At 39.9% G+C, this 288358-nt stretch overlaps 11 protein-coding genes across 30 annotated transcripts in view; 5 read left to right on the forward strand and 6 right to left on the reverse strand.

Annotated features, from left to right (window-relative positions):
• RUFY4 (RUN and FYVE domain containing 4) overlaps positions 1-13892 on the forward strand; it is a 25241-nt gene extending 11349 nt beyond the window's left edge. For all 13 annotated transcript variants that reach the window (XM_039343183.1, XM_039343180.1, XM_039343186.1 and 10 more), the window contains 5 exons: positions 1024-3015; positions 3668-3774; positions 4940-5086; positions 10277-10408; positions 12512-13892. In XM_039343183.1, coding sequence (XP_039199117.1) covers positions 1024-3015; positions 3668-3774; positions 4940-5086; positions 10277-10408; positions 12512-12614 — 2481 coding nt within the window. In that variant the 3' untranslated portion in view covers positions 12615-13892. The remainder of the gene's footprint in view (positions 1-1023; positions 3016-3667; positions 3775-4939; positions 5087-10276; positions 10409-12511) is intronic.
• Positions 13893-26387: 12495 nt separating this feature from the next.
• Positions 26388-30934, reverse strand: LOC120307902 (C-X-C chemokine receptor type 1-like). The gene is made up of 2 exons (XM_039343154.1): positions 30697-30934; positions 26388-28076 (listed from the first exon to the last, which is right to left on the reverse strand). Exon 2 carries the CDS (start codon positions 28053-28055, stop codon positions 26967-26969), a length of 1089 nt encoding a protein of 362 aa, XP_039199088.1. The 5' UTR covers positions 28056-28076; positions 30697-30934; the 3' UTR covers positions 26388-26966.
• Positions 30935-35665: 4731 nt separating this feature from the next.
• LOC120307908 (C-X-C chemokine receptor type 1-like) lies at positions 35666-36948 on the reverse strand. Its single transcript, XM_039343163.1, has one exon. It carries the CDS (start codon positions 36946-36948, stop codon positions 35860-35862), a length of 1089 nt encoding a protein of 362 aa, XP_039199097.1. The 3' UTR covers positions 35666-35859.
• A 27243-nt stretch (positions 36949-64191) lies between these two features.
• On the forward strand, positions 64192-88910 carry ARPC2 (actin related protein 2/3 complex subunit 2). Its single transcript, XM_039343193.1, has 10 exons — positions 64192-64402; positions 74737-74771; positions 76619-76731; positions 79727-79772; positions 80358-80544; positions 81966-82059; positions 83492-83618; positions 85040-85140; positions 86790-86890; positions 88449-88910. Exons 1-10 carry the CDS (start codon positions 64329-64331, stop codon positions 88471-88473), a joined length of 903 nt encoding a protein of 300 aa, XP_039199127.1. The 5' UTR covers positions 64192-64328; the 3' UTR covers positions 88474-88910.
• A 2145-nt stretch (positions 88911-91055) lies between these two features.
• LOC120307916 (keratin, type I cytoskeletal 18-like) lies at positions 91056-103078 on the reverse strand. 2 transcript variants are annotated; one of them, XM_039343197.1, is made up of 8 exons: positions 102540-103078; positions 97190-97272; positions 96405-96561; positions 95151-95315; positions 94931-95056; positions 93967-94187; positions 92552-92580; positions 91056-91556 (listed from the first exon to the last, which is right to left on the reverse strand). In XM_039343197.1, the coding sequence occupies exons 1-8, from the start codon at positions 102903-102905 to the stop codon at positions 91459-91461; spliced, it is 1245 nt and encodes a 414-aa protein (XP_039199131.1). In that variant the 5' UTR covers positions 102906-103078; the 3' UTR covers positions 91056-91458. The 2 variants fall into 2 exon arrangements, with proteins under 2 accessions (XP_039199131.1, XP_039199132.1); XM_039343198.1 differs by lacking the exon at positions 92552-92580 and having other exon boundaries at positions 102540-103024.
• Positions 103079-103470: 392 nt separating this feature from the next.
• On the forward strand, positions 103471-115474 carry LOC120307915 (keratin, type II cytoskeletal 8-like). 2 transcript variants are annotated; one of them, XM_039343195.1, is made up of 9 exons: positions 103471-103826; positions 106448-106656; positions 107956-108016; positions 109717-109812; positions 110050-110214; positions 111482-111607; positions 112684-112904; positions 113394-113443; positions 115326-115474. In XM_039343195.1, exons 1-9 carry the CDS (start codon positions 103548-103550, stop codon positions 115457-115459), a joined length of 1341 nt encoding a protein of 446 aa, XP_039199129.1. In that variant the 5' UTR covers positions 103471-103547; the 3' UTR covers positions 115460-115474. The 2 variants fall into 2 exon arrangements, with proteins under 2 accessions (XP_039199129.1, XP_039199128.1); XM_039343194.1 differs by having other exon boundaries at positions 103548-103826; positions 115054-115430.
• A 12889-nt stretch (positions 115475-128363) lies between these two features.
• On the forward strand, positions 128364-135429 carry GPBAR1 (G protein-coupled bile acid receptor 1). Of its 4 annotated transcripts, none has more exons than XM_039343200.1 (3): positions 128364-128579; positions 129613-129880; positions 131210-135429. In XM_039343200.1, the coding sequence occupies exon 3, from the start codon at positions 131283-131285 to the stop codon at positions 132234-132236; it is 954 nt and encodes a 317-aa protein (XP_039199134.1). In that variant the 5' UTR covers positions 128364-128579; positions 129613-129880; positions 131210-131282; the 3' UTR covers positions 132237-135429. The 4 variants fall into 4 exon arrangements, with proteins under 4 accessions (XP_039199134.1, XP_039199136.1, XP_039199137.1 ...); XM_039343202.1 differs by having other exon boundaries at positions 131232-135429; XM_039343203.1 differs by having other exon boundaries at positions 131236-135429.
• LOC120307917 (angio associated migratory cell protein) lies at positions 135253-150058 on the reverse strand. Its single transcript, XM_039343199.1, has 11 exons — positions 149784-150058; positions 148726-148851; positions 147393-147512; positions 146586-146725; positions 144948-145092; positions 144639-144722; positions 143449-143564; positions 142197-142285; positions 140889-140979; positions 137451-137605; positions 135253-136034 (listed from the first exon to the last, which is right to left on the reverse strand). The coding sequence occupies exons 1-11, from the start codon at positions 149911-149913 to the stop codon at positions 135959-135961; spliced, it is 1272 nt and encodes a 423-aa protein (XP_039199133.1). The 5' UTR covers positions 149914-150058; the 3' UTR covers positions 135253-135958.
• An 88-nt stretch (positions 150059-150146) lies between these two features.
• On the forward strand, positions 150147-153615 carry PNKD (PNKD metallo-beta-lactamase domain containing). 2 transcript variants are annotated; one of them, XM_039343208.1, is made up of 3 exons: positions 150147-150293; positions 152074-152272; positions 152971-153615. In XM_039343208.1, the coding sequence occupies exons 1-3, from the start codon at positions 150266-150268 to the stop codon at positions 153134-153136; spliced, it is 393 nt and encodes a 130-aa protein (XP_039199142.1). In that variant the 5' UTR covers positions 150147-150265; the 3' UTR covers positions 153137-153615. The 2 variants fall into 2 exon arrangements, with proteins under 2 accessions (XP_039199142.1, XP_039199141.1); XM_039343207.1 differs by lacking the exon at positions 150147-150293 and adding an exon at positions 150666-150846.
• A 1280-nt stretch (positions 153616-154895) lies between these two features.
• LOC120307919 (protein lifeguard 3-like) lies at positions 154896-176401 on the reverse strand. 2 transcript variants are annotated; one of them, XM_039343205.1, is made up of 12 exons: positions 175588-176401; positions 170276-170355; positions 169813-169898; positions 166260-166324; positions 164800-164853; positions 162923-162973; positions 161326-161365; positions 159183-159220; positions 158263-158350; positions 157647-157742; positions 157198-157251; positions 154896-156068 (listed from the first exon to the last, which is right to left on the reverse strand). In XM_039343205.1, exons 2-12 carry the CDS (start codon positions 170328-170330, stop codon positions 155925-155927), a joined length of 771 nt encoding a protein of 256 aa, XP_039199139.1. In that variant the 5' UTR covers positions 170331-170355; positions 175588-176401; the 3' UTR covers positions 154896-155924. The 2 variants fall into 2 exon arrangements, with proteins under 2 accessions (XP_039199139.1, XP_039199140.1); XM_039343206.1 differs by lacking the exon at positions 175588-176401 and adding an exon at positions 175352-175495.
• An 11788-nt stretch (positions 176402-188189) lies between these two features.
• Positions 188190-242700, reverse strand: LOC120307922 (protein lifeguard 3-like). Its single transcript, XM_039343209.1, has 12 exons — positions 242552-242700; positions 202322-202526; positions 200850-200917; positions 199976-200040; positions 197757-197810; positions 195072-195122; positions 194842-194881; positions 193120-193157; positions 191386-191473; positions 190514-190609; positions 189642-189695; positions 188190-188761 (listed from the first exon to the last, which is right to left on the reverse strand). Exons 2-12 carry the CDS (start codon positions 202512-202514, stop codon positions 188615-188617), a joined length of 894 nt encoding a protein of 297 aa, XP_039199143.1. The 5' UTR covers positions 202515-202526; positions 242552-242700; the 3' UTR covers positions 188190-188614.
• Positions 242701-288358: the final 45658 nt, after the last annotated feature.

The following is a 288358-nucleotide window of genomic DNA, read 5'->3' on the forward strand; positions in this document are numbered from 1 at the left end:
CTTCTTTCCCATTCCGTTTTGCAACATCAGCTTTGCAGAGTTCATCCCGAGAGAGGAAAATGAAAGTTCAAAGCTCAGTGAGGGTACAGGTAATCCTCGATTTGTGACCACAACTGAGCCCCAAATTTAGGTTGCTAAGCGAGACATTTGTTAAGTGAGTTTTGTCCATTTCACAATTTTTCTTGCCACAGTTATTAAGTGAATCATTGCAGTGGTTAAGTTGGTAACCTGGTTGTTAAGTGAGTCTGGCTTCCCCATTGTCTTTACTTGTCAGGTGGTCACAAAAGTTGATCACATGACTCTGGGACCCTGCAACCCTGATAAATACGAACCAGTTGCCAAGCATCAGAATTTTGATCACCTGACCATCAGGATGCGACAACGGTTGTGTGAAAAAAATGGTCATAAGTCACTTTTTCCAGTGCCATTGTAACTTTGAACTAAACAAACTGTTGTAAATCAAGAACGACCTGTGCTTGCAAATTGCTCTGCAAATGCTACGTACTCCCTTACAGTAATTCTTAACCAAGGAAGCAGACAGTCAGACTTTATTTCTGCTCAGACAAAGAGCCAGTGAAGCAAAATTGTTATAGAGTCCGAGTAGACAGGTTTATTGCAAGTAAAAAGGGGGATAGGTTGCAAAATCTTGGCTGTGTGTACCTCGGCCCTCCTTTATCAATATGTCTGTTACCCATTGAAATTGATCCTCTTTCTTACTGGTCTTGGTTTAATGGGGAAGGTGGTAATTGTTTACTTGATATTATTTTTATTTACTTATTAAACACATTTTATATGGCTGCCCAAATCGCACTCTAGGCAGCTTACACTACAAAATATGCCCATCTGTTTTTGATCTGCAACATTTTGGAAACATCCCTTTTTTGTCTCCAGGCTAAGAGAATCCCATCCCACTTTGTTTATGAGAATGTACAATGTTTTGGTGACTGTAACTTGAAATCTTTTAGTATTTCTATTAGGGTAGTACCATCTTGTATCAATTATTTATTTATTTATTCATTATAGGTTGAAAACTCAAACCAAGAACATGGGCTTCGTCAAGGAAGCACCTTAGTACACAGGAGCCTGCCCAGAACAATGGATGTTACTGATTCAAGGGTAGATGATCAGTTGAGGCCTGGGCTGGAACAGCCATTGGAGAAATGGATTGGAGTCTGGCGAAGCAGAAAAAACAGTCTCTTGCAGATGGGTTCCCTTCTGAAACTGAACCCTTTTATGGAAAGGTATGTCCAGTGTCCACCTTCTGACAAGGAGCAGAAAAGGGCGGATGGTGATTTGCAGGTCCACTTGGAAAAGGAGCAGCCAGGCAGCATGCCTTATATCCAAGGATTATGTTACCCTCAACCCAAACACTTCCCCTGTAGGAAGGTAGATGGGATAGTGGAAGGTGACACCTTGCAGAAGCAAGAATGCTTGAGAACATTGATAGGGGAGATGAGCATTCTACAGCAAAAGTTGGCCTTGCAACAAGAGGAAAAAGCATCTCTAAAGCAAGCTCTTTCTAAAGAAAACCGCTCTCTAAAAGAAGAACTGACAAAATACGAAGAACAACTGAAAGAGAAAACAGGTGAGCAGGAAAAACAACAGCAGGAATTGGCCAAGGTAGTAAAAGCACTCAGAGAAGCAGAATGTAAGATTGCCAGTTTGACTGGGGAATGTCAAGAGGCATGGGCCAAAAAGGAAGGTGCTGAGATAGCTCTCAAAGAGGCAGAACGGAGACTGAGTACTCAGGAGGCAGAGAGGAGAGAGCATCTGGCACATATGGAGGCCCAAGATTTGAAGCAACAGCAGCTGATTTCTCAATGTCAGGGACTGCAGGAGAAATTGAAAGTATCTGAAAAGAGCCTGGAGAGGTGGGAAGAATATGTGGCAGCCATGAAGAGCCAACATGGCCAACTGGAAACAGTCAAGGAGCTGGCAGAAGAGAAATGTTGCAGGACGGTAAAAAGAGAAGACTATTCAACCATACAGGACATGGATCCACTTAAGAAGAAACTAGAGAGGAGTTTGGCTGAAATAAAGCATTTAGAAAAGGAGAAGGAGACTCTTCTGGAAACTTTTGTGTCTCAGGAACAAAGTCTGGTGCTTTCCAAGCTTGAAATGAAAGACCTTCAGAAAGAGCTGCTGGTATGTCAAGAGCAACTTGTCACCCTCCAGGTGTCTCTGGAGAAGCAGGAAAAGGCCCTAAGGGACCATGAGAAAGCAGCCCTGAGTTTGCAAAGAGAGCTAAATAACCAATCTGCCTGCCTAAAGGAAAGCTTGGAGAAAAACATAACACTGGAAGCCCAGTTAGAGGAAATGGCCAGCAAAAAGTTCCAGCTGGAAGCAGACTCTCTCGAGGAACAGAGGAGATGGGAAAGAACTTTACAGACACTCACGGGCCAGCTAAATACTTTTGAAAAAGAAATAGTCAGACTTCAAGAGGATAAGCAACAGCTCCAAGCCACTCTGCAACAAGCCCTTGGAGAAAGAGAAGTCTTGGTAAAACAGACAGAAAGTACAACTGCTAGTCTGGAAGTTCAGATTCAGGAGATGACATGGCTGAGAAGTGAGCTGGAGACATTGAAGACCACCAGCCAAACTCTACAGAAAACCCAACAGGAGAAAAGTGAGAGCATAGCTTCCACACTAAGAGAGGAGTGCTTGAAGCTGAAGAATCAAATAGAACAGCTGCAGCTGGAGAAAGTGCAAGCCACCAATGTAGCAAAACAGCTGAGTGAGGAACTGGGGCAATGCTGGAAATGGCCCACAGAAGATGATGTTCTGCAGGTAGCACCAGTTTCTTCCATGACAATGACACATCTAGCACATGAGAGCAACAGCAAGGAAACCAGGGCTCCTGTGAAGGAAAGAGGCCTTGTCACAGAGGGAAAGAATCATGGAATAGCAAGATCACCTTTGACAATGAAAGCGATTCAGATTGGTGTGCTTCAGGATTTGGAAGGACCTATCAAGAAAGACGATGGTGCCACACAGAGAACGGAAGTGCATGAGAAGGTAGGTGCCTATTATTCTATGACAGCCAAGGAATAGGGTATCACCAACCTTGAGGATGGTTCCACATGTAATTAATATTTATCTTTTTAAATAGGATGTGACCAACGGCAAGCCATATATTAAAAAACTATAAGGAACTGGCACATCTTTACTAAAATGTTCCTAGATGTCATGCATTGTTAAGGATCCTAACTCTGTTAGATATCACTAGGATTACCTATAGAATAAAAACGGGGCTCAGTGGGGGATGCCATTTGTTTATTTTTTAGGAAATTAAAGAAATTTTTTTTTCTAGTTTTCTGGTAAATTAGCTCTTTTTGGTATGCATAGAGATCACAGACGTTACCAGAATGGAAGAGTTTTAGGAGAGTTTAGGAGGGATGAAGCTGACTCAGAAATCAAGTAATAGAGGTGATAGTCACAGTTCTCTGAATTTTGGTGGAATGAAAGTCAGCATGTAGCAGTTACATGACTGAAGGATTTGAGGGTTCAAAATCAAGTCTTAACTGGCAAAAAAAAACCTTGAGCAACTAGTACTGCTAGAACCTATGTCTTGACAATAATTCTGACTCCTGGGAGACAGGTGTGTATGCTGTCTGCCTGATAGTCACTGATCTTCTGCTGTGCCTTCTTGTCATCTTTGATTTCCCAGGATCTAGCTGGCCATTTGGATAAAATGACAGAAGATGTCCGGCAGGCAATAAAAATGTTAATAGCCAAGGAAAAAACAACAGGTCATCTCATGGAGCAGCTGAACCGGTGAGGGCATGAACCCCATTACATTTAAAGTTGTATTTAGGGAACTGGCCATAGCTCAGTGACAGAGCATGTGTCTTGCATTCAGAGCTCAAGTTTCAAACCATGGCATCTTCAAGTGATGGTTGAAGAACAAACGACTTTGTCTAAAATATCAGAGATGTATTACTAAATCCCTGCAAACACTACCAAGGGACTGCAGGTCAAAGGTGTGACCTCGGTGTGAGGAACTCCCTTATATTCTTAATCATTTTGAAACATAAAAGAGCAGGGAGCTTTCTCACCAATCAGGTACTTCTCATTTGCATCCCACTTATATTTTGCAAAAGAAATTTAAAATCTCTGTGTTGATGTTTTATAAAGCTTTCTAATAATGCATTTCATTTGCTTCAAATGGTAAGGACACAAACACAAGTTCAGTATTCGTGAACCTGAAACTGAGGCACAATTTCATTGGATAGTGGGCTGCTACCAGTGAAAAGAAGGCCATCTGCAATTATCAATGTAGACTAAATTAAATGATATGTTGTTTGATTCTTGTAATGGACTGGGCCCTTCTAAAGATACCATGCTCAGAGATCACAGCAATAGGCAATCAGCAGTCTAAAATACTTGAATAGACTCTAAAGCAGGGGTCCCCAACCCCAGGTCTGTGGACCAGTACCGGTCTGCGGCATGCCAGCAACTGGTCCACACAAACAAGCAAAGCCCCCATCTGCAGGATGCAGGCAGCACAGAAAACCACACACCCTCCAGTCCATGGAAAAACCTCTGTCCATGGAACCGAGCCCTGGTGCCCAAAAGGTTGGGGACCTCTGCTCTAAATCAAGGTTTAAACTGCTCTAGTAGCATTTCTTCTTGCTTCTAAACTAGAGCAAGGAACCTATATGATCCATCAAATATGATTGAACTACAACCTCTGGTAGCTGGCCAGCATGTCTAATAATGAGAGATGCTGGGAACTACCACCTCTGCTAGAAATCACTAAGATTACCTACAGAATGAAAATCGGGATCAGTGGGGAGTGCCATATGGAAGATCCATAGGTTTCCTCTCTCTACTGGAAAAAAGTTGCAAAGCACATTTTTGGAAGGAACTACGAAGCACTCCATAGCTCTGATGTGCATAGTAGATCCTGACTTACACGAGCCTTTCTTTTCCCGCTTAGCTCTCAGCAAGAAAAGGAACAATTACAACTTTTGCTGGAGAAAAACTGCCAGGAGTCTAAGGAGAAGGAGAAGAAATTGAAAGAGGAGCTGTCGGAACAGGGAATGGTCATCAGCAATATGAAAATCAAACTTCTGGAATTATTGCAGTGAGTAAAGGAAGCCCATCAGGAATAGATAATGGTTTTCTTCCACGTTGATTTTAGATTTGGGGTGGGGTGGGGTGGGAGCATACTACATAAGTTACAGACCAGGAAAGCTCAAATGCTGTCCATGGACACTTCCAGTGTATCCAAGGTAATCAATGAAACTCTAAAACAGTGGTTCTCAACCTGTGGGTCGGGACCCCATTTGGGGTCGAACGACCATTTCACGGGGGCCGGCAAACAATGCAGTCCGCCATTTTTCCCCCTTTTCCTTAGCTGTGCTACTCCCTTTTATTCTATTGGCTTTTGAAGGCCAATAGAATAGACTCTCTTGAATAGAGTCTAATTCTATTGGCTTTCAAAAGCCAATAGGAATTGTCCAGGCTGTCTCTGCCCTGCTGAGCCCGCCAAAAGTCCCATTCTGCAAACGGTGCTGCAAGTTATCTGCAGCGAAGGCGAGCTGTCTGGAAGCTTCCACCCCTCCCTGCTGAGCAACTATTAAAAATGTAAGTAAAAGAGTGCCAGAGGTGGGAGGCCAGCCGGTTGTCGGCCTGCACCGTCTCTGCCGCTTGCCAGATACGCCTCGGCTGACGCAGGGGGCGGCACCATGCATGCGCGGCGCTTCCGGGCAGGGAAAGTCCTCAACTTATGACCAGTTGGGTAGTCCTCGAGTTATGACCTGTTGGGGTCGCGACATTAAAAAGGTTGAGAACCACTGCTCTAAAAGTAGGTAGGTCCTCTTTTAGAATTGGTTTTGCAAGAAGGTCCAGCTTTTAGCTAATTCAATTTAAATAAGCTTGCTGCCAAATCTTCCTGTAACCAAGGGGTTAAAGGATGGCACCAAGAGGCAATTTTCTCCATTTGTCCTGGGGCTCCAAATTTTTTTTTTTAAAAAAATCTCTAGGTATGAACAGACACATGACCAGCTTTATTATACTACTTGTGTTAAGAAAACAATATACAGGAAGCGTTAACCCAGAACAAGAAAAACATTTCAATAATAGGAAACAATTGAATTCAGTGGAATGACTCTCCCTGCGTGCTGGCTTGTTCAGAGACAAAAGGAGACTTTTTTCCCTTAGAGATGCCCCATATCTCAAAAGTACAGGACATATTGAAACTAACTGTACTCCTCCCCTAGTAAAAATGACCACAGAACATGTTTCATATAACAGATTCCTTCACTCTCTTCTTTATACTGTCTACTGGATCTCATCCTTCCATCTAGCTTATCTGAATCCAGCCTACTTTTCTTCCTCTCTATTTGTATACCTCAGTTAAATTTCTTGACTTGCAAGCTACATGCAGTGGAATCCAGCTGGACAAAGTGATTTCTCTCTTTTACTTCTTACTCATCAGTAAGAAGTTAACCCCCTCTCCCTTAACTCAAAAGTGCTGCTACATTAAGTCGCCTCCTATTGGCCACACTTCCAAGCTAAGTTTCTTCAGCTCTTCTCCTTTCCTCCCCTGTGCACCTTTTCTGTGTGCATCTGTCCAAGTTTGTCTTGCGTCTACAGTTCCCCAATTTTTACACCTTTCCTTATTCATCGAAATTTTGAGTTTTTGCCTTTTTAATTTTTTGGGGATAGAATCCCTGTTTTCTAGAGTGGTTTAAGTCTAATTCCCTTACTTACTCTCCACTGCCCAACAAACAGTATGTGATTTCTTATCCAATCTCTCCTTTCATTTATATTTTGTATGTGTACACTTTGAGAACAAGCAACTAAATTTGATTTTTAATGTGTGCCATTGTGCCCACAGTAAAAAAAATAATAATAAAAGTTATCTGCCTGCCTGCCTCTCTATCTATCTATCTATCTATCTATCTATCTATCTATCTATCTATCTATCTATCATGTTTCTATAGCAGCATTTCTCAACTTTGGCAACTTTAAGACCTGTGGACTTCAACTCCCAGAATTCCGTAGCAAGCCTTACTGGCTAAGGAATTCTAGAAATTGGAGTCCACATATCTTAAAGTTGCCAAGGTTGAGAAACATTGCCCTATAGATCTTGTAGCCTCGGTTTTGACTTCTTCCCCTTACAGACCTGTGCAATCAGATTCTTAGCATCCAATTTAACTTACTTCTGCAGGCAAACCTCCTTCCATTTTGCAGCATATCTTAACTCAGGCATGTCAAACTCGTGACGTCACGTGACGTTGTGCAACGTATCGGGCCGGTTTTGCCATTGCCCGCAATGGGGTGGGCGCGGCTTCCACGTGACGCATCCAGCCCGTGGACCAGCAGTTTGACACCCCTGTCTTAACGCCTTAATTCTGTACTCTATAGGTATATGGGCAAATCTGGTGAGTAATGCAAGGGAAGACAATTCAGTCAGCTTACCCCCTTTGTCTTCAGTGTTTTCATACTGCCTTATTTCCAAGTGTGTCTTGAACCTTCATTCCCTTAGGGTCAGATTTAAATTTTTCCTGTACATTCTCTGTTGATGAACTCAAATACTTGCACCATAATTTTACCCTAGATATAGAGTAAGAAACCTGATAGAAACCAATGAAAACAGGAAATAGAGCCCATTTAGATCATGTGGCATGTTTTTCCATCATATGACACAGTACAAGACCATTATCCACTATAGAGCAGATGGCCTGCTTCTTTGTCATCCAGACAATGAATGTAATTGTTTCCATTACAAATACCTTGATTATAGGTTTAGATATATGATACTGATTATAACTGATTATATGCCATCAGGTCAGCATTGACTTTTATAAACACACGGATAGATTTTTCTCCATGACAATCTGCCCCTAAACTGAGCCTTCAAACTTTCCAATGGTGTACTCATTGCCTCTATAACTGAGTCCAGCCACCTTGTAGTTGGCTATCCTTTTTTCTCTGTTCTTTCCCTGCACTATCACAGAGGTAGGCCTCCACTGTACCTGGCATTGGTTTTACAAATAGAAATTCAGATCCCAGCTAGATGATAATTAGCCAGCTCATCTTTGCTACTACTGTGTTCTTGAAGATGAGAAAAATTATAGCCAATAATTAGGAATCTGAGCTAATTCAAAAAAAGGGGGGAAAAGTGAGGGTAAACTTGGCACCCTTTAAACAGAATTGTTTTTAATCAGCTCTGGGGAATAGATTTACCTCTTAGTGCCTTCCAGATTTTGGCTGGTTAAACTATTAATGTATCTCTGAACCAAGTTAGGAGAAGATGATAAGGGCAAGATGATCAGTATCCATTTAAAAAGAGAAGGGACAGAGAGATGTTTTCCTTTAGTAAAGGCTGTGACAGTGTAGCATTCATTTTGAAAGACTGCAGACTATGTTCTCACTGTAATTGCTCTCCAGAAGGTGGCAGAGTCATTTGATCTTGTAGTTGCTGTTAATTACTTCCAAGCAGTTTTTATGGTAATTTTCTTTTTGGTCTGTTAAGAGAGATTGTATTGCCTTTCCTATTAGTCTCTCTGAAATGGAGGCCATGAGAACTCTCTTTTGAAGCTTGATATATAGCAATCGGTGCTCTCCTTGCACAGATACATTCATAGTCCAACCTGTGTTTTGACCTGTGAAGATCAAATTGATGTCATTTTGTACTGACAGAGGACAATATCCACTGACAGGCCAGTTGTATTGTATGAAGCTGTTTTCAGCCAGGTGCTCTATAATAATGAATGACCAATTTTGCCAAACCAGTTCAGATTTCAAGGTCCCAGATGGTGACATATTCACTGTCCCCGAGTATCTTATGCAACTTGATATATTGGTGATAGAGAATTAACAGAGGTAAAAGGGAGGGGGAAAAAAGAGATGTCATTAATTTGATTACTATGCAACCTTCCTAGTTAGTCACTGGAGAAAATGTAAACCAAAAACTTAGCCGATACTGGATCAATGCATACAACTTGACTAGATCCTCATTATTTAATCTAGGAAAACTCGTTTTAGTCTAACCTAAGTTAAGTGATGATAAATATTTGAAGAACTGTTAAATAGGTAATAGAGCAAAAATTTTCTGTTGCTCCAAAAGGTAATAAGCAACCCAAAAATTATGGATTATAAGCAAAGGGTTTTGAGTAAATGATAGATGATTTTTCAACAGTACAAACTGCTGGACAATGGAACCTGTTTCCTCAGAAGATGGAAAATAATGGTTAAGAAAAAGACTCCCCAAAAGTGCTTTTATGTATGTAATATATAGAACAATTCCAAAAACCTTGGTTATATTGCTTGAAAGTCTTCTTCCTTGGCCCTTTGTCAAAAAAAGCTAATTCAAATGTTGACAGACAACACATTTCAAAACGCTCTCTCTATAGATTAAATGTACATTCCTTATTCTAGTGTTGAATGGTAGTTCTTTTAATCAGCTCTCATCTCCAAAAGATCTATAATTTATAATAAATTTCATCTATTGGGAAGAAAAACATAATTATTTTAGCATGCAATCCAAAACTGTATTAACAATCCTTTTGGAGTTGGCCCAAAATATGAGGATAAAAGTACAAGACCAAACCATTTGAACTGCACTTCCAACAGGAACGTTGTTATAGCTGATCTCTGTTAAACATTTTCTGAGGCATTCAATATACACAAAGCAAACTGTCAGCTCTACAACGAACCTGGCTGCAGCCATTTTCGTTGTTCTAGGTTGCCACAAGAAAGGGAGGGGGGAAAACTTATTTCTAGTAGTCTAAACACAAGCAAATCTTGTGGGAACCAAGGTCAGTCCCACACCGTAGTGGAAGAGGAGAATCGTGGGAATCGTTACATTGTATTACTTTGATTCTAGGAGGGAAAGTTTAGATGTGGTTTCACTTTTGACCGTGCCGATGATGTATATCCAATAAACATGTTCTTTGAGGAACTTTCCTGCCTCAGAGTTCTGATTTATTTGGTCTCATTCATTGGAACCACGACACAGACCTTTCGTTGTAATCATTTTAAGATTATAAAAAACAAATTTGCTGCTGTATAAAATTACCTTCCTTTGGTTTACCATAACAGGATATTCAGGTTTCTTATGCCAGAGATCATCTAAATGAATTTCATCAACTTCCTTTAAAAAGGAAGTTACGGTTAATTCTTCTAAAACCTCCAACCACTGTGGGATTTCAGAAAGAGTAACAGCACTGGGGCCAAATAAGCCAAATACAAATGCCTAAGAGGGACAAAAACTGCCAAGAAGTATTTTGAAGTAACTTAAAAGTATCTGCTTTCTGTATTTTAGGGAGAAGGATGCTTTGTGGCAGAAGACGGAAGGTATCACTTTGCCAGTTGCAAATGTAGTTCCTCAGAACACAGGGTTGTGTTCTCAGTGCAAAAAAGAGTTCAAGCTTATGTCACGCCGATACCAGTGCAGGTGATGTATTTATGCCCAGTTCTGATGATTGGAGATGTTGCCCAGATACAATACCTACAAATGGCTGTAAAGTAAATATAACGTGGGAACAAGCATACCATGATCAAAACAGATATTGAGCTCTAAGTGAGCATCCCACAATCTGTCCCAGAGCTTAAGGGAGGGGGAGAAAAACAGGTTTTCAGAGAAAGATTCCTTCTCCACTGGACTGACAGACCCAGCAAATGTGATTTGCTTATTGCAGTTGATCAATATGTCGTAAAGTGCCAAGCCTTAGTAGAGAGTTCATCTTTTCCCCCCCCCCCCTTGGTAGGACTGGATGAACCGGGGGGGGGGGTTGGTTTTCTTGGTTTTCAGATTTGCGCAGTACAGTTGACCTGGGAAAGTAGCTTTCCTCAGAATTGCCCAGCATATTTTTTGGATTAAAACTGCCCCTCTCCTGCTTCACTACTATTAGGTTTGAAGCAAAACATTTTAAGGGCATCAGTTTAGGGAAGGTCACTAATGGGTTACAGCACTTGGAGGGAGAAAAATGACAGATGAGGAAAGTGCACTATGGAAAGTGTTAATGCAACTATCTCTGGTGCCGTGATCCAGTTTAGGAGGTGAGGGGAATAGTATTGGTCTGAATTTACTTGGTAAAAGAGACAGAAACTCCACTCTGGGGTTTCTGGCTCTTATTTACTTTGCTCAGCTACCGCTGCATTTGGTATTTTCCTACAGTTCCGGAGGTTGGCCATCCTTTTCCAGTAAGCAGCAGAAAAAGGAAGTCTAAACCTTAAATATGATGTTGCCATTTTCAGAAGCAGAGAAAACAAGCGTGATAAGAACTATCTCATGAGATAAAAACAGAAAGGGTTAACCTTTAAACAGCTGGGCTTTCCCATACCACAATATTATTTGCATACCACCTCTTTTGCAGAGGCTCTCAGAAACTTGGACAGTTGTGGTGCCATCATATTTGTTTAATCATGGTCCCACAGACTTTTCCATCTCATCTGTGATGTACTTTTACAATACACTTTATTGTTCCTTTGCCAGCTGTGCTAGTCAGCCCAGGTCCATGGCTGTCTGATAGTAGACCTGTGCTTGGGTAGTTCAAATAAAACATTTGCTCAGTGTTTGGCTACTATAAAATTGTAAATTCTGTACTGAGGATCCCTGGGGAAGGGATAAAAAAAGGAAAGTGCTGATATTGTACAGTTTCTGCACAAATCTGTGGTGCATCCATGCTTGCAGTGTGATATCCAGTTCTGTTCTCTGCATCTCCAAAGAATACTGTATTTTTGCTTTGGAGAAGATGCAACTATGGGTCAACTAAAAAGAAGAGGTTAAGAATTGCTCACCTGTGAAGGAAGATTACATGATGTAGAGATGTGAAATGGCATAAAAGTAGACATTCATCCCTTCTCATAATACTAAGTCCTACAGTTACTCAATTCAGATGATCGACACAAGATTTAGGACACAGGAAAGGAACATTTTTTTCACATACCAGTTAAATTGTCTACTTTGCTATCAGTAGTTGTGATGTACATGGGTTTTAAAAGAGAATTAGACAAACTAATAAGATAAGTTTCTCAGTATCTTGTGGTTATAATAACTATACTTTATACCTTGATTATTGGTATATTTGGTATTATTGTTGGCAGGATGTTAGTTACTAGGAACACAAACCTGGCTCGTGGGCCTCAATTGGTATCTGGAATACTGGACTAAACTTTGTATGATCTAGCAGGACTCTTCAATGTTTATATATTTGATATTTACAGAGGTTCGTGCTTTTTGAGGTAAGCTAAGGCAATCCATCGCATTAGGCTTTTCTTGGTTATGGCCGGCTTCTCAGGGAGATAATGGCTGCTTTCTGCATTGGCATATAAATTTCATTGAGAATAGTGTGAACCAAGAAACAAGATTAAATTGTGCTTCTCGTTGCTACTTGTGAGTTAGAATAATTAGGCAGCATTACTGATGAAGCTAAACATTCAGCCGTGATTGTATAATTCCCTTCAGATCAGACAGAGATGGGCTAGGTATCAAGTCATTAAATTTGGGCGTGAATAAAAAGTGATCTCCTGTTGTCTTTCTCTCCCACTCCCATAGGTGGTGCCAGAGCACTGTGTGTCATGCTTGTTCAGTGAGCAGGGGGCACAAGGAGCGCTACTGCATAGCATGCTACCAGAAGAGAAACGGTCAGAGCACATGACCCTTGCTCTCATCCAGTTATCCCATACTATCCAGCCTCATTGCAAGCTCAGTTACCTGCTTGCATCCTGGCTATGAGTGGATTTGAGATATCAGATCCAGAAGGAAAAAAAGCAAAGGAACTCTTGAGGTGATAAAAGAGAACTGCCTATCTCTGTTGGGATTAAAACTGACCCTGAACAAAAAACACTGAAGTGGTGTGGAGCATCCCCTATTTTTTAAATGATGCAACGCTATTACTTGTTTGTGTCAGAATCCAATTATATTTCATCTTTAATTGTTGTGCCAATGAGATATGAAGCCAACCTGCCTTCAGCCCTTGCAGCAGTATATATTCCCCCAACCTGCTCACATAAGCAATAAAATATCAAACCATTTGGAAACCACAAGGCATTTGATCCGGGCTAAGTAATGGAGAGAGATGTTGGCCGTATGTACTTTGATTCAATTACTTGGAGAAATACAATAAAGGCATGGAGGAGACTGAATTAATTTCTTCCAGTATAGAATCAGCACTCTGCATATGTAGAAAGAAAAAAAGGGAATGTGGAAGGGAATGATCTCATGGTAAGCACTAATCTATCCTCACTTCAAAACAGTAGTGCTAAGATGAAAAGACAGAAGAGAGAATACAAATGAATGTTTTAGCCACTGCAGAGTTTCTTCCAATCCCTACTTTTTGCTCTGCCCCATTCAGGGACCACTCAAATGATGCTGTCATACACTTCCAATCTTCCCAAGTTGTCCTCTGTCATCATTCCAGAACAAATCTGTTTAGGAAAAAACACTCAGATTCTCAAATAGCCTATGAAAAAGTTTTGCTTCAGTCTCCAATTCTTGGTACTATTAAGATTTAGCTGGATTACAAATCTTCATCAGCAAGGACCATATTGTCCTAGTGTTGTGGGATATATATCTAATGCATGACCTGGAAGACATCAGCTTATGGGAACTGGATGTAAATTTAGCAGATATTTAAATTGTTAGAATGCTTGCATGACTGGGAAAATGAACTAGGGGAATTGTGGCTAGGGAAGAGTCCCACTCTATGAATAATTATTGTGTTACCAATTGGTACGTAATATGTTTATTCTGGTGGAGGGGGAGATATTACCATGAGCTCTGGGAACCATAATTTGGCTGCATTCCTGGGCTTATCACACTGGAATACAGATTGAAAGAGTCTTGCTGAGGAGAAACCTGTATACAATTGTATCACTAATTATGTATTTGCTATGAAATAGCTATGTATTTAAGAAATAAAATTGAATGAAAATCACTTGGCCAGTGTGTTGTAAATTCACATAGCATTTATATTTTAGGTTGTTTCATATGAGCCATTTTAGAAATAGTGGGAAAGTCATTTCAACAGCACTGAAAAAGATTAATGTTAATCCTGCTCTGCATGTTCTCATAAGGTGGCCCATTGTTCATGTATTGCTTTCTATTGGACAAATGTGACTTTGTAGACCATAGAGCCTTGTTTACCAGCCCATCGGCCTTCTGTGACAAGCAATACATTAATCTAGGACTTCAGGCACAGTTGGTTAAATAATTTGGAAGTGAGAAGTGAGAAAGAGGGAGATGAAACATGATTTGCCTCTAGCTTCTGTTTTCTGGCCTGGGATTAATGACCTGGGAGATCAGACAGTTAAAAAAAAAATCCAGTTTTTCCCTGTTTAAAAATGATCCTCCTCCTCCTCCAGAAGAAATCTTCACAAACCCCCTTTCAAAGCAGCTTGTGTTCTTTTAAAAACCGTCAATCCCTGTCTCTAGATTTACATTAAAACAGAATGATACAAAAGGAAAGATGTGAAGAGGGAGATTGCGAAAATCAAATTCGTTAGCTGTCCAAAGTACAGTGCAGTTCTCGTAGTGTTCACATCAAAATACTTTAGGAAGCCTGATGGAACTTAACATTGCCATGTGATAAATGAGAGAAAACGAAAATACAAGATATTGGATCTTTTAGTAACAAAAGCAGTCCCTCCAGTTTGTTTTCCCTTTGTCACACCTTGCTGGAACAGCTGCCCTAAAACTGACCCCCTCTGCCCTCTTGATGGAATGTGACATTATTCCCTGATTTATTGTTTACTATTTCAGTTATGAATTTTGCCTTGTATCCATTGCTGAAAGTTCTAGAAGAGAAACATCAGCCTTCTGCCTTTTAATAATGGATGGATGTGCAGAAATCATCAGCTAAAGATTTCCATTGGTGAAGATCCAACTGCCATAAGGATTGGGATCTGGAATCTAAGACTCTAGATCAGGGATATCAAACTGCCGGCCCATGGGCTGTTTGCATCACACAGAGGCCACGCCCACCCTAGCAAAAATGTTGCAATACATCGCGACACGTCACATGATGTGGCGAGTTTGATCCCCATGCTCTAGATGTTGCTGGAGTTGATTCCTACCATGGACGAATAGCTACAAAAGCTGATGGAATTAGTAGAGATGGCCAAATTGACTGTGCTGATAAAAGAAAAGAACATAAGTACTATTGTTTCTACCTGGAAACCACTTCTGGACTTTGTGCTTGAGGTGGAAAAAAATGATACTTTGATTTTGGGTTTTACTGATTAGGTTGATTTGCTGATACAGAAATGGCTAGTGCAGTGGTGGCGAACCTATGGCATGTGTGCCAGAGGTAGCACTCAGAGCACTCTCTGTGGGCACGCGCACAATGGCCCGGAGATGGCAACCGTCCCTCTTCAACCAGCCGCCCGCTAACTCGCCGAGGTCCCACATGGCCAGATGCATCCCAGCACCCATGCACTCACTGGCCTCTATGCAGCGGCTGATGATGTCAGGCAGCAGCTGCCCTAGCCCCTGCCTCACCTCGCCCTGTGACAATGGCACCCTTGCCTTGCCTCGCCTCACTCAGCAGGACCAGCCTCCTGCCCACCACCCCACCTGCCAGAGACCCCCTGGATCTCCCCCCAACCTTGCCCGGCCCCCACAGGCGTCCCTCCCCACGAGCAACATCAAGGTGATCATGCCCACCTTGGCCACACCCACCCAGTCTGCCATGACCACCACAGCCATGCCCACCCAGTGGGCCATGCGCACCTGGCACCCGGCAATAAATAAGTGGGTTTTGGGTTGCAGTTTGGGCACTCGGTCTCTAAAAGGTTTGCCATCACTGGGCTAGTGCATATTACTATAGAAATATAAAAAGTTGAAATTTTATTTTAATGTTTGATTTTACTGCACAGAGAGAGTAGGAGGTCAATGCCTTTTGTTTCTTCCCCTCCCTTTCTTCACACCTTTTTTGTTTTCCCTTTTTCTATTGTTATCCCCTACTATTTGCTTTTGTATTTTCACATTTTGTGTTATAAATGAATAAAACTAATAAAAAAATAGATGTTGCTGGAGTTTGATTCCAACACCTACTAAGTCTCAAATTATCTGTCTAGTGATTAGAACTGATGGAGGTTAGACTCCATCAATACCTAAAGGCCACAGTTTCTGTATTCTCCCTTTGAAAGTCATCAGAGGAAGAAATAGAGCTGTATAAAACAGGGTGGAAATCAATCCTCAAACAGATTGTAATTGTTACTCAACAGTTTCTGCAAGAAAGAAAATATGCATCCATTGCATCCTTTATCTAGCTTTTTCTTGTCTAACTGGGCAATTAAGCAACTAGGTGCAATAGTGTTAAGTTCTTAGCCAACTGTTTGTTCCCTCTGCAGGTTCCTAGTGTCATTGCAGAAGCTTCTAGTCTCTTAAGTAAGAGGCTACCAACAGCTACTGGAAGGGAAGCACAATGTCTGAATCCCAGAAGGGTTATGTGAGTAAACATACCAAGGAGGTCACTGAAAAAATCTTAGTTGCTAAATTAGATAAATATGAGGCTACTGCATTTATGTGTTGCAAATACCCTGGGAGATATGGAAAGTTGCACTCCAATCCATCGGGTGCCTATCAGACAAGAAGATGTATTGTCTTCTTAGAAGGAAATCCCCCTGAGTCTGAGTTAGCATCAAGTGATTAGCTAAGCCAATAAATGGAAAATAATATAGAGGGCAAAGGGAATGCCCTTAAAGGAACAAACGCTGCTAAAGCAATGATCAGATTAGCAGGGTTTGAGTCTGAGCCAAGAAAATAATGAGAAAATATCTCATATAGGCCACTCTCTGGTCCACATGAAGATAAAGCGAAGAGGGGGAGCACATTCAGACTTGAAAGATTGCGATCAATTCTGCAAGAGAGACCAGATGTTATATAAGCCAGGAATTCTTTTATTGTAAAGTTATAGTAACAGAATCTTGGATGTCTAAATCTGCATTCCCCTCCCTCACTTTATCTTTGTGTGATCTAACAAGGAATTTTTCTAAGGTGACTCTTTTGCCAATGTAATGGAATGTATGAGGAAAGAGGAGAAGATGTTGCCTAGAAAACAGTCAGATAACAGAGGAAGGTGCTTGCAGTCATTTAATAGTCAGAGAAAGAAACTTAGGAAAGACCTGTCCTAATCAATTATGCAATTTATCAAGTGGAAATGGGAAGTTTGTGACTTCAGACTTGCAAGATTCTGATAATATAATCTTACAATAAAATAGAATTGGTTCATTTAATTGTGTTTCCTGTCTGGTTTACCTGGGAGGGCTGACAGCCCCAGACTCAGGTTTCTTTTATCTGATTTTTGGAAGCAGCTCTACCTCTTGTCCCTCAAAGCCATTCCTTTGTCACACAACATCCTTACAAGATAGATCAGTTCTTTTTGGTTTTCCTGTTGGTTTTTGTTGTTGTTGTTGTTGTTTCTATAACAGCTCTAGTAACAGAATCTTGCAAATCTGAATGTGCTTCTTGCTGCCTCGTTCTTTGAAATGAGTTCCAGATCATGGCTACAAAACTCTGGACAACTAATAGACAGAAGCACAATTCTAACTTTAATTCTTTGGTGCCATGGTTATATGGATTGTTGCAGCCCAATTCTATTCCTTTAGTATAGTAAAATATGTCAGAAAAATTGGGGATAATTTTAAGCCCTCCACATTTGACTTCTCCAACGGTGTCCTCCCAAATACACTAGGAGTACAATTTGGACTGTTATAGACCCAGCAGAACAGGAAGTGCCAAATTAGGGAGGCTGCTGAAACTGTTCTAACTATGCCTCTTTTTATGCTTTCCAACCTAATAGAATGTTGGAAAGGGGGTGGGGGCAAGAGTCTGTTCATCTATCAACACAATACTGAACACCTCTCCAAAAATTGGACAGAACATCATCAAATTCAGGGTAGGGGAAAAAGAAAGACTGAGTCCAAACATGGACTGGATCAGACTTGGTCTGTAAAGGGGAAAACATCCCCCCTTATGGTACAGATAGGTAGGCAATGGCTTGGATGATAGTGACTAGTTATAAACCTTTGTTCCTCCTCCCTCCACGTTACATAACCCAGAGTAGGATCAACCTTCTCTAAATCCGTCAAAACCTGGCTGTGTCAACAAGCCTAGAACCTCAAGGGAATGATGAATTGATGAGAGGACTCCATTTTTTGTAATATCTAATGCTGCCTCCTTGCCTTTTAATCCTCTTTTTAACTTGTTTTTTATACTGCTATTTTATGGTTTTTATTGTACACCACTCAGAGCATTTGTGAGATGGGTGGCAATATAAATATGATAAATAAAAATGCAGCTCTCCCCTTTAAGAATGCTTCTTAAATCCTCCCGCCACTGTAAATAGGTTTGTTTGTTGCTGGTAAAGGGATTGGAAAGAATTCCAAAAGTTATACTCGGCATACTTTTTAAAGCTGTATTTTTTAAAAATGGAAACCATTCCTACAACTATGCCTTAAAGTGCAGTCTGGTGCACAGCTACATAGCTTGGTATGATAAAATCCGGTATTGTCAGAGGGGCATAGGAACCTATTGCTCCACTGAACCCATCATCATCTGTAGTGACTAATCTCCACTTTCCAGGGTTTCAGATATTTTAACTAGATGTTTTCCAGTCTCAATGGATATATCAGGAAAAAAAATTGAGATCTCATTTGTGGAAATCAGATGTTCTCCTGCGCAATTGCATTTGCTCCATATTCTATGAAGGTTTGCCTGTTCTGTGGTTTTAGGTATTAGTTGTATGTATTATTTATTACTAAATTGCTTTTAAGTTATGGTAAGTTGTTTTTAATTAATTCTTCCGCACTTTTTAACACTGAGTATGTGCGCTGCAATTAAGCAATATTTCTCAAGAATCTAGGGAAGTGACATTCAGGCCATCAAGGCAATAGCACCTTCCCCTTGTGGTCCTTGGGACTCCAGCTGAGAAATCTGGTGGCTGTAATTCTACAGCTCCTGTAAGTGGTCACCAATTTGTAAATTTGGCTGTATGAATGCAGACTACACCTGTCATCAGAATTGATGGAGAAACCTTGGGAAGATTTTTTTTTCTTTTGAAAATTATCCTACTAATCACAGCACTTTACTCTTCCAAGATGTGTGTTTCAGTCTGTGCTGTAAAGGTGACATCAACGTTTACAGTATATGAGAAGGATGTGAGGGTTTGTTTACAAAAAAGAAAATCCTGTTGGGTAACAGTTGACTGGGTATCTTGGAAATGACTAGTCTTATGAGTCCCAGTCTTCAGTGCTTGTGGGATGGGGGGTGGGAATTACAGTCCTTGATTGCGGTAAGCTATTCTGTCTGTTGTAAGAATTGGTTCTCAGTCTAGTAAAGATTCAAGGTACTATTACATAAATAACCAGCTGCAGTGATGTCAACAAGAGGGATCAAACCAGTCAATCTGATGAAAGCAGCATCCCACCATTGTGATGCAAAACCCATATTTTTTGGATGTGTAACATGACATAATTGTTGTTAGTTGCGAAGTCATGTCCGACCCATCGCGACCCCATGGACAACATTCCTCCAGGCCTTCCTGTCCTCTGCCATCTTCTGGAGTCCATTTAAGCTCACACCTACTGCTTCAGTGACTCCATCCAGCCACCTCATTCTCTGTCATCCCATTCTTCTATTGCCCTCAATCTTTTCCAGCATTAGGCTCTTCTCCAGTGAGTCCTTCCTTCTCATTAGGTGGCCAAAGTACTTGAGTTTCAACTTCAGGATCTGGCCTTCTAAAGAGCAGTCAGGGTTGATCTCCTCTAGGACTGACCAGTTTGATCACCTTGCAGTCCAGGGGACTCGCAGGAGTCTTCTCCAGCATCATAGTTCAAAGGCCTCAATTCTTTTGCACTCAGCCTTTCTTATGGTCCAGTTTTCACAGCCATACATTGCAACTGGGAAAACCATGGCCTTGACTATACATACTTTTGTTGGCAGGGTGATGTCTCTGCTTTTTAGTATGCTGTCTAGATTTGCTATAGCTTTCCTCCCCAGGAAGTACAACATAATGATGCTGCTTCTATTATTTGATTAAATCAGCCATAGCTGCAAATGCCCTTGGCCAGCTGTAGACAACCTTGTTACCACCACAGAAAGTCCCTTTCCTTCTGGTCCATATGATGATGTGAGAAAGAGATATGTATTTACCCATGTGGTATGGCTGTAGTATTACTATTTATCCTTCTTATTATCTTCTTCATTCTCCCCTCTTATTGGGATGACGATGATGATGATGGATGATGGATGATGATGATGATCATTATTCTGTTGCTTTGCATGTAAATTGAGAACTTCTGCACCGGAGACAAATTCCTTTTGTGTCTAATCACATTTGGTCAAATAAAGTATTCAATTCAATTCAATTGTCCTAAAGAACACCAGAGATACTGTCTGGTTCTAAGTGGAAAATTAGTTTAATTGCTGGGATTTTGTACCCTTTTCAATAAATCTTGTTAAAGAGAACTCTGTGAGAATCATACTTGGAAAAGAATCACTTCCAGTTCAGATAACTCATGTCTGGATTGAAAAAGACTGGGTGACCATTAGTTGGCAATAATGATGAACCTCTAAAGTAGAGTAATAAATCAAGTGAGAAAGATTTTTTTTAAAAAAAAAACTGTTGAAACAGCTAGATACCAGACATCTAGAATTACTGGATTGATAAAACTGTTACTCAGAATCTTCATGTTCAAAAGATTATAGTGATAGGATTTATAAAGCAAATTATTAATATCTCTTAACTAATCATTGTTGCTATATTATACATTATGGAGAATGTATGCTAAGAAAATGATTTTGTAATGTATGAAACTAGCTTTAAGCCAGTAGATATTATTCTCTCATTCTGCAATTACTCTACAACTCATTTTTACAGTTCTCTGCAAATAGACAAGCTCCATCTCTTTGCCTAATCCTAACCTTATTCTAGATTAATTTGTGTGACAGTGCTCAGTTCACTTTGCATTAAATATATTCTTGATATTGTATAATGTGAACAGAACAAGTACAATACATTTTGCTGCCAAGTATATTAGAATCAACACTTTGAAAATCTTGCAGCAGAGTTCAAATGACTATTTACATCTTTTCTAACTACCTCTTCACAGTACTTTCTAAAGCAGGTTTCTTCATTTAGTTGAATCATACTTTGGGGCAAATTCAAATGGTATGTTTTATTCACTACTGAACAAGTCAGAATGATCTGGTTATAAGTAATTATGAGTCCTAAATAATGGTTTACAAATGACAATGATTATCTTCACAAATTGGGCTAATACATTTATGCAATGTGTGAACTTTGAATGTGGAGTTTTAGAATTTTAATGTTTTCAGTCACATACCCTATTTTACAAAAGGATGCATTGTATCTACATTTCCAAAACTTTCTTAAGATAAATTAGTCTGACATTTGGTGTTCCTTTGCTACTATTATTATGGATTAAAATCCTCCATTTAAAGCACCTGAAACAAATTAAAATATTCATTCTCCCAGTTTTGGGGAAATTATTTGCCACTATAATATTCCTTTAAAATCCTAAATGGGATAATTAGTGAGTTAATCAATTGTAATTGATTGGGAAAAGTATAATCTCATTTAATTATTTCCCAAAATGTATAGAATTTTCATTTTGATTCAGATGTTCTCTTCAACTCTGGCTTTGGTGGTAGGAACAAATTAAGATGGCTGTTACTTTGATCTACAGTAAATATTTGAAACTGTAGCATACACTCTGAGTAGGATTATACTTCATTTTTAGTAGGTTGTAGAGTAGATGCATATCTTTACAGAGGGGATAACAATGGCAACATTGTCCTGTGTCACAAATTTTGAAATTAGTGTGGCAACATGACTGGTTTCAGAAGGCAGGCAATGAGGACACATATTTTTCAACAGAACATAACAACGTTAGTAGCTGGGAAGAAGAAAAGTATTTCATGCTTACACTCCCCACAAATTCTATTGACAAACTGAGGGATAAAATTGAAAGAAAGCAAATCTATCTCTTAGAACTGCTATAGGTGTCATTTTTTTGAAAATAATTTAAGACAAAGTCTCACAACCTTCCCTTCTCCTTTCTACCTCAATTAACCTTAAATTATTGGCCTATACTAAAATTCAGGGTTCCTGTACAAATACAATCCTATATAACATAATTTATATTTATATAATGCAAATATAATGTATTCATTGCATTTAGAATCCACCTGTTCTCTAAAATTCAAAACAACTATGTGGAACTGCCATAATTTTATCCTTGCAATCACAGTACTATGAAATCAGTTGTACTTAAGAAAAAATGACTCACTTTGCTCCGGGACTGAAAGGGGATGTGGGGCTTGGAAATGGTTGGCCCTGATCCAGGTCCAATTGTAATAACTACAGTACAGAACGCAAATATCACTATTAGGACTGGCTTTACCATTAGGCAAAGTGAGTCAGTTGGCTGGTTGTAGAGGAGAGGTTCCTAAACATTTGCTATCACAACTCGTTTAATGTACACACGTATCCTAAAAATCCAAACATCAAAATGAACAACGGAAACAATGTAATGAAACTCTAGGATTTAGTTTAGTAATGTAACTAAAAGCTTCTTTAATCTCCCCTGGACTCGGTCTGCATCTCCACAAGGGAGGTACACCTCACCGTTTTGGAAACCCTGATATAGAGAGTCGGGGAGATGCCCTTGAGGGAAAGAGGCAAGAATTGTTCTGTAAGAAGGAGGGCTGAAACTTTCTTCAAGTCCTGAAAAGCAAGATGATATTTGGAAGAGACTCATATAGGGTCCTCCTGATTCAGTGGGATGTAAGAGGGAAGGGAGGTAAAGCACACTCAAGTTTGTAAGATTCTGTTACTATAGCCTATCTCAATAAAGATTGTAGCTTAATCTTTCTCTGGAGTTTATTTCCTTTAAAAAAAACTAATTAAAGATTATAATTGCAATAGTTAAAACTATCATAAACTGAAAAAAAAGAGTAAAAATGCAAAGGAAAAGAAAAAATGTAGAGGAAAGGAGGGAGGGAGGGAGGGAGGGAAGGAAGGAAGGAAGGAAGAGAGGGAGGGAGGGAGGAAGAAAGGAAAGAAGGAAGGAAGGAAGGAAGGAAGGAAGGAAGGAAGGAAGGAAGGAAGGAAAAGGATACAATTACTTCTAATCTTCATCTCAACAATTTTTCACCTCCTCTTAATTTTCAACCAATGATCTCTTCATTCCATGTCCTAGCTCTTATTTATAAATAAATTCATAAAGCATTGTCATTTCAGTCCTGGTGTCAGCAAAGGTTCATTAAGGATTTCCAGAAATATAATCTATCTATCTATCTATCTATTTATCTATCTATCTATCTATCTATCCATCATCTATCTATCTATCTATCTATCTATCTATCTATTTATCTACCTACCTGTCTGTCTGTCTGTCTGTCTATCTATTTTAGTCTTCATTAAATAAGCCAACTTTATATTTCTTCCTTTCCTCTAATAATCTTAATCTTTAGATCATTCAAGTAACGTTGATTTCAATTTTTTTATTCCTTCTCACAAGATTCATCCAAGCTTTAACAAACCTCATTTGTAAATCCAATATAAAAGAATTATCCAAGTCAGTATCTTCTTTTGTTTTTTTTTTAAGTCATCAATCTGAAGTTGGTTTCCTGGTATGGTCTATCTCACAGGACTGACATCAGGGCAGCAGATGTTGGGAGTAATGGAAGCAACATTGTGGTAATTACCTTTGGTATCTATGAAGAATCAATCCACACACCCCCCAATCCTTGTAAAAGAACCCTTGAAGTGTTGGAAGACTGTTGTCAACACTCCCCTCAGCCTTTTCTTCTTTAGGCTATCTGCACCCTGTTCCTTCCATTGTTCTTCATTGGATTTAATCTCCAAGCCTCTTACCATCTTTCTCACTCTTCTCTGCACTCTTTTTAATTCTTCTGTGTCCCCTTGGTCAGGTAGGCCTCAACTTATGACTGTTCATTTAATATTAGTCCAGAATTACAGCAGTCATAGAAGGAATGCTTTATAGCCTATAAAGCACTTCTTGCTATCACAAAATAAGGTATCACCACCCCATAATCACATGATCATGATCTGGGTGCTTGGCAATCTGTTCACGCTTATGACTGCTTGCCAGAGTACCTCGCAATCATATGATCACCATTTGCAATTTTTTCTGCTGGTTTCCAGAAAGTCATTGTAGAAGCTGGCAGGGAAGATTGCGATTCCCTCCCAGCAGGGAGCTCTTTGAGAGCAGAATGGCTGTTCGCTAAGAAAGAATCTCAACTGAGAAGGAATCTCCAGCTTTGTGTGGAGCTGTGATTCTGCCACCCCAGAAGGTAGCCCTTCAAGAACAAAAGGACTGCTTGATGAGGGCAGAGGAACTCCTCCAGCAGAACACAAAATGCAGAAATGAAAGTCAAATACCAAGTGATAAATATACATCAATATGATAAATCTTCAGAGACAATACAATGGAAACTAATTGAATAAGAAAAATACAGATGGTGAGAGTCAGGAAGAGATTAAGGAAGTAAGATAAACCATAGAGGCAAAAATAGCTGGGTCTGAGAAAGGAAGAAGAGAAGCTATAAAAATATATAGGAAATGGCTAGCCAGGAAGGTTGAATGGAGAACAGGAAAATAAGCTGAATAAGATAAGAAGAGAGGCACATTGAATTGAAAAGCAGGAAAAGAACTTATTGTTTAAAATGGGGACATAAATATATCTGAGTTTAAAATAACCATTTCCATGTCTAATTTTTCTTATTCTTATTATATATGTGAATATGATTTAGTATGTTATCAGGAAATGTGTATAGGCGGACGGAAAGAGTGTAACCTCATACTACCTCAGCCAATGGGGAAAGAGGAGGGCTGTAGCGGCCAGTGATAGGGATGAATAAAAGAAGGAGATATTTTGGGTTAAAACTTTGGAGAGAACCAAGCTTTGATAGCTTCTCTCCCTGCTTATTGCAATAAACGAAACAAAAGGCCTTCACTGTGTCTTGGCTGGTTATTGGTCAGGCGAGCTTGCCTCTGGTCATGAAGGAAAGTAGCCAGGAGCACATAACACCAAGGATCTGAGTTCTGTTCCTGCAGCCCGCCAGAGGAGTTCCCCTCCACACATGGAGTAGAGCTGAACTCAACAGGCAGCCCTTTTGCTCCAACCACTTAATGACCTGGGAGATCGCTTAATGACTGCAACTGGAAATGCCAGGATTGCGGTTGTTGTTGAACAAAGCAGCCACATAGATGTCTTGCTTAGCAACCACTTTGCGCAACAACCAAGATTCCAGTCCCAATTGTAATGATATGTCAAGGACTATAGCCCCTGTATTGTGGTGATCAGAATCAGATACAACAATGGCTGGTATGGTCTGACCAGTGCAGCATAGAATGAAACTATTAGTTCCCATGATTGGAACACTGTACCTATGCTGATGTACTTCAACATTGCATTACCTCTTTGGGAACTGAAACATACCATTAGCTAAGACTTAATCTGTTGTGAGCAAGACACCCAAACCTTTCTCACAAATATTTATTTTATGTATTTAAAACATTTATATCATCAGTCCCCAGACTTTGCAGCTTGGTGGTCTGGAAGGGGGAGGAGAGGGGAACTGGACTTCACAAGCAGTGGGCTGGCGCGTCCACACCCATAGCTCAACTTGAGCTGCTTGCATGCGTCCACACCAGAAAGCTGCTCACGGGGTCCAGTTCCTAATAGGCTGTGGCCCAGTAATGGGCCACAGCCCAGGGCTTGGGACCCCTGATTTATATAGCCACCCATCTTTCAACCAACTCTGGCCAGCTCCTAATCAAAAGTAGTATTGTTGAGCCAGACACAGGCTTGTAATTGGGCATCTGGGTTTTCCACCTAAGTGCAGAACCTGACATAGTTCATAATTGAACTGCATTTATTGGAAAAAATAGAAGTAGTCCAATAAAGAATCTTTATTAATTCATCATTTTTTCTGATAAGACATATCTTGTCTAGACAAGGCTAACAAAAAAAAGCACAGAAAATCAAAGTGCATTAATATCTGCCAGTTTTTCAAATTTGAAATACCTACACACAAATGACAAATTCCCTGGGAAGAAAAGGAGAGAAACTTTCTCCCCACCATTACCACCAACAAATGGCAGCAATAACTATTCAATCTAGAGAGCTCATGCTAGACCACAAATATCCCTGGTTACCCAACAGATATATGGCTCAGCAGGGCTTTGATATTGATTAAGTGGGAGACTCAGCAGTGCTGAATGAATGTCCCCCTCCCCCATCTCTTCACAGGACATATACCATATTTTCTTCAAACTGGGATTTGTATTTTTTTAAAAAAAAACACCTGCATTAATCTAATTATAATTGCACAGGCAAAATTATTTTTATTCAGATGAACAAGCATACAGAGTGTACAATATAAAAATGACAGATAGAGGTAAAAGGGGAAAAATCAACATTTTTGCTACTTCAACTTCTCTAATGTTTTTGTTTAGTAAAGCTCGAATGAAAATGGTGGTTTCATCTACCAAAATGCATGCTAGATTTTCATTTTGGACAGATGAGCTGTGGGAAAAACAGATTTTGTGTCCCATTTACAAAACATTCCATAGAAACAAACTGGCAGACTTAGTTCGAAAAGGCAATATCCTGTTCTTAGACAATACTATTTCAGATGTTCAGAATGTGATATATTTTATTCAGATTCTGTCGATGAAGGACACCCTGGGTTAACTCTATCTGTCTGGCTTCCTTACTAGTTTTTTTTTTTTAATGAAACAGATATTATATTAAAATAAGAAAAGTGATAACAATTATAGGAAAGAGAAATGTATGTTCAGACAAATAAACAGAGCTTTTTTAAAACGACGTTAATAGCATTCTCAAATCAAAGCAAAGAGTGATCTCTACAGTTTTTGAGGTATCACCATGGAAGACGCCAGGTTGCCCAGCCAGAGAATATATTCAGTCACCTTTTCTTCTGGCAGGGAAGTTTATTACAAGGTAGTTGAAGTGTTACCAGAGGAAGTTGAAAAGCTGGATCCCTTCCTATATCGAATCAGGATCTCTTTGCTGATGATACCTTGTGAGACCAAGATCTTGAGGAAGTTGTTGCGGAACTTCTGTCCTATAAAGGCGTATATGATGGGGTTGATACAGCTGTGAGCAACTCCCAAAATCTCAGTAACTAACAGAGCATTGTCAATACTTTCTTGAACTAAGCAGGTCTCGGTAATGACTCCAATCCTCAGCAAAGTATCAAAAAGCAGGGCGATGTTGTAGGGTAGCCAACAGATCACAAAGACCAGCACTACAGCCAAGATTACTTTCATTGCCTTCTTCTTTTGCTTGTTCTTCATTTGGTAGAGTCTGTGCACTGTTATTCCGTAGCAAATCATCATGATTGTCAAGGGGAGGAGGAATCCAAACACCTGTGGTAAAATTCTCAATACTATCCTCCATTTAGTTGTTTGATTGTCACCAATGTTCTCATAACAAACCCTGTTAGAGGAATTTGAGACTTTAAAAACTTCCCGGAAACGGATCACAGGGAGTGAGAAGAAGAAGGCGAATAGCCAGATGCCGATGCAGACAAATTTGACCCAGTGCCTCTTCTGAGTGGCTGCCCTAGTAGCATAGACGATTGCCAAATAACGATCAAAACTGATAAAGGCCAATAAGAGGACACCACTGTAGAAGTTGACTTCTTTCAGAACCGAGGTGATTTTGCACATGAAAGTGCCAAAGATCCATTCATGAGCTCGATACACAGCCCAGATGGGCAAGGTGACTGCAAAGAGAAGGTCGGCAATAGCCAGGTTCAGGATATAAACATCAGTAACAGAACGGTTTTCTTTGCTGTAGCTCACCACCAGAATCACCAAGGAGTTGCCCAGGAGGCTCAAAATGCAAACCAATGTATAGATAACTGGTACAATATATTTTACTGTAACTGTTTTATCTCGTAAATTGCAAACTTCTGTAAGTGCACCTAGGAAATCTAAACTATCATTTGCGTATTCACTATAGTTATCTAGGATGCCTGAAAACATCAAATCCTCCTGATCGCCTTGGATGTCTTCCATCTTGGATAACTTGCTGTAGGCCTGTGTAGAACATGAAGCAAAGATAAGTCAATAACTTTTTTCTAAGCAAAAGGCAACATCCTAATCATAAAGTGATTATTTAGGGCTCCTACCAGAGTTCATAATTGTTCAAAAGAAAGTTAAGCTAATAGACTTTGAGCATGGGCACTGGGTATACAGAGTTCCATACAGTTGCTAAATTCCAGAACGCTTATCTCGTGAAGCAAGCCCTGCCTCCCTGTTAATGATGCCTAGTCACTGTAGATTCCTTGCAGCTTCTAGGCATCTAGCCTAAATATGTGCAGAAGGAATGCACATGTGTGGATGATGACGTCTACATGACCAAGATCCAGTGGAACACACAGATGACTATAGGAGCCCAAGTTCATTTATAGCATCATAAATGGAGGCAGAAGAGAAGCACTGCAGTTTTTCCAGGTTTTATTCTATCCTCGTATAGTCAAAGTAAAAGATCACTCTAAAACATAAAGGTAGCTGACTTCTGAACAGATGTATGGAGAAGCTGACCAAGAATGGGGATTGAAGTAGGTTCCTTCCAATAGAAAAATATGTACAACCTCTGCAGAAACTCAAACTTGCAAATGAAAAAAAAAACCCCTTATTTTCCCCCATCCAACTCCAATTTTGTATACCTTGTGGTTGAGTTAAAAATAAATTTGCTCAGCAGCTAAACAAACAAAACAACATGGGATCCCATAGATCTGGGATTGATTTTAGAGTGGTGCAAGGACCTCACCAGAAAATGGCCAAAATTATCGATATCCAAAAATAGATGCTTTTAACATTAAGGTATTCTTCATTTCAATCTGACAGATATTGGGGATTTTTAATGACATGTAAAAATTGATCAGAGACACTGCCTACAGAAGGACCGTCAATTTTGCCCTTGTTGGTTCTGACATATAAAGAATATAACAATTACAAAGCATAGTTGTTAGTTTGTGTATGTGTTTTTTTCCCCTCTCATTTCCTCTGTCTATGAAGTTTTCATTATATTCATTATATAATAATAGATTCATAGAGGAAGAATACATGGGGGTACGCAACAGGTGCTGCATTGATCAGGAAAAGGACTTAGGGCAGTGGTTCTCAACCTTTTTAATGCCACGACCCCCAACCAGTCGTAAGTCGAGGACTAAACCGGTCGTAAGTTGAGGACTAAACTGGTCGTAAGTCGAGGACTACCCAACCGATTGTAAGTCGAGGACTTTCCCTGCCCGGGAGCGCCACGCATGCGTGGTGCTGCCCCCTGTGCCGGCCGAGGCGTAGTTGGCAAGCGGCAGAGACGGAGCAGGCCGACCACCGGCTGGGCCACCAGCTGGCCCAGCCCAAGGGAGATAAGGCACCCGTCGGAAAAGGGAAAAAAATGGTGGACAGCCTTGCTTGGCGACCACCGTGAAATGGTCGATTGACCCCAAATGGGGTCGCGACCCATAGGTTGAGAACCGCTGACTTAGGGAATAGAAAGGGTCAGAGTGGCTATGTGGGCAACATGCACAAGAGGGGTTGTGTGGATTGGGGAAAGCAGGAGAAGTAGAACTGAGAAAAATACATGAGAGGTAGCACACGGGTTATCTAGCCTTCTCCAACCAGATATTGGAGCCAGACAATATGACCAATCACTATAAATCATAGGATTTAATAGATCAAGGCTCTTAAGTTCAACATAAACATGCACACAGGTAGTCTTCAACTTACAATCACAATGGAGCCCTAATTTTTGTTGCTAAGCAACACAGTCATTAAATCATTTATGCCCATTTTGTGACTTTTCTTGCCACTGTTGCTAAGAGAATTGCTCCATTTGTTAAGTTAGTAACATGGTTGTTAAGTGAAACTGGCTACCAAATTGACGTTGCTTATTGGGAGGTCACAAAAAGGTGATCACTTGATCCCGGGACACTGTAAACCATCATAAATATGAGTCAGTTGCCAAGAGTCTGAATTTTGTTCACAGTTTGTGAAAAACAGCCATAAGTCACTTTTTTCAGTGCCTTTGTAACTTTGAATGGTCACTGAATGACTTGTTGTAAGTCAAGAATTACCTTTATTTTCTGCCCTGCTCATTACAAGTCCAGTAGCTTTCCTGTCTCCTTTTCCATGAAAAGATACCCCTGCTGCTGCTTCAATTACTCTATTGGTAAGATTGATTGTATAAGCAAAATACATAACCATATAAAGGGAATCCACCTTATGAAATATTTGACATTTAATTACAGATACGTAGAGCAATAGTCTCTATGTCCACTAACCATCTTTTCATCACAATGTTTCATCTTTTACAATAGCCTTTCCCAGCTTGATAACCTCCAGATTCATTCAACAAATGTCTTCCAGAATCTCATAAATATTTTGACTGCATATGAAGAGAACTGTAGTCCAACTCACCTGGAGGGCACTAGATTGGGGAAAGGTCCTCTAGCTTTGTAATAATTGCATTTGGGGGCATAAAGGGAGTACAGCTTGAGTTTTAATAGCCTTAGTGTCCAAAACTCTGTCCACAGAATTCATTTAACCAAATAATTCCTGCTCACCCTCAGTTCCACTCTTAGGTTCTCCAATTTCCTGCTTATTCATTCCACTTTTATGTAAAATGAGCAAGAGTATGTTCTTTACTTACCTGCCTGCTCTGGAGAGTCCTTTTACCAATACACAAATTTGAGTCTCAAGGTTCAATCTTCCCAAGAGCAACTGACCCTTGAAAATCCTTCCTCCACAGTAGCCAGAAAAGAACATCAGATCCTTCTAAGTACTTCCTCACAGAACTGGTGAATAAAGCAACAGGAAATTGCTTACACAGTTTAGCAAGTGGATATCTCCACTGTTCTAGTGCCTGTGTAAAATAACCTTTGCAGGGTGGATCCTTGAGAGTTACACCTCTCTGAATTTCCTAGGTAGCCATGCAACTACCAGGTTGGGAAGACTGCTGTAGAATTGGGGAAAGACAGAAAGGCAAGGGCAAGGGCAAGGCAAGGCAAGGCAAGGCAAACTATTGGAATGAATGAAACATCGGATATTACACTATGCTGCAAAATGTGATGACCATTTTGCTCAAGGATTACAGAATGTAAACAATATGCTTTGTGTCTTTTATATGCTCTTATTCAAACTGGCACCTCTGAGCCTCAATGATTCACTGATATCTCTAGGTGGAGTATGAGAAAAGGAGAGGTGTGATTTGGCAACAAACAACAATATAAACTTGGAACTGTGGAAGAAGATCATACAAAGAAACAGAAGGGCTTTTAGATGAGCCTCTTATTTTGCAACTTTCCTGACTTATTCATAGAGAAATTTACAATGCATTAATGCTGTCTTCTGTTTGTATCTCCCCTGTGCTCTTAGCACTGTTTTTTATTTTTAACACATGTACCCACCCTATCCAGTTAGACAGAAAGCATAGAATTGGGCAATTGTGCTTTTACTTAATAACATTATAAGAAATTCATTTAGAATTACAGTAGAAGATCACCAGAACAGGGTGTAGGAAGTCAGCACCCCCCCCCCCGAGAAGGAAATATTTTGGGAGATATTAAAAGAGGCAGAATATTATACTTCCCCAAAGGAATAATAGAGAAATCTTAGGCAGAAGCCAGCCCCAGTCTCCCCCAAGTAGAAATTCAGCAGGCCAGTTCTATAGAAATGCAGATTTGATAATCCCATTCAAAAAGACTGGGCCACCTATTCATAAGCAAAATGCCTTCAGCCACAATCCCAGAGAAAGTTCAAGCTGATAGGATTAGAAAAACAAAGACTCCCAAGGACAGGAACAGGAAGAACCTCAAATACAAAGCCACAGGAACAGGAAGAAACTCAAATACAAAGCCCAAAGAAGGTATAAAGGCCCATCTATCCCAACTCCATTGTGTCAGCTTTCCCAGAAATACATGCTGTTGATTCTGTTCTTCAATAAACAGAATCTTCTTTCCTAAGCTGTCTCCATTTTGTTTATTCCCAGCTTGAACTGGATCTGAAGATTTTTCTTTCAACAAGGGAAATTAGCACTCTAATGAAATAAGCAGTAATAATTAAATGAACAGCATTAAAGGCAGCAATATTAAGATAGAATAAAGATGTAAAGAAAGAGATGGGGGAAATGCAGTTTTCCTATCCCTGACTCATAAGATACATGTGATTCTTTGGGAAAAGGGTGGTTACAGCACATACATAATCCTCTTGGAAGTATTTGTTTATAGACTATGTATGTAAAGTCATGTAAGTATAATCAGCCCCAAAACGGCTTTGAATGCTCCTGGAGATGCTCATTTGGGAAGAAACTCATGTGTGATCAATCACTGAGATGAAATCTATATGTCTGTGGCAGTATACCTCTGATTAATAGATACTGAGAACAGGGGACAGGAAAATATTTCTTCAATCAAATATTTCTTATCAAGAGCATTTGAGTGACATGAATGCTGGAACAGAAGATCACTCATCAACTTGTCTTGAGAAGATTGGATTTATTAATACTACATCACAATCACTTCAGAAGTTACTTGTCATTTCTAAAACTTATTTTTCCATGTATTTTTTAGAGCTGCAAAATCACTTTCTGACTGGTGCACAAAAATCATTTTGTGTTGTGAAATGTGGTTTTGCTTGTTCTGTGTTATGGTTTGTCTCAAGACCACACTCCAGGAGCTTGCTAAATGCTTGACCAACAAATATTCAGTAATACTATGACATTTTTTTCAGCAGTGGATGACAATTAATCACATGCATTTAACATTTATTTGATTCAAATCTCTCCCCTTTGTCTCACTCAGAACTCTTTTGTCATTCCTATTGCTTTCTTTGAATATTTGTTGGGGAATTTTAGAAAAAATGGATTGATCTCAGACTGACTCTAGCTATACCTCCTAGCATGCATTATAGCCCATAACCAACATTTGACCTTCAGCTCCAGAAATTTAGAAGAATTTTAGTGTCTGTTTAGTCTGGAAATTGAGTCGAGATATGGTTGTAGAGAGCAGGAAAAGAAATAGTATACTTACTGAAACAAAACAAACATATCTTGACTTCTGTGTTCCAGCCTACAGCTCAATAGCCACCAAGCAACCATCTAAATAGCAGCAGATGATTGTGACAGGTCAATATGTTTGGGGACTTAACAGAATCTTTTTTGTTTATTGTTTTTAAAAATCTTAATTTTTGAAACATAATTGGGGGGGGAAAAACCCACATCATTTGCATGGTTAGAGAGGCTTTCTTTTATTTAAACTTTTTAAATAGTTTAACCTTTTCTGGAACAAACACTGCATACTTTCAAGTAAGGCACTTAGCATAAGAGCAGCATTCCTTAGAATTCTGTCACTGGAGTGAATTTAAATTGTGAAACAGAAAGTGTTTAGAATATTTCCTTCCCCAGACTAGAAAATAGTTTATTCTAAAAGATCAGGAGCAGGGAAACAATTGAAGTGTATGGAATGGCAGAGAGGAATAAGTGACAAATGTTTGATTATGTATTATGCAGAACATAAGACCATTCAGTCCAGATTCCCAAGTTACCTACATTAGCTGTACCACTATCTGCTATATTGCTATAGTGTTGGCCAGAAGGCTGGCTGGATACAAGAACATGGTATGAAGAAGCTAATGTCCACACAGGATCAAGGAAAGACACAACTCTTTTATTTCTGTACAGAAGCAGAAGAGGACACTTCTGGGTTTCACACCCAGAAATCAGGCTCAGTTATTTTTATACAATTTACCACTGGAAACTAAAGTAAGAAAGTTGCCAATTGGTTACAAAGTTACTCGACAGTCACACACATGCCCAAAACAAAGTCATCCCATAATACCCTATTAATTAGTTAACCCTACCTCATTATCATATACATTGATTACCCCTCAGTATGTTTTTTTTATTATACTAATGATAAACTTTGGACTTCTACAGATCCTTGTCCAGACAGCTGTAATCATTGCTTAAGCTAAATTTCATGTCACCTTCCTTGAATCCAGGAATGGGTTCGTTTGCAAGATGCTTACCTAAGTGACAAATCTATAATCTGTATAAATCTATAATTTACATGGCAGCTCTTCATTGTTTTCATATATATGGTTTTGTAGCTGGGAGAAGTCCTTTCGAACTTTGATCTGAACCGGAGATGCTGTCCTCTCAAGTTCCATCTTTTCATGATTAATACCTGCTAGTTAGTCCATATAGCAGATATTGGCCAGCCTATGGAGTGTTTATGGTTGACCCCTCTAGTTCTTGCTGACAGGTGTTAAAAAGTGTCCCTAGCAGGCAAAAGGACAACTAATAACTGGGTCTAAAGTTAATTCATAGCTTACAAAAGCCCCTGATTACTTATTAATAAGCTAATAAAAGCTAAACAAATTTCCACTCATTATGCAGTGGGAGGCACAGGATATTTCTACTGTCTACATCAGGGATCTTCAAAGTTGGCCCTTTTATGACTTGTGGACTTCAACTCCCAGAATTCCTCAGAATTCTGGGAGTTGAAGTCCACAAGTCATAAAAGGGCCAACTTTGAAGATCCCTGGTCTACATCTTCTATGTCAACACCAGCATGGATAGCCTCATTCAGCCTAATGCTAGGCTCTGCCACTAATCAGCAAAATATAAGATTGTGGAAAACCCAATGGTTATATAAGGTCTTCTGTTTAAATTCCCCCATTTGAGCAATATGACAGAATTTAAGTAATTGCTCTGGGGTATTAATCATGAAAAGATGGAACTTGAGAGGACAGCATCTCCGGTTCAGATCAAAGTTCGAAAGGACTTCTCCCAGCTACAAAACCATATATATGAAAACAATGAAGAGCTGCCATGTAAATTCAATAAAAAGAGAATGGAAGTCAAGCAGTGCTAAAATAGTATGAAACACACTATTCAGCCACATATTTTGTTCCATATTTTGTTCTTTCTCTGAATATTGCGTTGAGGAAAATGGCTCAAAGGTATGCCGATTTACAGGTTAAATTATTTTGGATGTTTTACAAGTATTACTCATGGATTCTATGGCAGCATTCATAGAAAACATAGGACAAATTATGGAACCTGTGGTAGGCTGAGTTATTGCACTTTATCTGTGACACATTAGGATTAAAATTGTTTGTTAGAATTGATACAAATAGAGATTATAGAAAGATGTTGAAGGCCTGAGTCATTTACAAAGCACTTTCCACCAGCAGAGGGAACTATTAATTGATTTAACAGATATTCAGATATTCAGCCTGTTTGTCCTGCAGTTGCACTTGTGGCCAATTACAGCTTATTTAAAATAAAAAAACTTTCCTCCCCTTTGTTATTATGTGGTTGAGGACGGGACCATTAAATCCAAATTTCTCTTAAAACCAAATGCAAGTCATGTGATTAAAGTTAGGTCATTTGTGTAATCATTTGATATAAATGGATCCGTTTGCAGTAAAACCTCTGTTTAACAGACAAATCCTAAATGTAGTTTGATTATATGCAAAGTCTGTTCAATTGCGATCCATAAGCCAAGTTTTTATATCAATGTATGCAGAGTTCCTAATATATTGTTTACAGAGCCAATGTACTAAACCATTATATTAAAATAAGAAAAGTGATAAAAATTATGGGAAGGAAGGAAATCAAAAGACCAGTCCCATAACTTGGAGAAATGTCTTTTCAGACAAATAAACAGAGCTTTTTTAAACAACATTAATAGCATTCTCAAATCAAAGCAAAGAGTGATCTCTACAGTTTTTGATGTATCACCATGGAAGATGCCAGATTGCCCAGCCAGAGAATGTATTCAGTCGCCTTTTCTTCTGGCAGGGAAGTTTATTACAAGGTAGTTGAAGTGTTACCAGAGGAAGTTGAAAAGCTGGATCCCTTCCTATATCGAATCAGGATCTCTTTGCTGATGATACCTTGTGAGACCAAGATCTTGAGAAAGTTGTTCCGGAATTTCTGTCCTATAAAGGCGTATATGATGGGGTTGATACAGCTGTGAGCAACTCCCAAAATCTCAGTACCTGATAGAGCATTGTCAATACTTTCTTGAACTGAGCAGGTCTCAGTAATGACTCCAATCCTCAGCAAAGTATCAAAAAGCAGGGCAATGTTGTAGGGTAGCCAACAGATCACAAAGACCAGCACTACAGCCAAGATTACTTTCATTGCCTTCTTCTTTTGCTTGTTCTTCATTTGGTAGAGTCTGTGCACTGTTATTCCGTAGCAAATCATCATGATTGTCAAGGGGAGGAGGAATCCAAACACCTGTGGTAAAATTCTCAATACTACCCTCCATTTAGTTGTTTGATTCCCACCAATGTTCTCATAACAAACCCTGTGAGGAGAATTTGAGTCTGTAAAAACTTCCCGGAAGCGGATCACAGGGAGCGAGAAGAGGAAGGCGAATAGCCAGATGCCGATGCAGACAAATTTGACCCAGTGCCTCTTCTGAGTGGCTGCCCTAGTAGCATAGACGATTGCCAAATAACGATCAAAACTGATAAAGGCCAATAAGAGGACACCACTGTAGAAGTTGACTTCTTTCAGAACCGAGGTGATTTTGCACATGAAAATGCCAAAGATCCATTCATGAGCTCGATACACAGCCCAGATGGGCAAGGTGACTGCAAAGAGAAGGTCGGCAATAGCCAGGTTCAAGAGATAAACATCAGTAACAGAATGGTTTCCTTTGCTGTAGCTCACCACCAGAATCACCAAGGAGTTGCCCAGGAGGCTCAAAATGCAAACCAGCAAATAGATAAATGCTACAATATATTTTATTGCAACTGTTCTTTGCTGTAATTTGCAAGGTTCTGCATATACACCTAGGAAATCTAAAGTATCATTCATATAATCAGTATAGTTATCTAGGATGCCTGAAAGCAGAATATCGTCCCAATCAGCTTGGATGTCTTCCATCTTGGATATCTTGCTGTAGGCCTGTGTAGAACATGAAGCAAAGACAAGTCAATAACTTTTTTCTAGGCAAAAGGCAACATCCTAATCATAAAGTGATTCTTTAGGACTCCTAACAGAGGTCATAATTGTTCCCCCCCCCCAAAAAAGATAAGCTAATAGACTTTGAACATGGGCACTGGGCATACAGAGTTCTATACAGTTGTTAATTTCCAGAATGCTACCCATGATGCCATGTCACTGTAGCTTCCTTGCAGCTTCTAGGCATCCAGCAAAAATATGTGCAGGAGGAATGCACATGTGTGAATGATGATTTCTGTATGACCAAGACCCACAGACACATAGACACCAAAACCCAAGACCCATAGATGATTACAGGAGGCCGAGCTCATTTATGCCATCATAAATGGAAGCAGGAAAGAAGCAGTACAGCTTTTCCAGATTTCGTTCTATCCTTGTATGGTGAAAATAAAAGATCACTCTAAAACACAAAGGTAGCTGCACTTCTGAGTACAAGTATGGAGAAACTGACTAAAGAAGGAGATTGAGGCAGGTTCCTTCCAATAGGAAAACATACACAATCTCTGAAGAAACTCAAACTTGCAAATGAAAAAAACAAAAACCCTTATTTTCCCCCATCCAACCCCAATCTTGGATATCCTGCGGCTGAGTTAAAAATAAATCTGCTCAGTGGCTGAACAAACAGAACAACATGGGATCCCATAGATCTATGACAGATTTTAGAGTGATGGTATCCACTAATAAATGCTTTTAACATCAGAGTAAAGGTAACTAAAAGCTCCTAATCGTTAACATCATTACCTTTTAATGACATGTTGTGAAACACTACATGATCTTTATTTCATCAGTCTGATCGATTGTTTTAATGACATGTTTAAATTGTGAAACATACATGATCAGAGACACTACTTAGAGAAGGACTGCAAATTTTATCTTTGTTCTGACATATAACAATTATAAATCATAGTTGTTAGTTTGTGTGTTACTTTTGCCTTTTTTTCTAGTCTATGATATCATCTGCCTATGACATTTATTGTTGTATAATCACAATAAGTAGATTCATAGACGGCTGATGCATGGATGCATGCAAGAGGCGTTCCATCAGTCAGGGAAGGCACGTAGGGGAATAGAAAGAGTCAGGGAGAGTGTGTAGGCGTGCACAAATGGTGCTCCATGGATTCAGGTGGTTAATACTGCCAAGGAAAAAAAACATTCAAACTGCATCCAGAAAGGTTCCACACAGTTTAAGAATGGAAATGTCCTAATAATCCTTTATATTTATATACTGTATGTTTTAATGTTATGTGTTTTTTGGGGGGGGGCTATTTTTTTCTTATTGTATACTACCCAATGACACATTGTTTGAGTTGAACAGCATTATAGATCTGATAAATCGATAAATAATACATGAAAACAGCTACTGATTAACATGTCATGATGTGATTGTCTGCCCCAGCAATCTCTATTCTTAGTTATGAAAACTACAAACTTGGATTTTCTAATTTCACAGAAAGAAACAACAGGAGAAATATACTTTAATGCGATCCAGAAATCGTTTTTTTTTCTGATTGTTTTACAACACAAAAATATTCTTCTTCTCTGAACCTGTGTATTTTCTAATTTTAATGAGCTCCTCACTTTTGTTGAGGTTGTTTTTGTGTATAACAATTTTAATTCATTAGTCATATTTTTGAAGATCTAGGCAGGAGAAGTGCTTGATTTACAATCTCTCTCTCTCTACCATTCATACAAACAAAAGTAAAACAGAATTTACAGAGCTCTTGAGCAGCCAAGGGTAGTTTTAGAATCTCTATATAAGGAAATCACTAGGCAAATATTGAATGCCACTTCAGAACACCTTCTGTATATAATTACAACTGTTGTATATCACACAGTGAAAAAAATGAATATTTCTGTACACCACCTTGATGATTTCCAGAGCTATTGGATTTTCCTTATGCCAAAAAACAAAAGAGGACAAATATGTCTGAGCCACAATCTTACTATGAGCTTTGTAGAAACCTTACAGTTAAGAGTAGCTATTTCCAAGCAAGGAAATTCTTTTTTTTTTTTAATATGGATTGAAGTGATTTTGAAAACTTCACATTCCATGGGGATGTTCTTAGAGCCTTGCATATTCAGCATTTAATATTTCTTTTCAGCATTAATGAAATAATGGAAATCCTGATGAGAATATTGCTAGCTCAGGGTTCAAATGAGGGGTCCTTGATGCTTTCTGAGCTGGGTTGTTTTCTTGCTGATGTTCCATTGCACAAACTAGATAACATCATCCATAATGAAACATCTGCCAGAAAACAACCAAGCTCAGAGAGTACCAAGGACCCCTCATAATGGAAATAATCAAGCACTTATCCTGGAGAGATCCTTATTTTTAATTTAAAGTAAAGGTTGATTCTACAGAGATGTTCTCTGTCTACTTAAAGATGCTTGATTTCAGATACACAACTGCCAACAATTAAAATATATTGTGCAGCTCTTCTACTTAATAAACTAGAAAGAAAAGTGGTGTGAATAAAGGTGACAAGGCATTTTCACTGAAGAAGCTTGTTCTGGAACCACCCCTCATCTGGAAGAATTCACCATTACCATTTATTGCTACATACAACTGCAAACTCTTTTCCTGTTCTGTAAAGAAAGCTTACTGAGTTCTGGTTTTATTAAATTTATGATGTTATTGTTTTGAATCTATAATAATAATAATAGTAAAGTTGGAAGGGACCTTGGAGATCATCTAGTCCAACCCTCTGCTCAGGCAGGAAACCCTATACCATTTTGGACAAATGGCTGTCCAGTCTCTTCTTTAAAACCTCCAGTGTTGGAGCATTCACTGCTTCTGGAGGCAGGTTGTTCCACTGGTTAATTGTTCTAACTGTCAGGAAGTTTCTCCTTAGTTCTAGGTTGCTTCTCTCTTTGGTTAGTTTCCACCCATTGCTTCTTGTCCTGCCTTCAGGCGCTTTGAAAATAGCTTGACTCCCTCTTCTTTGAGGCAGCCCCTGAGATATTGGAACACTGCTATCATGTCCCCCCTCGTCCTTCTCTTCATTAAACTAGACATACCCAATTCCAGCAGCCGTTCCTTATATGCTTTAGCCTCCAGTCCCCTAATCATCTTTGTTGCTCTTCTCTGTACTCTTTCTAGAGTCTCCGCATCTTTTTTTACATCATAGTGACCAAAACTGGATGCAGTATTCCAACTATGGCCTTACCAAGGCATTGTAAAGTGGTATTAATACTTCATGTGATCTTGATCCTATCCCTCTGTTAATGCAGCCCAGCACTGTGTTGGCTTTTTTGGCAGCTGCAGCACACTGCTGGCTCATATTTAAGTGATTGTCCACTAGGACTCCGAGATCCCTCTCACAGTTGCTACTATTGAGCAAGGTACCCCCTATACTATACCTGTGCATTTGGTTTTTCTTGCCTAAATGTAGAACCTTACTTTTTTCACCACTGAATTTCATTTCATCTCATGTCTTTCATTGTCTTATTTGCATTAGCAGTATCCTTGATGCTTTATATCTTTGGGAAGGATTGAGATAGGCGAAAGGGTCCTAGATTTTGCCTTACTGCATAACTTGCTATCTCTATAACCCCTACCCCAGTGCGATGCGATGAGAGCTCTAGGTAGCCTGCTTTCCTCAACCTAGTCAGTTCCAAGGCCCAGATTATAATTGCCATCCTTCTGGACACATTCCATAAACAGAGAATATAAATAATCCAGAAGATAGTACATAAGAATTGTTTAAATATTTGGCTTTCTCCAATCAGATATTGGAACTAGACCATATGACCAATTACTTTAAATCACAGGATTTATAGATCAAGGCCTCCAAAAGATCACCCAAATGCTTTCTTAAATCTGGTGGCCCTAAAATGCTCCCAGTTGCCAACTGTCCCCAACTAGAGAACAGCTGCTTTCCTTCTTGATGCAATGAGAGATTAAAAAAAAAAAAAAGCTCTACAGAAAAACATGCATAATTTCAGCTTTGGTCATTATAAGCCCAGTAGCTTTTCCTTGTCTCCTTTTCCACGATTTCTCACCTCTGCCGCTGCTTCAATTACTCTATTGGTAAGATTGATTGTGCAAGCAAAATATATAATCCAGTGAATGGAATCCCCACTTATGAAATATTTTAATTACATATACACTGCAGCAATAGTCAAAATGTTTCATCTTCTGCAACAGCCTTTTCCAATCTGATAACCTCCAAATGCATTGAACAAATGTCTCCCAGAATCCCGTGTGATCTAAATACTTTGGCTGCAGATGATGAGACTTATAGTCCAGCTCACACGGAGGGCACTAGATTGGGGAAAGGTGCTCTGGCTTTGTAATAATTGCATTTGGAGGCATGAGTTTTAATAGCCTTAGCATCCAAAACTCTGTCCACAGCATACATTTTACCAAATAATTCCTATTCAACTCATTTCCATTCTTATTTCCTACTTAATCTTCATATGCTGTTATGTAAAATGAGCAAGTGTCTTCCTTACTTACCTGCCTGCTCTGGAGAGTCCTTTTATGAGTACACAAATTTGATTCCGAACATTCAACCTTACCAGAAGGAACTGATCCTTGCAAAACTTCCCTTCACAGTATTCAGAAAAGAACATTAGACCCTTCTAAGTATTTCTTAAGAGAATTGGTGAATAAAGCAACAGGAAGCTGTTCACACTGTTTAGCAGGTGGACTTCTCAGCTGCTCTAATGCCTGTAGAATAATCTTTGCAAGGCTGATTCTTGAGATCCGCACCTCTCTGAATTTCCTAGCTAGCCACGCAGGCACCAGGTTGGGAAGGCTGCTATAGAATTGGGGAAAGGAAAGGAAGAGAAAGAAAGAAAGAAAGAAAGAAAGAAAGAAAGAAAGAAAGAAAGAAAGAAAGAAAGAAAGAAAGAAAGAAAGAAAGAAAGAAAGAAAGAAAGAAAGAGAAAGACTATTGGAATGAATGAAACATCAGGTATTTATGTTGCAAAATGTGATTACTATTTTGTTCAAGGATTACAGAATGTAAACAATATGCTTTGTGCCTTTCATATATTCTTATTTAAACTGGCACCTCTGAGCCTCAATCTTTCACTGACATCTTTAGATGGGAAGATGAGAAAACAGCAATATAAACTTGGAACTGTGGAAGAAGAACATACAAAGAAACAGAAGAGCTTTTAGTTGAGCCTGTTATCTTGCAACGTTCCTGTGTTATTCATGGAGGAATTTACAGTGCTGTCTTCCATTTGTAACTTCCCTGTGCCTTGATCACACTTTTTTTTTCTTTTTACACAAACGTATCCACCCTATCCATAGAATAGAAGCATGCAATATCTTTTATCTCGTATCATTATAAGCAATTCATTTAACAGCATTCCGGTAGAAGATCACCACAACAGAGAAATTAGCACACTAATGAAATAAGCCGTAATAATTAGAGGAATAGCATTAAAGGCAGCAGCATTAAGACAGAATAAAGGTATGAAGATAGAGTTGAGGGTTGATATCCAGTCAGCAGTTTTTCCTATCCATAGCTGTCCTGGCTCATAAGATACATGTGACACTTTGAGAAAATGGTGGTCACAGCAAATACACAATACTCTTGGAAGTGGTTGTTCACATATTGACTATGTAAAGTCTTGTGAATGTAATCAGTCCCCAAATGGTCTTGCATGCTTCTGGAGATGTTCATTTGGGAAAAAGCTCATACACGATCAGTCACTGAGATGAAATTTCAGGGGCAGTATCTATCTGATTAATAGATAGTGAGAACAAGGGACAGGAAAATATTTCTTCAACCAAGGCCTGCTTATCAAGAGCATTTGGGTGGCATGAATGCTGGAATAGAAGACCACACATCAACTTATCTTGAGAAGGTTGACTTTGTTACTAAGTCACAATCTCTTCAGAAGTGACTTCTCATTTGTAAAATTTATTTTTCCATGTATTTTTAAGTCTGGAAAATCACTTTCTGTCTGGTGCACAAACATAATTTTGCTTTGTAAAATGTGGTGTCACTTGCTCTGTGGTTGTAGTTTGTCTCAAGACTATACTTCAGCAGCTTGCTGAATGCTTGACCAACAAATACTCAAGAATACTATGGCAACTTTTTCAGCAGTGGACAACAATTAATCACAGGCATTTAACATTTATTTGATTCAAAACTCTCTCCCTATGGAAACTTACCAAAGAGAGATCCAACCTACCGTAGCACTAAGGAGAAATTTCTTGACAGTGAGAACAATTAATCAGTGGAATAGCTTGCCTTCAGAAGTTGTGAGTGCTCCATCCACTACTGGAGGTTTTTAAAGAAGAGATTGGGCAGCTATTTGTCTGGAATGGTATAGGATATCCTGTTGGGCAGGGATTGGACTAGAAGACCTCCAAGATCTTTTCCAACTCTGTTGTTTTATCAAACTGTGTCTGGAACAAAGAGTTCATATTTTCAAGTAAGGTGTTTAGCATAAGGGCAGCATTCTTTAGAGTCCTAATACTGGAGTGAATTTAAATTGTGAAACTGAAAATGTTTAGAACATTTCCTTCCCCACTAGCAAACATTTCTCAGGTTTACTCTAAATTAGGCCAGGAAAAGTGGTTGGAACGGCAGAGTGCATGGAATGGCAGAGAGGAATAAGAGACAAATGTCTGATTATGTATTGTAGAGAACATAAGACCATTCAGTCCAGATCCTCAAGTTACCTACATTAGCTGTATAACTATCTGCTGTTAGGAGGCACAGGATATTTCCATTGTCTATGTCAGCAGTTCTCAATCTGTGGGTCGCGACCCCATTTGGGATCGAACGACCATTTCACCGGGGTCACCAAACAACGCAGTCCGCCATTTTTTTCCCCTTTTCCTTAGCTGTGCTACTCCCTTTTATTCTATTGGCTTTTTTTTTTTTTTATTAAAAGTTTTATAAATTTTACAAAAAAGAAAAAAGAATACAAAACAAGAGACAACATATACAAAAAAATAAAACTAAACAATACATATATAAAAAAAAAACCCCCCACCCCTCCCAAACCCCCCCCTCCCTTCCCCCCCCCCCTGAGCTTCCCAGAGCAGAATATAGGCTTAAAAAGTAAAAATAAAAATTAAATTAAGAACTTTATATTTATATATATAAAAAGATTATCTATAATATATATAAAAATAAAACTTATGAAAAAACTATATAATATTTTTGTATACCCAATCTAAATTGTATAAATTTTATCCATTTATCCCAAACAGCAAGAAACTTCTCTTGCGTTTGTTGCTTTAAGAAAGCCGAAATCTTTGCCATTTCCGCCAGATAAGCTACTTTAAGAAACCATTCCTGCAATGTAGGCAAAGATTCCTTCTTCCAATATTGTCCTACTAACAGCCTAGCGGCTGTAATCAAATTTAACATCAATACAACCTCCTTTGTATCACAATCTGTAACAATACCTAACAAAAATAATTGCGGAGTAAATTTTACCCTCCTTCTAAAAATTCTCTGGATATTCCACCATACTTTGATCCAAAATGCTTTTATCTCTCTGCATGACCACCAAATATGATAATAGGAAGCCTCCTTATAACCACATCTCCAACATTTGGGTTGCACGTCAGGGTACATATAAGACATTTTTTGTGGATCAAGGTGCCATCTATAAAACATTTTATAAAAATTCTCCCTTAAATTCTGTGCTTGTGTAAATTTGACATTTCTCACCCAAATTTTTTCCCAGGTGTCCAATGAAACTGGCTCACCAAAATTCTGCGCCCATCTTATCATACAATCTTTGATTAGTTCCGTTTCTGAATCCAATTCAACTAAAACCGCATAAATTCTCTTAATGTGGGTTTGTCTTGAATCCTTCACTTGCTTAATAAGATTTTCATCTTCTCTAAGAAAACCCACCTTACAATCCATCTTCCATCTGTCTAATAATTGCCTATATTGGAACCAAGAATAAATAAAGTTTTCTTGTGCTAACTCTTCCCGTGATTTTAATTGCCAGTTTTGTCCATCCCATTTAAGTAACTGTCTGTAGGACACCATATCCATTTTAACCCCTCTTTTTATTGCTTCTATCGCATGCCAAGGTATAGCCCATAATGGTACTTTGAAATCACTTTTATAATATTTTCTCCAAATCCTAAGTAAAGAGATTCTTAAGATATGAGATTTAAAAGTCCAATCCATTTTTTTATTGAATATTAAATAGGCATGCCACCCATAAAGTAAGTCCCATCCCTCTAGATAAAGTATCTCAGAGTTTGTCAAATTTACCCAATCACTGATTAGTGTTAAAACCACCGCATCATAATATAATTTCAAATTTGGTACCTTAAGTCCACCCCTCTCACGGAAGTCTTGCATAATTTTAAACTTAACCCTTGGCTTTTTCCCTGCCCAGATAAATTTATTAAGACCCTTCTGCCACTCATTTAAATTAATCTCATTTTTCAAAATTGGTAACATTTGAAACAGAAAAAGAAACTTGGGTAAAATATTCATTTTTATCACTGCAATTCTTCCCATGAGGGATAATTGCAACTTTTCCCAGTTCTTCAAGTCCTTCTGTACCCTGACCCACAACCTTTCATAATTATTTTTAAATAATTTTACATTAGAAACAGACAACATCACCCCCAAATATTTTACCTTATTAACAATCTCAAAACCCGTCAGGTTAGTCAAAATCTGCTTCTCCTGACTAGACATATTTTTAGGTAAAATTTTGGTCTTATTTACATTAATCTTGAAACCCGAGACCAAGCCATAATGATGAATCAACTGTAATAAGTTTACTACAGAATAATCAGGTTGCGACAAAGTAACAACCAAGTCATCCGCAAAAGCTCTTAACTTATATTCTTTTTTATTAACATATATTCCTTTAATTTCCTGAGACTCTCGAATTTTGATCAATAATATTTCCAATGTTAAAACAAACAACAATGGCGATAAAGGACACCCCTGTCTAGTACCTTTCTCTATTGTGAAAACCTCCGAAAGACCTCCATTAACAATAAGTTGTGCTGTTTGTTTTTGATATATTACCTTAAGGGCTTGTAATATGTTTTCACCAAAATTCATTTCTTCCATTACTCTTAGCATAAAATGCCAATTCAATTGGTCAAATGCTTTTTCAGCATCTAAAAATATGAGCCCTGCAGGAACTTGGTTGTTCTTATCTAAGTATTCTAATAGATTAATAATTTGTCTAACATTGTTTTTCATATACCTTCCTGTTATAAACCCTGATTGATCTTTATGCACAAGATGATGCACCACCCTCATAAGCCTATTTACCAAAATTTTTACAAATATCTTATAATCCACGTTTAAAAGAGATATAGGCCTATAATTTTTTGGTAAAGTAAGATCTTGATCCTCCTTTGGAATCAATGATATAAAGGCACTAAGCCATGAAGGAGGAATCTCTAAGCCCTGTAAGATACCATTAAAAAGATCATTTAATGGTTGGATCATCTCCTCCATTAAAGCTTTATAATAAACAGCTGTTAACCCATCCGTACCCGGTGCTTTCCCTAATTTCAATTGTTGAATTGCTGAGGCAATTTCCTCCTTAGTAATTAAGCCATTAATTTCATATTTCTGATCCTCAGTCAATTTAGGAAAACTTGCCTCAGCTAAATATTTATTTATATCTAACAATTGTACATTAGTAGATTTATATAGGTTTTGATAATAATCCAAAAAAGATTTTTTAATTAATTCCTTCTGAGAAACTAGTTTACCCTTGTAATTTATTTTCTCTATTATTCTCTGTCTCTGTTTCTTTCTTAATTGATAAGCCAACCATCTCCCCGGCTTATTAGCATTACAAAATGTATTTTGTTTCATAAATAATAAATTGGTTGCAGCTTGATCTGCTATCAACATATTAAATTGTGACCTTAATAACTTTACAGATTCTTTAGTACTTTCATCAGAAGGATTTAGAATCAAAGCCCTTTCTTTTAATTTAATTTCATCCTCAAGTTCTCTACGTTTCTGAATCTGATTTCGCTTATAAGAATTATTCATTTTTATCAAAACACCGCGCATAAATGCTTTACCTGCATCCCATACCATTGACATTGAAGTCCCCTTGTACATATTCAAAGCAAAATAGTCCTTTAAAGACTCCTTTAATTTTTGAACATTCTTCTCTTGTCTAAACAAATTTTCATTAACTCTCCAGGATCTTCTTTCCTCTTTCTCTTGAATCAGCTCCATCCAAACTGGACTATGATCCGTCAGTGATCTAGGAAAAATCTTTACATTCTTTACTTTATTATACAAGTCGGTGGTAATCAAGAAAAAGTCAATTCTTGAAAAAGATTGGTGTCTATCAGAAAAAAAAGTAAAGTCTCTCTCCTCTTGGTTACGTTCCCGCCAATAATCCCTTAATTCCCAGTCTTCTTTCATATCAAAAAAGGCTTTAGGTAGCCTTGCTTGTTTGAGAAAAGGAGAGGAACCTTTCTTGTCCCTTTGTGTATCTAGGACACCATTCCAATCACCCATTAATACCACTGATCTATAATCAAACAATGTTATTTTTTGATGTAACTGCTTATAAAATTGTTCCTGTTGTTGATTTGGAGCGTAAAGTCCAACTATAAGTATTTTCTTACCATAAATACCAAGTTCAATCATCACATATCTCCCCTGGGGATCTGATTCTACCAGACAAGCTGGTAGGTTTTGTTTAACATATATAACAACTCCCCCTTTCTTCCCAGGAGCAGAAGATATAAAATGAGATCCCAAACGAGCATTAACTAAATATTTCTGATCTTTAAGTAAAATATGAGTTTCCTGTAAGCAAATAACATCATTAGTATGTTGCTTCAAATAATAAAAGATTTTTTTGCGTTTCTGAGGAGAATTCAATCCATTAACATTCCAGGTCAAAAACTTTGCCATCTCCCTTGGCACGCAGCCTGGAGAAGACACCATCAAACTCTGAAAGAGCTGCGTGTGTTGCATAACTCTTGGGTCTTGCTCCTCCCACCGGCGGTGATGCACTTCCAGGAGAACTCTCTTTAGGCTCTTTTTTACGTTGCTCCTTCTCTTTACGCTTATAGGCTGCACGGGTCATCCTCTGCTCTTTAACCTCCGTCTGGCGTTGCTTTACAGCTTCTATCATCCCAGCGGAAACCAAATCTAATGCCTCAGATTGCTGCTCAACTTCCTTGCCACTCAAAGATTTCCGACCAGATGAAGTTGAGCCTGCACCCAGGACCGAAGTATAAAAGTCTCTAGCTTTATCAACTGTGTTCAATCTGTAGCGTGTCCCAGCATGGCTCAAAACAATACCCATCGGAATTTCCCATCTAAATGGCATCGATCTAGCTTTAAGCTCATTGGTTAAAAAAGCAAAGTCTTTCCTGCTTCTTAAAATTTTGGATGGGATTTCCTTTAAAATGATGACATCTTGGGCAGCAATCTGAAATCTTTTATTGTAAAAAGCTTGTATAATCTCATTCCGCAGGGACTTCTTTGTAAAATAAATCACCACATCTCTAGGCAAGTTCTTCTGCTTAGCAATCCAGGAGTTGAGCCTATAAATTTTTTCCACTTCTCTCTGTAATTCTCCTTTATCCATATCCAAGGCCAGCGCCAGATCAGTAAGGACCACCTCCACCAGATCTTGATTCACATCTTCCTTGAGGCCTCTGATCCTCAGGGCATACTCCATTTGTCTGTACTGAAACATCAAAATATCTTCTTGTGAGGAGTCCACCTTCCTTTCCACATCTTGAATTTTGTCATCCAAAGAGTCAACTTTGTCTTCCACTTCCTCAAGCCTTGCATCGAGCTTAACCACCACAGTAGCCAAACCTGAAACAGCTGCCAGTATATCTTGTCGTAATTCATTATTGTTTTCTTGCAATTTAGTCTTTATCCCCGTTATCTCTTCTTTGAGATCAGATTTAATTTCTGATTTAATCTGTGAGACAAATTGATTCATTTCCTCTCTCATTTGAACTACAATCTCTCCCATTATGCCTCTAACCTCTTATGCTGAAAGTCCAGATAGAGGAGGGGAGGGTGGTGGCTGAGCCGGTGGTACATGTTTAGATTGTTGTTGTAGCTGTGCAGTGGAAGTTATAGGAGAAGAAATAACCTTAGATATTGAGGAAGGCTGCTGCCTCTTTGAAGTCATTTTAAAAAGCACAATTGTCACTTCCCTTTCCCCTCCAGCCAGGAAGGGAGGAGGGAAAAAAAAAGAAAAAATTTTTTAAAAAGAGACAAACTATAGTCCTTGAAAGTCCAGAGTAAATCCAAAAAATAAAAAATAAAAGAGCAAACAATTCAAAAGAAAAAATTCTAAACCAAAAACAAAAGTAAAGGCAAAAACCAATCCTTAAAAAGGGAAAGTAAAACAAAAGAGAAAGGAAAAAAAAACTCCGACACTTTCAAAGCGCCATCTTAAATCCTTTCACTAATATAACAAAAAAAAAAAGGAGGAATAATAGTAGAAATCAAAAAATAAAAAAATTAAACACCTAAATTATAACAAAAAATCCTTTAAACTGCTCCGTCCGTTTAAAAATTACTCACCAGAATGCTATAAACACGGAGATAGAAGCGGCAGTTTCTTTTGCTTCCTAGGAAGCAAAAACAGCTGGGAGGCGGAGATCAGCAGGAGCTCCGAGAGAACACTCCTTTCACCCCCTCTAGAAACAAATCCAGAGGGGGTTCAGGGGTTCTACCTCTATCCCTGCACTCTCTGTCCCTTCCCTTTGCCCGGGAAGGGATTTCCGAGCCGCGGGCCAGCTGATGCACGCTGCACTCCGCGGCTCTGACACTTCCCCAGCTGGACGGCTAAAAGCTAGCCGCCATCGCCGTCGCCTCAGACCGGAAGCTCTGTTGGCTTTTGAAAGCCAATAGAATAGACTCTCTTGAATAGAGTCTAATTCTATTGGCTTTCAAAAGCCAATAGGAATTGTCCAGGCTGTCTCTGCCCTGCTGAGCCCGCCAAAAGTCCCATTCTGCAAACGGTGCTGCAAGTTGTCTGCAGCGAAGGCGAGCTGTCTGGAAGCTTCCACCCCTCCCTGTTGAGCAACTACTAAAAATGTAAGTAAAAGAGGGCCAGGGGTGGGAGGTGGGAGGCCAGCGGGCGCAGGGAGGGTTGCTGGCGTGCGTGGGGCCCGGGGGGTGCCTTACCTCCCTTGAGCTGGGCCAGCTGGTGGCTCAGCCGGTGGTCGGCCTGCTCTGTCTCTGCCGCTTGCCAGCTACGCCTTGGCCGGCGCAGGGGGCGGCACCACACATGTGCGGCGCTCCCGGGCAGGGAAAGTCGACTTATGACCGGTTGGGTAGTCCTTGACTTACGACCGGTTGGGTAGTCCTCGACTTACGACCGGTTGGGGGTCGCGGCATTAAAAAGGTTGAGAACCACTGGTCTATGTCTTCTACTGGCCAACACCAGCACAGTGTTAAAAAGTGTCCCTAGCAGGCAAAAGGACAACTAATAGCTGTGTCCGGGGCTTTTTTTCTCATAGAATGCTCAGAACGGAGTTCTGGCACCTTTTTTGAATGGAACCTTGTAGTATAGGCAAGGCGGGTTGTATAACATGTGTGAGTTCTGGCACCTTTTTTTTTTTTTAGAAAAAAAGCACTGGCTGTGTCTAAAGTTAATTCATAGCTTACAAAAATCCTCTAATTACTTATTAATAAGCTAATAAAAGCTAGGCAAATTTCCACTCATCATGCAGTAGGAGGCACAGGATATTTCCACTGTCTACATCTTCTACATCGACACCAGCAGTGATAGCCCCATTCAGCCTAATGCTGGGCCCTGCCAATAATTATCAAAACCTAAGTGTGATAAATCCAATGGTTATATAAGGTCTTCTGTCTAAATCCCCCATTTAGGCATGGAATTTAAGCAATCCCTCTGAAATATTAATTATGGAAAGATTGAAGTTGAGAGCACAGCATCTCTGCTTCAGATCAAAGTTCAAAAGGAGGACTTCTCTCAGCTATAAAATCACATACATGAAAAGAATGAAAGCTGCCAAGTAAGTCTCAATAATAGTAGAATGGAAGTCAAGTACAGTAGTGCTAAACAGTCTGAAATGTGCTATCCAGCTGCATATTTTATTGCGTTTTTCTCTGAATAGCCTTGTTGAAGGAAATGCCTTTCCAGCTCAAAGGCATGCCAGTTTGAAGCTTAAATTATTTCATCTGTATATAGTTATTATTTATAGATTATGTTATTGATAGATTCTATGCCAGCATTCATAGAAAATGTGGGACAAATTGTGGAACATATTGAAGTTTTCACTTTGCACTGCACTTTGTCCCGTGACATTTTAGGATGACAACTGTTTATCAGAATTATTCTCCTTACAGCACATGGGTATGAAGCTGTAACACAGCTAGGAATAGAGCAGGGGTCCTCAACGTTGGCAATTTTAAGACTTGTGGACTTCAACTCCCAGAATTCCTCAGTCAGCTTTGCTGGCTGAGGAATTCTGGGAGTTGAAGTCCACAAGTCTTAAAGTTGCCAACGTTGAGGACCCCTGGAATAGAGAGATTATAGAAAGATGACCAAGGCAATTCTTTCCCATCAGAACTGCCTGAGTCATTTACACCTTCTACCAGTAGAGGGAACTGTTGGTTAATTTAAAAGATGTTCAGGCTAACTAGTAAGAAATGTCAATGCAGGTGATGGTTTTTGGCAGACTGGAATATTCTACTAAATGACTCTCATAAAACAAAAGTTTTGTGGTTTTTTTTAAATGTAACAATGATCCTCTGATTTTCATTATTTGTAATGTATCAAATGTTGGCAAATAGTAAATCAAATGAACCAGAAAAGTTAGCCAAATGGATTTATTGTTCAGCCTGTGGATACTCTATTTATGCATTTATATATAAATAAATAGAACTAATGTGATATGTTTTGTATGTGTTATGCTATGACCTCTAATCCATGACTTGTTTATAAATATGTTAATCTTTAGAGAGTTACAAGTCTCCTCATTCCAGCTACAAAAATGAAACATGTTCTTTTTAGTTTTAGCCAAGGTTAATGTAGATTTTAAAAATCATTAGACTAGACATGTCATTTTGAGAATATGGAATAGATATAAATCCAGATTGTGCCTGAAAACACCTTTGTGGCCCTCAACACAAAAAGCATTTTATAGAGGAGAAATAATAGGCACACAAGAATAGTTAACATACTGTGAGATACTAGAATTGCATCAAAGGGAAGATAAAATGAAATCAAGCGAACATCTAAAGGTAGAGAGACATAGTTGTCAATGGCTTTTCTATCTAGTTATCAGAAAGGTTCAAAGTAGACAAAAAATTTATGATATTGTATATTTTAAGACTGCTTTTGAAACAGAATTGATACAAATGATGAATGTGATTGCTAAAATGTATAAACTTTTATTGATATTCAAAAAAAGAACTAGTAAAATATATGATAAAGTGGGCTAATTTTTTGTTTATAATGTACAGTTGGAATAATGAGAAAATTCATGTTGAAAGGACTGAAATTTACACTGTTACAATCATAAAGAAAACTTTTATAAAATGATGTACCATTGGTATATGACACCAGAAAAATTATCTGGAATGTATAAAGGTACTTCAGCTCTATGTTAGAAGTGTGAAGAACAAGAAAGGCCATTATATCATGTTTGATGGATATGCAAAACAGCTAAAAGGTTTTGCATTCACATGCATACACTGATTCAAAGGATTTTAAAAATTAATATACAACTGAAGCCAGATTTTTTTTCTTCCAGACTGATGAACAATTGAAAAAAGCCATGGAATCTTCTTTTTTTAAATCAGGGGTCTCCAACCCCTGGGCTGTGGACCAGTACTGGGCTGCAGCATGCCAGCAACTGGTCCGCACAAACAAGCAAAGCCCCATCCACAAGATGCAGGCAGCACACAAAACCACGCCCCTTCCGGTCTGCGGAAAACCTCTCTCCATGGAACCGGTCTCTGGTGCCCAAAAGATTGGGGACCTCTGTTTTAAATGATAACTGCAGGTAGATTATTGTATACAGAAAGCGATGGAAATATCTGGCAACACCTATAAAGGAGGAATGGTGAAGATGATAGAACTTGATGAGATGGCCAAATTGACCTGTTTGATTAAGGAAAAGACAGTATCTCTGATTATTGTTGACTGGAAATCCCTTATCAACTTTTTGGGAAAAAAATAAAAAGAATGAACTTACAGTATAGTTATGACAGTTAGATAGGACAGATTATAGAAAGAAGAGACTCACTGTGCCTACAATTCTACTTACAACTGCCATAAAGAAGGTTGGAAGTGACCTTTTTATATCTTTTTTATATCTTTTCTATTTTTCTTCTTTTTTTCTTTTCTTTTTTTAGCCTTCTCTTGTTTCTTCCTTTTTCTTTCTTCCTTCTTACTTTATTTTAGATCAGTGGTTCTCAACCTTTCCAATGCCATGACCCCATAATACAGTTCCCCATGTTGTGGTGACCCCCAACCACTTATACATCACTGGGTGCCAAGGGCGTGGCCAAAGAAAAGGGGGAAAAAATGGCGGACAGCCTTGTTTGGCGACCCCCGTGAAATGGTCGTTCGATCCCAAATGGGGTCCCGACCCACAGGTTGAGAACCACTGTTTTAGATTATATTTTATTTTTGTTTCTTAAAACTTTCAATATAATATTTTTTAAAAAAAATAGTTTGATTTTTTAGCCACTTTGCAGGTTTACCATGGATCCCCAGGGCTGACAAAAGAACCATGTTTTCAAGATTTTTTGAAAGGCTAACAGAGATGGAGCTAACCTCACCTCAGAGGGAATAATGTTTCAGAGAGCAGGAACTAGAACAGAAAAAGTGTGTCTTTCCTGGGTGCCACCAGATGAAACTTCTTAGATAGAACCTGGAGCATGCCTTTTCTGCTGGCCCTGAGGGGATGGGTGGATATAACTAGGAACAAACTCAAATAACCTGGTCCCATACTATATAAGGCTTTAAAGGTCAAAACCAGCATCTTGTATATTCCAGTTCTGACCAAGTAGTTCTGAAAAAAAAACTGGCATCCAGAACCCATTTTGAAGTCAAAGTCAAAGGAATGTATTTCTAAACATATAAAACTATGTCCTAACATTCTCAAACTTTTATACTATATGCATAACTTGGTTTTATGAGCACCACCATTCTGAGTTACAAGAACAAGGAAGTGAAGTTGTAGCCACTGAACCACTAAGAGCTTTTAAAGCAGTGCCAAAAGGTATCAGATGGGAATGCAGCCAACCTCTTTTTCTCAAGAAAGCAAAAGCCAGGGTCAAAATGCTAAAGTTAAGAACAAGGCAGACCAAGTGTAAAGACCTTGACAGGATCCTTTAGTTAATATACTGTAGGTTATACTTTCCTACACATATTTTTCCATTCTTTCCTCAAGCAAGTGTATTACAGAATTAGAGACTAAATCAGAGTTATTGATTCCAAATTAATGTGCTTCCCTTTGCACATAAATGCAATGACTAATCAGAATGGAAGTATCTAGTAACATGCCTAAGAAAGAAAGCTACAAGTCAAGATATCCACAGTACAGTAGAGGGATTCTGTAACTGAGTTTCAGAAGTCACTTGTTATTCAGGGACCATCTAGCAGGAACTGAGACTTTACATAAGCAAGGTATTTTAATGACAAAATATTTAAAATTATGGATTTTAGAGTGAATATGGACATCTAAAATGATGACCACTCAAGTCTCTGAGAAAGAGGTTGGATATTATTGAAGAACAACACAATGAAATATTTCAATGAGAAATGACAGTGAAGGAGAAATTAGCAATTGTTGGAAAAATAGAGTGTAAATAGCATTGAGGGGACAGCAGTGATGAATCCTTGGGGGCCAGAACTTCCCCAAACTTGGGATAAGAGAAATCAAGATCACCTCAGATGGGGACTGCAGCCAAGAAATTAAAAGACGCTTGCTCCTGGGGAGGAAAGCTATGGCAAATCTAGACAGCATACTAAAAAGCAGAGACATCACCTTGCCAACAAAAGTGCGTATAGTCCAGGCCATGGTTTTCCCAGTTGCAATGTATGGCTGTGAAAGTTGGACCATAAGAAAGGCTGAGCGCAAAAGAATTGAGGCCTTTGAACTATGGTGCTGGAGAAGACTCCTGCGAGTCCCTTGGACTGCAAGGCGTTGAAACCGGTCAGTCCTAGAAGAGATCAACCCTGACTGCTCTTTAGAAGGCCAGATCCTGAAGTTGAAACTCAAATACTTTGGCCACCTAATGAGAAGGAAGGACTCACTAGAGAAGGGCCTCGTGCTGGGAAAGATTGAGGGCAATAGAAGAAGGGGACCACAGAGAATGAGATGGCTGGATGGAGTCACTGAAGCAGTAGGTGTGAACTTAAATGAACTCCAGAAGATGGTAGAGGACAGGAAGACCTGGAGGAACGTTGTCCATGGGGTCGTGATGGGTCGGACACGACTTCGCTATTAACAACAACAACAAATTCATCCAAGTGCTTTAGCTTTGGGATTCAAAAGTTTAGCAGGGGAGGAAAAAAATGTGGGCTGAGGAAGGAAGAGAAATGAAATGGAGGGAAAAAACAAAGGGATCTGAGAATTCACCATGTATATAAAAATATAATAAATAAATCAGGAGTCAGGTTGAGGAAGGCAGAATACCTTTCCAATGCAAGATCATGACTCTTGAGGCTGGTGGTAGATAAGTTTGGGAAAGGGAGGGAAGGGAGGTGGGGTCACTTATTGATAGCTCTACACCAGTGTTTTTTAGTTGGGCCAACTCACCCTGCTTCCTGACATTCTGAAGACAGGGATTTTTGGAGCAGGGGATTCAGGTCAGTTCAGAGGAGGGGCATTGGTCTACCTTGCCTTTGCCTGATTTGGATGGAAGTGGTCTGGCTCTTCCTGGCTGTGAAATCCAACTTAACAGAAGCTACTCCTGGTTGTTCTTCAGAAGTCAAAGGACACAATGTACCAGAAGCACTAAATTGAGCTCCTGGGAGGTTCAGAAGCTGGTTGGGACTATAAGAGCAAGTCCATCTCGGTGGAGGATGCTGACAGGCTTCTGTCCACTTCATGGTCACCCTGATTAGATTCTGGTCCAGACCATGAAGGAAGAAGCCTCAAAGAGGTTTTTCCCCAGGATAAACAGAGGCTTGCAGGAGGAAAGGGGAGAGAGCTTGGTGTGGGCTAGTCAAACCCTGTAGTTTTCTTAACTGACTCAATTATTGGTGGAGAGATTTTTTTTTAAAAAAAAAGTTGTGTTTTTCTATGTCTACCCCATGTTGATATTTGGTGGAGGGGCGGTTCTGAGTTCTCTCCTTTGCCAGGGCAAATTTATGAAAGGCTTCCCAGCTATGATTATCTTCAAGCTGATTGTTTTATCATTGACTTAAAATAACCTCGTCCTCCTGCATTTAAAGTGATCACCATCGATGAACTTTATAATCCAAACTATCAACAAGATAGTTTTATTTTGATAGCACTGGAGTTAAACCTGAGCAAAAGGTTACATTTGCAAGCTGAGGAGAGTTGCTCCCCCCAAAACCAAAGGCAACAGATTATTTCCAGTGTGCAAATTAACATATGTGCTAAGAAGGCTCTCATTTTCTTTCTCCCCCTTTCTGTGCCATAATCAGGCAGTTTGCACAGCTTCTTAAAATAGAAATATGTAACAAAATGCTGGTTTGATGGATGTAGTAACAATCCTATAGTTTTGGTTTTCTTCAGCTTGTTGCTCTCTAAAAGTGTTGCTCCAAAGTTCATGTAGCCACTCAGGCTAAAAAATGATAGGGGATAGAGTTATAGACCAACATATTTGGAAAGTATCAAGTTGGAAAGGATCACATATAATGTGGTAAATAGAAAAACATGGTTGCATAGTTTTATAATGCAGTTTAGTGGTCACCTCTTTATTGTTAGGCAATCACACTGAGGGTCTAAGGCAGAAGTCCTTAACCTTGGCAACTTTAAGACTTGTGGACTTCAACTCCCAAAGCTGGCTGAGGAATTCTGGGAGTTGAAGTCTACAAGTCTTAAAGTTGCCAAGGTTGAGGACCCCTGATCTAAGGGATTGTAGATGCATTGTTGGAAGCATGTAAATCCTGATCAATGGCACAGCCATAAACAGTCATATAAACCCACGTGATACCAGGCCAACATCTTTGGCACTTACTTAAAACAATTACTTAGAGCACCTACTTAGGCCCTTCGGACTGTTACTCATGCCTTAGTCATCTCACAAATCTACACGGGGCTGCCTTCCTAATCAGAAGCTGCACCAGGTTTTCTCATAAGGTGTCCAAAGTAGGATAATTTTAGCTTGGTTAGTATATAATATATTAAAAGATTGAGTTGATTAACACTTTATGGATATATTAAATGACATTTTTTAATTACTATGCTATATATTATTTTCTGTGTATTGTCACTATTGTATTTTTTTAGATGTATTTCATTATTGTTATCATATCTGGGTCATCATGTCAGGGTCATCTATATCATGGCTGTTATATTGCACCAATATTTTTTTAACTGAGCCTGAACATTTGTGCCAAGTGAAAACTCTTGAGTTGACTTGTCCCATACATAACATAAACAAAGTATGTTATCTGCTTTAAGTTTATACATGGGTTCTGTAATAAATATAATCCTAAAGGCAGTAATTATTTACATTAATCTTTCTCAACTTAAACTTTACAATATATTAGAGAACATTTCTAAAACTGTTATATTTATAGGAATGGGAGTGATTGAATTAGTTTGATCACACTGAGGATGCCAGGTTGAGAAAGGCTTTCCTGCATATTTGCTACTGGGAGTTAGTTTCCCTGAACTCAATGAAGGATTACTTCTGAGCAGGGCTTTTTTTCTCATAGAACGCCCAGAACGGAGTTCCAGCACCTTTTTTGGATGGAACCTTGTAGGGTAGGCAAGGCGGATTGTATGACGTGTGTGAGTTCTGGCACCTTTTTTTTTTTTTTTAGAAAAAAGCATTGCTTCTGAGTAAGTTCATATGAAGTCTGAAAACACATAGAGGTGAAGTATACCCAGGACTACTAAGGCATTACAGTATATAATATACAGCATTTGGGTTTTTTTAAAAACATTTTATTAAATTATAGAGTAAAATACAAAATACAAAGCAAATAGTAGGAGACAATGGGAAGGAGAAAAGGAAAAGAAAGTGAGGGAAAGAGGAGAAAGAGGAAAAAAGACATTGATTTCCAACTTCCTCTGTTGCAGTAGAATAAAGCATTAATGTCGAGCCACAACTTTTTACTTTTTCACAATAGTATAAACTGGCCATTTCTGTAACAACAAATCAATCTAATCAGTGAAACACAAAATCAAAATTTCATTGTTTTTCCACCTCAAGCACAAAATCCGGAAGCGGTCTCCATGTAAAAACAAAAGTACTTGTATTCTTTTCTTTAGTCAAAACAATCAATTTAGCCATCTCTGCCAGCTCCATCAACTTCTGTAGACATTCATCCATAGTGGGAATCAAAATGTCCTTCCATTTTTGTGCATACAGTAGTCTTGCTGCCGTCAACATATACAGGATCAATGTTCCAAAACATTTTTCCAAGTCTTTTTCCATTAGACCCATAAGAAAAAATTCTGGCTTCATATTTATTTTTACTTTAAGGATTTCCTGTATCAAAATGTGAATCCTTCTCCAATATTTCTTTGCTTTATCACATGTCCACCATAAATGGTAACAGGTCCCTTCTTTACCTTTACATTTCTAGCGTACATTTGAAATACCTTTATACATTCTAGACAGCTTGTCTGGTGTTAAATACAGGAAAATATATATATATACATACATATATACATATATATACACATACATACACACATACATACACATACATATACACATATACATACATTCCATAAAAATACGACTCCTGGGCATGTTTATAGTACAAATAAAAATGCGACCACCAGGAGAATATAGGTATAAAAATATACTTTACTAAAAGCTGCCGAGCTTTCGTTTGGAAGCTCCAAACATCATCAGGGCTAAAGAGCCAGTAAACAACGATAAAGTATAGTAAAGTATATTTTTATATCTATATTCTCCTGGTGGTCGCATTTTTATTTGTACTATAAATATGTATATAGAAATATAGAAATTTTCTTTTAAATTGTAGTTAAATGTAAATTTTAAACTTTTCATCCACATATTTTCCCATTGTTCCAGCATCACATTATAACCAAAATTCCTTGCCCATTGTATCATACAGTGTTTTACATGTTCACTTTCCAAATTTAATTTCAATAGCATTTTATAAGCCCTAGCAATAATATGTTCATCACTGCCACACAATAATGTTTCAGATTCATTTTTAGTAAAATCAAACCCTAAAGTCTTTTTATTTAGTTTAACTCTTTCTTTCAGTTGTTGTTATGTAAACCAATGACAATCATAACCCTCTGATTCTAACTCTTCCCTCGATTTAAGAATAGGGTCACCCTAGTTGAACAGTATTATTTTAACGTAGGTCCACCAGTCCGGTTTCACAGCCGTTTCTTTTCTTTAAAAAAAACTTCCTGTGAAGATACCTAAAGAGGCAACTTTGTGAAGAATCTTGTTTTATATTTATTCCATACTCTCATTATGGCACATCTAGTGAAGTGATTATTAAAATCAACATTAACTTTAACTTTATCATACCATAAATAACCATGCCATCCAAACCTTAGTTCATGACCTTCCAAATCAAGTAGTTTCTTATTCTGATGGTTCACCCATTCTTTTGACCAAGCCAGGCAAATGTTTGATATATTTGTTAAATTTGCAGGAACTATTGACTTAGTAGTTTAATGTTACATCAAATCTACTAAATTTATCCCACCCATCCCTCCTCAGGGTAAATGGCAGTGGTTTTTATCTGTTAGGTATCCAAATAAATATCTATTTGGTTTATTAACAATAAAAAGAAGAATAATCTTCCCATGAAGCAAACCCTTTTACGCACAAAGAAAACTAGTCTCCACTTGTTTTCTTACCAAAGAAAGCTGTTGGGAAAAGGAGGAGAGTATCCAGCTCTGTGGTGGACAGATTCTTGTTTGGAATTTCTCAAGATGTCTCCAAAGTATGGAATAATATAGCAATATTATTATTATTATTGACAAAAGCCTTTAAACTCTGTAAGCTAATTAGTTGGTCACTGCTGGGCTGAGATTGTTACAACTGCCATCTGGCTAATGGTAACCCGATTCCAACAATCCTGACAACACAATAACACTTACTCTAAGTTAGGTATGCACAATCTTTTTCAAACTGAGCACCACGTAGGCATTTGAATTAAATATCACTTCACTTCAGAGTATTGCTACACTTCAAAAAAAAAAAAAAAAGAACAGTGAATGCAAATAGGGCAAAAATTGATTGCCTGTTTTTGTTCATTAAAGCCATGTTGGTTAATAATTTCATGTCATTGAAAGATTATGCCTAATCTTTTTTCCAAAGTTTAAGATTGCAAACTGGGACTCTCTGTATGTACCCACTTATTTTGGTGGTGGGGGTCCTAAAATGCATTTGATGTATCATCAACTTCTCCATAAACTTGGCATCCTATCTGCCTTTCTGTAGCTTCCTATATGAATCTGCTAGCAGAAGCCACAGCCACTAGACCAGGGGTAGACAACCTCGGCTCTTTTATGACTCGTGGACTTCAACTCCCAGAATTCCTGAGTCAGCTGATTCAGGAATTCTGAGAGTTGAAGTCCACGAGTCATAAAAGAGCTGAGGTTGCCTACCCCTGCACTAGACCTTCAGTCAAAAGGAAAGGGAGAGAAACTTCTCATCCTTGTCCATTGGTATGTCTACCAATGAGGCTTGCTTTTTCTGGCTTTCTTGATGGTGTTCTCCCAGTTCTAGAAGGAGACAACATGTCTTCCTATCTTAATTACAGATATTCACAAATCAGCAAATCACCATAGGCCCTCAGAACATGAAGTAGCTGAGCCTTCCCACTGAAAAGTGACCATTTTGCCATCATCCAAGTTGTGTTGACAGCATTGCTGCAGTCATGTCAGGTAAAAACTAAAATATAAATATGTCACTTTGCAGTCAGAGAAAGCAACAAAAGGTTAATAACTATAAAAATAACATCTGATATTATATTGGAATAAATTTTGGGGACTTCAAACATTTCAGTATCAGTTAATTCTATCTGCTTAGGGAGTGGTACCATAAATATTTTGATAGCAAATATAGCAGAAGGATAGGATTGTAGTATAATTTTACAGAGATCAAAACAGGTATTTCTTTGATCTTTATGTGGAATGTATTTAATGGAATGTATTTAAACCAATAAAAGGAAGAAGTTAAGGTTCATAACAGTCCAATTCAATATCATGCTATATTGTAATCTGGTTTTGGCTTAACCTGTTGTATGAACTACATTATGACTTAATACAAAGTGTGATTCAATAACTCAAAATTTCACTGTGGAATAAAATATGTATACATTAAATAGCATTTACATATATAAAAAGCAAATGTGGGTTTATTTTTGTCAACAGCATCTTCAAATTATGGACATATAACATTCAACACAGGTAAAATAAGTATAAAATAGGCTACAGAAATATAGCATGTGTAGAAGGTATACAAAATAAATAGGATTAAAACTTGAATGATATCCGCCCAATATCAGGCCCCATCAAGAGCATTTTTTCTCGCCAACATGAGGTCTTCTGCCCTACAGGTTGAAAGACTTTGTATACACCATGGCATATGTAAAATGGATTGTTCTTCTCCACATTCACAGAAAAGGAGCCCCATTTTCTTAGATTATTCTTTGATCTTTTACCTAGCCTGCAGTGTATTTAATGATTTACGTACAGATCAAGGTTGTTCTTGACTAGGTGGTAGACAGTTGCATTGTTGTGCCCAGTTGCCCGGTAGTTCCTTACTCACCTTCCATAATTCCAGGGCCGTGTGTGGTGGCTGATTGACAGGAGGGGCAGAAGTTTTGAGGAAGCCATTCCTCAATCTCGGTCTCGAGAGGTTGATGACTTGTAACAGGTGTGTTTCTGTAGATGTTGCTTTCTGCACAGCACTTTCCCCAGTGGAACTTTGGAAGGTGGATACCAGCTACCTAATGCACCTTTTGTGTTGGGGTCATTTTTAGACAACCAATGACCTGTCTTGGTGTTTCATTTAGGGCCACAGCCACCTGTTTTGCATGTTTTGATCTATACCAAACAGAGCTGGCATATTGTTCAACAGTGGATGTAGTGATTAATTACAAATCCAGTTAGCTTGGGATTGGATATCACCAATATGTAGATGATTCCTAGCTGTGATTTCTTAACATTAGACCAACCAGGTGATATTGTTAAAAACTTTATCCCGGTCTCTGGAAGATGAGCTAGTCTGGCTGGAAACACTAAGCTCAAATCTGACAATGACTACTCATATGTGGACCACCCAGATTTGGAGATTTCATCTTTAGTCTTGAGTGGGACTGCACTTCCCCCTTCAAGACGGGGGCACAATTTGAGAATATTCTGGATCAGGGGACAGATGGCAACCATGGCCATGAGGGTTCATACAGTAAGCCAACAGCACCCATACCTGGACTGAGAAACTCTTAGAATACTCACTCATACTTTGATCAACTTATGTCTGATTGCAAAGCACTCAACATGAAACTGACCTTGAAACTATTTAGAAGCTGGAGTTGATTGAGAATGCAGTGGCATAACCAATTATGGCCATATTCCAGTGTGCCCACAAACATACCTCTGCATTGTAAGCTGTACAATATTTTCGATAGGCTTCTGAGTGCAATTTAAATTGTTGGTCATGTGCTATTAAATGCTTCATGGAATAGAGCCTGGTTATCTAAGGGACTATATATGTCCCCATAGCTTTTTACACATCCAATATGATAAGGCAGAGTCAGCATGTTCTGAGTCCTGTCAATTAAATGATGTCACCTGAAGAAATTCAGGAAGCAGGACTTTTTTATCTGGAACAAAATCCTCCCAGAATTCATACAGCCCTATTCTGATCATATTTTAACAAGCCCTTACAGCATGGCTCTTCCCCCCCCCCCAGTAAGTAATGGACCGCTTGTGTGATGGTTTCATAATTATTATGCTTATTTTTTTCTCCAGGTGCATGTTGTTCTTTTGATTATTTAAAATCCATGGTATAACAGATGGAATATTGAAAAGATGTATATACTTATACCAATTGCTGAACAATTTTTTTCAAAGGTATAGAAATATGAATTACAATGCTTTCTCAATTGTCCTAATTAGTATATATTCTATTCTTATTCATTAAATAAATGTCTTTGATAAAATGATAAGCAAACCCTTTCATTATTGTAAAGCTGATTTTTTTTTCAATTATAAACTAACCAACACCTAATTAATGGGAAAGAATACCAGCCAGGTTTCCACTGCTTTGTTTCTCAAATCATCTCATGTTTTTTTAATTTTTCAGTGTCCGTCAATATTTGCCGTTTGATTCTAGATCTAGAAAGTACTTCCTGATTGCAGAACGCAATAAATACATGTCCCGCTTATTTAACGTTGCAATCATTTAGTAATAAAGACATATATAATTTTATTTGTATTACTCCCTCAATAGAAACTGTGCTTTATGAAATACAATGACTAACCTAAGGTTCTTGCCAAAGGACAAGAAATAATAACGACAAGGAAACAGAATCGGTGAAACCCAGCGGTAAGGAAATAATTTATTTGCAGATAGGAAATCTCTCCAATTGTCTATTACAAAACTCACGTGTGCACAATCCAGATCGCCTATGTGACTGCATGCTGAGGGGTGTCAAAAAAGCAAGCATGCGTGTTTGTGGCAAGTGAGGATTGTGAAATACTTAGCGCTCAAGAGTTAACAACTCAGTTTACAGCTCACATAGGGAGCGCCAAGGACTCTAACAGTTCAACCTTATCTATATATATTTTCTTCTATTGAAAGTGAGGATTATCCAATCCCAAGCGCGACGTCAAAGGCGACAGAACATCCAACAGCACGCCTTCCCTACAGACTCCAGGCCCACGATTAAGTAATCCGCGCGCGCAAGCTCAGCACAGAAAAGAGCAGCTCCCCGGGGGAAGCGAGACTCAGGTGGAGAATGCGAAATAGCGCGTGCGTACAACACAGGCTCGGCTTTTCCTACCCGGAAGTGACGCATAGTGCCGGCTCGGAGAAGGTGGGTAGGGCCCTAGTGGCGGAAGCGACTGAAGTCGGGCGGGTCCCCGGTGCAGCGCGCTCCTCAGCTAGGTGGATTTTTTTTTCCCCCCTTCCCTATCCCCGCTCCTCCTCCTCCCCCGCCCGGCTTCCGTACCCCTCCTCACTGTCGCCATCGCCATGATCCTGCTGGAGGTCAACAACCGCATCATTGAAGAGACGCTCGCGCTCAAGTTCGAGGGCGCGGCCGCTGGGTGAGAGGCTGGGAGAGGGGGAGTGGCAGCGGACGGGCGGGCGGGCGGCAAACGGAGCGGGTGCTCGGGACTTGGTCCGGGCGCCACCACCACCCTTAACTGCCTGCTAAAGAAGAGAAGGCTGTCGGGGCTCCCGAGCGATCGGACGGGGATATCAGGCCTAGCTCCCACCCTCCCCCCACCCTCCCCCTGCCTCTTTGACTGGCCGCTGGTGGGAGAGACCCTGTCGAGTAGGCGAGGGGCACGAACTCTGGCCTCGAGCAAGGGGCGCGGAGCCAGGCCAGCTGCTCTTCCGCTGGGAAAAACCTCGCCGTTTCGGTGTGACTCGGTTGTTTGAACCATCAGCCCAGCTTGGAGACGGTTTCTGGCAGGTCTCCCCTCCCACTGTCAACATGTTGGGGAGTTCTCCTTCCGGGCCCGAAAGGATTCAGTCGGTGGAAAGTCTTTTAGGAGAAATACCGTAGTGGTATCGGAGGCGCTGGGGCGACCACACCACATGTTGCCACTTCCTGGGCTTTTGCTCATGTGCTTCTTTTTCTGTTCATCTGAAAGTGTCCTTTCCCTGGAGGCTGATTTGATCACGTTTTTAAGAATCTGGGTGAATTCCCTACTTTATATGAACGGTATAACCCAGCGGTCTTCAAACTTGGCCCTTTTATGACTTGTGGACTGCAACTCTCACAATTCCTCAGCCAGCTAAGGAATTCTGGGAGTTGAAGTCTTAACCCAATAGGAAAGTCGAGCGTTTTCAGTATTTTCTCAGAGGAGAATGAGGCCTCTAAGAAAATCTAGAAAAGGGAGATTTTGATATTCACACTTGAGAAATGCAAAAATATTTGAATCCCCAGTTTCCTGCCTACTGAATGTATCTTGGGTGTGGTTTGTCTTTCCCTACTCCCAGTGTGATCGTCTAGTCTAGTCTCTTGGCCATTTTCTTGGCCATTTTGTTTATGGTATACGCATTTGAAAACATTTGTTTGATGTAGCTGTTGACACAGCCTATTTTATCAAGAGATTTGTTATAATGAATAGTCAATAAATGCCTGGCAGGATAAAAATAAAATCCATATTTCAGTATTCATCAAAAAGCCTCCAAATTTTAATTGGTTGCTGGAAATTGAGATACAGTCTATGATATATCCCTCAAATAGCACTTAAAAATGATTTTAGACAGTTTGGGCCACTTTTAGGTATTTGTGCTTTCATTATGTTATATACCAGTGTTTAACAGAAGCGTATCTTTGATGCTTTTTATAAATTTAACTTTGGTAAAATTTATTATATCTACCAACTATGCATAAAACGTTGCCTGCTTAACTAAAGCTAATCAATACATTCAGAATTTGGTTTAAATGGAAAAGAGCCATTTCTCTAATGCAGTAGATATAGCTGAGTTTACACTGCTTTTAAGCTCATTGTCATGCATAAGTAGGCCTTTCCGTGCACTGCTTTTAAGCTCATTGTCATGCATAAGTAGGCCTTTCCGTACAATACAACACTACAGTATATCGTATGACATTACGTGATGAAATCTAGATAGCAACACATACTGCTTTTTAAATTTATTTTAAAAATGCTTATGCCACCTACTTTTTTAACATCTCTGGGCAGTCATAAGCCACTTAAAAATCAAGACAGTGAACGCTTAACATTAAACCATAAAAACAGAAAAAGAGCTAGATGTATTTTGGTCCTGTAATAAGGAACTTTCATCATCTTACGTGTCAGTTGTTCCATAATGTGTGCTCAGCCCTAGAGAATATAGTTGTTATAACTGTTCATGTCCAATATATCTCTTGTGGGATTCACAAGAGATGCCCTATTGATGACCTGAAACTTTTGCTGGACTATAGGGCAGTTTCATATGTAATTCAACTGTTTTATTAGCTGTAGCCATATAATCTGCTGATCCTGAATACGTTTGTAGTACCAGTCCCAAATAAGGTGAGATTCTGAAGAATCATGTCTTTGGAAGTTTGTAGGCATGCATTTTTCACACTGATGTTGCTTTAGGTAAATATATGTGCAAATTACTCTGTTGCTTGTAGGGGATATTTCTGTGAATATACTATCTTTTGTGCAGTAAATACATGTTTGCCAGAAGAATGATGGAGGCCCTATAGAGCTTATGGTTACCCTTCTTTATTACATGCAATTGTGCATGCTTGTTGTCTTACTCTGCCTTTGCTCTGGTCAATTCAAAGTATCTTCTTTATTTTATTAATCTCTATGTTTGGTAAGGTTAATTTTCCCAAACTCATATATTGAACTTTGATACTCTGCAGTGATTTTAATTTATATACATCTAGCTTTTGTTTGCTCAGCCCATGAACAGTGACATTCATATTTGCAAAAATGTGTGTTCCTTGTATAAATGTCATGCCCACTAAAACATTAATATATTAAGCAACTTTTAATAGTATCCAGTTGAATAACACATCTGTCAGTTAATATAAAAAGCCCTCTTGAGAACAAGCATTAATGCTACCAGATTATAAACAGAGAGGAAGTTATTACTTCTGCATTTTTAAGGACAGAAACCATGTCCTGACAAGCTCAGAGCCAAGACAAAGAACTGAAATGAATGCTAATCTATTCGCTTCAAGCTGAGTCATCTCTTAAAATACACCTAATGGGTGTGTACAGCAAGCTTTGTTTCGTATATTTATTGGAGAAAAAAATCAAGCCATATTTCACAAAATTCAGGGTACTTTCCTTTTAAAAATAGGTTACTATAACTGTTAAATTTGAAAACAATGTATTGTACTGGTTTGAGTCTCCTTAAAATAATAACATTATAACTGCAAATATGAACTGAGTGAAGCAAGTAATTGCTACAAAATAGGCAGGCTATAATGCACTAGTATGATTATAAAACTTGACTTACATTTGAGGGCTCCGGGTTTCCTAGTAATGTTTTTAGATAAAATCCAGTAATATACTCAGACTAACTTGTAACAGTTGTGATTCAATCATTACATTTCTTATTAAAAATTTGAAAGCCTTCCTTCCCTTTGTTTGACAGAGAAGCAAGGACACTCTTCCTCATCTCTTTTGAAACATGTTATAGAAGTGTTGTGCTCCCTATTGAGCATTGAACCACCAAATTTAAACTAGATTGTTAAATTTATATAACAGAGAACAAAGGGCTAAGAGGTTCTAGGAAATATATCTGACATTCATTTTTTTATATCAAGCTACCTTTGTTTTCATATTTGCAGAACACTTGTATGACTTCATCAGTGTCCAAGAACATTAAGTAATAGGTACTCTTAAAAATTAAAAAGACAGCATTAGAGCAGCCCAGAATACTAATCATCCAGTGTTGGTGGATATATTGATTTGAGAACATTATACCCACACCTCTTATGCTGTCATACCCTACTGCTTTATTTAGCAATTTTCTCTTTAAGTGTAATTATAAAGGGCACATATTGCTCTTTCCCACATTAGAATTCACACGAGAAAGTAACACTCAATGAACTATCTTGAATTTTAGTGAAGAAGCATAAGGTTTAAGATTGCATGGTAATCTACAGAGCTGTCCTTGGCATACCTTTTCAATTTTTTTTTTTACTTCTTATGATCCTCTAAGCTTTATAGTATCAGATTCAATTTAGGCCTAATTATAAATAATTTACCACAACCAATCTAGAACAAAATCTGGTTATCTAAAAATATTAACAAGTAAAAGATTTGTTAAATTTGCCAGGCCTAGGGATAGACCATAATGGAGAAACACTATGTGGTTGGCAAGAGTTGACACTCACTTGATGGCATATAATGATCGACAGCTTAAATATAGGCAGTTCTCATTAGTTAGTCTGCAGGCTATCCTAGAAAGTCTTCTAAAAATGACCAAATGGAAGTTTTTAATATTGGAACTTCTTCATAGAAGCTGGTGTTTTCATTTTCTCTCAAGTAATTTTACACTATGTAAGAATTTCATTACAATGAATGCTTATGCTATCATTCTGAATATGTATTTTCTTTCCTGAGACACTTCAGTGTGCAGTTGGGATTGCAACACTTGTATTACACAACAAGGCAAACTTACAATCTTAAACTGTTTCTAAGAGAAAGAAAATAGAGGGACTGAAATGAAAATCAGAAGAAATTCCTAATGTTTATCAATATATTGACTACAATTATCAGTTGGGGCACAATGGAAGGAAAGAGTGTAATTTGTAACCAAGTAGTTTTTAATTTTTTAAATTTTTCCTTGTTTTGCATATCAGTATCATTCTGCTTTTCTTTTTTTGTGTGACTACTTGGATTTATTTTCTGAATAACTTTATAAAAAGAAATGTTGAAATGAATGAAAAAGAAATGTAACAAAAAAGAATGCAAAATATGCTGTAATCCTTGCTAGGCACTTCAATTCAGGTGATTGATGCTGAAATATACTGTGAATTGAAAATACAGCTATTGGCTCCTAATGTCATGTGAACACTTTAATGCAAAGCTTCAATCAGTCCTTTGATTTGGAAATATCAACTTGCTGTATAAAGAATACATACATATACTAGAACAGGGGTGTCAAACTCAATTTCACTGAGGGCCGCATCAGCATTGCGGTTGCCCTAGGGGGGCGGGTGGGTGTGGCCAGAGTGGGTGCAGCCTACTGGGTGGGCGTGGATGGAGTGGGTGTGGCCTACTGGGTGGGCATGGCCAGTTCTACATTATTCGCACCGAGGGTGCTTATGGGGGCCTGGGCAAGAGTGGGACAGATCTGAGGGTCTCTGGCAGAAGGGGGTGGGACTGGGGTGGGACCGGGGCAAGTGCCAAGGCATGGTCCACCGGGGCAAGTGCCAAGATGGCCATCACAAAATTGTACATTGGCCCCCGGCTGGCCTGGGCCAGGGCCAAGGCAGCGGGGGCCATTCCCTCACTGTTTCCAGGATGGCTTCGTGGGCCACATGAAACCACCTTGTGGGCCGCATCCAGCCCCCGGGCCTTGTGTTTGACATGTCTGTACTAGAAGCATTGAACTGAAGAGATGGCACAGTGGTAGCTGAATTAGCAATATTTTTGTTTTATTAAAGGAATGCATTGACTCATCTTCCGCCTCAAAAATATAATGCTCATGTTGATTCCTTCTTTTTTTAAAATATGATTGATTTTGCCTTGTATGTTTTCATTTGGACCAAAAGCTTTCTTTCCCAAGTAATTTTGCGTAGGATTGTAACGCGAGCTTGCCAGTACTATGCATTCCAAAATCCAGTATACATACCCCTTGTTTTGTGTATCCTGGAATCCTCCCTCAGCTTTATTATTTGGACCAGATACTAATTGTGAATTCTGCAATCTCCTTAACTATGCTGTATTGTCCATGCATGCCTCATATATATATTGGACTTTACTTTGTTCTGATTTTATAAATAATAGGCAAATTCTGTACAATAGTCTCCTTTGCATTCTATAACTTGCTGGTAGTTTGTGCTGTTTGCCTCGTATCTGTATAGATGAAGAATATGTTCTACAATGAGTATTTGATGATGTTTTAAAATATGTGCTTATTTAAAGCCATACTGGTTGCCAATACCTTGGATCAGTGGGTTTGGGAGTATGGGGGACAATCTAATTCAAAAAGTACAGTAATTTCGTATAAAAATAGTATGCAATTAAGGTTGACTGAAGAGAGAAAGAGGACAGCAGGAAGAAAGTAGATCAGCCAGATCCCTTTCTCATCCCAGCACTAGGGTAGATATCCTTCCATTTGGATTCAAAGAATACTTTGAATACAGTGCTTATTTATGCTAATGAGAAAAATGGAGAACCACCTTTGGCCAAAAAAAAGTCTGCTGATTTTATCCTCTGAATTCAGATGAGCTTGATGAGCTTGTCAAATATCTGTCTATCTATCTATCTATCTATCTATCTATCTATCTATCTATCTATCTCTATATCTATATCTATCTATCTTGCATTTGGAATGAGAAATGGGAAGGCAACTGGTGAGTGGTATTTTTGGTTTATATACCTTATTAGTTTGTTTCTTCAAGCAGAGAGCAGCAGAAAGAAAGAATCCATGTCACTTAATATTTCAGGTAGCTTGTGCTATAGGAAGCTCTTGAAAAAATAAGATATGTTTTCACTAGTTATTAGAAGAAAATAATTGTTTATAAGTTTTAGAATGAAAGCAGTCTTGTAAAATCATTTGGTTATGTGAAGGCAAGTGACTTGGGAAAATAGCCATTGGAAATAGAAAATCGGCTCAGAAATGCGTATGTGTGGCATGTTGTATGGAATGCTGATGGTATAGGTCAGGTAGACAATCTTGGCTCTTTTATGACTCGTGGACTTCAACTCCCAGAATTCCTGAGCCAGCATGGATCAGCTTGGAAACCTCTCCCTTTCTCCTCAGCATGGCTGGCTCAGGAATTCTGGGAGTTGAAGTCCACGAGTCATAAAAGAGCCAAGGTTGCCTATCCCTGGTATAGGTGTTCCCCAACTGAATGACTGTAGTTGAGGCCAGATTTCTTGGTGCAAGTCATTATGGTTGTAAGACAAGGAACCCATGTGATCGGACCCAGGTTTTTGACATTTTGGGAGGCAGTCATTTAAAGAATCAACCATTTATTAAGTGAATCCTTGGTCACTAAGTAAACGCCAAGGTTCTAAATGTGAGCCTATTCTTTGAATAGGTGTTTTGCAATAGCCAGAAGTGCTTTATCTGCTGTAAAGCACTGTTCTGGCCTGTTGTAATTTCAAACAGTGATTAAGCAACCAGTCATAAGTTAAAAGACTACCTGCAAATCATTCTAAATATGATTAACTAAAATTACTAAACATATCTTTGGGCTGCAAGTTTTCATTCACAGGTAGTCCAGCATTCTCTTATGCAGGATATACTTGTAAGGAACAAATAATTTTTTGATACCAGCTTTTTTGCCCAAGGGATACATTTATAAATGAATCCTCTTGGAAATGTTAAGTGTTTTCCAATTGCCAAGTAGCAGTTTCAAATATCAGAAGCCACATTTTATTAGTATTTTCTTGCTGTCCTATGGGATCCCAAAAGATATAATGCAAATGAAAAAAATGATCATAATAGTTTCCAGTAGCTCCAGTTATATAAAACAACATTCTAACTGTATAAGGTTTTGCTGTTGTGAAAATAAATGATCTAGGTTTTATGTAGCTTTTAGCTGGACAGTAGCTCATTAAAACATAATTAAATATTCAAGATTTTGCTTTATAAACTAGCATTTATAAAGTCTAGTGTTTTGCATTATATTATCTTATATGATTGCAAATATGAGACTGAAAATGAAATCCCAGATACTGCCTTCCTCTGGGGACAAGAAATGCTGTATATACCTTGTCACGATTGTAGGAAAAATGGAATTGCTAATGGAAAAGAAGCCTGTATCCATTTGAATCCTTTCTAGACAAAATTATAATTTATCTTGGTAGAGTTGTGAATGTACAATGAATATGATAGGTATATTCCAGAGAATGCAATGAATGCATGGTAGAATCTCTTTGGGTGTGACCCACACATTTTCATAGTCTGGCAGAAGACCCAGTCAAAGTCTAGCATGATATGCAGAAAATATAAGAAATGTACTGAAAATGTATGTTGTCCAAACAAAAATTGAGAAAGATTCCACATTTTAATTTAATATTTCATGTACCAATTTATCCACTGTAAATGGGACAAAGGTTTAGACTTCATGCATTAATTACTGTTTTTCATAGTGGAACATCTATAGATAAGATGTCTGTATCTGGTGATTATTAGAATAATATGGACTATAGATAGGTTGATATTGTTTACTCTGCCTTCTTAAATCTAGAGAGCTTTATATTTGAGTGTTGAAAGAGGCCAAGAAGGAATACATTTTTCATTCTTTTCCTTAGTCTTTACTGCTTGCATGAGTACACAGTCCTCTAGCAAGGTGTTTTTGTTACTTAAGTAAATTGCTACATTAACTGATGATAAGTCAGGAATGATACAGTCCTTCCCCAAATTTCAGGGAACTTTCAACCTAGAATAAACAAACAGGAAGAGCAAATACATTTTGTATGAAATTGTAACAGGAAGCGGTTGTAAGCAATTATGTTCTGTGCATGGTATGAGAAACTGAGTAAGGGAACCATTTTCTCCCTGTCTTATAATAGTAGAAGGCATAAAACTACTTCTACCTTTTTTTGCACAGTTATGAGAACTGAAAAAAATAGAAGGTTATCAGAGTGTCTTTCCTAGTGTATATATTTGTTTCAGTATTTTCTTTGCAGAAACTGCCTGGAGAACCTATAGATATAGGCAGAAGGGGATTTCACCAAGAGAATTCTTTGCCTCTTCATTTTATATAATTGTGAATTACAAGCACCCCTATATAGACAGTGTATTGTTATATGCTAAAATAAGGAAGTTTGAAATGGAGCTTCTATAATTAGTATACGAATAGTGTTGCTAATTTCCAGAATTCATGCCTAATTTCTATTTTTGTTATTTCTATTTTTCATTGTTCTTCTCTTTACCTCTTATTTTTATTCTGTAAATGCTATAAAAGTATGTATGTGTGTAAATGTGGGAAGATTGTTGAGAAGGTGGTTGCGCAACAACTTAAGAGGCTCCTGGATGAAATGGATTATTTAGCCCCCTTTTAAGTCGGGCACCAGCCCTGGTTATGGGATTTAGACAGTATTGGTCACACTTGTTGATGGCCTCTAACAAGAACAGGATGTGGGTAATGTGTCCATCCTTGCTCTTCGGGACCTCTCAGCAGCCTTCAATGCCATCAGTCATAATATCTTCTGGATAAGCTGTGGGGATTAAGAGTGAGTGGCACTATAGCGAGTTGGTTCTCTTCCTTTCCCAGATGGCCAGTGTCACTTGGTCTTAATTTGGGGCAAGATGTCCTTAACAGCCATTATTGGGCCGGAATCTTGGTCATTGAGCAAAGTGATGGTTAGGCGAGATGTCATATGGCTACTTTGTTTAATGATTGCAATCCTGATTTATCCCAGTTGCAGTTGTTAAGCAACTGCATGAGTCGTTACGTGGAGCTCTGGGGAAAGGGTCAGGCCTCCCAGTGTAGTGGGATGGAGAGAGAGCCTGACCCCCCTCAATTGGGAGGTCCTCTCCTCATTGGAGAGAATGACTGCAATACTGATGTTATGTGCTAGCCCAGTGGTGGTGAACCTATGGCACGAGTGCCAGAGGCGGCATTCAGAGCCCTCTCTGTGGGCACCCGTGCCGTTGCCCCAGTCCTAGATCTTCAGCTGGGTTTTATAAAACCTTTTCGCTTTAGGCCTCCACCACCGTGTGCAAAAAAAAAAAAAAAAAAAAAGTTCAATCAATCAATTTCAACTTCTCGCGGGAAAAAAAAAATCTTGCAAAGTTGGAATTGATTGATTGAACTTTTTAGTCCCATCCAGTCTGCCGTTACCACCGCAGCCACATCCACCCACTGGGCCACACCCACCCGGCACTCGATGATGCATAAGTGGGTTTTGGGTTGCAGTTTGGGCACTCAGTCTCTAAAAGGTTCGCCATCACTGTGCTAGCCTTTTCCCTTCTGGAGAGGCAAGTGCCAGTATTTTCACCCCTCAGGGAAAACAACAGGACATGCCAACATTTGTCCCCCTCTGGCAGGGGAAACACAAGCAAATGCCAGCATTCTTAAAGGCTTAGAACAGTGCCATTCACTAGTGTTTTTGCAAGATTTGATTTCCATTCCTCCAACACGGGGGGGGGGGAGGATTTATCCTCCCTGTACAGAGAGGAGGGGAAATCCTTCAAGGTACTGGGGGAATGGACCTCAAATACAATGTTCCCTTTACTTGCAACCTTTCCTGCCATCTTCCTCATTGACTCTCTGGGGAAGGCAGCAGAGAAGATTGCTAATGATGATCATAAGATCAGAGGGCACTTGGCAACAGTCATAAATGCAAGCAGGTTGCTAATTGCCAAAATGCAGTTTTGTGGATAGGGAGAGGTGTCTTCAGCTGGGTGCTTCACAACATTTTGCAGGTTGTAAAGAACCCATTCTGAGACCATTCTGAATGTGAACTCATTAAAAAAAATTGTTAAGTCAAGGACTACCTGTACAAATGAGAGGAAATGGGTATTTGAATTCTATTTATTTCAGTTTATGAAAATGTATTTGGCAGAATTAAGTTACAGTTCTGTCCATTTCACTATAGAGACAGAGAGGATTTAATTAAAAGCTAGAAGACAACTAATGCATAATAGTTATGTGTATATTTGAAAGGATATAAAGGAAAACCTAAAATTTAATCTTTTCTGATGGAAATCTTCTCTCGCTCCTTTAAATCCTTTATAAGTAATTCATCTTTTATTTTCCTCTTCCCTTCTCCAGAAACAAACCTGAGGCAGTAGAAGTAACATTCGCAGGTAAGTTCTCCACTTTTTAATTTTAAAAAACTTATTGGTGTAAAAGGAAGTGAAATGTTCTGACCTGTGGGTCGGGATCCCATTTGGGGTCGAACGACCATTTCACGGGGGTCGCCAAACAATGCAGTCCGGTATTTTTTTCCCCTTTTCCTTAGCTGTGCTACTCCCTTTTATTCTATTGGCTTTTGAAAGTCAATAGAATAGACTCTCTTGAATAGAGTCTAATTCTATTGGCTTTCAAAAGCCAATAGGAATTGTCCAGGCTGTCTCTGCCCTGCTGAGCCCGCCAAAAGTCCCATTCTGCAAACGGTGCTGCACCAGTTGAGTAGTCCTCGACTTATGATCGGTTGGGGGTCGCGGCATTAAAAAGGTTGAGAACACTGGCATAGACAGATGCAGGCACCAGTAATGTTGTTTATTGCACTGCTAAACACAACAGACAGTCCTCCAGGGCTGTTGGTAAAACTCCACTCCACTTTTCCTTACAAAACAACCACCAATAGTCAGTGTAACCCAGTCTCACCAGCTGGGGTCCAACAGTCACCAGAACCAAGCCCCCAAACAGATAGAAAATCAAAGTCCACAAACCCAGTGCAGAGATTACAAAACAAAGGTCCGTAAGCCATAATCTAGAGTCAGAAATCCGCAAAGCAAGGTATGCAAATTCAGAGGCTGAAATACAGGTTGAAGTCAAGGTTTCCAAAAGTCAGGGGTGTGAATATCAAGACGAACAGTTGTTCCCCACGAATGCAACCTCCCCCCCCCCCGCCTCTGGTTAAATCACCCTCAGGCAGGTGTTCCGGGACAACCTCCGAGCAGCCTTGCAGACCTCCTCTGAGCTTCCCTCTGCTATACTCTCCACACCTGCAGATCCAGTGGGGGAGGCAGCTGTTTCTCATCAGAGGGGAATCTGTTGTCTCTCATAGTTATTGCCTATCTGCAGCCAATCTCCCCCCCCCCCCCACGTTCATGAAGGCAGCCAGTTCCCCATCTGGTCAAGCACTTCCCCCAGTGTTGGAGGGGCCTGGGACAGCATTCTCCCCTGGACTCTCCGGATGTTCCAGGGGAGACATGCCATCCCTCTTTGGATGGTCTGCCTTCTCCAATCTGGAGATGTTTAGTCTTTCATCCGTAGGCTTTGGATATGTTGAAATATATGATCCACTATACTTAAGTCATTGCTTGGGATGACATGAATTGTATGTGGATCCGTGCAAGACATAAGCTTGGTGAAGTTGATTGTTTTGCACCAATAGGTATGAAAGATGAAAGTGCTTGGTTATCTTTAATACAGCCTTTCCTAATTCACATTTCTTGAATTAACATAGAGATTGGAATGCAGTTGCCCTTTATTATTCATACTCTGAATTTTTTTTTAGTTTTATATCCAAAATGTGTATTAGTATAGAAAAGTGTATATCTAAGAAAACTGCAGAAAAAATCATGTTGTCTTTTTACTTACACTGTGTACAACTAAGAATTTTTATGGGTCTTCAGAAAAATTCAAGTGATACACAGGGCAGAACAAATATAAGATGGAGTAATAAAATTGTAATATGTGTAATAAGTAAAAACTAGAAGAAACTGTATTTGATTGATTTATCCATCCTTATTACATTTCAGTTTTAGCTTGATTAACTCTTTACCGGTAATGGGTTTTTACATATTTTTATAGGTAATGGGTACATGTAATTGGTTTTTTATTTCCATTGTATAGACTCTGTAGAGGTAATAAGCCCACAATGTATACAGTTGCTCTGTTTCTTGTTTAGGCAGCTTCGTTTTCCAATATATACCTAAACTGAAAATATGCAAGCACTTCAAATTTTCAAATGCTTTCTTCCTAGATTTTGATGGAGTCCTTTACCATATTTCCAATCCAAATGGTGATAAAACAAAGGTTATGGTCAGTATTTCGCTGAAATTCTACAAAGAGCTCCAGGAACATGGCGCTGATGAGGTGAGATTAGATGTATTGCATACGTCTTATACGAAAGCTTCCCCATGTTCATCAATTCGTTCTTTGTAAGTTAACCATGATGCCTTTCTTTTAAAATGCATTTTGATATTATAGTATTTAAGAAAATGCACAAACATCATTGCTTCTTCCTCCTTAAGGCTTTGGGATGTTTTTTTTAAAGTTATATATGAATTTTAAATCAGATGCATCCACCTAAAAAGGGGTGTTCTAAAACTTTTCAATTCCACAAACAGGATAGACTGATTTGCACATATACAATCAGTAACATAAAATATTCAGTGCTTTAACATAAGTAGATATTACGACTGTGATTTAGGATGTCAGGTCTGACTCAGTTGTTTAGGTGCAGTATTTCTGAAAACATTGCCTTACACATTCTCCTTTTCCTGACTTGCTGAAAGTCCAATGATTTCATGCCCTCCTTTTGTAAAACAATAAGTATTTCTCTCTCTGTGTGTGTATGTGTGTGTGTGTATGCGTGTGTGTGTTTTATATCTGAATATTTGCAGCCAAGGAACTGTCTTCAAAGGAAGGTATATTTAGTATTTAATTGCCCCCAGCTATTTATGCATGTATTGTGTCAGCCTTTTAGTGATCTTCTCATTAACAATACTGGCTTGACTTAATTGTGTTATAACTATGCTTTTATTTATGATTTGATAGTAGAGATCATTAGTTTAAAGTGCATTGGGTGTATGCCCATATTTGTAAAAATAATAGAACAAACATATTCTTAAGCAGTGGTTCTCAACCTGTGGGTCGGGACCCCATTTGGGGTCGAACGACCATTTCACGGGGGTCGCCAAACAACGCAGTTCGCCATTTTTTCCCCCCTTTTCCTTAGCTGTGCTACTCCCTTTTATTCTATTGGCTTTTGAAAGCCAATAGAATAGACTCTCTTGAATAGAGTCTAATTCTATTGGCTTTCAAAAGCCAATAGGAATTGTCCAGGCTGTCTCTGCCCTGCTAAGCCCGCCAAAAGTCCCATTCTGCAAACGGTGCTGCACCAGTTGAGTAGTCCTTGACTTACGACCGGTTGAGTAGTCCTCGACTTACGACCAGTTGGGGGTCGCGGCATTAAAAAGGTTGAGAACCACTGTTCTTAAGGAACAAATTAAATTTTGTTTCCAAGTATCGAACAGTGGTAAATATACCTTCAAGTCAAACATAGCTCCTGATGATTTTATCCATGCAGTGTTCTTGCCTGTGTTATAGAAATGGTATGCTCTGCCTTCTTTCCAAAGATGCTTTTTTTTTTTCAAAAGGCAACTGAATTTTCTTGGGGTTTTTTCCCCTTTGAAAATGTTTCGCTTCTCATCGAAGTGAACTGAATTGAACTGAAGAAGTTTCTTAGACAAGAAGTGAAATGTTTCCAAAGGGGAAAAAAACCTAAGAAAGTCCAGTTGCCTTTAAAAAAAAAAAAGCATTTTTGGGACAGCCATGACTTGAATGATTGAGAATCTCCATAGACATTCTGTCACGATGTATTTTCCAACTTCCCTGTCTAGCCTGCAGTCTTGGAATTCTGTCTCTCCTCTCACCCACCCACCCCCGTCTAAGCATCAGCCAGGAGAATCTTGCTTAGCATTTGAATCACCAGGGTCAGTTCGGTACTGCTATCTGCTGAACTGAATTTCCAACATTACTTGTGTTTCAGTTAACAATTTAGGTTCTGACAGCAAAGTGAAAACTAAATGGAGAGAAGGACCTCAGTCCTTCTCCTGTTGACTGGGTCACTACCATTAAATGATAGACTGTTTATTCTGTGTTAAACCTGGAATCTTCTGGTGGACCGTTTAGAGTAGAGAGACTCATGATATGGGTCCACTTAAATTTAGCTCATTCTGCTCCTGAAAAATGAATTGATAAAAATCTGTTATATTGCAGGTTTCTTGAAAATAACCATTTATGGTAGAAAAAATACTCCTTTCTGTGCCTTGTGGTTAAATGTCTCAGCAGAAAGTGTGACTCAGTTCCTGAAATGGTTTTCAGATGTTTCATAATTGTAGCATTCGTGCTGCAATTGGTGTCGCTTTACATACAAGCTTATAACATCGCTTGAATCATTTTGAGGGTCACCTAAAAAGAGCCAAAGGGTATAAAAGCCCAGGAGCTAAGGCCCATGATTGGCAATCACTGGACACATTCTGAAAACCTGATGCCTGGTTTGTCTGAGAAAGTCAGTTTGAGATTGATTTGTTTCTGAGAAAGAAAAATACCGGTATCCACAAATACTGGAAAAATCTCTGCCTCTCCCTTTTGCCCTTTTTTCAAATGAAAGCATTATGATAAATAATAAAGTTGTTGTATACATATAAAATTCATTATTTGAAAACGCACTGACCGGCAAGTAACTTCAGGACAGCAAACATGGATGTATTTAGCTAAAACACTATAGAATTCTTTGAGGGTGATTTGTGGGTTGATAATCTAAATTTCTTATTCTCAAGACTATGAGAAATACTAATATTTGAAGGACACGTTATATTCATTTCCTCCTTGGAGACAATGCAGACAGAGGTGTTATGCGCTATGCAAATTGTTTCACAAATAATTTTATTTGTAGATTTGGTTGTGTACAGCTCATCAATTTATTCCTGGCTCCCTCATTTTTCGGAAATGAAAGCAGACAATATGCCCCACTAGAGGCAATAAATTGTGAAGTTCATATATCTGTCATATCTTGAGTTGAACAATATCTAAATGAATCTCCAAGATGAGAATAGAGTAACAATGGTGAATTACTTTGTTTTTTTTTTACTTTCATTGTGCCTTATATTTGTCTCCATTTTTAAATAAATGTTGCCTCAATTTTTATTTTGAGATGATTAGAAATAATAACTGGGACATCTAAAAAATGATTTGTCCTAGAAGTGACTAGAAAAGATTTGAGAGATTTTAAGGATGGGGCATTCTGAAGGGACCAAATAAAAAGACATGTTAAAGCTCACAGTAATTTTTTTCTGTCTCCTAGTTATTAAAGAGAGTATATGGAAACTACTTGGTAACTCCAGAATCTGGTAAGCCTCAGCATAATTTGTGCCTTGGTTCTTACTCAATCTGCTGTTAAATTGTAATTAATCTCTGGGTTTCAAACATCCATGTTTTCAAGCCAGCTCACAGTTGGGCTCTCCTTGTTGCAGTGCTATTTAAAAAAATATCCGCCTCCCTTCAGAGTTCCACATGGAGGACTGAGAACATTAGAAGTTTATTTCTCTGCAGCATAAGCTTCTGGATCCACCCCCAAGCAAGGCCCCGCTTATCTAGTTAGGGATTCTTTGTACTGTGTGAAGAGAGTGACAGGCATTCAAAAGCTCTGGAAAACCATGGTTACCTTCAACAGTACTGCTTCCCACTCATTTGTCCCAAAATGCAGGGGTATGAATTGCTTTCTCTCACAATTGGTGAAAGGAGGAGAAACAGTTGCCTGATTGAAGGAGAAAGGCATGTTTAATATTGCCAATATTTTATTTGAATATCTTACTTTGTTGAGGAATTGGAAAGAAAGAACCTGTGAATGACTGGCCAGTACTGTATTGCTTTCTCTAGAAAAAATTAAGGTTGAAAGGAAATCTGCAAATATTCTTATTATTTACCTGTTCTAGGTTACAATGTCTCTTTGTTGTATGATTTGGAAAGCCTTCCGGCTGTCAAAGACTCCATTGTCCACCAAGCAGGCATGCTGAAACGCAACTGCTTTGCCTCGGTGTTTGAGAAATATTTCAAGTTCCAAGAGGAAGGCAAAGATGGAGAGAAAAGAGCAGTCATCCATTACCGAGATGATGAGACCATGTAAGAAGTATTGTCTTTTTCTTGCCCAGCAACTTGGTCAGTTTCCAGACCTTCAGATTTTAAGATGTTCAAAATATTCCACCTTCCTCTATCCATTATCATTTGGCATCCAAAAGCTCTTTTAGATAGGAAATGGCATCTTTCCATAGATAAATGTTGACAGCTGGTTAAAGCTAAAGCCTGACTGAAATACGCAGTACAAATCAACACACACAGGTCTCCTGTATACATCATAATATATAAGGTACTATACACTAACACGAATTGGTTTAAAATCATGAAGCGCTGTTCCCCTATGCTGGAGTAGGAATGGCAGCCTATGGTCCCTGAATCCCATTTTATAGTTCTCAGTCTCCTCCAACCCTGATTGCTAAAAACTGAAATTTTCTTGCTATTGAATCAGAATCCCTGACGTGCAAATCTTAAAATAGGCATACAGTACCATATTAAAAAATAAAATAACCCTGCCCACTTTCGTTCCTCAGCCTTACCCCCAACTTTTGTGTGAGGATCCTGAGGAACTCAAACAGTCCCATGAGCATAGCTTTGAAATATTACTGGCTGCCTAGAATAAAAAAGAAAGCCCTAACCCTGTAATTTTTGTATTGGAAAAATGTACAATGGCTCGTGGCAGGTGACCTAATGGAGCCGGAGGAGGAAATAGCAAAATCAGAGTCTCAGGGGCCAACATGAAAGAGGAAGAAGTGGGTGGAAGAGTGTATTGAGGAAGGTTATGGAGAACAATGAGATGCTTTAGGGCAGTGGTTCTCAACCTTTCTAATGCTGCGACCCCATAATACAGTTCCCCATGTTGTGGTGACCCCCAACCACTTATACATCATCGGATGCCAGGGGCGTGGCCAAAGAAAAGGGGGAAAAATGGCGGACAGCCTTATTTGGCGAACCCCGTGAAATGGTCGTTCGACCCCAAATGGGGTCCCGACCCACAGGTTGAGAACCACTGCTTTAGGGGGAAAGGAGAGGAAAAAAGAGGAAATGGCAGAGAGGCAGTTCTTGAAAGTATATTGAATGACAAGTAGTTGATTTTGTAATGTATTGAGGATGAAAGAAGGAAAGAATTGGGAGGAGGATCTTTCTCTGTTTAGCAATAACTTTTCACTGAGGTTTATGGGTTTTTTGACTGGCCATGTTCTAAATGACAACCAAACTCTTCTGTTTTGTGGTGGAGTACCTGCCACTTTCTAAAAATTCCAAAAATGCACATGCCAACACCAAAAGGATTAAGGATTGCAAAGTGGTACTGTACTAGTTCTCAGGCTGTTGTGTATACTCACATTGGAGGTGTGGTATGTGTCACTAGCACTATTAAACTATCAGTAAACCTTTCTGTTTGTAAACCTGTGGTCTTTTAGTATTGAAATGACCTTTTTAAGCAGTTGCCTTTTTAAATCTCTCTCTAGGTATGTGGAATCAAAGAAAGATCGTGTCACGGTAGTTTTCAGCACGGTATTTAAGGATGACGATGACGTTGTGATTGGAAAGGTGTTTATGCAGGTATGACTGTTTCTGTTCTTTGGAAATTTATTGGGTTATGATTGGTGTTTTAGAAATACACTATTGCCTTTAAAGTGAAGTTCTCCACTAAAACTAACTATTCATATTGCTGGTGCCTCTTGAAATTTACTTATTTTTTATACAAATTAAAGAATACTTACCATCTGTCTTGCTATCTACAAAGGAAGAAGGAGCTTGAATTAGAAAAGCAAAGACTCATTTGAGACATTATCTGTTAGCTCTGAACAGCCACCTGGCTGGCAACATTTTCTGCTGGCAGGATGCAGAGTGGAAGATGAAGAAGAGAATTTGAATTGCTCTGTTGAGGCACAATTGTGTTTTATATTATGCCAGAGTCAGCTGCTGGCGACTCTTTTATTGGGCTTCCTGAATTGTTTCCATTCCAGTGGTTTGAATTACATATTTATGAAATTTATGTATAAAATTTATCACCTGAAACCTTATGAACTTAAGCCATTTATAGGACTTATGTAATAAAAGCAACATGAAAATCAGAATAAAATTACTTAAAAGAATAACTAGAGAAGCTAGAATTATAGAAAAGGCAAACAGTGTGTATGATTAATATCCAAAGGCCCTTCAAAAAAGCCACGATTTCACCTTCTCAAAGACCAAAAAGGTGGGGGGGTCACCCACAATTCAGCAGGTAAACTGTTCAGGAGGAGGGGGCTCTCTACTCTCATTCTAATAGAACAGCCAAATACTATTTCATCATGTTCATGTTCTGCCCCGGAAAATAATATGTAAATGCAAATGCAGAATATGTTAGAACTCCTTCATACTTTGGATTAGGAAGAATGTTGTCCAGCCAGCATCTGCTTTTCTTTCTAGAAATTAAACATTTTCAAAAATGTTTGAATTGTGTATTGCTCGAGCAAGGGAAGTAGGAAGCAACATTAGTGGAAAGTGAAAGAAATACAGTATAGGAAGAACCTTGAAGATTTTTTTTTTGCAAGTATAAGAATTTTAATGTGAGAAATAAATTTAAATGATGAAAAGAAAAAAGGTCAGAAATATTTAAATCTGAATAAAACGAACATTGAAGAGAACAGTAAAATTACAACACTGAAATATAGTATATTTATAAAACCTCATAATTTAGTTATCAGTAAAGTCATGCGCATCTAATGTGTATGATTTTATGTGTCCTTCAATAAAGCTATTTGGGAAGGGTGTGAAGGAGCTGAGCTTTCCTATAAACTACACCCGAGCTTTTGAATTTTGTTATTTCCATGTTAAGAAAAGTGACCTCTTTTATCACTATGATTTAGACAAGCGAATGATTACTTGGGTTTGTGTTAGCCAATAACAACTAACAGTATAGTTTTTAATCTTTATTAAACTTGCATTCCATGATTTCAGTGTGTTGTTTTTAACAATGCCAATAGTCTCACTCCTTTTCCTACCCTAGGAATTTAAGGAGGGCCGTCGTGCCAGTCACACAGCCCCTCAAGTGCTCTTTAGTCACAGGGAGCCCCCCTTGGAACTGAAAGATACAGATGCAGCAGTTGGAGATAACATTGGATATATCACATTTGGTGAGTGAACTTGTTCTCAGCCAGGCTAGGATCGGATGGTAAATATATAAGAGCTGTTTTACTCTAAACATTCTTTATTTCAAAGAAATTACCCTTTCTATATATTCCAAGCAACATAACTATACACATTTCTTTTAAAGCATTATGATACATAATTCTTAGTATGCTTTGTATATAGCTGTACCTTGCAGGTCACTACTTAAACAAATGCACTCAGAAATTACATCTAGACTATCAATGAGCCACACTACAGTTGTTGACAAGGTACTTGGAGAAAAAATACCTGCTTCCATTTTCTTTCTTGAGAGTTATATGTATTTGTTGCCCTTAACAGGATAGCGAATGCCCAGGTTATATTGGAGACAGGAATTCCCAAAATACAGGTACAATGTTGAAGGCTGAGGGCTAATTATTAGTGAAAACGCAATTCTTTCCAATAGGGTTGCCACCTTTAATTTTTGCTGATTACTTCTTCTCAAATTGGAAATTGGTGGTGGAGCCAAAAGTTGTATCACGTAGGCTTTTGGCACCATATTTAATATTGATCGGATAAAATCAGGCTAAGCAAGTTCTTATCCTAAAAATGAATGATATGATGCATCAGGCTGAAATAAATAGGCTGTCCCAGAATAATAGAATTTAGATTGATAAGGGTATATGGAAATCAGCAAATTATTAATACCCTCTCTTTCCCAAGCTAAGAAAGAGATCCTTTAAAGCTAGACATAACATCCTGCTAACAATATTATATTCTTGAAATTTACTCTGTTGGTGTTGTAATATACTATTACGTTACTTATTCTGCTTAAGATGTTTTTAGGTCAAGATTGTAGGTCTGTACTTTCTATGTGTTTTGTCTTTTTGTTTTCTTTGAACTGGTAATTGATTAAAGATCACTTGATTTGACTTTGCTTGGAAAATTTATAATCCAAGATTGATCAACTAGCCCAGGGGTTTTCAAACTTGGCCGTTTTATGACTTGTGGACTGAGGAATTCTGGAAGTTGAAATCTACGAGTCATAAAAGGGCCAAGTTTGAAGACCCCTGAGCTAGCCCTAGGACTTAATACCTCTCCTAAGAAAAGCTGACTGCCTTCAAGAAAGTAGTTGTGAAACCTTCTGTTAGGAATTTGTCTGTGGACTTGAAGATTGCCTGAGCTATCCTTCAATCATAAGCATTCCACTTCTTTTTCCACTACTGTACCTGACACAATTAGAATGATCAAAATGCAATTGGTAATTGGTTTTCGCTCTGGAGAAGACTTGATTATATCTGTTCTATACAAACACCTTTATTAATTATGGAAATGATGCAAATGAATATTGAGCCAAAGAATAAGGTAGGTCAGTTTGGCAGTTGTCTAATGTAGCTAGGCAATGATTGCTAAGGAATAAACATTTCTTGATGCTTTCTCTTTGCAGTGTTATTTCCCCGCCATACCAATGCTGCCGCAAGGGACAACACCATAAATCTGATCCACACATTCCGGGACTACCTGCACTATCACATCAAATGCTCCAAGGTATAGGAATGTCATCTAGAGTCTCAGGGATGCAAATGCCTAACATACAGTTTGGGAAAATGAAATGACTGGTTACGACAAACTTAAAAAAGTTACTTACAATCTGTCATTGAAGTTACCACTGTTGCACTATCTGCATGGTCACATGTTCACATTTCGGGCGCTTGGCAAGTAGCCAGCATTTATAACCAGTTGCAGCATCCTGTGGTACTTGATCGTGTTTTGCAATGCTTTTTGCTGTTTTCCAGCCCCCCCAAAAAACCCCAATTGGATAAATTGGTTATAGTCTTAATGACCGAATGATTTACTTAATGACCATTGTGAGTCATTTAACAGCCATTATAAAATGATCATAAAATTGAGTCCAGTCACATGGTGACTCAACTTATGAGCCTATTGACTTTCTGGTATTCCGAATTCCGGGCTCAATTGTGGCCATAAATCACAGATTACCTGTAGGAAGTTTGTAAAACTGTAATCCAGCAGTAATGTGACCTACAATGTGATCACAGGTTTACATCTGATCATCTTATTTATTGGAAGACTAGACTCAACTTACTCCTTTAAGACAGCTGCCTATTCTAGGGTTTCACAGGGTTGTTTTCTAACCAAGTTGTAATTAATATAGTATTAATTAATAATACTATTAATAACTAATAGTATTAATAATACTCATTGTATTAAAAATTACATACTATGCTGTTTGGTTTGTTGATTATTTATTTAGAATATATTTATTAATAAGACTAGGTAAAGTTCAAGTCATATTGTAGGTCTCAGTGCTATTGGATTACAGATAGTCCTAAAAGTTCATTTTTTTTTCTCTAATGTGGTATATAAAAATTTATTTCCTATTATCTGTTAACCATTTTTTTTGTTGATCAGCTGTCCTTCAGAAATTTATTCCTAACACATATTAACTTATCATGATACATAAAAGTATACTGTGAATGGCAGTAAAATAAACGTCCTTTTCTCTATAGCCTTTTTGTTCAGTGAGAGACAGAGAAAAAATAATAGATTATGACTTCCATGTAATTCTATCCCTTTTTTCCTTCCAAACTCCTGACAGAAAAAAAAAGCCCTTTTTTTTAAACAGTAAGCAATTTCCCTTGAGAACAGATGCTTTTCTTTCCATCTTTCTAGCTGTCTTGAATTTAGAAACTCAGCAAGCTATTTAATGGAAATCTTTTGGGTCAGTTGCAAGTTTTGATTAATTAGAGCAGTGTTTCTCAACCTTGACAATTTTAAGGCATGTGGACTTCAAGTCCCAGAATTCCACAGCCAGCAGGCTGTGGAATTCTGAGAGTTGAAGACCACATGCCTTAAAATTGTCAAGGTTGAGAAACACTGAATTAGAGAGAGTGTGGTGAAATCTGAGGCAGATTCACTGAAAGGAGAGGATATTTCAGGAGGCAAATTAGCCTGGAATCCTTGGTATCCAAGAAGAGGCCCAGAGTGGGTATATCTGATAGTTATGCAGATTGTACTTTAGTTTGGCAAGATTCTCTCTGCAGGTGAACAACAATAAAGAAACTACCCTAAGCAGTTTCATTCTGTCATATTGGTTTCTTGCACCTGACATTTAGCTTGAATTTTAAGAACGATGAGGAGCCCTTAGATATGTTTTTTCTTCTTCCTTAATGCAGGCTTACATTCACACGCGCATGAGGGCAAAAACATCAGATTTCCTCAAAGTACTGAATCGTGCCCGGCCGGATGCAGAAAAAAAGGAAATGAAAACAATCACGTGAGTTTTAAAGGGACAGTATCTTTCTTCTGATTTATTTATTGGGTAAACTTGCATACCTGCTCATCTCTGAAATATGTGACTCTGAATGGCTCTTTACAAAGTAGAACTGAGCCTCCATTGCATTATCTTGCTGGGTTAATAGCTATATCCTTGACTCCAAAATACTTGCTGACTAAAGTCTCAATACATAATTTGTGTTCTTAGCTTTTCTAGTGCCCCCTATGTATCATACTTCCAGGCTTCTAAGTTCATGGCATTTACTTCTCATAAATCCCTAACGTTGCTGAGAGAGACTGAAATCTAAGTATTACTCAGTAAGGAAAATAAAGTTCTCTTATTTGGGGGAATATTACTTTATATCCCTGAATTCCCTTCATCTTTGAATTATAAATGTAAACTCTTTTTGGTAAGATATTTGTGAGCACAACTAGATATTATTTATACTGCTGCTATGCTTCTTTTGCTGTTCACTTCAGTTGGAAATTTATGCTACATTAATCTTAACAAGGAACCGGAGTACAAAGAACGTGAAGGTGTGTGGGTGTTCATGAGAACAGATAATTGCTCATTTTCTCCCTTAAAATAAAACATTTTAAAGACCTGAGGTTACTTCAGTTGCTATTTTTATTGAAAATTAGAAAAACAAAAAATATTTGTAGTTGACTATATTTGTTCACCAAAGTACATGAATTCAAGTGCAGTCTATAGTTGAAAACTAGAAATATGAGAACATTTATAGAAGTGTGGTACACACAATTTTTGTAATAACAGGTACTCCACAACTTACGACTACTAAAATTGGAACCAGAATTTCAGTTGTAAGTAAGCGTGGTTATAAGTGGTTTTAGGGCAGTCGTAAAGTGAATCGCATGATTGTTAAGTCAGTCACATGGTCATTAATTGAATCAAGCTTCCCCAGTGGAGATTTTTTTTTGGGGGGGGGAACTGCAAAAAAAGTTGCAAATCATGTCAGTTGACTTCAGGTTGCAGTAACTGATTGTAAATGCGAGCCAATTGTCAAGCACTCAAATTGCAATCATATGCAGGGATGGTGCAATGATCATAGATATTATAGGTTGTAACTTTGAACTGTCTTTAAATGGTCGTAAGTCAGGGACTACCTGCACCACATAAGGACATTTCATTCAAAATAGCTTAATATGTACTCATCTCTAATTTATAGAGACCTACTGGACAGATGTAACGCAAGACTGGGGTGAAATGAAGATGAAAGGGGTCAAAGTAACTGTATTGACTTTGAAAAGAAGGAAAAGTGTAATGCACTAGATTGCCACAATTCTTAGTGGGTATGAGTTACTAATGCCCTTTGAGTATGTATTTTTGACAATCAAACCATTCCATTCCTGTCTTCTCACTGAAGAAATTTGATATTGGCAATAATAATTGTATGTACTTAAGTCTGAAAGATAAGAATATTTTTGTATGAATGATACTGGATAAAAGGAATGGGACATGGGTAAATCTTAGAACCCCCAAATCATAAGGTAGGACTACTGGAACCACCCTCACCCTACACTCTCTGACTTCTTGCCAGGGGGAAGACATTTGCGTCCCGTTAAAGCCTGAGGCAAGGTGGAATCGGACAACTGCGGTGGAAGGCTGGAGCACTTGCTACCTGATAATCGTAGCTTTTTAATATTGCACCTCTCTGGGCTCTTAAAGAAGTAAATCCAATTGGGTTATGTTTTCTACACAAGTTTGGAAAGTGATCAGTGGCATCGAGCTGTGCTTGCAAGGACTTAATTAAAAAAAAAATGAAAACATCCTTTGATTCCATTTTGATCCATTTTTTCTTTCTTTTCTTTCCCCCTTCCTGCTGCCCTTTTTCAAGCTGTTTTGCTTTGCAATATGTTTACCGGTTATGAGTTGCAGTATTTCTTATGGTAATAATGCAATATTAATTTGTTTTTCTTCCAAGTATTTTGAGTTCACAATTCCTGTATCTGAAGAAATATTGTTGGGTTCATTAATAAAGGAGATCTTTCTATCTTACCAAGCATGATTATTGGGTATTCATTATTACTTGTTTGCGTTTAACAGAATCAGAAAAGGTTTATGGGAGAGAAACATATACAGTGAGGGAAAAATACTGACAAAGAAATGATCAGTCTATAATTGTAATGGTAGTTTTATTTTAACAGTGAGAAACAGAACAACAAAAAAAATCCAAAAAAACGCATTTCAAAAAAAGTTATAAATTGATTTGCATTTTAATGAGTGAAATAAGTATTTGATCTATCAATCAGCAAGATTTTTGGCTCTCAGGTGTCTTTTATACAGGTAACGGGTTGAGATTAGGAGCACTCTCTTAAAGGGAGTGCTCCTAATCTCAGCTTGTTACCTGTATAAAAGACACCTGTCCACAGAAGCAATCAATCAGATTCCAAACTCTCCACCATGGCCAAGACCAAAGAGCTGTCCAAGGATGTCAGTGACAAGATTGTAGACCAGTGGTTCTCAACCTGTGGGTCGGGACCCCATTTGGGGTCGAACAACCATTTCCCGGGGGTCGCCAAACAACGCAGTCCGCCATTTTTTTCTCCTTTTCCTTAGCTGTGCTACTCCCTTTTATTCTATTGGCTTTTGAAAGCCAATAGAATAGACTCTTTTGAATAGTCTAATTCTGTTGGCTTTCAAAAGCCAATAGGAATTGTCCAGGCTGTCTCTGCCCTGCTCAGCCTGCCAAAAGTCCCATTCTGCAAACGGTGCTGCACCAGTTGAGTAGTCCTCGACTTACGACCGGTTGGGGGTCGCGGCATTAAAAAGGTTGAGAACCACTGTTGTAGACCTACACAAGGCTAGAAAGGGCTACAAGACTATTGCCAAGCAGCTTGGCGAGAAGGTGACAACAGTTGGTGCAATTATTCACAAATGGAAGAAACACAACTGTCAATCTCCCTCGGTCTGGGGCTCCATGCAAGATCTCACTTCAGGGAGCTTCAATGATCATGAGAACGGTGAGGAATCAGTCCTGAACTACACGGAAGGATCTTGTCAATGAACTCAAGGGGCTGAGACCATAGTCACCAAGAAAACAATTGGTAACACACTATGCCGTGAAGGACTGAAATCCTGCAGCGTCTGTAAGGTCCCCCTGCTCAAGAAAGCACATGTATAGGCCCGTCTGAAGTTTGCCAATGACCTTCTGAATGATTCAGAGGAGAACTGGGTGAAAGTGTTGTAGTCAGACCAAAATTGAGCTCTTTGGCATCAACTCAACTTGCCACGTTTGGAGGAGGAATGTTGCCTATGACCCCAAGAACACTATCCCCACCAACAAAAATGGAGGTGGAAACATCATGCTTTGGGGGTGTTTTTCTGCTAAGGGGATAGGTCAACTTCACCGCATCAAATGGATGATGGACGGGGCCATATACCGTCAAATCTTGGGTGAGCACCTCCTTCCCTCAGCCAGGGCATTGAAAATGGGTCGTGGATGGGCCAAAGCAACAAAGAAGTGGCTTAAGCACATTAAGGTCCTGGAGTGGCCTAGCCAGTCTCCAGACCGTAACCCCATAGAAAATCTGTGGAGGGAGCTGAAAGTTCGAGCTGCCAAATGTCAGCCTCAAAATCTTAATGACTTGGGGAGGATCTGCAAAGAGGAATGGGACAAAATCACTCCTGAGATGTGTGCAAACCTGGTGGCCAACTACAAGAAACATCTGACCTCTGTGATTGCCAACAAGGGTTTTGCCACCAAGTACTAAGTCATGTTTTGCGAAGGGATCAAATACTTATTTCACTCAGTAAAATGCAAATCAATTTATAACTTTTTTGAAATGCATTTTTCTGGATTTTTTTGCTGTTATTCTGTCTCTCAGTGTTAAAATAAACCTATCATTAAAATTATAGACTGATCATTTTTTGTCAGTGGGCAAACGTACAAAATCAGCAGGGGGTCAAATTTTTATTCTGTCTGTGTTAAAATAAACCTATCATTAAAATTATAGACTGATCATTTCTTTGTCAGTGGGCAAACGTACAAAATCAGCAGGGGATCAAATTTTTCCCTCGCTGTAACCATGAATATATATAACTTAATGTATGCCCTCAATAGATAAAAATCTCATCTTGCAAAGGAGAAAATATTTGGTGACTTTGAACCAAGGTTCCATACGCTTAAAGTAGTGAAATGCTATTATAGCAAGTAAGATGCCTTTTATTTTTAATCCAGATTTTTCTTGTATTTCCAGCATAATAGAAAATCATCAGTACAATTCTGAAAAACATATATTGAAGCTCTTGAATTTGTGTCTTTGGAGAATATATATGGATTTGCCTCTTCTGTCCCTTTCAAATATATAGAAATTATGCCCACATTTTCAGAAGATTGTGAAGAGTGGGAGAAAGATAACAGCACAAGATCAGTAGCAATGTGGTTACCAGTTGAGTAACCTTCAATTTCTATTATAAGTAATATTTTTTTAAAAAAAAAAACTCAACATGACCCAGTTGGCAAATATTGCAATAGGATGTTGATTTGCTCATTGTTATTTTAGTCAACAGAAGAGATTGTTGATGGAAGAGTAAAGTATTAGGAAATCTTATTGAGTTATTTCTTCAGATCTCTGGAACGTATCTTGCCCATTCACAATTTTGTGTGTAATGATCACCACCTTTTTAATTCTGTGGCTCCTGATCTCTGCAAAAAATGGAAAAATATTGATTAGACACAGACCACGTTTGAACTAAATTAGATATAGTTAGATTTAAAAGTCAGCAGTTGTAGCAGCAGCAGCAGCAGCAGCAGCAGCAACAGTCACCTTCCAAGAGTTTAGCACAGTGGTTCCCAACCTTTTCTACTCCATGGACTGGCAGCAATAGTAGCGGGATAAGGAGAGGTGATGGTTTCGCAAGCTCAGACACTGCTTGCGTGGCCCAGTTCCTAACAGTTGTGGAACAGTACAGGGCCGTGGACTAGGGATTGAGGACCCCTGGTTTAGGAGACCTAGGAATATTAATACTTTTTGCATGGAAGGACAGCATGTGAAGGAAAGAGATAATTGCTTTTACACTGATCTTCCTTTTTCATTTGTAATCTTAGGTATTCCTAAAACTTGTATACTGTATGTCCATATCCTTTCCCATTAATTAGGATTTCTTGAGGCAGATGGGCAAGGTGATTGGAAAGGCCGTAAGGAGCAGATAAGAATACAGATTAGAAAGAACATCGGTAAAGCACAGGCTGTTATCTAAACCAGATGATATAGATCCTTTAGAGCTAGATTTGCTAACTGAATGAATAATTAATAGGAAATTCTGTGTGTGCTGTCTTGAATTTGAAATTCATTTTTAAAAAAGGATCAAGAGTTGTTTTGTTAATCTTTCTATGTTTATATGGAGGCTGCATGCACCTCTACTCGGAAGGAAGCTACTATCAAATGCATTGGCTTCATTGATTTTGGCAATCTTTGACTTCCTAAAAGTAGTACTGCTGTTGTCTGGCAAGAACAAAATGCTTACAGTCCCTGTGGACCTGAACTGACTCAGTCCAACAATTGTTAACCTCTGCCTTTTTTCAGATGATGATTGGGTGGAGACCAGCACTAAAGCTCAGGAGTACGAACCATGAAAATGACAAATAGCAGATGCCCAAAGCAGATAGCTATGTGTGCTAATGTCTCCACTGCTACTTACCTGTTTTTCCTGAGCTCAACACATCCCCTCTGCAAATACAAAACATGGCAAATGTTGTGTGCTTTGTCACCAGACAATTTGCTTACCTGGTGTGCTTCCTGCTATATATTTGTTTATCCCCGAGTCACAACACCCTGAAATCAGCTTCTATAAACACCTGCTACCTTTGTGAAGACAGAATGTGCTCTGGGTGCTGTTTAAGGGATTTAGAATAATTGATAAAACTATTCATTTCTTACTTTACTAGGTAGCTACAATTAAATCCTACCAGAGCTCCATCAGTCTTTAAAACAACTAATAGGATAAAATTCACTAGAGAGCAGCTTCACTCTATAGGTTGGAAAAGAAAGACTGTTAAGATTATTTTTATCTTTGCCATTCTAAAATACACGTGATCTTTCTCTGTATCTGAACATGTATTCTACCACTCAGTTGCTAAATCAATGGTTTTCTCCCCTTCATATCTGATCTCATTTAGAGAATAGTTAAGTTGGAGAGCACTTATTCAACCAATATACTGGCTGCAATCTTAGACACGGGAAAAAATTATGGCTTGAGTCATAGAAAAATGGACTTATACCTGAGTGGGGGAACAGAGAAGTTTAAATTAATTACCTTTATCACCTTAATTTGCTGCATTAAGGCAGATAAAGAGATTGTGATGACTCTTTCACTGATTAGAATTTTCTGATTTTTGGAACACCTACCCTGACAGTTCTTTTTGCCCTATTGCTAATCTGTAAATGTACACATAGCCTGCATTTGGATAACCATTTTTTTTCTGTTTTCCCTTTGAGTAAATGTCTTATATCATGATGCAGGACAAAGTTTGTATTAATGTTTTAAATTTTAAAAAAATGTTCCAAAGTCTCACTTTGTAGCTAATGGTTGCTATATTATGAAGTTACTCCATTTAATGGCTAATATTATAAAATAGCCCTGGATCAACCCTTGGCTGTAACTTTCTGTGAACCTAATACAGCAGTTCTCAACCTATGGGTCGCGACCCCATTTGGGGTCGATCGACCATTTCACGGAGGTCGCCAAGCAAGGCTGCCCGCCATTTTTTCCCCTTTTCCGGCAGGTGCCTTACCTCCCTTGGGCTGGGCCAGCTGGTGGCCCAGCCGCTTGCCAGCTACACCTTGGCCGGCGCAGGGGGCAGCACCATGCATGCGTGGCGCTCCCGGGCAGGGAAAGTCCTCGATTTACGACCGGTTGGGTAGTCCTCGACTTACAACCGCTTTAGTCCTTGACTTATGACCAGTTTAGTCCTCGACTTACGACCGGTTGGGGTTGCGGCATTAAAAGGTTGAAAACCACTGACCTAATAGAATAACCAGGACATTAATTCCTCCAAAACAGGTTTCAACCCAAGAAAGATGAGTAGGGGAAAGAGAGATCCATCCCATTATCACCTGTCAACTACACCCTCAATCAAAATACGATAGTGTTCAATCTCATTCTCCAGCTTTGTCTTGAGGTCCAGAAGTGCTTCATAGTCTCGGGACTGTGCCTCCAGATCAGCCCGACAGGCTGCCAGGTCCTCTTGCAGACTAGCAATAACTTGGTTCAGATTGGCCAGGCCACTGAGATAGTGATCTTCTGTGTTTTTCAGTGTGTTCTCCAGAGCATCCACCTGTATCATGGAGTACCTTGTGTTAATCTAGAGCTGAAAATCTCAAGGCCTTAGTTATCTTTAAAAAAATGCACGTGCACAAACTCATGTCTAAACTTGGAGGCATACATCTGGTTGTATGGAGCTCATCCCTCTACCCCAAATTTTGCCTCAGAGGGGTAAAGCTGCATACCCCTTGAAAGATCAGTTAGGGCAACTGAAGCCATGTCCCAGGTATGGTGAGACATGATTCCCTGCAAATACGGAAATGGAATACCTGTGTTCCACAGGTTTTCATTATCTAAATTTTTTAAAAAAATTTTTTTTTAATGCAGATTCAAATATGCCACAGCTAAGCCAGAAATAATTTGGTACAAAACAGATGATGGTCAAAAGTGACACAGGTGTGGTATGAGTTAAGAGCACAAGGAATCTGGGTGAACTCATCCTCCGGATGATGCTCCTTGCACAGAATGAAACTAAAGATAATTACTGTTGATTTTCTCAAGATTTATCTCGGTTATAGGGGTCGACAATTGCATCCTAATTTCATTTATCTAAAATTATACAGGATTTCCTGTCTGAGCAGACTAGAAGACCTCCAAGATCCCTTCCAACTCTGTTATTCTGTTAAATAAGACTCAACAACTTGTAGAGTGTTTCTAATGCTCATTAAGTTATTTATCATTCTGGAAAGAAGACCGCTTTGCCAAATAGGATTAAGAACTGTTGCAGAGACTGAAAGGGAAGAGAGCATTCCTTACCATTTTCTGGAGAGTCTGACGTTCAATCTCCAGACCTTGCAACTGCCGACGAAGGTCTGACAATTCACTCCTGGCCTGCTCAAGGGCTTGGGTGTTCATGCTGGCTTCTTGGGACATGGAGTCAATCTGTAAGAGCCAGGGACAGCAGAAAGGGGGGGATGGGTGGGTGTTTAAAAAGTCCAGGCTTTGTTTCTTTTACCCACTTTCAGCCAGTCCTCACCTTGGTTCTGTGCCAGTTCTCAGTATCAGCACGATTCTGCTCGGCCACTTGCTCATACTGGTTGCGTATCTCAGCAATAGTCTCACTCAGGTCATGCTTCTGTGGGTTGTCTACTTGAACTGTTACATCAGAGTTGGCTACCAGAGCAGTGAGAGCCTCCACGTCCTGCGATGGAGAGAAGTGAATAAGCAGTCTCCCAACATCACACCCTAATTCCTATTCTCTACTGCAAGGCTTTTCAACCAGTGGTACGGGTACCACCTGTGGTACACTGGCACCTGCAGGTGGTACGTGACCATCCTAGAAAAATGGTAGCGGGGGAGGGGAATGAGCTGAACTGGTGGCAGCACCACACAAGCCTGAGCAAGAGACGGCTGGAGCTGCAGGGCTTCAGGGCTCAGCAGAAGTGCCAGGATGAGCGCTTCTTCGGGACTGTCAGGGTTCAGTGGAAGCGCCAGGATCAGTGCCAGGCTCCAGCTCAAGCTCAGCGCTGATCTTGGCGCTTCTGCTGAGCCCAGAAGAAGCGCCAATCAGCTGCAATGTTGCAGCATCTCCTGGGTCTTGTGATTTACATTCAGATGCTTGGCAACTGATTCATATTTATGACGGTCAGTGTCCCAGGGTCATGTGAAGTGACCAAAACCTGCTGCAACCACCCAGCAGATGGGGGGAATAAAAACCAAACACCCCTCCACCCCACCCCTGCTGCCAATCCCCAACAGAAATGCTCACAATAATGAAAACCTTGGACAGGAGGAAGAGCGCCGCCAGGCGGGCAGGCAGGTGTCTTGCTCGGCTGTGGCTTGGGAGGCACTTTTTTCAGTGCCATTGTAACTTCGAACAGTCACTAAGCGAACTGTTGTAAGTCGAGGACTACCTGTACTTCATCACTTTTTTCCTTTTTTGGGGGGGGTCAGCAAGTTTTTGACACCTTGCTAAGCGACTGGTGGTACTCGGATATTGCCATATCCTAAAAGTGGTACACTAGGTGAAGAGGTTTAAAAGCCCTGCTCTACTGGAACCAAGCCTATTACACAATAAATTTATTGAAACAAATGCAGGTTCTTTTACATTCACACTTGCCCACCTTTCTTTTGTTCTTGAATTCTGTTTGGACAGTGAAATTATCTCTTAACATTTTTAAGAGGAACATTGTCTCTGACATTTTTAAGAGGTCATGTGTCCCGATGGACACATGGACTGGAGATAGACAGGTGTTCTTTGAAACTATGGAAGTGCACAGATGGGCCTTACTTCCTCGTGGCTTTTACGCAAGTAAGCCAGTTCCTCTCTGAGGGAGTCCAGTTCCCCTTCCAGCTTCAAACGTAGGAAGTTGGTGTCATCTATGATTTTGCGCAATCCTTGCGTGTCTTTCTGGACACTGTCACATGCAGCCTGTTCTACGTCTAGCCTAGAAAAGGAGGCCAGAAATACAAACAAAATACAGGATTTAGTTCATTCAGGCTAAAGAGCATATCAATGTAGATGCATGTCTTTTTTTAACATAAATTATTAGTATAGATCTGAAAAAGAGGCTGTAGACAACTATTGTATATTTACAATGTATACAGTATCTCATTTTTTTCTGCCAAGTTGGCAGTTATTATACATTTTAGCTAATGGAATTGCAACTTCTCAAGATGCTGAATAAACTATTTATTTTGGGGACAAGGCTAGCTCCCTATAATTCAGACTTCTGAAGAACTGAATCAGCTCTTCAAAAGTCTTTATCCTGCAACCAACTTCTTTTTAGTCAATGCAGAGTTTCCTGCAATTTAAAATACAAATGATTTCCCCTAAAATTATTAAATGTAGCCCTTGGCCTCTAAGAGGCAACCTAACCTTGATTTAAACATTAATCCTTCTAATTCAGAGCCAAAATACATGTTTGTTCCTGAACTGCATAGATCAGGATTTTGGCATGGGAAAATCAAATATAATTAAGCGTAAGAGATTACAAAAGGAGGCCATGATTAATATATAGGCAGCCATGTTTACACTGATAGTGTAAACAAAGATACTAGAACTTTATTGCTTACTTGTGCTTAAAGTCATCTGTTGCCAGCCTGGCATTATCAATTTGCAGAAGCAGCCTGACATTCTCCATATTCAGCTCTTCAACCTGTCATAGAAAGAGAAGTCTTAAAAGATGACATAGGCACAACCTAGGCAAAAACAGTCCCATTGCATTCATTGAGTTTTAGCTCCTGATAAAGCCCACTCTTGCCAACCTTCTCATGTTTTGGATTTGTCCAAATAAACAGCTGGTGACACCTGTTCCTTCCTTTAAAACAGTGGTTCTCAACCTGTGGGTCGGGATCCCATTTGGGGTCGAACGACCATTTCACGGGGGTCGCCAAACAACGCAGTCCGCCATTTTTTCCCCTTTTCCTTAGCTGTGCTACTCCCTTTTATTCCATTGGCTTTTGAAAGCCAATAGAATAGACTCTCTTGAATAGAGTCTAATTCTATTGGCTTTCAAAAGCCAATAGGAATTGTCCAGGCTGTCTCTGCCCTGCTGAGCCCACCAAAAGTCCCATTCTGCAAACGGTGCTGCACCAGTTGAGTATTCCTCGACTTACGACCAGTTGAGTAGTCCTCGACTTACGACCGGTTGGAGGTCGCGGCATTAAAAAGGTTGAGAACCATTGCTTTAAAAGGTTGGGTTGAGCCTGGTTGGTATGAATTGTGAGACTACAGAAACGTTTTACTTAAAACTGTGATGTGTGGAATTCTAATATAAAAGCAAGGTATAGCTTCAATAATGGCATATATACGTCATATATTTTTTTAAGAGCCAGGATCTAATTTAAAGTTCGTATAATCAAGCACTCTTCTTCCACCAGAAGCTGCACAAGTAGTCAAGTGGTATATTTGTTAGGTCCTTAATTTAAACTCCTGAACTTAAATGATTCTTGTGGGAGTGGCAATGGGAAGCTTGTATATTGCTTGACTTCCCTTCTTTCAGAAAGTCTTCTAAAGAGTTCCCTAGACAATAAAGTATATCCCTGCCTTCATGAAATATGTATGTAGTAAACAAATCCTATTGTATTGGACTACAGCTGCACAGAAAATTGCCTTGTAATTTCTCAAGCTTTTTTTTTTTTTTTAATTTCCAAAGGAGCGTGTAACATTCATTCATTCCATGGATCCTCAGATAAGAATGGAAAAAACTTAAGGAACTCTTGCCAATCAACAATATGGAGCTAGGTAGTCCAAAATGTAAGGCTGATTTAACTAACTATAGTGACTTTGCCTTGACGTATTATGCCATCTTCTGGGTCAATCTCATTTTCTTAACCCCTGCTGAAAGCAGCCAGATCTTGGAATCAAACACTGGGTTGCTGTCCAAATAATCTGAAATATTTGCAAAGCAAACTAATATCTTTGTTTTGATCTGCAGGTCCTGGGTTATTAAAATCTAGGGAGGATTACCTGTTATATTGACCAGAGTGAGTCACTTATAAAATGCCATCTGGTTGATAAGTAATCTAGCTGGTAAGTCTATCAATAACTCAAGCATTCAAATTAGTGTACTTGTTCTCTCACATTAATCAACTTTAGCCTACGGGCTGATAGAATCTCAACTGGATCAAGTTTCACAGCATATTAAATCAAGCATGCTGTTCCAGGTGCCCAAGTTTTAAACACTAACCTTGTTACAAAAATGAACAATCTGTATGAATGTGTAGTTGTGAGAGAAAAGTTTCAGGTATTTATTTATATTGACATTTTCAAGAGAAAGTATAAGAAAAACAGAAATAAATGACCAGTAAAAAGAATAAGTAAAATACATATTAGCACACAAGGGATATAAAAATATCATGAACATTACAGTTCCCTAATACAATAGATCATTAGTGAATTATGAATAATTTGAAATATCACTTTAAAAGATTGTGAATCACAACTAAGCTTTGAGCTAAGAATTAATACTGGGAGCTATAGTTAAATCAAGTGAGAATATAAACTACAATAAATTGAATTCTTACTGAAAATTTACTCTAATTAAATATATGAAATTAAAATATAGGAATACATGGGCAGGCAGCAGGGGGGGATCATCACACTTTCAAAAACCAAGGTATCTCCCTCTGCATTTTGAATAAGTAATTAAAAAAATCTTTCTTAGATTTTTTTCTTTGTCATCATTCAGAGCATAAATTGAGTCGACTGTTATTTTACTAGATTCAGCCTGAAAGAAGTGTAATATGAACATTCCTTCCTCAGCTTAGATTTCTAGGGTACATGATAAATTTTTCACATATGTAATTACTTCTTTTTTTTCCCCCACACATTCTTGATCAAGGTATTTACATTTCAACAAATTTATGTGGCAATATTTCTTTTATTGTAAACTGCCCAGAGTCACTTAGGTGAGATGAGAGAGGTAGAAATGTGAATAAATAAATGTTTAATACATTGCTGATTTGTATTCCAAACACACCAAAAGCAACTAAATCAACATTCTTATGATTCTTATATTACATAGCTAGTCTATATTTAAAATTAGTTTGAGCCAAAAATCTAAAAGGTAAAAGAAAGAAAAATAATAATAAAATAAAGCTGGCCTGACTATTAGGGACTTTTAGGACAGATTGGCTGTTGCAGTCTAGCAATAAGTGGTTCATGAAACATTGGTCATTGTTTATATTTTTGGAAAAATGTATGAATGAAAATTAAATTAAACTAAAATGATTGCATTTTAAGGAAGGGGAGATGGGTATTTTAGAGGATAACATTGCAGTCTTTTTTTACACAAGTATTCAACCACATTAAACTCAGCTCTCTGGAAAAGTGCTTAATGCTGGAAAAGGTGAAAGGTAAGAGAAGAGCATGGCAGGCAGCAATATGGGTGGACTCCATGACAATGGTGACAGGAACACCACTGGAAGATTTGAAAGAACAGTTTAGGGATGGAGCCTCATGGAGAAAATCTATCTGTGTGGTTGCCAGGAGCTGAAAACAACTTGATGCCACATAATCAATCACATAAGTAATTACAGACCAGATATAATTGAGTCTGAATCCAAGATCCTTTTTTTATTATTTTTGGCAAACTGGCTGCACAAGGAAGAAGAAAAAGTCAATTAAAAAAAAGTTTGTCTTGGGCAAAAATGGAAAATCGCCCTTATTTAATTCCCTTCTTTGTTTGGGCTTATTCAAGTAAATATTAATATATAGCAAAATCCGGTTGAAAACAGGGTGTGATATCTTGCATGAGTGGTTTTCTAGTGATTGCAACAGGATATAGTCACACCTAGGGGCAGTTTTATACCTATACCACTCCTATTCCCCACATTTTCCAAAGCAATCCAATCTGTCAACCACAAGACAAGCAAGGTTCAAATATCATCACCTTGCCCCAAGCTGCAGTAGGTCCTGAAATAACAAAACTATGCTTAATCTCCCTGCCCACCTGCCTATGACCTTCCTATTCTGTGCCTTTGTTTAGGCACCTGCCAAAAGAAACATCCAGCTGTTTCTATGAATGAGAGTTAAAAGAAAGACTTGCAGCCCAATCTCTGGAGTAGTTCCTGCAAGTATAGTAATAGATCGCCCAAAAGTTTGATACAGCCACAACAAATGCACCAAAAGATTCCCATTTCTGGAAACAAATCACTGAGATAGGCAAATATCTATTAAAGCTCAGCATGCAGATGCATCTTTTTCATACCCCACATAGTTACTGCTTGTATTATTAAACCGATTAAGTCATCTCTAGAGATGTTCCCATTTTTTTATATTCCTATTTTTTTAAAAAAAATGCATCGAATTTAAATCTTTCAATTGTGGCTCTGCAGCCCATTTCCCAAGATATGTTTTTGCCCATCTTCTGCAAAATGTTTGTTTCCCGTGCGGTTTACCTTTTCTACATAACATTTGGGATATGTTTGTTATAACTTTTTCTACTAATTGACTGTCTAACAGTGAGGTTTTGCAGCTTCATCTATTTCTCAGAATTGTTTTGAGGTTATAACAGTATCTAAATGATTCTGAAGATTCTATAACTGTTTTCTCCAATCTTTGTCCTCCAATCAGCGTGGCCTGGATCATAGGATGGCCTCATCTGGACAATACCAGGTAGAACAAGCTATTCAATGTCATTTTTAAGATACTGTGCTCTGAAATACTTGAGATTAAGATTACCCTTTGCCTTCTTCCTGCTACTCTTACTCTTATCTTCCTGATTAATTCAAAATCTTGTAATGCATCTCCTGGCTCACTAACTCAACCTTGGTCCCTTTTTCATCCACATTTTACTAATTCCACTCATATGTATTCATGTATCTTTCTTTATGCCCAGCTTGTTCAACTGACTCATCTGGATTTGACAGATAATATCGATTAACTATTTCTTTAAAATATGATCACTTATCTGATAATTGAACACTTCTGTACTTTTCATTTTTATTATTAGGTATTGTGTGTTGTGTGTTATGAACCATCAAGAGTCTATTTTATGATTGCCGTGGAATATAACTATGATAAATAATAAAGAAATCTGTGAAGTCCAACAAGAATATCTATAATGACTAGTAGGTCAGTATAGTTTTATTTGGCCTGGTAATCCAACTGAGATACAGCACTATCTGGACTGAATGAAAAAAGTCTGTGAAGAATAATGTGACAGGATTTTGTTTTTTTCCTTAAGACGGTAAAGTAATTTTTGAGGCAGAGTTTAAATGGTCATATTGGGAGGAGATTTAAATGGCCACATGTACTAATGGTATGAAAAATGTATCCAATAGTTTTCTTTTCCTCCTCATCCTGCACTTTATAGTTGCTTTTACATCTATTATATACTACAGGGGTGAAAGAACTTTGCCCATAGAACTAGAATAAAAATTCTAAAAATTATTTGATTTTTTGCCAACACAAGGCAGTGTGCATAGCTAATATACCCACCATCTAAAAAAATTATTCTGTAATAATTTTATAATCTATATAAAAATATAGATTATAAAATTATTACAGAAATAAAATGGGATATGCTTGTTCTGCTCTAATAGCCATCTTCGCTTCAGAAGAATAGCCAAAGTAAAAAATAACACAGTAAGTTAGCCTGATTGCCTCCTCTCCCTCCCACTGCGTTTGGGCCACTGCTTCGTGACCCAAACCTACTGAATCATTGCCAATAATTCTGTTTTGACCCCTCAGCCTCTATTTCGATTCCCATAACTTCAAGCGAGGCTGGAATCAAGGGAACTAAACACCAAGGCCAGGTTGAAGATCATCCTTCGCTCAAACTCCGGCGTGCCCCCAGAGTTCTCCCTGGAGCCGCATTTGTTTCTTTGCATTCTATTTGCTCTGGGTTTTTAACTCTTCTCTTCGGGGAACTCTTTCGCCTCGTTCTATTTACTACCGGTACTACCGGTACTCCCTCACCTGCTTGCGCAGCGCGGCCAGGGGCTGCTCGCAGGCTTCCCAGTCTTTACGGCCAACTGCCCCGGCCCGGCTCGATCGGATGGCGGCGATCTCCTCCTCCAGAGCTCGATTGGCCGCCTCCAGCCCCCGCACCCGCTGCAGATAGCCGGCCAGGCGCTCGTTCAACCCCTGCAGCGCCTCCTGTTGCCGGCCCGGGCCCAGCAAAGAAGGAGCCGCCGCTACGCTGACTCGGGCTGCCGGGAGCGCCGCACGGAGCCGGGTTAACAGAACGTCGGAACCGCTGGAGTTGCCACGCACGGAGGCATTAGAGGAATTGGAGAAGAGTCGTCCGGAACCGTTCCAAGGATGAGAAACAGAGAAAGCCATTGTGCTACCTGAGCTCCTTCGGTGCCCATCGTCTTGTTATATCTCCTGGGATTCTCGTTTGCATGTTCAGGTAGCGGTCAGCCAATGAGGAAAACGCTGCGATTTTCATTGGTTAAAGAGCACCGTAATTTGCATGTAGAGAGAGAAACTAGCCAATAAAGGAGCGTTCTATTTGCATAAGCCTTTGTTAGTGACAGAGTGGAAAACGTGCGTCTTTAGGTCAGCCTTCACCGTAAGTTTTCAGGCAACTTACTTATTGGAAACCACATAAACTATCCCATTGGAAAAACACCTTACGGAGACTGTCGGGGGAAGCGCAAAACTCAGACGTGTTGGGGGCTGGGGGCGAGATATATACACAATGACTCTTGCTCGACTCTAGAGTGAATCCGGCTGCTCAGGTATCGCGCCGCGGTCTGACTGCTTGGAAATGCAAATGAGGTATGCAAATGAGGTGGCGGGAATACGATAGGCGAAGGTAAATAGACACGTCAGGGTGAAGATTCCTCTCAGCCAATAAGATGCCACGATACGCCGGGGGGGGAGGGCGGAATCAGGAGCTTCAGGTATTTATTTTGTTCGGAGCATCGAAGTTCTGTTTCTCACTTTAGTGGCTTCTGGAGATCCAGAGCGCTTTGCATCATGAACATTAATTACCATATTCCGAGGAGAGCGAGCTTTAGCAGCCGCTCCCTCGGATCCTATCCAAATCGAAGCTCCTTGTACCGAGCCAATTCGGGCAGCTTTCAGCCGGGATTCTTCCGAGGATCTTTCAGTGCTTTGTCCAGCTCTCCCTCGGCGCCTTTCTTTCTCCCCTCGCTGCCCAATTTGGAGATCGATCCCAAGCTGCACCAGATTCGCACGGAAGAGAAGGAACAGATCAAGGGGCTCAACAACCAATTCGCCTCCTTCATTGACAAGGTGCGGCTTCGGAGACGCGTGTTAAGGCGAACGTATGCATGTGTGGGAGAGGGAAATGTAAGCGCGTCCGTGCCTAGTTGGGTACTGGAAGAAAGAAAGAAAGAAAAAGAAAGAAAGAGAAAGAAAGAATATTTCTAAAAGTGTGTAATACAGACCTGCATTGATTCGAAGGTGTGTGTCTCGTTTAGTGTTTCAATTAGCCGAGATACCATTTTAATAGTTTAAAGCTGTACTTTAGACTGCAAAGAAAAGAAAGTCCATTAAAAAGGTAATTCTCTTATATTTTATAGCCAAGAAAACTACTTGAATGTCTCCATAAAGTCACCAAGGACTGCATTAAATTTTAAAAACTATGGTCTTTTTACAGCTACCTTTATTGCAAGAGAATGATGCTTATTTTTTTTAAAAAAAATCTTTAAAGCAAAATTAAATATATTAGAGACCATAGCTATGTAAGGATGAGATGAAAATCAGTTGACAACAATGATTTCCAAACCTTTTCTTTCACTACCCAAAACTGCTTATCAGAAAGTCCTTATTTAAATGTCCCTGTTATGATTGGGTAAAATTTTATGTGTGTGAAAAAACCCTTTTACCCAATTTTGGGTAGTTTACGCAGATTTGGTAAGCACTGGTATAAGGATTCCAGCAGCCAGGGAGCAGACTGAAAATAGTGCACAAAAGAAGAGAAATGTATAATAAGCCTACACAAAAACAGCAACACAAAGTAGGAAGGTAAAATAGCTGTTTTCAGAAATCCTTCCATGAATAATTCAAAAATTATGCAAGCTAGAATATCCAGTGTGACCAAAGGGGTGCAGAAAACAGGTAAATTCTCCTTTCACTATAGTTCCAGTGTGACATGGTTACTCCCAAGATAGCTTGAAAAGAAATTTTAAAGAGATAGAAAATCAGATCCCTGAATAGGATTACAATACTTGACTGTTTTCTTCAAAGAAAAGATTTCAATAGTAGAGCACATGTTTTGCAGAAGAAGAAAACAGATCAAATCCCTAGGTCCAAGAAGGTCTTCTGTCTCAAATCTGGAAGCGTTGCCATTTCTTCCACCCCCACCCATCCCATGTTAGCATTTTTTTTCCGCTCCAGGTCAGCTGCAGCTCCTGTTTTACATGTTCCAGTCAGATTCCCTGATTGCCAACATTATGTATGTATGTATGTATGTATGTATGTATGTATGATGCACAGTGTAGCTGTTCTTGTACTACATAATTTTAGATGGCACACAGACACAAGTAAACAGTAAAAAAAAATAAACAGAAAATCGCAGCCTCCAACCACAACGCTTTCCCATATATCCACAAGGAATTTTTCTGCACTCCAGTCTTGTATTGCCCCATAGTTTATTTTAGGATTTTTTGGAAGATTAGGTGGGGAGGGGACAAGTACTGAGAAGGTGCATATCTATGTCCCACTAGATTTAAGGGAAGTGATTTGGAGCCTTCCACCCTAGAAGACCTAGTGCAACAGGCAGATATCTTCAGAGTGAGGAGGTCCCACAAATAATCTGGCTCTGAACCTTTTGGGGGTTTAAGGTGAAAACCAGCATCTTAAATTCTACTTAGAAAAAAAAACTCCAGAAGCCAATGCAACTCATAACCAGACCAATGACAAAAGATGGAACAACCAGCTTAGAACTGGCAATGAAGGTATCAAAATGGTGGATAGTGTCTGCTTTTTAGGCTCAACCATCAAAGGTAAAGGAACGAGCAGCCTGGAAATCTGCCACAGACTTGCACTTGGTAGATCATGAAGCCCTTGGAAAACATATTCAAATATTTTGATGTCTTAATCCTGGAAGCCATAGTATTCCCTGTGATATTCTATGGAAGAAAAAGTTGGACTTTGAAGATGTAGAAGAAGAAGAGTGTTGATGCCTTTGAAATCTGGTGTTGGAGAAGATTCCTGAGAGTATCGTAGACAGCCAAGAAAACAAATGAATGGGTCATTGAACAAATAAATCCAGAGTTCTGATTTGAGGCACAAATGATCAGGTTCAAATTTTCCTACTTTGGACACATTACACAAAGAGCTATCTTCCTGTAGAAGACTATAATGATGGGAAAGGTGGAAAGAAAGAGAAAAGGGGGATAACCAGCAGCAAGGATACAATAGATACAATGACTTAAGGGGTGGATCATTGGAAATGAAAGTCAAGGTTAAAAACCTAACTTAGGAATCATGGAGAAAGTTTAACTACATGGTTGTTACGAGTTGAAACAACTTGATGGCTCATAATCATAATCAAATATAGCTCACACAACAGTAGTGTAACCGGTGAATAATGGGGTGTCCAAAAATGTTCATAGTGCCACATTCTGGACCAGTTGTGACTTTGTTTAGAAAAAAAATTCCATGACAACAATTTGCTAAGGATAATTTCTGTTAAAGTTTAACTGACGTGGGAAAAGTGTACATAACTGGAAACCCGTAGTTAACAGTAATTTCATATGACAGATTCCACAGATACTTACACAGTGGATTTGTGAGAGTATACATAAATGGCCAAATAAAACTCCTGCATCTTGATCAAAAAATTTTAAAAGCCTTTCCCAATTATTCTCTTTTTAGTTTTTTATTTATCTCTGTTTTCCCTCTCCAAGGTACGTAAGCTTGAGCAGCAGAACAAAGTGCTGGAGACACAGCTGAAACTTCTGAAGGGCAAGGACCAATACAAATCCAATGTGGGGCGTATTATGACAGCCCACAGCCAACCCCTTAAGCAGCAGATAGACATGCTCAATCAAGATAAGATGAAATTACAAAATGAGCTGGACCAGACACAGACACTTCTGGAGGAACTAAAAAGCCAGTGAGCAAATAATGAAAGAGAATGGGAGATTTGCTATTTAATATTCTGTTTGTATGCATGAGTACACATGTGTGTCATGACTTCAGAATTTTTTTCAAGGGGGCAGGCTGTTTTTTTTCTTCTAATGAACTTATGAGTAGAATGTGGTGGGTGTGTCCTTAGTTATAAAGTTCTCAGGATGGGTAAAAGTATAATGAATGGTAGTGCACCAATCCATCTGCAGCCACTTTGGCGCAAGAAAACTGATTTTCAAATACGCACAGCCTCATACCAGATTCGCTAGCTCAGTGATGGCGAACCTTTTAGAGACCGAGTGCCCAAACTGCAACCCAAAACCCACATGCATCGTCGGGTGCCGTGTGGGTGTGGCCCATTGGGTGGGCGTGGCTGCAGTGGTAACGGCAGACTGGGTGGGACTAAAAAGTTCAATCAATCAATTCCAATTTTGCAAGATCTTTTTTTCCGCGAGAAGTTGAAATTGATTGAACTTTTTTTTTTTTTTTGCACACGGTGGCAGAGGCCTAAAGCGAAAAGGTTTTATAAAACCCAGCTGAAGGCCCAGGACTGGGGCGACAGCACGCGTGCCCACAGAGAGGGCTCTGAGTGCCGCCTCAGGCACCCGTGCCATAGGTTCACTACCACTGGACTAGCGTCTCGCTATTAAATTATACTGATGAGAAAAAGAGATGCAAGAATTTGAACAATAATTTATTTATAAATAGGTCTTGTATTTGATATACAACAGATACTGGAGTTCTTTAGTTTTTCTATAGAACATTTACTTAGCAGAGGTTTTGAAACCTTGAGAGCTAATCTGTTTCCAGTTCAGTATGCTGGGAGAAAACTGACATTTGGCTTCCCACATTCCATTAAATCCCAAGGGAAGATATAATGAGGGGACTCCTGTTAGGGGGCGTTTTCAGTAGCAGTGACTAAGTGATAGTCATGCCCTTGCGAAGTTGAGCATTTATTCTTCTGCCTGGAAAAAAAAATACCCACTCATTTTGCTGCCTGCACATTAGATGAAGAATTTGGAAAAGCAATTTATGTTCAGTCCTATTTTACCTCAGCTGAGTTTTAGTATATACTATATATTGAATTCCCAGTGCTACAACTATCGATAGCTAGTTTCTTATTTCTTTTATAACATTAATATAAAATGGTACAAATTGGATGCTTAGAAGACAGGTCTCGTAGAGGCTAGAGAAAAGGAAGCTGGTAATTGGTACATGCCCATTCAACAATGACATTACTTTGTTCCCCATAGCACCTCACACTATTGTCTCTTGTCCTCTATAGGTATGAAGAGGAAATAAATCACCGTAACCAACTGGAAAATGAATTTGTGGTGACTAAAAAGGTGAAAGGAGTACTGGAGCACTAAAAATTAGTGATACCAGACCTTCTTACCCTTGACTAATTGGGGATTGTTTTTCTCTCTTCTGCAACTTCCAACTAAGACAACTTTTTTTCCTGAGGAGTTCAAGCTGTTTTCAGTGTCAGCTTTTTTTTTGCTTTTCCATATTCACCCATTCTCTTTACTTTTTCTTCTGTTTCTGAGCAATACGGCAGAGGACTATTGGTATGACGGAAGAGGGACTGTTAAATGTTTTTGCTTTCACACTGTGCATCCTTCTGTGAAATATGAAAAGTGCATACAAAGTGGATAGATTGGTAGATACATAGACAGAGTTAGCCTGACTTCATTTCCACTCTCCTTTAATTTACCGGTAGCTAGAGAGAACTAAGCAAGGTTTACTTCAACTATTCTTTCCTCCTGTACACTGGAAAAAATGCATACATTTGCTCAAGTTTCCAGAACTTTTGAAAAGGGCATTGTTTTGCTATATGCAAAATGGCTCAGGCTTCCAAGCCAAGCTAATTGCTATCTGGAGAAACTGTGTTTTTCCCCCAAAAGCTGTTGAATCCCTTCAAGCAGCTCAGTGCCCTCAGATGTTTCCTTACTGGAGTATAATATTGTGACTCAGCTTTGCATATCCGCCCCATATGTGTTTGCATTATATCTTTACTGACAAATGATATCCCCACATTTGTTGATTTAAAATACTGGAAGTACTAAATGAGGGAGGGTACAGTCTTTTTTTTTTTTAAGTAGTGACTGTACAAGTAGTCCTCGACCACAACTGAGCCTAAAATTTTTGTTGCCAAGAGAAAGAGTTGTTAAATGAAGTTTTTCCTATTTTACAACCTTTCTTGACCCAGTTGTTAAGTGAATCACTGCAGTTGTTAAATTAAAAACACGGCTGTTAAGTGAATCGGGCTTTCCCATTGACTTTGCTTGTCAGAAGGTTACAAAAGGTGATATCACGTGACCCCCCCCCTCCAGGACACTGCCGCCATTTTAAATACGAGTCAGTTGCCAAGTGTCTGAATTTTGATCACATGACCATGGGGATGCTGCAACGGTTATAAATATGAAAAAGTCAAAAGTCATATTTGGCGCTTGTTGTAACTTTGAAAGTCACTAAATGAACTGTTGTAACTCGAAGGCTACTTGCATTTGTTTGTTTAAAAGATTTGTATAGCGGCTTGTTTAAAAAAAAAAGCCAACTCTAGGCAGCTCACAATCACTATAAAAAACATAAACCCAAATAAAAACCCAGTGCCACAATCATCTCCTTGGGATGCCCCACAATCAACTTCAGACATCATCCCTCCACCCCAACACCTGGGTGATAATGACCTTCAGAAAGGTTAAAAAGGTGGAGACTTGCCGAATTTTGCATGAAAAGCTAGGGTCACCATAAAAAAAAAATGGATAAGAGCAGGAAAAGAACTAAATTTGACTGAATGAAATAGAACTACAATTATAACTAAATTACATACTATCATTTTGATTATTCACAGTATGCATTTAATAATTTTCCCCTTCAATCACATATTAAATATTATGATTTGAAGGGAAGTTAGAGGCTCACCAAAAGGTTTAGGATCATTTATTTGACCCGTATTAACTCAAAAATTGGAAACTTCCACCTCATACAGTATTTAGTGAGATTCAAGGAATATGACAGGTGTTCTGCTTTTCTCTTCTGTCAGGACCTGGATGATATTTACCTGCAGAAAGTAGATGTTGAATCCAAGCTGGAGAGCATCACAAATGAAATCAAATACCTCAAACAGCTCTTTGAAGAGGTGAGTATCACAGACAAAAATGAACGAATGACTGATGTATTCATTGTAGGCGATGAAAATGATCTGAAACATTATTTTTCTCTCATTTTCATTTGTTTGCTAGTAGCTCCTTGCAAGAGCACTGCGGAAAGAACAGATAACGCGGTGGCTGAGATTGAGTTAGCTTCACCTACATCCAGATGGGCTACCGTTGCAATGTCATCCACAACTTATTATGCCTTTCCTGCCCCCATCCAGGAGATCAAGGAATTGCAATCTCAGATCCAAAATGCAATGGTCACTGTGGAGATGGACAACAACCATGGACTGGAGATGAAGAACATAATTGATGAGGTGAAAGAACAATATAAAACCATGATTGTCAAGAGTCGTGATGAGTCTGAACAGTGGTACAAAAACAAGGTAACTGGTTCACTTATCTCCCTGCATCCACATTATGAAAGTATAATCCGTACACATGCAAACATTGGTAAAGGGCAATCTTATTTTGCTACCTCTTTAATATTAAACTAGAGAAATTCAGCTTCTGAACACAAACTATTGCAAGATTAAAGCAAACTAATTTCAGATCCAAATAAACATAATAATCAGATTCTAGAAACAAGAAAAAGAATCAGGCATTCTTTTGCAACTCAGTGGAATCTAGGAAAGTATTTAAGGATTTGCAGGACCAGCAGAGGTCTATTTCAGCTAAGCTACTGTAATCCTTTAGGTAAGGCCTGACTTGTTCCCAAAATGGGTCCTAGCCTGGCACTGAAGCCAATAAAGACCACCAGACACGATGAATGTCATTTTTGGCTTCTTTTATTGGAGTACTCCAGCAAAAAGGTCTCAGCAGCTAAAGAAGCCAAGACCCCGAAGAATACACAAACACAAATTTTATACAGTTATGATTAAGGAAGTTAATACCCTAAGAACCATTTATTGGTTCCTCGACACATATTTCTTTTGATTGTTTTTTCTACTTTACCTTCCTTCTTCATACAGTGCATGTTTATGATAATAAGCTTTTTTTAATCAAAAGAGGTATGTGATTTACTATTATAATGCTAGAGGTTACCAAAGTTTATGTGCCTTAGCTAGCATCCTTCTAACAGCATCCTTCTAACGTATAACTTTCTTGTTGCTAGGCAATAGTGTCCCACTATTCATTACTAATCTTGTTACACTCACCGCAGCTGCAACTTTCTGCCTCGGCAATTCCTTTAACAAACTTTCCTAATTCCAACCTGAGTCCTTCAACCAATGCCTGAATTATCAGGATAATTCTATCATTCCAATAATGTAATATTTCAGAGCGAATGATGCTGCATGATCCTTTACTGCCAGTCAATCCTCATCTAGTTGTAATAACGAGGCATATGTGTATTTGAACATGATTGTAGCATCATGACTTGGACCCAATCTTTTGCACTACCAGAAAGGACTTTGGCTGATGCATGAAATATCTCTGATTATGCCTTCCATGCCCTAGATTTTATCCCATGCTTCTTCTAGAAGGAATCCAGTATGATACAATATCCCACATATCTGGAAGATCTGAAGGTGGGAAATCTGCCTATGTGTTTGGCTACCTGAGACCTGGTATATTCTTGCTGTGGACCCTGCCTCTTACTCCTCTGAATATGCTATCATAATGATTTCTGTTTACCCCTCTTTTTCCTTCCAGATTGATGACATTGTAAGGCAAACTCAGAAACGTAATGATGAGATGAAAAGCATCAAAGGTCAAATTGCCGAATTGACTCGCTATGCCCAGCTTGTCAATGGAGAAATTGAGGCCTTAAAGAATCAGGTAAGCTGCTAGTCTCTAGACAGAATCACAAGTCTTAACCAGAAATATTCATAACAACAGAGAACACACAAAGGTGGCAGGGAAATGCCACAGAGACTGTACCTACAACCCATTCTTGGAGCCTTGGGATCCAGCCAACAGTTCATTTTTTCTGTAACAGTCTTCCTATCTGGCTTTAATTTGTCCAGCTGCAACTGTCTTCTCCTTTTTTAAAATAAAACACAAGAGAGAACAATTTCTTATTACTGGGATAGGCTTCTTAAAAGCACCAGCTGTTAAATTTTACTCTCCTCCATTAGCACTACTAGATGAATCTTGTGGCCAGGAGGCCAGCATTTCATTCCAAAAGCCTTCTAACACAAAATGTTATCTGGGCTGATCAATTGTGTGAAGCTGTGGCATGGTTTGTCTAGTTTGGAATAGGCATAGAGATAAACCACCTCTGTGCTTCCAAAGTCTTGGATGCAGAGTCTATTCAGCTACGGAAACTTGCTGAGCAATTTTGGCCCAAGCCCTAGAGGGTTGTTAGGAAGATAAAATGATGAGTGATCCTTGTGTAAATTGTGCTGAGCTCCTATGAGATATGGAACAAACGGCTTGCTATTCCCCTCTAACAGCGGTTGCCAATAATATTTGCTAATGTGACAAAGGCAAAAATTATTAAATAGTTTGGAAGCAACCACTGGTCCTATCGCTTTTTGGAAGGGATATATGCCCATACCATTCAAAGATCAAGTACAGCCCTCAACTGGAAAAAAAGCTGCACAAGTTTGGGTGACTACAGTGACTACAGCCACCACCGGCTTCTTTTCTTGGCTGACTTTTAGCTGCTTCTTCATTGGGAGATTATTTCCCTTGAAACTTCTTCACAGTCTTCTTGGCTATTCACAATAGCCTTGCAGAATGGAAGGCAAGCAGCTGTAGCTCAAAAGAGGCCAGGTTTTTCCCACTGTACTTAAAGAGAGAGACTTTGCTTCTAAGCCCTTGCAGCCTCTTTCTTAGTTGCTGAGCTCTCCATAAGGCTTTCCATCCAGATAGTGGAAACTGAAATGTTTCTCTTTCCTCCTCCTGTCCAGCGAGCCAATCTGGAAAATGCTGTGGCTTCAGCAGAAGAACAAGGAGAGCAGGCTGTGCAAAGTGTTAAAAGTACGGTCCAAGATCTGGAGGAGGCACTGAAGCAAGCCAAACATGACATGGCCACCAAGATGAGAGAATACCAAGAACTGATGAATCTCAAGCTGGCCCTTGATATAGAAATTGCCACCTACAGAAAGCTGCTGGAAGGGGAAGAAAACCGGTAAGCGAGTGTCAGCTTGGACTTTTCGTGCATGGGTATGAATTGGTTCCTCTGCACTTGATCACCTAGGGCAAATTTCTTCAGCCTAGGGCCCTCCCAAAAGGTTGGGTGTCAGTTTCCAGATAGTGCTGGAGGATAACATTTTGAGGCAGGGTGATCTAAGAAAAAAAGGAACGGACAGTTTCTGTAGATGGAACGTTGCTTGATAGACCCTTTGATGCTGCCATGTGCTGGCTTGCAAATATATGAACATAAGATTAAATCAGTCAGATACAGCAAAAAGTGCACTGCAGAAAGGCGATCAGGGCACAAATGGCTTGAATCGTTGAAGAACAGGTAGCAGAAATATAGATATGAATCTGGATTGTCACTGTCATTTGGGATGGGACAACAGCTGGACATAGGACCTTTTTTCTGGCTATATAAGTAAGATAAGGCTTTTTCTCCAAAAGAAGCCAAACTCAAAAACATCCTTTTTTCTTCTCCTAGGATGGTTGGTCAGGTTCCACCGCAGCAGGTCAATGCCATTAACAAGTTAGGTAAGCTGTCTTCCTGCTCTGACGGGTTGAGATGCTGACTTTTCTCCCTCTGAGGTTTTTGGTATTGTGGAAGCTTTATTCTTCCTCCCAATTCTCTGTGAGCTTTTTGCAGTGTCCTGAGTTTCACACTGGGTATTTCATGGCCCAAAAAAAACTGAAACAAATTGAGGGGAAAGGCTTACCTAAAATCTTCTTTTGCCACCTTTGCCATTCCATATCCCTGAATTTTAAATTATGGGTTAGATAGTGGTATCACTTACTATATGCGGTAATGATATTTAATTTTCAAGTGCAAAAATTGATATGCGATGTGGCTTAGTGCTAGTGATTAGTGATAAACAGTGGCAGTAGTTAATATTAAGCTTTCAAACAGATCTTCTTGCACACGATAGAGGATTATCTGGGAAATATTCTATCTACTTAAGCATCATCATTATCTATTGGGAAGTTGTTCCTTACTTATACATTGTAGAAAAATATCTGTTGTGTTGGGCAACATGATTTTGAGAGACGTTTATCAATTATTAGCTCATTGAAGTACTGCTGTTAAATTTTTAGGACAGTTCTCAAGTCTCCAAAACTTAGTTGAAAAACCACTGCTATATATGGATGGCATTTAATGGAGGACATGAAAGGTTATGGGAAGTAGTATTTAATGGGAAGTAGTGTTTAACTGTCAATGTTTGAAACCAGCCAACATCAAAATAAACAGGAGATGCAAACAAATGTAAAATATGTGAATTTTGAGTTTTAACAGTCTGAATTCAAATACAGAAGTTGCAGATTTCATCCTAAGACTGAATGGCAAATTAGCCCAATGTAGAATTATAGGTATTTGTTCCACCTCTGAATCTGATTTGGTGCACGTCCATGGAATTAGAAACAATACAACTGCCAGCCACTTAGCCTTCTGTTACTAAATGAAATGGGTGAAGCCAAGACCTTCCATGTAGTATTCTTTGCTGCTAGTTCATACCGCATGCATTTACCACTAAAGTGTTCTTCCAAGAATTGGAATGTATTATTGTATTATTATTATTATTATTATTATTATAGTGCAAAATAATCCTTTAAATCTAATTCATCTTATCTTTTGATTGTTGAATAACGCTAATTTCTCTGCATTGTGAGATTATGGACCAGAATTCTAGATTCTTCTGTGAGTCATGTAGAGCGTCCATGTTTCAAGAATCAGTGTTTGATTAAATATTTCTCAATCTGAAATTATTTGACTTTCTCTGCCAAAATCACCTTTCTCCAAGAAGCTGCTCAGCAGGTGTATTGGAAAACAAGTTCCATCAATGCCAGCCCAATCAACATAGTTTAGGATAATAACAACTGAAACACAATACATTTGAAGAACGGAGAAGAAAATTTTAAGCAAGCTCTTGCTTATTGCATGCGGTCAGTTGACCTTTTGGGGGGGTTTTGTTTTATTTTGTTTTATGGGTTTTTTGTTATATTGGCCTGGCTGCCTTCCTTGCATGAATTCTCTGGCTTCTTCTTCTGACAAATGGTTTTGGTAAGCCAATCAAAAACTTCTCCATTAAGGCCTTCCTCCTCCTCTGATCTCTCGATCAAATTATGAAATCCATCCATTGCTTCTGCAGCTGGACTCCTGACTCAGGGGATGGCCCTTCCCTCTCACATTGGAGCTGCAGGAATTTCGGTCTTTGACAGCAGCTCATTGAAGAGGCCTTTGATGATCAAGACCATTGAGACCAAGGATGGGAAAGTCATTTCAGAGGCCAGTCATTTTTCAGAGAAGTGACTGTAATAGAAGCAGCAAAAAGTCAATATATCTTAAATACATAAAACTGATTGTTTTTATAGCCTCTAATGATAACCTACTTAATATACTTCCATATTTTCTCCCATGCAGTGCTATTTCTTTTTCAAGCTACGACGGCTCAGTTCGACTTTGCCAATAAAATGATGCAGATAATATGTTCTATTTACCAATTTACATTAAAGCTCCTGAAAAAAATGTGTCATTGGTCTCAGTTTGTTGCATGAGTTCTGTCAGCAGCCCTATGCACATCGTTGCTCAACCCAAAATACTGACTTCCTTTCATAGTTTGTATCATACATTTATTCTCCGCTTGTGTTAAGGAAGTTTTGATCTTTCTAAGTGAGACATACAGTATGCAAAGAATTGTGCCAAGAGCACAAATTCTCAGATTCAAAGGGGAGTGAAAATTTCAAGATAAGATCATTTCTGCCACAAAAAAGAAGCCTGGAGACTATACCAGGAAGTAGCTAAAGGGGAAAAATACATATTGATGAATAGCATTCCTTCTGCTGAGATATCTTTTTTTTTTTTTTAAAAAAAAAGTATTTTATTAGTTTTCTATCATTGCAATTCATTTGTGCTTAATAAACAACTTGTTGTCTGGGTTGCTTTTGCCTAGCCATAAAGATTAAGTTCTTACTTTCTATCCCGCTTTTCCAACCATTGATAAAATAAGTTCCATGTTTGAAAGTATACTGTATCTTCTTTTCCTTTAATTCTCAATGTGAGTTTGTCCATTTCCGCACAGTTCAATATTTTCTAAATTATCGCTTCCTCCGATGGTGTTGTCTCATTTTTCCAGTGCTGAGCAAATACAATCCTCACTGCAGTTAATACATGTGATGTTAAGTATACATTTTGTTTATCAAACTTTTCTGGCATTATGCCTAGTAAAAAAAGTTCAGGTTTAAAATCTACATGTTTTCCTAACATTTTTTCTAACCACGTATGTATTTTAGTCCAACATTGTTTTGCTTTTACACATATCCACAAGTGATAATATGTACCGGGATTTTGATTACATTTCCAACATTTGCTAGACATATTTTAAACATTTTTGCTAATCTAACAGGTGGAAAATACCATCTATAAAATTTTATATAAGTTTTCTTCATATGAAATTGCCATTGTCAGTTTCTAATTTCTTTCCCAAAGATTTTACTGTTTCTCTAATTCTATGTTATGTCAAAGATTTTTGCCGATATAATCATTGTTTCTTTCATTTGTTCATCTTCCATTTCTAAATTCAATAGAAAATTATACAGTTTTTAAATCATTTTTCATCAGATGTCAACAACACCTGATCAAACATTGTCTGATCTTTATAAAAGCCATATGCTTTAATATCTTTGTCATACCTCGATTGCATTTGCAATCGGGGCTGCCATGATAAATCAATGCCCTGGTCTTCTAAATCTTGCTTAGATTTTAATTTCCCATCTGTATTCAGAATATCCTTGTATGTTAAAAGATTTTTCAAATTTAACTAAATTTAGATGTGTGAAAGCTTCCATCATTGATAGCCGGGACTTCCGGTTTGACATTGTAGTGATACAGATGTAGGAAAAGCGGAACTCCACACCCCACAGCTGATTTCCTTCTGCCGGGGGGGGGGGGAGAGCCGAAATCACCGCAGAGAGGCGACAAGAAAGGAGGGGGCTCTCATTGATCATGGGAGGATGGCAGTCAGCCCATTTGATCCAAGAAAATCCCTCCAAACTGACAGAAAAAAGACAGACCGCATTAATGCGGTCTGTCCAAGAGCTACTGATAGCTGAGAAGGGCGAGGATTATCCCTACAAGTGGATCAATAACAGCGTGTCATGGAACTGGGTAAGAAGACCCTCTTTCTAGCATTTTTGAATACTATTCCCTGGAATAGATAAATTCCCCCAAAGCAAGAACTCCCCAGGTATGATTGGAGGAAAGGGACTTTCCCTCCGCCCTACCAGACAAATAAAAGCAGCAGGAAGAAAACTTTAAGAGGGATGGGAATAGAGCAGACATGTCAAACACAAGGCCTGGGGGCTGGATGTGGCCTGCGAAGTGGTTTCATGTGGCCCACAAAGCCATCCTGGAAACAGTGAGAGAATGGCCCCTGCTGCCTTGGCCCTGGCCCAGGCCAGCCGGGAGAGAGCCAATGTACAATTTTGTGGTGGCCATCTATGCTGAAACACATTCAGTCTTAGCTCCACAAGGCCGTCTGAAAACAGCGAGGAACCAGCCCCTGCCATGTCGGCCCCGCCCCCTGAGTGCATGCTGGGGAGGTGTCACCCTTTGTGAGGAATGAAGAAATGCATCATCACCTGGAAGTGGTCCTGGTCCCACCCCCTTCTGCCACAGACCCTCAAATCTGTCCCGCTCCTGCCCAGGCCCCCCACAGGCACCATTGATGCGAACAATGTAGAGCTGGCCACACCCACCCAGTAGGCCACACCCACTCAGCAGGCTGCACCCACCCTGGCCACACATCCCTGCCCCCCCCCGAGGGCAACCGCAATGCTGATGTGGCCCTCAATGAAATTGAGTTTGACACCCCTGGAATAAATACAGAATGATAAGCCAGGAGTAATATAAACACATTGTTTTGCTAAATTTGATCAATCGTCAAAATTAACTTGCACTTGGAAATAACTGAATGAGACTAATCTTATGAATAACTTTCGATTTAAACTTCTATTACTTGGAAGAGAGTGACATCTAGTGGCAAAATAGAGATAAAATTATTTAGTATATTATCCCTGGGATAGAGCTAGCACAAAGCCCAGACATAGATAAGCAGCCAGCTGGATGACCTTGAAAGCTCTGAGAACTGTAACAAAGAGCTGAATATAGAAGGAAGTAGGACTTTATGAAATATTTTATCACTGCTCCCTGTGGATTACAAATGTTGGTTGATCTGGTATTTCAAGAAACATTTAGAGACAGAAAACAACACGGCTTTTTACTACTACTGGCTTGGTGGGTCTTACTGATTGGTTTAAGACCGCCTGGCCATTTTGGATTGATTTGCAACTCTTGGACTCTAGACATGAGGCTATAGTAAATCACCCCTCCAGACCTGAGGCTATAGTAAATCACCCCTCCAGACCTGAGACTGACAGACAAAACTAGAGTACAAATTCTGGTTTTATGTGGAACACCAAATAAAGAACTATAAGAATTACACAACATGATGTTAAACTTAAATTGTGTAATGATGTATTGAATACGAGATCTGTTTTTCTTTGCAGATAAAGAGACTTTCCAGGGGGCACAACAGATTGAGGATAGAGTAACTGTGGGGAGGAGGAATAAAAAAAAAGAATGAATGTCTCAAATCTTGCTAAAACTGCTAAAAAACCTGCTTCAGCACCATCATCTGGGATGCCCAGCCCAGTATATCAAAGATTGATTAAAACCATGCTTCAACAAGAAAAAGCAAACAATTTTCAAAAGTAAATGCAAACAACATTGCAATCAATTCAGGAAGCAATCGTTTCACATAAAGAAGATACAAAAAGAAACCATGAGGAGACAAAAAAAAATCTGGATAAGATAAATGAGCATGTCTTCAATATAAACTCACAACTAGAAAATTTTCAACAAATGATTACAAAGAATGAGCAAAGAATCCAGAAAATGGAAGAGAAATCAGAAGAAACTGAGAAAAAAGTGGAGGAAATAAAAGAAGAAAATCAAAGATTAGCATAGGCAAATAAAAGCTTGTAAGATACATTCACAATACTGGAAATGGAGAAAGCATTACATTTTTTAAGACTACAGAACATACCTGAAGATAAGGAGGAAGACCTAACAGATTTGGTTACTAACATGTTTGCTGAAGCACTAGAAGTGGGGAAAAAACGAGATGGAAGGAGAATTGGATCAAATATATAGAATTAATTTAAGCTACGCAAGGAGACATAGACTCCCTAGGGAGGTACAAAGATTCGTGAAAAAAATAATGAGAGATGAAATATTGAAGAGAGTGAGAGATGAACCATTGATGTATAGAAAAAAAGAAATTGTGATTTATATATAAAAGAGGCATTGGAATCAAACAGATGAAGAAGGAAGAATCCTAATGGTAGAAATAATAATAAATCAAAAACACATACTGATGGTAGCAATATATGCACCAAATAATAAACAATGATTTTACCAAAAATTACACAGGAAAATATTGGAAATGGAATATCAAAACATTTGCTTAATAGGAGATTTTAATGCAATTGTAGATAGAAAATTAGATTATAGAAACAGCAAAGAAGGGGAAAAGGGAAGAAAGACACTCCCTAAGGCATTTTTAAAATGACAGAAGAAATTTCCATACAGGATACTTGGAGAGAAAGAAACCCAAAAAAGACCCAGCACACATTTTATTCTAATAGACATAAATCTTGGTCTATAATTGATATGATACATGAGCTAAGTACTAATATATATGAGACTGAGGTAGAACCTAACATTTAGGCGGATTACAATCCGATAAAGCTGATCTGGAAAGAGGTAAAGAAGAAATCAAGATGGACTTTGAATCAATCTTTGTTAAAAGAGAAACAATTTGTAGCAATAAAGGAAATGGAATTTTTCTTTAAAGAAAATAAAAAGGAAGAGACATCAATTTAGAATGTATGGGACACAGCCAAAGCATATTTTAGAGCAGACATGTCAAACTTGCGATGTCACGTGACGTTGTGCGACATATTGGAGCTTTTTCCCCATTGCCGGCAATGGGGTGGACGCGGTTTCCTGGTGACGCATCCAGCCCACAGGCCGGCAGTTTGACACCCCTGTTTTAGAAGGTTAGCTATAACATATATGGCTAAAAGGAACAAAGGAAAAAAACAACAATTCACAACATTAAGGGAAGAATTCAAAAATTTGGAATTAGAACTACAAATACATCCACAAAAGAAAATTGTGAAGAGATAAATGGAGACAATAAAACATAAATTAAATCTAATAGTCAGAAAAACTGGCACAACAAATAAAAAGGGTAAAATAAAACTTTTTTGAAAATGCAAATAAGCCAGGAAGATGCTTGGCATACAAACTGAAAAAAGAGAAAAAACTGATAAATAAACTACAAGATGAGAAGGATGACCTAAATTTCAAACTGAGGCAATAAAAAAAAAATAGTTAAAGAATTTTATGAAAAACTATATGATGTAGAAACAGACTAGGTAATCTTGAAGACAGTTTAAGAAGCTAAATCATTATTTGTCCTTAAAAGGCTAATTGGACCTTTGCAATGGAAGTATGGCGTTATGTAAGTCCATGAGTGATACTTTCCACAGAATGAGAAGAATGCAAAGCAGTCTACATTTAAAATGTTCACAAACATTCAAGTAGGGATTAAAATGGAAGATAAAGTAAGCCTATTTTAGAGGGCTGCCTTTTTAAAACAATGTACAAACGCTGAAGTTTTTCACATATCTTCCTCTGACACATTATTTTTATATTTACTTTTTAGAAACAGCAACTCAAAGTGCTTTATCCTCAGAGCATTCATGTGTTTAACAATGTTCTTTTTTTACAGTTCAGGGGTTTTCTCACTATGGCCTGAATTTGGACTATCTGCATTCAAAGCAAATATTTTCCTATTGAGCTATATCTATGAAGAAAGTTGAGGGAGGATGAAGAATTTCTCATAATATTGACATCGCAGAACTGACATAAGTGAGCATTTAAATGAAATGCAGGAAAAGGATCCATCAGTAACCAGATTTGGTTCCCTCTAATTTTTGCATCCAAAATTATTCATCAGATGGCTGGAACAACCGGACAGTGATTTTGGAGAATATAAAATTCAGTATAATTTATAGTTATCTTTATCCTTAAGCAAAGAACACTGGTGATTTGAGATACACACACACACACACACACACACACACACACACACACACACATGCATACATATATATACATGTGTGTATGATATATTGATATACATACACAAACACACACACACACAGATATATTCTGGAATTCTAGATCTGTCAGCTTAATATTTATTATTGGGTAAGGTCTACAAGCAAATTATTAAACAACTTTTTTCTGAATACCTTGAAAGGAAGTCGAGCCAGACTAAACTTTTATATCAAAGTTACTGGCTTAAAAAATCTGGGGAACATTATGGAAGTAGTATAATTTGAACACAAACAGCATTTAACTACGTTTGCCACAATAGCCTTTAAATTCATAGTTGGCTAAATATGTCCAGTGAACATACTTGGTATTTGTAATGTTTCCACATAAGATTGGAGAGTAATAGTGTGTGAAGAGCCACAGGACCCTGTTGCCAATCAACATTTTTATCAATGACCTGAATGAAGTGGTTAAGGAGAGGATTATCAAATTTACAAATGACACGAAACTAGGAGTGTGTGGAACTTTAAAAGAGAAAGAAAAGATTCAAAAAGATCTAGACAAACTTGAATGGTGGGTCATAAAGAAGAGAATGGACATCAACAGGAAGAAATGTGAAGTCAGTGAGGAGAAAACAAATGAAAGGAGGGTGAGGAGGGAGACTTGGCTTGGCAGTCAGACATATGGAAAAGATCTGAGTGTTCTGGCAGATTACAGATTGAATATGATCCAACAGTATGAAACAGCTGCTTAATGCTTTTTCCAGTGTTTTAACAGGAGCACAGAATCCAGATCATTGAAAGTAAATGTCATATCTTATTCTGCCTTGATTCTATTTGGAATATTGTGTCCAGTTCACTGATGTCTAAAATGGATATAATGAGCTGGAATGTGTTCAGAGAAAGGCTACCAAAATAGCGAGGAATTCTGGAAATCAAATCTGTTGAACAGTTAAACATTTAAACAGTTCAAACATTTGGATAATTTTAGGCCAACAAAAAGAAAAGACAAGACTGTGGGAAGACATGATAGCAATCTTCAGATATTTAAACTATTATAACATAAAAGACAGATTTGTTCACTGGAAGTCTTCAGAGAAAAGAGGGATAACCATCTGTTCTTTCAGTAATTCCTATACCAGAGAAGGAGATGGACTAGATGCCTCAAAGATTCTTTTCAGCTCTTTATTTTTTTCCAGATCTTGAGTGTCCCGCCCTTTTTTTTTTTTTTTTACAGTCCAGATCCAACATCCCTGTCCTTGGGGTTCTGTGAGTCAGCTAAACCAGTGTTTCTCAACCTTGACAATTTTAAGGCATGTGGACTTCAACTCCCAGAATTCCACAGCCAGCATTGAGAAACACTGAGCTAAACCATTTTTGGATTTTCTACAACATATTAAAAACTCCATCGACACACTTAAACGTATTGGGCTAACAGCACCATTGTGTATACCATGGGTAGTGGATGTAAATCTTTTGCATCTAAAATTAGACGGTGTGGATGCTTGGTTGGATTAGCATGAGATGATATGCTTGGGAAAAGAAGCATATTGACTGTATAAAAAGCTAAAATCCTGAAATGGCTTTTTCAACTCTTTCCTGAGCTGAAGTTTTGTCATGTTTATTATTAACATCCCATCACCCATTTTTAATTGCATTTTATAGTCTTTACTGTTTTTAATGTTATTTGTGATTATTTTAAGCTTTCTATTAAAGTTTACTGTAAGATAAAATATAAATGGAAACAAAACCTAGGAAAATTAATAAATGAGGAAAGATTCAGAAAGAGAGGAGGAAGGAAAAAAGTAATGATTTCAACTTTTTTCAGTGCACTAGAAAAAATTATGTCAACCTTTTGCTTTACATTTCTAAATAATTTCAAGTCATTTCTATAAGAACAAAGTCAATATAGTCGTCAAAAAATAAAATCAAAGCTTTATTTTTTTCACTTTTGCGTACGAAGTCCAAAACAAAACTAGATAGAATCTTCTCTTTAATTAAAACAGTCAATTTTGCCATCTCTGCCAAGTCCATTGCCTTCATCATCCGTTCTTCCATTGTGGGAATTAATGTGTCTTTCCATTTGTGTGCATATAAGATTATCGCCACTGTCAACATGTATGAAACAAAGTTCCAAATTTTCTTTCAAGCTCTGTGAATTGTATTTTTTCAAATTTTTGTTGTACTCTGCCCAGAGTCAGTTGTTTTGTGAGATAGGCAACTACTGTATATAAAATTGAAAAATAAATAAATAAAAACATTTATGTTCTTGTGAGAATTATCAGACTGAAATTGCCTAAAGAAATTATTATGGCAAAAGACACAAGAGAAGCAACCTTGGAAATTAATTTTTTCCTTTTCAGAAGTAGAGATTGATATTTGTGGAAATATGTGAAAAAGTTACAGTGGCAAACCAAAAGCACAGTTCAGTGACACAGAGAGTAGAAAACAATTTTCAGGAAGTAATGCAGCATAAATAGCATTCAGGCAGAGCTGAAAGTCTGCACAGGATGGCCTCATGTTTAATCCTATACCTGGATTAAGAAAATGCTTTTTTGATGTTGTCATATTACAGTATGCCCAAACAAACTGTACTGTGGTTTAATAATTCACACAACATGCTAAAGCAATGGCTGAATTTCCACAGTATGATGAAACACCAAACACCTAACTCCATTTTAGTCTGGACTAGCTTATTATAAGAACCCAGCTATAGATAGATGGTGGAAGCAATCTAATTTAAATAACACACTTGTCTTTAATGGGACTCTTGCATATTTTGCAAATGGAGCAAACACACTTGAGGTAGGGCGGAGAGGAGTTTTCATGCTTTTCAATCAATTCATTTGATCTTACTGAAGAGGATTTGAATTTAAAAGTCCAGGCTTCCTTGCCTGACTTTCTCCCTCTAATACATGGGTGTCAAACTTACTGCGTCACATGATGTGTTGCGGTGTATTGTGACTGTTTTCATATTGCTGGAACTGCAGTGGGTGTGGCCTCTGCATGGTGCAACCGGTCCATGGGCCGGCAGTTTGATATCCCTGCTCTAATAGAAGCCAGATATCTTGACCACAGGCCCTTCAACCTTAACTCTCTTAAGACACCATTCCCTTCCCAAAGCAGTAATAAATGTCTCAGGAGCTCTAAATTTGGTGCTTTTATATTCATCAATTAGATCTTTCATGCTTTCGAAAACTGGATTCTTTTCCTCCTCAACTAGACTAGAGTCTGTAAAACAGACTTGGCTTCCAGGGTATACATAGGATGAATTGTCTCCTTGAAACTTTAGAGAAAATTGGCAGTTCTCTGCTTGTGAAGGATCTGAGGAAGAGAGGAATGACTGAATCCTGGTCTCCAATTGTATTTAACTATAACACAGTGAAGCTCAGATAACAGTGTTTTCCTTCTTTGTCTCAGTGATATTGCCATATTTCCTGGGTGAGACTGCCTTCTATTATCATTAGCTGTATTGGTTTAGAACAGGGGTGTCAAACTCAATTTCATTGAGGGCCGCATCAGCATTGTGGTTGTCCTCGGGGGGACAGGTAGGTGTGGCCAGGGTGGGCATGGCCTACTGGGTAGGTGTGGCTGGAGTGGGTGTGGCCTACTGGGTGGGTATGGCCAGCTCTACATCGCATCAAGGGTGCCTGTGGGGGCCTGGGCAGGAGTGGGACAGATCTGAGGGTCTCTGGCAGAAGGGGGTGGGACCAGGACAAGCACCAAGGCATGGTCCACTGGAAGAACCTGCTGAAACCCCTCCCCCAGAGCCCATCAAGCCGGATATGTGAAGTAGCCGAGGGCCATTTGCTGGCCACTTCCAGGCAATGGTGCATTTCTTCATTCCTCACAAAGGGTGACACCTCTCCAGTGTGCACCCAGGGGGTGGGGCCAACACAGCAGGGGCCGGTCCCTCGCTGTTTCCAGACAGCCTTGTAGAGCTAAGACTGCGTTTCAGCATAGATGGCCAGCACAAAATTGTACATTGGCTCCTGGGTGGCCAGGGCCGGGGGCCAAGGCAGCAGGGGCCATTCCCTCAATGTTTCCAGGATGGCTGTGAGGGCCACATGAAACCACGTCGCGGGCCTTGTGTTTGACATGTCTGATTTAGAAGAATCATTTACCAAGGATAATCTCAAGATGTGTAAAATCTATTATTCTTCGTTATCCATTCTCTTGGAGGTGAACTCAAATTAAATTAAATTTAAATGTAAATCATTTATTTGTACCTTTATTATTTTTACAAATAACTCAAGATGGCAAACATATTCAGCACACCTTCCTCCTCCTATTTCCCCACAACAACAACTTTATGATGTGGATTGAGAGAGAATGACTGGCCCAAAGTCATCCAGCTGGCTTTCATGGTTAAGACCAGGATTTGACCTCATGGCCTCCATTCTAGCTTAGTGCTTTAACTACTGGACCATGCTTCTTGGAACTTCTTGGAACTTCTTGGAATTTGGATTGTCATAGGAACTCAAATAACTAATAGTGGAGGTGACCAGAAAGGGGTCAGGAGATCATCCTCTACTTTTGCCATTTCTTCCCAAGACTTTGCTGTCTCCATTAGCTTTGTTTTCCCAAGCTCTTTTTACATCTTGTCAACGCTGCAAATATTGTATATTCTTGCTTTTGACAATATGTAGAATTGTCTGGTAGTTATGGGGTTAATACAGAGCAGAAGGGGGGGGGTTGGGGGTAAAGCCCGGGAAAGAAAGAGGAAGAAAACATTTGACCTTCATACTAATTGGATAATGTGAGATATGACAGCTAAGTTAGGGAGGGAACATGCTGATAATTTAATTGCTCAGAGGAAGAGAACTTAGATCCTAGCATCCCTCCGTTGTGCCTGTGCCCACATTTTGTAACAATAAAAGACTTCTAGGAAAATCAATGCCTGGAAGTTCTTTGGAATGTTTCATTAGCCGGAACCACAACACATCTATCATTTCCCTAATCATGTTTTTGACACCAATTTCTCTGAAGGCTTCTAGCTATGGCAGGTGAGGGCAAAGCAGATCTCTATTATATCATTTGGGAAAAGAAGAAGAGGCAGGACTAAAATGTCACATGACTGTCTCTCCCCCCCCTCCCGCCACCCAAGAATAGGGCATATGGTCATACTATAAAGATAAAATGGAAACAATGCCCCTTTCCTTAAAAACCTTGACCGGAAATTATCAAACTTTGACCAACAAATAACAATCTGACTCTAAAGTTTTTTGGGTGTCTTTCAAGAGTTTTTCTGAAATTCTGAAATTCCCAAGAGATAGAGGAAACAGAATCATTGTAGGAATAATAAGGTTATTTTAACCTACATAATTTTGAGTTCATAGGAAATTTAACAATAACATTGGAAGAGATGGTTTAATTTTCAAGTTGTGGATAAAAGTAGATCTTAATATTTAGGAAGGTTTCAAAAGAATCATGTATGTAAGAGTAATGACACACTTAACATTATGATTTTTTATATGTATAACCAATTTCTTGAGCAACTGAGAGCTGAGAACATAACTGAGAATACAGGAGGCAGATACAAGGCTTTAAAAAGCATTTGGCAATCACTGGACATCCTCTCTAATCAATTCCCGTTAAGGGTCAGCCACGCAGGCTAAGACATTATGGGAATTAGAGCCTACGTTATCTGCAGAATTTGTAAACTAGATGTGATGTATTTCTATAAATGGAAGCACTGCTGTTTAAACCATGTGGGAATCACTCGTTTTAGTTGTGTAGCAATATCCTGTTACATTTATTTCCCTCCCCCATTGAATTCAACCGGTGGTGGATTAAAAAAAACCTTGAGTGCATCTAGGTGGATTACCAATTAAAAGATACTGCCTGCTTCATACAACTTGCAGACCAGGCTAAAATGGAGTCGGGAGCTTGCAGCTCAATATATTGTGGGAAGACATGCATTTTCATAGTCCTGATGGAACCAGATCATCACATGGATACTGGATTCCATTTTTTTCTCCTTCAGTTAAGGAGGAATATTCATGTTTATAGAAAGAATGAACACACACACAGATATAAAAGAAACAGAAGCCCCAAGCATATTGCAAATATGAAATGATCTCTTTCTGAACAACAAACTCCTCAAAAACTCTACCTAAATGAGGTAGGTTGTTTATATCCTAGAACCTTCAACTCTGGAATAACCACAATATTTATCTACCCTTATGGTGTGTGGATGGCATTTATGGTATTCCAGATGTGGAGCCAATTTGGTTATAATGATTTAGGTATCTGACTAGAAACCATGAGAAGGGGAGGCACAGATCAGCTAGATCACCATGCCCCCCCCACTCTCTCAGCAGGAAGGGGGGGGTAGAAACTGCAAAGAGAGAGAGGCAGGACTGCTTTGGATGAACCCATATTTGACAATGAAATAACAACCTATTTGTAAACTAAGCACATAGATAAACAGCACAATAAAATCATTTTTAAAAGCCTATCAACAAACCCAAAATCTCAATAAAAGCAGACGAGGAAGAAAGAACTGATATGGATTTCTGAGCTGACCGCTAAACTCAGTTTGGGTTCCTCTTAACTGTTTTCCTTTATGAAAACAAAAGCACTCTAGAGGAATCTTTTACAAAATAGTATCTATTTTAAAATTCAGATGCTAAACTTTTGAGTTTCTCCAGAAACTTTTATGAGGCAAATTAGATTTTTTTAAAAAGGGAGGGGGAAGAGAAAAATCCAAAAATTAGGCAGCTATTTCAAACATCTGCAGTCCAAAACGAATTTTTGACACGGAGGCTGTAATACATTGGTAGTGTTGTCTACTATATATTCTGTTTGTACATTAATTACTTTTCAGAACAAAATCAATGGCTACTTCTCTTCCATCTTTCCGACTGAAAACCCAAAGATTATTCTTTCTTAGTTGGTCTTTTGTCAAGGGCAAAGTACCCAAAGTCTCAGTGTGGCAGAGAGGACAAGGAAAGAGACATCCCAGTCTTTATCTGCGCAAAGCTAGAGATCGATTTTAACTGGTTCATTAGATTAAAATGATGACTAAGCAAATAGTCTAACATTACCAGTCTGCTATTCAGTGGGCAAGTGCTGATGGCATCCCACGCTAAAAAGCAGGTTCTTCCATCTCTTAGCTGGCAATAATGCACTTTTTGCCATAACAGAGAGCCACCAGGAGGCAGCTGAGCATCTGAAGGAAGCAATGTTCAAGCCTGGGTTTGACAGATAATAGGGGAAGTGACTGGCCAGAACAAGAAACAGACGCCTTGTTCTTTGATAGCAATCTGAACTCTTCCTGTTCCTCAGAAGGGACTTTTTTTTGACTGCCTGCTTTCTGGGTTGGATAAAGAGGTGATGTTACTGTTTTAAAGCTGAAGGAAGACCAGCTCTTGGCAGTGGAGAAAGTCTTCCCAAGCAGAATGTGCCGACTCCTTCTCCTTACATTTTGGATGCGATGAGTGGTGACGTCCACAGGATTCCTGTTGTGTCTAGTCGAGATTTGCAAAAGGTTAGTTAATTTAGCCATTTGTGAATACAGTATTGGGTCCTTAATTTTGATTGGGATTAAGCACACACACAGGCCTTTTTGAACATTGTCAGAAGACAGTTCCTGTCATGTGTGAATCATATTATCCCATCGTACATGCTGCCTTGGGATAATATAACTGAAAAAAGAGCACTTAGGAAAATACTTCTAAAACAGAGTTAATTTTATGGTTAATACAGGGGAGGGGAGTTGAGCTGGACTTCTTCCAAGGAATAATAATACTGTTTATATGCAGGGAAAAAGGATATTTCTCAAATAAATTCACCTGCCTCAGTATTGGATTTTTCATGCAATTCTAGGCATAATTGTCAGAAGTAAGCCCTACTGAGTACACTACAATATAGTTTACTGCAAAGTAAAAAAACAACCTAATTTATTCTACAAGTACTTTTACCACAATATATCCTAAGCTATAGTTATTTGAATATGCTACTGATCAATAGGATTTTCATTTGAAAATAAAGAAAATAATGAGCAATGAGAACTTCCAAGTGCAATATTCCATTATTACTTTTAAACCTGTGAGATCATAACCTCTGCCCAAGAAGCAACTTTTGCTTCAGAGTTTAGCTACCAGCAGCTTATAAAAATTAATATTTTAGTGATGTAGATGTGAATTGGGCTCCCCATTTCCGATCAGGGAAAAAAATGAAACATAGAAACTGGGAAAGCAGTTTCAACAGTGTAGATGATTTAACAAATTGTTTACCTGGCCTCTCAAAGGACAAGTGGGATTTTTCCACATTTCTCTCTTTCCCGGTGTTCAGAGCCTTTCCATCAAGAAGGTCCCAATTTGTTTTCTCCCTCTTGAGAAAGACTAGAGGGTGTCACACCAAGGATAGTTTCTCCTGCTAGCCATTCTGTCACTGTAATAGCTTAATTGACTCCTATTATATCTAGCCAGATGGTAAGAGTTTCTTTCTAAGTGCCTTTTGCTGCTTCTTTATGAGCTTGTTAAAATAACATTCCTGATGTTTGTGGATTTTGCTTGTAGAGTGACTGCAACCACAGGTGATGCCATGGAAGTCTCCTCCCCACCCCAGTTTCCTGACTCCTTTCCTAGTAACTGACCTGTTCCTGCACTGTTCAGAAGAGGGAAGGTTTTACTACCCCAGATACGAAGTGCACTGTGTCTGTCCTCCACTCTGCCCTTACTTGGTCTCCTACAGTACATGGCTACGTTCAAGAGCATTCTCTAAGTAGATGGCTCTCAGGGAAAAATTTGTGCTATAGATAGAGCAGCCGCTTGTAGTGATTTCCAAGTAAGTTAAAATTAAGCTTTCTGTTTTCAAAAATTAGTGGGAAAGGGCTATTTATGCAACAAAGCACGTGGGATGATATTAAAAAATGTGAGCAAAAAAGATCTACATACTGCTCACTAGTTTGTTCTTGCATTGGCTGCACTTTTCTTGTGGTGGTGTGATGACATCACATTCCAAAAGATCATGTGGGGCCTTTGACCCTTAGCAAGATGCACATCTATCTCCTAATACAAAGAATAACAGTTTAAAGGTTCAGCAAGCTGTTTGGGTGTGGGAAAGAAGATTTAAGAAACGGTGGAGTTCACAGGAAGAGCAAAGGGAGATATTTTTTTTTATCTTACTCATTTCCTTAACCACAAAAGCATCTTGCAGATAAAAGTTGTTCCATTTAGATTTCAAGGCCATATAGAATCAAACTAGAAATTTTAAGTTAACATCATACTTTTCTTCAGTGTTAAAAATAATTCCTTTAACTGTGTAAAACCGAGAATTGGACAGGAGGTACATTTGAAATTCCAAATATGTCACAGTGGTTACCATGGAAGTAATGGGGTGGGGAGAGACACCAGACCATCCATTTACCAGAAATGGATGAAGAGGTTGATGGCCCGTTTTTTAATTTCTAAAAGAACATGTGCAGAACCTGAGTGGTTTCCTAAAGCATTTATAACTTGAGACTAGGCTTTGTTTCACAACGTATCACTGTTCAGTTTATAGTGAAAAGCATCTAGAAAAATAAAAACCAAATGGCAATTTGTCAGATACGAGAGAAGTGTTCTTGTCACCAGATTGCTTTTGCACTTTCACAAAAAAAATATTTTTAAATCATTATCTCCAAATTACATTCTGCTTTTCTTAGTTGAGAAAAATATAGAACAATTGACTGTTTCCAAATCCATCGTTTTTTTTAAAAAAATCACATTTGGAACATCTGTTACAAAATTTCTCTAGCAGTAATTACTCTAGATATGTGTGATTGACAATATATTAGTGGGTTTATTTTTGTGTAGGACTGCATTTTAAATTTCTGAAATGTGGAGTTGCAATTATTTACTTCTCTGTTGTGGTTAATCATACCCTTAACATTTATGCAGTAGTTTTTGTAAGATTTCTTTTACACGGTTTATTTAAAGTCATAGAAGTTTTGCACTAATTAGTAATTAGGATAGTCGCAGTATTGAGAGCAGCCTATTTTATTTTTATAGAATGTATATCACTGTGTAATATACTAAGAAATGCAACATAACTGAATTTTTTTCTATAGCTAGTCATTATTTTAAAAAGAAAGCTAAATACTAAGCAGTATATCTCCTGGTTTTATTTATTTAGACTATTTTCTTATTTCCTTGAGGAAGTGATTTCAGAAGCCCAGAAGATTGTGGATTCTTGATTAGATGCTCAGATGAAACATCTTATATCCTTATTCTCCCAGTCCCTATCAGCTTTCATCATTCTAGCCAATGTTTTCATTATACTTGGGATCCTCTTCAATCGCAAGCTCCATGGTACCATCAACTGGTTCTTCCTGAGTCTGCTCATTGCTGATCTCTTGGCTGGGGGAGCCCTTCCCCAAATCTCCAAAATGTCATTTGAGAATGATGTGAGCTCCCATTGGTGTTTTGCATGTTATGCTATGCCCAATTTCCTTTTCCTCTCTTTTTTAGCCAATCTGCTGGTGATGCACTATGCTAAATATACATGCATCAGTTATCCATTGCACTACCACCAGTCCTGGGTTTATCGTTGGGCTGGTCTTTACATATGCTTAGCATGGGTGTCTCCCTTGAGTTTTGCCTCCATGCCATTGGCTTGGTACCAATGGAACTCCAATGAGACTTCTTGCTCTGCTGAACAAATCTTATCCTGGCCTTACCTCTATGTGGAAACCTATGTGTTCATCATCCCAATCATCTTTGCAATAGCTGTAATGGGTATCCAACTGCTCTGCATAGCCCGAAAGCAGCTTAAAAACATTAAAAAACTGCTTAATTCAGTGAATCAAAGTCAGACCCCGTCAGATTTGGAGCAACAACTGGAACTGAGGCATGCAAAGAGTATTGCCAGTGTATCTCTCATCTTTCTGGTGTGCTGGGTGCCATATATTGTTTGTTTGAATATCTCGTTGCATTTAGAAATAAAGGGTAACAACACCCTTCCTATTGTTATCTGCATAGGCACTGCCAGTGCTGCTGTAGTACCCATCATTCTCAGTCTTAGCAATCGTCAATACACCGAATTTTGGAGTGACATGGCCATGAAAGCCTATAGAGCCTGCTGCCGAAGACAGGGGTGCAAACAAAAACAAAATAATCAGCCCCGTGGCAATAACACTGAACCTCCGACAAATCCAGTCTGATACTTTCCAGTGGGAAGTCATCAAATCCCTCATCTACCCATTCAGCAGCACAAATACTTCAATTTTCTCCCTTCAGCTTGGAATGAAATTGGAATGTTTGCTTCCAATTGTGGTTCCCCACAACCCAGTTCAGAATTCTGCTGTTTGTTGGGGATCTAATACGCATGCCATTCAAAAATTCATAAAATGGATGAAGAAAGAGAAAGGACATTTCTTTTTCTCTTCCTTTGATTTGCTATCAAAAAATGGAAAAGTTGAAAATCAATGAACACAGTTGTGAATAGATTCTCCCACACAGCTCTATTGAAATCCCCTCCTCCTGAATCGCTGCCTTTTAGACCTGCTGCTCACATTAACCACCCCCCTTTCTTCTTCCATGGAAGGAAGTCCCTTGTTCTCCACTGTAAGAATCTCAGAATAGACGATAACAACTGAATTTCAGCAACCTTAGCTACAATCCTTGTTCCTTAAATTCCTTGCAGTGCAGTTGAAGGATATTGAGAAGTCATTTAGATATTTGTAAATCCAGTAGCTGGGTTGAATCATAGGTTCTTTATATAAATATGTCAAAATGGGATCAGCTTGCACAAGCAGACTAAACCAAAGCCAAACATTGATCGCATTCTAAAATCAGATCTGTACAATGTTAAGATCTTTGTTGAAAAGATTTAGATTCATTCACTATGAAGGCATGCAAAGTACATAAATAAATCTTCCACTTCCCATTAATCTTGATTTGGCTATCTCTCACAACCCCGTGAGATAGGCAGGGCCCAATTAGTCTTATTTTTACAGATGAGGCAAACTACATTGAAGCACACCTCCATTTTCTTGGTGTTCTCAAGATCATCAACAATGCATGGCAGCCACTGTAGTAGAGATTGAATTGTTTATGTCTATAGTTGATGCTGGAGACTTTTAAGGGCTGAAACAGGTGAGGAAGGCACTAGTGTTGCTTCACCGAATCAGAACTCTTGAACCAACCCTGAGCAGGAAACTCCCAACTCAAGGCTGGGAATGGAATGGACAAATGTTCACTGACTGAAAATACTAAGATAAAAAGGCTAAGAATTTATACCTTAAAGCTAATACTGTATGCTGGGCTCCTTAGATGTCGTTTTCAATAAAAGAACTTTTTAAAGCTGTCTTAAGTCAATGAAGCTTCTGCTAACTACTAAATGGGGGGAGGGGGGTTAAGTTCCTAAGAAACAAGGGTGATTATAGCTGTGCTTGGTGTGAACCATGATGATAAAGGCTGCCAATAGAGGCAAGAAATAATTAAAGATTGATGACTTGGTGACAAATTTCATTAAGTTGAGCTTGGGCTGTTTTTTAGCCTGCGGGTTCATTTAAACTCCATTTATCTTTTTCTGAGAAGAAGCAGATGCTTGTAAGAAGGTCAGAAGTATACTGGGTTGCCATTTATGCTTATTAATACCTATGACTAAGAGACATAATGTCTTCATTAAAGAGGTAATCTAGTTCTCATGACCTTAATTGGTCTAATTCCCTTTTAAAGCAAGATTGGGAGCGATTACTACCTCTTATCCTGCGATCTTTTAGATTAGGAATTCCCACTTTCCATCTTTAGTTAGAAAACATCAAGCCAATTTCCTATTTCCTTCATCCTTGCATAGAGCAGTTTGGGGTTAGCAAACTCAGGCCTGGCTGCTGGGCCTCCAATCACATATAATAAAAACTAAATGTTTCTCATTTTTTTTAACCCTTTACCATAGATCTGATGATGCAAAGCATACATGGAACAATGATATTTATTATAGTTAAGAATATTCAAATTCAAATAATTTTATTGCAGTCATTAACCAGCAGAAAATTAAGAATATTGAACCTGTTGATTTCTTCATACTATGAACTGAATCTTATTCAATGCAAAGAATGTCAAAAGATCAGAAAATCTCATAGGACAGTTTCATTAAGGGCTTTATATGGTCAGATTATGTAAAAAAAAAACAGTAATCAATCCAATGATCAATGTTGGGGAAACTGACTTTTGTTGGTTTCACAACAGCTTAGAAAGGATAAGTATTTCAAGGATAGTCTCTACTGAGAAATTCTGGTTAACTCAACACATTGTGATATTAATGTGTACACTGTTTGGGGGATATACATATTTCTGTTTTCCAGTCAACGATAACATTTGAAAACAGTAGGTGAAGTCTGAAAACAGAATCCAAAGGATGATTATATCAGATGAGATCAAAAATCCTCTTAAGCACAACCCACTAGATTGCAAGGCAAGCCAGAATTGGAAATATTGGGCTCCACCTGACGGAAAACAAGACATCCAGGCAGCATCAAGGACGCTTTTATAAATAAACTACCTTCTAAGCCCTACCAGCCAAAAGTCTGATGCTGCAAGGGCTCCCTGGTGAGACTGGAGTAAAAGTAATTTGGGCAATGAGCTGTACTGGACCACTCCTGCAAACCCAACAGGCAGCATAGTTGGAGTTGCCTAGAAAAAAGTCATTGAGAAAATGGAAGGCATTGGACAACGGCACTACTTTCCAGACTACATCTAACTAACTTGTTTGGTAGCAAACCCTGATCACCCACAGCTAAGATGTTTCATTCTAGCTTCCACTTTTCTAGCTGAGTAGGCTCTTAAATATCAACCTTGCATATTGTAATAGTTCCTTACCATCCCCACCACCCGAAGCACATTGTAGAACTGCTTTTATATTGTTAGCCTTTTTAGCTTCTCTTTCGGTCTTGAATTAAATTTTTCTGAACATCAAGGAAAACACAGTACTTCCCACCCCATTGTTCAGGTATCTTTACCCAACTATCCTAAGAGATTTTCAGGCAAAATGAATGACTGCATGGTTCCACTTGATGCACTCCTCACTGTTATATTTCTGGTATGAGACAATGCAACATCTGTATATTTTTCCCTCTTGCCCATTTCAGGACAATAGGCTAGTCTTTGGCTACCACACAAACTAGCTATCTAGTCCATGCAACCATGGTCTAGCAAGCCACAAATTCAAACAAGCCCTTCAAGATGACAATCTTCCTTTTTATTTTGTCCTAACATCTAGAGATGTAACAACAAGCTGTCTTGTTATTGTCACTGAGAGGTCCATGTATTCAAGTCCAGGATGACCTGCTCAGTTTCCACTAGAGTTCCAAAGCCTGTGCATCATCTCAGGAACATCATTTGATTGGCTTTGAACAAATCCACACGATTCACTGGAAGGGGAAGCACAAGCTCAAAGTGAAAAGGGAAGGATGAGCCTTACTGTCATATCAGAGGCTGCGTAACAGTCCATTTGCCCCATCTTAAGGGGAAGAACATAGAAGGTGATACCTCTGATCTCCATGTATGTATCTTCAAAAATTATGTGAGAGGAGATCTCCTTGAAACTGGGAGAAGTACGGAGGTTCCTCTGAGATACATCACTTCAGTGCCTCCCACTGCCCAGATCCTGATCCAAGCCCCACCCACTTGTGTTTTCTCATAGCTTTGCGTGTGAAGCACCAGGGATTTAAATACTTAAAAGCTTCTTGTAGAAAACCCCAGCAATCAGTTGGGGATAGGGGAGCAAAGCTTTCTTTTCAAAATAAGGGTGATTCTGAAATGTTTAGTTGTTTCCCTGCAGGATGTTATTAGGCTAACCCCATCCACCCTGCCAGAGTCCCATGGGTATGTCTGCCGTCAGTCACATGGCATGCTCCCCTTGTAGTGCCTCGTCACCTAAATGCTAGCGGTCAGGTTGCTGCACACAAAACACCTTGGCCTGGTGATCACCAGAAGTAGTAACCACAAGCGAAGCATCTCTGCAAAAAAAAAAAAAAAAAGAGAGAGAGAGATGATTAAATAAGCATATACTCACATATATACTGTATGCCTCAATATGTATATTTATACCAAACAAAAAACAAAAGGAAAGAAGCAAAAAATATCATGATACTACAAATCAAATATTAAGTCAAGATATGCTAAGATGGAGACAAGAAAAACAGGCTCATACTATTATTTCTGCTGAGACTCCAGTTGGTTTAGGCTACTCCTCAAATATCAGCTAGCAGCAACTCTTTATCAAATTATACAAAGTATTATAAATAATGCTAATATAAACAATGCTGTTTTTATGAATCAGCTTATTTTTCTCTTCCTCCATCCCATTTTCCTTTCCTTGCACATCCTGTCTCTTTGATTATAAATCTAAAGTCAAGCACTATTTTGGTGGCAATATTTCTAAGTTGGGAGACTCTTTGGTTAAAGGATGAGGCAAAAGGCTTGGAATGAGTGTGTTTTAAAAATCAGTACTTAGACGCAGGAACGTAGCAGCACTCCCATAAATAACCAGGACAAATTCATCAACTAAGCGATCAAAAACATTCAATATAAAGAAGTCCTTTAAAATATTAACCAATAATTACATAGTCATTTATGAGCTCAATGCTGTCGATACGTATCCATCCAATAGAATTCAGCAGGGCTTGTTCCCAAGTAGATATGCAATTAATTTTCATAACACCAGTGTGAGTGGGTAAAAAAAAGGAATTACATAGTAGAAATAACAAGCTGAAAGCCAAAAAGTCAAGGAGCTTGGGAAGCCCTATATTAAGCCCATGATTCTGACGTATCATCCATTTTATTTTCTTGTTCTTGTCATTACTGAGAGCCTGTGTAGTGTAGTCATAAAGGTGTTGGGCTGGCGTTAGAGAGATCTGGAGTTTTCTGTCACAGATATTCACTGGGTGACTTTGAGCCAATCACTCTCTGTCGGCCAAGCATGTCATAGGATTGTTGTTGTTGTTGTGGGGGAAAAATGGGAGTATGGAACACTGTACTGTATGTACTGCCATGGCCACCTTCGGAAAACATGGGATATAATTCTAACACAAAAATAAATGATAAGCACCACCAAGGGAACTGGAAAGAAGAAAATGATTTTACCTATGCAAAGAATCACTCCAGAAATAGCACGACTCTTCTTCCCATTCAACCCAATTCCTGGCTATCCTAACCTGCTACACATTTCATTTGGAGCCCATTTTCCTACTGAAGCCATAACCTATTATGACATCTCAGTGCCCCTATGCTGGAGTAACATGAGTGTATTACTCAACCTAAACCTTGAGGTAACTTAGCTTTCTATACCCCTTCTTTCATTTTATTCCCACATGACACTCCCAAGCACCTTCCACCAGCATCCTCCAGTCTAAAATAGCTCTTGAAGTACTTACTTGTTCAAAGCGAAGTCTAAAATTTCAGCCGAGTGGCCTCTGTATTCACTAATGAGCTTTCCTGACCGTGCATCCCAGAGCCTCAAAGCCCCGTCCAGGCTGCAAGTGTAGACCACGGGAGAACTTTCTTCCCAAAGGAGCTGCACAATACCAGACTGTAAATGGAAGTGGAAAATGCATTAGTAGCATTCACTGGCATGAATCCAGAATTCATACTTTCTTTTGATTGTCCCACCCTCAAGAGACCATCACAGAAAATTTCCCTTTCTAGGGAGGTGGTGGAGAGAATGACTGGGCTTCAGCTTCAGAAGACCCTGGAGAAAGCAGATTACTACCCTTGATTCGACTTGAGTTTCAGGACCCTATGGAGACAATACTGGTCATGTTTGGTGGAATTGGAATGGGGGTAGTGCATTCATCCAAGTACTCCTTGATCTCTCAATGGCTTCCAATACATTGCCCACAGTATCTTATAAGGCTTGCTTTCGGTAGATGAGATCGTCTAACTAGAGTAAGTCTGATGACACCCAATTTTATATTTCAAGTCTGATCAACCACGCGCTGCTACTGAAATCCTGACCCAGTGCCTAGAAGCTGTGTCGGCCTGGATGGGATTCAGTGGCTTTGTTTGTCTGACCCCACTTCAGGGGACATCCCATCTTTAATCTTAAAAACACTCCACTTTTCAATGAGAAACTAGTATACCTCAAAAATCAGGTGACGGCTGTGCCCAAGAGGGCTTTTGCACAGGTTTATGTGATATACTAGTTGACCCCATAGCTCACCAGGAGGTCCCTAAGGCAATCACTCTTGCTTTTGCCACCTCCAGATTGGACAATTGTAATACATACTATACATGGCTGCTCTTGAAGATCAGTTTGAGGCTACAACTGGTCTAGGAACAGGGGTGTGGAGTGATGGCAGGCCTTATTATGCTCATGTAACCTGCACTAGTTATCAGTTGCCTTCTGGGTGAATTCAAGGTGTAGATTATTATCTGTTAAGATCTTAATGATACAAGACTTGACTACTTAAGGCAGGGCTTTTCAACCAGTGGTACGGGTACCACCTGTGGTACATTGGCACTTGGCAGGTCGTATGCAACCATCCTAGAAAAGTGATAGCGGGGGAGGGGAGTGAGCTGAACCGGTGGCAGCACCGCACAAGCCTGAGTGAGAGATGGCTGGAGCTGCAGGGCTATCAGGGCTCAGTGGAAGGACCAGAATCAGCACCAGGCTCCAGCTGGAGCTCGGCACTGATCCTGGCATTTCTGCTGAGCCCAGAAGAAGCGCCGATCAGCTGGAATGTTGCAGCATCTCCAGGGTCTTGTGATTTACACTCAGATGCTTGGCAACTGATTCATATTTATGACGGTCACAGTGTCCCTAGGTCATGTGAAGTGACCAAAACCTGATGCAACCACCCAGTAGGCGGGAGGAATAAAAACCAAACACCCCCCACCCCACCCCCACTGCCAATCCTCAACAGAAATGCTCACAACAATGAAAATCTCAGACAGGAGGAAGAGCGCTGCTGGGTGGGCAGGCAGGCGTCTTGCTCGGCTGTGGCTTGGGAGGCACTTTTTTCAGTGCCATTGTAGCTTCAAACAGTCACTAAGCGAACTGTTGTAAGTCGAGGACTACCTGTACTTCATCAGTTTTTCCTTTTTTTTGGGGGGGTCATCAAGTTTTTGACACCTTGCTAGGTGACTGGTGGTACTCGGATACTGCCATATCCTAAAAGTGGTACAATGGGTGAAAAGGTTGAAAAGCCCTGACTTAAGGGACCATCTGTCTCCATCTGTTTCTGCCCACTGGTGAAGTTGGCTGGGGTAACATGCTTTGGGTGCCACTGATTAAGTAGTGTCACCTTGGGGACTTAGGAAATGTGCCTTCTCTATGATGGCTTCTGCTCTATGGAATGATAATCCCTCGGAGATTCATATTGCTCCCAGTCTTTGAATTTATGCAAATTGTTAAAGATCTAGTTGTTCTTCCAGGATTTGAGCTAGGATGATGGTTGATTTTGGTTTCTTTTCCAGGTAGCTGGGTTTCTTTCCTTTGATATACATTCCTTTCTTTGAAATTTAATTGTATATTACCAAGCGTCACTATGGAAATAAGCAGACTTGAATGAACAAATAAACCAGTGGTTCTCAACCTTTTTAATGCCGCGACCCCCAACCGGTAGTAAGTCGAGGACTACACAACTGGTGCAGCACCGTTTGCAGAATGGGACTTTTGGTGGGCTCAGCAGGGCAGAGACAGCCTGGACGATTCCTATTGGCTTTTGAAAGCCAATAGAATTGGACTCTATTCAAGAGAGTCTATTCTACTGGCTTTCAAAAGCCAATAGAATAAAAGGGAGTAGCACAGCTAAGGAAAAGGGGGAAAAAAAATGGCGGACTGCGTTGTTTGGCGACCCCCGTGAAATGGTCGTTCGACCCCAAATGGGGTCCTGACCCACAGGTTGAGAACCACTGAAATAAACGAATGAGATTTCTTTCCCTACCCATGATGATAGTATGTGTATGTACACATGTGTATAGACTGCAAAATGCCTGGCCTATAAACGTAGGGCATGCCAAAATCAAGGCTGGCATGGGAAAGTGATGCTAATTCTATAAAACGGAGACGCATATCAAATAGAAGCAAAGACATATGACACTGGGACCACAAAAGTTAACAACTTGCAAATATCTCTAATGAACTGGCTGGGAGAGGCAAACAAGAATGAAATCCATTTCTTGTGCCTGTGTATACTATGCCTATGAGGGACGCCACCTCTGAATTATTTTGGCCAGCAGCCCATTTGTTTTTCACGTGGCCCAGAACAGAGGGATGGCCCTTGCTACTCCTTCCCTACCAGTCTCTTCTTTGTCTTCATGGGAGTTCAGTCTACTCAACCTAACCAGGCAAGGGCTTAAGTGCAAGATGGGCAATTCCAAAATGTATCTTTGCAATATTTCCTCTTCTGGAAGGCAAAAAGCACCAAATCATGATACGAATGGGAAAAAGATGCCAGAGAGGCCGACAAGCCAATTGATGAAACTAATGTGCCTTGAGCTAGAGCAGTGTTTCTCAACCTTGACAATTTTAAGGCATGTGGACTTCAACTCCCAGAATTCCACAGCCAGCATTGCTGGCTGTGGAATTCTGGGAGTTGAAGTCCACATGCCTTAAAATTGTCAAGGCTGAGAAACACTGAACTAGAGCAACTTACATAAAATCACAGTGTTTTTCAGCTGCACGTTATCTTTCCTCTCTATTGATAAAGGAAGGGGGCACTTATCTAGTAGTTCCTTCCTCCTGAACATTAACCTCAAAGAGCACCCAGAAAATTATGAGAAGCAGCCTGTGAACGGTCATATGCATCTGTGCCAGAATACCTTCCTTCTTAGCGTGCCCCCCTCCCAGTGGTCACAACATGCTCTGTTACCTCATGCTGGCACTTGTGCCTCAGAGTCTGCGTGGCAAGGTCATAAATAGCCAAGGTCCCGTCCAAATAGCCGAGAGCCACCAGTGGCATCCTGCAACAGGAAAGCCAAAGAGAAGGTCTTTTACTGCAACTTGCCTTGCCCAGATTTGTAGAAAAGCTATAAGGAGTCCTTGACTTACAACCGACCGCAACTGGGGGCCAGAATTTCCACTGCTAAGCAAGGCGGATGTTAAATGAGTCATGCCCAATTTTATGACCTTTTTTTTTGTTTTTTTGCAATGATTAAGTGAATCACTGCAGTTCTTAAGTGAACCATGCATTTGTTAAGCAAACTCGGCTTCCCTCACTGACTTTGCTCGTCAGAAGCCAGCAGGGAATGTTGCAAACGGTTGATCACGTGATTGCAGGACGCTGCAACCATCGTAAATATATGCCAGTTGCCAACTGCCCAAATTTTGATCACGTGACTGTGGGGAGGCTAATGATGGTTGTAAGTCTGAGGACTGATCATAGTCACTTTTATCAGTGCTATTGTTACTTTGAACGGTTGCTAAACAGATGGTTGTAAGTCTGAGGACTACCTGTAGAAAGATTAGATACATCATCAGAGCATTACTTCCTCTTGATATGCTAAAGAGCTCCTGGGCACTAAGTATTTGTCTGATTTTCACACTCTTTTTTTTTGGGGGGGGGGGGAAATCACGTAGCGATCATCAGAAAAGCACATTGTCTGGGTTGGTCCATACCATCGTTCTCCCTTTTGTGGAAGCTTAGATGTAAATCATATATGATGCTGGCTTTCAGGAACCTTGCCTGTCCTGATGTGCACAAGGGCAGAACTGGTTACAGGCCATGTAGATCATCTTCCCAAGATCTTCCTTTAATTGCTGTCTGATTGAGAATGGTTAGAGAAGATTTGGCCAGGTTGGGGCGGGCTGGTTCAAAGCAATATACTAGCCCTTAAGAGTGGAAATGGTTTTGAAGCATGTAGTTAATGCCAAATACATTCCCTGCGTGTGATCATCTCCCAGTAGTTTCTAAACGCCAAAGAAGAATTAAGTAACGTTTTTCTGGAATCAGAAAGAAATAAGATGCCAGAAAATATATATCTCCTTCATCTTTGCGGTCCACATCCAGATCTGCTATCACGAAAGTCTGCGAAGAACACCTAGAACTTCAGCCAAGTCGGAGAAACAATGTTCCTTTTTGGGCCATTTATTTATTCTTACTCACTGTGTCTATGAGCAAAATAAAAATGCCATCTGTACCAAACTCATAGTCACATCTCCTTTCCCCTTAAATACTTACACATTGCAGAAACCCAGGGACTCCACTGAGTTGGATTCTGCCTCCTCTTCAGCTGCCGGGTTGCTCTCTGCCTTGAACACAGACACCACCTGCAGGAAAGAGGCAGCCAATAATGGCTTTTCTCTACATTCAAGAAGCAGAACATTATGACTGATACTTTTCTGGAAGTACAGGCTGGATAAATGCTTCATGTAATAAAATCAACAACCCTATAAACTTAGCCAAGAATTCAAAAAAAGTCTGAAAATGTACACACCAATCGTTATTGATACCAACAAATTCTGGCTACACTTTCTAGCTTACAAAATGATCGTTATAATCACAATCAGACATCTCTTATCACACACCGTGACTCTGAAATGCAGCTTGAGATTATGGCTAAAGTTTTCATTTTATTTCTATCTCCAATGCCCCATCCTAAATTTGGATCTGGAGATATAGGAACTGAAAACTATCTTCTGCTCAGGCGTCACTCACACTGGCAAAATGTGGGGCAATCATGGGTGGGCACGATTTAATGGCAAACTTTTCTCTAGCTTTGAAATGGAATAATGAACCTTTCCTCTCAGATGCCAAAGTCACTTTGCTAGCAGTGAGAAAGTGTGTGCTTTCAGGTCAAATTAGTTTCAGGAGTGGTTTGCCATTGGCTGAGAGAGACAGCGACTGACACAAAAGCGCCTTGTTGCGCTGTGGTGGTGCAGTGGTTAGAATGCAGTATTGCAGACTACTTCTGCTGACTGCCTGCAGTTTGGCAGTTCGAGCCTCACCCGCTCAAGGTTGACTCAGCCTTCCATCTTTCCGAAGTCAGTAAAACAAGGGCCCGGATTGTTGCAGGTATTATGCTGACTCTGTAAATCCCTTAGAGAGGGCTGTAAAGCACTGTGAAGCGGTATATAAGTCTAAGTACTATTACTATTGCTGGTTTCATACTTGGGGCAGGACTAGAACTGCAGTCTCTCTGTTTCTGGCTTGGTACCACTGTACCAAACTGGCCCAGGAACTAGAGAGCCCAGGTTCAAATCCCCACCCGCCAGAGAAGTTGATTGGGTAACTCTGGAGCAGCATTCTCATTCTCTTCAAATGAGTTCAAAGGATAATTGGATAAATAACGGGGGAAGAAAGTTAAAACCTTGAAGTAAACTCGGGACAAAAGTATTAATTGTCAGCATTACTGAACAACTCTATCTAAATGAACGAAGCAGATACTTTGCACATCTGGACCACAAATAGGAAGGAGGAGGGAAATGCTCACCTTTCCAGTTGCAGCATTTATCAGCTTGGCATGGCAGTCAACAGAACCTGTCAGGATTAGACTGCCATCCTTCTGGCTGGCCACACACGTTAGAGGGCCCTGGTGCCCCTCATTACCTGAAAGACAAAGAACACACAGCCAATGAAAGGGCCTGTTAAGGTTTCCTTTTCCAGGTGCTATCGTGACTAACATCTTGATTCTGAAACTCCTGTTTTCTGTCAACACAAACACCACAATGTCTCGTTAGTGATGTAAACTCACAATGCTGATTTATTCATTTTCTGCTTTCTCCTAAAAAATTAATAATCTATGACAGACATGTCAAACACAAGGCCCGGGGGCCAGATGCGGCCCACGAAGTGGTTTCATGTGGCCCGCAAAGACATCCTAGAAAGAGTGAGGGAACGGCCCCCTCTGCCTTGGCCCTGGCCCAGGCCGGCCAGGAGCCAATGTACAATTTTGTGGTGGCCATCTATGCTGAAAGGCATTCAGTCTTAGCTCCACAAGGCCATCTAGAAACAGCGAGGAACCAGACCCTGCTGTGTCGGCCCTACCTCCTGGGTGCATGCTGGAGAGGTGTCACCCTTTGTGAGGAATGAAGAAATGGACCATGCCTTGGCGCTTGCCCCAGTCCCACCCCCTTCTGCCAGAGACCTTCAGATCTGTCCCACTCCTGCCCAGGCCCCAACAGGCACCCTTGACACGAACGATGTAGAGCTGGCCATGCCCACCCAGTAGGCCACACCCACTCCATCCACACCCACCTAGTAGGCCGCACCCATCCAGCCCCCCCCCAGGGCAACCACAATGCTGATGCGGCCCTCAATGAAATTGATCTGTGACTATACCTCAGAGTCAATTTGAGTATAAAGCACTCCTGATTTCCAACTTGCTGAACTACACAGAAATGGAAACCTAAGCTGGCTGCACAATGAAATATACAGTTAACTGACCAGCCCTATCAGTATCTTTGTATTCTGTATTTCTTTGAGAACCTGTATCCTGTTTTCACTATCCTTCAAAAGGAGGAGACATGAAAAGAGATTTTTCTATGAGGCTTACCCTACTTTACAGGCAAATCTAAAGCAACAGAAATGGGCAAAAGACCCATTTTTTTAAAGCAGAGGTGAGATGACCAGGATACAGGTATTATGCTCCGGTGAGCTGAAGGTTTCTTCCACATTTGGTACCTTTCAGAACATGCAGTGAATTGCCCTGCTTCAGGTCCCAAATGCGCACTGTTCCATCTTCATAGCCGACAACAGCCCTTCTCCCTGCATGAAGCATTTTTGTGTTAGTCATTTTCTAGGGTATCCAGACAAATTTAATTTTAAAGAGGCCCATGTACTTTCCCACATCTATACCAAAATTCCCAAAAAAACACCCACCCCATGTTGTTTCTTGTTGTGAAAGGAAATAGAGGATGGGTTCAGAAGTGCAAAGCTTTGGGGTAGTCCCATTCCTGAAGCAATTCTAACATCAAAAACAATACTCCTTACCATCACGGAGGACATGGCCACATGTAGCTGGACAATTTGGCCCTTGAAAGGTTTTGCATTCTCCACTAGGGATCTTCCACATCCAGCAGTTGCCATCAGCTGTGCCAGCCAGAAGGACATGGGACTGGGGGTGCCATTCTGTCCACTGGAAGAAGAAAGTAAGCCACAGATTGGGAAAGGAGTAAAGCTAGAAAGAAAATGGCTGTTTGTCCAGTCAATCAATACATTCTTCACCTGTTTCATTTATAACCCAGTTTATTTTAACCAGAGTATTCAAATACTTTACATTGGCTAGAGTCACACAGTTTATGCTAAAAACTATAAAAAATATAATTCTTGGGTTCATGTGCGCTAAGTCAAAGCAACACATATATACACTATGGCTTAGTGTCAAGTGTGAATTCCGTCAATGTGAGAAATTATCAGCTAAAATCTAAGCATATCTCTAAAAAGTTTATTATCTTGGATTCAAATAGCATCTTAAAGAGTTACAGGCTTCCTAGAGATCACCCAGGAAGCTCATAATCCTATAAGGTTATTCTAATGCACTAGAACAGGGGTAAGCAACCGTGGCTCTTTTATGACTCATGGACTTCAACTCCCAGAATTCCTGAGCCAGCTGGATTGGGAATTCTGGGAGTTGAAGTCCATGAGTCATAAAAGAGCCAAGGTTGCCTAACCCTGCACTAGAATAAATAACATCTGAAAGATCACAGTTTATTATAAAGAACCATTTAGTAGAAAGGGGCTTGATGTAAGGGTTTCTAAATTAGCTTCACTAGATGGTGGAGGTGGTGGATGCAGAGGTAACTTGCTCATTTCCCCTCCCCCCACTTCCTTGCCTCACCCGGAGTGACAATTTTCTTTTGGAGTGATGGATTTCATTCAATTCTGAAAAGGCCACATTTTATACTTCCCGAAAACCATGCAAGGAAAGCTATCTTCTTCAATAAGGAGAAAAACGGCATATACCACTTTATGGTCTTTCAAGTTCTCCAGCATTTTACCTCAGTGAAACAGGAACTAGTCAGGATCATGTTTGCCTTCCTACTCTGTCTGGGAGCTATGGAGAACATAGCAGAGATGATTTCATCTCACAAGTAAGAGGGGACAAATTCTTGGGATGTTTAAAACGTATTTTCAGCTTTGGAGAAGTTTAAGAGTGGAATTGGCATCTTAAGAATTGCAGCTTAGGCCTCTATTCTGTCCCTTAAGTATCTCCCCAGGCGGAAGGGATGTTGGAGGACTCTAAAGAGTGTTTTGGACATCTTTAGATGACTTACAATGCTTTTGCTCCTTAAAGCCCCTCCACCAGTGAAAAAGAAGATAAAATATGCCCACTCTTAACAAATGAAGGGTTCTTGGTACTCTCTAAGCTTAGTTTTCTTGCAGATGTTTTATGAAACATCTGCAAGAAAACAACCAAGCTCAGAGAGCGTCAAAGACCCCTTTCAACCTTGAGCTGCAAATATTCTTCTTTACTGGTACAACTCTAGCAAAACTGTGTGGGTTACAAAAAAGGTACTACCATCTCTAAGGAGAGCGCCACCATACTTTATCAAATTTGCTTCGCTTTCCATTGGGAAAGTCAGTTGCCTTTTTCAGGCAAAGCTTTTGCCATGACACTCACAGGCTCACCTCCAAGTCACCCACTTCGAAAGACCAAATCTCTTCTTTGGCATCGACTCGCCAGACTTTAATGAGTCCACCCATGTCACCCGTGGCCACGAAAGTGGAGTCATAACTAAAACCAACACAAGTGACAGAATCTTTGTGACCTAGAGACAGTGGGAAGAAAATGATCATGTTTTGGAGCAGGCAGGTTTTAGAGAGCCCAGATGGTGGAAGAACTGATTTGTATGACAAATGGCTGAGAAAATGAGGTGAATTGGGCCTTAATTTAAGCTTTAGCATTACTATTTCTTGTCCCGCAATTCCAGAATGTCCAGCTGGTGTCTCCTTATTCCATCAATTATCAAACTTTCCCTGGCTAAGAGTGTAAACCTACTGCAGTAACCTGGATGGCTTTAAAGGGGCATTAGATAAATTCAGTGCAGACAGGTCTGTCACATGCCATCACTCTTGGAGATTCAATACTATTTCTGGAGGGAAAGTAGGGGAACATTGGCTGAAATACATATTTCCTGCTTATGATCACTGCAGAGACATCTGATTGGTTAGTGACTTGAATGCTAAAAGGAAAAATTAGGTGGGGAGAAATTAATCCATCTTATATGGGATATGGAAGCTGGCTCCTTTTTTTTGATGTCTTGCCACTCATTCAAAAGGTGCATAGATCAAGAAATCTATATGCCTTTTGATCAAGATACCAAAATATGTTTACTATACCTGTTGTTTTTGCAAGTATGATAATGTGAGTCCTATTGGAAACAATGTTGCCAGCCAATACACTCTGCAGAGATTTCTGCTTTTGGCACACCTCACCTGTACACTCAAAAAGGAGCTCGCCATCACTGACATGCCACACAAAGGCCCTGTCATCTTCACCACCTGTCACAGCAAGAGTGTTGGTCTTTGGGTCAAGACTGACACAGAAAACTGAAGCTGTGGAGAATTAACAGAACAATGGTAATAGAAGAAATCTCCTGTAAACAAAGGTAGTCAATGAATTCAGAACAATCAAATCAATGAAAGCCAAACTCTGGGAAAGGACACTTGTCCTCTAAGACTTTAGATTATCTGCTTAAAGCTAGAACTGGATTTGTCTTTGAGAAAACCTCCAAATAGAAACCCAGCAAAATACTATAGAAGCCAGCTCTTCCTCTTTTTTTGTTTCAAAGTTCCAGCAGCACTTTAAGAAAAGCAACAAAGAAATTTGACATAGTTCTTCTTCAAGTGTTAATCTATTCTATAAGGAATACCACATGTTTTGTTGCTAAGGAATAGCTAGTCATTTAAGACATATTTTATTTTCAGCTTAGAATAGAATCCAGCACAATTCACATTACCGCTGCTTGATTTCAATGGGCAAGATAGAACTCCAGAGCAAGCCATTATTGGCCTGATTCACACATTACAGTGAGCCATATCATGTGATTTTAGTTTAGTCCTTGTGGTTTGTAACCTATAGATCATTATTGCCAACAGCCCTGTAGAAAGTATGCTAAAGAGAGAGGAAGTTAAGAGAAAAGAACCATAGATCCCTTTTTTCTGGCATATCAAATTGCTGTTAACTATCAACTACTCTGTGAGAAAAAATCCTAGAAGACAATGGACAATCCTGTTGTTCTTTGAGTTTAGCAATATATTTATTGCACTTTTATTTACAATTGTTTATATTCCTTGTACACTGGTCTGACAAGTTTCACTTAAACTGTGGATGGAAGTAATTATAATAAATAAGAGTTGGTCCATTAATAGGTACCGATACAAGTCAGTGATAAACGATCCACACCAACCAATTGTGCTAGAGATCAGTGACCATCACACTGAACACATACACAACATAAAATTTGGTGTATACTTGGTGTCCCTCCATAAATGGGTAAGAGACAGCACAGAATGAGTCTGCGCACATACATTTAGCTTTCATAATTACAGGCAATGGAAAGTATGTTGATACACACACACACACACACAAATCCATCTTTTTGATTAATGAGGAAGATTTGCACTCTAAACTTCTTGCTCAGCTCCTGCCTTGGCAGTTCATAACCAATTAGCAGAATCCTCCCGAGCTTTTAAATGACAAAGCATTTAATTTGGGGCAGCAACTAACAAAGGAAAAAGCCATTCCCTTATCCCTTTAAGAGCTCACCTGTATGCTTAGAGAATGTGACTTCACTGTCATCCTGAGCCTCCATGCCTTCTTCCACCCCCTCATCTTCCTCCCAAGCAGAGTCTTCTTCTAAATCCACATCTTCTATTTCACCAGCCAGATCATCTGCAGTGACAGAAAAAGGCAGTTTTAAAATTACCCAGCAGCCAACTCTTCTTCCTTAGATTCATATGTGAAACAGATGTAGTAACAGATCTCTCTGTTCTCTCATTAACCCATTTGATCTCTCCATTAACCCTTCTGAAAAAGGAAAATAAAGCCACTTCTCTGTTTCAATTTTTAAAAATGCACATCAAAAAACTGCCTCGCAGAGAAAGCAGTTTGGAAATATCCAAGCTCCATTTCCAAAATCCCTCTCCAGCAGTCCTCGACTTACGACCACAATTGAGCCCAAAGTTTATGTGGCTAAGTGAGAAATTTGTTAAGTGATTTTGCCCCATTTTACAATTTTTTTTGCCACATTTATTAAGTGAATCATTGTAGTTGTTAAATTATAAAACGGTTGTTAAATGAACCTGGTTTCCCCACTGACTTTGTCAGAAGATTGCAAAAGGTGATCACGCGACCCCTGGACACTGCAACTGTCATAAATGAGAGTCAGTTCTCAAGCATCTATATGTAAATCACATGACCATGGGGATGCTACAACGGTCATAAGTGTGAAAAATGGTCATAAGTCATTTTTTTCAGTGCCGTTGTAACTTCAAAGGGTCATTAAGTGAACTGATGTGAGTTGAGACTACCTTAGAAAGAATGTTAGACTATGTTTCTTGCGAACAAATACCTATCTGAAACATTACTTGTTTTGCTACATGTCTTTTAAAAGGAAGTATTTTCTATAAGAATGCAATTTAAACAGTAACAACTGTAATCATCATCATCTTTCCTTCTAAGGAAAAAAAAAACCTCATGCCACTCCACTAGTTTTCCTGACGTCCGGGACAATTTTTCTCACCCAAACCCCATCTTCTAGTCTCGTGCCTTGCGTCAAACCCTTGGTTTCCAGGGTCCTACCCAACCGCTCTCTTTTCCTTTACCCGGTCCAGACGGCTCGAGATCCACCACCTCCACGATCTCCTCTGCATCCTCTTCCCCATCACCGCTGGCCATGAGCAACAGCGCTTCGGACGCCGGCTCTACCTCTTCCCCTTCTCCGGGCTCCGCCATGCTGACTCCAACCTCCCGCCGTCACCGGACACGCGTCCCCACCGTCCTGCAGGGGACTCTCTTCCTTGCTCCCGCCCCCTGTGGCGGGGGAGGAGCCAGAGTACTGGTGCCAATCTCACGAAAGAACGAAAAAAACACTAGCCAATCGGAGCTGCCAACACAGTCTCCCTCATTCGCTACTTTCACATTCTAAACGAAGCGTCAGTGTAATCCTCGTCTGACGTGACTGGGAAGACCCTTCGGCCTTTCACCGCCGTTCGTTCAAGGAGGCGAAGGGCGTCCTGGGAGTTGTAGTTCCTCCTCCCCGTAGTTTGCTACCCAGCAGGAAGTAGGGGGAGAAGTTCATGTCAAGATGGCATCTCTTTGCCTTGGAAAGCTCGGTAGGAAAGGCGCGACCTTTGGGCATCCCAGTAGCGGAAAGAAGGGAGGTTGGCTCGGGCGACCTAAGTGAAAGGTTTAATATTAGTAGCTCGGGATGGTAGTTGGGCTGTTGGTTTAATCTCCGAGCTTGGCGATTTGGCTGCAAACCAAATCTCCATTCATCTCCATTCGGGGCGACACCTTCAGTGCGCTTTGAATTGATTCAGATTGATTCCGTTCTCCCGAATGGAGATGAAACGTTTGCAGCCAAATCGCCAAGCTCGAAACTCAAACCAACAGCCCAGGTTTAATTGTTTCTTGAGAATGGAGGGTGATCTTGAACACGCTACACATTGAACCGGAATATAGGCTATAGAAGAACAGATTTTTTGAGAGCCTGGCTGTTATTTTTCCGTCCATCCCTCCCTCTTATATTCCAGAGAATCGGGGCAAAATAGTCGACGTCTCTCCCTCATACTTTCCCTCTTTCTCAGACTCAAAGCATGTTTTTGCACGTGTTGTACAATCTTTTGAATAGTTTCTCCAAGGTCACCTCCACAGCTCTCTCTGCAGGTGAAAGAAAGACTTCCTCCTTGCTTACTAATTTGTTTAAAAGTACTTTTCAGAAGTACTTTTTCTGTCCTGGAGGTAGAGTAGCTAAGAGAGAGAATGATTTGCTCAAATAATGTGGCAGCTTTGGTTTTCAGTATTTTATTATGAATGAAGGAGGGTCAAATGCCAGACACTGAGGTTTGGGGATTATGGCTTAGACTGACGTGCATCTAGTCCATTTGAGTTTATCATAGGTTTAAGCAAGCCTTGACTTAGAGCAGTGGTTCTCAACCTGTGGGTCGGGACCCTATTTGGGGTCGAACGACCATTTCACGGGGGTCGCCAAACAACGCAGTCAGCCATTTTTTTCCCCTTTTCCTTAGCTATGCTACTCCCTTTTATTCTATTGGCTTTTGAAAGCCAATAGAATAGACTCTCTTGAATAGAGTCTAAATCTATTGGCTTTCAAAAGCCAATAGGAATTGTCCAGGCTGTCTCTGCCCTGCTGAGCCCACCAAAGGTCCCATTCTGCAAACAGTGCTGCACCAGTTGAGTAGTCCTTGACTTACGACCGGTTGAGTAGTCCTCGACTTACAACCAGTTGGGGTTTGCGGCATTAAAAAGGTTGAGAACCACTGACTTAGAGCATGGTGTCCAACCCTTTGCCTTGCATGAGCTGTGAAGAAGAATTGTCTTGGACTATATATAAAATATATAATCAAATTGATATACAGTAAATAAATAACAAACTTCCTTTGTATTTTTATATTTACAATCTTGTGGGACTTATTACTAGTTATCCAGGGCCGCATAGAGCCTGCAGGCCAAAGGTTGCACATGCAAAAGTGGTATGATGGATTTTCTATAGCCACTGTTTTAACACTTTGTAATGCCCCACTACATGCTATAATTGTGAAATTCTTACTATTTCTGAGCTTGATTTACTTACAGAAACCACATTTACATTCAAAATAGACAATAACAAGCCTAGGAAGGAAAAATAAAAAGACTAGAACTCATCTCCTTCAGCAGCCCACATTTACAATGGCAATTTACAATGTAGAAGCATTATTTGCCTATTGCCGCCAACAATTTTACCAACTTTAGAAGGATGGAAGGCTGAGTCAACCTTGAGCCCTCTCAGTATTGAATTCCAGGCTGTGGGTAGAGTTTGCCTACATTACTGCACTTGAACCATTGTGCACACCAGGTTTTCCATGTGTTGGCATTTTCTTGTTTCGTTTACAGGCTTCCTTCCTGCCACTTTGAAACAGTCGCCGTGCATAATGGTGCCTTTTCGAATGGATGCTCAATCTTTTCACAGTAGTCCAATGTGTTTGGAAGACATGCAGAAGAAAGCACAGCCTGATGAACAACCATATAGACATGTAGAATATATGCCCTCAAGAAGGTTCAAGACCTCTCCAAATCCAGTTGCTATTGCTTGGTGAGCATTGCCTTTTATCATTCTGTGATCCAAAGCAAGGTAGGCATCCCATGATTTCCTTCTGAGGTTGTGTTAGCAGAATTTAATGACAAAATGACCGATTTGTAGTGGCTTACTTTCAGCATTTTTTTTAATGGGGTAAGGAAGCAAACCATTATAGTTCTCACCCTTTAAATCTCCTGTAATGGCCCAACTTTGTACATCAAAATTTGGCCATTTTGACACTGAAAGAAACCCTATTAAAACCTTGGAGAATTTTAATAGTAGAAGTGATTTGTCCTTTGGGAGTTTCTTGTTCCCAATCCTACTCTGAAATCTTTTCTCCATTTCAAAAAAAAAAGATGATAAAATTTGGTTTAATCCTAATCGTTAGCAAAAAGAATGATCTTTGTATCTCTTTTGGAAATCAACGATGGTATGTATGTTAATTTTCAAGAATCAATTCTGTGAGACAGTGGCTGGCCAAAAATCACCCTGTTGAGCTCCATAGTGAGCTGTAGGCCTAGAACCTATATCTTCCTATTCTAAAATTGGATTTCTTATATTTCCCACAAATTCCTTAACTTGTATTGAGTAAATAGAAAACTAAATACAATTCCATTTTTTTGTGCAGGGGGAGGAGTTAGTTGTCTCTTTGGAACCTCATGTCTTTTTCAATCCAAATCCCAGGTGACTTTAGCTTATTTTAATCTCCTTAGGGTCATTGGTCTTCCCTCTGCATTCACCCTTTTCTTCCTTGCTAAGAGACAAGTGGAAAAGAAACGTGTGAAACAGATGAAAGCTCGCCGACAGATGATGGCAGCCAGTAAAGAAGATAATTTGACCCAAAGAACAGAAAAGCATCTAGATACTAAGACTAGTTGAACTGTACACTTCAATCATTAAGTTACTGCCTTCAGATTCTCAAATTCCAGTACTTAATTGGAGCAGAGTGTTGTGCTGGAGAGCAGTTCCAATTTCTCAAGTCTGCATTTCTATGGATCAAAGTTATCAATAAATTACCATCAAGATTACTGCAATAATCCTCTACATCAGGGGTATCTCAGGCAAGAAACAGCGGCCTGGCTTTAAGCGTATTGTGCTTTTCTTGCTTTGAAGGGATTTCATGCTAAATCTGGATAAATGAAGATGAAATCGCAGGAGCTGTGATCATGTGGGTGATAAGAATCCACTTATACTTTATTTTTTTATTTTTTGTGAGCCATGTTTTCTGAATAATCGTGGGTTCTTTCAGTTATATCCCATCATATTCTGAGTAGCAAATGAAACCAGATCACACCATTCTATCTTACCAAAAATGTATGTAAAATATTGAACTCATTAAATATTTGAAAAATTTTAAAGTGCGGGTTAGTTTATTACAGATACTTAAGAAGAATCCAAGCAAACTTGCAGTTTTGAGTGATTTGCAAGCTAATTGGTTCTATTTCAACAGTTAGGCAAGATGGCACCCAGATTTTACATGCAGGTTTTAGCCTAATCTTAGGATCCTAAAAATAATGATAAAATTACAGGGTCCTTTTTAATGTATCAAATTGAACAGTACATTGTTGGAAGGAAATTCTGTTTGCAGTAATTGCTGACAAATTGTTACTACTATTTTTACATCTCATTACAAAAATTTATGTTTATTTATGTCATCATAATGCAACATTGGCCCAACTGAACTCACAGCTTCCAATTCGTAGTATAATGGTAACATGGTTCTATGACAAGACAAACGAAACAGATGTCACTTTAGTGAGTTCCATGTATCATTCATTGTTTAGATATTACACAAGAAATACAATTGACTGCAAGTGAAATCACTAAGGCTTCTTTTTCGAGACATTTGAAGGATTTATTCTCCACATATTTTTCTTCCTGTTGCAAATTTTCTTTACCTACTTTCACCCAAATGGTTATAATGAGAAAGAATTTATATGACATGGATAGATTAGTGTTCACAGGTGAATTTTAATCAGTCTGTGAACTGGTATTTGCCCTGTTTGTCTTTACATTGTTTGTGTGGAAATGCCTAAAGAAAAATATGCAGATTTTAAGAGCTATCAATAGATCTGTTCCTCCAGAAATAGACCTATTCTGAACATTATGGTCCTGATCCTGCTTGCTCTGGAACTGTAGGAGTATAATTATAGGAAATAAATAACATAATTTTATGCAAATATCCAAAATCTTTCCCATTATTTGAACTTGAATTTTATTCTCATTAGTAGGGTAACCCCCCCCCCCAAACACTGATATTCTTAAATGCATGTTTTTCACTTAAAATGTATTATTCTTAGTTGGATATTTGTAGTATAAAAGCAATCTGAGCACCTCCCACTTCACAACTAATATGTAACTTATAAGGCCAGTACATGTTAAAAAACAAACAAAATTAAATTGCAATTTCGCAAATAGATCTAAGGTGGTTTGCACCTTAATGGTTTCTTGTAAAATTAGTCGGGAAAGAAAGCACAATGATAGAAGACCATATAGTTACTTATCCACTGGGATCCCTTTTCCTGAATTATCATAGCTATCCTGCTCTTTTCCCCCCCCCAAAGCAGCAGCTTGAAAAAGTCAGGTTTCATGTGGCAATCATTAATAAAAGAATTACAAATAAAATGCCAGTACTATATATGAAAAACATACAATTTATTTGTAATACTAGTATAACAAATGACAGTCTGCATGCTGGAAGACTGGAGGTGTTAATCCAGAAGCCCTCTGGATCTTCATGTTGTCTGCTTCAGAAGTTACTCCTGCCATCATCTATTTTCTAGGAGATTCACCTTCTACCCCTTGTGTGTGAGACAGGGCTCTCACAACCTGTGACGCAAAAGCTGTAAATAATGTTTTAATAGCGTGCAGTAACTTCCGAGAAACGCACAGTAAAATATTACTAGAGGATTCGTCTCTTTCGACCACTGAAAAACAACAGCAGCCCTGTCTCTTTGACATTCTTACAGGTAACAGCATCCAAGAAACCTCTGTGTAAAACAGAATCTTGACCTAGAGAAGTGGTTTCCAAACTTGGCAACTTTTAAGACTTGTGGTCTTTATGGCTGGCTGAAGAATTCTGGGAGTTGAAGTCCACAAGTCTTAAAGTCACCAAATTTGGCGACATCTACAGGAACCTACAGGAACCTCTGGTCTAATTTAGGAATTCTAATAAAAGAACAGCTATGAACATGCCTCCTTATAGTACATGTAGATGTACTATGAAGAAAAAATAGTAACATTTTGGCTATATGCTGTATGCTACATTAATATACTAGTTGTATTGCTTTATGCTAACTGAAGAATTACTCTAATTTTAATAGTTACAGATCAGAGCTTTGGCATGGATGCTGGTGCAGAAAATCTTAGGCCTAAACCTGGAAAATCTAATTAACCCCAAATGCAGCTCATAGGACATACATTGACAGTATAATTATTATTTCAGGGGACTTAAGTTTATTGAACTTTGAGTTCAGCCCATATACTTAATACATGAGTTTCCGTACAATATACAAAGCTTTCACACAGTATAGTAAAATAAAAGCAATATGGAAATTTGTAAGTATGTGTTATGATAATATTATTCAAAAGCAGATTCATATAGGGGAAGGCAAAGATACTAATATTCTGTAAACATGTTCCTTAAGTAGCCCCCCCCCCAATTCCCTTAACGTCTGCTTCCAAGTCTTAAAAAAGAAAGGAAGATATAGATGACATCTACGTAGATTTGAATTGCTCCATAAATGTAATCTTCAGGACTGATGGAAAACCTCTTATTCCCCAAGAGCAACTGGGTATCATATGCAAGGAACTGTAGGAAATCAGAAAGAAGAAATTAGTCTTATAGATAAAAAAAAAAAAATACCTCTAAAGATGCAAGTGTCCAGCCAATCATTTCTTGCCCTGCATCCTTCATCAGTTCCTTCATTTTCATTTAAAATGTTTCACTCAATATGGTTTTTTGTGATCCTACCAACATTACTCTTTCTCTATTGAATTCCTTGGCTTCATTTCAAAATTTCAGATCTTTTTAAAATTTAATTTAATGCAGTAAATTTTTAATGTACCAAAATAGTACACACAGAGAAAACATGCATACAAGTTAGAAAACAGTTCTATAATTTACACCAAGAGGGGAGATGCTTCTTAATGATCCACTTTTTAAACTCTCCATATTTTAATCGGAAGTGCTCAAAGAAGTGATTCTATTACATCAGATAATTTACAAATTATAGCAAATCCCCCACGTGCTATTAATATACAGTGCCAATTTCCTTTTATTGGGAAAGCTCAACTTTATTAGATGTAATTTGCGTTAACAAATAAATCTTGATATTTTGTTTGAACGGCTAAAGCACTTCTGGCATTTTCTTCAACTTCATCTGTCTTTCAGGCATTTTGTATTATTATTTATGACAGGTCAATGAAAGGCTGCCTCTGATGAATCATTGCCAGTTTGGAAATGAGCTGCTAAGCTGCTGGGAGTCCTCAACTTACAGCAGTTCATTTAGTGACTGTTCAAAGTTATAATGGACCATTTTTCACACAATCATTGCAGTATCCCCGTGATCATGCGATTAAAATTTGGACACTTGGCAACTGACTCATATTTATGACGGTTGCAGTGTCCTGGGGTTATGTGATCCCCTTTGGCGACCTTCTGACAAGCAAAGTCAATGGAGAAACCTAATTCACTTAACAACTGTGTTACTAACTTAACAACTGCAGTGATTCACTTAACAACTATGGCAAGAAAGTTGGGGCAAAACTCATTTAACAAATGTCTTGCTTAGCAAATTTTGGACTCAATTGTGGCTGTAAGTTGAGGACTACCTGTATAATTTTATTTTACATAGCACATAAGAGTGTTCAAAGTGCTGTACATCTATTATTTTTCATAAAAAGCATCTCAGGGCAATAGAAAATAATTCTTTACTAACCAGGGTAAAGATGATGGCACAAATGGCTGAATAAAGCATATGGACCCAATAGATCTGAATAAGATAAGTAAGAGCTGGTTAATTACATATCTCTGCAAGAGAAAGTTTAAGTCAGTGACAGTCCCATTGACATTATTAAGGGACAACACAATATGAATAGAAAGGATCTGTTAAGGCAGGGGTGTCAAACTGCTGGCCCATGGGCCGGTTGCATCATACGGAGGCTGTGCCCACCCCAGCTCTGGCAATGCAAAAAAAAGTCGCGAATTTGACACCCATGTGTTAAGGCCTTAGTCAAGTGAAGAGGAATCAATTCTTTAGAAAAAAAATGGAGGCATTCATTATCTGTCATAGCTTTCCAATTAAAGCAAGTATGTTCCAAATGTAAACATATGTAGATATGAATGCACACTGCTTTTGAAAGCCAGTCATCCATTCCAGCCACTTACATATTTGTATACCAGGACAACAGTGGTGGTGATAGAAGTGACAAAGAGGACAATCGCCAGTATACAGAAAAAACCAGTCCAGGTTGTGAGATCCACCTGCCAATGAGAATGAGACATCCCAGCATTGTGACACCATTTTATTGTCCAATACATACATACAGTACATAAGATAGCCAATATATGAGTAAGAAATGAGTCAAAGAAATTAAAGACATTCATGAGAGAAGAAAAAAAGAAAAAATTGAACGTAAGTTGATCTAGCTTCTACTAACACCATGCACACCATTTTGTTCATATACTGCTTCACACACTTCCCTTTGTTCCTTAAACTTCTTACCTCTCTTTTAGGATCTCATCAACTCCATCCAATCATGACGCCTTTGGTTTTTCCCTTCCTCTCAACCCACATTCTTTCTTCATATACTTGTTTTGTAGTTTGATCTTTATTAGTTCTCGCTACATAATTAAACCATCTCAGAGTACTTCTTTTATAGTAGTCACTCGCTTTTGTACAGTATTCTGCACCAATTCATTCTTGATTATCCCTCTTGTTTTACTCATTCTTGACTATCCCATTTGCTCTTTTTCACTGTATTAAAATGACAAGATAACTTACCTTTGTTTGGAAAGAGAAAACAGTGACAGTGACTGTTATAACTGTAGTGATGACCATGGCAAGGATTACAGCTTTGGTCTCATGCATGCTGCAAAAAAAGGGATTTTTAAAAAGGCCTTTAGGATATTTTATGAATATAAATATTTAGGTTATGAAAATCCTTATAAGCCATGTGGAAAGTGATATAATGAGGTTATCCAAACTTCTATTTGCAATCATCAATGGATACCAAGAAAGGCCTCTGATTGACTGCACAAACTGGGAGTATACTTCTTAAAAATAAACACTATTTGTATTTATTTATTTATTTAAAAAAAAAAAACAATTTGTATCAGTTACTGGCACTATTATAAGATAAATAGATGACCTGAACATTCTTGACACCAATCTAAGATGCTATAGTTTCTGAAGAAACTTCAAAAATATTCTCATGCAACACTTAGCTCATTCTAATCTCACTTTATTAAGAAATAGGCAGAACTTTTCCAGAAATGTTACTGTGCTATTTTTCAACAGTTATTTTAAAATACAATAGGTTCTTAAATAAAGCCATTCAATCTTTCTTCAGAATGTTTCCAGAAACTAATTCTACAATGGTTCTAGTACAAAATCTTACACAAGAGGGAAATCTGGTTATTTTTATATTAAAAGAGACCTTAGCCATCCAAGAGCCAATGACAAAACTATAATAAAATCTCCTAAGACAATGTCCAACAACTGATGACAATGATGTATTTATAACCAAAACTGAAAAAAAGAGCTTATTGGTAATTTTAAGGAAATAAGAGGCTTTATTTCACAAGCCTATGGTTATCCATTTTCTAGTAATTATTTGATACTTTGCCATTATTTTTTGAGAAAATCCAGCTTGTTTATCCCCAGTGTACATTATGACTCTCATTTACTCCCTTGTACAGTACCTAGCAATGGTGCCTGTCATAAATCCCAAAGCCAATGTCTAGGGAGAAAAGCAAAACAGAAAACAAAATTAGCAAAACATTACGCACATCTTGGCTATATCTATTATTCCACTGCAACTTTTTTCATCCCCATTCAGAAGTGAACAAACACAAATTAACAAGCAAGCCCAGATCAAGAATTTTTTTTAGTGAATTGCCAGTGTATTATCTTAGGCAAGAATAAATAGTCCTGTTAAAAATGCAGTTTGTTCAATGAAATATATTCCATAGAAATTGAGCTATCATATGGACAGATATAGTAAAAGCAAATTCCCACATCAATGTATTTTACTTCATAATTTTTAAAATATCATTACTGCATAGCCAAAAAGGCAACAACTATCATTCAAAATACCGTGTTGGTGAAGTGGATGATACAAAATTAAACACATCTTTTTTGAACAAAATAAGATGAAGTCACTAACATTTGCTGAAGGAACGATAACCAAAAAGTGCAATGAATATAAAAATTATGATATCTAAATAATTTAGAGATTCTGTTCGAATGTGGACAAAAAACACTGCAAGACTGTCTGATCTTACCCTAATCATAACCTTAACCGTGGCACCAGTTTCATTTTCAATGGCAATGGCATTTTCCCATGCATTTTTATTTGGACCACAAACAAGTTTGAAATGAAACCATAACTGACGCTTTCTATAAAAAACTACTAAGAATCTATGTCTAGCATTAGTTTTCAGCCATGATTCCAAATAGACGTCACCCTAACGCTAGTTTCATTTTCAATGGCAATGGAATTTCCTCATGTATTTTACTGTGGACAAGATACAACTCCAAACAAAAAGCTCTCAATAATGGTTTCCTTAGAAAACAGCTTAGAGTCTATCCCTAGTATTAGTTTTCGGCCATGACTCCAAACAGACCTTACCCTAGCACTAACTCTAGTTTCATTTCCAATGCCAATAGGATTTTCCCATGCTGTTTACTGCTGTCCATTAATAGCTCTGAACGAAAAGCTGTTACCTTCAATGTCCTCCGAAAATGTCTAAGAATCTATCCCTAGGGTTAGTTTTTAGCTATGACTCCAAGTAGGCTTATCTCTAATGCTGATCCTATCCCAAGTTTCATTTTCATTGGCAACTGTATTTTCCCATGTATTTTACTGTGGACCAGAAAGAAATGTGAATGAAAATCTGTTATCCTCGCTTTCCTTAGAAAGCCTCTAAGAGTCTATCTGTATGTACTATTTTTCCACCTTGACTCCAAACAGGTATAACCCTAAGTGTAACCCTAACCCAATGGTGGGATTCAGCCGGTTCGCACCACTTCGGCAGAACCAGTAGCTAGTTTTTTGATGAGTTCTGGACCAGGCCCAGAATGGACTTCCAGAAGCGGCAACCACACAAAGAACCAGTTGTTCACATATTTGAATCCCATATTTGAATGCCCTAACCTACACCTTACTTCCATTTTCAATAGTAATGAGATTTTCCTCTGTATTTTACTGTGGGAATTTTTAGATTCTAAAACTAAGACGGGGAAAAAGCAGAAGTATTCGCAAGGAGATTCATAATTTGGAAGAATCTCAAGTGAAATGCTCTTTCATAGGTTAGAAATACAGAGGTTAATAATTGGACAAGTCCGTAATGAGAGAAATGATCACTCTTCATTAGGTCATAAGCCATTGATATTAATACCTTAAATTGTGCAATGTACAACTGGCAATTAATGCTGATCTTTCAGTACAGGTATTATATGATTTCTAGAACTTGTACTGGTTAATGGCCTAGGACTAGGTGTTCCATTTTACCCCAATTCCAAATTGTTGGTGTTAGATTATGCCATTTTCTCCTCAATAACAACTTTGTGAATATATTTATTTCAAAGGGAAAGATGCACTGTTTAGATAATCCATCTGAATGTAATGAAACATTTGTAGTTTGGAGGCAATAAAATAATTTTCCTGCCAAGTGTTTTAATAATCTGGAATTAAATTTTACCTGAAGATTTGTAATAATGCAAATATATTACTCTCTTTAATCTCTATCCTAGGCCCTATTGCCAACATTTCAGATCTCCCCATGTTAGGGATTTCACGTCCACTAAATTTAGCCCAACCTGTAACATCAATCTACTACTTACGAAGATTGTCATAAGGATTATGTTCCATGGAAATCGTCTCCTGAAAAAGACCAGAGAATGAATTAGCGCCCATACAAATGGCCCCACTTTAAGAAAAATGTATATTTTGGCAGAACTGTTTCAAAGATATACCACTATTCCACATGTTCTATTCCAAGCAGTTTCCTTATCAGGACAATTCTATTTGAAGCTTCTTAAGAGCAAAATGTGTAAGTTATTTGGCAACAGGAAGCTCCCAAACCAAGATTTTAAAAAGCTACATTTTGATTTCTAGCTTCATCATTCCTAAGCAAAGCCACTGTAACCTGAAATCTTTAACCCGAAAAAGATTCTACATCCTGACTTTAATAGGTTTGTGGTTGTGGGGCAATAGGACGAGGAAGGTGTGGTGGATATGTTTGCTGCCTTGAGCGATTTGTAAAGACAATAAAGGCAGGATACAAACGATTTTTTAAAAAAAAATTAAAAAACTTGCACAGAAACAGTTAAAAATAAAAGAAACCATAGCTGGAAAAAGTAATATAATGAAAATCTTTCAAAGGCATCTAGAAAAAAGGGACAATAGCTTTCCTACTAAAGAAGGTATAAATCTAATTTATATGTAGAGAAAGTTAGCAACTTGGGCCCCATCACCAAGGAAGCCAATAATAAACACCTTTTGATGAAGAGATGTATTTAAAAAAAAAGCTTCAAAAGAATCATATAATAAGTGATTTCCTCTGCTTGTTTTTCACTACAGTTTTTCTGAATATGCAACTTTTTTTTCCCTGAAGTTTTTTCAGTCCCTGGGTTGCGACAATGCATCTTCATTGCAATACTGCTGTATAACCATTCTATAGCCAACGTTTGCATTACAGGTAGTCCTTGATTTACAATAATTCATTTAGTGACTGTTCAAAGTTACAACAGTACTGAAAAAAGTGACTTATCATCATTTTTTACACTTATAACCACTGCAGCATGCCCATGCCCATGTGGTTTACATTCAGATGCTTGACAACTAGTTCATATTTACGATGGTTGCAGTGTCCCGGGGTCATGTGATCATCTTTTGTGGCCTTTTGACAAGCAAAGTCAATGGGGAAGCCAGAATCACTTCACAACTGTGTTAGTAATTTAACAGCTGCAGTGATTTACTTGACACAAGTAGCAAGAAAAGTCGTAAAATGGAGCAAAATTCATTTAACAAATTTCTCACTTAGCAACATAAATCTTGGGCTCAATTGTGGTCGTAAGTCGAGGACAACCTGTATTTTTCATTGCTTACGTATTCTAAGTCCTTTGAGTCTTATTATTCTGCTTTTCATGCAAAATTATTTTTCAGCTGCCAACAATCCTAAACCTATGAACGTGATTGCTGTGTGTCCCCACGCATTATTTGCAAATAAGAGAAGTGCTTCACGCAGGCCTCATTTTTACATCTCTCATTTCTATTGCAGAGGGGGAAAAAAGTGGCAGAAATCATTTGTCAAGGTTGTATTTCCACAGTCAGAATGCCAACCCCTTTTACCACTTCTCTATCCTTCGTTCCAGAATTCCCAGCAAATTTTGAATTTGATGCATCATAAAATCATAGATGTTACCAAAGGATACTTACTGGATCTTTTTACAAAGCACCAGCACTAGGTAACAGATCAAAAATATACCACTGGGAAGACAGAAAAGACCAATTATTGCAAACTGAATGGTGACAAGTCTAAACAGCAAGCTACCCTCCAAACTTAATAAACTTTTTTTTCAATGAAAATCCTTTAAGCCATATAATTGAACTTGTATATTAAAGTTTTATCAGAGGTTTTATGAGACTATGCTTAGTTAAGAAGGTAGGACATATTTCCTCTGAAAAGTTGTATCAGATGTGGTTAGAAGTGGTGGTGATGGAAGTCAGAGTACAGTAGAGAATCTTAAAGGTACAACTTGTCAAGTATATATTATGGTACAGGCAGTTCTTGTTTTAAAAACAATGATAGTAGAACCTGCCCATTACAGTTGTAAGTCATGGGGTCATTAAGCAAGATGCCCACATAATCATTTAGCAAAATGACTGCTATCCTAGCTGTCCCAGGTGCAATCATTAAGCAACAGTGTGGGTTGTTAAACAGTGAGGGGGAAAAGCTGCTTGCCAAAAGAGGAGGTGGCTCCTGTTAGTGCAGAGAAGAGAATTCTTGCACTGGATTGGAGAAACGAAATCCATCTGACAGGCAGCCATTACTCTCAAAAATGCTGGCTGCAAAAGTGCATGCTGAAAGCCAAGATGGAGGTGTTTGGAGCCAGCTTCACTACAAACATCCCAGGCTAAAATTCTTCTTGGCCATGGTGGCACAGTGTTAAAATGCAGCATTTCAGGCTAATTCTGCCAACTGCCAGCAGTTCGATTCTCACCGGCTCATGGTTGACTCAGCCTTCCATCCTTCTGAGGTCAGTGAAATGAGGACCCAGATTGTTGGGGGCAATAGCCTGACTCAGTAAACCACTTAGAGAAGGCTGTAATGCACTGTAAAGCTGTATATAAGTCTAAGTATTTTGCCAAGAACTTTTCCAGCCAGCTTCTTTGAAAGTGGGAAGGCTGCTTTGCAAAGATACTCTGTCCCACATGGGGTGAAACCAATCTGGCAGAAAGCCCTTCCACTTTCCAAGATGTTCACTGAAAAAAGGTCCATCCCAAAATGGATCGTGATGGACCTTTTTCAGTCAGCCCCCAGAAACCAGAAGAGTCCTGCAGCAGCAGCTTGTCAACTTCCCTGCCAGCTTTATTGTTGATTTCTGAAGAAGCCAGCAGAGAAGATTGCAAATGGTGATCACATGATCATGGAGGACTTGGCAACTCGCTGTAAAGTGCAAATAGGTTGCCAAGAATCCAGATCACAATCATGGGACCGCAGGGTTGCTGCAACGGCTATAAATTCACATGGACAGTTGTAAGTCCCTTCGTTCAGCACCCTTATAATTGCAAACAGTTGCTCAATGAACATCATAAATCGAAGACTATCTGTATTTTCTGCCATGGTTTGGAGTTCTTCGACTGTATTATCAATATATCTAAAAGACACTAAGTCAGTGGTTCTCAACCTTTTTAATGCCGTGATCCCCAACCAGTCGTAAGTGGAGGACTACTCAACCGGTCCTAAGTCGAGGACTATTCAACTGGTGCAGCACTGTTTGCAGAATGGGACTTTTGGTGGGCTCAGCAGGGCAGAGACAGCCTGGACAATTCCTATTGGCTTTTGAAAGCCAATAGAATTAGACTCTATTCAAGAGAGTCTATTCTATTGGCTTTCAAAAGCCAATAGAATAAAAGGGAGTAGCACAGCTAAGGAAAAGGGGGAAAAAATGGCGGACTGCGTTGTTTGGCGACCCCCGTGAAATGGTCGTTCGACCCCAAATGGGGTCCCGACCCACAGGTTGAAAACCACTGCACTAAGGGAAGATTACAGCAAAGCAATAGATCACCAATGGCACTCGTCTAATACTTACTAAGATGCATAATATAATGGAATGTGATTGATCACAAAAGCGCTCACAGGAGTCCTGTGGAGAAGAATGACAAGATCAAGTATTACTAGACTGTCAACCATTTTTGATCTATGTTAGCCTAAAATTCCATTATTGCTTACAGTTTCATTTCCCCTTTCGTGGTCAAGAACATTAATACTTCCCCATTAACTGGGCCACACCCAGAGCTTGACTTGCACCTAGCTGCTGATTAGCCTGTGCTCACTAGGCATTTTTAGTATGCAATTACTGAAACGTATATACCTAATGCAAAGAAGACATCTTCAGGCAAATAGATATTTCCTTACCAAGTTTACCAACATCTATAGGCTTCTAGTATATGAACAAGAAGGAGCCAAAGGGAAATACATTTTTTCTTTACTGCTTGAATGCACTCTACATACCAATAACTCTACTAGTGCCAGAGGTAGGCAACCTTGGCTCTTTTATGACTTGTGGACTTCAACTCCCAGAATTCCTGAGCCAGCCATGCTGGCTCAGGAATTCTGGGAGTTGAAGTCCACGAGTCATAAAAAGCCAAGGTTGCCTACCCCTGGATTAGTCCATAGAGGGTTCTAGTCCTGCCTTAGGCATGTAAGCCAGATGGGTGACCTTGGGCCAGTCCCTCTCTCTCAGACCAACCCACCTCACTGGGTTGTTGCTATGAGGAAAATAGGAGGAGGAAAGAGCAGTAGGTATGTTTGTTACCTTGAGTTATTTATAAAAACAATAAAGATGGGATAAAACACCCAAATAAAAATAAAGAAATAAATTCTAACCCCTATCTTTAGAACATCTCAGAAATAATAGGCTTTTTGGGGAATCCACTCTCCAAAAATAGAGAGGGAAGTCTGCCACTGGAATGCATCATACAATGTTATCAACCATTGCTTCTTTGACAACAGTGTAAACTACAGAAGGCTTTGGACATCAGGAGCTAAGGTTACCCCTGCTCTCCTGGAGCTAACATAATTTATGTTCCTAAAATCAGAAGCAGTAGTAGGATAAAGAGGGAGGGGGGAAGCCAAAAAGCCACACAAGCCAAAATGCCACAAAGCGCCCACGCTTTGGAATCAGCTCCCCCCGGAGATTAGGACCGCTCCCACCCTGTTGGTCTTCCGTAAGCTACTTAAGACCTGGCTTTTCCGGCAGGCCTGGGGTTTATAAAACCTAACCCCTGAATGATTGTCTTTGTATTGTTGTTTTGTTATGTTTTATGTGTTTTTTATTGTTAGCCGCCCAGAGTCCTTCGGGAGTGGGGCGGCTTATAAATTTTAAAAGTAAATAAATAAACACAAAAAGGAGGAAAAGTGAAAGCCTTCTCTTTCTTTTGTCTAACTGATGTGAGTCTGGAGGGGTGTCAGCAGTCATTGTTCATCACACATTCTGAGTCCCACATCCACCTGCATGGTTTTGTCTATCCTGGACCCATGAAGACTTACACAAAAGTGAAGACGGCAACAATTGCCACAGTCAGTAGTAACTGAAGGGTGATGATGCTGTAAACCTGTTTGTGAAGACAAAAAGAGATACAAATTCAAAATGAAAAACCAAAACAAAGTCGTGGGTGACCATTTTCAGATGCTCCCACAGCAAGGTGGCAAGAACTGATGCAGGAATGAAAGCCTTTTGCTGAATTATACGGAATATTTTAATCTTGCCATATCTTTTCTCAATCTTACAAATTTAGGAGCTGGCTATTTAAACCACTGAACCAAGGACTTGTTTCTAGCAAGAAACCAAATTAAATCATCTCCAAAAGATGACTGATACTTCATTCACATTAACAGACCACACACCCCAATTAGCCAATCGTGAAATATATAACTATGAAATATCCAGCAATATTAGATCATACAGGCTAGGCCAGTCATATGCTACAAGATTATAAGCATATATAATTTAACTCAGATTACAAGATTTAAAAGGTCTGAAGAACAGAATCTCATAGTGTTTCCCCCCCCCAGTAGATATTTTGGGAGTTATACATTTTTAGAGAAATCTTTAATATTATGAACATAACAAAATAGTAACAGAAACACACACGATGTAATAAATAAAAGAACTAAAAAGTGCTTTTTTGGATTTTGCCATATCTAAGACTGGGTTTGATGCCGGAGGTGGGGACAAAAGATGGAGTCATAATGTTGTGTTGGAATTTTACCAGCCTGACTTCAGCTTTCATCAATTCTTAAATTCTCTATTTTGAACAGAGTAGGGAAGCATTGGTTGCCACCTAACTAAATTAACTGCAGACAGGTCATCTCTCCAGACCATTTAGGCTTCTCTGCATCTAAGTAATGTTTTTATCGACTCAGTAAAAAGATAAACATAATTTAAAACACTGACCACTTATCTGGTCATTATTAGTAAATTGTCATCTCAACCCTAGACTCCTCACAACAAACAGACTACATAGCCATATGAATCATTCATAATATGAGTAGTATGATCTATTATTGTAACATTTCTCTTTCAGTTAGTAGACTCTCTGATGAATTGCACTGCACTAATTTCTTATTAAGTTGAAAGGTATTCTTTTGGATCCAGAAAAGCTTCTGCTAATGGAAACATAGCCTAAACAGTGGACTTACACACAAAAAGGCAAGCATTTGCATCAACCCACACAGAGAAAAGGGCTGGCCAATGTTTCATTTCTGAAGGGGCAAAGATGAGAAGACAGGGATATTCATGTTGTAACATACGTTAGCAACTCCTTAAAACAGTTTCATGTTTGTGGGTTTGTTTGTTTTTTTAAATTGCATAACTCCCCTCCATAGTCTGCATGTGATCCTAGGGCAGGGGTGTCAAACTCAATTTCATTGAGGGCTACATCAGCATTGCGGTTGCCCTTGGGGGGGCGAGTGGGTGTGGCCAGGGTGGGTGCAGCCTACTGGGTGGGTGTAGATGGAATGGGTGTGGCCTACTGGGTGGGCATGGCCAACTCTACATCGTTCCCGTCAAGGGTGCCTGTGGGGGCCTGGGCAGGAGTGGGACAGATCTGAGGATCTCTGGCAGAAGGGGGTGGGTCAGGGGCAAGCGCCAAGGCATGGTGCATTTCTTCATTCCTCATAAAGGGTGACACCTCCCCAGCATGTACCCAGGGAGTGGGGCCGATGTGGCAGGGTCTGGTTCCTCGCTGTTTCTGGATGGCCTTGTGGAGCTAAGACTGAATGCATTTCAGCATAGATGGCCACCACGAAATTGTACATTGGCTCCCAGCTGGCCTGGGCCAGGGCCAAGGCAGCGGGGGCCATTCCCTCACTGTTTCCAGGATGGCTTCGCGGGCCACATGAAATCACTTCGCGGGCCGCATCCGGCCCCTGGGCCTTGTGTTTGACATGTCTGTCCTAGGGAAAAGACAGATTTAGCTTAAGTTATGTTCCAAAACACCATTTTAATATCAGAATAATTCTGTGTTAAGACATATGATTTTTAAAAAATGTTTTCACTGATTTCCCCCTTTCCAATTCCTTGTCACTTCAGTGCAGGTTCAGGAAATGTAAAAGGTTACAGGCAAATGGATGTATGTCTTATTCCTTTCACAGTACTCTGGATTAACACTGAGAGAGTGAACACCATTTTCATACAAAAAGACTTTTGATCATGCTCCCTTCTTCCCCAATGAGTTTGTCATGCCTCCCTCAGAGCCTGAATCTGGGGAGGAAAGTGAGCTGGAATGGGACCCTATGGAAGTCGAGGGAGAGGTGTCTGTGGCTTCAGAGGAATGTGGGGAAGAGCAAGCCGAGGCAGGCCAGGACCCTTCAGGAGTGGGACAGGAGGAACAGGAGAGACAAAGTTCAGGCAATGAGCAAGAGCCATCCCCACCTGATCCTAGAGCATGGAGAGTGAAGAGAAGGAGGGAACAACGCAGGTAGGCTCAACTACTCGGGAGGAGAGCATCCCACCCCTCTCCACAAGGCACACCTGAAGACTGAGATTTAAGAAGACGCTGTGGGGAGAGGCATTTGTCGGGAACAAACGTTGATTCCTTGGAGTTTTGTGTGTGTTGTTGCTGATCTCTTGTTCTGTGACTTCTGCTTGGAAATCCTGAAACTCTGATCATTGGACTGGCTGAGAACATTGCTTGGATGTTTAAAGATCTCGGACTGTATTTTGGCTTCCCTTTTGAAACTGTGCAGGCAAGCATGTATTCACACAGACTCGTTAGATTTATGATGTATGTGTCATTTCCTTGTTATCTCCGTGGCTTTGAGTAAAATCCTCTCCTAATCAGACTGTATGTGAAACTACTTGCAGCCAGAGGCGGCTGAAGTGTGTGTGTCTTCCTGTGTTTGGAGGCTTGCCAGAAACGTGGGAGCATTTGGGGAAAATTTGGAGCAATTAAAGGGCAGTTTGAATTGCCAGCTGACTGTATTGCCTCGGTGCTGTGCCCTGGGTCATCACAGAGTTTGTAAAAGAACTGTCATCACATGAGGGACATTTTAAAGTGTCCCCATTTCATGAAGATATGTATGCACTAAGGGCATTAATATCTGATTTAGGAGAGATTCTGTAGCAGGCTATAGAGGAGAAAGGGCCACATAACAGATTAAAAATAATTGAAAGCCACAAAGGAATACCTGGTGCATCAATTGGCTGTTTAGTAGTAAACAGCAAGGCATTTAGTAGCATATTTTTTGGAGCAGAAGCAGCAAAATTATTGACTTAACAAAATACTAGCAGACCACACAAGGCTGCTTCCTGAGCCGTATGTTGTTCAGGTCTATTGTATAGTTTGCATAAGTATATGTAGAGTGTAAGGAAGATGACCTGAGGGAAATAAACAGGAGCTACTGCCTAAGCAAAAGGGGATGAACCATTTTTAAAATCCAGAATAATGCAGTAACATCTGAAAGTGTCTCAAGTGTACACCATTCACTGATGTATAAGAAGTGGGACAATCAGATTTCTAAGATTCTGTTATTTTAGCCAATATTTTAGCCAGTTGATTTCCTGGTCTAGCCTATGTCAGGGAGCTGGTATCAGACTTACCTTCCGAATGAAGACTTGCCTAACATTTTTTTCCAACCAATAGGCAATTCGGAAATCCCCTTCTTCCATCTCGCAACTTCTATCATCTGTTAAGAGAAGAGGGGAAGGGCACATTGATCAACCCTATCAGACAAAATAGCAATTGTAACTGTGATAGGATGGATCCATAGTAGATCTCCTAGGCATGATTGTAGCAATTTATCTGGATGCAAATTATAACAATGACTGAACCACGTTCTTTTTAAAATAATTTATTATCCACTGATTAGTATTCTGACACTTCAATAACAGCCCTCATCTCAATTCCAAATAAAAATATACATTTAACACTTCCTGTCTAGTTTGGCCCTCTTTTTACAGTCCTAAGTCACAGTTTTCCTGACTTCTGTCCCTTAGCCTTCCACAATATTTTCATTTAACATCCCCCTCATGTAAATTGGCTGTGCTGATTGTGTTCTCTCACCTTCAGCTCCAGACCTCTTGTCATCATAGGGGGGTGGAGGACCAAGAGTTTCCATGTTGTCCCTGGCTGATGTACAGCACCTGGAAAAATAAGTGAAGTTTAAGATGCTTAAAACAAATACACACACACACACACGCAAAAATATACAAACACACACAGGATATGAAACATAGACTAAATTCATGTTCAAAATCCACAATTGCTTTATTCCTATAAAATGCTGTGTCCATACAAATAATAATTATTTTTACACCTTAAAGCAATGGTATATGTCAAGGTAATGGCTGGATTTCCACAACTACCTTTAGTCTAAGGCAGGGGTAGGCAACCTTGGCTCTTTTACGACTCGTGGACTTCAACTCCCAGGAATTGCCTACCCCTGGTCTAAGTTAACTTTTTGTCTGAGATTAACTGCTAAGAATGGAGGTAGAGTTCTTTTCTGCAATATTTATTGTAAATTAACAATGTTAGTACAGGTAGTCTTTGACTTATGATCTCAACTGAGCCCAAAAATTTCTGTTATTAAGTGAAACATTTCTTAAGTGAGTTTTGCTCCATCTGACAACCTTTCTTGCCTCAGTTGTTAAGTGAATCACTGCATTTGTTAAGTCAGTAATACACTTGTTAAATGAATCTGGTTTTCCCATTGACTTGGCTCGTCAGAAAGTCGCAAAAGCGGACACTGGGAGACTCATAGATACGAGTCAGCTGCCAAGCATGTGAATTTTGATCAGGTGACCATGGGGAGGCTGCAACGGTTGTGTGAAAAGTGGTCATAAGTCACATTTGTCAGTGCTGTTGTAACTTCGGATGGACACTAAATGAACTGCTGTTGAGGACTGCCTACATTGCTATTCCAATGCAGCCCAAGAAGGCATGCCAAGCATAAATACTGTAGAAAGCAAAATGGATCCGATGCAGAGTGTCAGAGTGAGGAAGGGGGAATTGATGATCCCTTTAATCAATGTTGTGTTTTGGCGGGTACCCACTGAGCACGGGGAGGAGATTGCCCTCTCCAAGTGTTGCTGATTTCAATTCTCAACAGCCAGAGCCAACACAGCCAATAGAGTAGAATGCAAGAAGTGAAGCTGAGTATATGAAATGCTTCAGGTCATTCATAAGTGCTAAGAGGCAGCTGGAGCAGGGATTCTTACCATTCATTTTGTTACGGAACGAACCAAATTAGAAACAAAAAAAAAAAGCAAATGACTGAATAATTATGAAATACTGTATCAGGATTGTTTGCCTCTGGCAGCAATTGTTGTTTTTCAACACTAACTGCTAGAAAAAGATTTTTTTTTCCTAGAGTTACAGGAAAGGGGAGCAACGGCTATCCATCATAAATTATTCAAAGCATAGACACTGACTTTCTCAACATCTTCAGTATCCTTAATTTTCCGAAAGACCAATTAAACAGAATATTAATATTCAAGAGTCATTTTATTTTGGTTTCTCTATTATTTTTCTTACTATAAGCAATTTGTCATGCAATTCTGCTTTCATATCTCATACAATGGTAATGTTAGCAACAGTTAAGAGTTATAACCAAATAATAGAAAGATGACTCTATTTTGGTAAATTTTAATGAAGCACACTTTTTAATTTGCTTTTACATTGTTGCTACCTTTCATATTGTTAAGGTTTTAAAATTAATTTCTGCAAAGCATTTTTAAAAAAAGAACTATAGATATTAAAATGTTAAAATATAAGTTTGGAGCATTTTTGCAGTAGCAATAATGGACAATATGGTAGTTCCTGTACAGAGCCATGATGGCGCAGTGATTAGAATGCAGTATTGCAGGCTAATTCTGCTGACTGCCAGCAGTTCAATTCTCAACAGCTCAAGGTTGACTCAGCCTTCCATCCTTCCGAGGTTGGTAAAACAAGGACCCAAATTATTGGGGGAAATAAGCTGACTCTGTAAACCACTTAGAGAGGGCTGTAAAGCACTATGAAGCGGTTTATAAGTCTAAGAGCTATTGCTATTCGCCATTATATTCAAAGCTCTCAGATTCAACTTTTGGCATCTTCAAGCAAGGTAAAAGGACACTAATGTGGGGCCCTAGAGAGCTGCTGTCTCCACTATTTAAATGTTTATACAGTTTTAACATATTATGATATGCATTTCCATAGGAATCATTTCAGCAATACATTAAATAATATTGCTTATTTTTCTGGTCAGAACTTCCCAGGAATTAAGATAAAGAAAAAGGAAGGAACAACTCAACAGGCACCACTCTTATCCTAAGATATCTATTTGATGGTGTTGAAATATTAGGGATTTTCTCTGTCCTTGAAAGTGAAAGTAATAGATAATCATTTTCTGTAGAAATCAGCAGGATGGAACCTGAAAATACAGTGGTACCTTGCTACTCATCGTTAATTAGTTCCAGGACACGTGATGAATACCAAAAACGATGAGTGCCAAACTAATTTTTCCCATAAGGAATAAGGTAGTGAATTACAAGGCAACCAACATTGACAAGTTCTAGCTGGTGCATTGAATACCAAACAATGAGTACCAGCACAAAATTTTCACATCAAAATACGTTGAGTACCAAATTCAAAGCAGTTGAATACCACGGTTCGCTGTATGCAAGTATGCCGAAAGAAGCTAGCTGTTTTACTGATGTGATTAATATTTCAAATAGCTTCATTAAAACACATAAAATCTGAGAATAGAATTTCAATAGAAAAAAACAATACCAAGCAGCAAGCTGAACTAAAACCTAATACTGTATTTGCCCATTTAATCTACACACCTCCCGCAAATAGTTTGCAAGAAATAAAAATAATGGCTAAGAGATGGTAAATTTTGAGTTAGACCTTTGCTTGAAAAAATAAGCAGAGGAGGCGGTTTGCTTAGAATGATAACAAACAGAATTTTTGCAATCATTAACATTTCTGACAATATTTTATATTTCATGTCTGTCCGCAAAACTGGCATGTGACAAAATAAAACTTCTGATTATGAGATGTAGTTCGTAATTTGTTGCTAAGTAGAAATTTGAACTAAACAATGAGCTGAGGCAGACAGGTATATATAAGAAATATGGGATTGAGAATCTAAGAGAATATTTTTAGGCTCAGAATTTTGATCAGTGCAAAAATGTTACAAGTCTCTTCATATAAAAGACCATTCCCAAAATTCTCCCAAGGTTGAGAGCAGGGAGTTAGGTTTGTTTATATTACTAGATAAGTCAGAAACCATTGTCAATTGCTTTAAGATTGAACAACAGGTTACCAACTATTTTCTGCCTATCCCTAAAAGGAATCACTGCTGCAATAAACAGCAATTTAAAAGATTGCTGTGCAAATATGATGCATAATGCAGAATGTGCATGTGTGATGGTAAGAGAAAAAATAGATATAAAAATCTCTATGGAGAGCACATTTGGAAGCTATTAACCAGCTAGAAACATGCAGATTAGTGTTCAATTAGAAATAAAGAGAAAGAAAAACAGGCCAGTTAAATAAATGTGAGTATCACAGCTTTATTTGGTACATTCACTTATTTTCAGTTCTTTGTGCCTATATTCTGCTTGCTATAAAAAGATCAAGTCACAGACAATTGAGGAACGCCCCCCCCCCATACTTGAATGCTTCTAACTCCATTTTAAGGAAGCAAAAGTAAACATGAAGCATATGCACAAATTTTAGACTTTTTTTTAGGTCATGCTTCTCCTTGGGTAACAACTCTTTTATATATAAGACTGAAGCCAGTAAACTATACTTCCTGAAGCTAGCCGCATGTAATTCTCAGCTCACACAAGTAAGAAAGAAAAAGTGTCATTGGAAGGATCTCTGTTCTAAAATCTACAGCTGTGATTTTATCAAAAACGCGGGACTTTCCAGACTTGTGTCATCAGTATTTCCTGGTAATTATAAGAGTGTGCAACATCCATTTCTACTGCTTTCAATTTCCAAACCATTCATATATACCATATATAATGGATATATTCATTTTTATCCATTAATCAGTGGAAGAACTTTTCTCCAGAAGTTGTGGATGCTCCAACAGTGTAGGTTTTAAGAAGAGATTGGACAATGATTTGTCTGAAATGTTATAGGATTTCCTGCTTGAGTAGAGGGTTGGACTAGATCCCTTCCAACTTCATTATCCTTTTATACTTTCTAAAAATATCTAGAAAATCCTATGAACCTTCCAGAATAAAATTACTGTAATGTATGAAAAAAGGCCTGTCTGGAAAAAAGAAACTATACTGTATTGCTTACATCAAATGAACCAATGTTGCATTTTAAGCTTCAGGCCTCTAATAAAAATATATAGGTATATAACAACAGTCAGCCTATCACTTGTGTAATTCATATTTATCTGGGGTAAAGATTATAAACTTCATTAAAAGAAGCTATCAAACATGTTTCAAACATCTTCTGATAAAACATTTTAAAGTTAGGGTCTAAAATCTATTGGCACTTCATAATGTTCTACAGAGAACAATCTAGCCTCTGGGTTTTACCCTTCCTTGTGTTGAGAGGGGATTCAACGATTTTGTTTTTCTTTATCCCAGCAGTCTCTGAGGCAACTTAACGCAAGTCTAACGAGACTAAGACTGACCTAATTTTTATTTTATTTTATTTTTTTGCTACTTCAGCACATCTAACTCTGATAACCAGTGGTTATCATGAAATTGCGCTACCTCATTCAGGGTATTTTACCATAATTTCCCTCCAGTTGGTTCTCTTTCCTTTCTTCTCTCACTCTCTTTCTTAGCCCCTCCCTTTCTTTCCCCAAACCCAACATCTGTTACAGAGGGAGAGGTGAGATGCCTTTTGAATGAACTGTCCATCACTGTCTAGTTTAAAAAACATCGGTCTGGTCCTTCCTTTCTGCTTTACTCAACATCTCGTCAGCCAGGTCAAAAGAACCAGATTACACCGCGAGAAAAAGCGACGGAGCCCAATACTGAACTCACTTAGGCCCCCAGTTCAAGTTGCATCCGTTACACGGGGCCACCTCTACCCCGCTCCGCAGGATAAGTTATGTACCGGCGGAGTTCTTCCCCCCCCCCCCCCAGTCTAATCGCGCACGGGCACCGAGTACGGTCTGTTTACCTGGGAAACTCGAGTAACGAAGCCTAGTTGCTACCTCCGTGGAATCGAACCTGCTCTAACCCTCGGGTCGTTCTCGAATCCCAGATAACTTCCCAGCAAACAGCCAGCCCTCCCCGCCTAGCGAAGCACTACATAGCGGAAAGGTTCCCACCCTCCTCCTCCACCTCCTCCGAGGCATAGCCTTTGTTCAGACGATTACGGCAAGCCTGCAGATGCTTGTGCCCCAGAATCCTTACCCTTCCTTCAGGCCTCCTTGGGAGCTCTTTCCAAATTCTGTTTCTAGGATATTGCGGCCGATCGTGGATTGATGGAATTCAGACAACCAGGGAGGGGAAGAAAAAAAACCCGCCCGTGTGGGGAACCCCGTTCAAGTGACTTTTTCATCAACTTTCTATTGTTTTTGAGGAGAGAGAGAGAGGAAAAAAAAGAGAGAGAAACCCTAAGATGCAACTCCAGTGCCTCTAAGAGGTGAACGTAATGATTGCAAGCTCCGGCTCAATGGGGTTCCGGGACGTGAACTGTGAGACTGCACGGTACCTAGTTTTTAGGCCTGGCCTCCAGATTCTGTGCAGTCTTGAGCACAAGAGATTTTTAGGACTCTTGAGATATTTTGGCATAAGATTCCAAATGGCTCAAATCAAAAGACAGTGTAAGTAAAGCAGAACTATTGCAACAATTGTTAGCACTGGGTGTTTGCTCAGTTTTCTTCCTTCAGATCATTCATTGCCAACCTAGGTCTGTTTGACTTAGTATCTTAATCAGAATTGTTATATACAGGGCTTTTTTTGTCATAAAATGCCTAGAACAGAGTTCCGGCACCTTTTTTGGATGGTAGGCAAGGCGGGTTGTATGATGTGTATGAGTTCCAGCACCTTTTTTTTTTTTTTAAAGAAAAAAAGCACTGGTTATATATGTTTCTGATTGGCTTACCTGTATGTGTCGTCTGTCGTTCCTGTAAAGCACTGATGATATTTCCTAGTTTGGTCGTTAAATGTTTGCAAGGAGAAAAGCAAGGTCATTGAATACTAAAATCTCAACATTTCATCTTTGAACTACACATAAACTTACACCATCTTTTGATGTCATAAGCCTAGGTCAGTGATGGCGAACGTTTTAGAGACCGAGTGCCCAAACTGCAACCCAAAACCCACTTATGCATCATCGAGTGCCGGGTGGGTATGGCCAATTGGGTAGGCATGGCCAATTGGGTGGGCATGGCTGCGGTGATAAGGGCAGATGGATGGGACTAAAAAGTTCAATCAATCAATTCCAACTTTGCAAGATCTTTTTTTTCCCTGTGAGAAGTTGAAATTTATTTATTTATTTATTTATGAGACTTATATACCGCTTTAAGTGCAAGCACTCTCTAAGCGGTGTACACCAGTAAGCAATGTATATATATATTTACATTGCCCCCAACAATCTGGGTCCTCATTTTACCTACCCGGAAGGATGGAAGGCTGAGTCAACCTTGAGCCGGTGAGATTTGAACCGCTGACCTGCTGAACACAGTCAGCTAAAGTGGCCTGCAGTACTGCACTCTAACTGCTGCGCCACCTCGGCTCATGAGTGATTGAATCTTTTTTTTTTTTTTGCACATTGAGGCGGAGGCCTAAAGCGAAAAGGTTTTATAAAACCCAGCTGAAAGCCTAGGACTGGGACGACAGCGCACATGCCCACAGAGAGAGCTCTGAGTGCCATCTCTGACACCTGTGCCATAGGTTCACCACCACTGGCCTAAGTGATGAAGTACTTCAAGTATCCATATATCTTAGTATTTACATTCTACTACAAGGAAGTGTAGATGGGGTTTTCTCTTAGTCTATCCCAGTGGTTCTCAACCTTTCTAATGCCATGACCCCATAATACAGTTCCCCATGTTGTGGTGACCCCCAAGTGGGTGTGGCCACCAATAAGAGGGAGTAGGACAGCTAGGGAAAAGGGAAAAAATGGCGGACAGTGTGGTTTGGCGACCCCCGTGAAATGGTCGTTCGACCCCAAATGGGGTCCCGACCCACAGGTTGAGAACCACTGGTCTATCCCCACAAACAACTACAGTATACATCTATACTGTATAGGAAGGAGTTAGTTCCTGTTGTATTGACAGGGGTTGTCCAGTCTGAAGCCTTTTGATCAAGACAGAATGATTGGACCACTCAGTAAGCTCATGGTGATGAAGTTATCTAAATCTCAATCTTCCAAATTCCAGTTTAAACATCTTAAAATCCAGGTTACGAATCAAGTGGAAAGGGTTAAAAGTTAATGTGTTGCTTTGCAAAATGGTTTAATACAAACTTAACATACTTGATGGTGAATTCTGTTACATATGTTTAAATCCTCTAATCAGCCTACAAAATAAAGCAATTAGGAAATTAATGCATTTGATTTTTGTTCTCCATTGCCCTTGCTTTTTATTCGACATTTATCTATATTTTCAAAGATTTATTTAAAGTCAAAAAGTCAAACCCTTCTGCAGTAATTTGCTGGTCAGAAAACCCCCTGATGTAGCCAAAAATCTAATTGCAACAAAAATATTATGTCTTCTACTAATCTTAATATTTAGTGGAACCTTGTCAGCAAGTTGTCCTATAGTTTGACAAAATGACATACCACATGTTTATGATTATAACATGCATCCCACTGTTTGGAACGTGGCTCAAGATCCCAAAACAAACAAACTCAATTGGAATTCCAGCAACAAAGTTTTATTTTTAAAAAAGAAGCATTTGCAAAGGCTTGGTGAGCTAAAACACACGTCCAGTCACATCTTAAAGAGCTGTTTGACACATTTTTATATCCTACCCCCAGCGCAGATTCCCTCCTCCTCTATCACACTCAACGCCCCAAATTATCTCTATATTTGTTTGCAGTTATATCTTTGCTACATTAAACTCTAAACTTTATCCTCAGTTTTTGTGTTTCCTCTACTTGCAGTTTCAGTTAGTTAGCAACTTCTGCTTTTTTTTATTTGTATGTAATTCACTTGTCTGAATTTATGACTTTCAGGTGGCTTCTTCTATCGACCTTTAGACTCATTAGAAATTTCTGATTAATAATCTCCTTTCAATACACCGTCTCTTTTTGTTATGCTTTCAGAAATTTATAGACAATGCAAAAGTACACTTTGCATATATGGGTTACAGTTACCGGTATATGTTGGCAAGCAAGCCTAAGCTATAGTGATCCCAGTTATAAAGAGGTTTACATCCACTCTGATAGTTCTTGTTCTATCTCTCTGGGATTTTCCAGTGTCTGACTTTCCTGTTGTTCTTCCTCATCACTATCCCTCAAACACATCATTTCCTCATTTTTATATGGTGGGGGTTCTCCTAGAGGCATTCTTTTAGTAATGGCAGTTTCTATTAATCTCTGTACCAGTCCTTTTATACAGGGGATTATGTAGCAACCCAAGACTATTAAAATTCCAAAAACTGCAATAAAAGAAGTGATAAGTGGTATCAGTATATTCTTCCATTTCCCAAACCCAACAGCCAGTTGGGTTAGTATACCAACGAAGACAGTCACAGAATTTACACATGCGATTGTGGGTGAGGTCCTGGATTGGGTTTAGGTCTTTCACAATAGAGTTAGGAGATACCCCAGGATCCCCAGACTTAACAAAGAAACCACAATGCCCACCCCCAATGTTCTTCTAACATTTACTGAATAGGAGGATGTCAATAATAAGAATAAATGAACTGTGTCCCTCGATAAAAGTGCTGACAGTACCACTCAACTATCACCAAGTCATCCCAATCCTCTCCCTTGTCATTAGGCAGTCCTAAGAGGTCTTCAATTATAACTATATCACACTCTTCTACACAATTTCTATGAACTGGGGCATAATAACAGCAGTGTGTACAGCAACAGCAATTACACCAACACCTGCAATCACAAAACCAGCACATCAGGTAGTTGTCAGTCTTCTGATTCGGTAACTCAATTTCCTCAGGTTGCCGAATAACAATGTGGACCTCCAATCCGTTCTGCAAAAGAAGAACAGAACCCAAAACCATACAACAACCAATATTCCAGTGAGCACAACTCCCCCTGTTAGAACTGCATTTAGAGTCATTTAGAATATTTGTGAATTTTGAATTTCAGAGGATTTGCACTGGGTTTTATAGTCCAAACTGGTTCAGTACTGGCTTTCACTCTGGTATAGTGAGTCCACCCCTTCTCTTTTGTACACACTGCAGTTTCTGTGATGAGAAATACTTTGAATGGTCCTTCCCACTTTGGTTGGAGTTTTTCCTCTTTCCAGGATTTGATCAACACCCACTGTCCTGGTTGGAAAGGATGGACCACAAAGTCAAGTGGAGGGCATTGTGCCAGCAGTCCTTTTGTCCTGAGAATAGATAAATATCTGGACAGATCACCGACATATTTTCTCACATTTCTGTCCCTTAATTCTATTCCTTCATCTCTTTCCAGACTCTTTCCAGATAGGGCAATCCAAACAACATCTCATAGGGAGATAAACCAATATCCTTCCTAGGTTTTGTTCGTAATCTAAGAAGTGCCAGTGATAAACATTTAATTCAAGGGAGTTTCAGTTTCATCATTAACTTGGGTAATTGTTCTTTTAATAAACCATTTGAGCATTCTATGCGGCCTGATGACGTAGCTTTCCAAGACACGTGATGTTCCCACCTTATTCTCAATGCTCCCATGACCCCTTGTAGTATTTTAGATGTGAAATGTGTACCTTGATCAATCACATTCACTACCCCATATCTTGGTATAATATGCTCCAATAAGATCCTGATCACTGTGTTGGCTGTGGCCACTGCAGTTGGGTAAGACTTTACCCATCCAGTTAGGTCAGTGATGGCGAACCTTTTAGAAACCGAGTGCCCAAACTGCAACCCCAAACCCACTTATGCATTGTCGGGTGCCGGGTGGGTGTGGCCCATTGGCTGGGTGTGCTCCATTGGATGGGTGTGTCTGCAGTGGTAACAGAGACTGGGTGGGATTAAAAAGTTCAATCAATCAATCAATTCCAACTTTGCAAGATCTTTTTTTTCATGCGAGAAGTTGAAATTGACTGATTGATTGAAACTTTTTTTTTTTGTACACGGCAGCGGAGGCCTAAAGCGAAAAGTTTTATAAAACCCAGCTGAAGGCCTAGGACTGGGGCAATGGCATGCGTGCCCACAGAGAGGGCTCTGAGTGCCACCTCTGGCACCCGTGCCATAGGTTCGCCACCACTGAGTTAGGTGATTGACCATGACCAGTAAATACCTCATTTGGCCACTAGGTGGCAGCTCAGTGTAATCTATTCGTATGTGTTCAAAAGGTCTCAATGAAGGAGGTCTCCCTCCCATTTCTGTGGCTCTCAGAGCTTGCCTATTAACTTTCTTGCAAATTAAACATCCTGCTGTTATATGCTTTGCAACAGTGAAAACTCCCTTGCAACCATACTTTTTCAAAAACACATCCACTAAAGCCTAAGCTCCCCAATGCGACCCCTCATGGAGAGTTTGGATCACCTCATGTGTTATGGACTTATTCAATATCTGCCTTCCATCAGGTAATATCCACTTTCCTTCTGCATTCCTTTCTGCCCCCATTTCTGACAACCTCTTCTCTTCATCTTCACTGAAAGTTGGAACTAATTCTCCTTTTAAAGTTAGAGTTGTAATCATAATCATTTCTGGTTCTTGGCTTCCTGCTGCCTTAGCCTCATGGTCCTATAGCTTCAAAACTTGCTCCTGTTTGATGTCCGGCTACATGTACTATAGCAATGTGTTTGGGTAGTTTTAAAGCTTCCATTACTTCTTTAACTAAGTCCTCATGTATTAACTCTCTTCCTTTTGAATTCATCAATCCTCTTTCTAACCAAATTTTTCCAAATGGGTGGACCACTCCACAGGCATATTTAGAGTCAATGTAAATAATGCCAGATGTTCCTTTTAATAATCTCAAACTTTGTCTAAGGGCATACAGTTCACAGGTTTGCGCAGACCAAGATTTAGGCAATCTTCCAGCCTCCACTAGAGTCTTATTAGCTCCATCTACAATTGCATAGCCATTTTGTCTCTCCCCTTTTACCACACGAGATGACCCATCTATAAACCAGTGTAGTAGTCCTTTTCCTAGTGGAGAATCCTGCAAATCACTTCTTATTTTAATTTGTAGGTCTATAATATGTAAGCAGAAATGTTCTAATTCTACAGTTGAATCCTTTTTTCCCTCTAAAAATTGCGCAGGATTCAAATTTGAATCTGTAGTTAAAACCAAGTCTGATTGCTCCAATAATATTGCCTCATATTTCAAGATTCTAGAGTCAGTTAGCCATCTGCCAGCTCTTTGTTTTAAAATAATTTTGACCTGATGAGGTGTGCTGACAATCAAGGCGCCTCCAAAGATTAGTTTCCTACTTTCTTGCACTAAGATGGCTATGGCTGCTATGGCTTGGATATAAACCGGCCATCCTCTAATTACTGGATCCGTTAGTTTGGAAAGACACTGGTTGTTGCTGTCCCCATTTTCTTTGAGTCAATACATCCAATGCTGTATCTTCATCTACATTTATATATAAATGAAAGAGTTGTCCAGGTCTGGTAAAGCTAAGACTTAGCCAAATTTTCTTTTAGTCTTTGAAAACTCTGTCCCTCTCCTGCTGTCCAGACTAACTTCCATGGTTGTTCCTCTAATAATTTACTGTACAAGGACTTAGTTTGTTGTGCATAATTATCTATCCACAGTCTACAATATCCTATGAGACCTAAGAATTTCCTTAGATCCCTTTTAGTTTTGGGCAGAGGAGTGGTTATGATTCCTTCCATTCTTTCTGGAGTGATTCTCTTTTCATTTTCACTTATTAAATGTCCTAAATATTTCACCTCCCATTCCACATATTGTAGTTTAGTTTTAGATACTCTTAATCCATTGTCACCCAAAAATTTTAGTAAGTTATCAGTGACCTGTTTCACCTTGTCTTTCTTTTCCCCTGACACCAAAAGGTCATCCACATATTGTATTAAAGTGGTTCCTGGAACTACCTTAAATGTTTCTAATAATTGTTCCAATATTTGTCCAAATAAATGTGGAGATTCAATAAATTCCTGAGGTAAAACAGTCCACTGATACTGTTGTTTTCTCCCACTATATGGATTTTCCCATTCAAATGCAAATAGGTTTCTAAAGCCTTTGTATAAAGAACAGGTCCAGAAAGCATATTTTAGGTCCACTACACTAAACCAAGAATGGTTTGGGGGAATTCTTCCCAATAAAGTATATGGATTGGGCACCACAGGGTGCCTTGTTACCACGATGTCATTGAGAAGTCTCAAATGAAAGACCAGTCTCCAATTGCCATCTGGTTTCTTCACAGGGAGAATTGGGGTATTAAAGGGTGACATGGCTGATTCCAATAATCCATCCTTCAATAGATTGTCAATAGCTGGTTGTAAGCCTTTCCTCCCTTCCAAGGAGACACTGTATTGTTTTTGTCTCACCGGCTCACACCCTTCCTTTAATTCTATTTTGAGGGGGGTTATTTGCAATCCTCCCCTTATTTCCTTCAGGATTTATGTCTTTAACATCTTCGTTAGCTAGGACAAAGAGTCCTGAATGATCTTTAAATCTAATTGTTATTCCCATTTGACTTAAGACATCCCTCCCCAATAAATTTATCCCTGGTTCTGGAACATATAAAAGTTCCATTAACATCTCCTTTCCCCATGGTCCTTTAATTTTTGTTTCATTAGTTTTCTGGACCTTAAAGTCTTCCCCTTTTACCCCAGAAATCCTAATTATTTCATTCTTTAATCTTAAACTTTTTGGTAACTCACTAATTGATGTTTTAGATGCTCCAGTGTCCACTAAAAACACTATTTCGGTTTGGTATGGTCCTACGAATAAATTTATCCAAGGCTCTTTGTAGGATCCCTCAATCAAGTGCCTTGGACACCCCTAATCGTCTTCTTCTTCCATCAACCGATAGAGTCTTTCCTCTTCCTTCATCATTGGACAGTCTTTTCTAAAATATCCAATCTGGCCACACCCAAAACACCTTTGGGGTGTTGTGCGGGGTAGAGTTTCCTGGGGTCGCTTATTGAATGGTGGGTGCCCAGGTGTTTTTGATTCCTTCTGCCACTGTCCCCTATCTAGAGATTTTTCCTGCCTATCAACCTCCCTCATACTTGACACCATAATCTTACCTTGCCTCTCTTCTCTCTCTATGTCCCTTCAGACATAGATTTTCTGTGCCTTCTTCAAAAGATCATTCATGAGCTTATCTGACCACCCATCCAATTTTTGTAATTTTCTGCTGATGTCCGGCCAACTCCGGGTAACAAAATTTAACTTCAGTAGGACTTGTGTGGTCGGGGCATCAGGATCTAAGCTAGAATATTTCCTCATTGTATCTTTTAATCTTTCCAAATAGTCTGAGGGTGTCTCTTCCTTTCTTTGACTGATCTCAAATACCCTAAAGGCATTCTGAGATCTAGGTACTGGTTCCCTAATCCCTTTTATAATCATGTTCCTCAGGTTTTCCATGTCTGCTCTATCTGCCGCTACATTATTATTCCAATTTGGTCTTACGATAGGGAATTTTTGTTCCCCTATTGCATTGTTGTCATTGTCTCTGTTATAGATTCTGATAGCCACAGTTCTGATTAGATCTCTTTCTTCTGGGTTGAATAATGCGGTCATGATAGAATTTAGTTCATCCCAAGTGTAAATATTTGGTCCCAATAGGTGGTCTAGTTGTTCCGATACCCCATGGGATCCTCTATTAATTTCTTCCTTTTTAAATGTTCTTACTTCACTACTCCTTAGGGAGTCTTGTACATATCCCACTATGGGAACATGGCCTGCCCCTAAGCCACTTGCTACCTCTCTTAGAGGGAATAATTTATTTTCTTCTTCTTCTGCTCTACTCCTTTTAAGGTCTCTCTTTGTTGTTGCCTGTGATTGCATTCAGTTTCGATTTCACCATCTACCAGAGGCAAATTAACTAGCTCTTGTCTTCATTGTTCAAGTTCTCTCCTCAATCTCCCATATTGATTAACAGGGGGTATATTCATTTAAGGATTGTAGGGGGGTGGTAAGTTATATTTATTTTTCTCTCTTTTCCTCTCTTCCTCCTCAATTAATGAACTTTTATTTTCTGTTTGGCTTTTGTCAGGACTGAGGAATAAGTGATTTTTCTCTGGAGGCCATTTCTCTGGTGTCCAAATTACAGCATATTCCATTTCTTTAGGGCCCTTTTCCTTTTTGGCATGTGATCCTAGAGCTAGCCTGGCTGGACAATAGAAGCTGTTTATCTGGTGGGAGAAGGGAATGAGGACTGTAAGTTTACCTATAGGACCCAAGCTCCCCCTTAACTCGACGGACGTTACAGGAGACTTTAGCCCACCCAATGAGCTAGCGCACATGACCACCTTGCGTCAACCAGGCAAGCCACTCATCCCCAGTGAATACCGGGACCTAGCGGAGGCGTTTAGTGAGAAGGAATGCTACACCTCGCCTCCCCATTGACCCAAAGATTGCTCTATCAAACTGTTATCAGGAGCCAAACTCCCACGACTGACAATGTATGCTATGTCCCCCCTTGAAATGGAGGAGATGCAGCGATATGTGGACAAAAACTTAACAAGGGAATTTATTGAATGGGCCAAGTCTGCTGTGGGAGCCCCGGTGTTATTTAAAGAAAAAAAAAGATGGGTCGCTTCATCTCTGCGTAGATTATAAAGGTCTGAACGTGGTGAGCATGGAAAACAAATACCCCCTCCCCCTTCTGGCTAAGGGGAGGGTCTTCACTAAGTTGGACTTGAGAGAGGCTTATTACCGGGTGAGGATAAAGGAGGGAGATGAGTGGAAGACTGCTTTTAACTATCCCATGGGGAGCTACCAATTTAAAGTCATGCCTTTTGGTCTGCAAGGGGCTCCAGCTGTCTTCATGCAGCTGATTAATCAGGTACTACATGACCATTTATACAAAGGGATTTTGGTGTATCTTGATGACATCCTGATATACAGCACGAATATGGCTGACCATGTAGAACTAGTGAGAGAAGTGCCAAAGAACCCGTTGAACGCCAAACTTTATGTTAAACTATCAAAGAGTGAGTTTCACCAGACCGAACTGGATTATCTTGGCTACAGAATTTCCAGTGAGGGCATTGAAATGGACCCGACCAAAGTGAAAGCAGTAATTGAATGGCAACCCCCAAAGATTTGCAAACAGCTCCAGAGCTTTCTGGGATTCGCCAACTTCTACCGTCAATTCACCCCCTCCTTTGCTAAAATTGCCCTGCCCCTTATGGAATTACTAAAAACAGGCAAAGGGGGAGGAAAGCTGCATCCGGGTCAACCACTAGCATGGACTATGAACTGTCAAACCTCTTTTGAAAATTTAAAAAGACCATTTGCGCTCAAACTGGTCTTAAAACATCCTTGCCCAGGGAAGTCCTTTGTGATTCAAGCTGATGCCAGCGACGTGGCCATTGGAGCTGTGCTACTACAAAAGAACCAGAGTGGGATCCTACAACCCTGCATCTACACCTCAAAAAAATTCACTGAGTGCGAGAAGAGGTGGGCTGTTTAGGAAAAGGAGGTTTCGCAATCCACTGGGCTCTATTAAACTGGTGACCCTATCTAGAAGGGAGTAAGGTACCTTTCGAGGTATGGACTGGTCACAAAAACCTAGAAGCACTAAAGACTCCCCGCAAATTGTCCCCGAAACAAGTACGATGGGCGCAGTACTTTAACCGTTTTAACTTTACCCTAAAGTACATACCGGGAGGAAAAAACTTCTTAGCTGATGCTTTAACCAGACTGCCCCAGTACAAAAGCCAATGTGAAGAGGTTAATAAGGCATTATCTCCAATCCACAAACCACTTCTCAACTTACACTGTGCAGAGTCCCACCTCCAAGAGCCCCAATGGGGCAAAGAAAATAAAACAAGAGCTCCTCACCGACCACTGGTTCAAGAACAATCAAACCTCCCTAACATGCAGGGACGGTTTGGCTTACAAAGGTGGAAAACTATATTTGCCAGAGACCCTCCACCTTAACGCGATCTGACATAGCCATGACATAAAACAGACTGGGCACTTTGGATATTTAAAAACACTACACCTCATCCGCTGTCAATTCTGGTGGCTGGGATTGAAACGGGATATGGAAAACTATGTCCGGAGTTGTGCTGTATGTGCCACCATGAAAAGAATTCCAGGGAACCCCCCTGGGTTATTGCAACCGGTGGCAGACCCTTTCCAACCATGGGAAGAAATTGCTATGGATTTTATAGTAGATCTACCTGAAAGTAGGGGAAATACGGTGATCTGGACTGTGATAGATCTGTTCTCAAAGCAGGCTCACTTCATTGCTTGCAAGGGCTCCTGTCCACCCAACAACTAACCAAAATGTTCTTAAAACACATCTACAGACTGCATAGCGCATCTAAACGAATAATCTCTGATGGGAGTGCAGTTCACAGCTACATCTTGGAGGAATTTTCTTAAATTAATTGTCTCATCTCAAGGACTATCATCTGCTTTTCACCTGACTACTAATGGGGCAGCTGAATCCGCAAACTCAATGGTGGAGCAGTATCTCAGATGCTATGTTGATTATCAACAAACAAACTGGACTGACTTCCTCCCTTTCGCAGAGGTGGCTTACAATAACTCTGTTCACATCAGCACTGGCTTCACATCTTTTAAAGTGGCCACAGGAAAAGAGTTCAGCCCGATACCCGAATACCCCCAAGCACCCTCCGCTTCCCAGACACTTGATCAGTGGGTGAGGGGGTGGTAAGAAGTTTGGAAAACCACGAAAACTGCTTTGAAAAAGGCTTCCGAGACATACAAAAAACAGGTAGATAAAAAAGGGCTCCTCAAAGAACATTCCAAGTTGGGGAAAAGGTTTATCTGTCAACTAAATATTTACGTCTTAAGTTACCTAGTAAGAAGTTAGGACAAAGTACTTAGGACCCTTCCCCATTGTAAAGACATTAACCCAGTCACAGTGGAATTAAAACTTCCTAGGCTCTTAGGAAAAGTTCACCCTGTTTTCAATTGTAGCCTGTTGAAACCTTTTCGGGGTTTCACTTTAAGACCTCCCCCTAAGAAGGCACCCAGATCCCTAGTGGTGGCAGGACAGACTCACTATGAAGTAAAGCGTATTCTTGATTCTAGAGTTTTTAAGGGGAAATTGAAGTGCTTAGTGCAATGGAAGGGATATTTGTTGTCTGAGGCTACCTGGGTGACGTCTAGTAATATGAAAGCTGACAGACTCATTAACAGATTCTATAAGAAACACCCTAATAAACCAAGAGGCAGCCCCTAACTTGTAATTTGTTTACATTGCAGGATTTGTCCTTTTTGTAAGGGGGGCTGGATGTCAACGCTGCTAACATCAGATGTTCTTGCTTTGACAACATATGGAAATGTAGCCATCTTTTCCCTTTCGCCTTTAGAGTTAGTTGGTGCTGGGAGGGGGGATTTGGATGAGAGTCCAGTTAGCCATAACAATAATAACTCAGTGGGAATCAAAGTTATTGCACCCAGAGCTGATAAAAATTTGGCGGGCTGGAGAGCTAGGGAGAAAGCTACAAGCTAATTGGGGAATGTGATTTATGACTGTTAATTGGAGGAGGGAATTGTGCTTTGCTACTTTGTGCCCAGGGGAGGAGAATTCAGTTTTTAGCTTTAACTATGTAGTGCTGATATTTTGTTTCTCAAATAAAAGATTCTTTAAGGTAAACAATGCCTCGAAGTTCTTTTAAAGAGTTTCATCTGTCGGAACCATGACAGCCACACTCCTAGCTAAGCAGGTAAGCAACATAACCTCCCCTTACATAAATATATGAGAGCTTAATTCAAAAATATATATTTTTATTTGCACTTATGTAATAGAGCCTTGAAATAGTACATTTTTTTAATTAGAAGAGTCATCTGCATCTTAGAGGCTGACAAAAAATACAAATAAAAGGGTAAGTTGAAAAGACTACAATACATTATATCAAAGTGGTAATATATACTACAGTCACTATTCCTGGGCACAAGTTAAAGAAGGATATGCCACATGTGGAAATACAGAAGCAAAACAAAAAGATTAAGATCCATATCTCATTGAATACAATATATGGTTCCTCATTATGTTTCCTGGTCCATCTGTGAATCCTTTCTTGGCATTTATACATAGACTGGAAACAAGCAGGTAACAACAGTACATCAGAGCCAGAAAAGTGTACCTCCTGATCTCTGGGGAAGATTGTCAAAGTCTTAAATAGTTTCATCCATCTAATCTCTGCTGCCCACAATCTGCAAGAGGAAGGTGAAGATATAAATAATGTCTGTGTAGATCTTGAGGGCTCCATAGACGTATTCCTCGGGGCCAATGGTGTGCTTCCGGTTGCCCAAGACCAGTTGGGTATCATACGCAAGAAACTGTAAAAAGCCACAAGGTAGCAATTAGTTACAAGTGGCAAGAACTTATTCAACAATAAAAAACATTCTTCTTGCCAAGAACTGTGTTACAACAGAAGGAAACACACCCAAATATCTGTAGGTCACAAAACAGAAAGGATGCAAGATGGCATGAACAGATTCCTAAATCTACCCAACAGTTTTCAAAAGTTCTTCTCTCTCCATATTTACTTCCATTTGATTTTAAAGAAGAACCATTTCCCTTCTGCCCCTCCCACCCCTCCAAATTTCAAATTCATTTTACAAAATGCTCAAAAACAAATTTAAAAAAACTTTCCAGTTCATCAAAGAATGAAATTAATCGAAACAGAAGAAGTATGAATCCCTTTAAATGCAACAGGAAAGTTATAACTGGGTAAAAGTTATTTTCAAAAGACACTTGGGACTAGTATAATTCTGAAGCCAAAAATAGAATCATGTAAAAATAAACCCAGAATTTACTATTCCAGCACTCTGGAATACTGGACTTCCTTGGATTTAATCTATACAGCAAAGAGTAGATGCAGCAAAGAATAATAAAGGAAAAAAATATTCCAGTTCCATTTGTAATCACGACATATTGATTCATTCCATAGCTCAAGTCCCTGACTCCTTTTCTAGATATTATTTAGCACTCCTCTAAATATACGTAAGCACAGTCTTTATATAGATAATCTATAAACGTTATAAAAGCAATCTAGTTTATCTACTGCACCCATGGACCAAAGTAAAAATATACCTTCAAGAGAGGATAGCATTATGGTTTTAATTATAATTCTAGTTTTGCACATATTTTTCTTAATTTAGACTTGTGTGACAGAGGATGGGTAACTAAGTCTACAGAAGCTAACTTCCTACTAACCAGGGTGAAGGCGATTGCACCAATAGATGCATACAGCATATGGAGCCAAGGAACCTGCAAGAAGAAGAAAGAAATGAATGTGGTCTACATGTATTTAGTGGTTTGAATTTAATTAACTCTAATAACAGATTTCCCAGACTACAGCACAAATAATAGAAGGAAACCATTATCAACTCATCATTCATTTTAAGAGACAAAGGTTTAAGGCTATTAATTACTCAACTTTAGATCCTGTCTACACATTCTCTCTCAAGAATGCTCTCTAACAGCAGTAGAGAGGAAGACTGTGCTGTTTTGATCTCCATACTGTGGGGGATCATAGTAGTTAGATTGGGCTGTTGAAAACGGGAGGAGGTGAACCTGGAAACTGAATCCCAATTTAGAAACAACATATTAATCACTATAATATGGTGGTTCTATGACAGGTTCTAGGTCAGGAATACCCTTCAAAATGCCATAAAATTATTCAGAGTCATACATCTAAAACAGTGATGGCGAACCTTTTAGAGACCGAGTGCCCAAACTGCAACCCAAAACCCACTTATGTATCATCAGGTGCCGGGTGGGCGTGGCTGCGGTGGTAATGACAGACTGGATGGGACTAAAAAATTCAATCATTTCTTTTTTTTTCCCACAACAAGTTGAAATTGATTGATTGAACCTTTTTTTTTTTTTTGCACACAGTGGCGGAGGCCTAAAGCGAAAAGGTTTTATAAAACCCAGGTGAAGGCCTAGGACTGGGGTGATGGCGCGCGTGCCCACAGAGAGGGCTCCGCGTGCCACCTGTGGCATGTGTGCCATAGGTTCGCCACCACGGATCTAAAAGGACCATTGATCCTAAGCCCACTAAATTTCTACCAATAATTGCTTACATATTTGAAGGACAGGACTATGGCTGTGATAATTCCAGTCACCATGACAACAATGCCCAGCACACAGAACAAACCAGTGCAGGATGTGAAATCCACCTGCCAATGAAAACAAGACATGGTTTGGGAGAAGTTGACATATAGCGGGTCACCTTTTGTGCACAGAATATTAGTGTCCCTTGTAGGAAACTCCTTAGCTTCACCACCCTCAGCATATTCAGAGACACATTAACATCATACTGAAATGGTATACAAAATGCAAATTGTGTAGGAGGAAGATTTGTACGTTTTTGTTCTCATAGGTATTATGCAACCAATAATTTTCGAAGAAACATTGAAACTATTTAAGAACCTTGGAAGGAATAGGAATTATTTTTTAAAAATACATAATACAGTAAATACTTCATACACATTTTACTATGCATTCTAAATATTATTTCAAACGGAGAAGATCATGATTGATTTGAACTTTGAGAAGATTTATTGGACCGTATTCTCATTATTTCTACTTTGCTGTGACTGACCATATGCCCTTCCTAATAGTAAAGGAAATATTCATTGATAATTATCTTTAATATATATTGCGAATTACAATACAGCTGCCTTTTTGGCATAGTCATTCTATGAAGTGTAAGAAATCCTTCAATCTAAGCCATTTTGAGCTTTCACCTTTGGCAGAAGGCTTCTGGCTTTGAATTAGCCAAATTTTAAGGTCCAAATTGCCATTTTGAGCTTGAAACAAAACACCCCATCAAAAGTACAGATTCTCAGCCTTCACTAATCAAAAAGAAGCAAGAAACCTTTGTTGTCACAGTGGAAAAATCCAACCCATCTATCTTCATACTGATGTTGCATCAAAGAAAGACACTTCTCACCTTTGTCTGGAAACAGAAGATGGTAACAATTAAGGCCACAATCGCTGTAATGATCATAGCAATTAGAACAGCCTTTGTAGAGTACATGCTGCAAAGAAAAAGTTAAACAAAATAATTTCATCACATGATAATTTCAGGGGTACTGTTTTCTTAGATATGGAAGGAACTATATAATAATAAAATGGCACTTTAGACAAAAGTGGTTTGTTCTAGTAGTTCATATACAGTTTGGGGTACCTCAAACTTATATCAGAATTCCTGATTAAATATGCATGGTGAAACATGAAATATGCAATTCAATTTGTGAATAGAGCCTTCTTTGCTAGAAGTTCTTAATGATCTCTTGCTTGGATTACTGCAATACACTATGTGGGGCTGCCCTTGAAGACCACTTGAAAGCTACACAAATCCAGAATGCAGCAGTACAGTAGGCTCACAAAACACCAATTCTCTGTGAACTGCAATGCTGGTTGTCATCTACAAAATTTCACACAGAATCAAGATTTAAGGATAAGGATCTATTTCTGATTACCTCCACCTAATAATATTAGATGGGATTGTCACACTCTAGGTCCCATTTGTTAAACAGGATCATCTGATAGGACCTAGGAAGTATGCCTTCTCTGTCACAGTACCTGTCCTGCCTAACAGTATTGCCTCTGAGATCTGGATGGTCCAATCCTGCTGGTGATCAGAAAGCCCCTGAAGACCTGGTTCTTCCTTCACCCATTGACCCAGAATGTTGCATAAATTGTGAAATGAATTTTGACCTCAATGCTACAGATGTACACATGGTTCCCCCCCCCCATTTTCTTTTTCCTTCCTGGATTGTAATTATTTAGTCCTTTGTTAGTTTTAACATTTCTAGCCAGCTTTGAGTCATCAGGGAGTGGAAGGCTAAATATATAAATACATCCCTATTTTTGTGCCACAGAATCTGTAGATAATTGTTTCTCCGAATCTGACTTCAGTATAATACCCCGAGCTTCAACAATGATCAAGGCACTTCTCCATGAAGTGTTTACATCTCTCCTGGATCAATTCCACACTTCTGTGATCTTACACATTACCTCTTCAGCAGCCTAGCAGAATTTACTTCTGTGTAACTGCTATGCAAGCAGAACAGCTCTGCAGGCAGTTTTAAGCTGAAAATGCTATAACTCTCTCGGATGGAGGGAGCTCTTGCCTCACTCCCTTCATCCCAGGCTCTCCTGCTTTAATCACCCTCATTAGTCCTTTAAAGGGGATGGGGCAAATCCCTTCAGCACTACCAGGAAAGGGAACAAGATGACATTAACAAGATTTAGTCAATTTCAATGGAAGATTTGAACCTGCAAACACCAGGCTGGTCTCCTGCTTATTTCCTTTCTTCCCTAAAGAGAAGAAAGTAGCTCCCTTTGGAGCTTCAAGATTTGCAGCATCTCAGATCAGGAGAGTGATTTTTCTCCATTTGTTTTCAAGGCTGGCAGATCTGAAGACAGACCCATATGATCTTCAAGTGTTTTGGAGAAACATTAATAAAGTTATTTTCTAACAACTGAATTGCTAAGGAAGTGTTGAATAAAATTATAACAAATAAGTTAGTTACATGGGGACCCCAGAAGTGAGGTTTGCTTTCTTCATAGAAGTATTGGATAGCCTTCCATGAAGTACACATTCAAAATATTTAGACAGAAATCAAGTTTAATTGAGCAGACAGAAGTAGAACAAACATAGATTACTGTTGTACTTTACCTAGCAATAGTGCCTGTCATGAATCCCATCGCTAGTGTCTAAGGGAGAAGAAGAAAAGGAAGATGATCGGCATGCCCCATGCACATATACACCAATAATCCTGGTTTCCACTATCTAATCCAGTGGTTCTCAACCTGTGGGTCGGGACCCCATTTGGGGTCGAACGACCATTTCACGGGGGTCACCAAACAACGCAGTCTGCCATTTCCCCCCCCCCTTTTCCTTAGCTGTGCTACTCCCTTTTATTCTATTGGCTTTTGAAAGCCAATAGAATAGACTCTCTTGAATAGAGACTAATTCTATTGGCTTTCAAAAACCAATAGGAATTGTCCAGGCTGTCTCTGCCCTGCTGAGCCCGCCAAAAGTCCCATTCTGCAAACGGTGCTGCACCAGTTGAGTAGTCCTCGACTTACGACCGGTTGAGTAGTCCTCGACTTACGACTGGTTGAGGGTCGCAGCATTAAAAAGATTGAGAACCACTGATCTAATCTGTTTGATTTATAAACATCAGATTTCAAATGGAGGCTCAATGTCTCCTTTTGTCTATATGTGCAGGAAAACTTCTCTTTATCCAAGATGCTACTGGATGTCTATGCCAACTACTATTCTGAAGCAACTCTTGATTGATGGCTACTATTTTTTAGTGTGTATTTCAAATTATGGATTTTTGTTTGTTTTTATGGTAACTTTGTGTTATCCTTGAATTTTATTACATTAGCAATCTCTGATTCTTTTTTGCCTCAAAGCAACATTTCTATGACCTTTTATTCCATAGTACTTAGTTTTACTGCTGCCCAGTTCAGGATCAAAAGCACATCACCCCATACATCCATCTCATTCTACTTTCAAGCCATGACTAGATCTGTGCCCTAATACTGTATTCCTTGATTTCAACTTTGAACCTCTCAGTTTGGCCTTATTTGCATTTTTGAAAGGATAGACGGGAAACAGAGAAGCACATTACAATATTTCAAAGAACGGTAAAACAATTACTTAGTAGTGAAACATTTTAAAAATACAACCATTATGTAATTGAGCAGTGGTGGCGCAGTGATTAGAATGCAGTACTGCAGGCTAATTCTGCTATTTGCCAGCTGCCAGCAGTTCGGCAGTTCAATCCTCACTGGCTCAAGGTTGACTCAGCCTTCCATCCTTCCCAGGTCAGTAAAATGAGGATCCTGATTGTTGGGGGCAGTAAGCTGACTCTGTAAACTGCTTAGAGAGGCTGTAAAGAAAGGCTGAGCGCCAAAGAATTGATGCCTTTGAACTATGGTGCTGGAGAAGACTCCTGCAAGTCCCTTGGACTGCAAGGTGTTCAAACTGGTCAGTCCTAGAAGAGATCAACCCCGACTGCTCTTTAGAAGGCCAGATCCTGAAGTTGAAACTCAAATACTTTGGCCACCTAATGAGAAGGAAGGACTCACTGGAGAAGGGCCTAATGCTGGGAAAGATTGAGGGCAATAGAAGAAGGGGACGACAGAGAATGAGATGGCTGGATGGAGTCACTGAAGCAGTAGGTGTGAACTTAAATGGACTCCAGAAGATGGTAGAGGACAGGAAGACCTCAAGGAACGTTGTCCATGGGGTCGCGATGGGTCGGACATGACTTTGCAATTAACAACAACAACAAAGCACTGTGAAGTGGTATATAAGTCTAAGTGCTATTGCTATGGTTAATTCATGTAATTTCAGCCAAAATTCACAACAAAAGCATTCACTTACAAAGATAGACAGAAGGATGAGATTCCATGGAAAACGTCTCCTGCAAGAAATCAGCAAAAGTAGATCAGTTCAGCAATAGGGTTATTTCAAAGAGACACAAGGTGTATGTTATGATTTCTGCTCTTAGATGTCCATCTATATCAAAAAGTATTGATCAATGAACATAAATCAAGTGAAGTGAATTGACTTCCACTCAGATCAAAATGCCAATATATCTAGCATAAACTCACCGTGGGCCCTCACAACACACCAGCACCAGGTAAGTGACCAGGAATACAGCACTGGGAAAATAAAACAAGTATTATATTATTTTCAATACATCCTTGTCAAGAGCTTGGCACTCTATTGCAAAAACACAAAGGCTATAATATGACAAAGCCCAGACCAGGGACAATCATTCTGCAAGTCTTCTACATTGTGGTATTAACACTTTATCAGGAGACCTGAGACCACTTTGCCTGGCATCTTCAACATCAAGAAATGCTCTGTGCTTTTCTTTGCATCAGGCATGTCTCAGCAGAGTTAGGCCTCCCTGCAAATATTTTTTTATGTTAGCTTTATCCCATCACTTGTGGGTGACTGGCTACAGCACGGAGTCAAGTGAATGGCTGCAGGAACGGGTATGTCTAGTCTATCAAAGAGAAGGACTAGGGGGGTGACATGATAGCAGTCTTCCAATATTTAAGAAGAAGACTACCTATTCTCCAAAGCACCTGAGGGCAGGACAGGAAGTAATGGATGGAAACTTATCAAAGAGAGATCCAACTTTGAACTAAGGAGAAACTTAACAGTGAGAACAATCAGTGGAAGGTCTTGCCCCCAGAAATTGTGGGTTGGAGGTTCTTAAGAAGAGATAGCCATTTGTCAAGGTCTCCTGCATGGGCAGGGTGTTGGACTAGAACAGAGGTAGGCAACCTCGGCTCTTTTATGATTCATGGACTTCAACTGAATTCCTGAGTCAGCACAGTCTTCCTGGACTAGAAAAACCTCCCAGGTCCCTTCCAACTCTGTTATTCTGTATCTTTATTCAACCTGAGGATCATGACCGAGTCCCCATATTTAGTTTCATCCAATTTTCACCAGCTCTTCCCAGATATTAAGAAGGGTTTTTAAGGGGAAAAAAAAGTGCTTTTACAATTACTGCTGAAAAGCTCAGAAACTCTTTCAGCAGCATCAGCTAACAGCAGAAGCAGGAAATATTCTGCTTTGCCTCTAAGGTTAAAGTAGCAGATGTTTCTTGGTTAGCCTCCACGAGGATAGCCATTGCTATCATTTAGTCAATAGGTCCTAAGCTAAACAGCCAAAGCTTCAGAAGTTACTAATACTAATACTTCTAGGCACTATACAAATTTAATTTTTTAGAATATGTAAAATACAATTTAAAATTTGCAACATAGTTTATGATTATATGAAGCTCTTGAAACTCTTTTTTGTGTGACTTATTTGTCTTTGATAAAAAAGGTCTCATACATCTGCATAAAGAATAATCTCTAACATAATGTCCTTCTCATAGGAAAAATTTACTGTTAACTTTACCAGATCTCAGTACCTGAGTGTAGTGGTTAAAGACGCTGGACTAGAAACTGGGACACTGTCAGTTCTAGTTCTCGCTTAGGAAAAAGCCAGTGGGGTGATTTTGGGCCATCACTCTCAGCCCGGGGAAGAATGCAATAGCAAGCTACTTATGAAAAACATTCCCAAGGCAATTTCATGGACTTGTTCAGGTACCAGTAGTCACCAGGTGTCCAGATTGAAAGTATAATAGCAAAATTATAGAGTATGGCAAAGATTTCCAGTATGAGGTAACCAGTTTCCCATGAGGTATACATGGCAGAACACATCCATTCATACCTATCAAGAGCCTTGGCAGCTGGATGTACCATTGTAGTGATGCTTTGTAGAAAGGGAATGAACTCACATAATATAACTTAAGCCAATATTCAGGTAAATTGTATAAAGCTCTAGCCCAGTGATGGCGAACCTTTTAGAGACCGAGTACCCAAACTGCAACCCAAAACCCACTTATTTATCGCTAGGTGCCAGGTGGGTGTGGCCCACTGGGTGGGCATGGCTGTGGTGGTCATGGCAGACTGGGTGGGTGTGGCCAAGGTGGGCGTGGTCACCTCGATGTTGCTCGTGGGGAGGGACGCCTATGGGGGCCAGGCAGGGTTGGGGAAGATCCAGGGGGTCCTTGGCAGGTGGAGCGGTGGGCAGGAGGCTCGTCCTGCGGGGTGAGGCAAGGCAAGGTGAGGCAGGGCAGGGCAGGGCAGGGCAGGGCAGGGGTGCCATTGTCACAGGGAAAGGTGAGGCAGGAGCCAGGGCAGCTGCTGCCTGACACCATCGGCCCCTGCACACAGAGGCCAGTGAGTGCATGGGTGCTGGGATGCATCCAGCCATGTGGGACCTCGGTGAGTTAGCAGGCAGCTGGTTGAAGAGGGACGGTTGCCATCTCCGGGGCATGGCGTGCGTGTCCACAGAGAGGGCTCTGAGTGCCGCCTCTGGCACGTGTGCTATAGATTCGCCACCACTGCTCTAGCCCAATGGCCCCCAACCTTTTGGGCACCAGGGACCTGTTCCATGGAGAGAGGTTGTTTGTGGACCAGAGGGGGCGTGGTTTTACATGCTGCCTGCATCCCATAGATGGGGCTTTGCTTGTTTGCGCAGCCCGGTTTCTGGCATGCCACGGCCCAGTGCCGGTCCACGGACTGGGGGTTGAGGTCCCCTGCTCTAGCCCACTAAATGTTGCTAAATTGCAAGTTTATCATCATTTTTTCCAGAATAGCCAATGGGTACAAAAACTGGGAATTTGAGATTACAAAACTTTTAGAGAGCCACAGGTTTTGCAATTCTGCTATAAAGTTAAGAAACATAAAACGAATCCTCTAAGCATATAGGAGAAAAAAAGGGGTACTTACTAAGATGTATAATACACAGCAATATTACGCCTCACAAAACCTGACACAGGTTCACTGTGGAGATTGAAAAATCACATAGAAAATAAGTTACTTGTGGTCACATTAGATATGATTTTAACAAACAATATTTTGTTCACCTCTCCATTCAGACACCAAGGAATCCTAAGAATATCTGGCTGTTACTTCATTTTCCAATCTCTTTCTCCCAGGTTAAAAAAAAAAACAACTAAAAGGGCAAACATAATAGTTTCCTATGTATCATAAAAATTATAGAAACAAGGGACTTCCGATTCATGTCATAGTGTTGTGGCTGAGGGATTGCGGAGCTCCACACCCCATGGCTGGTTTAAAATCGCCCTGGAGAGGCGATGAAGGAGGGGACTATTTGATCTGGGGAAAGCCTTCCAAACCAGCAGGAGAAAGGCTAGCTGCACTTCTGTGATTAGCCCAAGCTACCGACAACCGAAGCTAAAAGGTACCAACTAGAACAGATTCTGAACGTGTTTGGAACTGGTGAGAATATCGAACTTTTCTCTTCTTACAACTGGATTGCCTGGAAAAGACCCTCAAGAAGCAAAAAAAAAAAAAAAACCCTCCAAAAGTGAGAAGGGGATTGCAGCCACCCTTCCATAGATGGAAGCGGTATTTTAATTTTTATGGGGGACAGAAATATATTGAAGTGGAACTAATATAAAGCTATAGTTTGTACAAACCTGAAAACTGAGGAAATTAAGATTTTCTCTTTGAAAGAGCATTGGGATGAAATTACAAGAAAACAATTTTCTGTTTTAAAAGTTGGAAAGTGAATATTTGACGACATCTGGTGGTGGATCAGAGTATGCCTCGACTGAGAAACTGGCAAGACGCCCAGAAACAGATAACAACCTGTTCCTTTGATGCCTAGTGACTCTTAGTTTAATAGAGAATAGCTGGGAACAGAGGAAAATCATTGGGCTATCTACCACAGAGTGATAATTACAATTGTTATAAAAACTGCTGATTTTCCTGGATTATAAACGTCTACTGAGCTTTGGTTTTTAAGCTTAAGAACTATTTGAGGAGAAAGAAAAATCTTGACTTTTGGCTACTTTTGTAGGGGGGAGGCTCTTGGGCTATTCTTAGGTGGTTGAACATTTTGGACTGCAAATTTTGGCTGATTGATAATTGTTGGACTCCTGAACATAAGAACCATTATAAAACACTGCTTTTAGTGGTGGATCAATAACTGGGAACACATTGGGTTATAAAGGCCATACATAAAAACCATAAGAACTATACAAGACTTTGCTGTATGGACCTTAAGACTGGTTGTATTAGATAAGGCTAATACTTGGGGACTATGGTATTTTTGATAGAATATCTGGAGGAGGGAGATAAAATTGATGCTGCATATTTAACCAAAAGTGGTAGGAAACCACATCTAATATTTTCATCTGAAGCTCCCAGCCAGGTATATCAGGGATCTGAGGGAGTGACACCTCAAGACAAGGTAAACACCTTCCAGGAAGAAATGCATGCTATGCTGCAATTAATTCAAAAAACAATTCTTTCACATAAAGAAGACACAAGAACAAACCATGATGAGATTAAAACCAATTTAGACAACATAAATGAGCAAGTTTTTAAATTTAAGCTTACAAGTAAAATACTTTCAGAAAACGAGGACAAAGAATGAACAAACAAGTCAGAAAACAGAACATAAACCAGAGGAAAGTGAAAAATTACAGAAACAAACTGCCAATAGTTAAAATTCAGTCAGAAGCCACATTTAATCACAGAATGTATTCTAGTAAGTGCTGAAAGCAGACATAACTGGTCAGGTGTACCACAAGCAGGTATGCAAGTTATGCACCGCACAAAGATGCCATGACATGGGGAGAGGGGTGCCAAATAATGAGAGTGGTAGAAGAAGAAGCCCAAACAGATACTATTATGTGGGTCTGGATGTGTCCTATAGAATAAAAAGGAGAACAAAGTACTAGGAAGCCATAGCTGCCACCTGATGTGACTTGATCCTCTGGAGCTGAAAAAACTTTTGCACAAACATCCGTGGTGCTCCTGCAACTATCCAATTGTCTCCTCCATACACATAAATGCATATGTATCCAGTGTTTCCCTAAATATGTCTCCATTCAATCCTGGATCGTAGTACGACATGAAAGCATATTGGGCAGACTTTCACACCCAGAGAAAAGCAGACCTGGTCTCAATATACTTACACAAAGGTGAAGATTGCAATGATGCCTACTGTCACAAGCAACTGCACGGAGATAATACTATAAACCTGGGAATCAAAAGATAAGGTACATCCATGTAAGACTGGATTGCTTCAAATAGTCAAAGAACCCTTCAGTTATACCACTATAATTGAAAGACCTCCTTAGAATTATATGCAATATTATACCAACAGCATGGAAAAAGAGAATTTGGCTTGCTGCAACCTCTACTTTTTATTATACTAACAGACATTATTGGATACAAATGTTTTGGCTGCAAATCATATCTTTGTCTTATCCTTGTCTCTTATCCTGGAAGATGACCTGGTGTCCTTTGAAATTCAGCTCCTATCATTCCTATGACAACATGGGACTGTATGAATTGTGGGTCTGAATACATGGAGAACAGCAGATTGACTACCCTGTCTAAAAGGGATGCAAATCTAGATGGCTAACAACCAATCATGCTCACCCAAACAAAAAGCTAGGGATTCAGTTTCAAATAGCTTTTTGCCTCCCATGATATTTTAGAGGGGGATAGTTCAGCTGCTGTTTCTTGAAATTCTGGATGTTAGAACAAGCATTTGGGAAAGTGAGCTATCCAAAACTAAAACAAAAAAACCCCACAAATTTAAACTGGTACAATAGTATTTCTTATTAATAACCCTGTTTCACTTCCTACTAGGAATTCCCAAACCTTTCAAGTACAGAGTTTTTTCATCTTCCAGTGCAATTAGAGATTTCTTGATCTTATATCTATTTGAAACACTGATCTTCCCTGGACAAGTCTGTATAGTGAACCCAGAGTTTTTCAAAAGCAGCATTCAAGAAAGTAATTTTCTACAAGATCAGTTCGTGACGGGTGCCTTCAGCTTACCTTGCGGATAAAACTGTGCCTGACTTTCTTATCATCCCAATCAGCCACATGGAAATCACTGTTGCCTCCTGAATCAATGACATACAAAGATAAGATTTCATGACTTTGTGTATTTATGCCATTCTTCAAACAAACAGGAAGAATAGGCCAGCAAGCTCTTCTCTCCAAAAGCGATAAGGCATTTTCAAAACTGGCACACCATGTACACAGAGAGATAGATACATATACAAAACCATTCCTACAAAAGGCTCATCATAATTCAAAGGACACAGCTTCACAGCCTACAGCAACTCTTTGACGTCGGTGACAGATTCATTTGTCTCATGCTTCTTTTGAATTAGTTACAAAAGATTAGTTAGCAACAAAGTTCTTGCTTGCAGCTGCAGAATCTTCTTCCTTGGAAATTCTCTTCACGCTATGCAACTATAATGCAACGTCTGCATTATGTTCTTGTTAAAAGGCATTTTAATCTCAAGGTCTTTGTCTTGAGAGACAGTTTATTCGAAGAGTCCTTTCTTTGGTTCTTAGGAAAGACTTCTGTGCCATAACAAAAACTTTTCTCTTTCTTCACAAAAGAAGACAAAATCATATTTACAAGTAGTCCTCAACTTATAACCATAATGGAGCCTGCTTATGATGGTTCTAAGCCATGACAGTCACAAATGACCTTATTTTTCAACATTTTTTTGTTGTTGCAGCAAATGGCAGTTGTTCACTATGGGGCCAGTTTTTGTTGTAAAATGAAGTCACGTGACCACAGGACCTACAAATGCCCTAAAATGTAGGCTGGTTACTAAGCAACCAATATGTGGTCATGTGATGGTGGGGGAGGGGCAGCCATCGGAATCTCTGACCCAGGTTGTAAGTTGGAGGGGGGGTCTATTGTAACTTCAAATGGTGACTAAGCAACCAGTGGTAAATTGAGGACTATCTGTATTCAATATCTTCTAAGTATAAAATCATATCGTGTCACATTTAATTTTACATTAACAAATTGGATTTTACTACTATCAGACTGAAATTTATTACTATTACTTCATGGTTTCATGTTGAGAAATTGCTAAAACCAGTCAGACTATATTGAGTACTGTAGTAAACACAAGGTTTTAACCAATCTGACTGAAACTATACCTGGGTGATTAAAGGTTGGTAAACATTAACTATTCCCTGACATATTATATATATATTCCCCATAACATGCTTGTTCTTTCATTCTTTCCTCTCCCCAAAACTTTCCTTTTTATCTAGCTTTTTAGAATGAAAACTTTAGACTAGGATGCAGACAGTCTCATGCCTTTCAATATCTTTACTGCATTTGTAAATGCCTGTTTTTAAGGATTAAATCTTGTCTGCTCTTAAAACTTGCAATTATGGAAGTTTCCACTTTTATCTCTTCTCTCCCTCTGCCTCTGCCCCACTTATTATACTGCACATCCTATCAAGAGAGAAAGAAGGAAAAAACTAAGCATTACCATAAGTCATAGGTGCTGTAGGCACAGGAGGAAACGGTTGGGGATACCCTCCTGGGTAGGTGTAGCCTCCGGGCTCTGGATGTCCGGTACTATAGGGTGGTGGTTGTGGATAAGCTCCAGGATATCCTCCCCCTGGCGGAGGATAGAGGGGGTTCCGATCTTCATAGCTTGGAGGAGCAGAGGGCTGTGACATGTTGTCTCAGCACTGAAAAACAAAACGGCATTTATTTGTCAAGCATAAGTTCCATAAACAAATAACATCCAAATCACCCCTCCCATTCTTTGTATATTGTTTATATACATCCTGTCTTTCCAAGAACATGCCACAAAATGGCCAGCAGAGGCAGCCACCAGCAAATCATCAAAGTAAGAAGAGTCAGAATCTTGTAAGGTTTCATAGTACAGTACTTTTGTTTGTCATTGTTTCCTGGTTCAGCGTGGCCAGAGATGGCAACAGAGACATCAAAAAAGGGACTTTTCTCTAGACTTCCTGTAGGTCACACCTGGATTGAGGACTGATTCATGCCATATGTGGTTTGTTCTGCTCTGTCTAAATCTATTTTAAAACAGGTTAGAGTGCAAAATAGGAAGAAAGCAAATATACTCAAAGGCCCCACAGCTTCAGACTGCGTCATACCTATCAATCTAATTACAATCAAGTCCTTGTTTGCCAAAATGAAAATGAAATCTGTTATAGGTTTGCTTTGGTGACAACATAGAGTCTTCAGTTTCTTTCATAATAGATTTTATTAACTACAATTAGGGTACATATGTGAGAAAGAAAGGGAATGGAGGAAACACACACACACACACAGAGAGAGAGAGAGAGAGAGAAAGAGAGAGAGACAGTAAAAGAAAATGTTAATATGACTAAACAGGGACATGAATAATCAGTCACCTGTTTATTCATCTGGGATAAGCCAGATCAACAACCTAGAGGTTAAGGAGGGCTCAGATTTTCATGCAAGCTACATGGCAACCTTCAGACTACGGGGAAAAAGGAAAAATGGGACAATCCACTGATGTGTACAACATCCCTTCTCCTTCCCACCAAACATTAATGTAAAAGCCATGCATAGCCTCTTCATTCCAACTACTATGTGTTGATCCTCAGGCAGCACGGAACACCTAGGCTCCTTTCCAAACAACCCTCTAATCATGGCATGAATGTAGCATATCCTTATGATGTTGCTTTCATCAAATCCCCAGACCAAAGCTATTCCAGTTTTAAAGCAACATTAAAGTTTTCTCTGCACTCAATTTTGACTGTGGATATGACCTGGTGCATATGGAGATCCAGTTTGGTGTAGTGGTTAAAGCATCAAGCGAGAAACTGGGAGACTGCAAGTTCTAGTCCCACTTCAGGTACAAGTGAGCTTAGTGAGCTTGAACAAATCACTCCTCTCTCAGTCTTAGGAAGTAGGCAAGGACAAGTCACTTCTGAAATTGTGCCAAGAAAACTGCAAGATCTAGTTCAAACTGATGCCAGGAATCAAAAAAAGCAAAAGGCACACAGACACAAACATGATCTGCTTCACTTTACCAAATATATGGTTGCTAATGTGGCCAGAGGATGAAATCTGCCTAGCAACCATTGGTAACTTTTAGCTTTTCTTCTCTGGTCACCGTTCTTGCAATTATTGTGCTCTGGTCAAAGGAAATACTAACTTCTGTCAATGCCTTGCCTATAGAATGACTGGTGCTTTGGCAGACTTTATGCAAATTTCTTATAGACATCAGTTTAGATTAGAACTTTTCTGAAAGAGTATTAGACCTGTGTTTCTTTAAAAAAATCTGTTAATGTCATGATGACCAACACACTGTTACCCATCAGCCAGGTGAATTTTAAACACAAGTTTAGCTTCAGAAGGCCACTAAACTATGTTCAGAAATAATCCTAGTGACAACTCAGAGGCCTAGGACAGCTCCATACCTGCCATTAGATAATCCGGCAACTTTAGAGTCCCTGTGGATTGAGGAAGAACGCAAAACATTCCAAATAAATAAATAAAAAAAAAACAATTATAGTTGGAAAAGATGATGAAAATACAGATAGAATTTAAACCAGAATTGTTTTTGCTAGGAATATTAAGAACTAATTATGCTAAAGAGAATGACTATTTGATATTACATGTTTTAACAGCGGCAAGGATAGTATTTGCCCAATTTTGGAAAAATGAAAATCTACCATCTGACCAGGCTATAATTATTAAAATTTTAGATTGTGCAAAAATTGATAGATTACATTGGAGATGAAAGAGAAAGATGATTCAGTTTATTTTAAAACTTGGGAAAATTTTTATCAATGGTTAGAGATGCGTTAGAATCTGAAAAGAATTTAATATTTCAGAATAGATGATGGATTTTTAATTGAGTTATAGTTTATAGGTTGATAACATCTTTATTCTTAGTGATTTAGTGATTCTTAATCGTTAACGTTGATAATTATGACTAGTTGAGATTTTATTACTTATGTTTATTTACAGAGATGAATTTGTTTATTAATTGTTAGTAATATGGTTATAGTTAATCTAATTTTAAAATGGCTGTATGATATTTATTCATTATTATGAATAATAGTTATTCATAATAATATTATCTTAAAGTACGTGATTATTGTGCCTATCCCCATTCCATCTTAAATCCCCCACCCCTTTCCCCTCCCGTACTTGTATTGTTCCTATTTTTTCCTTATTTATATAAAGCTAATAATTTTTTTTAAAAAAAATAAAAAAAAACAATTATGTGATTCTAAAAACCTGCCTTTTCTTGCCCAAATCTAGATTGAAGTGTTTAGTAGTTGTTTTTCCACTGGCAGATGATGCTTAATAGGAGGATAATGAATCAGAGGACTCCACCAATCATTTCCCATAAATCGGGACAAATCCTTGTCCCACTTTAAATCAGCAAGGATGGCCTCAGAATGTTCCTGTAGCAGAATAATGATAGGCTATGAGAACAACACAAAGTGTGCCTGCAGTTGCTGGCAGTTCAAGAAATGAAGAACAGCCCTTTAATGAGGCTTTCTGTTTTGCCCACCCAGAATTCTGTTTGTCGCAACTGGCCAGATCTAAGTTCTCTTCTTCCTATTAGAACCAGGACCATACTTAACATTTCCAAGATGTGGAAGACTCAGTGATAGGATAACATCATATACACAGGGAGTGGATTTGGAGGAGATTTCTTTTTCTAATTGTAATATGCATACTGTAACCCTGATGATTATGATGATTATTTCAATTTATACGTTACTCAACTCCAACAGCTCTGCGTGGTTGCAAATAAAAATGTTGCAAAAAGAAATGCAATGATAGACAAAAAGAAGAGTAAAGAAACATAGAAAACTGAAGGCAGAAAAAGACCCAGTGGTCCATCACGTGGGCAATTCCAGTTATTAGATGCAGCTGGCATAGTGAACTGCACTCAAGCAAAATTAAAAGCCCTGTTTAAGAAAAGCAGAAAAATAATGACAATGAGTCATTCCCTTCATCCATGCAGCAATGTTGACAGATTCTAGTTATTCAGGAAAAATAATTGGGAGTGGAATATTGCAAGTACATCAGACAGTTGAAGAAGAAAAAAGAGCACTGGACAGTGGAGAAGAGGCCCTGATGCTAGTATACCACGAATGCTGACTGATTACTGGAGAGACCAAACTACAAGAAAGATCAAGTGAAGAATACAAAAGAGACATGGCAAGATAAAATATTACCTGGCCAGTACATTAAAAAAACAACAGGCAAGCAGGTAACGATACCTAGCAATGAATAAGAGCAAGAAAATTGAAGAGAGATGGGGGCAGGTACTGTAACTCTGGCTGCACAAGACCAAGCCTTAAGAAAAAATTATACAAACCCAATATTTAGAAGACAGCAACAGACAGCAATTGCTGCCTCTGCAAATAAGCTGAAGAAACAAAGCACCAGTATTTAGCTGCTGTAAGAAGATTGCACAGACCACAAACAACAGCATGACGAAGTAGCAACAATGAAGCATTGAAACTACCATTTGTCTACAAGAAAACGAGAACTGGTAGGACCACAAAACAGACAAACTCAGAAAATGAAGAAGCTCAAATACTCTGGGATTTAGAATTCAACCCTACAGGCACCTGTCACACAACACCCCTGACTTAACAATTGTGATAAGAAAAACAAAGACTGGATAGTGGATGTTGCAGTTACCTGGAGACCACAAAATATATAGACCAGCAAATAGAACAACTGTGGAAACTAAAGTAAAAATAGTACCAATGGTAATCAATGCCTAGAGTGCAATTCCAAAACATCTGGAGCACCACTTGAACACCATCATCATTGACAAAATTATCAGTCAATTGCAAAAGGTAGCTTTGCTTGGAACAGGTTACATCTTGCAATAATACCTTTAACATCATCAAACAACATCTGCCTATCCCAGGTCCAGAGAAGAACTCAACTGACAAAAATGCCTAATTCATTTCATTCTAAACATGTGCAATCAACAACAATAATAATATGGTAGAAGAATTATAAATTCTTGGGGGGAAAGAAGGTGTAAGGATTACAGGAGGATACAGGCTAGATTTTAAAAAATGAGGAAAGTGGGTATGGCTGATTTCAGGCTTCTTTTCTTCTTGCTTAGTTGAAGTCATGATTATGCTAGATTTTTATCATTTTATTATTGTTCAAACATTCTGAATGCTGGGAATGGGTGGAAGTTTTTTCTTCCTTAAGTTAATGTTTTATTATGTATTTATGCATGCACACGCACATCCCTACTATGCAACCTGACAGAAAATGATGCATACTGTTTTTATTGTATTATTAAAATGCAGAAAACAATCAACATTTCTTTTTTTAAAAAATGAATGTTTTTCCATAGTCACAGAAGTGTTCAGGAATGTCCCTCAGATAAATGTTATTTTTTTTCATAATTGGGCTCTTTATCCTAATATCTTGGGAAGTTAAACGAAGACAACAGAAAAATAGAACAGCCTACAGTTCCTATAGAACAGTGGTTCTCAACCTGTGGGTCGGGACCCCATTTGGGGTCGAACGACCATTTCACGGGGGTCGCCAAACAACGCAGTCCGCCATTTTTTTCCCCTTGTCCTTAGCTGTGCTACTCCCTTTTATTTTATTGGCTTTTGAAAGCCAATAGAATAGACTCTCTTGAATAGAGTTTAATTCTATTGGCTTTCAAAAGCCAATAGGAATTGTCCAGGCTGTCTCTGCCCTGCTGAGCCCGCCAAAAGTCCCATTCTGCAAACGGTGCTGCACCAGTTGAGTAGTCCTCGACTTACGTCCGGTTGGGGGTCGCGGCATTAAAAAGGTTGAGAACCACTGCTATAGAAGCATCCTAAGCCAATACAGCATATTCAATCATTTGAAATATGGCACCTCTGGAAATAAAAAGACTTCAAGAAGTTATTTTACTGCCACATTTGTTTGAGCCAACTGTCTGTCCAGTGGCCGTCCATCTGAACAGTGGCATTCCATAGGAACAGCAGAAAAATCTGTAATTCCCCATTCCCATTGCAACAGATCCAAAGTGGCAGTTTCTTTTCTTTTATTATGCACACACTTGTGTGATTTGCCAAAATGTTAAACAGTCGTCCCTCAGCATGTCTGCGGTGCAATGCAGCCTACTCTGGACAGAAGATTTGCTAGGCATATGCTCATGTAACGAAGGCTGTGTCCTTTGTAAATGGTGGCAGTTAGGAATTATTATCTGAAGCAGAGGGGAAGAAACAGGACACAGTTCCTGGGAGAGCTGAAAGAACAAGTAACTTCTTCCTGTTAGCATACCTCATATCTAGTACTTTGGCACTTTGGCACTTATCCAAACATATATCTCATATAGTCCTTGTTATTTTAAGCAGAAAGGCCTATGGATGCCTGGAATAGACGCACAGATGTATTTATTTACTTAACTGGGATGACATCTTCCAGGGAAAGTTCATCAGGCGCTCTGTGACAAATTGTAATGGAATGTATGAATGACATTGGGGAAAGAAGGGGAAAGGTGCTAACTAGGAAACAATCAGAGCACAGAGGTAGGAGCCTGCAGTGGTTTAACAGTCAGAGGAAGAAACTTAGGAAGGACCCACCCTAAGAGATCAAGCAATCCAAAGGGGAGGCAGGGAACATGTGATTTCAGACTTGCAAGAGGTTGTTAATGTAGCCTTACAATAAAAATAGAATTAGTTCATGTTGTTGTGCTTCCTGTCTGGTTTATCTGAGGGCTGACACACATCGTAGTCTAACTCAGCGTAAATGTATACTGCCTCAGGATCTTCTCCCTAGTGCACTGGTTCTCAACCTGTGGGCCGGGACCCCATTTGGGGTTGAACGACCATTTCACGGGGGGGGGGGGGTCGCCAAACAATGCTGTCCGCCATTTTTTTCCCCTTTTCCTTAGCTGTGCTACTCCCTTTTATTCTATTGGCTTTTGAAAGCCAATAGAATAGACTCTCTTAAATAGAGTCTAATTCTATTGGCTTTCAAAAGCCAATAGGAATTGTCCAGGCTATCTCTGCCCTGCTGAGCCCGCCAACAGTCCCATTCTGCAAACAGTGCTGCACCAGTTGAGTAGTCCTCGACTTACGACCAGTTGAGTAGTCCTTGACTTACGACCGGTTGGGGGTCGCGGCATTAAAAAGGTTGAGAACCACTGCCCTAGTGGGACTGTGCTGTAATACAACTGTCCTCAACATTTCTGGCATCAGAAACTGGTTTCGTGGAAGACAATTTTTCCACAGACTTGGGTGGGGGGAAATGGTTCGCATGCAACCTAGATCCTGCGCATGCTCAGATGAAGCTTTGCTTGTTCGCCCACTACTTGCGCTGCCTGGTTCCTAACAAGCCACATATTGGTACCAGTCCATGACCCGGGAAGGGTTGGAATAGTTATTTAGAATGCTGTCACTCAATGATTTCCCTGAAAACTGAATTGCCTCAACTGGCAAGAAATTTTTAAGCTAAATTGGAGGGTGGAAAAAAGCTAGTTCTTCTCTCTCACTGTGTGGCTTCTAGATAAGTTATCAGCGTCTAAACCAAGGGTTCCTAATCTTTTTAGGCAAGTTTTACATTTATAATGAATTTAGAACATATTATGGGCACTCACCTAAAATGTCTGCCATGGGAAGTTCAGTTATTTGCAATATGCTGGACAGGCCCATAAAGCAGCTTCTCCTACTCCTATTGTCTTACTTCTCGCTCTCATCTAATCCTTTTATTATTATTTTTTGTGGCAGATGGGTAACTAATTAATAGACAACAGAGCTACACTCATCCACCAATTTCTAAAGCATACCTAAGAGGCATTCTTGCAAATGAAGTGATGCTGGTTACTGGGGCTTTGCCACATTCCTGCGTCCTTCTTTTTTAATTAAAATGCATTATAAAAAATTAAAGTGAGGAAATAAGAGAACTGCAGGTATATTTTTGCTTGCGCAGATTCTGTGGAACACCCCCAAACTTAAACATACACATAAAAAGCATTTGCAAGCCCAGTTGTTACTTTTGTAAAAACAATAAAAAAAAATCTTAAGTTGGAAAAATCAACAAACACTTTTCTTTGGAAAGGAAACTCTTACATTTGTTTCATGTTTATGTTACATTGTTAGATGAAAGCAGTTTATGAGTAAATTCACTGCAGTTACACGCTTTGTGACTAATAAATTTAGTCATAATAAATGAAACACAGCACAACATCACAACATAAACTCCATCTCTGAAATATTTGTATGTGAGGTTGCAACACTAGCACGAAAGAAACAGGCTTGCATTGTGATGAAACACATTTTGGCATCCTTGTGGTTAGGAACTGATGTTTAGCCATCCTTCCTCTCCTTTTTTTACAAAAAGGAGACCTTAAGGTGTGACATAGTTGGCATTTCAGAAACCTGGTGGGATGAAACCCATGAATGGAATGGACTGATGGATGGATACAAATTGTTCAAAAGATAGATCTACAAAAAAAAAGAGCAGGAGTTGCACTATATGTAAGAGAACACTACATATCTACAGAAATGCACGCGATCAAAGATGAAATCTATCCATAATGTATATGGGTGAATATAAAAGAGCAAAAAAGTGACTTTGCCATAGGCCACCCAACCAATCAGAAGAAATAGATGAACTCTTTGCCAACCAATTAACAAACGTAATGGGAGACTTCAACTATCCAGATATCAACTGGGAGACAAATTCTGCAGCAAGCAGGAGATCAAACAGAGTCTTAACCAACCTAGTCGACAACTTTGTCACCCAAAAGGTAAAGTAGGGAAGCAGAAGTAAAGCTATACTGGACTTAATCCTTACTAATTGAGAAGAAGTGATAGAGGGAGTTGAAGTTGCTGGAACATTGGGTAAAAGTGACCACGTCGTACTGAAATTCAATATAATGCAAACACAAGCAATAGAAAATAATTCAATCAGTGTCTTAAACTTCAAAAGAGCTGATTTTAACAAACTTAGAGAGAACCTAGGAAAGATTCCATGGGCGAAAATTCTAAAGGGGAAAACAACACAAGAAGTGTGGGAAACTCTGAAAAACATGATAATAAAAGCTCAGTCCAGCCCAATACCACTGAAAAAGAAAAACAAGAAATCCAAGAAGAAACCAACATGGCTGCACAAAGTTCTCTCTGACAAACTGAAAAACAAAAAGTACAAGTACAAAAAATAGAAAGGGGGACACATAACTAAGGCTGATTATCAGCAGACAGCCAGAAAATACAAAGATGAAGTCAGGAAAGCAAAGGCTCAGAATGAACGAAGACTTGCAACAGAAATCAAGGACAATCAAGCATAATAAAAAAAAGTTTCTTTCAACATATTAATAACAAGAAAAAAGTAAAGAAAACTGTAGGTCCACTAAAGGTCTAGAAAGAGTACAGAGAAGAGCAACAAAGATGATTAGGGGACTGGAGGCTAAAAGATATAAGGAACAGTTGCTAGAATTGGGTATGTCTAGTTTAACGAAGAGAAGGACAAGGGGGGACATGATAGCAGTATTCCAATATCTCAGGGGCTGCCATAAAGAAGAGGGAATTAAGCGATTTTCCAAAGCACCTGAAGGCAGGACAAGAAGCAACGGGTGGAAACTAATCAAGGAGAGAAGCAACCTAGAACTAAGGAGAAACTTCCTGACAGTGAGAACAATTAATCAGGGGAACAACCTGCCTCCAGAAGCAGTAAATGCTCCAACACTGGAAGTTTTTAAGAAGAGACTGGACAGCCATTTGTCCGAAATGGTGTAGGATTTCCTGCCTGAGCAGGGGGTTGGACTAGATGACCTCCAAGGTCCCTTCCAACTTTACTACTATTATTATTATTATTATGGATCATCACACAGTCAGCCAGATGTTCAGACTGGATTTGGCATTTTGTCTACCTATCGAGTCTTTATCCAGGACCTGGGATAGGCAGATGTGGATGTTTGATGGTATTACAGACATCGTCGCAGGATGGAAGCAGTTCCTAATAAGGCCGCCTTTTGCAATTGACTAATAGCGAATTTGTCAATGCCAATTGTGTTCAAGTGGTGCTCCAGTTGTTTTGGGATTGCACCCAAGGAGCCTATGACTATTGTACTACCCTTGCTTGCTTTTGCCACAGTCTTTCTATTTCTATTTGTAGTTCTTTGTATTTTGTTATCTTCTCCAGTTCTTTCTCTTCTATTCTGCTATCTCCAGGCACTGCCACGTCCACTATCCAGACTTTTTTGTCTTTCTTATCGACAATTGTTAAGTCTGGGTTGTTATGTTGCAGGTGCTTGTCTGTTTGAATTATGAAGTCCCAGAGCAGTTTAATTTTATCATTTTCTATGACTTTCTCTATTTTATGATCCCACCAGTTTTTGCTTACAGCAAATGATATTTTTTGCAGATCTTCCAATGCACCATTGTTGCTACTTTGTCATGCCGCTGCTTGTAATCAGTCTGTGCAATCTTCTTGCAACAGCTTACCAAGTGGTCCACTGTTTCTTCAGCTTCTTTGCATAGGCGGCACTTACTGTCTGTTGCTGTCTTCTCAATTTTGACTTTGTATGCATTTGTCTTTAAGGCTTGGTCTTGTGCAGCCAGAATTAGTCCTCGGTCTCTTTCTTCAATTTTCCTGCTCTTAGCCATTGCCAGGTTTTATTATTATCTGCTTTCCCAGCTATTTTTTTCATGTATTGGCCATGTAGTGCTTTGTCTTCCCATGCCTCTATTCTGTTCTTCATTTGGTCTTTCTTGTAGGCCAGTTTGGTCTCTCCAGTAGTTAGTAAGCCTTCCTGATATACTAATTATTATTATTATTATTATTATTATTATTATTATTAAAGAGAGAAGATGGCAAGGAAGTAACAGGCAGTAGGGAGAAAGCAGAGCTGCTTAACTCATTCTTTGCTTCAGCCTTCACACAAAAAGAAATTATAGTCCAACATACAAAAAAAAAAACTACTGCAAAAGATAAACTAGAAGCAAAAATTAAAATTAAAATAAGCAAGAAAATGGTAGACAACACCTAACCAACCTTGATGAATATAAATCACCAGGATCCAACAGATTACATCCCAGAGTTCTAAAGGAGTTGGCAGATTTTATCTCAGAAACATTGTACCATATCTTTCAATAATCCTGGAGCACCAGGGAAGTACTTGATGATTGGAAAAGGGCTGATGTGGTTCCCATCTTCAAGAAAGAAAAAAAAAAAAAACAGACCCAGGAAACTACAGATCAATCAGTCCAACATCAATACCCAGGAAGATCCTGGAAAAGATAATCAAAAAACAGATAGAATAGAATAGAGCTGGAAGGGACCTTGGAGGTCTTCTAGTCCAACCCCCGCTCAAGCAGGAGAACCTATACCATCTCAGACAAGTGACTGTCCAGTGTCTTCTTAAAGACCTCCAGTGATGGAGCACACAGATCTGCGAACAACTAGAAGCAAACAAAGTTATAACCAATAGCAAGCATGGGTTTGTCAAAAACAGACCATGCCAAACCAATCTTATTTCATTCTTTGATAAAGTGATTAAATTAGTAAACCAGTGAAATGCTATGGACATAGTATACTTAGATTTAAGTAAGGCATTTGACAAAGTAGATCACAACCTGCTACTTAGTAAGATAGAAAAATGTGGGATAGACAACAACATCATTAGATGGATCTGTAGCTGGCTGTCAACCGTACTCAGCGAGTAATCCTCAATGGTACTACACCCACATGGAGAGAAGTAAACAGTGGAGTACCACAAGGCTCTGTCTTAACCCCAGTACTCTTCAATATCTTCATTAATGACTTAGAAGAGGGAATAGAAGGGGAACTCATCAGATGACACCAAACTGGCAGGAATAGCCAACACCCCAGAAGACAAGCTCAGGATCCAGAAAGATCTTGACAAACTTGAACAATGGACCCTATTCAACAAAATGAATTTTAATGTGGAGAAAAGCAAAGTTTTACATTTAGGCTGGAAAAATCAAAGGTACAAGTACAGATTAGGTGAGACAGTAACTGTGAGAGGGACCTTGGAGTCCTAGTGGACGATCATTTGACTATGAGCCAGCAGTGTGCAGCAGCAACCAAAAAAGCTAATACAATCCTGGGTTGTATAAACAGAGGCATAGAATCAAGATCATGCAAAGTATTAATACCACTTTATAAAACCCTAGTAAGACCACATCTGGAATACTGCAACCAGTTTTGGTCACCATACTACAAAAAAGATATTGAGACCTTAGAAAAAGTTCAGAGAAGAGCAACTAAGATGATCAAAGGCCTGGAGACTAAAACATATGAAGAACGTCTGTAGGACTTGGGTTTGCCTAGTCTAAAGAAAAGAAGAAACAGGGGTGACATGATAGAAGTATTCCAGCATTTGAGGGGCTGCCACAAAGAAGAGGACATCAAACTATTCTGCAAAGCACCAGAGGGCAAGACAAGAAACAATGGTTGGAAATTGATCAAAGAGAGAAACAACCTGGAATTAAGGAGAAACTTCCTAAGAGTGAGGACAATTAACCAGTGGCACAGCTTGCTTCCAGAAATCATGGGTGCTCCATCACTGGAGGTTTTTAAGAAGAGACTAGACCAGTGATGACGAACCTTTTAGAGACTGAGTGCCCAAACTGCAACCCAAAACCCACTTATGTATCACCGGGTGCCAGTTGGGTGTGGCTATGGTGGTCACGGCAGACTGGGTGGGTGTGGCCACCTCAATGTTGCTCCTGGGGAGGAATGCCTGTGGGGGCTGGGCAGGGTTGGGGGAGATCCAGGAGGTCTCTGGTGGGTGGGGCAGTGGGCAGGACTGCTCGTCCTTCAGGGTGAGGCGAGGCGAGGGAGCGGGCAGGGTGAGTGTTAGGGTTAGGCCGCTGCTGCTTCCCCCCCAGGACAGTGGCGAAGGTGGAGTTTGGGAGGTAGCGGCTGGTGTGGCCCAGCAGCAGCAGCAAAGCTCCCCACCCAAGCGCCCACCAGCGGCTCCTCAGTTCCATCCAAGTTGAAGAAAGTGGAGGCGCAGCAGTGGGATTGCTCGCAATAAGGCAGGCGCACATGAGTGAGTAACGCACCTGGCTCTTATTATTTGAGAGCAATCCTGCTGCTGTGCCTCCGCTTTCAACTCGGATGGAGCTGAGGTACCCAAGCCGCTGCACCACCTGCCTCACAGATCTCCCCCAAGCATCCATGATTCTCCCTTCCCAGCCAGCCAGCCACCATCCCCTGTCCTATTCATTGCCTGGCCGGCTAGCTGGCACAAAACCTCACCATTCTTCTCCTCGGCGGCGGCAACCTAATGGACTTGAGCAAGCTGCTGGCAGTGCCAGCCCAAGGCACAGGGGGAAGGGGGAGGATTTTCACTGCCAGACTCTTTAACTTCTTAACAGTTTACTTGATGCAGAATGCATATCCTTCCCTTTCTGCATCAAGTTAAACAGTCTGGTAGTGAAAATCCATTAGGCTGCTGCCACCACCTAGACACCTGGCCCGCCCAGCACAAAGGAGGCAAAACAACCAGTTAGCAAGCCCCTCGTAAAGGTGGTAGAGCACGCCCATGCCCAGCAAGCCAAAGGCCACCCCGAGTGGGGAAAGCTGGATCCCCATTGGCGCCATGGCCCCCCAGTCCCAGCCAGAATTGCGTGCCCCTATCTCTGCTGGGCATGGGCGGCCATGGCATCGATGAGGATCCAGCTTTCCCTGCTCGGGGTGGCCTTTGGACATAGGTGTAGGTGTGCACCTCTACATGGGGCTTGCCAGCCCATTAGGCGTAGGTGTGCACCTCTATGCGGGGCTTGCTAGCAGGCTGCTTCGCCTCCTTTGTGCTGGTGGGGCTGCCACTCTGGGCAGCGACGGCCTAATGGACCTGCGTGAGCTGCTGGCAGCAGCAGGTGTGCGCGTGCCTACAGAAATGGCTCTGAGTGTCACCTGTGGCACACGTGCCATAGGTTCGCCACCATGGGACTAGACTACATGTCCGAAATAGTATAGGTTCTCCTGCTCGAGCTGGACTAGAAGACCTCCAAGGTCCCTTCCAGATTCTATTCTATTCTATTCTATTCTATTCTATTCTATTCTATTCTATTCTATTCTATTCTATTCTATAAGCTTCCATCCGTTGCTTTGTGTCCTGCTCACAGGTCCTTTGGAGAATATGTTGACCTACTTTTCCCTATGACAGCCCCTCAAAAATGGGAAGTTGGCTATTCTGTCACCCCTAGTCCTTCTCTTCGTTAAACTAGACATACCCTGTTCTATTACATGGGCTTATTGCAAAGGAGAGACAAGTAGCATATATGCAAAATATTTCACAGCTCTTTCCCCCAACAAACTAGTTAATTGTGAGTGGAAGAGAAGTAGGAATCCTTGGTCACATGCAGAGTTAGTTCACATGGAAATCTGGATCCAGAACAGGAAGATAATATGAAGGAGAAATCTGGCACAAACTTGTGTGTGTGTGTGTGTGTGTGTGTGTGTGTGTGTGTGTGTGTGTGTGTAAACAGAAAGGGAGAAGGCAAATATAATAAAGGGAAAGTAATTTGCATCATAAAAGGAAAGTTTTCAGTGGAAAGTTTATCAGAATGATTCAAAGGTTAGACTGCACTGACACTGCCTTTACCTTCCACCCAAAATTGATTTATACATTATTATTTAATTTTCTTCATTTGTGGAAGAGACTTCGGCACCACAAAAGAGCATTATAATCATTTAGAAAATTAAACAAAAAAGAACAAGGAAGTCAGACCAGGAAAGGATCACTTATCTATCATCACAGCAAACATAAAATGGTCTTTTCAACATAGCTTATCTATTGGGTAAACATGGAAATAAAGCACCTAAGAACAAGGCAAGCTCATTTATGGGCTGCTTAGCATGACTAAGGACTGAAAAAGAGGCAAAAGGTTCTTACATACTGTGTAATGTATATACTGTGCAATAATATAAAAGTTCCCCTGAGGTGCAGGAGCGCAACATAATATAACATCTATATCTCTCTGCTCCTAGAGCTAATGGAAAATGGGCTGCATATATCATTTGGAAAAGACTACTAGGATCTCATTTCATCAAATACTTAACAAAGTTAAAGAGAAAAGGAAACAAGATATAAATCTCACGTTTGCAAAAGTTATATGATCAAAACTTGAACAGGTGCCAAAAGAAGTTATTTATGCAAAGGACATGTATGCAAATATTAATATATACCGCTAGTTCATGTATGATATGCCATATGCTAAATAAATATGCAAAGAACCACACATTAGACACCTTTAATCCTTTAAGGCAGGGGTCTTCAAACTTGGCCCTTTTTTGACTTGTGGACTTCAATTCCCAGAATTCCTCAGCCAGACATACTGGCTGAGGAATTCTGGGAGTTGAAGTCCACAAGTCAAAAAAGGGCCAAGTTTGAAGACCCCTGCTTTAAGGATTAGAAGTATTTATTAAATAACATGGCTGCAAATGGTCAATGAAACCACTTGCATAGTTGGGTAGTCCTACTCCTGATAGGAATAAGATCTAGGGAAAATATATGCTCTGCTCAAGAGCAACATCCTCTATTTAAAGGGCTATTGGCTATTAGAACAAAGAAAGTGGGCCTCAAAATGGCCCATCAATAACAGGTCCATAAATGATTTGGTTACACAACTTCCCTACCATGATGAGACATGCTATCTTTCTATAGAAATGATAACCCTTAAGTTTATGCAATGGGATATGCAGGTTTAATATGAGGTCCTTGGTGCTCTCTGAGCTTGGTTGTTTTCTTGTAGGCATTTCATTACCCAAACTAGGTAGCATAATATAAACTCTTCTTTTATCTTATTTTGAGGATGATGTATAAAAGGGAGCTAATTAGTTTAGCCCCTGATATTGTGCATCTGCATTTGAGAGCCAATGCAGGGTTAAGAACAGTGCCAGATGCAGCTGCTATGTCTCAGACAGAAAAGTCCCTTGGGCCACACCAATTCTGTATCAAATCAGTATCTCAGTGCTAAAAACATAACAAGCCACTTTGAATCTAAAAAATTGGATAAAAGGTGTGTTTTAGACACATAGTTTATTTTAGACATTTAAGTTTAAATCAGCCTTTATTTCACAGCAGACCAACCCATTTCTCACAAGTGCAATATTGGAGGATTGGGGAGCCCTCCCACAAGCAACAATCCATTACTTCCTGCCTGCCAGGGGACCACATCCTGGGTTCTGCCAGTCAGCTGATTGGAGAATGGCAAGGACTATACAGGAAGCAGGCCTTGGGTTAGATCCACTAACTGTGCTGAATGAGGGGGAACTTAACAATCAGCCCTTAAGGTTGCAGCACTGTAGCATCCTGTGGGCATGTGATTGTGATTTATTTATTATTAAATTGATATGCTGCCCCTCCCATAATTCCAAGTGACTCTAGGACAGGAGTGTCAAATTCGCCATGTCACATGACGTGTCGTGACGTATCGCAACTTTTTCCCTATTGCCAGAGCTGGGGTGGGCATGATTTCGGCATGATGCATCTGGCCTGTGGGTCGGCATTCCCCCCCCCCCGCTCTAGGAAGATTTGGGCACGTGGCAATTGGCTCACAATGATGTTTGCAGCATCTTCCAGCCATGTGATTGCCATTTCCAACCTTCCCTGCTGGCTTCCCATAAAAAAAGTCAGTGGGGAAGCCAGCAGGAAGTCACAAGTTGAGGCTGCCATTTTTTCTCCCAAGGAGCTCCTAGCAGCATGGGGATCTTGTTCTTTGTAGTGCCCATCCATAGCACCCACCTGCACTTTGAGCCACCAACCCACCTGTAACTTTTGCCCACCAGTCTGTTTGCCTGAGAGGAGGTTTCAGTGCCTCGTTCTATGCAGTGATCATGTGTGGTTCTCCCTTAATGATGGCAACAGGAACTGCCAGGATTGCCATCGCTAAGTGATTTGGCTATGTGATTGCACTTTATGATCACATTGCTTAACAGTGGAAACTTTGGTCCTAATTGCCATCATAACCTGAGGACTACCTGTATTTATGCTTAATTACTGTACTACTCTTGCAGCAGGAAGCTAGCAATCTGTAACAGATGAGTAGAATAAAGAAAGAAGCCTTATTGCTACTTGGTCTCTCAGACCAAGCTCAGCTCTATTGGCTCCCAACTGTGATTGATTGCAGACAACCAGCTGTTGTGAGAGGCGCCACTGGCTTTCCAGAGTGGCAAAGCCTCTGGAAGAAGTAGCCATAAGTGGCAGGCAAGCCTCACTTCATCTCTCTTTTAGAAATCCTCATCAAAAACACTAATGGGAAGAAGGAAAGATGAAGGAGAAATGAATGAACGGTATACACCGGAGAGAACTCTTGTCTATATGAAAGTATGTGTGTGAATGTGTGTAAAGCAGAGTGTGTGGGCTTCTATAGACTGTGCAATCCCTCACACAGGAGCATGTGCTATTCTAAGCTGTCTGTTTCCATCTACTCTGTAATGTCAGTGATTCATAAAACTTGCATGTTCACTGCCTGAGAGAGTTTCACATTCTGACACACCTTACTTATCAGTTACAAAAAGAGCTTCCTTACCAGTTCACATAGAAACCATGAGTAAAAATAAATCTCTGTGTTAGAGATTTCTGGGAGATGTTTATTGTCCTAGATTCTAAAGTGAAAACAATTAAGTTTTTGAGATTTCTGGAACTTTTCCTAAAGATCTATCTTGTTAAAGAAAACTTGGAGAGAAACCTGCTTCCTGTAGGTTTCCGAGAGCTGTTCAAAATGTAACATTACCCTGAATTAACATTATAGAGAAGAAAGCTGTGGCCCTTTAAAGCACATGGAGCGCCTGCTAGAACTTTTGAGCATGAATCAGACAGCTTATGAAAGTCCAGGATAGGAAGACAAACTGGACAGTCATATATGCCCAATGTGGTGTCTTGCAATGTTTACAGTCTTGGTCAATATAGGAAGTGTTACAAAACATGAACAAAACATGAAAATAAGAGGAGGAAGGAGTATTAGGTAGGTTAGTCAACTTGAGTTATTTAACAAAATAACAAAAGTGAAATATAAATAAATAAATCAACAAATAACAGATGAAAAAGTGGATATTCTAAAGCATGTTTCTCCCCTCTCCCAAATACCAGCAACAAAATGCAGTTTGGTAGTTCTTATCTAATAGAATGGCAAAAAAATTCAACCCTTGGAGTCATACATCTAGTATTCCATCAGAGCTCAGAGTGCCAGAATGAGGAGGAGGATGCCAGTAAAACAAGTAGCTAGAAACTGGAAAGTTCCTACTTGGAAGACGACATGCACAAATATTTGCTAAAGGAAAGGGAAATGACAAAGTCCATTTGCATCCAAAGCAGAACTATGAACAATGGGAAGGATGGAAAGGAAAAAAATCACTTGTATATGTCTGTGGAGATTCTATGGAGATTCTCAACCATCCAGGTCACGGTTATCTAATTCAGGTATGCTGAGGGTACAGATAAACCCCCAAGTGAGCTCAACAACTCTCAGAGAGCTAACGACCTGACCTTCAGAGTTCTAATGACCAGATGACTGCAAAGAATATAAATCCTTCTATTCCCTACCATTTAGTCAGAACTGAAGAAGCTTCTGAGATGAGAAGTGAAATGTTTTCAAGAAAAAAAAACCAAGAAAAGTCCAGTTGCCTTTTGGAAAAGCACCTTTGAGAGAATCACTTGTACTGATAGTCCTTTATTGGTAGTTCTTGAATTATGACCATTTCTTTAGCAACCATTCAAAGTTACAACAGCGTTGAAAAAGCTGACTTATAACCTATCCTTGCAGTTATGGCTCATGTGATTGCAACTAAATTGTATTTACAATAGCAGTGTCCCAGGGTCACATGATCACCATTTGAGAACTTCCCAGTTTGGCTTCTGACAAGCAAAGTCAATAGGGGAAGTTGGATTTGCTTAGCAATTGTGGCAAAAAGGTCATAAAATTGGTTACAGACATGGGATGACTCAATTAACAACCATATCACTCAGAGATAGATGTTCCAGTCCCAACTGTGTTTGTAAGTCAAGAGCTGCCTACATAGCTTGACCAATCCAGTGGAGTAAAGGACTGACTGATTCAAGATTTTTTGGGCACACTGGAGACCAATGGTGATACGTTGGAGATTGCAGATCTCAGATTGCAGATAAAAGGAACAACCCCCAGAATTCAAAGTCTAGCCAGGCCTTATTCCATTATTGTGTTTGTTCTGTGAGGTGCTAAGAAGTAACATAAAGAAGATCAAGGCAAGATAAGTACTAAGAATATTTTAACAATGAGGCAATAGCTAAATTTTAATGAAGTGATGTCTTCATTTAAGACGGTGTTTCCCAACCTAATCCACTTGAACATGTGTGGATTCAAGGGTCAAAACTGAAGTTGAAGTCCATACTTCTTCAAGGGCCAGTATTGGGAAACACTGACTTGACCTTTTCATTGATTGAATAATTGAATTTCAACTTTGGTCTCTTAAAACCAAGAATAGGGAGGCATAAGGATGAGTGGATGTTCTTCATCCCAAAATATTTGTACAGAAACCATACTTTTAGGCTATGTTTTCTTACACAGCAAGAGCTGGATGATTCCACAATGACTACTACTACCCTGACCTACACTCTAATATTTAGCAGAGCTAAAAGAAAATGCACTTGTTTATTTTTATATCCACTCCCTGAAAAATTGACCTAATAAGTTAAAGCAATCATTGCCATAGATCTAAAGCCCTTAAGGAAAAAAAATCTAGAATTCTTTTGGGTTTACTTTGGATGGTTCCTTGGAGATATTTCAGGGATGGTCTATGAGGAGGAAAAAAATGCCCACAAATAAGCAAGTGGAAAACATTCAGTTTCTCTAAAAGTTTTCCTCATTCGAAAAAAAAATTCCTTTTTAATTCTGGGAAATTTGAAATATCACAGATCTTTCTGCTGATGTATTCCAGTCTTTTTATTTACGTATCATTTGTATATTCTTTGTTTAACTGAGCTTGTTGACCACTGCCTTGGAAATCCAATCTATGACAGAAGAGAGGTGATAATTTTTAAAAATAATTTATGTGCTCTCTTTCAGGACAAAGGTTTCTTAAGATTTTAGTTTACAATCCTAAAAATATATATATAATAAGGGCAGATTTGTCCTTATTATATATTTTGTCCCGGAAGTAGATATCAGGGTTATATCTGAGTCTTTATCAAACCTTTTTATTCAATATATAGTAGCAGTCAGTTATAACTTAGGAACAAAGCATTCTGGCATTTGAGCCTCTAAGTGTGTACTTTGGAAAGATTAACTCTGTACCAGATATAGCCCAGTATGCAATGACATTATTAGTTCAACAGAATGATTGGTGGGGGGAGGTTGAGGCCCTAAAACTATTAAACATATTGCCATTGCTGTGTACAGTGGTACTGTGGGAAGTCAGCCTCTCCCCCAGAGAAGGAAATATTAAAAAGGGCAGAATATTATATTTCCTCAAAGGATCTGAAAAAGGCAGAAAAGCATGCCCAGTTTTTCTTAATAGCCCCAAGTCTCCTTCCCCCACACAGAAACCAGCTCTGTAGAAATGAAGATAACATAATCATTTCAGAAAGACTGGCACCTGGAAGCTTAGAGCTGATGGGATTAGAAAGACAAAGATCCTTAGAATCAACAATCCCTCACACCAAAAAATCCAATACGGGACATAGTCATCAGCCACACCCCCAAAGAAGAAGGATATGACCTTTGGAACATAATAGGATTAACCCACCACCATCAGAATACCAGAAAGGCACACTCAGACTCAGGTCAAAGTTCATGCCGCAGGAACAACTCCAAACAAAAGCTCAAGAAGGTATAAAAACCCACCACTTCCTACTACATGTGGTCAGCTTTCCCAGAGCCATGCTTCTGTTTGACTTTGCTCTTCAATAAACTACAATCTTCTTTTTAAAGCAGTCTCCATTTTGTTTATTCTCAACTTGGACTGGACCCTGATCAAGATTTTTCTTTCAACACTACCGAATGCAATATTGTTGTTTCTTCCTACAGCGTTAGTTCTATTCTTGGTTTCCTTACCCAGAGGCCCGCCCCTCTGAGTCAGGCTTAAACCATTTGGCTGCTTGAGCAAAGGGAGTGAACAAAGGGAGTGGCCTTCCAACACACATACTGTAGCACAGGGAAAAAATACTCAGGAGACGACAGCAGTAGTAGCAGCATCTACAACGCAGAGCATAATGGAAGAGCATGCTGCTTGGAGGCCTTCTTACAACATCTCAGCAGCAGATATTTCAGATTGATTCTGGCTAACATTCAGTGTTGTTCTACTGCAAACAGACTCCCTCCATTTACAGAGGAAGTGAATGGGTTGTAATTGATCACAGGATCCAGACTGCCTGATTTTCTGCCTAAAATCAGGGGGAAAAGGTGCTCAGGAAGATGCTTGACTGTGATGTTTTGGTCAGAGAAAATGTTTAAGAGAAGAATCTCAAAAAAAGGCAACTCCAGGATGCCGTACAGGATCATGGAAGATAAAAGAGAACTGCCATATCTAAGGGAATTTCAGGGCAATCCAGTATCTGGGAAAACTGGCTCAGTGTTTTAACAAAATAACCAGGTTAGGCTATATATCTTATTTCCCTCCTAATCTGGCATCTTTCCGATGCCAAGGACTACACTTTCCACAGATTCCCAAAATTGAGCCAGTTTTGCCCAATCTGATATTATCTAAATGTATTGACAGCCTGAGAGTCCTACAGTAGTCCAACACATCTAGAAGTGCCAAGTCAGAAGACTTGTCAAAGATCCTTGTAAACAAATATTATGTAATTAGTCCACCAAGCACAAGTTGACACCCCGGAGTATTGGTCCAGACACCTCTCTTTTAGTTTAGTCCTGCTGCTCTTTAATCTTTCCTGTTACAACTTGAGGACTGACAATGGAGATAACTTTCTTTTCCAAGCAGTGAATCCATTTCAAAATATATTTAATTCAGATATATTTTCATCCTTCCTTTGCTTTAAGCTCTGACAGAGGAAAAACAGTCATTTGGAGCCAAGTATGGCAGGGTACTTATTTCCTACCTTCATATCTTCCCCAGGGAGTTTCTTCTCCCCCAGTGCCAGAAAATGTTTTTTTTTTATTTAGCATTTTCTCAGGTTAAAAAAAAAATGACACACTTTAACAAAGCAGATAATGAACAGGTAGGCCGTGAAGATTCATGTGGTACTAAGAACAAAGATGTACAACCATCTTTGCTTTGAGAAAACTAGGAAGGAGTTCCTGCTGAGTTGTAGTTGAGAAGTAGGAAATTATTACATGTATGCGGAATAATCATATTAACTTATTTTAATTATTTTAATTGCGTGTACAGTTAAAATCTATATATTTCAATAGGGCCATCCACAATCTAGAAGCTTCTCAGGGGTTTTGTCTCCGATATATAACAGTGACTGCTGTTGTCCAGAGTCCCCAAAAGTTCCACACTTCTGCTTTAAATAACATTTTTTTTTAGAAAAGAGAGAGAATTGCTCAGGTTATCTGTAGCTATAGAAAGAAGAAAACGCTGGGCTGACAATAAAGACACTGTATTGTAGCACTAAAGAAGCGTTGTCAGCTGTAAAACCAGTAGGCCCACATCAACTGCAAATTATCTTGGTGTACTCAATATTTTATCTCAGAACTACATACTCTTTTTAACAGTAGCTGTGTTAATCATGTCCCAAGAGTTTCCCAGGCACATCATGAAGTATTAAAAGAGGACAAAACAATTACCATCGCTCTGTGGCCAAAACTCAGAAGGTGATGGGGGGGAGGGGGGGAAGGCCAGGGTGCAACCACATTCCAAAAAGCGAGTGAGTCACAGCAACTACACCTGCCATTCCCATCTTCATGCCTTTCTTTGCACTGCAGCTCTCAGCAATGACCGCATGAGCTGGAGCATTCTGAGCACTGAGGTCTACATCACTGGTTGGAAAAGGCTGCTCCATCTTACCCTGTATAAAATCCCTTTGTGTAACTTGCTGCATTTCATGTTACTACTTCATGATGCAGAAAGGAGCTATAAGCAAACATAAGGAAACATAACCGAGAACCCAATTTGGCACAGCAGTGAAACCAGAGGACTGTGAGTTCTAGTCCTGCCTTAGGCATGAAAGCCAACTTTGGGTCAGTCACTTTCTCTCAGGCCAACCCACCTCACAGGGTTGTTGTGGGGAAAATAGGAGGAGAAAAGAATATTGTGCATTTTTGCCATCGTGAATTATTTATAAAAATAATAAAGCTGGGATAACAATCCCCAAAACACTAAGCTTCACTAGGGCGGATATGTTGATCCTGGTGATTCCTGCTGCCTTCTTTTCCTGCATCACCATCCCTTTCAACAAGCTCTGTTGTACATTCCAGGTTAGTCTATTACAAACTGCCCTTTCTCTTCCTCTTGAGACAACCATTGTTTCCAGAAACAAAGTGCGGGTTCAACTCAAAATCCTGCTTCTGGCAGAAAAACAATGTACTTGTTCGGGTAAAACAATGCAAAAATGCCACCTCTACATCTATGCGTAGCATCTCTCTCCTTCTGCATTCCAGACTGTGTTCCAACCACTATTATTTCTGAGGCTCTTAATCAACAATTGTTCACTTTTCATGAATTATGTCACCAGACCCTGAATTCAGAGAACAGTTCAGTTAATGCTTTAGCTCTAACATTACACAGATGAAAAACCAAAGTGCTTTTAGAGAAACACTGTGCTGCAGCTCCCAACACAGTGCTGGGCTGCATTAACAGAGGGATAGAATCAAGATCACATGAAGTGTTAATACCACTTTACAATGCCTTGGTAAGACCACACTTGGAATACTGTATCCAGTTTTGGTCACCACGATGTAAAAAAGATGCTGAGACTCTAGAAAGAGTATAGAGAAGAGCAACAAAGATGATCAGGGGACTGGAGGCTAAAACATATAAGGAACGGTTGCTGGAATTGGGTATGTCTATTTTAATGAAGAGAAGAACGAGGGCGTACATGATAGCAGTGTTCCAATATCTCAGGGGCTGCCACAAAGAAGAGGGAGTCAAGCTATTCTCCAAAGCACCTGAAGGCAGGACAAGCAGCAACGGATAGAAACTAACTAAAGAGAGAAGCAACCTAGAACTAAGGAGAAATTTTCTTACAGCTAGAACAATTAACCGGTGGAACAACCTGCCTCCAGAAGCAGTGAATGCTCCAATACTGGAAGTTTTTAAGAAGAGATTGGACAGCCATTTGTCTGAAATGGTATAGGGTTTCCTGCCTGAGCAGGGGCTTGGACTAGATGACCTCCAAGGTCCCTTCCAACATCATCATCATCATCATCATCATCATCATCATTATTATTATTATGGATCATCGCGCAGTCAGCCAGATGTTCAGACTGGATTTGGCATTTTGTCTACCTATCGAGTCCTTACCCAGGACCTGGGATAGGCAGATGTGGATGTTTGATGGTATTACAGGTATCGTCCCAGGATGGAAGCAGTTCCTAATAAGGCCGCCTTTTGCAATTGACTAATAGCGAATTTGTCAATGCCAATGGTGTTCAAGTGGTGCTCCAGTTGTTTTGGGATTGCACCCAAGGAGCCTATTACTATTGATACTACCCTTGCTTGCTTTTGCCACAGTCTTTTTATTTCTATTTGTAGGTCTTTGTATTTTGTTATCTTCTCCAGTTCTTTCTCGTCTATTCTGTATTATTATTACTATTATTATTATTATTATTCTCTCAGCATCTAACAGTAGGAGAAATCAATCTTTCCAGATCAATCAATAATGCCTTGAAATTATGGAAGATGAGGACCAGCCCATCACAAGGGTATAATAGTGGAGAAGGTTGTATTGAATTGCAATGCTTATCATCTCCAATCAGTAATCTTGCAGACTAAGTACTCTAGTCCAACACATCTGAAAGGTGCTAATTTTAAGAAGCCTCGCTCAGAGCAATTTTAATCTGATGGACAATATTCACTGGCTCCTCAGCACATATTGCCAACTACTTGTTGCTTGTCACAGCCAGGTTGCTGTTCACTCTCCTAATGTCAAGAGTGAAAATTTGGCAGCTACGTGCCTCTGTGTTTTCATCTTGCCATTAGAATAAGGGGGGGAGGACGTGTTGCTTTCAAATGGGTTAGTTCGGAAAACGAAACCTCTCCAGTTCTATGGAAGCTTGCTGACAGTCAGCAGTATGGGAACCTTTCAAAAACATTCTAGCAGGGATGAAGAAGATAGCAGACAGGTCCCATAACAAAGCGAACATGTTTAAATGAGCTACATGGACATCTAGGGGGGTTAGCTGGGAAAGTCATTGTTATATGTCTTGAGATTGTAGAGTTAATTTTATCTCACCTTTATCAGGCCATGTATTTAATAAATAGTAAGCTTTTCAGAAATGAAAATAATCCTGGACTTTTGGATACTTGAGCTGGAAGTTGACACCTAATTCTGAAGACTGCTCTACATTGATTTTGGAAAGAGGTTAAAAATATTGCTATATTTTACTTGTTTCACCAGATGCTAATTTTCTTTTACTATATCCTGCCTTATAATATCATTAGTGCATTTCTACATGTATTTACAATAGGGGAACTTAGGAAGTATGTGTGTTTAAACAAAAATTGAAAGTATCAAGAATGAATGCATGCTCTAGACCAGAGGTAGGCAACCTTGGCTCTTTTATGACTTGTGGACTTCAACTCCCAGAATTCCTGAGTCAGCATGACTGGTTCAGGAATTCTGGGTATTTAAGTCCACAAGTCATAAAAGAGCCAAGGTTGCCTACCCCTGCTCTAGACTATAGATATAGACAAAATTAACTGATCTGTGAACTATGAAATTGTACATTATTCCATTTTCTTCTGGAATACACTGAAACCCCTCCATACCATTGTGTTCTAAGGGCAGTCTGACAAATACTGGAAGAAAATCCTTCCAGCTACAAAACGTACAACATGTTCTAGATTAGGGGTTCTCAATCTTGGCAACTTTAAGACTTGTGGACTTCAACTCCCAGAATTCCTCAGCCAGCAAAGCTGGCTGAGGAATTCTGGGAGTTGAAGTCCACAAGTCTTAAAGTTGCCAAGGTTGAGAACCCCTGTTCTAGATAGTGTCAGGTTGTTATAGACAAAAGGGGCTTATTTCAGGCATGAACCATCTCTGGAACTGCAAAGCAAATATGTGAATGGGCCAAGAGGAAGAGGAAGCCTGAGAACGCTGTGGTTGGATGGAGCATAGAAGATAAATGTTCTCTTTATCTACTGCCCTCTATTTGTATGTTTTTAAGAAGAGAATTCCTCTTCACTCTCCCAAAAACTCTGCACTGTGTAGCGACAACCCCTCCAAGGTATTCTTTAAAAACTAAAGATGGCTGAGCTCCATGGCATTGTTTTTTTTTATTAAAAGTTTTACAAATTACAATATAAACCCACCCATCCCCTCCCCCCCTCCCCCACTTCTCAGAGCTGATTACAGGGTAACAAATAAACAAACATAATCTAGCTAACATAAACCAACTAAACTATCAATCAAAACCACAATATACTTTAACTCCTTCTCAAAACAAATATTAACAAACTAAGACAAAAATAATAATACAATTAATACCGTTAATAATTATCTAAACTCTATTCAAAAGCAAGGTAATACTTTTCAGTTTCATACTTCTTCTGAATATAATCAATCCATCTTCTCCAAACCATAATATATCTCATTGTTTGCCTTGCAATAGTGGCGAATATCTGTAGCTTGGGTGTAGGATGAGGGTGAAGATTCGTTCTCTGAGCTTGTGGGTTGGTTTCCGAACATTTCATTACCAGGCTAGGTAACATCTTCAGCAGAGTTTAGGGGAAGTCAGCATCAGTGTTCCTCTGTTTATACGGCCTTCAGGAGGGCTTGTGACTTCCCCATCACAAGCCTCTCACTGACTCATACCTGATGTCAGTGTCCCTACCAACCCCTGGTTACCACAGAAAACAAGTGGTAGACGTCAAGATGGCTGGCAAAAATCGGAACGGTCTGACCAGCGTTTAATCACAGCAAAACAGTTAGCGCTCGGAGTGATTTCCTCCCAGCACCTTACATACAGTCCTCCCCCACCAGCTCCACACCCCCACCTGCCTAGCCAGCATCCAGTGACTAAAGTTAAGAACAGCGACGTGGGCCTCTGGCTCTCTTCTCTGTTTGACCATTCAGTTCGCATTGCTAGGTGCCGCTCCTGTGCCAATCAACTGCTTGTCGGACGCATTAGCTGCTCAACTGCTCCGCCTTTGGCCATGGTTCAGGTAGGCCTACCCCTGGCATCTCCTCGGGTGTCATCCTTGCCGCTAGCCTCTGCTGGTCTCTTCCCGCTGGCCTCTCCCCGCTAGCTTCCTCCCGGAGGATGTCTTTGCCACTGTTCTCCTCCCTGGGGCCTTCCCGCACCAAACAGCTGTCTGGCGGCCGAGCCGTGGAGCCTCTCAGCCGTTCAGCAGCATTGCTGGCCTCCTCCCTGGTATTGTTGTCTCCCTCTCCCCCCATCAATGTGGAGTCCACGGGACTTAACACCTGACCCATCACAAGACCCTCACTTGACACTCCCAGACCAGAAGCCCTTATAAACAGAAGAACACTGACAGTGACATCCTCTAAACTCCACTGAAGATGTTACCTAGCCTGGTAATGAAACGTTTGGAAACCAACCCGCAAGCTCGGAGAACGAACCTTCACCCTCATTGTTTGCTCTGTGATATTTGAATATTTTGTGATTGGCTATATCCACAAAGGCAACTATTTTATGACACCACTCAGAATAGCATGCTCTCAAAATTCCAAATGTGCCCACCAGTCCAAAAAAGTTGGGGACGTCCATGAGTCTTAACAACCTGGCAAGTTGATTATTATTTTACATGCAGAGAGTTGGGATCACAAACAACTTACTATACTCAGGGTGAAAGTTAAATTTTGAACCCTGTCCTCTGTCCAGTGTGCAAATCCAACATTGTATTCACTGACTGAAACAACTTGACTTAATTATAGGCTGTTAGAATATTGCATCTCAGTTCAAAATAGCAACTCAGAATAGAGGCAGATTATTGTGCTTGAAGCACTCATTAGAAAAGATACTTTTTGACTTGTAGCAACAAGAATGTCTTGACCATGGGCAATCAACCAGAGCTGGAGGTCATTGGTTAACCAATAAACTAACTGATCCACTGAGTACTGGGGTGCAGGGAAGAGGAAACTAATAGCTACGTTAATCCTATGCAAATTATTATTAGCAGCAGATTCAAGTCAAGTGAATTTTCGTTAAGTAAGATGCATACTGTACAGTTAAACATCTGATTGTGCCAAGCCAGTTTGTTGAATATATAGTTGCTTTAAATTATTCATGTACGGGATACATTCTACCACTATAGCTGGTTCATCTATCCTCCAGTAAGTAAAGCCATGACAGTTAAGTGTGATGCATGCACTTGCTCTAAATCTACATGCTTTGGGGGAAAAAAACACCACAGGCACAGATAAACAGAAACTATTTCTAGAAACAAATGCAAGATAGGAAAAATGTTGATAAGAAGCCATTTAGAAAATATTTCTTATAAATGTCTTCTGGTTTCCTTATCAAAACTAAATCAAGAGCCGGAAATAGATAATGTGACATGTTATGAATTGGACACAATAACAAAGAAGTTAACTGTTGCTAATAGCAGACCGTTATGCCTAGAAACTGAATCATTCTCAAATAAAGGTGGGGCAACATCCACTAAATTTATTGAAAGTTGTCATTCTTTCCAAGTCATGGGATTCCATTTATACAAATGCTACTTCAAACCCAAGAAGAAAAAAGAATATCTAAACAACATTAGTGTCTTTTACAAAGATTTCATGTGCTCAACATACATGCTTAATTATTGGTCATTCTCTTATACAATTAAAAATAAAATAAAACAGTAACTCCTTAGAGCAGGGATGGGCAATTAATTTTCCGAAGGAGCCACGTGAGAAACTGGGACTCTTGTGGAAGGCCACTGACACTGCCCTGCCCCTACCAACACAGTGCCCCCACCAATGCCCCCATAATGCCCTACCAATATCCCAACCACCACTGTGGGCCAAAGAACGATGACTGAAGGGCTGGATGTAGCCCGTGGGCCATAGAATGGGCAAGTCTGCCTTAGAAGAATCCCATGGACTGCAGATGGACAATATTTTAGAAGAGTATTCATCCACTTTTGATCACTACAACAAAAAAAGATGCTGAAGCCCTAGAAAGAATGCAGAGAAGACCATCAAAAATGATAAGGGGTCTGAAGGCTAAATTGCATGAAGAATGGCTGGGGGAACTAGATATGTTTAGCCTAATGAAGAGAAGACTTTGGGGAGATCTGAGAAGTGTCTTCCAATATCTGAAGGGCTGCCATAGGAAAGAGGGCATCGATTTATTCTCCATAGCACCTGAGGGCAGGATATGAAGCAATGGATGGAAATTTGTCAGAGGGAGTTCCCATGTGGAAATAAGGAGAAATTTCCTGATACAGAGAATAATTATCAATGGAACAGCTTGCCTCCCAGAATTGTGGGTGTTCCATTGCTCAGGCTTTTCAAAAAAAGATTGGGCAGCCATTTATCAGGGATAGTAAGGACTCCTACTTTGGACAGGGGGGTGAGTTAACTGTTGAGACTCTAGAAAGAGTACAGAGAAGAGCAACAAAGATGATTAGGGGACTGGAGGCTAAAACATATAAGGAACGGTTGCTGGAATTGGGTATGTCTGGTTTAACGAAGAGAAGGACAAGGGGGGACATGATAGCAGTATTCCAATATCTCAGGGGCTGCCACATAGAAGAGGGAGTCAAGCTATTTTCCAAAGCGCCTGAAGGCAGGACAAGGAGCAATGGGTGGAAACTAACCAAAGAGAGAAGCAACCTAGAACTAAGGAGAAACTTTCTGACAGTTAGAACAATTAACCAGTGGAACAACCTGCCTCCAGAAGCGGTGAATGCGCCAACACTGGAAGTTTTTAAGAAGAAACTGGACAGCCATTTGTCCGAAATGGTATAGGGTTTCCTGCCTGAGCAGGGGGTTGGACTAGATGACCTCCAACTTTATTATCATCATTATTATTATTATTAAGGTCCCTTCCAGCCCCATGAGTTCTAGAGGGAACCCACAAAATAGCCCAATGATAACTTAGAATACAAAGTGGCCACAAAAATTGATCATTGGAATCCTAAATAACTTCATTCTATACTGCAACCTTTTGTTGCAAGCCCCTCCCTTAATAACATCCTTCTCTTACTACAAAATACTATACTTAGAAGTAGGTTCTATAGAATCCATTGGGGCTTATTTGAATGTAGATGACCCATGGGATTCCCAATTCATTTGTAAATGCACCATTTCATTGGTGCCATTGTTCAATGTGCTGAAATTCTTTTTACTACTGAATATCATAGGTGCAGAAGCCAAGTCATCCAACTCACAGGTATCTGGGGTTAGCACAACAGACTTGGTCACGTCCACATACAATCATTGCATAATGAATCCAGATGTTGCTGAATGAGATCACTGTTGGCCATTTTGCAGCCATATTTCTTCTATTCCTCCTTATAAAGAGTCAAGTTGTACATTATGACAGGGAGATGTGATATTTCCTTCTGTTTTTTTTCTTTTGCTTTAATTTGGCAATAGAAAAGGATAATTCTAAATTAGAACTGTGGGAAGTCATCCCCCCAGAGAAGGAAATATTAAAAGGGCAGAAAAATATATTTTCTCAAAGGATCTTAAAGAGACAGAAAAGCATGCCCAGTTTTCTTAATAGCCCCAAGCAAAAACCAGCTCTGTAGAAATACAGATGTAAAGCATTCAGGAAGGTTGAAGCTAGAAGATTAAGAAGACAAAAACACCTAAAATCTACATACCCCACCCAAACTTTAAGACAGGACATAATAGGATTAACCCACAGATACCACAGGGCACAGTCAGACTCAGGTTCATGCCACAGGAACAACTCCAAACAAAAGACTCCAGAGGGTATAAAAAACACTCCCTACATGTGCTTGCTTCCTTTTCTTCCAGAGCCATCTTTCTGTCTGGCTCTCCTCTTCAATAAACTGCAAACTTCTTTCTAAAGCAGTCACCATGTTGTTTATTCCCAGCTTGGACTGAACCATGATGAAGACTTTTCCTTCAACAGAACAAAGAAGTGCTGAAGAAAGAATGTTTTAATTTAATTGTCTTCTCTTCCTGCTTCTTTAGATGAACCTACTTTTCCTCCTAGAGCAGAAAGCAATTTCCAAAGGGGATAGGGATAAGAAAAAAAAAATATCTCCAAACATCCACTCTTCTTAATATGTGGAGGACAACATAGTTGAAATAAAAATGCCAGGTAAGTGGATTGGTCATTTATGTGCATGTTATTACAATCCAAAATGTTCATAGTCCCATCAGTTATGGCTTTCTCATAAAATAATTCCAAGCCCCTCCAAAGAGTGCTATCTTTTTTCTATATTCTTTTCTATATCTTTTTTCTTCTTTAATGATGTAGAGATTATCCTGATGCAAGGAATTCCTGTATGAGACGAATAGGCAGAGCTGGGGTGGAGTTAAATTCTGTTGACCCTTAACTACCTATCCCCAATTTAGCATTGGTTAGTTGACTAGATTCTTGTATATAGACTTGAACAATAAATCTTCTTGACAGCAACCTAATGTATGATCCTGATTCTTTGCACCTGATAGTTCCACTGCTGAAACTACATTTACATTTTTTAAAATTAGAATGCTGTTTGAAAACCAATGACAGAACTGGAAAAACAGGATTAGGAAAAATTAGGTCAGGAAAAAATCTCTTAATTCTGTGCTCCTAACATTACTAGCAAGAGACTCCAGTGTTATCACATCTCAGTTGCACTATTCAGTCATTACAAATGCCAGATTGTGAATTGTTCTAGAACTGACAGGATGTTCCTACTGAAACAGGAGAGAGCATTCTGTAAAATAAGGTTCAGCTTACAAGCCTATATGTCTCATATTTTTGCACAAGATTTTTAGGTTTAGCAAAGTCTAGGCCTATTTCTATTACGGTATGTTACATTTCTCAGTCTGAGGATATTATATACAACCCATTTGGGTTCAGTGATCAGTGGAGAATCTTGAATGATATTTCATTTTAAAAATAAATTTATTTCTTTTAAATATAACTATGCTAAACTGGTTTTCATTAAAAGTGGCCCCGATAATTATCTAAAGGTTACCACTAGTATTTAAGAATGGAAGGAACCTCATTCAGAGTTACTGTATGTAACAAATAGCTGTTTGAAGTTTTAAAGAACTCCAGGAGTTCTGGACTGCATTCTTCATCATTCCCAGTCAGTACAGTCTGAGATGCTGACAGTTGTCATCCAATATACTTGGAAAACAACAGACTGTGGAAGAAAAGATCCATGCCAATTCTGTGACATTTATGAAATAAGGGAGATGGCTTAGGAGAAATTAGGCAAAGCATGTGGAATTGCTAAATTAATTTGCCTCAGGTTACTTCCACCATGGAATTTGCAAGAAGAGTTGGACTACAACTTCCACTCAAACTAGCTGAGATTGACGGGATTTATAATCCATCATATAGGGGACCTTTTGGTGGGGGGAAAGTGCCCCAAGCTAAGCTTCGCAGCTATATGGCCTAAAGAAAAAAATATGAACTGGAATCAAAATTCTTTTTCCCCCATGCAAACCTCTGTGACTTATTAACAGATGAAATTCAATAAGGAAAACTACACAGCAAGAGACCTTTTGGCCCAAGAGCGGTGTCACATGATACCAAGGTCCCTTCCAATTCTGTTATTCTATGTTCTAGGCAGCTACTCGGATTAATCAATTGCAAGGATTGTTGAAATGCATCTACATGTGACAGCCATGTTGCATTTATTTGTTCAAAAGAAGTCCATGCAAAATTGGACCATTTCATAGTGGTTTTATTTTCTATTCCTCTTGTTTTTCTTTAAGTTTGTGCATAGCTAAAAAAAAAATGATGGCTGGATAATTCTCTTCAGCTGTATTCTGCCACACCATGCAAAATGTTTTCTCCCCTCAAAGAATGCCAGACTTTCTTATATAACTACAAGGAATCTGCAGTTCCTTTGAGTCATATAAACAACTACTTGTTTACTGACTCAGGGAATGCATCTAATTTACCTGCTTTGAAATGGTCACAAACTAGTTAGAGCTGGTAGTTATTTAACAGTATTAAAGTTCACAAGGTTGTATGTATTCCTATTAAATATCTTATGGCACAATCATTATATCCAATGGGCTAAAAAGGATTCCAAAATGCTGACTTTTTTTTTAATGGTTTTCTGCCCTAAGAAATGCTTTCATAAGAATGTGTCTGAAAGAAAAGTCTTTCTGCTGTAGCTCAATATAATTTTCTGCTCTGCCATGGCATTTTTCTCTTCTACTCCAGTGAATCACACATGGTGTGGCTGAAACAAGCACTCTTAAAAGAAAGCTTTGGAGGGGATACCGGTTGCATTTCTCCATGAGTTCCTGTTTCAAGACTGTTCCCTTCTTATCTGAGAACACCAGGAGAAGAGATATTATAAAAACAAGGAATGCTTGCATGTTAGTACTGCATGTGATTGGCTATAAAAATAGAATGCACTTTAAAATGTAACTCATGGAAAACATGTTATATATATCAGAAACATCTAAAAGCTGGAATCATATTGATTCATTCTTCTCTCACTAAGCTTTGGTCCTTTGAATCTCACTCATTCATTCAGCCACATGCTTCTTATCACTTTCAAATGTGTACCACCATGTGGTACAACAATATTTTTTATAAATAATAAAAAAGTGCATAACTGAGAGGTAGGGTAGTAGGCTACCATATCCACTGTTCCATCTGTGCAGCTTCCTCTCATATACACCCAAACCAATGGATGCACGACCTTATTTAAATTCAGCTTATGAACTATTAGAATAGAGTAAAATAGAGCTGGAAGGGACCTTGGAGGTCTTCTAGTCCAGCCCCCCACTTAAGCAGGAGAACTTATGCCATTTCAGACAAGTGACTGTCTAGCCTCTTCTTAAAAACCTTTAGAGATGGAACGCCCACAATTTCTGAAGGCAAGCTGTTCCACTGGTTAATTGTCCTCACTGTCAGGAAGTTTCTCCTTAATTCCAGGTTGCTTCTTTCTTTGTTCAGTTTCCAACCATTGTTTCTTGTCCTGCTCTCTGGTGCTTTGGTGAATAATGTGACCCCCTCTACTTTGTGGCAGCCCCTCAAGTACTGGAATAATTATATATTTGTGTTCCTATATATATTTCCATCTACGTTCATTTGATGCATTTGAATTGATAAAATGCTGATTTCTTCTCCCCTTGCTTATTGCTGCTTAAATTCATGTCTGATCACCACTATGTTTAGGCATAAAATACTTTTAAAATTCTGACTGAACATGTTGCATGAACCAGGCAGTTCTAGTTTATTAAATCCATTTAGCAGACTAGGACTTTAGATGACATGTGAAATCAACTAAACGCTCATCTACCACAGAAAAAGGGCAATTCCTCTGCCCTTAAAAATCTTCATTAAAAAAAAGGTAGGGCCCTTTTAATAATAATGATCTTGGGACTAGGGTGTCAATCAGGGACAAGATTCTTATTAAAAGGGCCAGAATCTGATCTTCCCCTACCTTTTTTTAAATGAAGATTTTTAAAAAATCAAGCAAGCCAATACTTGAAGTCTTGAAGGAACAACTTCTATATAAGGTGTGGTTCACACTGATTCTTTCAGAAGGAAACAATAACACAACTTCTGCTTTAAAGTGCGATATGAATATGGCATTCTTCCAGAAACCTGAAGAGTTAAATGTTTTCTATGTTCCCTTCTGAAGATCTTAGAAACAGGAAAGTGTTCAGTCTTTTAGCCCTGCTCCACAGCTGAGTTTAAATACAAAGCCATGGAGGGAAACCAATATTCTGATTGCCAGGCAGGGTGAAGTAAATCAGAAAGGAAATGTCTGATCATATTTCCATCTTCCTCATTTTGCCTCCTTTTCTTCTTATTCAGGAGGTAGGTAGAGAGAAGGGAATACATAAAAAGAAGCAGCACTTCCATTAAGAAATTCTGGGTGATAGAAATTTCTCATCTGGAAAAGACTGGGCCAGTCTGCTGGTCTGAGCTGATCCCCTCCGGGTTTCAAAACTGGGAAGGTGGTTTCCACCTTCAGTTTCAGTTTCATATGAAAATCATATTGTGTAATAGTCATGTTTTGTACTGTGTTTTGACTTCTTTCAATGACGTCACAATACATTCTAATCATGGGTAGTCAATCTTGGCTCTTTTATGACTCGTGGACTTCAACTCCCAGAATTCCTGAGCCAGCATGGCTCAGCTTGGAAACCTCTCCCTTTCCTCTCAGCATGGCTGGCTCAGGAATTCCGGGAGTTGAAGTCCACGGGTCATAAAAGAGCCAAGGTTGACTACCCCTGTTCTAAATGGATGAAGGAAGCTAATTGTCTGGATACCTCCCAGACAAGTCCAAGTCTGGACACAGGCCTGAGCCAGCAGTGATGATGCTTGGGAATAATTTACAGCAGGATAGCCACAAGGATGGGTTCTATGCTGGCCCTTCTTAATCTCTTGGCAACTTTTAAAAACTATCAGTCACAGTATTCTCCTGCTCAGGTGATGGAAACTGAAGGCATGGTGTTATAGTGGTCTCTTCCCATATCCAGGATTGAGGAAAGAGAGATGCATTTGCTTTATGGGGTAAAACAGGATGCCTTATGTCCTCGCTTTGTGGGATGCTCCAGGCTTGATTTTCTATTTAACATCTGCCTGAGGATGCTGAATAGAGTGATCCATCACCCTGGACTTAAGTAACATCAGTATGCTGATAATGCCTACTGTAGTTATGGACCCTAGACCAGCTGGATTCTGTATGTGTCTGAAGGCTGTGGGAGTCTTGAAATGGAAGAACTGGTTTAAGATAATAAACTCTAGCAATATTGGGTGACAGTTGATTTTGAGGCTACCTAAATCAGGAGATCATCCATATTTGGTTTTTTGGATGAGTTCACATTATCCCGGGAAGATCTATTTTGGAATTCCTTTAGACTCAGAATGTCCGCTTCAAAAGTGGCACCCACGGCTAGGAGGCCTTTGCACAAATTCAATGTATGCCAATTGCATCTGTTCCTGGATTGGATCCATACTTGTGATCATTAATGCATGAGTCACCTCTTATTTGGCTACTGTAATATTGTCTAAATAGGACTGCCCTTGAAAAATCTGTTGGAAGCTACTATTGGTCTAGGGCACAGTGACACAAGTAGTTTATGGGCATACTGAAGAATGCAGTACCTGATTGTGCGTGCTGTACTGGTTGTGAGCGGGTTTTGCACTATTGCATGCTCTTCAAGATGCTGATCACCACCTATAACCCTTCATGGCATTTGAGCTATTTTCTTATAGGACTGTTAACATCCAAATTCTTATTCTATAAGCTCTAATAAGGTTGCCATGTCCGGGGTCCCATCACTCAAGTAGTTATCATTTTATGAGGCTCAGAGGACGTGCCTTCTTTCTCACACCTGCTCCTTGAGATTTTTATGGCCCTGACCTACCTGCCTTTTGAAGACATAGCTCTGCCCCCAGGCATTGAATCAAGACTTCTGAGATCACTATGCGAACTGTCTTCCCTGTGATGTGTTTTACATTTTTGGTTTATTATTTGTTTGTTGCCGATTTTAATAGTCACCTTCAGTCACATGGGGAGTGGGTAGCCATATAAATTGACATAATAACCTAAGTAAATAAATACATTCTTCAACTTATCAGTCTTCCCCAACCAGATACCCTCTAGATCAGAGGTCCCCAACCTTTTGGGCACCAAGGAACCAGATCCGTGGAGAAAGGTTTTTCCCTAGGCCAGAGAGTGCGTGGTTTTGTGTGCTGTCTGCATCCCACGGATGGGGCTTTGCTTGTTTGTGCAGACTGATTGCTGGCATGCCACGGATCGGTACTGGTCCACGGACCGGGGGTTGAGGACCCCTGCTCTAGATATTTTGGAATATAATGTTCATCATCCTTGGAGGGCATCCTCCTTAGCTGGAATGAATGGAAGTTATAGTCCAGCAAAGCTGGAAGAGTCATTACTTTCCTGGAGTAATAAGATAAGATAACCTTTATTGTCATTTTTTTTACTGTGGGCACAACGGCACACATCAAAAATGAAATTTAGTTGCCCGCTCTCAAAATGAAACACATACATGACACAGAAAGTGCACAAATGATGCTCCCCAGCTTAAGCTACAAAGATCAGAGTAAGCAAAGGTTGTTCATCTAAACCTCATCTTTTAGAGCTGGAAGCATAGTCTGAATCTGGTTCTGAATTGCCAATTCCTTATTCAAATTACAAAATTGAGTTGCATATATAGGTTACATCAAAATTCAGGGGATAGAAAGCACGCTGAGATAACCACAAGCTCGGGGTGCTTGGCAAGGACTGTGTATCCACCCTGTCCTGGGGGAGAAGGCATTACAATCTAGTTAACTAAAATTATCTGAAAAAACAGAGGGCTCCAGTTTATGACAGAGCCTTTTCATTCAAAGAGACTTGTTGCCAGTCAGCAGAGAAGATAAAGTGAGGTTGAAGGAGCCTTGTGGGTAGCTTGGGATTCTGGGCTGGGACTCGCAGTTAAACTTATCTGGGCAGTGTGTTAGGTCAGGAAGACAGTAGCCACAGGTCACATTTTTTGAACCCTGCCATTCTGAAGGAGCTGAAGCCTGCTTATTTTAATTGATGGTTAAACAAAATGGTTGGAGCTAAGAGGGGCACATAAAAAAAGAAAGAATCCATAGCCTTTACTTCCCCCCCCCCAAGAGATTTGGTCATTTCTGTATTACTTTTTGCTATACCTGCACTTTCAAAAGCAGTTTTGTTTGCAGACATTAGCAAATGAGATGGGTGTGACTTGAAACTACAAGTTGCAATGTGAAGAACTGTGGAATTAAAATGCTACTTATCCACTTCATCTTCTTTCAAGGACATTCCCCTCCTTAGCCCCTAATTTTCGGTTTCTGCCATTGGGGAATTTTTTTTATGGCACAAGGTTAGCCATAATCAAGGGATTACATTGGGAGGGAGGGGAAATCACTATTGTAAATCAGTTCCTAAATTCACTATGAGTTGTACGTAACATACAATTACAAAGGCTGGTGTCTAGAGGTCAAATTGCTATGAGCAATATAAGAACAAGCCAAATGCTTTAAGTGGGAAAGCTGACCAGGGCATCCATGTTCTCAGTACTGCCAATACCCAACTGAGCTAGTTTCTTAAAATCCACGATAAACCAACTTCAGAGTCAAAACATTACAGGTAGTCTTTGATTTACAACCACAAATGGGCCTGGAGTGTTCATCGCTAAGCAATGCGGGTCCTTGCATTGCATCCAATCCTATGACTTTTTTTGCCCTGGTCTTTTAAGTGACTTTCGCGGTTAATAAACAAATATAAATAGTTCCCCCACTGACTTTGCTTGCTGGAAGTCCCCTGAGTTTTATTTATTTAGCCTACAGCAGCAATGCTAAACACACGTCACAATTACACTCCCAATAAGCAAATATGAAAGGATTTACTTTTTTTTACAAGTTCAAAGGTAGACTATTTATATAGTCAATAGGTGATGGAGCTGCATACAGAAAGTCTCAAGGGTTTTATTGCCAGGCAATAAAAATCAGAAAAGGCTCTGTTCCACCCATTACATCACTCATGAAGGTCACCAAGTTGGGGTGGCTTCTTCCACCACTAATTACTAGTTTCTGCGATACTCAAGTATATCTCAGTCTAGTTTGGAAGCCTCCTTGAGCTTTCCATAGAGGAAATGCAGATTCCTTTTCCCTCCATTTTCCAATCGACACCTCTTGCTGCATAAAGGAGCCTTCCCCAACTGGAAAACCCAAGGATGCTATTAGACTAAGTCTTCCATAATAATGCCTACCAGCCACACCGACTCAGGCTGGAGGACACAAGTTTAAGGTGTCAAAGACTTGAAGAACTGATATTCGCCCTTCAATAAATTTTTTGGGCAGCTATCAACATTCTTGGGCAGCTATCAAATTTCTTGGGGAGCTATCAACATACATAAAGATAAGCTCACTATCTACTGTAAAACATGCAAGTTAAATGTGGTCCTGTAGGTATACGTGTGTTGTCCAACTCTGTTAGTTGCCTTTGTAATTCATACATTATAAAGCCAGGATAAAAGCCACGCAATTAGACAATCAAGCGCTAAGTATAAATGTTTCCCGGAATTCAAGCCATATCACAATAGGAAGCAGGTGAATTTCCCTAGAGTCAGCATTTCAGTTAGAACTGCTGCCTCTCTCCTCTAGCTACGCCCTGGATGGTGGGGGAGCCTGGTAATAAATGCCTACTAAAAGCAACAGGGAGCACACGGAGGCAGGCCTTGGTATAGCCACCACACCCACTATAAGGAAAGCCAGAGATCAAATTAAAATAGAGCTGCCCAAACAAATTATGAAACATCTTCATAGCAGCAAGCAAACCAGAGAACCACCTATTCTTATTAACAGCTACAGTTTCTTATACAGGAGATCATTGAGGAAATCACCTCTAGGCCAATGGTTCTCAACCTGTGGTCCACAGACCCCTTGGGGGAGGCTGTGATGTTGTCACGGGGTGTCTGTGAAGGCTTGAAGAAATGTCATGATTTAAATCTTGAGTTAAGTCTTGCGGGGGATCTGTGGCCATGGCCAATGGCCACAAAAGGTATTTAAAGGGGGTCTGTGGTGAAGAAAAGGTTAAGAACCACTGGCCTAGGCTTATTCTGGACAAAGTCTCTGTCACAAGTCACAGAATCTCATAATTACGTCGACTAAACAGTAATCCAAGACAGCCTCTGAGCGTATGCAGAAGGTTTGTCAGCAGACGTAATCGCTCACGCTCTGCTTCCTCATATAGACCTAGGGCAACCAAAGTATAGGTAATCCTCGACTTACTACAGTTCATTTAGTGACCGTTCAAAGTTACAACGGCTCTAAAAAAAGTGACTTGGGAACATTTTTTACACTTTCAACCTTTGTAGCCTCCTCATGATCATGTGACCAATATTTGGACACTTAAACTGGTTCATATTTATGACGGTTGCAGTGTCCCAGGGTCATGGGATCAACTTTTGCGATCTTTTGACATGCAAAATGGGTGGGGAAGCCAGGTTAACTTAACAACCTTGTTACTAACTTTATGAACTGCAGTGATGCACTTAATGACTGTGCAAGAAAGGTGATAAAACGGGGCAAAACTCACTTAACACACATCTCACTTAACAACAGAAATTTGGGGCTCAGTTGTGGACGTAAAGTCAAGGACTATCAGTACTACCTTTTACAATAGCACAGAAGCTCCTACTCCCCCGCCTGTTGAAATATTCTAGAGACTCCCAGCAGCCAACTCAAAGCTCCAGGTTTGGGGGCACCCGCTGAACGCCGTTTTTGTTTTTGCCCGTCGCCACGGTGGACTTCGGAAAGGAAGCAAACACCCAGTGGCTCAAAAACCTCCTCCGAAAGAGAACTGCGCTCCTCTAGATCGGTTATCCGGATTAAACCCAAAAGCCGTGAGAAGTTGAACTGCAGGCTCGACTGGAGCCAGGACGGAAGAAAAAGATCCCGAAGCCCGTAGGACTCGATCCCAGCCGGCCAAACTACCCCGATAAAAGGCCACCGGCGACTCTTAAGCCTTAACTACTTTTTTCCAGACTTACCGCCGCAACCGGCTCGCGATGTCGCCCCACCAGGAACTTTCGCAGCCGCTTCACCCCTCGCGCTGATGTTCGCAACAAGTCTGACAGCCTCCGGAGAAGGAGGGAGGGCGGGGCACATCAGGAAAAAAACAGAGGCGGCTCCTGGACCCCGCCCCCGCTGCCCTAAAATAACCTCCAGAGGCGCCCCCCAGAGGCGTGCTCGGGAAAGTACAGATGGAAAGTTTGTTAAAAGGTTGGAGGCGCTGGGAAAGCAAGCGGAAGGTTCTTTGGAAGCGGAAGTCTCCGCCCCGACGAGCCGAAAGCTTGCAACATTTGTGACATGGGAGTGCTTTGGCTCAGAAACTTGCTGTCTAGTGCTCTCAGTGGTGGTGGACTACTTGCCTGTCTCTGGGTATTCTGGCTGGGGGTGATGTAAGTTGTAACCTACGCAGAGAGCACCAGGAAAAGGAGGAGTGTTTTGGTCATCTTGGCAGCAGCTTGCACTGGAAATAAATGAAGAGTGAAACTGAACGGGGACATTAGCATTGTCATTTCTGATGGTTAGGTTTCAGAATAAGGGACTATGAAGTCTGGCAATGCATAGTTGTATTTTTTTCCCCAAAAAAATGTCACATACATGAGTGTTCACCAGAATTTTTCTTGGGCTTGAAGGTGAACAGCGTAGGGTGCAGTTATAATTTGTGCGCGCACAGTGCATTGCTACAATGTGACTTTTTTTCATGCCTGTCTGCTTTGAATAGAAACATGTGAAACTGGTTTGCATTGACTCAGACTGTGCTTTACATAGTTCATCACTGACTGCATCAAATTGTTAACCACTCTCCTGGGTTTCAGACCAGTCTTTCCCAGCCTTAACTGGAGAGGCCGGGGCCTAAATGGGAAACCTGCATGCAGAGCTGACGTTCCATTCCTGAGCTGCAATCCTTCACTTTTGTCTTGGGGCTCCTTTGCTCAGCCTGTGCTTAGCAGCACAAAGACACCCCACTAACTGCTTAATGAGGACATCAATGCCCAGTGTCATCCTTAGCCCAACACGAAATCAGTATCTGCTTGTCTTTTCTTGCTCCACTTCAGAAGCAGGGTTTTGGGGTGTCTTCCAGCACAAGCTCTACTATCTGGTCTGTCTCACGTGTAATCATAATGACATAAGGCAGTGTTTCCCAAACTTGACAATTTTAAGGCATGTGGACTTCAACTCCCAGAATTCCACAGCCAGCATTGCTGGCTGTGGAATTCTGGAAGTTGAAGTCCACATGCCTTAAAATTGTCAAGTTTGGGAAACACTGACATAAGGTAAGAGGTGGGGGCCTGCCTTTCACACACTGACTTCCTGAGGTTGCTGCAGATGCATGCTCTCTCTGGTTCCCAGTGGATTTTCAGGGCCCTTTACATTTTGGCAGGAGGAGAATGGGGCACCAAAATATCATGATTTCTCACCACAGAAGGGAAAACAAAAGAAATAAGGTGACCAGCTTTTTTACAATGAGGAGGACACAAATAAATTGAAGAAAAAAAAGTGAGTCTAATGCATGCGTGTGTGCTGTGTCGTGTTTCGGTAAGAAGTAAACAAAGCCACTTGCGTGTGGCGGCACTCTCTCAAAACAATTTTGTGCAGAGCGCATGCGTCTCACAATCGTGTCTCACCACACTGTACCGAGCCTTAATGAATCGTCATGTCAAATACAAATATGTCACATCACACGCAATGGATCGGATTGGCATTGATCGAATACGGAGATTTACAGATTAGTCTTCAAATATCGAAAAGGAGGACATGTAGGAGGACACTTTTTGAGAGAGGACAGAACTTACAAAAGAAGGACTGTCCTCTCTAAAGGAGGACGGTTGGTCACCTTAAAAGAAAGTCAGTTTCTGATGCTATTTTGATGCTGGTAGTGAAGGAGCTATTCTCCTTCATTTCTCCCCTCCCTTGAAAAACAGTAAGGTGGAAGGGAGAACAGGTTAAAGATCTCTTGCATCATATACAACTTGACTCTTTGACCTTACGTGAGATTTCTCCATTTTTATGAGGTAGAACATTTCAAAACAGGTTTCTGCACATGATTCTTTTTAGATATTTCCAGAACCTTATAGTGTTTCTATAACATTTTTTAAAGTAAGAAAGCCCAGATTTGTGTTAACCTCAACACAATATCCTTACTTATGTGACTGCATTTTCCTGGTTGTTGGTTCTGTGCCTGGGGCTGGAGCCCTGTTTCCTAGCTATGTTGAATGCCTTGTCTGATTCTCCAGCTGCTGTGTGGTTTTGTTTTTTGTGTGTTTAAATTTAAACGTTCTTTTAGTAATTGTAATAGATTTTTATTTATTCAATTTACATGGCTTTTAAATAAATAAAATCATTCTCTGAAAGAAGATCAGTTGTTTTGTTTTGTTTTTTGAAAAACCACGTTGGTGGTCCTTAAGTTAGCTTGAAATATATTCAGTTTTTTCTCCAATTAATCAAAATGTATTGTTAGTATTGAAGTCACTGAAAAGGAGAATAGACAAGGCAACTTTTTTCTTTCTCTTTGTCCCACAAGCACATAACAAGCATTTATTCATCCCAAAGTGTCATGAGACCACACATCTCGTGCAATATAATCCTGGGAGGCTAACAACAATAATATGCAACAATAAAAAAAACTAAACAAAATTAAACTCATTACACACTATCAAGATGCCATTGCACTTTCATCCCAAATCCACATATGTTGGGCTCATCTCTTATCCTGATCTAGTGCTTGATGGAAGAGGTCTTCACAACCTTCATGAAGCCTCCATATTTCATAGGGCAGGGCTTTTCAACCCTTTCACCCATTGTACCACTTTTAGGATATGGCAACATCCAAGTACCACCAGTCGCCTAGCAAGGTATCAAAACTCAATGACCAGGGAAAAAAAGGGGAAAAAGTGATAAAGTACAGGTAGTCCTCAACTTACAACAGTTCGCTTAGTGACTGTCCGAAGTTACAATGGCACTGAAAAAAGTGCCCCCCAAGCCACAACCAAGCAAGACACTGCCTGCTCGCCCGGCCCTGCTCTTCCTCCTGTCCAAGGTTTTCATTGTTGTCAGAATTTCTGTTGAGGATTGGCAGCATGGGTGGGATGGGGGGGTGTTTGGTTTTTATTCCCCCCATCTTCTGGGTGGTTGCAGCAGGTTTGGTCACTTCACATGACTCTGGAACACTGTGACCGTCATAAATATGAATCAGTTGCCAGGAATCTGAATGTAAATCACAAGATCCTGGAGATGCTACAACATTCCAGCTGATCAGCGCTTCTTCTGGACTCAGTGGAAGCACCAGGATCAGTGCTGCTTTCCAGCTGACTGGTGCTTCTTCGGGGCTCAGCAGAAGCACCAGGATCAGCTCCGAGCTCCAGCTGGAGCCTGGTGCTGATCCTGGCGCTTCTGCTGAGCCCTGACAGTCCTGAAGAAGTGCCAATCAGCTGGAAAGCGGCACTGATTCTGGCGCTTCCTCTGAGCCCTGACAGCCCTGCAGCTCCAGCCGTTTCTCACTCAAGCTTCTGCGATGCTGCCACCGGTTCAGTTCATTCCCCTCCCCTGCTACCACTTTTCTAGGATGGTTGCATACCACTTGCCAGGTGACAATGTACCAGAGGTGGTACCCGTACCACTGGTTGAAAAGCCCTGTTATAGGGGAGTCTGGTCCACAGGGCAGGTACACTGTGGAGAAGGTCCTCTTCCTAGGTCCCAGACGGCTGTTCAGAAGGCATCCGAGCATTTATTCTACCCAGCTTCCTTTTCTTGTTTTGGCCACAGACACAGCTAATGAGCACGCTGATGTGGAATGAGAGGAGGAATAATAATCAGACCCATTTGGCATATCAAACTATTTGACGATACAGAGTTGGAGACGGTATATTTATTTATATTTGACAGTTCTGAATCGGCCATCTCCCTTGAGGGATTCTGGACGGTGTACAATAAAGATTACTCTAGTGCTAGACTCCCTCCCTTCACCCAAGACTTCTTTAAGCCCCTTAAAGTATGTAGGAAGAATTACAAAAAAAGCCTTAGGTAAACTGGTCATTGCTGTAGAGATTAATAGTGTCCACACTGTGGCACTCTGGCTCCATTGGTGCCTTTTAAAGATGTTAGATGACTTCATTTCAAGTTTGATAGCGTCTATGAAGATGAAGAGTTTCTATGAAGAGACAGTCTATTTCAGTGGTTCTCAACCTTTTTAATGCCGCGACCCCCAACCAGTCGTAAGTCGAGGACTACTCAACCGGTCGTAAGTCGAGGACTACTCAACTGGTGCAGCACCTTTTGCAGAATGGGACTTTTGGAGGGCTCAGCAGGGCAGAGACAGCCTGGACAATTCCTATTGGCTTTTGAAAGCCAATAGAATTAGACTCTATTCAAGAGAGTCTATTCTATTGGCTTTCAAAAGCCAATAAAATAAAAGGGAGTAGTACAGCTAAGGAAAAGGAGGAAAAATGGCGGACTGCGTTGTTTGGCGACCCCCATGAAATGGTCGTTCGACCCCAAATGGGGTCCCGACCCACAGGTTGAGAACCACTGGTCTATTTCTTGGGAAGTTGAGAGAGGTGTACTGGAGTTGAGCAGCACACCCTGCAAAGCAAAAGGAGAGGAACACATGCTGTGAGTCTCAGTTCCTACTACAAAACAACAACTTTTTTTTTTTAACTTACTAGAAGGCAGGGATGAGTCAGGGCCTTTTTAGTGTGTCTGGTCTGGCAAGCTGAGAGGGAGGAAGGGAGGAGGGAGGGAGGGAGGGAGGGAGGGAGAGAGAGGGGGGGGATCACCGCTGACGGTTTCCGGCAAAGCAAAAAGAGTTGGGATACCAGAGAATGAAATATTTTGGGGAATATTAAGAGGCAGGATAGAATATTTCCTCTAAAGGAGAAATGGATAAAAAAATCTTAACAAAGGCAGAAACAGCCCCTGCCTCAAGCAGAAACCTGAAGAGGCCAATCTTTAGAAATGCAGTTTTGTAATCCATTCAGAAAGACTATTCATAAGCAAAACACCTTCATCTACAGCTCCCACAGAAGGCTGGAGCTGATGGGATTAGAAAAATAAAACTCCTAAAATCTACATTTCCAACCCAACTCCAAGGACAGGACATGGCCTCCCAGCCACAAGGGGAGTCAGGCAACAATAATTAGAATACCAAAAGGGCACACTCAGGCACAGGTCAAAGTACATTTCACAAGGAATAGGTATCTCAAACACAAGCTCCAAAGAATGTATAAAAACCCACCTACTCTCAACTCCATTTTGTCAGCTGCCCAGAACTGCATGCTGTTGTTAGTTCTGCTCATCAATAAACTTTCTTTCTTAAGCAGGCTCCATTTTATTCCTGGCTTGGAACTGGACCTGATTTTTCTTTCAACAATATCGTGCTCAGCAAAGGGATAAAACTATATACACAACTGCAGATGAAAGACTGATAGGAAGACCATTCTTGGTTTGCTGACCATATGAATGGATCAAGTGAGACAGCTAACTGGGCAATTGAAAGATAACAAGGTCTGGGATCTGATTTTATTCCTACTAAAATCTTTTAAGCTGTATACTAGCAGTATTATTTACATATACTGACCTCTTAGTTGAAATGCTCGGTGATTGAGGTCTAATTGTTTTTGGCTCTTTTATCTACAAGGAAAAATCAAGAAATTATTTAGCCATTTACTTCCCAATCAATATATCAAATGTAATTAGTATATTATATGCCAAACATTGAGTTCATGGAAATAACATTTTAATAAGAGCACTGGCATGGTTTAGACCAGGGAGATATACTATAAGAAATGCTCATACTGTATTTCATCTTGTAGAAAAGTTTGTGCAAGACAGAAAAAAGCATTACATATAGCTTGTGTAGGTTCTAGGGCAGGCATGTCAAACTGCCGGCCCGCAGGCCAGATGCGTCATGTCGAAACTACACCCACTCCATTGCTGGCAATGGAGAAAAAGTCCTGATTTGTCATGCAATGTCATGTGACATTGCAAGTTTGACATGCCTACTCCAGGGTGTTGTGGAAAAACCACAATACTTACATCAGAAGACAAGACCACGAAGGGTTGGAGAAAACAGGCTTTATTTGTGCACAATGGTTCAGAGCATTCACAGGACAGATTCTGAACCCTGAGTTACTCTGAGGGTGTCACTTTTATACAGCTTGCCGCCCACGCTTAACCTAATAGATGACTTCTTATCTACCTTTAACACACTAAAAGAGAGAAGTTCATATCTTAAGACAACACACATAGGAAAAAGGGAAGTTTATCCAATGTGCAGAAAACCACACTCCCCTACACATGTAATATCTTACACCATTTATGACTTTCAGTTGGCACTTCTTGTAAAATGGTTTCTACATAGCATGAACACATCTTTATGATTTTAGGTTACATTTCACAGCCAAGCTTAATATTATCTATTAACTATTGTCAGCAAAAGCATTCCTATTAAGATATAGATATATTGAACTTTTTCCTGCCCACCTCATTTCCTCCCCTTGAAACTTCACTAAAATCATGAGATTATTGAGGAGTTTCATACCTTGGAGGATAACATAAGGTAGCATATTCCCCTTCCTCTACAAGGGCCATGACCTGGGCTATGGCTCTTTTCTCAACGAGCATAGAGAGGCTCTTGGAAATGGTGCGGGTAACAATAGGTAAAATACAAGGTAGAATTAGACAACCAACGGCAATGATTCCCACGAGGGCCACGATGGCTTGCAAACCAGGCAGCTTGGGAAACCAAGATGTAAACACTTGGGTAAAGTCAAAACCTTTCCATTCTTGGTCAGCATTATGGGTAAGTTGCCTCATTTCAGTAGTCAACTGCTTAATGACCTTTCCTGTCTCATCAATTTGCAAGCAGCAATTGGAAAGGTTGAACTTTCCGCAAACACCTCCTTCCTTTGCCAAGATGTAATCTAGGGCCAACCTATTCTGATATACTGCTCTTCGAATCTTATCAGCAGTATCAGACAATATATTGAGAGCCTTATCCAAACGTTGCCCTTTGAGATCCAAAACAGCTTGGAGTCGGATAATCCTGTTCAATATATAGATAGGTGTCCTGTAGCCATATGACCCATCCTCAGACCATGTAGCCTGTCCATAAGAGCACACTATTCTTTCAGAATTCCAGACATTGGTCTTCTCATATTCAGCTAGCTCTTTACAGGGGAAATTAGAGAAAGCGGTTTCCACATCTCTCCTTCGTTTCAGCATCCCTATGGGGTCATATACAGGGACACCTAGCAGCTGTCGGGCCCTGATAGGTAACAGGGAGAAGGATGGTTTAATCCAACCTAAAACACAGGTTCCTGCCCAGTTTAGGGGTAGCCTCTCATAGGCCAAATTACTACAAATCCAATACATGTTTTCTGGGGCAATCCACTCATTTTGGGTGCCTTTAAGATAGGGAAGCAGAGTTCCCTCAAATTCAGCAGGCTCTGGGCTTTGACCAGGAGAGACCCATTTTACAGAGTCCTGATCCCAATATCCCAAACAGATTAGATGTCCTACCGGCACAGTATGGTTTCTGAAGAAACAGTTCCTCCCAACCAGGTTAGTAGCCAAAGTCCACACAGCTCCTGAAAAGCGAGTTCGAGCTGTCACGTTTCCAGCATTAAACATGTTGTTATAAATTTCAGGGGTGGCCTCTAATGCTTCCCATGGCCATTGCTCCCCCATGTTGGTACCACCACATACAAAACAATTCTTTACAGTGAGTGTTTTTGCCACCTCCTCAGCCATTTCAATAAACAAATTAGTAGCTGTTGTACTTATAGGGAGGGGGTCATCTTCCAGTTTCTTCAGATTATCATATACAGACCAGCCTAAAGACCTAATTTGCCCATCATAGATTCGTTCTACTTGGACCGTGAGATAGGTCTTAGGGTCTTCACCAGTCCCCTCAATTCCAAAGCCATATAAACAAAGTGTCTCCCTGTAGAAAGGTCTACAAAACATACATTACAAGGAGGGACGTGGTCTGAAGGGTAAGGTCGTGGGTCCCCCAAGAGATATTCATCACCACATACTCCCTTATGATCTCCCTCTCTTGTGGAAAGACCCTGTCCAGCATCTCAGTTTTGTCCAAGTCTTCCTGAGAGTAGTTTGGTTTACCCTGTTCCTGTTCCTCAGGGGTCCACAAAGATAGACAATTTGTATGCTCAAAAGGTGCTTTTAGTACTGCAATGCGAGCTTCCCTATCTGCCTTATTATTTCCTAATTGAAGATCTGATGCTCCCTTCTGATGGCCTTTGCAATGCATTACAGCTACTTCCTTAGGCTCCCACACACTATTCAGCAGGCGCAATATCTGTGGTCCATATTTAACATCCTTTCCCCCTGAAGTTATAAGTCCTCTTACTTTGTATAAGGCTCCATGGACTTGCACTGTTAGGAATGCATACTTAGAGTCTGTGTAAATATTAATGCACTTTCCTTTTGCCAACTCCAAAGCTCTAGTTAATGCATGCAGGTCAGCTAGCTGAGCATTTGTACCGGGCGGAAGTTGCTCAGCTTTCCATACTTCCTCCAAAATCACCACAGCACATCCTGCCTTTCGAATGTCTTCTTGCATAAAACTAGTTCTACCCGTGTATATTGTAAAGTCTGGATCAAGCAGGGAGACATTTCTCATGTCTGGGCGGCTAGCGTAAGTTTCTTCAATAGCTTGTATGCAACTATGTGTGGTTTCCAAGTCTGATTCAGGCAGCAGCGTGGCTGGATTCAGTGAGTTTGATTGAATTAATATAACCATTGGATTATGTATTATTAGGGCTTGATACTTTAGCATGCGTGGGTTGGTCAGCCACAAATGTCCTTTTGCTTCTAAGACAGCTTTAAGAGCATGGGGTGTGTAGATATCTAACTTTTGTCCAAAAGTCAACTTGTTAGCTTCCTGTGTTAATAACGCTGTTCCAGCACTTGCTTTAAGGCAAGCCGGCCATCCTCTGGCTACATTGTCAAGCTGTTTAGACAGATAAGTGACCGGGCGATGCCAGGTTCCTATTTTCTGGGTGAGAACTCCTACTGCCACATTTTGCTTTGTATCTACAAACAGTTGAAATAACTTTTCCAAGTCTGGTAGACCTAAACTAGGGGCGCACATTAGAGCCTCCTTGAGAGCGGTGAAGCTGTTATTTTCTTGCTGTTCCTATCGCAACGGTTCTTTATCTCCCCCCCCCCCTTTGTGGCCTCATATAGGGATTTTTCTATTAAACTAAAGGTAGGGATCCATATTCGGCAGAAGCCAGCAGCAACTAAAAATCCTCTTAACTCTTTCCTATTCTTCGGTACAGCAGCTGGCAGATAGTGGATGATGCTTTGCAAAACCAGGGGGGTTGTCCTCTGCCCACAAATATGGTACATCAAATTCTTCCCATCTGGCATTTTTCTCTATCATTTGTGCCAGCATCACCATTCTCCATTCCTCTGTACAGGGTACTTCCATCATCACCTTTCCATATTTTATGGCCATTGTGCCATCCTCTTCAAAGGAAATCTGCGCCCTTAGTTTACAAAGCAGATCCCTTACCAATAAAAGAATTGGCATATATTCAAACTGATGGGTTATAGTTTTTCCTCCCATAGTGCAACTTAAGGGCTCCAAAAAGGGTCGCTGCAATATTTTTCCTGTTGCTCCTTGTATGTTGATAGAGTGAGGGGAGGCTTGGCTTAGGGGTTGGGTTAGGACTGATCGGGTGGCTCCAGTATCCACAAGGAAGGGAATAGGTTTGCCTCCTACTGTTAAACTGACCACAGGTTCTGGGAGGCGGGCTGAACCCAGTCGGTCTCAGTCCCACTCCTCTGCTTCTGCCAGGCCTATGAGGGGAGTTCTTGAAAATCCTCTTCTTCTTTCTCTCCCTCCCTGGCTTCTCCTTGGGCCACCTCTGTAGCTCTTCGGAAACCTGCCTCTTCCCCCTCCTTTTTCTTCATCCTTTTCTCTTTCTGGACATTCACCCTTCCAGTGTCCTTCCTTCTTACATATGGCACACTGGTTTTGTCCTAACACCATTCCCCGTCCTCTACCTCTGCCACCTCCCCTTGACACCCCCATCATAGCAACTGCAAGCAATTCAGCTTTCCTTTGCATTTTCTGATCCCTTTTCTTTTCCTCCTCCTTTTCTCTATTCACAAAAGTCTTTTGGACACTTGATTTGTTTTTTTTCACTAAATGGGCCATAATGAAATTTCCAAGCAAGAAGGTCTGATGTAGTAAAAGGCATATGTTGGAATAGAGGAGCTGTGGCTGTTTCTGCTGGATCGTCCTTACTGACAACCAATTGATCTACTTGTCTAAGGGGAGCATTCAAAGATGCTTCCTCAGTCTTTGTCCTCGTTTGTTCAGCTATCAGTCCTCCCACTTCTCTGTCTTCTGTTTGCAGTCCCGTCCATTCCTCCTCTGCCTTGGACCCCCTCAGCACCTCTTGCTGAAGGTCCAGTTTGGGTCCCTTGATCCTGGACATCTGGTTGGATTATAGCTTGTCCCCAGCTTTTTCTATCTTCTAAACTTTTTAACATAGGGGACAGTTTTGCATTTCTGAATCCATGGTGGAGGTCTTTGCAACAAGCCAAGCCACACATCAATATAGGGTGCCTGGTCTGGGTGCCCTAACGTGGGATTGAACACTAACTAATGTACTTTTAGAGCAATGAATGGATCTAATGTCCCTGTGCTTGGCCAGCCTATGTTAAAGCTGGGCCAATCTACCTCACAGAAGATCCTCAACTTATGCCTGCTCCACTTAATACCATAATCCTGATCCTCATAAGCAGACTTAAAATGCTTTAACATACACCCCAATGGAGTAAGGAGTACACTTTCACCATCACCCCATGAGCATCCCAGGGCACCAGACAAGACAAATGAGGAAAGGGATGAGAGGAAAGTAAGGGGTCCTTCCACTCAGGATTACACTGAGGGTTTCACTTATACGCGCTAGACTCAGGGAGCCGGAAACTCAACGGTCACCGATGGGAATTTCGAACACCATTCACTCACAACAAACACACACAACAATCCTCCCACCTTATCCTAAAGAGAGGGTGATCAGTCCTCTCCTCCGTCCCTGCTTACAGGGAGGGATTCCTTATTTCCCTTTCAATACTTGCCTGCAGGCGAATCCTTTGTCCTCTAGCCGGCTGGAAAGTTGCCTGGTCTCCTTACCCTTCACCAGTGGTTCTTGGAGTGGCCGACCACCAATGCTGGAGCCCTGTGTCACAGGGAAGTCCCTCGGAATAAAAGGTCCGATGGCGCCTGGGATGTTCCCCCTAACACTAAAGGCCCCTGGCATCAGGGTGTGCCCTCCAGAGAGCCCCAAGACTCCTTGCCGTCCTGCCGCGGTCGCCAGATAATTGTTGTGGAAAAACCACAATACTTACATCAGAAGACAAGACCACGAAGGGTTGGAGAAAACAGGCTTTATTTGTGCACAATGGTTCAGAGCATTCACATGACAGATTCTGAACCCTGAGTTACTCTGAGGGTGTCACTTTTATACAGCTTGCCGCCCACGCTTAACCTAATAGATGACTTCTTATCTACCTTTAACACACTAAAAGAGAGAAGTTCATATCTTAAGACAACACACATAGGAAAAAGGGAAGTTTATCCAATGTGCAGAAAACCACATTCCCCTACACATGTAATATCTTACACCATTTGTGACTTTCAGTTGGCACTTCTTGTAAAATGGTTTCTATATAGCATGAACACATCTTTATGATTTTAGGTTACATTTCACAGCCAAGCTTAATATTATCTATTAACTATTGTCAGCAACAAGCATTCCTATTAAGATATAGATATATTGAACTTTTTCCTGCCCACCTCAAGGGGATTGTGTATATATTTTAGATAGTGAGGGGTCTTTGTATCTCAGACACTGGGTTCAGAGGTTTTTAGTGTTAGAATGAAATGGGTTTGGGGAAGCACAAGGAGGTGACAGTCAAAATTCTGATTGTATATAAGAATAGGGTGACAGGGAAATTAGTGTGAGTAGCTCATGAATTAGTTCTTCAATTGCATTAGTACATTCAGAACTAAAAAGTCTTCCCCTGCCCTTTAATCTTTTTTTTTCCTGTAAGGAGAATAAGGCAGGTTAGAAAATACCTTTTTGTTTAAAAAAACACAGACAAGGAAGGCAGGAATATCTGTGCTTACACTTGTGCTTTCTTCCAGTGACACAGCTCTGATGACCTTTTTTTTTTAAAAAAAAAAAGTTTTTTATTAATAAAACATTTAAAACAAAAAAGGACATAACGTGTCATTCCAGTATATATAATCCTAACAATCTGTTCCTTGTCATACTTATAATTCCTAATCTCTATATATACATATTTTCTATATAATACAGTCTCAAATTTGTTTCTCTATATACTAGCATACAGTTTTATATACCACAATCTTAACACTAACTTAAAGCCCGAACAGTTCTCCTTGACTCGTACCAGCAATAAAATTTGTCCCAGATTTCAAAATAGTCCATTTCTGTCTTATCCTTTAATTCCATAGTAAGCCTCTCCATATCAGCACACAATAAGATTTTATGTAGAATCTCTTCTTCTGTTGGAATTTCTTTATTTCTCCAGCTTTGTGCGTAGGCCAATCTGGCAGCCATGAAGATATGCAACATTAAGTAAAGCGCCCCTTTATTAAAGTGACCAACTTTTTTACAATGAAAAGGAAGACACAAATAAATTGAAGAAAAAAATATCGTAAATTAAAAGAAACATTTTATTCGTTGCAACAATAATACAGAATACACTATAATATAATAAATGCATAATAAAAACATTTGTAACAATAACATTTTATATTGTAATTATGCTTACATGCTTATTATTATTTAAATGAGTACTTTTCCATTGAATGAATATTTTTGTCAATGTATCATCTTCTAACAATATATTGGAAATATCTGAACAAGAAATATCCTTCATATTGAATTTTATGGCAAATGCTGCAGCTACAGTATCAACATTCAATCTCGATTTCTCACTTTTCCAAAAATCATTAGCAATTGAAAAAATCGTCTCAACTGCTGCATTAGTTCCAGGACAGCACAACGTAAATTGAACAAGAATAAATAAATTTTCACATGGAATATGTTCATTTTTGAAATGGCTGAATATTTGCACCCATCTTTTACCAATTTCAACTTGTTTATTTTCCCATTGTATTAATTTTTCAGAATTTAAAAATACATTCAGTCTTCTAATTTCTTCAAAGAGACAATTGTCATCTATTTTAATGTCTGGCATTTCTTTAGATAAAAACTCAACACAAGATCTGTCCAATATACTTGCAATGAAGTCAAAAAGCACCATTGAAAACTGTTATTTCCTGTGATGTTTGTTTCAGACCATTCTTCGATATATTGAAAACATGTCTGGTAAAAATTCTGCACTTCTTTGATAAACTTTTCCGTTATGCCCGGATTTGATTCCTCTAAGTCTGACAATTTTCTTTTTATAACCAAAGGAAGAAATTTTTCTTAAAATCGAGTTTTATATTGAAGGATAAAGTCATTCAAAATAAGACTAACTCCTGTAGCTGAAATGTGTTCACCTTCAATCTTTTGAATTGTTTTGTGAAAAATAGATGCTTGATTATGTACAAAATACATTAATATCTCAGATATTTCATTATTGAAAAACGATTCCAGGATTTTAGGACATTTCTCTAAACTTAAAAAAATATGAACAGGGAGGCTCAAATAATTGTAGAACATGCTCTATAGCAAGTGTTAGAGCAAGCCATCTAACTTTTGAATATGCTAAAAGTTTTTTGTATTGAACATTCGGTTCTTTACAAAATTGTTTTACAGTAGCCACACGAACGGTAAAATGACTAAAATACAAATAAATTGTAGTTATTATTACTTCTACATCAATTGGCATGGCACATGACGCCATGTTGATTGGATTTGACAAAATATGTGCATTACACAGCAGCAATTCCTATTGGCTTTCAAAAGCCAATGGGGGGGGGGGGGAACAACTCATGCAAAAGTTGAAAAAAAAACCATCAAAAAGGTGCTAGAACGCTGTTCTGAGCTTTCTATGAGAAAAAAAAGCCCTGCAGATTAGTCTTCAAATATCAAAAAGGAGGACATATAAGAGGACACTTTTTGAGGGAGGACAGAACTCACAAAAGGAGGACTGTCCTCCCTAAAGGAGGACGGTTGGTCACCTTACCTTTATCGTATTTCTGCGTGGTAATACCTAGTAAGAGGAGTTCTGGTTTTAGCTCTACCTCTGTCATTAGTTCACATTTTATACACTTCTACAGGTAGACCATCTGGCCCAGATGCTTTATTATTTTTTTGTTTCTTAATTGCTTCCGAAAGTTCCAAAGGTGTTATCTCTTTGTTCAACAAAGTTTTAAATTCTTTTGGAACTTTCAGTAGGTCAGCTGTTTGCAAATACTGAACAATGTCATCATTATTTCTCCATTCATCATCTTTATATAGGTTCTTATAGAACTCATATGCCACTAATTTCTTTCCTTCGTTCTGACACACCATATCACCTTCTGTGTTGCAAAGTTTAGTAATCCTGTTTGTTATTGTGTTTTTTAATTTTATAGACCAGCCATCTGCCCGATTTATTGACGTTTAAAAAAAAAATGTTTAGTACGTTTTATCTGCTGTCCTAGCTCTTCCTTCCCAATAATGTTCATCTTATGTTTAATTAGATCTATCTTCTGTTTCAACTCACGTCTTTGTGGTTCCTTTTGCAAATCTTCCTCAACTCTACTTAATTCTTCTTCTAAGTGTCTTAGTCATTGTGTTTTAATTTTGTTTTTCCTGGCCATATAGGAAATTGCAGTGCCTCTCATATACGCTTTGGCTGTATCCCATAAGTTTTGGCAGTTCGTATCTTCCTTTTTATTTGTCTCGAAAAACGGGCCCATTTGTTCTTCCAATTTCAATTTCAATTCCTTGTGTTTTAGGATTGCCCTCCTCATTCTTTTTTGCCCTTTCCATCTAATTCTAATTGGATTATGGTCAGCCCAGGAGTTTGTATTGATTACAATATCCTCTACCTCTAAATTTAAGTCTGCTGACATTCACACCATATCAATTCTGGACCATGATTGATGACATCCAGAGTAGAATGTAAACTGTTTTTTCCCTAGATTCCTCTCTCTCCAAATATCCTAGATATTAAGCTCATCAGCCATTTTTAGGAATGTATCAGGTATTGTGCCTCTAGTTCTTTTTCTATTCTTTCCACATTTATAATCTAAGTGTCTATCCATGATTGCATTATAGCAGTGGTTCTCAACCTTTCTAATGCTGCGACCCCATAATACAGTTCCCCATGTTGTGGTGACCCCCAACCACTTATACATCTCCTGCCATGTAACAAGAATCGCTTCCGGGATCAACCATCTGAAGTTGATATTTTTTTCTTGTCAATTTGCAAGTTATTTGTTGGTAGGGTCTTCTCAAATCTCTCACTCTTTTTGGTACTTGTTTGAGAACAATCAGTTGTCTACCTTGGTACTCCAGAGCATCATCTCTAGCCCGGAATAGTATTTCATCTCTAATTGATTTTTTAATAAATTTAACCTGTACTTCTCTGGGAAGATTGTGCCATTTTGCATAGTTTGTATGTATTCTATAAGTCTCATCTATCTCGCTAGCCATCTCTTCTCTGCTGGACCCCAAGGCCCCCGCTAGTATATGTGCCATTATTACTGGAAGGTCTTCACCTTTCATCTCACATACATTTTGAAACCGTAGGTAGTGAGCGGTTTTCTCAAGTTCCAGGGAAATCACTGTAGATTCTAGTTCTTTGTTAGCCTGAACTAGTCTTTCATTCATTTCATCTACTCTCTGCTCTTCTCTATCCATCTTTTCCTCCATTTCCATCAATTTTTGTTCATTTTTCATCATCTGCTGATGGAAAGATTCAAATTGCCCATCCATTGAACTGATTGAACAGTTGAACAGTTCCCCTGTATCATTCCTTACTTCTCCTATTTCTTTTTTTAAATCTTCATGATTTTTGCACATTATCTGTTGCATTGCTTGCAACATTTGTTGCAAGTCTCTAAATGAACTTGTCCTATCAGGGCTTGGTTCCAACAATGTAGTCTGCATTGTCTGTTTCCTCCCTATTCCAACCCTTGTAAGATTGGGGATACTAGACATTTTTCTCAATTCTTCAAACCAGCCTCCCCACTTATTTACAGTTTTTGTAATATTTTCAAGAGTAACAGAGTTCTCACTTAAAATCAGGAGTTTCTGCACAGATGACTATTTAACCTTTACAGGGGAGATTAGATACATTCAACAATCACTTTCCCTGTGTTTTTCCCCCCCTTCTTGTGGCTATTCTCAATTCAGCCAGCAGGTGTCACTTTGTCTCTGATGTTCAATCTGACTGTGTTATTTCAAAATGTCTACCTCCTTAATTTTTTCCAAACTTTCACTCTGTGATTTGTAGCAAGCTCGCCTTTCAGAGTCAAACTTTCCTTCCTTGGAGTAAAGAAAGAATCCAACCAGCGTAATGTTTCCACTGTATAGGCCGGGGGTAGGCAACCCAAAATACTCAAAGAGCCACTTGGACCCGTTTCCCACTGAAAACAAAACACAGGGAGCCACATATATATTTGTTTTCTGAAGTTTTCATGGGTGTTTGTATGTAGGTCTTTGGTTGTTCGGGTTTTCTCCCGCGTAAAATTGGAAGTGTCTTGGCGACGTTTCGACGAAGTCCCATTCGTCATCTTCAATTGCTGCTCGAAGCACGAAGCTGAAAACATATGGATATTTGCAGTGTTATCTTCATTTTAGATGTCAAAAGGATCTCTCTCTCTCTCTCTCTGTCCTTCCCTCCCTCTCCAACTCCCGCTCCCTCTTTCTGCCCTTGGTCTGCCAGTCTTCTTCCCCCACTCAGTGTGTGTATGTGTATGTGTATGTGTGTGTGTGTGGCACTTGTGCTTCCCCCCCTCTTTCTCTTTCCTCTCCCTCTTTCTTCTCTCCCTTTCTTTCTCCCTCTATCCTTTCTCTTTACTCTCTCCCCCTTTCCTCTCCCTCTCCCTTTCTCTTTCTTTCCTCTTTCCTTCCTCTCTTTCTCCCTTTCTTTCCTTTCTCTCTCTCTCCTCTTTCCTTTCCTCTCTTTCTCCCTTTCTCTTTCTTTCCTCTTTCCTTTCTTTCCTCTCTCTCCCCCTCTCCCTTTCTCTTTCTTTCCTCTCTTTCTCCCTCTTTCTATTTCTTTCCTCTCTCCCCCCCTCCCCCCTTTCTTTCATCTCCCTTTCTCTTTTCTTTCTCCCTCTTTCCTCTTTCCTTTCTTTCCTCTCTCCTTCTTCTCCCTCTTTCTCTTTCCTCTCCCTTTCTCTTTTCTTCCTGTTTCCTCTCTCTTTCTCCATTTTTCTATTTCTTTCTCCTCTCTCCCCCTCTCCCTTTCTTTCATCTCCCTTTTTCTCTTTTCTCTTTCTTTTCTCTTTCTCCCTCTTTCCTCTTTCCTTTCTCTTTCCTCTCTCTCCCTCTCCCTCTTTCCTCTCCCTTTCTCTTTTCTCTTTCTTCCTTTTCTCTTTCTCCCTCTTTCCTCTGTCTCCCTCTTTCTATTTCTTTCCTCTCTCCCCCTCTCCCTTTCTTTCATCTCCCTTTCTCTTTCTTTCCTTTCCTTTCTTTCCTCTCTCTCCTCCTCTCCCTTTCTCTTTCCTCTCCCTCTTTCTTCTCTCCCTTTCTTTCCTCTACCTTCCTTTCTCTTTCCTCTTTCTTCTCCCTTTCTCTTTCCTCTCTTTCTCCCTTTCCTCTTTCTCTTTACTCTCTCCCCCTTTCCTCTCTCCCTTTCTCTTTCTTTCCTCTCTTTCTCCCTTTCTTTCCTTTCTCCCTTTCTCTCCTCTTTCCTTTTTCTTTCCTTTTCTCTCTTTCTCCCTTTCTCTTTCTTTCCTCTTTCCTTTCTTTTGTCTCTCCCCCTCTCCCTTTCTTTCTTTCCTCTTTCTCTCTTTCTCCCTTTCCTCCCTTTCTCCCTCTTTCTATTTCTTTCTCTCCCCCTCTCCCTTTCTTTCATCTCCCTTTCTCTTTTCTCTTTCTCCCTCTTTCTCTTTCTTTCCTTTCTCCCTTTCCTCTTTGCTTTCTTTCCTCTTTCTCTTTCCTGTCTCTCCCCCTCTCCCTTTCTCTTTTCCCTCCCTCTTTCTTCTCTCCCTTTCTTTCCTCTACCTCCCTTTCTCTTTTCTCTCCCTTTCTCTTTCCTCTTTCTCCCTTTTCTCTTTCTCCCTCTTTCTATTTCTTTCCTCTCTCCCCCCCTCTTCCTCTCTTTCCTTTCCCTTTCTCTTTTCTCTTTCTTCCTCTTTCCTCTCTTTCATTCCTCCCTCTCTTTCCTCTCTCTTTCTCTTTCCTCTCTCTCTCCCTCTCTTTTTCTCTTCACCTCCCCCCCTTTACTAGCAGAATCAGTTCACCTACCAAAACGTTTAACTTCCTCCCTTAGAGATGGGCAATGTGGATTCACCACATTCTGACAAAGAGAAATGCCAGCACCTCTCATCGATTCTGCTGCAGGGACGGCAAACGCTGTATGTTAGCAATATCTGGAGAGCTACAGTTCATCCGCACCCTCCTGAAAGGCTGTCCCATCCATTGCAATGTCACGCTTTGAAAGGCCCCTCACCCTCCTCCGCTTCAGGCCGACTGTGCCCAGCAGGGAGCCTCAGTAGCCGGCATGGAAGGGAGGAGGGGAGGAAGAGAGACAGACAATCTCCTCACAGCTCACTTCCAATCCCCATGTGGTGAATTCTGCTTGGGATTTGGGACTGAGAGGGGGAAGATCCTGGCTCCTAAACTGCAGGGACTTCCAACCACAGAGCTTGCTTGGCTCTGTTCCCAGCCAGTGCTGCACGTGCGCAAAACAACAGCAACAAAATGCTGCGGTCGAGACTTGCCCACCTGCCTGGCTCACGGGCCTCGGTAGCCAACCATTTGAAGCGGGCAGTCTCGTCTGTAGAGAGAGAAGAGGAGAGAGTGAGGTGGATGAGCTGAGTCTGTGGCGGGGATAACAAGGGTTCGGGAGATGCTAGCATGAAAGTTCTGCATCTTTTGACTTAGCTCACCTTGCCCCCCTCTGGTTCTTCGCCCGAACAAGTCAACCTCTCTCTCTCTCTCTTTCCTCTGCCCCCATCTCTCCAGATGAGGAGAGAGAGAGAACGAAAGGCAGATGGCGCTGAAGGGGCAGGGAGGGGAGGGGGGCAGGAGGCAGTAGAAGGCACTGAAATGTGCCCGGGACACCATGGACCAGCCCGGGGAGATGTGTGGTGAGCTCAGTTGCCTAGGGAACGGCCCGGGGACAGCCCAGGGAGCGATGCCCCCACCACTGCACCCCCAGCCGGGACAGCTGCTCAGCCTGACCCGCAGAGATGCGTGGCCAGCTCAGCTTCCCAGGGATGGCCCAGGAAGCGATGCCCTTCTGCTGCTGCCCCAGTCTGGACTGCCGCCCGGCCCAGCCTGGAAAGATGCATAGCCGGCTCAGCGGCCCGGGGACAGCCCAGGGAGTGATGCTGCCACCGCTCCAGCCAGGACTGCCGCCCGGCCAGACATGTGGTCGGCTCGATGGTCCAGGAAGTGATGCCCCACCACCACCACTGCCCCAGCCAGGACTGAAGCCTGGGGGGGTAGCAGGAGGAACCAGGGGAGGGGGAGGGAGAGGAGGAGGCTCCGGAGCCGCAGGAGATGGCTCAAAGAGCTGCATGCGGCTCTGGAGCTGTGGGTTGCCGACCTATGGTATAGGCAAATTTATTAAGCCCAAGCCTTCCTTTTCGCCACTTTTCCAGGAGCAGGGAAAAATCCCTTCTCCCCTCTTGTGGGCATTCAAAATCTTCAAGTTTCTCTCGGAATCCTCCGGAGCGTTCTTACGCCAGAGCCCTTCTGTTCAGCTGTTAGGATCACTGCTCAGGTTACCTTTAACTGGAGCTGTCACGTCTCTGTCCAGCTGTGCCACCGCTATGCTTCAGCCAGCTGATAGCTGTCATTTCTTCACGGCCGCCATTGATGGCCGGCTTCTTCCTCCGCTCAATTTACCAAGGCTTCGCCTGAGTTCTCTAGCCCCAACCGCTGTCAAGGACTGCTCCTCAGGATGCCTTATTGTTCCCGGTCTCCCTCCAGGGAACCAGGGACCTCAAAAGGTCTGTCAAGCGGTCAGAAACGAGGGCAGACGCTCCGGAGAATCGTCCAGCACACCCGTTCTTCTTAACAGCTGGCCCCACCCCCAGCTCTGATGATCTTTTGAAGGAGAATTATTTGCCTAAAAACAGCTTTTTCCAGCCTGGGCACCATTCTCCAAATGTACATAAGTCAATAGTTATACTAACTGGGGTGATGTGTGTGTGTGTGTGTGTGTGTGTGTGTGTGTGTGTAGTATACACGTGTGTGCATGTATAGGTTTTTATGTATGTTCTTTTGAATGTGGGAATCAGAATTTCAGTTTTAACGTGTGCCAGTATATTCATAGAAAAAAGTGACAATAAAGGTTATCTTACCTAAAATATTATATATTGTAAATAGTGAAAGGCTAATCATTTATCATTATCAGGTGCAAATATATTCTATATACTTTTTATGGACTGTAGTCTGTAAAAGCCTATCCAATAACAAATTAGCTTTTAGGGTGTAACAAGACCCAATTTTTCTGCAAAACACACATTCAGCTGTGCAACTGTTGAAACAAAGTTTCTTTTTCGCACTATATAAAAAATAATAAAATAATGAATTTAAGAAAAATTCCACATGTTCCTAAAATTTGAAGGATAGATCAGTGGTAAGCAATTCCCAAAATTTAGTATAATGCATTTTCTTTTTAATTAAAGAAAAAGAAAATAATACTAACCAAAGATACAATATAATCTGGGGGGGGGGGAATGAGCAGAGACAAAAGCTAAAGTAAATGGGAGAAACTACAAGTCCTATAACAGAGGAATCTGTATGTATTAAGTGTTTCTGCTTTGAAAAATGCACAGAAGGGGATTACTTGCATCACATCCCTATGAAACTAGATTCTTACTCAGATTAGATCATTATTTCTTCTGTTTACACTGTATATTTAATTTAATTTAGTAATAATCCTGGAAGAGCAATCATAAACATATTTGAAATCTTGATAAGCAGAGTTTGTTAGCTTTATTTGATTGCTTCAGTTCACCATTTTTCTTTTACTATGAATTGCAAACATAAGTTTATTTAAGATCTCTCAGTGTGTCAAAACATTGGAACCAATCCATAGGTTGCTTAGTACAATATGGAAACCACAGAAGAAATAATAGGGGAAAAAATGCTTATACCTATATGCGTTTGTGGTGATGAGGATATACTTGAACATATACTGACGCACTGACACAGATAAAAGATTGAATAATTTTGTATTCAAGAACATAGATTTTAACCAAAATTATAATTCAGATAAAAATTACCAGCAGTGATCAAAAATGATTCTCCATTCCTATAGAGTTTTTGCTTACATCCACTTTTCTTTTCCCATCAACATAATAGATAATGTGCAAAGATGTAGCTACATGTAGGGTGGTTAAGCCCATTCACATACAGTGGAAGGGCCAACATAAGCCTGAGAATAACTTAGAAAGTAACCAGGTTAACATAGCAGGCTAAGCCATAGGTGGTATTAGCAGATACATTAGGTTTCTTTAGAGAGTTAACTGAACTAAACACTGTTTTATCTTATTCCTCAACCCTCAGCAGCAACAGCAAGTTTAATGCAGGTCTTTGTCTGGCTGCAGACTATGGTTCTTGTGCCACTTCACTGTTAGTCTTTGTTTAACCAGGTTGGGAAACCATAAAACCATGACAAAATGTCTTGTATGGGCCCACCATCTTTGGGTTATTGAGTAAGCCCCAGTTGAATAAAACACAGCTTTGTGTGTCTGTACCAATTCAATTCAAAGAGGAAGGGGCCATTCAGTATTGTCAGAAGAATCATTTGGGGTTCCAAGCTGAGCCAGTGTTGCACAAGAATTAATAAAAATGAAATCCAGACAGCTGTGAGGAAAGAAGAATTATTTTAATCTCAAAGGTAAAGAGGTTTGCCTATGGGGGCAGCTACAGAGAAAATGGGGTACAGAAGGGTTGTTCTATAGGAGAACATGTCCTGGGTGTGGAAGTGTGTACGTGCTGACCTTTGGATGACCTTTGAGAGGTGTCATGTGTATGTGTTGAGCCTGAGAAGGGGTTGATTAAATTAAGTGATTTGGGCTGAGTCTCTTAATTTGAACTGTGAGCATTATAATTATGTTTACATTGTGTTAATTGAATTTTGTGTCTTTGCTTGTGTATATTTATAACTTGAAATAAGTGCTTAATTAATACTTATGTTTGAGTTTAAAGAATATCAGAGGCTGTTGATCAGTAACTCTGCGGAATCCTGGGTTAGTTAACATATGATTCCGTATATAATATTTCTAACAGTTATACAAATTTATAAATTATTCCCACAGTATATATTTAAAAGGAGATCAAATATTTAGCGTACTTTAGAGGGGCGGGTGGAGGAAAAATGTTCATTTTAACCAATCAAGAACAACCAAAGCATCAGCAGTAATCTTGACATCTTGTCTCTTACCCATAAATAAACAAAACCACTTGGCTACAGCATGTAATGTGCTTTGCAAGTCCAGAACATTGAGTTATGATCCTTACATAGTTATTTACCCATTGAGTAAGAAATGAATTTCCCTTTCTGTTAAAAACTCCTACATCACAATTATTGCAGGAAGTGATTTTAGAGTAAGAATTTCCCTAGAATTTCCCAAAATCAGACAAAAAAAGGGGGGGGAGAAGAGATAAGAAAGCACTATATATACTTGCAGCTGTACTCGGGGCTAGCAAACCATAGCTTGGTTTTATCTCAGCTATACCAAAGGTAAGATTCAGCTTTTCTCAGACATATTTTTAATTCATTACATGCCTATTTATATAATAAATATATAGGAGAATTTTTTTTTTACTGAGGATGGATCTTATGTTCTAAATTAGAGGAAGAAATACAAGTTTAGTATACCTGAGAAAACAATGTTTTAATGTTATTGCTGTGTTATAAGTATTATGATTATGATTATTTTTATTATTTTGAATTATTTCATTTTCCTTGGCCTGAATATATTAGAAAAAAATACTATAGCAAGAATTAGGGAAGGCAGCTGCAGTGTTTCCAGATGATAGTGCACCACATATTCCAGCATCTATTAACATTGGTTAGGCTGATAACACTACACAGAGATGTAGTCAGTAATTTCTGGGGGCTTACACTTTCTTACCTTTGATGTGTGAAAAACAGGATCTTTTTATGAGGAGCATTTCTCCTTATAAATATAAGATAATTCCTAAAACATAGTGTCCCAAAGAATGTAAAGAACAGTTAAGATAATTGGTTTTGTTAGAATATACATTTTAATTGTTCTTAACATATCAAATAGCTCAAAATATTAAATAGGGTTATGTACTTAGATGTAATCTCTAGATTCATTGTACACAGAGCCCGTTGTGAAAATCGAAAGAAAAGATACTGTGAACAGCAAGTGACCCTGATTTCCGACTCTTGACTGCAGGCCCTCCGTTTCCAGAAAAACAATGAGAAAAATAATCCTGTGCGTTCTTGCTGTAATGCTTTGGTCGCAAGGTAAGTTATCAGCCATGATCACTCAACACTGACCGCTCTTCTCTCACAGACCCAGTCCCTCCCTCTTAAAACTGAGAGATCCTAGATTGGAGGTCCTACATCCAGAAGGCAGCACAGGCATGCCTGAGATCAAGGAGGGCTTTGGAGACATTTGGGGCACCATGGCCAGAATTGGCCAAGTCTGTCCACTCCTAGGCCTCCCTTCCTACCAATGTTCCTGTGTTCTCTCCTCCTTTTCCTCGGGGTGCGATTCAGGTGCTTCACTGCAGTTGCGAGAACCCGTTGTTAAAGGATTGCATTCAATAAAGCGAAAGATTAAACTTTTTCCTGCCTTGCCTAAAGCAATAGAGGATTTGACATTTTAAACTTTCATGATCAAGGAATGCTAAAGAGTTCTAAACCTATTATTTAAACATGAGAGTTTTCTCACCTTTGTTTATAATGTTTTGGTCCACTACTTCTCATGATAATCTGTGTAATAGGCTATTTATTGGCTCCATGTTTGCATCTGAGATGGATCCTCTGTCTAGAATCCCTCTATTTTTTATACCATGTCAGAAATAAGAAGAACATTTTTTTTATTTGCTAGGAAAGAAAGTTGCGAATGTACAATTCTGATTCTAATCAGGGTTTTTTTCCTTCTCCTCTTCAACATATTTGGCACATACACTTGTGTATATATATATATCTCTAATTTCATTAAAAATTTGAATCCTGGGTAAAGCCATATGATTAAAACAAATAAATGCAAACACCAGGATAAAATTAAACTAAAAACGTTTAATAATATGCTGAGCTTTCATCGGTCAGCACTACCGACATCATCAGAGCTTAAAAATAGGTCAATGGAAGTCTCTTTTTATAATACTGGTTGGTTTTGCACACGGCTCCTAGACTAGTCATCGATCCATCCAATGATCCTAATTGTTTGATTCCTAGGAAACACGCATTGACTGTTTTCTTGATGTTCTTTAAGGTTGCCGTTCCATTGTTCACTTCCCTTCCTCCAGTCTCCCCCTTTGTACATACACCATTGTCCATTATCCCACCACTGGTTCCCAAAGTTACCGTTTTCCTTCCCCTCTTTTTTGGCCATTTGCTTCTTTTGTATGTGTCCGGTTATTAACTCCCACCCTATTGAGTCCTGGGCTTGCTGTTCTTTCTTCCTCCTTCCTTTCAATCGTCCTTCTCATGCTTCCATGCCCATCTGCCGTGTACTCATTGCTTTTTGGAGTCGCTGTTTTTCCCCCCTCCATTGGTGTTTGCTTTATTCATATCACTCCGACCTTTGCATTGCATTCCACATTCTAATTCCTTCCTCTTCTCACACCGAATCACATCCATTCTCTCTCTATGGGGCTGTCAATGCGCTGTATGTTTAATTCCGTCCTCCTGCTTTTGTTGTTTACCTTCACCCTATTGAGTCTTGTGCTTGCTGTTCTTTCCTCCCCCCTTTTTCTTTCAACTGTCCTTCCCATGTTTCCATAACTATCCGCCACGTCTTCATTGGTTTCTGGAGTAGCTGTTTTCTCCTCCCCCCTTTTTTTGATGTTCACTTTGTTCGTATCACTCCAACCCTCGCATTGCATCCAATGTTCTGGTTTGTTCTCTCTCCTCATTCCGGATCGTATCTGTTCTCTCTTTATGGGGCTGTCAACATGTTGTATGTTTAATTCTGCCCTCCTGCTCTTTCACCTCGCTGTTTCTGCACATATGCGGGTCTTTTCAGTGATCCCAGGGAAGGATCTTCTGCCAGTCGTTCACAGATATTCACTGTCTGGTTGTCAATGGGTTGCGATGTTACCTCCACCCCATCTTCTCCTAGCTCTGTGGGGTAAATTAAGTTATGCATGCCTGTGGCATTGTTGGGGTACATTCTTTGTCCCCCCTTTTTATTGTCCTCTCCATGAGCCCTGTCGATCTGTTATTGTTTTGGCCGGTTGTTCTCTCTATCATCTTGTTTCCCTGGCTTTGGACGGCAAGTGGGTTGTTTTCGTTGGGGTTCGTGATGTTGTTTGTCCCACATTCTCAGTGTCTGGTGTGCTGGGCAGAGTTCTATGTGCCGATTTATAGAATTCTCATCAAAGCGCCAAGCCTCTTTGAGTAGGCAACCTCCTTTGGTGGCATCTCTGGATAGGGTTTGCACATTGGTGAGGTTGAACTTATGTCCAAAATTGGTCATACGGGTCCATACTTGCGAGTGCTGTTCACATCTTTTGACGGCCAGCTCATGCTCATGTACCCTGGTTTTTAATCTTTAAGACATCTCCCCAATATAATTGCAGGGGCAATCCTTGCAGTTAATCCTGTATATTACTGAATATTTTTCCTCATTGGGGAGCGAATCTTTGGGGTGCATGACTCTGGAGCATAACGTCTGGTCCGGTTTGTGGGCCATCTTTATGTTGTAGGGGGCTAATAACCTAGCTGTTGCTTCCGATACGTTGTTGATATATGGGAGGAGGACACGTATAGTTTGTGTTAATGTCCTGTTGGTTTGTGGTTCTTCCCTGGGTTTAGATGGCCTGCTGTGGTGTTTGATGAATTCCACTGGGTAGCCATTGTATTTACAGATGCAGAAAAGATGGTTTCTTTCCTCAGTTCTTGCTTTGCAATGCGAGTCTGTATGTTTAAACAACGTCCTGATGCAGCTTGCTTTGTGGGCCACCGGGTGATTGCCTTTATAGTGGAGGGTTCTGTTGGTGTGCGTTGGTTTCTGGTATACCCTTGTATGTAGGGTCCCATCTGGCTGACGGCTGACTAACATATCTAAAAAAGCCAGGGACCCCTGACTCTCCTCCTCTGCTATAAAGCTGATGTCTGGTATACTGAATTCAGTGTGTCTGTAAAGCTTGTTTTTTTCGCATCTTTTGATGACTACAAACGTGTCATCAACATAACGGATCCAAAACTTAGGTCGATGCTTACTCATTGCTATAGACTCCAGCTGTTGTAGGACTGCCTCTGCTATTATGCTTGAGATAGGTGATCCCATTGGCATCCCTTTAACCTGTTCATACATGGTCCCTTGGAAGATGAAATATGTTTTCTAACCTGCCTCTATCAATTTTACCAAATCCTTGGTCTGTAGAGAGACTTGATGTTGCCCTTTTCCCTCTTCATTTAGGTGGTCTCTCAACATTGTGACCGCTAGATCTTGTGGAATGGAGGTGAAGAGTGAGGTGACATCAAATGACACCATCACTTTGTCATCCTCCACCCTTAGAGGTCTGATTCTTTCAAGAAACTCTTCTGCTGACCTTATAGTAGTCGTGCTGCTATTCACTAAATGGCTGATCTGGTTGTTCAGCCATCTGGCCAGCTCCGAGGTTGGCATGCCTTTAAATGAGACAATAGGGTGGAGGGGAATGCCTTCCTTATGGATCTTTGGAAGACCATAGAACCTAGCCATGGCTGAGTCTCCCGGGCATATCCTCCTCAGGGTGTCTTCATCTACCTTCTTGCAATGCTTGAAGTTGTTAAGCAGCTTGTTAATACAGTTTTTAAGTGTGGTCATGGGGTCCTTACTGATGGCTTTATATGCTGTCACATCACTGAGTAACAACAAAGCTTTGTCTATATATTGTGCTCTATCCATAACTACCGTCGCCCTCCTCTTGTCTGCCAGTAGTATGATGATGGAACTGTCCTTTGTAAGTTGTTCAGAGGCTTCCCTCTCCTCTCTGGACAGCATCTGGCAGTGTTTGTGGCTCATCAGTAGCCCCGTGACCCATTGCCTGATGGAATTCTTAACCTCATCCCCTACCTCAATACGGTGTATGGCGGGCTCCAATGCTGCTACAAAGTCCAATGCCCGTGCATCCACCAGATTATGCCCTGTGTCTCACTGGAGCAAGGCAAGCTGTGGTCGAGTCAAAACTTTAGAGGATAGGTTATGGACCAATCTATCTGTGTGATTACGGTCATCCAGCATCCACAAGCCATCCGTCTTTCGTTGGAGTGTCATGGCCGTCTGTCAGCTCACCCTCCTAGTGGCTTGATGGATATGGCAGTCCAACGCCTGGAAATGCTAGTGTGTTAGCATCACATTGCAGTGCTCCCAGTAATCCTGGGCCTGTGTCTGCAGTGTATCTATCCGTCTGTGTTGTTCATTGATTAGGGCACGCATAGTGTGATGTTGAAACTGACGAACAGCCAGTTGGCACTCCATGGAGTTGATGATTGGTCTCTTTCTCAATGACTTGGGAGGGAGGTCCCCTTGAGTGCAGCCATGTAGAAACGCCAGTTTGCGGTAATTAACGGAGATGTGTCGTGCCAATTTCTCCCATCTCCTTGCAATGAGCAATACTGCTCTAACGTAGTTATCTCTAATTTCATTAAAAATTGGAATCCTAGGTAAAGTCATACGATAAAAACAAATAAATACGAACACCAGGATAAACTAAAAAACATTTAATAACATGCTGAGCTTTCATCGGTCAGCACTACCGACATCATCAGAGCTTAAAAATAGGTCAATGGAAGTCTCTTTTTATAATACTGGTTGGTTTTGTGCATGGCTCCTGGACCTAGTCGTCAGTCCATCCAATGATCCTAATTGTTTGATTCCTAGGAAATGCGCATTGGCTGTTTTCTTGATGTTCTTTAAGATTGCCGTTCCGTTGTTCACTTCCCTTCTTCCAGTCTCCCCCTTTGTACATACACTATTGTCCATTATCCCACCACTGGTTCCCAAAGTTACCGTTTTCCTTTCCCCCTTTTTTGGCCATTTGCTTCCTTTGTATGTGTCCAGTTATTAACTCCACCCTATTGAGTCTTGGGCTTGCTGTTCTTTCCTCCCCCTTCCTTTCAATCGTCCTTCTCATGCTTCCATGCCCATCCGCCATGCACTCATTGCTTTTTGGAGTAGCTGTTTCTCTCCCCCCCCCCCCTTTTGACATTCACTTTGTTCGTATTACTCCAACCCTCGCATTGCATCCTATGTTCTGGTTCGTTCTCTCTCCTCACTCCGGATTGTATCCATTCTCTCTTTATGGGGTTGTCAATGCGTTGTATGTTTAATTCTGCCCTCCTGATGTCGGTAGTGCTGACCGATGAAAGCTCAGCATGTTATTAAATGTTTTTAGTTTAATTTTATCCTGGTGTTCGTATTTATTTGTTTTTATCACTTGCGTATATGTATAAAGTGCCTACCTGGGTCCCTCTGTAAATAAGCGACATGAAACATATTCAGAAGAATGTGTAACAGAAGGAAATGTAAATGTTTCTTAATTGTTAAATTCCTAAAGAGAAAGCTTCATATCTGAAATCTCTAACAGTAATTTTATTAAAATTTATACTTTTTTTCAAAATTTTATTGAATATACAATTAAAAAACACAAAAGACACATTCAACATAATACAATTAAAGACAAAAAAAACCACATTGGACATGATATAACTTCCCTGTTTAAATGATACTATTAATATTACTTTACATTAAGTTATTACATTGTTACAGAAGAAAATGTAAATGTTTCTTAATTGTTAAATTCCTAAAGAGAAAGCTTCATATCTGAATTCTTTAACAGTAATTTTATTAAAATTTATATTTTCAACAATAAAAAAACTTATATAAAATAAAAAGTAAAAAAATAAATAGAAGATAAAGTAAGGAAAAAATGGAAAGAGGAAAAAATAAGAATATAGTAAACAAAAAGAAAAAATATATAAAGAAATGACTTCCCTCTTCTCACCAAGTATAAACAATTTTAATAACTTAACAGATTTTCTTAAAACACAATAAATGGTCCTATCTTCCCATATCCCATCTCATACAGTCTATCTATATAGATAATCATTGTTTAAATTAACTTCTGGCTCCATTGTTCCAAAATATCCTTCACTATGTTCAATGTTAAAATATTTGACTCCATTCTGAAATAGCAAGTCAAATTTAATTGTAATCTTTACTTTGTTCTACTTTCCCCTATTGTCCAAGCTTCAAAGTTTCATCCTATCATTTAAAAAAGCAAAAGCGTTCAAACCTAAAGCATTTTTAACAGGAAAGATTCTTACAATTAATTCAAAAATCTTATTTTGAATCCATCTGGATCTTTATTCCATTTATAACTTTCCAAATCAAAATTCTAATCATCCTTTTGCTGTTTATTAATTGTTTTTTTTAAAAAAAAAAATTTAAACTTGTATTTAAAAGTTCTTTCGCTAGGGATAGAAGAGACGCAACTGGTGTTTTAGACATGTTGATCCCAAAGTTCCAAATGGCTGAAAATCTGTTAAGAAACAATTTTTAAATATGATTTGAAAGGGAAGTATGCAAAATCAGGATTCGAACAGTTTGAGCAGTCTCTTCTGCCAGAGCCATAAACTTGCCAGAGAACACTGTCTTCCTGAAAGGAGCAGTTGTCTGGAGCTCTTGTGGGCAATCTGAGGTCCTTTTCTTTTTTGGAGGGGAATTACAAAGAGCCGTCTACTCACTAGCTTTTCATTCTGCCAAGGTCAGCAGTTCCACTTTTAGTCTTCCATTTGCCATTTTTCCCAGAAATCTGGATTCTCAAATCCTATTGAATTTAAAATTGAGCTATAGAGCTGGAACTTTCCAAAACCTTTCATGCAAATGATTTTTGAAATTTTTACTCCCAAATCCCATTGATGCAATATGTTGGCAAAACGATAGCTGAAGGAAATTACGGATCGAGCTGCTGTTTTGCCTCCTCTCTTTCAGCTGTGGATGCTCTGGTATGTTATAATTGTCCCAATGGAGGAAGATGTTTTGCCACAGCTACCTGCTCTCATCATCAAGACCGATGTATGACCATATTCTTTAAAGGAGTTGGTAAGTTTAATAGTGTAAAATAATACTTATATTTAATTCCTATAACTTTTTTAGAGGGGGGGGGACTTCAATGAGCTTTCAAAAAAAGCTATGGAAAGTCATTAACAGATGAAACTAGTTGGGAGAAAATTCCAAGTCTCCAAGTCGCACAAATCTTACAAAAGATGTAGCTCTGTGGACCATGGTTCTTTCCACTTGAGTTTCAAAGCACCTCTTTCAAAGGCTGTATTATTATTCAATAATAGATGGGATAAATACATGTAGGCTGTATTATTATTCAATAATAGATGGGATAAATACATGTAGTCACTTTATGGAAGGTTCCACACATGGATGACTTAAATAAATGACCTTCAAGACATGAGGACCCTTGGCTTGAATCTGGAAGGAACTCTATATATTAACTGACTTTCCCAACTAAAAATATATTTTTCACCACTATGATGATTGAATTTTCTCCTGGAAGTGGTTGCAGGGTACATTGCTTTCTGAGTCCTGATCTTTACTAGCTCTATCAGAGCAAGGGCCATAGCCTTCACCTCATGAGGCCCAGGAAACCTGAGGTGAATTTTATTTCTTCTTCTCTCTGAACCTATTCAATACTGTACCCAATCATTGTTAATGGAGTCAGCCACTGTAGCAATAATATGTACAGAGATCCTTTGGCTTAGGATGCAGCTTTCAGGACTGAAGGAATCCTGGAATAAGTAGCTTCCACAGCCCACCAAAATTTGCATTAGTGTCTCAGGTATCCAAACAATTAATCTGGACCCTGGAACAAATGCAAGATTTGCCCTAAGTATTATTCAAGAAGAACAATGAGGGACAATTCTTTATCAACAGTTTATGCAATGTTACTCATTACTTCAAGTTCAAGCTCCTCTACAAGAAAAGGCAAGGAAAATGCTTAATAATGGGATTGCCGATGCAGTACCAGACATCCTGCTGATTCTTTTGGAGATCAGGATTGCTCTCAGGGGAGCAGGCATGTCACTTTCAGACCTCACCACCCTGCCCCAGTCTCAGTCTTGCTATCCAACACATTTTTTACATGAAAGAAGCAAGAATTTGGAATAATGTGGATGTGCTGTGTGCCTGGCCCAACTTCCTGACCAAATGAGGAAAGGCTAATCTATCTAGGACCTTCAATCATTAACAAAAGTCAATGTTGGTGAAATGAAAAATTAGATTTATTTTTTTCCAACAACAACCACAAACTCTTTTTCTTTCCTGTAGGATACCAGCCACCAAGGTATGCCAAGAGGTGCGGCTCACTGTATGAATGTCAAGTTTTGAATTCAGTACCAAATGCAGGACTTAGTGCCATTTGTTGTGGCTTTGACAGATGCAACCGCTAGTGTTCACTTTCAACTAGAGACCTTCTCAATGACATGATTGGCCTCAACTGAGTGCACTGGATGTGATTTGTCTGAAATTCAAGAGCAATTTGGAATGTGATGTCCAATAATATTCTCAATCCATCATATATGAATGGGGAAATAAATAAAACCTGTCATCTTTCATTGCATACTATGAATAAGGGCTTTTTTGTGTTCATCCTATGTATACACCAAATCAATGTTGTTGGAGTTTCCTCAGGTGCTGATAATGTTGCACAAAAGCTAACACAAGTCTACATAATATCCCTGAACTTCACAACATTATGCCAGTTGTCAAAACTCAAAATGAAAAGGAAAAGAAGAGTCTTAACACTATTTCACAGCAATACGCATGTACATATCTCCATTATTTTCCTTACAGTTTATAGTTTCCAAGTTCAGTTGCTGATTAGTAGATTTATGGGAGGCCCTGGTCTCCAGTTGCTTCCTTTAAATGCCAAGTCGACCTACAATAAATTGTTTCTCACCCACCATTTTAGTGGGGATGAGGAGCCAACCTGTCATGTAGAACCAACCTCTGGGTGGTCCCAGAAGGGGATATTTCCCTAACAGAACTATGCCCTTCTAGGAATCAACAAAGAATGACTCCAACCAGACATAACATAAAGCTGCTATTAAGATCTACCTCATGGTGGTAAGAGTGGGTGACAGCTTTATTCCTCCTCCTTTATTTTATCCTCAGAGTGGATACACCAGTGATCTGTTCCAGATCATCTGTTCCCTGCTGGGACAGGGGAGCTCAAGTAATCATCTTCAGGGCTGTGCAGAAGAATTTGTTCAACCCCTGACAGACAAAGTCACTCAGATTCATTTCCATGAGTGGAGCAAGTTCATGCACAGTGCCTGGGGAGTAGTCTTGCCTCGTTATCTGGGAGTGCTTACATGCTGTTGGACCTGAGACAGTGGACAAGGTCCTTGATGCTATCAGTGGCACCACCTGTCAATTAGATTCTTGTCCCTCTAGGATGGTGAAAGCCTCCAGGACAGTGACTGGCAGGTGGGTTCAGGCAGTGATTAACAGGTGATATTTCTGGGGCCCTGGCTCACCCCATCCTGAAAAAATTGAACATTTAAACCTACCTGCTTGGACAATTTTCATCCTGTTTCCAAGCTTCCCTTTTTAGGGAAGGTGGTGAAAAAAGTGATTGCCTAGCAGCTTCATAGGATCTTGAATAAGACAAATTATCTAGACCAGTGGTTCTTAACCTTTTTGAAAGAATTGCCCCCTTGAGCCAATGAGGAAGTTGTCATCGCCCCCCTCCCCCAACATAACCTCTCAATCACAACATAGGAAATAATTCTTCAATTTATGCAAACACTTTTTTTGTTTTCTTTAAAATTGTCATCAGGACATATCGATGCAAATAATTTATTTCCAGTCTTTTTCCCATATCTCCCATATTCTGGCCAATGGCGTGCCACTGTATGGGTAGAGGCTGCTGCGCAACGCACATGAAGATAAGTGATGCACATTCACATATGTACGGCGTTCTATATTGAAGCTAGCTGGAGGAACATTTGAAAACACAATTCAATCCACTAATAGCGAGCGATCTGATGTTTTTGTATGACAGATATGCAGCGATTCACTGTATGAAAAAGTCTCAAAAGTGTCCCCAAAACTTCTTGCTCCATCGCCCCCATATCGCCCCCTTTTTGTTCCTTAGCCCCCGTGTCGCCCCTTTTCGTTCCATTGCCCCCCTGAAAAATGAAATCGCCCCCTGGGGGGCAATATCGCCCAGGTTAAGAACCACTGATCTAGACTCCTTTCAGTCAGGATTCAGGCCTGGTTAATGGAGCAAAATGTCATTGGTCATGCTTGTTGATGATCTCTGATGAGAGTCAGATTGGGGTAATGCAACCATCCTTGCTCTCCTTGACCTCTCACTGGCCTTCAGTATTATTGAACATGGTGTCCTTTTGGGCTAGCTAAGAGGACTGGGGCTTTGTGGCTTAGTTTTGTACTGGTTTGTCTCCTTTTTCCAAGGCCCCTCCCAATCAGTGTTTAGGGAGTGAGAGATTCAGCCCTTAGCTACTATCTTGTGGTATGCAGCAAGGCTCAGTACTGTCTCCATTCCTTTTTAACATCTACAGCAGAGGTCCCCAAACTATGGGCTGTGGTCCACTACCGGGCCGTGGCGTCGTGGCCACCAGCCTATGTAAGTTGCTGGCCATTGCGTGCATGCATATGCATGCACTCACCCTCTCTCACGGCGGTGCTAGCTTCGGCGTGACCCTTGATGCGAATCTCGCACCAGCACTAACCTCCTCTCTAGCCTTGGCACGGCCCTTGCGCCTGTGCTTGCCTTGCAATGACTCTCTTGCCTGTGCTAGTCTTGGTGCTAGCCTCAGCATGACCTTCATACCAGTGCTAGCCTCGGCATGACTGTCCCACCAGTACTAGCCTTGGTGTGACAGTTGGTGTGACTCTCGCAAAGGGCTAGTCTCAGCACGATCCTTCCACCAGCGCTAACCTTGGCATGACTGTCCCATCAGTGCTAGCCTTGGCGCAAGCCTTGGCATGACCCTCACACCTGCGCTAGCTTCAATGCAAGTCTCACGCTGGTGCTAGCCTCAGTGTGACCCTTGTACTAGCGCTAGCAGCCCCATTTACAGAGTGTGCATGCTCGCGGCCCCATTTACACATACACACACAGAGCTACAGTTGGGTATGTGCACATGTGTGCATAAAGGTGTCTGCCCCTCCTTTTCCTACCGGGCTGCCAACCCGGAAAGCTTGGTGACCACTGATGTACAGGAAGACACTGGGTGAGATCACATGTAACCATGACTTAAGGTATCGAAAGTACACTGATGATATCCAACTCATGATGCTGTTGCTGCCCTCTCCTGACACTTGGAGGCTGTGGGGGCCTGGATGGAGGACAACAGGCTTTGACTGAACTCTGGCAAGATGAAATGGCTTTGGGTGCCTGGACTTTCAAATCAATAGTTCTGAATTGCATAGAACTACAGATCCAGACCGCAACTTGGGGGTTTCTCCTGGACACAGGACTCCTGCTTGAAAATGGCAATTGCAGCTAGGAGAGCTTTTGCACAATTTCATGTTATGTACCAGTTGTGGCCCCTCCTGGGTCAGGAGTCCCTGCATTTGGTCTTTCAAGCCCTAGTCATCCCACAGTTGAACTATTGCAACATCCTCTACATGGGGCTGCCTTTGAAAATCATTTGAAAGCTACAGGTAGTGCAGAGTGCAGAGTGTGACAGGACAGACAGTTCTTGGGCCCCAAAGGATGTCCCATGTAACACCACTGCTCTGCAAGCTGCCCACAGTGTTGGTTTTTTTCCGGGTACAATTCAAATGTTAGTAACCATCTTTAAAGCCCTTCATGACATGGGTCCAGGCTGCTTGAAGGACCATCTCACTGGGATTGGCATTCCCCACCTGTAGTGGCAAAGGAGGCATGCTGCAGGCCCATCAGCCAGGGTATTCTGGCTGGCGAGGTCCAGGAGAAGGGCCTTCTCTGCCATTGAGCCTGCCCTTTGGAATATCTTGCTGCCCTCCCCCCGAGTGAAGTTGGATCCAACCTTCCTGACCTTCCACAGGAACTTAAAGGCCTAGCTCTGCCAGTTGGCTTGGGGCTGCAATGGAGGGGTTTCAAGTTGGGGATGGCTGATAGATTAATAACAGATCCCACCTCCCCCCCTTCTCATCCTCCTCCTCCCTTCACCCCTCCTCATATTTTAGTTAGGGCTGAATAATTGTATTATTATTAATGTATTAAAGTATTTTATTTATATCATCTAGGTTTTGCATAGTTTTATCTTTTAATTTTGTGAGATGCTCAGTGTTACCCTGGGATAAGGCCAATAAATTTTATAAATAAACAAATAAATTGAGTTTGGGATGATTTAAATATATAAAGAGCACAGGTAACCATGGAACTATTCCAAATCATTGGGACCTTAAGTCGTAGGTGGTAATAGAAGACCCATCAGGTTATTTTACAGGATTAATTGAACCAGATGCTGCTTCATCTTATTCCCCGACCCCCAAGAGCAAAGGCCCCATAACCCAGGTCTGTGTCTGACAGCAAGCTATGGTTTTTGTACCACCTCACTACAAGTCTTTGTTTAACCAGGAAAGGGAATTTGAAACTATGACAAAGTGTCTTGTGCAACCCACCAGTTGCCCCTTATTGAATAAATTCCAGTTAAATAAAGCACACTTTATTTGTTTGCACCAATTCAATCTAAAGAGAAAATACATACAGAGGGTATGTATTTAACAGGAGATCAAATATTTAGAATACTTTAGAGTGGAGGGTGGAGGAAATATTTTCATTTTAAGCCATCAGGAACAGGTAAAGAATCAGCAGTAAGAAACTGCTTTGACATCTTATCAGCCGAGCTCCATAAATAAACAAAATTACTTGGCTACAGCATGCATGTGCTTTGTAAGTCCATTACATTGTGATCCATACAAAGTTATTTAAGAATTGCATTGTGATCCATTATTTAAGAAGTGGGTTTGCCTTTCTATTACCACTCTTGCACCAGAATTTTTGCAGAATAATTGATGCAATCCCCCCCCTCAAAAGGGAGGAAATAAAAAAAACACAACTATATATGTTTGCAGCAGTACACAGAGTTAGCAAATCATAGCTTGGTTTTATTTCACCTGTAACAAAGGTAAGATTCAGATTTTCTCAGACATAGATTTAATTCATTACATGCCTATTTATATAATAAATATATAGGAGAAAATTTTTAATGATTAGGTTCCAAATTAGAGGAAGAGGAACAAGCTTAGTACACCTGAGAAAACAATGTTTTAATGTTATTGCTGTGTTATAAGTATTATGATTATTGTTATTTTTATTATTTTGAATTATTTCATTTTCCTCAGCCCGAATACCTTCGAAAAAAATACTATAGCAAGAATTAGGGAGGGCAGCTGCAGTGTTTCCAGATGATAGTGGACCAGACATTCCAGCATCTATTAACTTTGGCTAGGCTGATAACACTACACAGAGATGTGGTCAGTAACTTCTGGAGACTTACACTTTCCTACCTTTGGTATGTAAAAAACAGGATCTTTTTATGAGGAGCATTTCTCCTTATAAATATAAGATGATTCCTAAAACATAGCGTCCTAAAGAATGTAAAGAACAGTTAAGATAATTGGTTTTGTTAGAATATACATTTTAATTGTTCTTAACATATCAAATAGCTCAAAATATTAAATAGGGTTATGTACTTAGATATACTCTCTAGATTCATTGTACACAGAGCCCGTTGTGAAAATCGAAAGAAAAGATACTGTGAACAGCAAGTGACCCTGATTTCCAACTCTTGACTGCAGGCCCTCCATTTCCAGAAAAACAATGAGAAAAATAATCCTGTGTGTTCTTGCTGTAATGCTTTGGTCGCAAGGTAAGTTATCAGTCATGATCACTCAACACTGACCGCTCTTCTCTCACAGACCCAGTCCCTCCCTCTTAAAACTGAGAGATCCTAGATTGGAGGTCCTACATCCAGAAGGCAGCACAAGCATGCCTGAGATCAAAAGGGGCTTTGGAGGCACTTGGGGCACCATGGCCAGAATTGGCCAAGTCTGTCCACTCCTAGGCCTCCCTTCCTACCAATGTTCCTGTGTTCTCTCCTCTTTTTCCTCGGGGTGCGATTCAGGTGCTTCACTGCAGTTGCGAGAACCCGTTGTTAAAGGATTGCATTCAATAGAGCGAAAGATTAAACTTTTTCCTGCCTTGCCTAAAGCAATAGAGGATTTGACATTTTAAACTTTCATGATCAAGGAATGCTAAAGAGTTCTAAACCTATTATTTAAACATGAGAGTTTTCTCACCTTTGTTTATAATGTTTTGGTCCACTACCTCTCATTATAAACTGTGTGATAGGCTATTTATTGGCTCCATGTTTGCATCTGAGATGGATCCTCTGTCTAGAATCCCTCTATTTTTTTTATACCATGTCAGAAATAAGAACATTTTTTTATTTGCTAAGAAAGAAAGTTGTGAATGTACAATTCTGATTCTAATCAGGGTTTTTTCCCTTCTCCTCATCAACATATTTGGCACTTACACAAAATAAATAGAAGATAAAGTAAAGAAAAAATGGAAAAATGAAAAAAATAAGAATATAGTAAGCAAAAAGAAAAAATATATAAGGAAATGACTTCCCTCCTCTCACCAAGTATAAACAATTTTAATAACTTACCAGATTTAGATGATCCCATCTTCCCATATCCCATCTCACACAGTCTATCTATATAGGTAATCGCTGTTTAAATTATCTTCTAGGTCCATTGTTCCAAAATATCCTTCAATATGTTCAGTGTTAAAATATTTTACTCCATTCTGATAGAGCAAGTCAAATTTAAGTGTTCTTGTCTTTAATTGAAATCTTTAGTTTGTTCTACTTCTCCCTATTGTCCAAGCTTCAAAGTCTCAACCTATCATTTAAAAAAAGCAAAAGCATTTTTCCCTAGGAAAGATTCTTACAATTAATTCAAAAATCTTACTTTGATTCCATTTATAACTTTCCAGATCAAAATTCTAATCATCCTTTTGCTGTTTGTTAATTATTTTTTAAAAAATCTTAAACTTGTATTTAAAAGTCCTTTCAATAGGGACAGAAGGAGACTCACATGGTGTTTTAGACTTGTTGATCCCAAAGTTCCAAAACAGCTGAAAAGCAGTTAAGAAACAATTTTTAAATTTGATTTGAAAGGGAAGTATGCAAAATCAGGGTTCAATCACTTTGAGCAGTCTCTTCTGCCAGAGCCATAAACTTGCCAGAGAACACTGTCTTCCTGAAAGGAGCAGTTGTCTGGAGCTCTTGTGGGCCATCTGAAGTCCTTTTCTTTTCTGGAAGGGAATTACAAAGAGCAGTCTACTCACCAGCTTTTCATTCTGCCATGGTCAGCAGTTCCACTTTTAGCAGAGATGTCTTCCGTTCGCCATTTTTTCCAGAGGTCTGAATTCTTGAAGCTAATTGAATTTGAAATTGAGTCACAGAGGTGGAACTTTCCAAAATCTTTGATGCGAATGATTTTTGAAATTTTTACTCCCAAATCCCATTGATGCAATATGTTGGCAAAAAGATAAGTGTTGGAAATTACAGATTGAGTTGCTATTTTGCCTCCTCTCTTTCAGCTGTGGATGCTCTGGAATGTTATAATTGTCCCAACGGAGGAAGATGTTTTGACACAGCTACCTGCTCTGATCGTCAAGACCAATGTATGACCATAATCTTTGAAGCAGTTGGTAAGTATAATAGTGTGAAAAAATAATTAAAATTAGTTCCTTTAACTTTTTGGGTGGGAGGGTGAAATTCAACAAACTTTCAAAGAAGGCTATGAAGAGTCATTAACAGATGGAACCAGTTGGGAGAAAATTCCAAGTCCCCAAGTTGCATAAATCTTACAAAAGTTGCAACTCTTTGGACAATGGCTCCTCTTTCAAAGGCTGTATACCAGATATGTCAAACACAAGGCTTGTGCCACCGGGCACTCCCATCCCCCTGCCATTTGACCCACAGGCCATGTCCCATCCGCCAGGCAGCATGGAGGGAGGCAGGAAGGGGGGGAGGGAAAGAAGAAGGATGAGAAGGAAGGAAGAAGATGGGAATGAGAAAGGAGGAGGCAGGGAGGGAAACGGGAAGGAAGAGAAGGAAGGAGATGGGAATGAGAAGGAGGGAGGCAGGGAAGGAAGGAGGGGAGGGAGGGAGGGAGGGAGGAAAGAAGGAAGAAGGAGGGAGGGAGATTGGAATGAGAGGAAGGGAGGGTCTGAGGGAAGTCCTGTCTTAGCACTTGGCCACCAGCAGCCCTGCTGCTCTTTCGCCATTCCCTTGCTCCCCTCCTGGCCTATCCTGGGGGGGTGTCTCCCATTCTATCGCTAACAATACTTTGGTTACAAAGCCGGGTATCTTTGCATGGAGAGGGAGTAGGCCTTTTTTTTTCACCACTATAATGATTGAATTTTCTCCTGGAAGGGGTTGCAGGGTACATTGCTTTCTGAATCCTGATCTTTACTAGCTCTATCTGTGCAAGGGTCATAGCCTTCACCTCATGAAGCCCAGGAGACCTGAGATGAATTTTATTTCTGCTTCTTTCTGAACCTAGGCAACCTAATCATTGTTACGGCATCAGCCATTGTAGCAATAACATGTACAGGGATTCTTTGACTCAGGATGCAGCTTTCAGGACTGAAGGAATCCTGGAATAAGTAGCTTCGACAAAATTTGCATTAGTGTCTCAGGTATCCAAACAATAGAACTGACTAAATTAATCTGGACTCTGGAACAAATGCAAGGGTTGCCCTAAGTATTGTTCAAGAAGAACAATGAGGGACAATCCTTTGTCAGCAATGAGTAACAATGCAATGTTACTCATTATTTCAAGTTCAAGCTTCTCTACAAGACCTTGATTATAGGGCAAGCAAAATGCTTAATAATGGGATTGCCGATGCATTACCAGACATCCTGCTGATTCTTTTGGAGATCAGGATTGCTCTCAGGGGACCAGACATGTCACTTTCAGACCTCACCACCCTGCCCCAGTCTCAGTCTTCCTATCCAAGACATTTTTCACATGAAAGAAGCAAGAATTTGGAATAATGTGGATGTGCTGCATGCCTGGCCCAACTTCCTGACCAAATGAGGAAAGGCTAATCTATCTAGGACCTTCAATCATTAACAAAAGTCAATGTTGGTGAAATGAAAAATTAGATTTATTTTTTTCCAACAACAACCACAAACTCTTTTTCTTTCCTGTAGGATACCAGCCACCAAGGTATGCCAAGAGGTGCGGCTCACTGTATGAATGTCAAGTTCTGGATTCAGCACCAACAATTAGAGCCATTTGTTGTGGCTTTGACAAATGCAACCGTTAGTTTCACTTTCAACTGGAGACCTTCTCAATGACATCATTGGCCTCAACTGATTGCACTGGATGTGATTTGCCTGAAATTCAAGAACGATTTGTAATATGATATCCAATAATAGTCTCAATCCATCTTATATGAATGGAAAATAAATAAAACCTGTCATCTTTCATTGCATTGCTTGTCTATTCTGTGTACTCTACACCAAATCAGTGTTGTTGGAGTTTCCTCAGGTATAATAATATTGCACAAAAGCTAACCCAAGTCTACATAATATCCCTGAACATCATAACACTATGCCAGTTGCCAAAACTCAAAATGAAAAGGAAAAGAAGAGTCTTAAAACTATTTCATAGCAATATGCATGTACATATCTCCATCAGTTTCTTTACAGTTTATAGTTTTCAACTACAAGGGATTGATTAAATTAAGTGATTTGGACTGAATCTCTTCGTTTGAACTGTGAGCATTATAATTATGTTTACATTGTGTTAATTGAATTTTGTGTCTTTGCTAGTATATATTTATAACTTGAAATAAGTGCTTAATTAATTCTTGTGCTTGAGTTTAAAGAATTTCAGAGGCTGTTGATCAATAACTGCAGAATCCTGGGTTAGTTAACATGATTCCCTATATAATATTTCTAACAGTTATACAAATTTATAAATTATTCCCACAGTATATATTTAAAAGGAGATCAAATATTTAGCGTATTTTAGAGGGGCGGGTGGAGGAAAAATTTTCATTTTAACCAATCAGGAACAGGCAAAGCATCACCCTCTCTTACGCTAGTGCTAGCTTCGGTATGACAGCACTAGCCTCACCTCTAGCTTTGGCATGACCTCACACCTGTGCTAACTTCTGTGCAAGCCTTGCGCTGGTGCTAGCCTCGCTGTGACCCTCGCACTGGTTCTAGCAGCCCCATTTATGAAGTGCACATGCTCGTGGCCCCATTCACACATACATGCATGCAGCTACATTTAGGTATGTGCGCATGTGTGTATAAAGATGTCTGCCCCTCTCTTTCCCACTGGGCTGCCAACCCAAAAAGGTTGGTGACCACTGATGTACAGGAAGACATTGGGTGAGATCATGTGTAACCATGACTTACTGTATCCAAAGTACACTGATGATATCCAACTCATGATGCTGTTGCTGCCCTCTCGTGATATCTGGAGGGCGTGGGGATCTGGATGGAGGACAACAGGCTCTGACTGAACTCTGGCAAGATGAAATTGCTTTGGGTGCCTGGACCCCAAGGCCCAGGACTTTCAAATCGATAGTTCTGAATTGCATAGAACTACAGATCCAGACTGCAACTTGGGGGTTTCTCCTTGACTCACAATTCCTGTTTGAAGATGGCAATCGCAGCTAGGAGAGCTTTTGCACAACTTCATGTTATGTATCAGATGTGGCGCCTCCTGGGTCAGGATTACCTGCATTTGGTCTTTCAAGCCCTAGTCATCCCACAGTTGGACTATTGCAACACCCTCTTACATGGGGCTCCCTTTGAAAATCATTTCAAAGCTACAGGTAGTGCAGAGTGCAGAGAGTGACAGGATGGACAGTTCTTGGGGCCCAAAGGATGACCCATGCAAAACTGCTGCTCTACGAGCAGCCCAGGCTGATGGTTTGCTTCCAGATGCAATTCAAGTATTGGTAATCATCTTTAAAGCTCTTCATGACATGGGTCCAGGCTACTTGAAGGACTGTCTCACTGGGATTGGCACTCCCCACCTGTGCTGGCAGAGGAGGCATGCTGCAGGCCCCATCAGCCAGGGTATTTTGGCTGGCAAGGTTCATGAGAAGGCCTTCTCTGCCATTGAGCCTGCCCTTTGGAACATCTTGCTGCCTTCCCCCCAAGTGAGGTTGGATCCAATCTTTCTGACCTTCCACGAGAGCTTAAAGACGTAGCTCTGCCAGTTGGTTGGGGCTGCAATGGAAGGGTTTCTAGTTGGGGGTGGCTGATAGATTAATAACAGATCCCACTTCCCCCCCTTCTCATCCTCCTCCTCCCTTCATCCTTCCCCCTCTTTTAGTTAGAGCTGAATAATTGGATCTATTATAGTATTTTATTTATAACATGTAAGTCGGAGTCCCCAACCTATAGTCTGTGGCCTGGTACTGGGCCATGGCCTGATGGGCACCGGGCACCGGGCACCGGGAAGAGCTAGCGAGCCCCCCCCCACTCCCAGTGGCACCACCGCACGGGCTCTAGCAGCCCCATTTGCACATGCACAGGGATGCTAACACCGCCGCTAGTGTCAGACAGGCACTAGCGGTCCTTTTGTGCCTGCGTGTAGCACCAGCACATGTACCATGGGTGCACGTGGCCCATTTGCACATGTGCATGGGTGCCAGTGCATGTGCCATGTGTGCCTGCAGTCGACTTGTGCATACATACGCACACTAGCACTGCCATTATGTATGCACCCGTTTGCACATGTGTGCGCCTAATTGCACATGCACACACATTTCCCTATTGCTCCCTTTCTTTCTGGGCTGCCAAGCCGGAAAGGTTGGGGTACTCTGATCTATGTTTTGCATAGTCTTATCTTTTAATATTGTAAGATGCTCAGAGTTACCCTGTGGTAAGATGGATAGCCAATAAATTTTACAAATAAATAAAGGCAGTACACAAATAAATAAATTGAGTTTGGGATGATTTAAATATATTCAGAGGATGAGTAACCATGGACCTAACCTATTCCAAATTCTTGAGACCCTAAGTTGTAGGTGGTATTACAAGACCCATCAGGTTTCTTTACAGGGTTAATTGAACCATGTGCTCCTTCATCTTATTCCTCGACCCCCAAGAGCAATGGCCACATAATCCAGATCTGTGTCTGACAGCAAGCTGTGGTTCTTTTATGTGTGTGTGTGTGTGTCTGTGTGTGTGTGTGTAGCGTGTTGTCTTGGTTTATGTCTTAATAAAAGAAAAAAAGACAACATTAATAATGATTAAGTTTGATAATTCCATAATCAGTATATTAATTAATAACATATTTCTTTGATCTTCCCTCCTCCTGTTTATATTCTCCTTCAACCTTAAACAAAATGTAATACTTTATATTTTCAATATATAAATGGTTAAATATAAACACATTGTTTTATATTTGTACAAATAATAATCTCTATTTATAGCATTTTAGTTTATATTATTCTTATAACCATCATCTCATTAATTCACTATGCATCCTATTTTTGTAACTTTTGTTTAAGCTTAATTTCCCTTATATTCAATCCAATTCTTGTCAGTCATAATTTCTTCATATGTTAGTCATCATTCTAAATGTCCAAATTTTCTCTATCGTGCATTATAGAAACCTGTACTTATTATCTATCCTATAGTATCTAGGTATAACATCCTTTTAAGTCAGTTTATATTTCACTTATATTAATAAAAGTTACATCAGCCCACTATTTTTACATTTCATATGTTGTAGAATATACTATATTACTTAAATCTCTTATCCCTCTTATTATAGAGTCCCTTTATGTTTAAGGTTCTCTATTTTTTTAACCATATTCAAACAAGTGTTTGTTCATGTAATAGTCCATCTGGTAGGGCGAGTTAAATCTCTTGCATCTGTCTCTGGTCTTCTTCTTTTGCTGATTAGTGTTCCAAGTTGATATAATCCGCTTTCCTGGCAGTTCCTGTATTTTTGCAAATGTTGTTGGGAATACAAAAGATGAAGTAAGTAAGATGTATACTTTCTGTCTCCCAAACTCTGATAGTTCTCCTAAAAATTCTATAGTCCATTCCATTTTTATTGTGGTATCAGAATCTTGTAGATTTTTTCCTGTTTATATTAGATTATAATTCTTTTCATTTGTTGTTTCATCAATGTGGTCATATTCTTCTAATTTGTGGTCTGTTATCTGATTTGTTCATTCATCATTATTTCCTGGATGTTTTTTTTTTAATTGAAAATTTTTAAATTTTACAAAAGAATTCCCTTCCCCAAACCCCCCCAACCCTCCCATACCCTCCCCCACCTCCCCAAACCTCTCATACCCTCCTCCAACCTTCCCAGAGCTGAGTACAGGCTTAGTTAAAATTTTTCAAAAAAAAAACTTAAAACACATATAAATCCTAAGCAAATCTAAATACATTAAATTAAACAAGTTATCTTCTCTTAAAAATAATAATTACAATCATTAAACACGTTATAATATACTCTAAACATTTTCTAATATCATACTTATATTATTATCCATCATTCTTTATAAACTCCCTCCAAAACACAAATTTAAACATTACTTAAAACATTAAAATTCCCTTATATATTTAAAGCAAAATGTTCCTTTAAATCTATACATACTGTAAGGAACGTCCTAGTTGAAGAGCCCGATGTATTTTGGTGCCAATTTCCTGCATGGTACCTGTAACTTAATATATTTGGTTGACAAATATACTCTATCCCCCACTCGTAACTGAACTGGTTGTCGACGACCCTTATCAGCTTGATATTTAGCTGCTTGTTCCGCTTGGCCCAGCGCCTGTTTCACCGTGCGCCATACCTGACTCGCTCGAGACAACCAATCTTCTGACTGATGTGTGAGGGAGTCCTGTGATGTACACTCGGGTAAGGGGACCATGTCACGCCCATAAACCACCTGGAAGGGTGTTACACCGGTGCTTTTATGTACTGCATTATTATAGGCTAGCTCTGCAAATGGCACAAAATCTACCCAATCCGACTGTTGGTAAGACACATAACAGCGTAGATATCGCTCGATAGCTGCGTTAGCCCGTTCCGCCGCCCCGTTGGTACAAGGGTGGTACGCAGAGCTTAGCCCTTGTGTGGTTCCAATACTTGCTAGAAAGCGGCGCCAGAATCGAGCCGTGAACTGCACACCACGGTCTGAAATAATCCGACGGGGCGCCCCATGCAGTCGGTAGATATGTTGCACGAACATTTTCGCTAACCTTCTCGCGGATGGTAGACCCTTGCATGGGGTAAAGTGAGCCTGCTTCGAAAATAGATCGACTACCGTCCAAATAACCGTGTAGCCCCTTACATTTGGCAGGTCTACGATAAAGTCCATCCCGATGTCCTGCCATGGCCGGTTCGGGTTGGATACCTGCTGTAG

Source organism: Crotalus tigris, unplaced genomic scaffold (genome assembly GCF_016545835.1).
Source record: "Crotalus tigris isolate CLP2741 ecotype Arizona unplaced genomic scaffold, ASM1654583v1 scf7180000017834.3080900, whole genome shotgun sequence".
Lineage (NCBI taxonomy): Eukaryota > Metazoa > Chordata > Lepidosauria > Squamata > Viperidae > Crotalus > Crotalus tigris.

Excerpts from the sequence above, each read along its gene's own strand:
- LOC120307916 (XM_039343197.1), bottom strand. The coding sequence starts at position 102,905 with ATGGCTTTCTCTGTTTCTCATCCTTGGAACGGTTCCGGACGACTCTTC. Across the intron at positions 94,188-94,930 it reads GTCAGACTCTCCAGAAAATG|GTGGATGCTCTGGAGAACAC; the intron begins GTAAGGAATGCT and ends TCCATGATACAG. Across the intron at positions 91,557-92,551 it reads GTTGAGCTCAGGAAAAACAG|AGATCAGGAGCCACAGAATT; the intron begins GTAAGTAGCAGT and ends CATTTTTTGCAG.
- GPBAR1 (XM_039343200.1), top strand. The coding sequence starts at position 131,283 with ATGAAACATCTTATATCCTTATTCTCCCAGTCCCTATCAGCTTTCATC.
- LOC120307908 (XM_039343163.1), bottom strand. The coding sequence starts at position 36,948 with ATGGAAGACATCCAAGCTGATTGGGACGATATTCTGCTTTCAGGCATC.
- ARPC2 (XM_039343193.1), top strand. The coding sequence starts at position 64,329 with ATGATCCTGCTGGAGGTCAACAACCGCATCATTGAAGAGACGCTCGCG. Across the intron at positions 74,772-76,618 it reads AGTAGAAGTAACATTCGCAG|ATTTTGATGGAGTCCTTTAC; the intron begins GTAAGTTCTCCA and ends CTTTCTTCCTAG. Across the intron at positions 83,619-85,039 it reads CATTGGATATATCACATTTG|TGTTATTTCCCCGCCATACC; the intron begins GTGAGTGAACTT and ends TTCTCTTTGCAG.
- PNKD (XM_039343207.1), top strand. The coding sequence starts at position 150,777 with ATGTTTTTGCACGTGTTGTACAATCTTTTGAATAGTTTCTCCAAGGTC. Across the intron at positions 150,847-152,073 it reads CTCCACAGCTCTCTCTGCAG|GCTTCCTTCCTGCCACTTTG; the intron begins GTGAAAGAAAGA and ends TTTCGTTTACAG. Across the intron at positions 152,273-152,970 it reads AATCCAGTTGCTATTGCTTG|GGTCATTGGTCTTCCCTCTG; the intron begins GTGAGCATTGCC and ends TAATCTCCTTAG.
- LOC120307922 (XM_039343209.1), bottom strand. The coding sequence starts at position 202,514 with ATGTCACAGCCCTCTGCTCCTCCAAGCTATGAAGATCGGAACCCCCTC. Across the intron at positions 193,158-194,841 it reads TCATCCTTCTGTCTATCTTT|ACACTAGCGATGGGATTCAT; the intron begins GTAAGTGAATGC and ends CTTCTCCCTTAG. Across the intron at positions 190,610-191,385 it reads TCTTCTGTTTCCAGACAAAG|GTGGATTTCACATCCTGCAC; the intron begins GTGAGAAGTGTC and ends TTTCATTGGCAG.
- LOC120307902 (XM_039343154.1), bottom strand. The coding sequence starts at position 28,055 with ATGGAAGACATCCAAGGCGATCAGGAGGATTTGATGTTTTCAGGCATC.
- LOC120307919 (XM_039343205.1), bottom strand. The coding sequence starts at position 170,330 with ATGGAAACTCTTGGTCCTCCACCCCCCTATGATGACAAGAGGTCTGGA. Across the intron at positions 169,899-170,275 it reads CAAGAGGTCTGGAGCTGAAG|ATGATAGAAGTTGCGAGATG; the intron begins GTGAGAGAACAC and ends TTCTCTTAACAG. Across the intron at positions 156,069-157,197 it reads GTGCCATCATCTTTACCCTG|TTCCTTGCATATGATACCCA; the intron begins GTTAGTAAAGAA and ends GATTTCCTACAG.
- LOC120307915 (XM_039343194.1), top strand. The coding sequence starts at position 103,548 with ATGAACATTAATTACCATATTCCGAGGAGAGCGAGCTTTAGCAGCCGC. Across the intron at positions 103,827-106,447 it reads TCGCCTCCTTCATTGACAAG|GTACGTAAGCTTGAGCAGCA; the intron begins GTGCGGCTTCGG and ends TCCCTCTCCAAG. Across the intron at positions 111,608-112,683 it reads TTGAGGCCTTAAAGAATCAG|CGAGCCAATCTGGAAAATGC; the intron begins GTAAGCTGCTAG and ends CCTCCTGTCCAG.
- LOC120307917 (XM_039343199.1), bottom strand. The coding sequence starts at position 149,913 with ATGGCGGAGCCCGGAGAAGGGGAAGAGGTAGAGCCGGCGTCCGAAGCG. Across the intron at positions 143,565-144,638 it reads TTCACTGCATGTTCTGAAAG|GTAATGAGGGGCACCAGGGC; the intron begins GTACCAAATGTG and ends TTTGTCTTTCAG. Across the intron at positions 136,035-137,450 it reads TTAGACTTCGCTTTGAACAA|AGATGCTTCGCTTGTGGTTA; the intron begins GTAAGTACTTCA and ends TTTTTTTTGCAG.